A 288,358-nucleotide genomic window follows, 5' to 3' on the forward strand; every position below is an offset into this window, starting at 1 on the left:
GACATGCAGCCAATCTTCTGACATGGAAAGAGTATTAGAAAAAGGGTAACGACCAGTTATTCACTGTCACTGTTATGCACTTGCTGAAAAAAAAGACAATTCATAGCAAAGCAGATTCAGGACAGATACTAATAAACTCTTTCAAAGTATAAGCACTGGAAAAGGCAACAGAGAGAGGCTATGGAATCTCATTCCACTAAGGCCAGAAAACTCTACATTAAAGAGAATCTAAGGCAATTGTCTGGTGTCATTGCTGGGGAAGACATAGATGATCACTTAAGGTTTTCCCTGCCCTGCACTTTAATGATTCTGTGGCAGTTTCACTGGAGCCCCTAATGATTGGTTGAAGCACTGGCGTTGCTTGTTTGCTCTTTCTACTATGCCTCTAAAAGAAATGAGATTTTTGTGACCCAAGTGTAAAACTGATATAATTTAATTGCCATTGTTGCAGTTCTGTTGGTACACAATTTGGCCTTATGTTGTTTTTTTTAAAAGTTTCAAGAATTTTTATCTGAATTTGTAAATTCTAGAACTCCCAGTAAGCTTGGTTGAAGGGTTTGAACATTTATGTAACTGCTTCAGGTTTTTCAGTTTCTAATTTTATACATGCTGAACATACCTATAGTAGCACATTTTCATTACATGAGGATAACTGAGTATTTTATAGAAGGGAAGTAGAATGCTGCAAATTCACTGGAAAACAAAAAAAAATAATCCAGTATACCTACTAAATACTAAGATACTTTTTACTGCATCAATCTTGCCTACATTTTCCTCAGGACTATCACAATTCCAAATGTTTTCTGCATGAAAAATCTTACTGACAGAAGAAAGCAAAATATGTAGATAAGATGTCTATCATCTCATATATGCTCACCTTTAAAACAAGGCAATGCATCAGTAAACTACTTGCTACACATCTCAGGGATTAATCTAATTCTTCCTGTGCAGTATAAAAAGGGATCATAAGCACTGCAACAAATTTTCAGGAAAGGGTAATGCAGTATATCTTGAACATTCATAGTAATTTCTAGGCCTTGCAGATGATCATCATTCCACTTTGAAAAAAGTTTTAATTTTTTTTTTATTTTTCAGTACCCAAAAGAAAGTTGGAATTTTTCCTTTCTAGAGTAGAATATGCAAAGCGTGTGATGACTGCAGTACCTCCTTCGCCTGTTTACAGCAGTTCTGGTGATTTAATTTAAGAAATGAAGTTTTCCAATTTCACAGGAGTTTTAATTTTTCATTTCCAGAAGACTTGATTTAAGCCATTGAGAGTGTTTATATGGAAAAATAACTCTTCCCTTAGAATACATTTCCTGTGGATTTTGTTAGAATGAAACATATTTTGTGAAAGAAGTCAGCAAAGTTCAACAGGAACATGTCTCAGACGTGTCTGTGACAGAGTGGAGCTATGGCAATGCTGCCTGACACTGCATACAAGGGCCTAACCATATGATACAATGGAAGAAACACAGCTTGCAGGGATGTATATCCATGCTCCCTCATTTAGCCTTTGTCTATCACTATACCCTTCAAGTGAGGATACAGCTAAGTGAAGATGAGGTTGACTGTTTCTTTAAAGCTGTGGCTTTAAAGGCAAAATGTATTGTGTTTATGTTAATCTCATCCCAGAAGTTCATAAAAAGTAAGACATGTAAGTCTTAAGTCAAGTAAGTATGTCCCAATGAGCTCACAGATAGATTTAGTCCTTCCGGAAGATAGCCATCAATGATTCAGCAAAGTATTGGTCACATAACTTTAATAGAACTGCACATCAGTAAGCATATGCAAATGCATAAAATTAAGTATGAACCAACTGCTTTTCTGGCCAGCTCCAGCATGTCCCCTTTTGAATATGTTAAATGCAACAGAAAGACATGTATTGAAAAAAAATACTTACTTTTAGGACAGGGAAAAAACCTACATTATTCATTCTTCCCCATTTTTCTGAAATGTGAGACACTATATTCATATATGTTCTAATCTTCAAAGCAACTACTGCTCCTCTGGGTGGAAAACAGTCTGTCAGAAACAGAATTTTGGCATCTTTATCTCTTGGCCCCTAATATAGCAAGCAACACTGTTGAGCCAGCTGAGGTGATCTACACCAATGAAAAACCTAACACTGAGTTTGCATTTTTTCCTTTCTTTGAACTAGTTTATCTTGGTAGAAAACTACCCTAGCCCTCTAACAGTAAATCTTTTGCACTAGGAATGTGCTTCAATTTTGCTGTTTTCAGATTGTTGCCAATGTAGATGCATCTTCCTGGTATCTGAACACCGTTTTTGGTTTTGCCTTGTGTTGTTACAGCTCACAACCTGGTCCATATTGCCTGCTTTTTAACACCATCTTATTATAAGGTGTTTTCTCCTGTTAACATTTGGCACCGGTAGTTATTCCTTCCCACCTCTTCCCCTCCTTACAAGTAACACTTGACACATTCTGGGTTCTTGTTTTTCTGTACCTTACTGCTCCATCACTCTGTGTTACTTTGTTTTCAGACTTCTTTGTGGAATAACATTAGGACTGTAAATCAAGAGTCTGAGGAAGTCTGTAATGCAACTGTCAAAATTGTGTAATGAACGTCTCCAAGTCCAGTTGAGGACATACTAGTTTGACAGCATGTCTATAGTATTTTCAGCACCCTTGCTGGTATGGTAGTAAAGTCCTAGTAGAGAAACAGTGAAATCCTTTACCACACAACCAAAATTTCAAAATTTCACCTGAAGTGTTTAATGATTAACACAAAAGCATGGTGCATCTTCCGGCTAAATAGTGGAACGAATTCCAGGAGATCTTATCTCAATCTTTAGGTCTGTTACAGGTTACTTAATAACTTTTGGCTTGTCACTCACATTCTTTGTATCTCAAATTATATCAGCTAAATTAGAATAACATTGCTTCCTTTCTTTTTCTGATCTCTGTCTTGTTTATTTAGATAGAGAACTTGAGAGGCAGAGTATCACTTAGAATACATCTGTGCAAAACCTTGCACAAAGAGTCCCAAGATCTCTGTCACAGCAAAACTGAATGTGACAGTGTCTATAATTTATTTATATTGTACCTGTGCTATAATGCATGCTAGTCACTGATGAATACTAACCTTCAGAAAGCTTATCCCAAAATGTTAATCATGTATGTAATCCTTATAGGTCAGTCAAGCTTTACATAACATACACATATTTGTAAGGACATGGTTCCCCGTAAGTCAAACCACTCTAAATCCAGGCTGCTGCAGCCTGTCCTTTTTCTCTCCTGCACCATGTGTGAACGTTGTCTTCCCATTCTGCTCTTCTATGCACAGCTGGTCTGACTGAAAGACAGTCACCCTAAATGCTGTTAGATAGTTGGATCAGAGTACAAAGATAAGCATGAAGTTAAAGAACTCATGTCATATTGTCTCATCGGTCTTATTTAATCTTCTTTTAGGTGCTGTCACATCAATAAACATCTGTCTGGTCATAGAAGTAAGTCTGGCATCTGATGTAACATGACATATCTCTTTTTGGGGAAAAAAGCTATGACTTTTGTGACATAACTTTCTGTTTGATCTAATATTTCAGTAAATAATGACCCCTTCACATGTATTTCACTGGAAGCCATTATCCAAATGCTTATAAACGCTTCAGTGCAAAATGTTTTAAATTGACTGTATCTGTAATACACAGGATGGCACAAATACAGATGAATCACTTTTACTTCTAAGTAAGTTCATTGCAATTAGAAAACAGTTTGTGTTGAAGCTTCTGGTACTATAGCTTGCAGCTTGACGTTATTGAGCAGGAAGTTTTGAGCTAATTTCCAAAGGGGAGTTATAATTTAGGGCATTTTTCTGTCGTTCAGAGAAATAGCTTCTACCTAATTTCATAGCACAGAAATTTTTTGAATATATTGAAGAATAATTTGGAGGCACACGAATTTCTGCATTAAAAGATTTTGGATTATTTTAAAGTATACTCTTTTGTATGGTAGAAACAAGATATTATAGGAAGAAAAAAAAGTCTTACAGGTAAGAGAGCTCTTTGGACATTTCCTGATCTAACACTTTTTTTTACTGAAAATTTTCCTGAGTAAGTACACATGTACACCACAGATGTACTCTGTTATTTCAAAAAGAAAAAAAAAGTCTCCGTGCTGTTTTACCCTTTTTGGAATGCATTTCTTCCTTTGTCCTATATTAATGCATTGTGAGAATATACTTGGGGGAAGTTTCAGAGTGCTGATCTTTCTTAGATCCTGTTCTTTCTCTATATTGTCCTACCAATCTAGCCACAAAAAAGCATTCACAAACCTTTTCTTCTCTTTGTTTTACTTGCCCCACTCTCTAACTGGATTTTCTTTTCTTTACATTCTTTGTTGTTTTATCTAGTAACATTCATGAAAGGTTGTTCAATTTTTCTCTCTCCTCCCTCCCTACGCTTCATATTGTGCAGATGTAGAGAATATATCCCTTGTTATCAACCATAATTTATGTATGTGTTGAAAATAAAAGTGAAAAAGCATTCTTCTGTCCCTGGAGATCCCTTCTTCTGCTGGTACAGTTCCAGTTCATTGGAAAAAATGTTGTCCCTTACAGTATTTTTCCTCTGCTGACTACCACTCCTCTGGAACAGTTTTATCTATTCATTTCAGAACAAGAGTACTCGAGAGCTTAGATCTTGTCAGCAGTCTGCCTATTGCACTTAGCTGAACCAACCAGATAAATTCAACATGAAAAACCCAAGCAGAGATAGATGTGAACCTACCCAGTAAATAAAAAAACCAGCTAGCGCCCTTCACACAAGCGTAAGGGGTCTCATTCTCAGGGGAGGTGGACAGGCATTACTTGCTGCAGATTTATTTTAAAGAAATGTAGGCCAAATTTTGCCCCATCATTACACCTTCATTATACAATTACTTTGGTCTTGTGACTCTGGTGGGGACATAGAGGTGTAATGGAGAACAGAATCTGGCCCCATTTGTATGTGCCACTAATGAATGTTATTTTAAGGTGCAGGATGAAGTCTTGTCTGGACAAGATTATTGAGGCCCAGAAATGAAAATGTTCTTTGGCAATGTGTGGATGGGTGTGGAGGGAAGGATGAAAGAGAGGAGAAAGAAGGCAGAGTTGTATTTGAGATGAAAGATATATATTCTGTCACAACCCCTGGTGAAAGTGAGAGCATCCCAGTCCACACTGGTATGCGTTCAGAGCCCTCTTAGATTATATGGAGGTGGAAATGATGCCACAGGAGAAAAATTGTAGCCCTGGAGTTCTAGGTTAATTGGAAATTTTGATGATATTTACAGAATAATCTTTTATTTCAAATGGGAGATGGACTAGTTGATCTCTCAGATATTTTTATTTGGTTTCTAAAGGAAACAAAGCTCATATAATTATACTATTTGTCGTCAGTCCCAGACTGATATGTTCTGAAACATGTGGCTGATTTCAACCAAATCTGACAGGGGAGATGTCTCAAGAGTAGTGATGTTCCTAAGAGGTGGTTGTTTTGTGTGTTGTTTTTTTTGTTTTGTTTTTAAATCAATGATTATGCAAAGAAGAAGGAGTTCAGGGTTAAAATTTGAGGTAAGAAACACAGAAGAGTTTGATTAATAGCTGAATCCGGAAAGACATGGGGAGGCTAAAGCAGGGAACATTATCAGTATTAGATAATGTTTCCATGTTATTTCTGAGGTAGGGGTCTAATATGTTCATAACCTGAAATCTGAAGCACCTCCAGCTCCAAACCTTCACTGTAACCTTAGCTTCGACCCTACCATTACATACTTGCAACTTCACTTCCTGTCCATAAACTGAATATACAGATATTCTGTGTTCAGTGTGCTATGCTGCATAGGATTTGGGAAAGCAACCATCCAGAAATTATTTACAACTCTTCATGTAGCACTCTAGCTTTTTTCTTACTGTTTTCTTACTTTGCATCTAGCGAATTTTACTGTTCTGACCCTGTGCATGGTACTGTAGGAGATCACACTATAGGGAAAAAGCTCTCCCCGCCCCCCCCAGTCCTTCCCTATGGCAAACCCATGTTTCAGTGATTGGCAGCTGCTTCCAGGGCAGGAGCTGGGAGACATGCATGGCAAACCTGTTAGCATAGAGGAAACAGAGCACTGCAATGGGTTTTTTCTTTGTAGGCTGCTAAAATTTGGGTGGCTAGGCAGGAGCTTGTGGTTTGGTAATTCTAAAACTGTTTGAAAGACTAGTAATTTAATCTGGGACCTTACAAAGATCTCCCCAACTGAATCTTGTTGGCAATTCCTAGATGAGAAAGGAAGTTCAGCTGAGCTGGGTAAGAAGGTGGCAGTTACCTTCCTGCCTGGCTGCCAGGCACAGTCCTGCTATTGAAGCTTCTGTCAGTCACAGCCCTCTGACTGGACACCAGCTGAAGCCTGCAGGCAATTGCTGCCTGCTGTTTTGGTCAGGTGTAGTAAATTCTAAAAAGTGGGCCAGGGCTTGTGTGCAGTCCAGCTCTGCAGCATAAATTAGTACTTTGTACGGAGGCCTTGAATCTATTATAGGTGCAGGAATGCATGTATATTAGCTATTCAGCCATAACAAACTTTTGCTATAGGAGTATTTATATTTCCAGGTATATGCCACTTGTCGATTAAAGGTCTAATGCTCTTATGTATGTGCTGTATTGCTAGAACCCCTTTATAAAAAAAAAGTGTTTAGAAAGCTGGAGCACAGGGAGCAGCTCCTTTAAAACTTGTCTGGACAAGATTTTTGGAAGAAAAAGAAGCTGTCTTTAAAAAAAAATATATTGTAACCCTGCCTACATGTTTCCGCTGATATCCTGATTATTTTCTTCACATTGGCCTGAGTTAACTCTGCCCCCTACAGCATTCATTCCGTTGGTATAGAAAATGGAAAGTTCTGTAGATTGCCTAGGAGTTTCTCTGAGCCTTGATATTTAGATGGGCAGCGAATTAGAGAAAACTGTAGTGTGAACCACAATAAAGTAAAATCATGTTATGATATGCATGACTTGCATCTATTGCTAATGATGTAAGTATGATGTTTGTAATTGCAGTCATCCTTGCTGCTGTAGTCATCCGGCTATGGAAGCAAAGGGCCTTGACAGGAGCAGGTGTTTGGGTAATTCTGAAAATTGCATGGAAGAGAAAGACAGCAGTTTAATCCAGCTCATACAGCCGATTGAAATTGCTGACCTACTACAGACCTGATTGAATTTTAATGAGCTGAATTATCTCTGAATTAAGCCGGTTGATATGCTTGTAGTTGTGGTTTGAACAAACTTGGTTTTTTGCATAGGTCCAGACTGGAAATAAACTGGAAGAGAAAATCTGGGAAACAGCTCTAACTCTTTTCAAATTAGATTAATGGCCATGTATTCACTAGGGACTAACATTGTATTCTTAGCTTGTTACTTTGCCTGAATAAAATTTTCATGAAAACGCAAAATTTTATAGTTATTGGACCACATTTTCCCACTCAAAATCTTTCCTTCTTGGGATTAGGAAGCAACAGAGGCTTTGTAAGCATAGCTTGCTCATATGATTTTAATAGACTTGTTCTAGGCTTCTTTTTTTCTCTTTTTCTCTCTCATTGTTAATGAGAATAGGACTGGGGTAATATTAATGTTGGCAGCAGTAGTAGTAGAAAGGCACATGCAGCACAAAGAAGGTGTTTGGAAAGGTGAGCAAACCCACTTTATAACCTAGAGGTTAAAAGCAACTTCAGCACTCCATTTTGTGACAGCTCTGGACAGGCAGAAAGAAGTTCATCTGGCAGATGAGAAGGCTGCTGGTAGTGTAGCTAGGGAAGGTAAGATAAACTAACCCTACAAAAAAGCTAAGTCTATGTTTAAAAAAAAATCCAAACACGACATATATGGAGGAATGGGACAACATATTGTACTGAAGTACAGTGGCATATTGATTCTGGTCTGTCATAGTATTAAGGGATGGGGAGGAAGGCAGGTGACAACCGCAGAGTGCTACTAAAAACTTTTTTGTTTTAAATATTTGCAAGCAGCATAAACAAGAAAGGCCAGAGGAATAAGGAAAAGGTTGAAGTGCTTTATATACTGCTATAGAAACAATGTGAAACTTCTCATGCAAAACCAGCATAAAGCAGACTGTCCTTATTTACAGCACATGCCAACTTTTTCTAAGAACAGCAGCCTGATTGTATATTTGAAGAAACTCAGAGGCTTTTTATTTTCTTTTTTAGCTGAATGTTTACATGTATTTCAGTCCTTGTGTAGTAGGTGCATCTGTGAGCATACACAATTCATAAATAGGCAACTGCAGCTAAAGTTCAGTTCAGCAGGCTTTTAATCAAGTTATTCTGTGTGAGCTTAAAACTACTGCAGCTGTGATATGCCATACATCAAATCTCAGTGCCTTCAGGTGTGTCTTGCATGCAGTGGAGTCACATGGTCCTAATTTTTGCTTCAGGTGTTATGAGAGTGTATTGACGATCTTGGAAATGCCTGGATTTACTCTACTAACTGAAGAAATTAGAAAGTTATCAAAAAGCGAGCTGCAAGTCCCTTATACTGGTGAGTAAAGATTATTTGCATATAACATTGATGGCTCTGGTTGTTGCTATTTTGTTACACTTTTTTTTGTAGTAGTAGTATTTAGGTAAGTATTACAAAATTGCCTTTTTAGTTTTAGAGGAAAATGCTCTACTTTATGTTCCTACCAAACCCCTGCTACTGTTCTGTTTATTTTTCTAGCATTTCATGATACTAGTATTACCTATTAATAATAATCCTCAATTATGAGGTGTGATGTGAGTTTTGCCTTTATCCTTAGAATTTTGAAAGGAACAACTTCGTTATCTGTCTGGTTCCTGAATGATATTTTGCAGTAATACACCTTGAGCCCAATCATAAAGATATTTTAAATCTGCCTTTTGATCAGACGGAAGTAAAGTTCACCCCAGATCAAGTGGTTAGTAGAGAGTTCTTCTACAATGTTCTCACCAACTAGTCTGAATGAACTGTTTTACCATTCAAAGGCTACTTTCAGTTAACTGGATTCAAGTGTAGATTTTTAGTTCAGTATCGCTTTATCTGAATAGCTACATCAGTTTGGTTCTCTGGCAACCTACAAATTGTCTGCCAGCAAATATTCACCAGAAGCTGAAATGCTGTTCTGAGCTCCAATAATTATTTCTTGGTGCTATGTGAGAAAGTTTTCTTGTCTGTGCCTAATATAGCTTTGCAGAGTGTGTGGGCAATTAGCGAGGTGGCTTTTCATAGCGTGAAAAAGGAAAGTCCTTTTTTCTGCTGAAGCAAGTTTGAGCTAGATAGCAACACATACCAACTTCTACTAAAAGAGACGGCAGTGGACTATAGAAACCACCCCAAAACGTCTATTTATTTTATGAGACAAATAGTAGGGTGTCGGGCACTCTGGCGATATTGTCCAGCCGGGGCCACAGAAGCGGTCTGATTTCTGAGGTCTGGCGCTGGCTGAGCCGCTGCAGAGGGCGAGGGCTTCCAGGCAGGACCCGCGCCCGGAGCCGGCCCGGGGGCTCCTGCCCGCCCCGAGCCCGGCTCCGGCGAACCGGGCCGAGGCTTTCGCCTCCCGGCCGGGCGAGGTGCGCACCTGCGGGCCCCGGGAGAAGGACCGGCAGCGCGGTCAGGTTACGCTTCGGAGCCCCGGGAGCCCCTGCCCGGGGAGGGAGGAAGGCCACGCGGGGATGGAGAGGGCCCGGCGCGGCGGCCCCGGCGCCCGCAGCCCCGCACTTGCCGCTCACCGCGGCGGGGCCCGGCCGGCGGCGAGGGGCGCGTCCCGGGCAGGGCAGGGCAGGGAGTCGGCGCCCCCGGGGGTTGGGGGAGGGTGGATCGGACAAAGGCTTCCAGGAGAGGGAGCGGTAACCGGCCGCCGAGCCCCGCAGCGGGTCGGTCTCCGCCGGGACGGGGGGAGAGGGGACGAACGAAGTTCCCCGCTGGCGCGGGGAGGCTCCTGCCCCCCCCCCCTCCCCGGAGGCGGGGAGGGAGGAGGCGGCGGCCGCCGCTTTCCGAGAGGCGAAAGCGGGGCTCTTCCGTGCCGCTTTCTGCTTCCCCGAAGGTGGCTGCCGGGGAGGGGGAGGCGGGGGAGGAGCCGGCTTCATCCCCGGGCGGGCGGCGGCCCCTCCACTGCGCCAACCTGCAGGCGGGAGGGCGGGAGGCAGCAGCCCCGCCCGGCCTCCGTCTGCGCCGGGCCGCGCCTCCCCTCGCCTCCGTCCCGGGCAGAGCCGCAAGCAGCCGCTTCCCGCTGCGTCGGTCCTGGACTGCAGCTCGCTGGCGGCGAGGGCAACAAGCAGCGGCATCTTGGAGCGTCGTCTTTCCCGAGTGCCCTTTCATCTCTCCCAGCCCGCTCCTCTCTCGTACCTGCAGCCTTTCCTTCCCCTCCACTCCTCCTACCTGGCTGTTCCTCCTTTTCTCCCCCTTCTCTTCCCGTTTTCTGTTTGCTGGGGTGTTTTTGCTTTCCTGCTCTTTCTTCTTCCTCCACCCCGTTCTTTTTTGGACCCTCTTCGTCTAGTGCCTCTTAATTTCTCGATTTCTTCTGATTTTTTTTTTTCCTTGGACTTTGCCTTGTCATGTCAAGATGGAAGTCAGGCATGACTGGCTCTCCTCATCCCCCCACGAGGGCTTCGAGCAGATGAGGCTGAAGAGCAGACCCAGGGAGCCTTCCCCAAGCCTCACCAGAGTAGGTGCGAACTTCTACAGCACCGTCAAGCAGCAGGACTACAGTGCCAGTGTCTGGCTGAGGAGGAAAGACAAACTGGAGCACGTAAGCCAGCTTCTATTTCCACCCCCCCCCCCCTTTTTTTTTTTCTTTCTAGACCTCTGTCTCAGTACTCTGTTAGGCTACCTCTCTACCAGCTTGGACCCCAGAAGAAAAGTGTTGCTCCAGTAATTGGGCATGGCATTTCCCAAATGATAGAGAAAGGAGCTACTTAGAGGTCCCAGCCTGGTCAAACCTGAGGTAAATATGATGTCAGTACCGTTCCCAAACCACATGCAAGTCTCTTCCTAACTAGAAATATTTTTTAATGTTCTTGGCTTATTCATTCTTCTATTCCCACAAATTCAGCACTGATGTGGGAGGAGAAAGATTGGGATGGTGCAGATGGAGGTTAGAGCATTATCTCACGGTGATTATAATGTAGTTCTAGAACTGCTAAAAGAAAATAGCTTTTTTTAATTCTAGCTGTGATTTCTCCCCCTCCCCTTCTTTTTCTTCTTCTTCATGCATGGGACTTAAAATATTCAATCTATGTGGGGTAGAGGAGATTTCCTTCAAGACATCTATTCCTGCAGCAGTAGTACATGACTTAACTAAGTGTGTTTGGGACCACAATAGAACTGATACTGTGGATAGCTCTAGTGAATATTTTATGGGGATTTAAGGTGCTTCTAAGTATTCCTGTCTCAGATGATGTTTGAAAGCATTTTTCATGTTACTTCTAACAGCAAGGAAATGGGCTGAAATGACCTGCATACTGTGTAAGAGTTTTCTGAATAGCTTATTAGGTGAAACCCATTGTTACAGCTTACAGTACAATCAAACCAGGAAACTAGCTGCATTTACAGGGATGCAAAAGAATGTGGATGGGTTTGCATAATGCAACAGTCTGCCATCCTTTAGTGAGTAATTTGCGATCACAGTCACGTTGACTTCAAGATGCACAGAAAAATATTTCTTGTGGTAGAGCCACCTGAAGTCTCTTTGGATAGAAATGGTCTCACTACAAGGATAAATTGTCCTTATTACATGAAAATCCTAGATGGCATAGTAGAGTCCTTTAAAGATGAAACCTGAGAAAAGCTCCTCTATCAACTAGTTCATGGAGTATTACCCTCCCTTCCCACTAACCTGCAGAGTATTTTATCGTGTTAGTGAAATTTTAAACTTGAATTGTTTACACTTCCGGGGAAATGACAAGAACTGATGAACTGTTGGAAATATCCCATTTCAAATGTTGAGAGCGCTATTGAATCCTATCTGCCTTCTTACACGTTTTTGTGATTCTTCGCACTAACAACAATGTATCAGAGTAGTAAGCTTGTAAGCAGAGTATTCTCCCATTGTGAATCAACAAGAAAGGTCAGTGCCTTATCTCAGTATAGCTAAAACACAGAAAGCACAGAAATTTGAGCTCTGGCTTTTGTAACAGGGTTTTGCTACGTGTGCTTACGTGTTGATATGTGTCATCAAATGAATGATTATTAATTTGGGGGGCAATAATCTGTCAACAGTTTGACAGCTAACTGCTATTTTGGTAGCTGAATATTAGCATGTTCAGATATCTGTATTGTAAAGCATACAACAATATAAGCATGGACAAGCAAAACAGGCATTAACTTGTTTGAAGATTACAAGTGCAAAACCTTTATTTTGTGTGTGGTTTGGCTGGGGTTTTTTTGTTTGTTTTGGATTTTTTTTTTTTTTGGATGAAGTCAGTATTTTGTCACAATAGTAATCTTCAATAACCCTGCAGCATTGGTGTGAAAAGCTTTTTCTCTAATCAGTTTGGTATGAATGCATGTTCTTCTGAGGGTTTCCCTCTCATTTCATCCAGTTATTTTTATTCCCAGAGCCTATTTGAACAATGTAAAGAAAAAAATTGGAACATTGATATTTCTTGCTTGCCATGAAGTATTTATTTCATTGACATTTATTGTGAATACCCTGCAGTACATTAGATATGCTAACAGTGTATATGTGAAAATATCTTGGTTTTATGATTTAAGGTAACTGCTTTACTCATGAGTGTTGTAACAGACAGCCTATTGCATAGCTCCCCTTAATGAATGTAAATAAAATATGTATTAATTTCTAGATTGTATTTTGCTTATACAGTTTTGGAGCAAGGTTGTTATTTTCTATTTTCAGATAAATCTTTGTGGGTTTGAGTGTTTTCTTGCCAAAGAAGTTATTTGCTACACTCCACTCTTCCACTCCAAAAGACAAACCAATTAATTTGAGATGCAGCATTTTGAATGGTACAGTCATTGATATATGATAGCTTATGGCCAATATTGGATAATGAAGATATACAAACTTCATGAGGTGGATGGAGGACATGAATAACATTTCATTGCAGCTCCCTCTGAGATAATCGTGTTACTTGATACCTACAAAGAAAATCAAAATACAGGGAGTAAGCATTCATGGAGGCACTGATTTTGAAAGTATGTTGTCATAAATTTGATGCTAGATAATGACAGATATAGGCAGAAGAAGGGTATATACTGAGTGTAAGTCAAGATATGCATGAACAGATTTTGAAGTTTCATATGTACTCTTTAGGCCTTGTGGAGCGGGTTCGGTTTTGCTTCACTGAAATTATTTCTTATATCGATTTCAGCGAGGTCGTAATAGGGATAAAATTGGGCCAGTATATTTTGTACGATACTTCCAGTAAATCCTTGTAGGCCACAGTAGATATATTATATTGACTTTCGTTAAAGCGAGTAGCATGACTTATTCATGTGTGACACTTCTTATTAACCCATATATAGTTTGAGGGACTAAAAAACATCTTCTGAAATAAATTTTTATCAAATTGTTTATATAAAAAAACTCTGAAATACACAAACAGTTTGTTTCTGGATTTCAAAACTGTAACAAAGTTGTGGGGTTTGGTGTTGTGGGGTTTTTTTTTGTTTGGTTGGTTTGGGATTTTGTTTGTTTGTTTGTTTGTTTTAAAAATTTCAATTTGAGGAGTGTGGTAAAGAGGTTCAAAATTCAACCATTGCCGTAGCTCTTCTAAAAGTACAGAACAAGTTCAGGTGTACAAATATGATAGAGTTTCTTTAAAATTGTTCAAAACTTAATTATTGACTGACCACAGAGGATGTCAAAATCTGGAACGTATTGCTGGCATCTTGCTAATTGATTGTTCTTCAAATGGATCTTAATATAATGTGTCTCCTCATTGGCTAATTGTTTATGTGGGTTATCTTTTTCCAAGTGGCAGTAACACAATTTGTACCACACAAGATCTGAACACAACTCACCCGTTTTCTTTTGTGAACTCAGATGCTGTATTTAAAATTAAATGCATCTGCTGTAAGATGTTTAAAGATAGGCCAATGAGGAGTTTTTGCTGAAGTGAGGCCTCAGTGTACATGTGTGCTGCAGCTAGTGTGTTAAAGAGCCATACTTTTAATGGAGGAAATTACTAGAGGTGTGAGGAACTCTGACATTGCAGATGTGACCACAGTGATGTTGCAAACCTTTGGCTGAAATTCCTGCAGATTTGAGATTTTTCAGATTCTGTGTATCTGCTTCAGCTGGTTCCTCTTGCGTTTTTGTGAAGTTTTTTGCCTGGTACTGGAAGTGTTGAAGTGAAAACTGCTGTTTGAAATATTCTTAAAGTCTCCTTTGCATAGTGTTTTTTTGTTTGTTTGTCTGGTGTTGCCTTTTTTAATGAAATGTTAATTGGTTAAGAGAAAAAGGAGGAGGAGGTAGGGATGGGGGGAAAGAGTAGCTAACCTGATAGCCTTTAGCTGGTGGGAGTTACCTATGTCTGGTTTAATTTACAGTAGCTCTCCATCATGTCTGTGTATCCTTCAGTAATGGCAAGTACTGTATAGCTGCTTTCCTAGTACCTCAGCAAAGAATTCTAGAGGAGTTAATTTTAAATAATCAAAACTTAAAAGCAGAACAGATTTCTTTTTAAGCTATGACAGATATGTTTCAAGCATATATTCTTTTTTATGACAAATACAGGTATTCCTTCTCAAAGATGTAGCGGTAGTCTTTCTCTAATAACTTAAATTTAATTATTTACTTAATTTTTAAAATGTTTTAAAATAATTATGTTTTAAGAAACTGCTTCAAGACTGTAACTTTTTGGAAGACCTGGTATCAGAACAGTTTTATTTCCTGGAGATCCTCAGACTGTTACCTTTAGTATTATCATAATTAGGAGAAGTTATTGATAATTCTTACGTCATCTCTTGCTTTTACTTAAGTTCTCATCAGTAGTAAAGGCAACATTGGGATTTTCAGATTCTAAGTACTCTTGCCGTTATGAGAGTTGACTTGACCAGTTGATGTTATGCAGCTGATCAGCATACCGCTATCCCTTTGGCAGCATTGCTACCCAGAGAGAAAAGAGGCTATGAGATAAAGGGAGGGCAGTGTCGCATGGCAACAGAGGCAGATATCTAACATGCAAATGTTAGGCCTAAGACAATTTACAATGCTGCCCGACAAGCATGGCTGTGGTACTTCTTAGAGCCTCATGACCAAATCAGAAATAAAATAAAACTTTAATTCACCTGTCATCTTTATAAAAGTTGAAATCCCAAATCCAATTCTGCTAGTTCATTTTTATTATTCAAAAACTAGTAGTTCTCTTAGGCAGCCTTTCCCCCTCTCCCCCTTTTTCTTTTCTTAGGATGCAGGAAATTCTTAACAAAAACATTGTTGGACAGTTTAAAATTGTATTTCTGCTCTTGCATGTAAATTAGCAGAAGTGTTAAAAGTCAGAGGACAGATTTATAGGCTTCAGAATTTGACATCCTAAGGATGGCAGAAGACACCATGTGCATAGCTATAACCTGTAACATGTAAACAAAGAAGGTGGACATAGCTTGATGTAAAGCAAGTAACAGCAGTAGAACTCAGTCAAGCCAAATCAGTTGCTGGACAGAGCCAACAACTTTAACTTAAGGGAGAATAATAAAAGGATCTAAATCAAAATTCAAAAAATCTTTACACACATTTGCAAAGTGTGTGTCTTTCAGTAAATGCAAACACATGGCTTTTTTGAGTTAAATGAATTGACAGAGTCTTTTGCATTAGGCAGGTATAAATAATTTGTCATCTGGAATAATGTTGGGTACCAAGAGGAGCTGAGTGCACCACATATGAAGGTACATAAATGGGGACATTTCAGAGGGTTCTAAAGAGCTGGTTTCCAGCATTTGGAGCTTTTTGATGGCATGGTTGCAGATTATAATTCCAAATGTCTATCTGGTCCTGGAGATAGATATCTATATTTAGATTTCATCATTAAAATCAAGGGAACAAACTCCATTAAGAAGAGGGACTTTGGCTTTTTCTCAACAGAAGACTGACATTTGGAATTGCCTGCCTGCAACAGTGGTACTAGCATGCATTGAGGTTCTTGCTGAAGTAGTAGCAAGCTGACAGACGGTGTGTGGAGGAATTCTTCTGTTGAAATGCTGCTTTCCTTGAAGGTGTCTTTTGTTAGTAATGTTTTGCAGACAAACACAATTAGAGAAAATAAGTGTTCAGAGAAGTGGAAAAAGGGGACCAAAATCATTGAACAGTGTTGGGAAAATAGTGAATAGCATTTTAGGCAGAAAATGTAAAACTTTCTTTTGAAAATACTATAGGGAATTTGAAATCTTGACATTTGGAGGGGAAAGAATACCTTATTTCAGTAGCTGCCACACATAGAAGTCATTTCATATTGCAAAACAGTGAAAATATGATACCTAATAGTTTATTTTTCTCTTTCTAGTTGTGATGGGTTAACCTTGGTTGTCTGTCAGCTGCCCACCAAGCCACCCTCTCCCTCCCCCTCCTCAAGAGGACAGGGGTAGAAAATGAGAAAAAAGATCCTGTAGCTTGAGGTAAAGACAAGGAGATTGCTCACCAATTACTGTCACAGGCAAAATAATCTCAACTGGGGGAAAATTAATTTCATGTATTGCCAGTTAAAAATAGGGTAGGATAGTGAGAAACAAGGACAAGACTAAAAACACCTTCCCCCTCCCTGCTTCTTTCCAGGCTCGACTTCAGTCCTTTGTTCCTGACTCTTCTACCTCCTTCCCCTCACTCCCCCAAGTGGCACAAGGTATTGGGGAATGGGGGTTTGCAGTCAGTTCATAACTTTGTCGTTTCTTCCTCCTCACACTGTTCCCCTGCTGTGATGTGGGGTCCCTCCCATGGGATACAGTCCTTGTCAAACTGTTCCAATGTTGGTCCTCCCCACAGGCTGCAGCTCTTCAAAAACCGCTCGAGCGTGGGTCCTTTCCATGGGGTACAGTCCTTCAGGAATGGACTGCTCCAGTGTGGGTCCCCCATGGGCTGCACCTCCTGCCAGAGCCTGCTCCTGCGTGGGCTCTCCACAGGCTGCAGCTTCCTTCAAGGCACATCCACGTGCTCTGGCATGGGGTCTTCCATGGGCTGCAGGGGGACAACCTACTTCATCACGGTCTTCATGGGCGGCGGGGGAATGTCTGCTCCGGCACCTGGAAGACCTCCTTCCCCTTCTCCTTCACTGACCTTGGTGTCTGCAGGGCTGTTTTTCTCACATTTTCTTTTAGTCCTCTCACATAGCTGCTGTGCAGTGTTTTTTACCCTTTCTTACATATGTTAGCAACAGAGGCACCACCAGTATTGTTGATGGGCCCAGCTTTGGCAAGCAGAGGGTCTGTCATGGACCCAGCTGGAATTGGCTATGTCCAACGTGGGGGCAGCCCCTGGTCTCACAGAGGCCACCTCTGCAGCAGCCCCCCTCTACCAAAACTTAGCCACGTAAACACAATACACTAGCCTTGGAAGCTACTCTTCTTTCTCTGACATATGAGAAAAACTTGAAACATTGCATTAATCTAATGCATCAGTTCTGATGATTCCAACATCAGTCATTTTGAAAGTCCAAATCTCTAAAGCTAAAATTAAAACATTTGAGAGGCATAGTCCCTGTAACAGAATTTATAGTGTCTGGCTTCATGCTGTTGCACAAGAAAACAAAACGACTTGAAGTTTCAAAGTTGCACTTAAAATTGATTTATATATGCATGTATAAATTTAATTCAACTCATTCAAGACTTTTTAGAAATGAAGTTTTCTAGTTGCTGAACAAAAGACCTAAATCTTAGGCTATGTTTGTTCCAGATGCTAACTTCAGTAAAGATATGGGAAAAGTGGTTTTCACTGCTATGCCTTTCCTAATGCTACCAGCATTAAGGAAAATCCAAATTGTTTTTTTGCTACTGTCATCCCTTCTTTTTATCAGCGTTGACCATCCTTGTTTAAGGATTTTGAAAAGGCAGCTTCAGAAACTTGCAACTTAATCTCCTTGTCAGTTGCACAAACAAATACTCTGCAGTTGTCAGTGGTTTGGTCTCGTAGCAGACCGTTGACAGTTACACTTTTAAAGATAGCAGGAGTAGTTAAGACACTAGGAAGATTATCCTTAATGAATATCTCCTCACAAGTGCAATGACTTCACTGTTTGTAGAGGATGCCCAAAGAAGCTAGTCTCTGTGGCTGAATGTTTAGCTTAGGCCTTCCATTCCAGAACAAGGAATGCTAAAATGCTGCAGTGAAAATCTCTTTACTAGACTATCCAAAGATGGAAACAACAGAACAACTCATGCCAATGCTTAATAAACCCCACTTCATTGTTATTCAAGATGGCATATACTCTTAATCATTCCTAAAAAGAAGTCTTGTGCTGGCAGTAGACTCCCTAGATCTGTCACCCTGATGGAGCCCTTTTCTGAGGGACATGCTTATGACTGCCCACCTCTTGCCTCACTCTTTTTGTAACACTGTTTAAGGTCTGATTCCCAGGCCTTTTACATAGTTTCACTACTGAGAGGAAGAAAACCAGGCACCTGCTAATGTCTTGGAAGGTCCATATATCCTCTTAAACTGAATATTCCCTCTGCCATATTTCAGAATCTGAAAGGAAGTTTCTTAAAATGAGATTTGGATGCACTTTTAAAAATTTTTGCATTACTAGATTTTGCACTACTAGATGACAGCTGTTAGAGTGAAAAAGTATAACATCAATTTTCCAGTTCAGCGACAGTCCTCTAGTGTCTGTAACATTGTGTAGTCTGAGTGGACAATCAAGTTTCTTGCAGTATGTCCTTTGCAGTTCTTGGGAACTAGAGCAGATTATTTGAGGATATATCTAGATTAGGCAATAGGTACGTATCCCCTAATCAGCCAAATCAGGGACCTGTGCTGCTGCTTGCTCGTGACCTGTATGCCCAGGTTTCCAGAATGGGGGAACAATGAAGTGAATGTGTACCTAGGTGTTATTTTATCTGCTGGGGATGCAGTTGAGCCATTTATTGAGAATTGAGGCACTCCCAGATTCACTGGTCTTTAGTGTTATAAAGGAAGTCAGCCTACTGTTCCCTCAAAATGACTTAAATACTGGGCTGCTTGTGATTGTCTGACTATACTCTTCCTTAATGGGCAGAAGGGCCACTCCGCTAAAAGTGAAGAAATATGTGCGGGGAGTTAGGAGAAGCTCAGAAGTTCAGGAGGAAGAAGAGAGGGAACGAATGATGCATTGGTGCTAATGAAGTGAATTAATTTAATCAGAAATTAATTTTTATTAGATCACAAACTTATTCCTAGATTTTTTTGGATGCTTATCCATCAAAACTTCATCTGATTTTTTAAGAATTTTTCTTTTTTAACTTTTGCTCCTCAGAATTCTTTCACTTATATAAAGGCTTTCCATATATAACATAAGATTTCAGTATTTTTATAGGGATTTGGCTTCGTTTGTTTTGATCAATGCATTGTGTAATTTGACTATGTAGATAATATCTAGCCCTGGACAGAGAAATATCAGAGTTGTATTTTTAGCAATACTTCATTGGCTTGCTCTCTGAAGACAGAGACAAATTTACCTATTTTTTCCACTTCGACACAACCTGTAAATCCTCTTCCCTATGTGCAGTATTTGTTGATGAATGCAGTTGTGCATTTTATTAATTTTTCTTACTAAAACCAAGAATTTAAAAAAAACTTAGTAAGTTCCATTTCTGACTGCATGATGTCAACACAACCAGCAGCTTGTTTTATAATTTATATAGTTGTTGCAGCTCATAAATACTAGTCATTCTATTCTAATTTTTTTTTGTTATTTGTATTTCACTATTTACAGTTGTAATGAAATGTTTAATGGAATAAAAAAGCCAATGTATTTGAGAATTGCTATTAATAAAACAAATAGTGATTCAGATGATTCCTGCCATTCTGATACATTAAATAGGCTGGATTTCCCCAAGGCATTTTAAACTGTTTGGAGCAGAACCAAATGTGGAGCAGTGCTGAGACAGCGATTGTGACCAGTTTAACTTTCATGATCCTGTTGTACTGCAATAAAGGCATATTTACTTGGGGTTATACCCTAACTTGATTCTCTAAAAGCTAGTATATGCTGTAAAAAGCCTATCATAATGAGCAGATGTGCATTTTTGAAACATATGAATGAGTAAAAGTTAGTAACTTTCAGCACTTCCAGCCACAGTAAACGTGCTATGTCTCACTAGTGCTTTTCATGTTACAGAAATTGTGCTGCTGCCCATTAAGTTCCATGACTGATCCTTTCTCAGCAGGAGTGTTTTGATAAGGGAATATGCATTTTGTGTGCTGAACAAACTTCAGGCATTACCTCAACTGAGGCTACCTACTTTCTTATGGGAATGGTGTTAAAGGTGACAGTGATTTGAACCCTGTTTCCTCAATGCAGTTTGTGCACTTTTGATCTTGTTCCAAAGCCATGGTAAAGTCTCCATTGACTTCACTACTACAGATTTATGTCCTATATGAGCAAATTGAGAGAAGACTGTGGATCGGCTCAGCTGTCATGGGTTTGGGGCAAAAAAGGAAGTTCAATATATCATGCTAAGCAGTTGGAGGAAAAATCTGTCCCAGAGTCCTCACCTTTTCTTGAGCCTTAAGTCTCTGGATCATCAGGCTAGTTGCTAAATATATTATTTGAGAACAGTTTGCAGTTAGCACAGGGGAAAATCCTTGACAGGCTTTGAAAAGGACAGAAGACACCCTAATAGAAGTGACGGGATGTAAGAAACTGTAAGGTCTATGTGAACATGCAAAAAATGATATAGATCCAGTTGCCTGCCATTTAAGTCCACCTTAAGATGTTTCAGAATGGAGAATACAGAAGGAAGGAAGTCAAACAGGTGCATTTGAAACTTCAGTTATCTGCCAAGACTAATGAATGGATACCTAAAGAAAACTCAGAAAAATAAAGCTACTGTGAAATTATTTCTTTGCTTCCAATTAGAATAATTCTGTTCCTCATTGGAAAGTGTAGGTGAAAAAAAATGCCATCATGCTAAAAACCAAATCAAACCTAAACTGGAATAGGATCTCAGTTTAATGATAGCAGGCATTGTCTGTTTTCATGGTTTGTGCTCATTTAAGTGGAAATGTGCACCTGCTTTAATGATAATAATTGAAAAAAAACCCAAACAAATCCAAACCAAAAAACCAACCTGTTGCCTTTTGTGGAAAATGAATTTGGTGAGCAAATAGAAGAATGTGCATGAATGTGACTGGTGGCTACTGTAAAGATAGAGACTCTTGTCAAGTTCTGCTACTTCCCCATAGTTGTTTATTGGGGAGGCTCCATGAGCATCTAGAAAGGCTTGTGTTCCTGGAACACGAAGTCAAAACCCAAGTGATTGGAGAACATATAGAAATTCTGAAACAGCATCTTTCCTATGCCCTTTTCGTGGCTGCTGACAGAAATTGGCCTGTTTAGCCTCTTCATAAGCAGTGATAAAATAGCCAGCATAAATTAAGTTGGAAAGATGGGTGAAGTGGAATAAGTTAGGGCCAAAGTTCTGTCAGCTTGCTCTAGGACCTGAACAGCTCTAAGAGCCTAATCAGTATGATGGGTGGGGATTTTCTGTCTTTATAAACAGAAGTTGATGTACATTTGTAACCCAGTGCTGCCCATTCGCTGTTACCTTCTGGAATAAAGTGGTTCAAAGGTTTCAAGCCAATGGGTTGGCTGAGGTAGCAATCACACTTTTACCTTTCTTCCCCTAAATCAGTACATTCAATAACTTCTTCCTGCTTATTAAAGAATTGTCTTATGGCCTGCAGCAGTGTGTTTAGTCCTGTAAACTCTAATATTGAAGGTATGCTATCTACTGACCTTTGTGGTCTTTGATGCCTTATGGAAAAGTAGTTTCTCTAAGTTTTCAACAGGATTCATAATGCTAAGTTCTGGTAGGATAGTGTGCCTATCCTTCGCATCATTTAGAGTTGGCTTCAGTCAAAGTTTGAAGCGTTTGCTAAACTGTGCTATTTCTCCATGTATCTTTTCATGGAAAACCAGCATGTTTTATGAAGAGTCAACTTTTGCCATTTGCTAGATAAAAAGACGTTTGGAGTCATGCATACAGTCCTGTGCATAAGTGCTGTTCAAAACAATATGGGATGAACTATATTCAGTGCTGCCTCTGTTGGATCTGTGATTTTTAGGTCCCTGAGAAGATGCATCTTTTGAGTAAGTCCTGTTATGTAAATAAATATTACATAGCCACCCTGGTTGGTGCAGCTGATGGGATGGTTCTAAGGAAATACAACTTGAAAACGAATGGCTTAAAACAAACAAAAAGAACACTGAGGAATGAAAGCCCAACAATTTTGAAATTATTTTCAATTTTAAACTATTTTTGGAGTGATTTGTTTGTAGAATGTGACTTACATGAAATCTGTGATGCTGAAGACTGATCGGTGCTTATTTGGGATGCCATGAGCATCAAAAGATATCAATACACCAAATGCTGTTTCAGGCCGTTACAGTGAGCATGATTTATTTTTTGAATAACAACAACAATTCCTTTGGGTCTAGCATGAAACAAAGTCACTTAAGTGTTTTGGAAAATGTTACCCTTTTGAACAAAGCAATTTCCTTTGTCAATGTGAGCTGCTGTCCCTGCAGTCTTTTCTTTCAATTCCCTATTGGGCACGTGGCAGGCAGATAGATAGCACCTAACCCTTTCTGTGTTATTTTATCCCATTTGATGCAGTATTGTTCTCTCTGAGCTTTGTTGTCATGGCTTAGTTGCATCAAACTCCTGCTGCAGAAAGCTGAAATGTGCCAGCCTGTATTCTCTGGTTGTGTGGTATATGGTCTTAATGCGCATCAGCCTAAATCAATTTATTTCTGTAACCATATGACAGCTGAGACCTTAGAGTGCTGGAATTTCAATTTTTAAAAAACATTTTTTTCTTCAGTTTGTGCACTTTGTTCCCTTAGTTTATCTGTGCTGGGGCTGTTCCAAGCATTCTGTTTGGCTTTAAATAACTGTTGCTTCATATCCAATTTTTAAAAGCTACGGTATTGCACAATTGTTTCCCTTTTTACTTCTCCAAGGTTGGATTTACCTACCCAAACCAAGGCCTTTGGTTTTTCCTTTTTTCTATGATTTCAGCTCATTGCTTCTTTCATGATGCTTAATTTTTATATTATTTTTCTTTATTCCCTTGTCCCCACACTGCTTCCCTGCCCACCTGAACTTCTCTGACAAATACACAGCCCTATTTTGGTATGGCATGCCACCTTCTGCGATGTACCTTGTGTGGAACTCCCAGGGAAAATAGGGTGAGTGAAATATATGGGGGATTTGCAGAAATACAGTTTTCTTACAAGGTTTATACATACTTTTTGTACTGGCAGGGTAACACTTTCTGAAGTTCTTAAGTGATTTAAACTCATAAATCCTGAGCATGCACTTTTGAAAACCCTGAAGTTATAATGAAAATGGGTTTCTGAGTTATGTGACAGTTTGAGTTGGGCAACAGCCTTGCAAGTGCAGTCTGTAGATCTAGTAACATAAAAGGCAATGATTACACTAACAACAACAAAAGTTTTTGCCACCAGTGTGACTTTTTTGTGTCAGCCAACAGCATGTACTTTCAGAATCTTCTCTCCTTGTAATTAAATGAGAGCTCGGATGTTTTCAGTGCAGAGAAATGCGAGCAACTGTACCACTGTTCCTTGAAAGGGATGTGAAAACTCTTTCTCAGTATTACGGAATCTGTTTTCCAAGAGATCGTACATTTATTTTTATTTTTCAGAAATAGACAACTGAGTGCATCTTTTGAAGTTCGTTTGTGCAGGTAGTAAATAGGATTTTTCTCTTATCTAGGGAGAAATTTGCAGCAGATGTAGAAAAGTTTGTTTATTATAGGAGCACCACTGTATAGTAATACGTTCTAATTTACAGGCCACAGTACATAAGACACACATGAAGTATTTGAAATTTGTGTATGTTTTAGCTCTCAGTTTACCACTGTATGTTGTGTTTGTGTTGCTTTGGTTTTTTTAATTCATTGCTTAAATAAGGGGGAGTGGTATTTTTGAAAGACAGTAAGATCCCTTCCTGTTGGGACTAATCTGGTGACTGTATTTGAGCTGTTGCTTTTTATTATTTCTTTTTTGATAAAAGTATCTCCCCAACAGCTATTTGTAATTTTTTTTTTTAATGCTTGTTTCTCCAGTGTTTAGAAGACTAACTTTTTTTTAATAAGAACCTTTGCAAATACTTGTTGCTTTGTTTATTCATTTCATGATTCTGTTTGGCATCAGATGCTCTAAGTTTATTTCTGGATATCATTAATTTTTGATAGCATATGTGGCTAATTTCTTCAGGCTCTGAGCATGGAAGTTCTCATGCAAGTAGAATAGCTTGAGTAGAATAGCCCAGCTCTGATGGGCATTTGATTACCACCATGATGGAAACACCTTTTCAAAATACCATTCTAGATAATAATTGCATGTCTAATTAGATAAATGATGATGACGTAATCTGAAAACAACATAACTGCTGGTAGTGGCCTGTCTTCTTTGAGTTATGTTGGATTTATAGTAGCTTGTTTTAGCCCTACTTAATTGACTTTAATTACATGTCTATATATGTGTATGCTGTTGACATTGATACTGTAACTGATAGGTTTATTTAGTTGTATTTATTACATGTTTACCATGCGTTGTGTTGTTTTTTCCCTTTTTGATTAAAAAAAAAAAAAAAGGCTTGGCAGCAGAAAGGAAGGTTGTTTTATTATATTGTCCTGGCTGCTATGCTTTGCAGAAAGGGGGACATGAGTGAATTTTTGAGAGCAACTGAGCCATGAGGCCTGGAGAAGCTTTTAGGGTGGAGGTGAGACTAGTGGAGAAGGAGAGGAACTGGGAAGCTTGAAGGAAACTGTAGGCTGGAAGATTCCTGAAAGGAGAAGAGAACTTGCTTGTAATAGGATGATGATAGAAAGATACAAGCTCTTTTAGGGCTCTGGAGGTGAAAACATGAGGATTGTTCAACTGGGCCTTTGAAAGCTTTTGGATCAGGTAGCCAAATCAGAGGCCAAGACCTGCCTTGCAAAACGATAGGGCCAAAATTTATTTTTCAGAGTTTTCCATGCAGCAGGTTCAAGTTCCGGATTCTGTATTAGCTTAGTATTTTTGTGCTAGTAATTAGAATAGAGAGATGGGGGGGGTTGTTTTGGGGGTTTTTTTGTTGCTGTTTGGTTTTGTCTGTTCTTTTGGTATACTCACTTTGGTATACACTGTGATTTCACCTGAAGGCTGTGGCTGAAATGAAGCTCTGTCATGAATGTCCACATAAAAACTGGCCAAATGTAGCAAGATGAAAACAGAAAAAGCAACTTTTGTGGTGGACTCCTCGGAATAGTGGGCTCTGAAAACATACATAAATGTTGATGCAGAGATTTGATATTTTTTTTGGTTTTGGTCGTGTAATAAAAAAAATGTATTTTTGAACTACAGACTCCAATGTCTGCCTGGGATATGTGGAGTCATTGGCTCATTTAGCTAGCTTCTGTTCCATAGCTTTAAGTGAGGAATGTGGAAGTCTCCTGGTTTCAGCTGGGACAGAGCTAATTGTCTTCCTAGTAGCTGGTACAGTGCTATGTTTTGAGTTAGGTATGCGAAGAATGTTGATAACACTGATGTTTTCAGTTGTTGCCAAGTAATGTTTAATCTAAAGTCAAAGATTTTTCAGCTCCTCATGCCCAGCCAGCGAGAAAGCTGGAGGGGCACAAGAAGTTGGCACAGGACACAGCCAGGGCACCTGACCCAAAGTGGCCAATGGTGTATTCCATACCATGTGACGTCTCATCTAGTATAGGAACTGGGGGGAGTGGGGGCAGGGGATGGCCGCTCGGGGATGAACTGGGCATTGATTGGTAGGTGGTGAGCAATTGCATTGTGTATCACTTGTATATTCCAATCCTTTTATTATTACTGCTGTCGTTTTATTAGTGTTATCATCATTATTAGTTTCTTCTTTTCTGTTCTATTAAACCGTTCTTGTCTCAACCCATGAGTTTTACTTCTTTTCCCGATTTTCTCCCCCATCCCACTGGGTGGGGGGGGAGTGAGTGAGCGGCTGCGTGGTGCTTAGTTGCTGGCTGGGGTTAAACCATGACAGGAAGCTACACAGACCACCAAAAATGGCCGGTCTTTCTTTCCAAAAGCTGGAGGTATTCTAATTGTGAGTTAATTTTATTAAAGTCCCAGTGCAGCTGACAAGTTGTTTGGTAGTTTTCATTGGTTTAAATTTTTTAATTTGCAATTCACTGTGTGTCAGTGGACACAAATAATGCTGTGTTCAGCTTGTTTTTTCTTTTTTTTTTTTTAGATGTTTGCTATCTGCAGAGAAAGCATATAAGTAATTTCTGGATGGCTGTGCTAACACTTTTGACATAAGCCTTTGCAAATGTACACTTGCACAAATATTTCTGAGGTGAGTTTTTTTTGAATCCAAAAAAAGCCCACTCCCAATGTCTGTGTATATGGATTTCACCTGAAAACAGAGGTAAAATAAAAATGGGGCTTAGTTTTTTTCAAATGTTGATTTTCATACCTAATGGTCTCACCTGATTTATTTAAATATACTTATCCTGAGATTCAGGGTTTTTAGTTTCGTTCTGCAGTCTTTATGTCACATAAATTGCTATTGATTTATGTAAAGATTCAAGCAGTTTTCATACTGCTTTGCAAAGAAAAACTGCATTAAAAGTGGAATACCTTCCTGAGGATTATAAACCAAGACTACAGAAATTAAATAATGTTTTTTCTAAGTTATTGGCTACCATATAATCTCTAAGGTTGTTATACTACTTGAAGCATGTAGGGAGAGCAACACAGTCATTTCAATCACAATTTTTTCCATGTGAATAACCCATTGCATGCTGTGACTAGTTTCCATTTGTCATTTGAATGACAGCATTGTCTTCCAGATAGCTGAAATTCTTCCCTTTCCATGGTGTTTCATGAACACTTTCACTTTGTGTGGGTGTCCTGGTTTCAGCTGGGGTAGAGTTAACTGTCTTCCTAGTAGCTGGTACAGTGCTATGTTTTGAGTTCAGTATGCGAAGAATGTTGATAACACTGATGTTTTCAGTTGTTGCTCAGTAGTGTTTAGTCTAAAGTCAAGGATTTTTCAGCTTCTCATGCCCAGCCAGCGAGAAAGCTGGAGGGGCACAAGAAGTTGGCACAGGACACAGCCAGGGCACCTGACCCAAACTGGCCAACGGGGTATTCCATACCATGTGACGTCCCATCTAGTACAGGAACTGGGAAGTGAGGGCGGGGAATCGCCGCTCGGGGACTGGCTGGGTGTTGGTCGGCAGATGGTGAGCAATTGCACTGCGCATCATTTGTACATTCCAATCCTTTCATTATTACTGTTGTCATTTTATTAGTGTTATCATTATCATTATTAGTTTCTTTTCTGTTCTATTAAACCGTTCTTACCTCAACCCATGGGTTTTGCTTCTTTTCCTGATTTTCTCCCCCATCCCACTGGGTGGGGGGGGAGTGAGTGAGCAGCTGCGTGGTGCTTAGTTGCTGGCTGGGGTTAAACCATGACAGTCCATTTTGGCGCCCAACATGGGGCACGAAGGGTTGAGATAATGACAAACCTGACCAGAGCTTGTTAAAACAAATTTGTTATAAGCATTCATTATATTGGTCTAGTAGTCGCTGGTCATTATGTTGATTTATGTGTTCTTAGAGTTGTTGCTCTGGTTTTTAAATTTCTGTTATGTATCACCTCGCTTGCTGTATGTAGTCCCTCTTCTGCTGCTTATCATCTGTGGGAGGTGGATTAAGGTTTTCGCTTTGACGTATTGTATAACACTGGTTTACGGTATGATAAAGTCGTCAGCTGTGGGATTAATCTGGTACTTGCACTCAGCATTGTCACTTTTATACTCCGGGAGCCATGTGTGGGAAACTATTAATAATTACACCATTTACCTTTCCTCCTTGGAAAACCAGTCTATGGGTGGGGTACCTTTCTTCCCCTCTCCTTTCTCCTTCAGTCCAGTTACAATGGTGTTTGAGAATTTTGAAAAATTTGAATACTCTTGGGATGTTGGGACCAGCACAGTCCTAGCCCTACTGCTAGGAATTAGCATGCTTCTGAATGTGGTTCAGCTCTTGTTTAAGGTTAAACAACTATTTAAGAAGATCACCCAGAGATCTGCCCCAAGGCTGGATAATTATGAGTGTCAGGGTGCGTGGGGTAGTATGGGCAAGTACCTAGAAAAGTGGGCACCTCCAATGTTTTGGAAATTCACCCCTGAACAAGTGCAGAATCCAGAAGAACTAGTAAAATATTTGGAAAAGGTATGCTGTCATCCTGGCAGCTCCAGAGAGATACAAATCACTGCAACGTGCTGGGGCCTGGCCCATGCCTATCGAGCCCTGTTCGACACCGCTCAGTACCCTCAAGGGGAAGAGAAGATCTCTGGACCTAACAACAAAACAATGAGCACTGCGGTCACTCAAACCTTGGCAACGGGCGCTGTGGCCCCTCCAGCCCCGGCGACGAGCACTGTGGCTACCCAAACCTCAGCGACAGGCACTGCAGCCCCTCCAGCCTCGGCAATGAGCACGGCAGCTACCCAAACCTTGGCAACGGGCACTGAGGTCCCTCCAGCCCCAGCAACGAGCACAGCAGCTACCCAAACCTTGGCAACAGACACTGCGGTTATCCAAGACCCGGCGAGTGGTACTGCAACTGAACCAGCGGACCAACCTGCACCACTATCAGTTGCCCCCGTACATAAAAAGAAATATACAAAAAAATCAGTTCGCTTAGCGAAGGATGAAGGCAAACCAGGGTCATCATGGGAACAGGAGGAAGAGGCGGAACCAGAGGTAATAACCCGGTCCCTAACCTTGAGTGAGCTGTGGGATATGCAAAAAGATTTTGGCCACCGTATAGGTGAGCATATTATCACCTGGCTCCTCTGATGCTGGGACAGTGGGGCTAATAGCTTGGAATTAGAAGGTAGGGAAGCCAAGCAGCTGGGATCGCTTGCCAGGGAAGGTGGCATTGACAAGGCAATTAGAAAAGGGACACAAGCCGTCAGCCTCTGGAGGCGACTCCTGTCAAGTGTGAAGGAAAGGTACCCCTTTAAGGAAGATGTTATATGTCAATCAAGCAAGTGGACAACCATGGAAAGAGGTATCCAATATCTGAGGGAATTAGCTGTGCTAGAGATGATTCATCATGACCCGGACATCCCACAATTACCCAAAGATCCAGACGAAGTCCAATGCACACGACCCATGTGGTGGAAGTTTGTACTGAGCGCACCATCGTCCTATGCCAACTCACTGGCAATAATGACCTGGAAAGACGAAGAGGCACCGACAGTGGATGAAGTGGCTCGCCAACTCCATCAATACGAAGAAAAACTCTCCTCCTCCCTACAAGCCTGCATTTCGGCTGTGGAGAAGCTGTCTGAGGATTTCCAGCAATTCAAAGAGGATATGTCCTATTCCCAACCTGTAAGGACCAATGTCTCAGCTATATAGGAGTGAGCACTCCTCTGCCCAAGAGATAGAATACAAAGAGTACACACCGCGAGGTGCCCTGTGGTTTTACCTATGTGATCATGGAGAGGACATGAGGAAATGGGATGGAAAATCTACCTCAGTCCTAAATGCACGGGTACGTGAGCGGCGAGGAAAAACCACCACAAAAGGGGATTCTACTAGGAAAAATGCCGCTCCAGTTTCCAAACAGAGTAGAAGGGCTGATCTTATTTCTGATCCTCTTGAAGGGACATCTGAGCCAATTTTACGAGAAGTGAATACTGGATACTCTGACCAGAATTAGAGGGGCCCTGCCTCCAGCCAGGTGGAGGAAAGGGATAACCGGGTCTATTGGACTGTGTGGATTCGATGGCCTGCACGTTAGACCCACAGGAGTATAAGGCTCTAGTAGACACCAGCGCACAGTGCACTCTAATGCCATCAAGTTATGAAGGGGCAGAACCCATTTGTATTTCTGGTGTGACAGGGGGATCCCAAGAGTTAACTGTATTGGAAGCTGAAGTAAGCCTAACTGGGAATGAATGGCAGAAACACCCCATTGTGACTGGTCCAGAGGCTCCGTGCATCCTTGGCATATACTATCTCAGGAGAGGGTACTTTAAGGACCTAAAGGGGTATCGATGGGCTTTTGGTATAGCTGCCTTGGAGACGGAGGGCACGGAACAGCTGTCTACCCTGCCTGGTCTCTCTCAAGACCCTTCGATTGTGGGGTTGCTGAGGGTTGAAGAACAACAAGTGCCAATTGCTACCACGACGGTGCACCGGTGCCAATATCGCACCAACCGAGACTCTCTGATTCCCATCCACAAGTTGATTTGCCAACTGGGGAGCCAAGGAGTGATCAGCAAAACTCGCTCACCCTTTAATAGTCCCATATGGCCAGTGCGAAAGTCTAATGGGGAGTGGAGACTAACAGTTGACTATCGTGGTCTCAATGAAGTTATGCCACCACTGAGTGCTGCCGTTCCAGATATGCTAGAACTTCAATATGAACTAGAGTCAAAGGCAGCCAAGTGGTATGCCACAATTGACATTGCTAATGCATTTTTCTCAATCCCTCTGGCAGCAGAGTGTCGTGCACAATTTGCCTTTACTTGGAGGGGTGTCCAGTACACTTGGAATCGATTGCCCCAGGGGTGGAAACACAGCCCCACCATTTGCCATGGACTAATCCAGACTGCACTGGAAAAAGGTGAAGCTCCGGAACACCTGCAATACATTGACGACATCATCGTATGGGGCAACATGGCAGAAGAAGTCTTTGAGAAAGGGAAGAAAATAATCCAAATCCTTCTGAAAGCCGGTTTTGCCATAAAAGAAAGTAAGGTCAAGGGACCTGCATGGGAGATCCAGTTTTTAGGAATCAAATGGCAAGATGGACGTCGTCAGATCCCAATGGATGTGATTAACAAAATAGCAGCTATGTCTCCACCAACTAATAAAAAGGAAACACAGGCCTTCTTAGGTGTTGTGGGGTTTTGGAGAATGCATATTCCAAATTACAGTCTGATTGTAAGCCCTCTCTATCAAGTGACCCGGAAGAAGAATGATTTTAAATGGGGCCCTGAGCAACAACAAGCCTTTGAACAAATTAAACGGGAGATTGTTCATGCAGTAGCCCTTGGACCAGTCCAGACAGGACAAGATGTTAAAAATGTGCTTTATACTGCAGCTGGGGAGAATGGCCCTACCTGGAGCCTCTGGCAGAAAGCACCTGGGGAGACCGGAGGCCGACCCCTGGGGTTTTGGAGTCGAGGATACCGAGGATCCGAGGCTCGCTGTACTCCAACTGAAAAAGAGATATTGGCAGCATATGAAGGAGTTCAAGCTGCCTCAGAAGTTGTTGGTACTGAAACACAGCTCCTCTTAGCACCCCGACTGCCAGTGCTGGGCTGGATGTTCAAAGGGAGGGTCTCCTCTACACATCACACGACTGATGCCTCATGGAGTAAGTGGATTGCACTGATCACACAACAGGCTTGCATAGGAAACCCCAGTCACCCAGGAATTTTGGAAGTGATCACGGACTGGCCAGAAGGCAAAGATTTTGGAATGTCACCAGAGGAGGAGGTGGCACGTGCTGAAGAGGCCCCGCTGTATAATAAACTGCCAGAAAATGAGAGGCAATAAGCCCTGTTCACTCATGGATCCTGTTGCATTGTGGGAAAGCATCGGAGGTGGAAAGCTGCTGTATGGAGTCCTACACTACAAGTTGCAGAAACTGCTGAAGGAGAAGGTGAATCGAGTCAGTTTGCAGAGGTGAAAGCCATCCAGCTAGCGTTAGATATTGCTGAAAGAGGAAAGTGGCCAGTGCTCTATCTCTATACTGACTCATGGATGGTGGCAAATGCCCTGTGGGGGTGGCTACAGCAATGGAAGCAGAGCAACTGGCAGCGCAGAGGTAAACCCATTTGGGCTGCCACACTGTGGCAAGATATTGCGTCCCGGCTAGAGAATCTGGTTGTAAAAGTACGTCATGTAGATGCTCACATACCCAAGAGTCGGGCCACTGAAGAACATCAAAACAACCAACAGGTGGATCAGGCTGCCAAGATTGAAGTGGCTCAGGTGGACCTGGACTGGCAACACAAGGATGAGCTATTTATGGCTCGGTGGGCCCATGATACTTCAGGCCATCAGGGAAGAGATGCAACATATAGGTGGTCTCGTGATCGAGGGGTGGACTTGACCATGGACACTATCGCGCAGGTTATCTATGAATGTGAAACATGTGCTGCAATTAAGCAAGCCAAGCAGTTAAAGCCCCTGTGGTATGGAGGGCGATGGCTGAAATATAAATATGGGGAAGCCTGGCAGATTGACTATATCACACTCCCACAAACTCGCCAAGGCAAGCGCTATGTGCTCACGATGGTGGAAGCAACCACCAGATGGCTGGAAACATATTCTGTGCCCCATGCCACCGCCCGGAACACTATCCTGGGCCTTGAAAAGCAGGTCTTGTGGTGACATGGCACCCCAGAACGAATTGAGTCAGACAACGGGACTCATTTCCGAAACAACCTCATAGACACCTGGGCCAAAGAGCATGGCATTGAGTGGGTGTATCATATCCCCTATCATGCACCAGCCTCTGGGAAAATTGAGCGATACAATGGACGGTTAAAGACTACATTGAGAGCAATGGGGGGTGGAACTTTCAAACATTGGGATACACATTTAGCAAAAGCCACCTGGTTAGTCAACAGCAGAGGATCTGCCAATCGGGGTGGCCCTGCCCAGGCAGAATTTTTACGTATTGTAGAAGGGGATAAAGTCCCTGTAGTGCACATAAGAAATATGTTAGGGAAGACAGTCTGGGTTACTCCTGCCTCAGGCAAAGGTAAACCCATTCGTGGGATTGCTTTTGCTCAAGGGCCTGGGCGCACTTGGTGGGTGATGCGAAAAGATGCGGAAGTCTGATGTGTGCCTCAAGGGGATTTGATTTTAGGTGAGAATAGCCAGAATTAAACTGTATGATATTAGTTGCTATATAACCCTGCTACTGTATGTTATCCTTACTATAATTGTTATATGCTATATCCATAGTACTATAGTAAGAATCACTTAGATCAAGCAAGAAAAAACTGTGATAAAACTGAGCAAAGCGCAGTAGTGATGGAACCAGAACTGACTCCAGCATGCAACAATCCAACAGTACACACCATCCTCCTGCTGCGCCAAATGTCACCTGCTCGTCACACCGCACTGAAGCCCAGTTCTGCTCTACCGACTGAGAGGACTTTGCACCATCCCTCCTGCCCAGAAAGACTGGTATGACAGATGGAGCCCAGAGTCGGAAACTAAATGTACTCAATGAACGTTTTATGAGCATAACCCATAAACTAAAGGAATGATATCTCCGTGTGTGTATACATATATATATACATATATATACATATATATATAAAAAATTGTTCATATGTCTTAAAGGGATGGAAAGGTGATGATGATTGATCAGGATGTAACTAAAGGTATGGGAACTGAGCATGACGTCAATGGTATAGAATAAGGGGTGGATACTGTCCTGGTTTCAGCTGGGGTAGAGTTAACTGTCTTCCTAGTAGCTGGTACAGTGCTATGTTTTGAGTTCAGTATGCGAAGAATGTTGATAACACTGATGTTTTCAGTTGTTGCTAAGTAGCATTTAGTCTAAAGTCAAGGATTTTTCAGCTTCTCATGCCCAGCCAGCGAGAAAGCTGGAGGGGCACAAGAAGTTGGCACAGGACACAGCCAGGGCACCTGACCCAAACTGGCCAATGGTGTATTCCATACCATGTGACAACCCATCTAGTATAGGAACTGGGAAGTGAGGGCGGGGAATCGCTGCTCGGGGACTGGCTGGGTGTCGGTCGGCGGGTGGTGAGCAATTGCACTGCGCATCATTTGTACATTCCAATCCTTTCATTATTACTGTTGTCATTTTATTAGTGTTATCATTATCATTATTAGTTTCTTCTTTTCTGTTCTATTAAACCGTTCTTATCTCAACCCACGGGTTTTGCTTCTTTTCCTGATTTTCTCCCCCATCCCACTGGGTGGGGGGGCGTGAGTGAGCAGCTGTGTGGTGCTTAGTTGCTGGCTGGGGTTAAACCACGACAGTGGGAAACACCAGTTGATGTGGATATTTCAGATAATCAGGAAGCTTTTTTTTTTTTCTTCTTCTTCTTTCCTCTCCTTTATGTTGTGGGAGAGGAAGAAAGAGAGAGAGAGTATGGATAAGATCATCAGGTCCAATGGGGACAAGTGTTTTATGACCTGGAGTTACTTCCAAGTACAGTATTAATACCAGGTACAGCAACAGCAACAGTTTCAATTCTTAAATTACTTTCACTAGGTTTTCATTGTTGATAAATCCAGTTGCAGATAAAAAGCATTGGACTGGTGGGTACTTGAAGTAATACTGGTTCTTTCATTTTCTCAATCCTGAATTCATGACCATGTATTCATCCTAATGGAAAACCCAATATGGACTAATTTCAAGGACAGGAGAAGGTGTTACTTAAAGCTCAAACTGTCTGCAGAAAGTTCTCTAAAACTCTTAAGAAGCTGCTTTTTTCCCCTATGTATTCAGTTTTGAGGGGGTGGAGGTGTTGATTTTACACTTGCCTTTTCATTTTGTCTTATCTTTTGGCTTCTTGGACATAGGACTTGTTTGTTTTCTTTGCTTTTCTAGAGGCAATGACAGATACCTTGTTCTCATAGACCTCAAGAGAAGTTATATACCACTTGCCACTTGGAGAACCTGTTTCTGAGCTGCCTTTTTTTTTTTTTTTTTTGTTAGTTGATTTGATTTGATGTGGTTTTAAGGATCTTTGTTTTAAACTTTTTTCACCACCACACGTTTTTTTACTCTTAGAGGAAAATTAAATCCCTATATTCAGCTAAGGATTTAGCTGAAAAGTTGTGAGATTTTTGTTGCTCTGGATTTCTAGACAAGATAACATCATCTTTTGCATGACTGTCTGTGTAACGCTTTATCAATGCCAGCTAATTAATCCATTTGCTTTTGCTATGGACTAATTTTGATTAATTATTTGAAAGGAAGCTCATTCTTCAGTAGTTATATTGGTGCCCTCCCCAGTGTGGGACTTTACATTTGCCTTTGACCTTCACAGGTCCTGTCAGCCCATTTCTTGAGACTGTTGAGATCTGTCTGAATAGTAGCCTTGTGTTGCCCATGAATGTGCTGCAAGTCACTCTGTCCAATTGTCCAGGTCATTAATGAGACATTAAACATTACTGACCCTGGTAGCGATCCTTGAGATACTCATGTAGTATCTGGCCACCAGTTGGTCTCTGTATGCTGATGACAATCCTTTTAGCCCAACGGGTCATCCAGTTTCCAACCTGTTTTATATGGTTATCCAGTGCACATTTTGCCAGTTTCTCTGTAAGGATTATATGGGAGGCTGTCAGAAGCCTTGCTAATATCAAGATAGGCAATATGTTCTGCTTTCCTTTAGTCCACAGTCATCTCAGAAGGCATTCAGGTTAGTTGAATACAGTTTGCTCTTGGTAAATCCAAGTTACGTCCACATCATCTTCCTCACTTGCTGTCTTCCTTCTTGAAGTATGAAAAGTTTGACCATTTGGCCTCTCAGTGGCTAATTCCTGAGCTTGGTCTCATTTTGACTGTGGGAAATATTTGCCATTTCCAAGTCTAAGAAAGAAGTGGATGTAAATTCCTCCCCTGTACCTACTCTTTAGCACACCTTGCTATTACCTTCACAGGATGACTCCCAAGACAAGTGGTCTGCAGTTTGACTGTTACTCTGATTAAGAGATTTGAGACCGTATTTGTGACTAATTTTTTTTGTATTAGAGAAAGTAGTATCTAACAGTAGCAGTGCTACTTTGAGACTCAAGATGTTGACTAAGTTTCCTCATCTGCCAGAAGTTTCTTCTGTTGTAAAGTTAGCTTAGCTTAACTTCCTTGAAGTTTGCCTGGCTCCAGGAGAATGGCTACTCCTAGAAGGAGCAATGGAGCTGAGCTGAGCAGAGGAAATGTTGTTGAATTTTCCCTTCATTATGAGTTTATATTCAGTTTCTAGATTGAGTCTCCTAAAGTTGGCCTAACCTAAATAAATGTTTTGGGCATAGACAGGAAATAAGATCTCAGGACAGTGTTTGGCTTGCTGTTCCTTTTGAAGGTAGAGTGAAAATGGGCTTTGTGTTTTCCATGTGACCTTGGGCAAGATATCATACTCTCACAGCAGCTTGTTTCTCTGCATGTATAATGGGCTAATAGCATGACTCAGCTTTTTATAAAGGTTGTGAGGATATATCCAGTGAAGATGATGAAATACACATATGCGCAAGTTGTGAACCATATGAATACTTATTACATTTTTCATTTCAGGTCTCCAGCATAGACAGTACACTGGCAATATTAGATGTAATTCTATGCACATCTCATCTGGTCTGGTAGCAGGTTGATATTGAGAAATGATGCCCAGCTTCCTGAGTTGCAGGGTCTGCCATCTTCCTTGTGTTGCTGCTAGTGATCATGTGGCCAGAGGCTAAGATGATCAACTTGGTGATTTTTACAGAAAATTTACTTACCTTTCTTCCCAAATGAAATTGCTAAATTTCTTTCAGATAGGTGAGCCGATCTAGCAATCATGTTGCTGCAGGTGAGCCAAATCTGATGTAGTGGAAGGAGCAGGAATGTGAGGAGGGGAGCTGATCAGAAACCTCCCTTTTGATGGTTGATATACCCAAGTTGGTTGAAATGCAAAGCAAAATAACATCTTTAGGGAGGTCTTTGACTTCATCATGGCCTCCTACAGAGCATTCTTTGTAGCTCTCTGTCTCTTTCAGAGTAGGAACCTAGATGGCTGTGGCCCAAGGTTGCAGGCTATTGCAATACACAATGGTATTTGAGGACAGATTACTTCAGTTACCTGTTTGTTCCAAGTCAATATCAAGATTAACCATTATCCAGGTAGCTTTCAGAATGTAAAATTATACTTACCCAAATCAAAGCATTCCAGAGAAAATATTTCCCAAAATGGCAAGACTAGGTTATTTCTGTAGACCTGCCTTCTTGCTTCCGAGGTAGGACTCCAACTTGCTTGTAAGTTCTTGAATTTAGAAGATGTGTCCTCGCTGCTTTGCAGAACATGGAGCCAAGAGCAAACTGAAGCATATCATTGCCTTTTTGACAGGTGGAAGCTTAAATGCTATCATATTACATGTTAGCATTTTGCTAGGGCTCCTTTTTAGACTTGTTTGTCTGAACAAGGGCTTTTGTTTGGCTGCAAGGTGAATTTGAGCTCAAGGACAGCCTGGGTCTTAGTTTTGAAAGACAATATTAATATGAACACTTAATAATAAAATCTGCTTCAGAGAACCTTAATATGACTTTATGCAACTTCAGTTTTTTTGTCATCAGTCTTCTAGCATACTCATTATCTGTTGTTTCCTCTCAGGAAGAGTGAAAATTTGATGCATGTGTTATTGGACTTTTTTGATTAAAATTTTATTGCTAGTACAAATTCCTAATGCTGTTTACCAGTTGCTTCATTTCCCGCATAAAGTGCTGCTTATCTGGCTCCTTTAAGGAGCGCACTTATTAAAACATAGGCACATGTCACACGTTGCAATAACTCTTTTATAGCATTCATTACTATTTGCATACTCTGTGTAGCCATAGCTTCTCACAGCAAGTTAGGAAGCTTATCCTCAAATGTTTGGATAAACAGTGCAAGATGTTATTGGAGACACTGGAATAAAAGATTTAGGCCAAGAAATGTGGATCTGCAGACACAGTGGATGTTACAAAAATTGCTTCCATGGTGTATGGTATTCATAATATTAGATGGAAAAGATGATGTAAAATGAAAAACTGTAAATTGAGCCAGCCTGATCTGCTTGCTCTATTGAGAATAACTTCATGCAACTCCTGTTTCTAAAAGAAGTAGAATCCTCCACAAATGGAAAAATCCAGAAGCATTGTAATACTTGTTCTTTCTTATGCTTGAGGGGAAAAAAACCAAACCTCTGAGCTTTTCTCTATTTTAATACCAAATTAGGAAAATACTGAACACAGTCAAGCTCTGTACGTGGGTTCTGCTCTCAGAATATACACTGTGTAAAATATACTAGGTTTTGCTAAATATCTTATACAGAAATACCTGAAGAAGAAGAAAAGTGTAAGGAAAACCTAGAAAACTCAGGACAGGGAGGAGAAGCTCAAGGCAGGCTTGGGAAGAAAGGTCCTGCAGGTAAACTCACTGCTGTGCCTTCACAGAATCACAGAAGGGTTGAAGTTGGAAGGGACCTCTGGAAGTCATCTGGTCCGGCCCCCATGCTCAAGCAGGGTCACCTAGAGCAGGCTGTTCAGGACCATGTCCAGATGGCTTTTGAATATCTCCAAGAAGGGAGACTCCACAACCTCTCTGGGCAACCTGTGCCAGTGCTCAGTCACCCTCAGAGTAAAAAAAGTGTTTCCTGATGTTCAGCTGCAACCTCCTGTGCTTCAGTTTGTGCTCATTGCCTCTTGGTCTGTCGCTGGGCACCACTGAGAAGAGTCTGGCTTCATCTTCTTTACATCCTCCCTTCAGATACTTGTACACATTGATGAGCTCCCCCCCCCCCCCCCCCCCGAACTTTCTCTTCTCCAGGCTGAGCAGTCCCAGCTCTCTCAGCCTTTCCTCATAGGAGAGATGCTTCAGTCCCATAACCATTTTCATGGCCCTTTGCTTGACTCTCTCCAGTAGCTCCATCTCTCTCTGGTACTGGGGAGCCCAGTACTGTAGGTGTGGCCTCACCAGTGTGCCATAGATGGGAAAGATTACCTCCCTTGACCTGCTGGCAATGTTCCTTCTAATGTAGCCCAGGATACTGTTGGCTGTCTTTGCCACAAGGGCACACTGCTGGTTCATGTTCAACTTGGTATCCACCAGGTTCCTCACCACCTCTTCTGCAGAGGTGCTTTCTAGCTGGCTGTCCCCGGCATGTACTGGTACAGGTTGTTCCTCCCCAGGTGCAGGACTTTGCACTTCCCTTTTTTGAACTTCATGAGGTTCCTGTCAGCCCATTTCTCCAGCTTGTCGAGGTCCCTCTGGATGGCAGCACAACCCTCAGGCATATCAGCCATTCCTCCCAGTTTTGTATCATCCACAGTCTTACTGAAGGTATACTCTGCCCCTCATCCAGATCATTAATGAAGCTGTTGAATACGACTGGACCCAGTATCTGTCGCTGGGGCACATCACTAATTACTGGCCTCAAACTAGATGTCGGGTCACTGATCACCACCCCCTGGTGGCCTGGCCCTTCAGCCAGTTTTCAACCCACCTCACTGTCTGCTCGTCCAGCTCATACTTCCTCAGATTCCCTTTGAGGATCTTATGGGAGACCATGAAAGATCAAGAGCAAAACTATGTTTATGCTTGAACAAATCTATAAAACCAAAACAAATTTCCACCTCATTTAATTTTTTCCAAAGCCACTGGAGTAATCATTTAAACCAACAGGCGGTCTTTGACAGATAGTAACACCTTTGGTTACATTTCTATGTAACTTTACAAAATACATTTTTTCATTAAATTGTAGCCTATGTATGCAAACAATGTAGCACAGAGACCTATTAACTAATGGCTATTGCACTGGTGAAAGATCACTTAACAAAAATACATGTAATAGGTGTATTGTATACAACTTTTTCTCAGAATGTAAAGGTTGCTTTGCTGGGAAATGTGAAAAAGAAAAATGGTGTAATAAGATAGTGTATATACCTGCTATCAACTCTTACAGCAGTATATGTTTCATAATTGGATCACTGGAAGCATGCCCATGAAATATGTCCATCTCAAGTAAATCATAAAAAAAAAGACTGAAAGGAAGATTAAGAGTCACATATCCATGCTTATGCCTCTGGACTGCATTAACTATAACCTAGTATAATACTTAATTGTGGATAAAGTTATATTTTAAGCATCAGGATAAAGAATAAAAATAGTAGCTTCTGGTAAGAAAATATTAAGAACTTACTACTCTTGTATTTTTGCTGTCCAGAATTATGACCAATGTATCTGTCTCTTTCATTACAGTTCATATAAAAATTATGAAAGAATGTTCTTTGCTTATAAATTTACCAAGTCCCTGTGGGTTATTAATACATTTACTATTATTTTTTATGCTCAGTTTTACTGTTTTATCCTGAAATAAGCTAAAGAAGTTCAGTTCAAAGAAAGTGCTGCCTCTTATACGCAAATGTAACCTGCAGTATAATTGTATTAGGATTTTGAAATAAAGTGGGTGTGCAGATTGTTTCTTAGAACATGAAGTAAGCTTACCCTTACTGTTAATGAGTTTTTCTGCGAACTTGGCTTATCTTCCTTGTCTGCTTGTGCCTGTTTATTTCTCTGGGACATAATCCAAAGCCATTGAAAACTCTCTGTTACTTCCAATGAACTTGTGATCAAGGCCTTAAAATTCTCAATTTTAAGATCTGCAGGAAGAAATGTCGATGGCTTATGTAGTGCTGACTACTGTGAAGCCCTTGTTGTAAGGGCTTCAGGCTGTGCTTCATTTTTAAGAGTATATTCAGCACAGATACTGACTTGTTTTAAAATCCTTTAGTCTGGCATAATTTTAGAGACCTGCTATAAGTGTATTGTATTACAACTACTTGAGGGGTTGGGGGGTTGGGTGTGGAGTGTTTTGGTGTGGGTTTTTTTTTTTTTTCTTTCTTTCTATTAACACATTAATGGGTAACCCTATACTTATAGTATACCTTTTTTCCCCTTTAGTAAAAGGAAAAACTCTATAATAACAGAAAGCTGTGTTTTACATAGGGCTGTAAATCAGAAACTTCACATAATTACATTTTTGCAGAAAATGAATGTTACCATTTTTCCATTACAAAAAAAATTAAAAAAAAAAAATTGATGCAAGTAGGGCATATAGTTTTAAGCACTTTTACACTTCAGGGAGTCTGCTGAAGCCAGCAAGTACTAGTTCTTGATTTTAAAAAGAAAATAAAAAAGGTCACAAAGATTAACTGTCCTGTCTTCCTACCTCTTCCTACATCTTCCTAACACCTACCTTGAGCAGGTCTGGCAGTTTAGAACCTGTTTAGGTTCTGCACTGCTTGCCATCTGGGATACTGATATTTTCAGTGCCTATAGACTTGGAGTGCTGCAGAATAGGCAGTTGTTGTGCAGTAGATGAGGGACAGTATAAATCAGACTATATTCAAAGAACCATTGTGATGGCTGCGCTCCTTCAGACAGATAATTCTATTGTTTCTGTTTTTCAGAAAATCAGTCATTAGGTCAACATTCTTCAGTAAGATAGATGTTGAAAAAGCTAACTTTGTTGGTAAAAATTTACTGTTACCCATCAGCAATTGTAGTTTTTACCTAAGTAAGATGGAGACTAGGTAAAAATGTACGAAGACAGTAATTCATAGACTGACTGTCTTGGGTGATAGATTGCAACAAGTATGCTTTGCTTACAAAGTATATCAGACAACACCTATTTTATGCTCCTGCTCATAAAACTTCTATTACAGAAAGGTATGTTTTTAACTTTTGCTACTGTTACATTTTTGGTTTGGTTTTTTGTCCTTGAAGAATAGTGATTTGATTTCCATCTGTGTGCAGGCACATAAGCAAGTTAAAACAAAAACAACGATTCTTTTTTCATTTAGTAATGCCTTCAGACTTCTTCAGGTTACAGTCTTCCTCTTTCTTCCCCTTGTTTTAAGGATGCAATTATACCTTTTTTTTTTTTTGTAATGCATGTAAGATATATGTGTGTATAATATAGAGTTTAAGTGTCTTTTACATAGTTACAGATTTGGCTATGCTATGGCAGATGTTCAAAGGATAATTTTACAAATATATGTAGAAAAGTATGAAAACAATGTCTACTTTGGATAGAAGGAGAATCCAAATAAACAGTTTCTGATGATTCACTTTATCTCCAGCCTAAGAAAATCCCCTTGGCTCAGGAGACTGTAATAGCCACTTTATGTAATATTTAATATGTATTCAGTGGTTGGAAAATGTGAAGTATAACATTGGATCATTTGCTTATTCTGGTGAAATTGTTTTGTTGGTTCTTTTTTTTTTTTTAATCCAACTGAAAAAGTTGGTTTAGTTCAAACTGAGTAGTCAGCATGTGGTGAACTCACTCCACCTTTGAAGACATGTAGGCACCTATCATCAGTTTTGCAGTTGTATCAGTGAAGATGCAGAAACTTGTCTATGGGGTTACCTCATTGTTGTCCCAAAAGCTGAGTTCTTTCACCCAATGTACAATAAGCCAATCAACACATCGAGTCGAGATATACTGCAGTATAGGGTGCCAGGTCTCCAAATACCTGCACACCTTTAGAAAGAAAGGTTGATGTTTTTATACAATTTTGTTACAAGGAAACACATTTAAAAAAAAAAAAAAAAAGTGAGAGGCTACGCAAACTTACATAATGAAAAGATCTTTTGAACATGTCATGCTCTTGTCCAGTTCATTATACTAAGGTGGTCTTGTATGTACATGCTCATTATGCACAAGTGGGTGTTGATTTTAGTATTAAAATTAAGCAAGGTAAGGCAAGGACAGGGTCTTTACTTGATTTTCATCCAGCATTGACTAATCTACCGTTATCTATTCCTGACAAATAATATGTTCTTGGTTATACATACTGCACATATTCTAACTCTACTTATCTTAAGCTTATATGATCACCTAGCAGTGTTTCCTAGCAGCGTTTCCAAGGTAATGTATTTCTTCATACCAACTATTTCAAAATTTGTTAAGTTTTGCAAACCTTGGGATTTAATTCTGTGAGTTACTATGACATCATGAATGAGTATTCAGAGACTTGGACTGGATTCACACATTATAGGGACAAAGCTGGTCAGGTTCCAGGCTCACTCTGTGACACAGTCATACTTTATGAACACAATATGGATGTATCCTAATCCCACAGAAGTTAAATTATTTGTCTGAGTGCATATAGAGAAAGATGGAGGTCACCTTTATATTTTTAACAGCATACTGTATGATAATAGAGATTAGTGTTTTCTACCAAGATTAGGGCCTTCTGTGCAGTGCAGTGTTCACACGTAGTGAGAGACAGGTGTTGTCATGAAGGCTAAGGAGAGGAAATAAAGGCACAGAATGGCAATTTGTCTTGCTCAGTTTGTTGGTTTTGGATTTAAATTCGTTTTCTGACTCCTAGACTAGTGTCCTAGCCACTATATTTCATTTTCTGGTTTGTCTTTTTTTTTTTTTTTTTTTTTTATTGCAAGTGTCTGTAAGATGAGACATCCTGGCCTAGGTTTTCATCTGTCCCTGGTGCTTGCACAGACTATGGCTACAACAGCAAAGAGTACAGAGCAATATAAACATACCTCTAAAACAAAATATTTGGTGTTAAGGCTGAGTGTCCATGCTGTGCACATTTGGGAGGTTTAAATAGGACTAGCTCTAGTCTGGTTCCATTGACTGAACCCCTATTAGCAGTTTTTGAGTATTAGTTGCACTCTTGAAACCTGCACGTGCAGGTTTAATCCAGGTAAATCCATCTGCATATTCCTACATCACTCTGTGAAACAAACTTAAGTGGGGATTATGGTGACTGGCCCAGAAGACTATTGTAGAAGGAGTTAGTAATCTGTATGATAGCAAATCCAGGTGTATGTCTCCCTATCATGAATACAGTGTGACTCCTAGCTACACAAGAGATGTGCATTTAATCATTGTGCAAATATTATATGTGCCTGTTCCCAGGAACTGTTGGTTTATTAATGAGATAAGAATATTAGGGTCTACCACCAAGGTGCTCTTCAGGGCAAAGTTCATATTCCAGACTTGATTACTATCAGTGATAGATGAATCTGTGTTGTAAGCAAGACCCTATAAGAATGCAAGTGAACACAGAATTGGTCAGCCTCACCATGGAGAAGATCAGTGCATTGTGCCATGCCCTGGCCAGAGGTCCATCCAATGCTGTATCATCTCAGGGTTCCTAGCATCAGAAGAGACATGAGATATTTTTTGTTGGGATCCAGTACAAGACAGGGATAGTCAGGAGACTTACACATTTACAAAAGTACACTCCTGAAGCAAGCTAAAATGCTAATTTAGATATACCCACCAAAGAGCCACAAAATAAGCTCTTCAGGAAAACAAAGTAGGGCTTACATTTGCATAGTAGATCTTACAATTTCACTTCATAGGGTTGAAGGTTTGGTGTTTGGGTTGGGGAGGGTCTGTTGGTTTTTTTTTTTCTACACAAATATATTCAATTTTCTTTTAAATCAGGACTGAATTAACTGGAGGTTCTCCAGTGTTCAGAGGGCTCAAAAGAGCTTTGAAAATTGACTACAGAAAAGTGGTCAGAAGAGATTTCCAAGGTGAGTATATCCAAGTGTAACTTCCTTTTCTGGGAGACTGTTTTTCATGAAAGAATGAACTTCTTTTTTTGAGACTAAGAGCAAACCCAATCTGTAGGGATGTTTTTTGTGTATTTAATTACAGAGAAGGGAAATTTAGAAGTCCTTTTGGACAATATTGCATATACTGTGGAATGTGGCCCTGGGAAGAGAGATAAATGATGTGCTTCTCATGGTTGCAATCTGTTATCTGGAAAAGCATTAAGTTCCTGAAAGCCAGGATATTGTAGCCCTAAAGAAAGATAGAGACGGAATGTAAAAGAGGTGTCAACAACTGCCTTCAAATATTACGAGATCAGAATACAGTCCAAATGTAATTTATTTAATGGTAAATACTAAAAGAAAAAAAAAAAAGGATTTAGATCTGTGGAAAGAAATTTGCAACTCAGTCTAGGCTGATTCATGTTTTTTAATAGGTCCTGTAAACTATGTCAACTATGCGGACATGCTGTGGCTTTGTCTCCAGTTAGTGGTCAAATTATTTATAGCAGATTCAAAGACTGCTGTTGTATTAAGGAATTTTATATATTCAGGAAGCTTTATTCTGTTGGCTACAGAAATGTTAGGTGTAATCCTTGTAAATAATGGAAATAGCTAAATTTCCCATTCCCCCCAAAAAAGAATTGTCAAGGTAGAAAGTGTTTTGCATATTATACAATGGATTTTAATTGATTTAACAATTAAATCTGAGCATTGGATTGTCCAGATTCTTCATTCAAGAAGATGTGTGTCTGAGGACACGGTGATGCTTTTGGGGACAAGCTTCTCTGTGCTGTAAAGCAATGAGTGTGCAGCAACCGGCTGCAACGTGGAGGTGGCTCCCACTATGTTCTCACTATTTAGATGTCTGACTTGTAGATTCTTGAACTCCTTGTATGAGTTCTTGTGGTCTGTTCCTACTGAAGCTTATCCAGATGAGGCCGGAAAGAAGCTCACAGCACTCAACAAATGTAACGTGGAGAGCACTGCTGGATACTGTGCTCGCAGTTTAGTACACTCCTATGTTTAGTAGTCACAGTTTTTGCATGTTGTCAGGGCAGAATCTTCCAATGCTTTATCTGGGTTTTGCTCCCAATGAATTTTCTGGTTTCAGGGTACTTTGTGACCCCTATTTTATATAAAGGTGAAAATTGTTTACTTTTCCTAGCTCCAGTCAAGACTTTTGATCTGGCAAAGATAAACATTCAACATGTCTGATATATATAGTTGGTATGTAATATTTTGCAAGTCATTCTTCTTTGTGTTCAGAAGTGGTTTTCCTTTCCCTGCATTTTGAAATCCAGTAATTCTTAACAGTAGAATTAAACTGCCTCTTCTGGAATGCACTAGATTTGTGAGTCAATAGTGGGAAGCAGTAGCACTATGATTTAGTTGTAAAATTTCAGAGAGGAGTTGGCCATTGCTCTGCAGAGTTTTATGCATCACCTGGGAAAGTATGTTCTTTGTGTTTTGCAGGTAAGCAAACAGCATCAGGGCTTCTTTAATTTGGGGGGTATTGGTTTAGTCATCCGAAGAGCTGTTACCCGAAGGAAGAAAGGGAGAAGCTTAAGACTTCATTCTGCAGTGCATGGGCTTCTCCCTACATATACCTCAGCCCTTAGTTTTTCAAAAGTGATTTTTTTTTTTTTTTCTGACAGGTCAAGCTGAGATCACTCTTCAGTCTCCTCAAGGCCATATTTTTCAGTTGTGTAAACAAGTGGAACAAAGCAACAAGTGAAACACTGCTGAAACTACTGAGGCCATGTGTGTGTTACAGCAGCAAAGAATTTGGCCAGGAAGAATTCCCAGGCCTTAATTACCTCTTGGAACTGACTTTGATGCCTTAAAATCATTAGGTGATTAAGCCATTAATGAAGTTAAGCTGTGCCTTCAGTTCAGCTTGACTGGTAATAAGTTCATTAAGTTATTCATTACCCAACATTAAATTTCTGAACAGTAGCTTTCAGCTACCCTACAAAAATGTGGGTATTAATCTAAATTACTATAAATGCATATTATTCCTTTCTTCCTCTGCCAGTGTAGTCTAATGACTATGCACCAGGCACACAGTATATTCTTGTTCTGTCTCGTGCTTCAGCATACAGTATTTTTAAATTTGCTACTCAACCACTGTTCCACTGTCCAGTCATTTCCTGCTGGCCTGAAAGACACAGCCTTACAAGCAGATGATTGTCTTTCACCTGGAAGACCTGTTCAGAGAATTCAAGCTGCTTTGGTTTTGGGTTTTTAGCTACCTTATTGATCAGCTCTTTCTCACTCTTGTTTCCTAATGATAGCTTTTGATGTCATCTTACCAGCTGACTCCAGGCAACCATTAGAAATATTTCATTTCAAAAGCAAGCAATGTGTTGGTGACAAAGAGCGAAGCTGAGAATATTCATGTGTTAAGTTATATCTGATTTTAATAATTTACTTCTCCATAGTGTCTTTTGAGTTAACATCAACTCTATGATGACTTCAGGCAGATAGCAACATTCTCTCTCATGTTAAGACTTTGCATGTACATGAAGCTGTCCGTGTTATCCAGGTTGCTGCCTTTTTCCTGTCTCCTGAAATGACAGTCAACTTTGTTGCAAAGTAGCTGTACTGTGTCCAGCTGGGATGTAGTTAATTTTCTTCATGGCACTGTACGGTACTGCATTTTGGATGCATGGCTCAAACAGTGTTGATAATGCACTAATGTTTTGGCTATTGCTGAACAGTGCTTGCACAGCACAGAGGCCTTCTCTGTTTCTCACTTGCCCCTCACAGTGAGCAGGCTAGGGTGGGAAAAAGGTTGGGAGGGGATACAGCTGGGACGGCTTGCTCAAATTGACCAGAGGGCTATTTCATACCATATGACATTATACTTGGCAATAAAAAACCTGGAGATAGAGGAAGAAGGGGGTGTGTGTGTGTGTGAGTGACTTTCATGGTGGTCGTTGCTCGAAGACTCTCTGGGCATCAGTCTGCTTTTGGGAGGCAGTGAGTGATTTCCTTTGAGTCACTTGCTGGTTTGGGGGTGAGGCATCCCCTCTTTCCTTCACCTTAAGCTGTCTTGCTTTGATCCACAAGTTTCCTGGCTTTGTTCTTCCTATTCTCTCCCATGTCCCACTGAGGGGGGAAGTGAGTGAGCAGGCTGTATGGGTGTTTGTCTTCTGACCAGGGTCATCCCACCCCAGTAGTTCATGTACATATAAATCATTTGCAGAGCTGCGGTGAGAAGCAATGTTGCTGTCCAGACACCTGTTTTGTGTGCCTGTTAGGTCAAAATCAGCTGTATAACAGCAGATTGTCAATCTGATTTGCATGTATACTTGCTTTGAGGCTTTTGGCCATTGGACTGGCAGTTCTGTCCATCAGTCTCCAGAGTGAGATAACCTATTCTTTCTGAGCAACTTTTTTTGTTTTAAAACCATCTATTTGCAGAATTTATTGTGAGATTCTTGAGTTCACTTTTTTGTAGGTAGGAGCCTCATATCACTCAGGACTAGGAAGAGCTTATCTTGTGATCCTTTGTTAAATGGACTTTTTTTTAAGCTTGGTAAAATGAGTGGAAGACTTCTATTGATTTCACTCTATTTGCCCACAATTAATTTAGGGCAAAGCCTCAGCTGCACTGTCCCTCTGTCTTTTAAGGAAACAGCCAGTGCGTTAAATCAGTTTTTGCATTTTTCCAACATGGATAGGGTTTTGGTTAAAGAATTTATTAGTTCAGAAGCTTGTTCAGTTTTTTGAGAAGCCTTCCAAAGACCTTGCCACTAAAATCAACTCTTCTGTATTCTTCTTTCTTGTATGCTTACCTGCAAGTGGGCCAGATTATCATCTGCTGCCATGATCAGTTTTTCAGATGCTCTGTCATTTCCAGAGATGGTTTCTGTTCAGCTGTCTGATCACTTGCTGTGTCTCTTCACAAGATGCTATCAGGTCTTGCAGTCCATTGTTTTGGTAAAAGTTCTGCTAACCCTCCAACCACTTTTTCAGACAGTCATTTTTTCAGACCATTAAGAAAGCCTTTGGAGTATGGGAGTGTTTGTCCCTGCTATCTTTACTATTTTGAGTGTGTTTGTTAATGTCTGCTCTAATATTACTAAAATTTGGGGGTTTTCTTTGTTTTGGGTTGGGTTTTTTTTTTTTTTTGAGGCAGCTCTTTCTGTGTCTTACCCACTTTCTTGACTTTTTTCAGTGTCTATAGTATTACCTGCATGATAGTATATGGCTATTTGATAGCATCTGTTTGCTGTTGCTCTTTTGTTTTCACTTTGGATGTATGGAGACTGGATGTGGTATCTAGAGCTTCTTTGATAACTCCCTAGTGCACCTCGAATGACTGTCCTTTAGGATTCATTCCTGGGCCAAATCCCACAGCATTTGATTTCCATATTCTTCTAAGCCTATCGCTGTCTCCATGTTGTATCTTCAGTTAATCTTTCTCACAGAGCTTATAGTGGGGAGAATGGTAGGTTATGGAATGAGAGTCTAAGTATGTGCTGACATTAAGGTATTCCTTGCTGCTGCTGTTCCTGTCTCATGGTAAAGGCAATCCTGATCTTGCATATGTCTTTCAGCACGGTGCAGGTCCATTTTTTGCTCAGTCTGTGCTGGAGGTGCATATTGTGCATACCTACCCTTCTCAGGTTTTCACAAATCTGTAGCAGTCATTTGCCCGCTTAATTTCTCGCTCATGGCTCTTTTCATTTGGAGGTGGGTTTAATCAGCACCACGTATTTCATTTGGCATTGCAGTGTCTGGTACCTGAACAAATGCTGGCTGTTCAGCTACTTTTCAGTTCTTTCTTAGGATCAATCCCTTCCCTGAGAACTAGTTGGTGAGGGTCCTGTGTTGGTTTTTAAAGCAGGTTGTATTTGTCATTGAGCTAGTTACACTGGAATAGTTTGGCACTCTCCCAGCCCTGTTGCTTGGGGTTGTGCCACCGTGTTTGTCAGGTACTGTGTCACCCAGGAATGTGAGCCTTGGCCATCCAATACCTTTCTGAGCATTTTCTTGTCCATATGACCTTGCAATAGTACTCTGCTGTGCCTCTGTACTTCATCTGGAGTTTTCCAGAGCCATCCCTCTCTAGCATGTATCTCTGTATTGGTCACTGGCTTTCTTAGGACAGCTTTGAAGGGTATCATGATCAAAGAAGTCCAACAGATGTAGGTCACCTTAATCTATTGTAGCCCTGGGGTCACACCAAGCCCTGAAGGTCTCCTTGGGTGCTGCTCCATTTCTCCACTTCTGTCTCAAACTATTCTCAACTTAGTGGCAGCAGCTTTGGCCTTTCTGCCATTTCTCTCCTCTTCTATCCAAGTTTGAGAGCACCGTTAGGCAGACTACTGCAGCAGAATGAAGTGTCTTTTATAATCTAGGAAAATTATATTAAGTGTAATTTCACATGGAAACAAAACTGAATTACATCAACACAGCTAATGTTGTTATGTAGGAGGCCAAATACTAATGTATGTATAATGATTAGCTGTTTTTAAAATTGGCTATTTTTCAGTGTATACATTATGTAGGCTTTTTGTATAAAAATCTGTTTTATTAAGTACTCAATAGCATATATTGTGATCACTCTTTCTTAGCTTAATTAAGTTAATTCAAGTGGCTGTTATAAGATAATGATACAGTTCTGCGTTTTGTATTTATTCTCTTCCTGGCGGATGGGGCCCGAGCAATGCTGTACCTCCCTCTCGTGGTGACAGGGAGAGGGAGAGGGAGCGCCTGGCAGGCATCGCCTTGAAAGCAACGCGAAAACGAGAGATGCCCCCATTTATATAGACTCTTAACGCGTTTTCTTCCCCTTTTGAATATGGGCAAATATTTCTCTAGGAATGGAAGTTACTGGGGGAAATACTGTTCCGTTAACCCTATTTTTCAGTGACAAGAACAGTTTGTTTGCTGGTGAGGTATTATACTGGTAGCAATTTCAGTATTTAAAGTTTGTGTCCCATCTTCACTAACGTATATGAAAAGAGGCAATCTTATTTTTAATTTTTTTTTCTAAAAAATTAGGATCATATTCTTTGTATTTGGCTTTTTTAGAAACATTTCTTGAATTATTTCGTGATGGAAGGATGCTTGGCATGGGTATTCTGTAAACTTGCAAAATAGTGATCTGTGATTAATACTCAAAATACAAGAGGTTAAAGCCTAAGCTTCTTTAAATGGGACTCCTTAAACGTCTGCTTCTTGCTTTAGAGTACGATTATAGTTGTGTGCTAATTTCAGTGGTTAGATCAAGAAATGCTGTGCCAGTCTGAGTCATTTGGCTGCAGCATGCATAGAAACAGTGTCATTGTCTCTGTTGATATTGGTGACAGGAGGTGGAAGTTGCCCACCCTCTCAGTGCGGCTCTGCACTGCACTCCAGTGCCTCTCCTCCCCCAGCCATGTCCCTAGGGCGCTGAAGAGGTTCTTGCAGCCCACTTGGCTGCTCCAAGGGGAGGAGTGGTGGGAGACACAGGCTCTGTGCAGCAATCTTGGGGCCTGTGGAGAGAGAGGGTCTGTTAACTGTGTTTTCCTTTAGGAGGTTGTGCAGGCAGGCATTCATGTGCATGTGGGAGAGAGAGATGGATTGAGCTCCATCCTGAAGCTGTTACCTGGCTGTGCTGTTTGGGCAACATAGAGGCCTAGGTCTGTGCACAGCTCGAGCTGGGGTGGTCCAGTGCGACCCCCTCAGTACAATGGTTGGCAGAAACAGAGACTCTAGTTATTGTTTCACAGCCCTTAGAGATTGTTTCTTTGGACGCTGAATCAGTGTACCACAGCAAAATAGAAATAATTGTTTCCAGGCAGCTGGACTCTGGGAGGCAGCACTCATATGTTTTTTCAGCTGCATCTGATAGATAAGAAGGCTTTATCTCTTTTTCTTTTCTTTTCTTTTTTTTTTTTTTTTTTTAAGAAAATGTTTTTAATGTGATGGCATTTCTTTTGCTACTGTTCTTACCTTTAACTCATGCATTCAGCTCTTCACAAAATAATGGGAAAATATGTCTTTGAAACTTGTAAGCAATGTTTGGTCTTGATGACAGTGAAAACCTATCATCCTCTGTGTATTGATACTGCCCATTTAAATAGCAGGCACCTGCTGTGGACAGGGTCATGCTCCAGTTATGATCTGTGAGCTGGCACATCAATTTAGGGCTGGGTAATGCATGCAGTCTTCGTGAGACAGCTAAACATTCAGGGCCACGTTTCAGCCTTTGGCTACTGCTAAGTAGAGTCTTAATTGATAGGTAGCCTCTTTTATTCTATAGATGCTGGACCAGCTTTGTAACATCTGAATGTATTTCCACTGATTTGAAATTACATTTCTTCTGGTGTGAGTGCCTAATCTCTACAAGCAGAGTTTTCCATAAAAGTTTTCTTTCCTGCAAGGCCAGTAGAACTTCTTAATCCTCTATTCTTGCTTCAGAACATCATTTGAAGTATTTGAGGCTGTGCTTTTATATTAGTCCTCTTAGAGAACAGGATTTTACCACTGGAAAGTCTCATTGACGTTAGTGTATGAATTTTATGAGCGAGGGGGTTTCAGGATGGAGCTTATATGAGATTTTGGTAAAGCTTCTCGCAAGGTGAAATACTGCTCTGTGTGTGGAAGAGTAACAGACTAAGTGGTGATGTCTTTGATTTTGTTGTTGGTTTTTGTGCTAGCTATTGCTTTGTAGATCCAGCAAGCCTTGAAGAGGGAGTGGATTGAGATACCTTGCTGTTCTGCCCCTCTCTTCCCTCAATCCCAATCTCTTCTCCTTCTTGCCATCTTTCCTCCTCTCTCTCTTTTGAACAACTTTTTTCCTGCAAATTCTGTTGCTTTCACATGTCATCAATGAGACTGATGAGCAGTGAAAAATGAATACTGACATTTATAGTTGTGTCATTTGGAGTTCCTGTGCTAGTTAGATTTTTGAAGGAATGGAGAATTTTTGTGTTTCTCAGCATGTGTTCAGCTGACTTTTTTAGCACATAGAAGTGCGGCACTTTACCAATTTACACTCGAAGTGCACTTTGGACGTATTTCTTCATAGCTATGCTGGATAGGGACTTATTTTGGGGGGAGAAACAACTTGATTCTGAAAAAAGAGTTGGGATGTTAGAGAAATAATGGGCCTGGTGAAAAGACCCAAGCAAGTGGAGGAGGTGCTATCTGAGGTGCAGTCTTGACATTTGTTGTATGAAAACAATGCTGCAGTAAAATAAAATAGGGATACAGTTCTTGCTCCCACAGAGTAGTAAGTCTTGTGGCTCCGGTCATCTGTCAGGCTTCTATACAGAATGGTAGAAAGCACAGAGATATTTGCTGCCATATCCATTCTCCTGTCTTGCATAGCCATCTGCCTATTATCACTGTACTTTTTAAGATCATATCTGTTTGCTCTAAGGCTTTCACAATAAAATTCAAAATTCTGTTCATCTGGCCAAGGCAGGCTAAACTCCATACTGAAAGTATTTGGGCTTGGATTTTAAGCTACTTGGGTGCCTTAAGATCTTGAAAAGTCTTATTGTGTTCTGCCCTGGTTTACTGCTTTCCCATTCCTGTGAAATGGAATATCCTTAAAACGAGAAAGTGCATGATATTATTCTGTATAGATACTAACTATCATGATGGATTTAGACCTTTTATGAGAGTGAAGATTTTGGAGAAAGAATGGGGAAAAAATATGTATTTTGTGAAATAACAAATTACTCAAAAATTCAAAGTCTTTTGTTGATAAATTTCCTATTTTGTGCAAGTGTCTCTGAGGTTTTGTATCTGTTTTGGTTTGCTGACTTTTAGAATTCCTGCAGACATATGTAACCTAGTTTATCTTCATTCTGTGAAGTCAATGTTTTTTGTCTTATTACTTAATAAAGCTGTGATTTATTTTTAAGTATTTATAGCAAGCTGTTCATAGATCTTTTCATTATTTCTTACAAACTATGGGGAGAGATGGTGCTTCATAATACTAGGGGCAATTTGGACAGACGTATAGAGTGCCCCAAGAAAGCCATAGCTGCATGTCCCTTAGGCTTTGTGGCATCTCAAGCAAATCCAAAATGACTTGATAATTCTGCATTTAAATTTATTAGGACTTTTAATGAAAAACTTAAATACTCTGTTTTTCTATCCTGTCTTCAGACAGCAATCAAATGCCACAATAAGTTCTACCAGGGCAAAAATTCAGTTCTTTGATTGGTTGCTTTATGTTTGGTACCTCTTAGTACAACTGTTCAATCGTTGCAGATTGAGGGCTCTAGTGCAAAGGTTTACATGCTGCAAAAAACATGCATGTGTGAAATAGAGTAGATCTGGCAACACAAATTATTTTCATTACAAAAAGAGATTACTTTTAATCCAACTTCTGTTTTTCAGCCTCATTGTGCATTCCTTGATCATTTAGAGCATTCAAGGACTATCTTATGTCATTGGTTAAGAAAAACTGTCTACATAATTGTTTAAATTATGTGGCCTGCTAGCTACATTTCTACAGGTGCCTAAAGAATGTGATCAGATGCCTTCGAGAGCTTTCTTTTTATTTTTTAAATAGCCTCTGAAGCACGGAGCTCCTGATGATAGTTAATCTGATGAGAGGGGTAAGTCTGGCAATATATACCTGCCCCTGCATGAGAGGGTTGTAAGCAGTCAGCAAGGATTAAATTAAGGTTTTGAACTCAAACTTGGAAGGAAGATGGTTTCCTCCTATAAAGAGGAGAAATTCTAGACCTGTCCAGAAAATTTAAGCTCCCTTTGCTTGTGGATCCTTTAAGAATTGAAGGGGAAAAAAAAAAAAAAGAAAAAGATTTAATCTTTAAAGCTTATGTAGATGTAAAAGTTGAAGTTCACATTTAAATGATTGTAGTTATACAAGTACACAAATCTTTCCCATAGTGGTCACTTCTTTTTCTGTGTGTGTGTATATTGGAAGGAGTTTAAAGTAAAAGAAAAAGGTAGCCTTCTTTTGAAGCAAGAGTGCTAATGCTAAAGTCAGTCAGTTAACTTGAATAATTATTTTTTTTCTGCCTGTATAGTTGTATTGATAGCGCTTGTTCTGTATAGAAATGTCTTTTAGTTGAATTTAGGAAATGATATTTGCACTTGAATTTAGGAGGTGTGTGTGTTAAATATGGGAAGACCATGCCAGAATTCACTCTGAAATTTGTATGCATGCAATTAATTCTTAACTGTTCAGTAAAAAATGGAAGCATCCTGGCTTCATTGACTGAAAGGCAGAGTTGAAAATTGTTTGCATATATGCATAGGGCCATATCACCCTGTTCCATACACACTTTGTGTAGAAACATATAGGGGCAAGACTTCACTGCATGTCTTCGTATTCAGCATCTGATTACTATCCCAATAGATATCTTTTGTGAATTTAAGGGTTTCAGAAATTTCAAGAATTGCAGGAAAGGTTTGCATAGACTAGCAAGATGGCTGAAAACATTCTGATGGAAAAGTTTTTATTTCTAAAAAGAGCAAGCCCTCTGTAGCCTGATTCATTGCAATTGAATTGTTTCACAGAATTGTCTGTTGGGTCTCGGTGATATTACAAGTGGAGCCTCTCTGATGGGAATCCCATTAGCAGTCTGACTAACACGGCTGTATGAGTTGTTTACTGTCACTGCCAAAGTTCTGGTGTAGCACTGGGCACTTCCCAGTGCATCTCCTGCTCCCTCCATGCTGCTGAAACTGCTCAAGGCAAAGTCTCTGTAGACAGCTTTCTGGTCAAACAATGAAACCAGTGCTCTGTACTGGTTTTCTTTATCCTGTAAGCTACCTTGTATGCTGTTGTCCATTTTCTTCCTGAAATCTTGTCTCTCATGGTTTTGTAGAACCTGTTTTGCTTAATTTTTCCCTCCTACCTTCTTAATCACTCTTTCAATGCCTCTTTCCGCTCCGTCTTGCTATGTTTCTTAGGGGTTGACCCATGGTCCCTTTCTTTTATTTACATCAGATAATCTTATCTGTAAATACAAATCAAATTAATCTTTTTCACAGTGACTTGCAAATGAATTTCTTTATTCCAGACCTTTCTTCTTTAGCCAGAACTAAAGAGGGCTTCTTGAGAAGAAAGCTATGAGCATCTCTTCTGAATTTCTTTCCTTCCTTGCACAGAGCATTGTCTTAACTTTTCTAGACCTTTATAAACTCTCAGTCATTGCAGAAGCATCACTCCATCCTCTTTCATCCATTCATTAAAATTTCAGGCTCAGTCTTGTGCTTTCTTAGTACAATAATATGCTTTTTCCTTGAGAGCATCCTAAGGTAGTCTCCATAGCCTCTTGGTGACCCTTTCTTTAAAACTTTATTGTGATGCCCCAAAAGCTTGGCAATGGTCAGGTTGCTGGGATATTACTTGAAGTACCTATTAAACTAGCCAGTATTGTCTGATTTGGTTCCTTCTGCCTCCCTTCTTTGTCATCTTTTACTGTGTTTTTTAATGGCAAGGTCCATGGAGTCAGGACTGTCTTTGTTCTTTTTTTTGTATCACACCCAGCACAGCAGCATCCTGGGTTGTCACTGAGAACATTAAGACAGTTATAATGTTAACTAAGTAATTAATCATAGTTACAGCACTGCAGAGAGATTTTCTGTGGTGTATATTCTTGAGAGAGGTGGGGGTAGGAGCAGGTAGTAGAAGTTCCAGTTGATCATTTCATCCCTTTGGAACTTACCACCTTGTCTTCACTAGGAAAAAAGTGGGTTTTTTTTTAAAAAAAAAAAAAACCAAACAAAAAACAAACCAAAAAACCAAAGAGCAATCACATTGCAAATAAAAGATGCTCTTAGCTAATCTGAAGGGACTTTTGGCTGCCTCACACAAACACTGTGTATTTTGGCAAAGTTAGGAACTTTGGCTTAGGAGATCCATGTTTGGAACAACAGGGTGTGTTGCAAGTCAAAATTCAGGTATCTTGGCAGAGATGTGTGCATAATCTGGCATGCTGCCTTTCTGCACTGTGCCTAGCTGTAGCAAGTGCTGAAGTCCCTTGTGAACAATATATATATGAATCTCATTTTGGAAAAAAAAAAAAAGAGGAGGAGGGAGGAGGGAGCCAGGATTTATTTTAACATTTAGTGGATATAAAAAACAAGTATCAAAAAGCAAAACATTTCCGTGAAGCATTCGCTGTGAAAATTCTGCAACTTCTTATTGCAAACCTTCTTTATCGCTTGGATTGGCTGATTTCCAGAGCATCAAGGCTAGGAATTGAGGGACTGAAATATAATCAGTGGTGATACATTTTAACCACATAAAACATTCTCTGCTTCCAAAGCCTCCGGTGTCTCTAGTAAGCAGTGCAACAGCAACAGCTCCTAGCTGCTGGACTCCAGAAACGGGGGAAATATTGGATCAGAATGGTAAGAAGCTCTTTACTTTTCACCAGATCTAGATTATTACTTTGAAAAGAATGTTTAAAAGATGATGATGAAATTAGTAGGGATCAGTATTTAAACCAAGAAAACAGTGTGTAAGATATAGTGGTATAATCAATGTTTGCTGGAAGGGATCAGCAAAGCAAGTTGGTGACAAATATCTTTGGCACTGAACATGTTGTGCAGCTTATATAAAATCTTTTAAAATTGGGAAACACTGCTGACTAGAATTTCATGTAAAACAAGCTTGTCTACTTGTTTTATTGCAGAAGGACAACTGCAAGGGCTTTTAAAATAATTTTGCATTAATAACCACTGACACAGACTTTATACGTACAAATATAAATAAACCTATGCTGATTGTTTATGCAGGCTGTATGTTTATATGTTTTCTTTTGTTGGGGTTTTGTTGGGGTTTGGGGGTTTTGTTTTTTAGAAAGAAGCAGAGATGCTCAGCACATACCTTTGACTTTTAGGGAGCTATGAAGTTTTTATTTTTCTGGGTTTTCAATCCGTGAAGACCTGTTAGTTACATTGTTTCTCTAGTGTAATTGTTTGGTGGGAAAATAACCAAGGAAAACTTTTTATGATAGTGATTTAATTCTTTGTAACAAATTAAATATTCTGATCTAAATATTTAAACAATAGAAGTAGAATATAAAACACATAAATATAAAATCTGAAATTATTGAAATTAGTAGTAGTTTAAACAATTCCTGAAGATACAATAAAAATATTTTTATTAGCAGTTTTACAGGTATTAAAGAATTGGAGGGGGAGATGCAAATCTTGGGAATGTTTACTCCCAAGACTCATTATCAAGACTGTTTTTTTTTTTTTTAATTGAAATATGCATCAAGCCCAGTCTCCTCTATGGGAACTCAGCCATTCATTTTAAGTGCATACTAAGTCCAGGAATACACTGATTATGAAATTACAGTACATCAGGGTGAAAGGAAAACAAATTACTAAATAAGTCTGAAGAGTACAGAAATATGCTTACTTGACAGCCCAGCTGATGTGTGGGAAATTATTCTCTTTGTGATTCAAATGAAAGAGGAGATTTTTAAAAGAGCAACTATGGGAGTTTGAAAAGTGTACAGCAGATGTGAAACTATGTCTGATTTGGTATTTTTTATCTTTCTTGTGTATTTGTTGTTGCTCAGCAGTATGAAAATTAGAATGCAAGAACTAAAACTATCACTGAACGCTTTCTGATCTTTTCCTTTTCTGAGTGGTTTCACTGAATAGCAAGAAATAAAACATTGAAGTACAGTAGATGGTAAATCATGTTATCTTGGCCTATATTTTGCATTTATGACTGTAAACGCACTTCAGTATGTTAAAGATTTATGTTTTCCTTCTCAACATGCAGCATAGATTACAAAATCAATAATTGAATGGCAACCAGGCTGTAAGGTTCTTGGAAAGATGGTTAGTATGAATCTAAGCATGGTTGCTCTTGTTATTGTTGTTGTTGTTATTGTTGTTGTTATAATTATTATTATTGATAATATTACTATTTTCTTGACAAAAATGCCCAGTGTTGAGTATCCATTAAACACTACGGTGGTACTGAAGAGACTTCAATATATTGTTGTTTCTTGTCAGAAAAAAATGTGCTTATAGTTAGTATTATCCAGTATCTAAATTTTGGTATAGGAAAACATTGGAGATAGGAGATCTGGCTGCTTTTACCTATTGCAAACACAGACTTAACTAATAACAAATGAGGTTATATATATTTCCAGGTGTGTGATTCTAGTTCCTATATAAGTCAAATACAGATATGCTTCAGTAACAACATATTAAGGAAAACATTTCCTTCTACTGCCACATAGTTGCTCTTGATAAAGTTTAAGCCAAAGTAAACTTGTGTTGTGTCCTGCTTGACATGAATAGTTAGGTAACTAGTGCAGGCAGTTCACAAGGGATCTGTTTCTTCCAATTTGGATTGCCTGGGCAAGTGTATTGCATATGCTGTTGAAAGAAAAAAAGGACAGACACCCCCCCCACACACACACACACCCCCAACAGATGAACCATTAGCAGTAATTGGCTGTGTAATAAATGGCATAGCTCGTCCAAAGGAAGCAGTCTCTTTCTTACAAATTTAAAATGATACAATTTCTTTCAGAATGTAAATATACTAAATGGTCTTGAAGAGGTCAGAATTGCAAGCTGTCAAATGCTTTAGGTACCCGGGATTAATTATTCAAAGTGTTTTTTCTAATAAGTCTAAGGAACAAAAGTAAAATTATAAATAATGTACCAGCCTTACCTGAAAAATTGAAAAGTTGTAAATGTGACTATTGCAGTGCTAAATAAAGTATAATCTAGGGCTAGTGCAAGAGATGCTGGGTATGGCAAAGTTTGTTTTAAGTGTTGTTCTGGTGCAAAACTTATAAAAGCCTACGCAACAATTTGATGCATGATTCATCCAAATGAATTTAGGTTAAATACTTTTTTTTTTAATCCCAGTGACTAAACAGAAGTCTGATAATCTGCCTGAAAATGTAATCCTGTATTTAAAGAGGTATACTATAAATATGTAAGCTATGTCGTTTATGTGTAATATTGAGTATGTTTAGGGAAAGGAAAAATAGCTTTGTACCTTCTATGAAGTTCATTCAAGACTTAATACTATTCTCAGATTTTACTGGTTTAGTTTTTTGCTTTGTTCTCCAGCTGATTTTTTTCACCAAAAAACAGTTTGTTCATTCAGAAGTAGTCATGCTGGCTCTTACTATACTACTGCTGAAAAAGTATTGAAGGATTTAGTCAGAAGAAATCTGATGGTAGTACAGCTTTGGTGAAATTGAAGGTTTTGTGTGTGTGTGTTTATTACTAACTTATATGCCTCAACTAACTTTTGGCACAGTTTGGTTCACGTGGTATGTCATAGCTGTGTGACAGGCTGTTTACCACACCGGTAAGTCTGTGCACCATTCTAGAGTGAAATACACTCTTGCATGATCCATAAATACTGTTTGTGAAGGACAAAGATAACCACTTTGACCTTTAATTGAAATGTAATGCTGAAATATCTTCAGATATATATTACAGTTTATTCCTAATGAAATAAGCTTGTGTTTTGAAATCTCAGCACCCATGTTTATGAAGACAAATACTTTCAGTGAACAAAATATGACAGCAGCAAGGTTTATGCAAGAATTCCTAAACTGGAGTAGTTTTTTAGTGGTGGTGGATTTTTTTATTTTAAGCCATTTTCCTTTTGATTCATTATCAATATACTCTGTAGATCAGGTTTTGCTCACTGAAATCTGTCTTTTAAACTGTGCCATTACACTGGCAGTGTAACTTAAAACGAGTTGCTTTCAGGAAGTTATAAATTATTTGCTGTGGTTTACATAATGTATTAGCATGTCTGCTGCCTCTGTGTTCAAGACAGGGTTTTATTCCCTCATCTATGTGATATACAAAGAAACTATTAAAAAGGAATGCTTTTAGCATTAGTGTGTCCTTCTGGCTTTTATCCTATCGTGCCATCAAAAATGAAGGTTGGGGAAAATGAAGGCAGGGGAAAAGGTCAGTCTGGTCTCTCAGTGAAATAACTGATGGGAGCAGCTTCCTGAGAAATAGAGCTAAAGTGAGAAGGTGGCTGGATAATATATTTTTCTGCAACTGGTTAATGTTCGTATTGCAACATTTGCAGTGTTTTGAAATATTGGGACAAAATTCTGTTGCCCATGTATCTTATGACTCTCATAGCAATGTGATATTTTGCCGCACATAATTGTTCTTATACTTCATGACCACATTGAGAATACTGAAAACAATTAAGGTTAAGACTTACTGTGGACCTTTATATAAAAAAGGTTTGGAGAAGACAAAAGGGTACTGACAGCTTTATACCCACTTGTTAGTGTGCAGATGTCAGAAGAGCCAGTTATGGAGTTGTGCCCTGAAGGATATGTTTCCAGTGCTTGTATAAGGAGTGTGCTCCAGTCAGAACTGAGGCTACATAATATGTGGTGGTGGGAGACATGATGCACAGTTTGGCTGGATTTCCAGGCTTGCTCCACTACACAGAGGAGTGAGGGGAACCTACTATACTTAAAAGAATTCTCTAGATCTTACACTTGAGTTTTCAGTCTACTGTAAATCTGTTGTTAAGAACATTTTATTTAAATGTGTTTTCCAATGTTGCTGTGTCACCTGGGGATACAGCTGCATAGTTAGCCTTATTGTATCCTCTGATAATGAAGTGGACAACTGGGAGGAGAGTGCTGTCTATTTCCCTGGAACTATGCCAGAAGCTCCACTTCCCCTCTCCTCACCAAGATACACCTCAGGTATAAAACTAAAGCTTTTGGATCCATGAAGATTTTGGAATGAGACTCACAGCAGAAGGTTGGCAACCACTGGTGTAGATCCTTCTTTAGCTGAAGAGGGTAGATAAATCCTGTGTTGAAACCCACAGCACTTCTGCCTCCATTGCTGTAGTAGGATACCTTTCTTAGTAGTCATGGCTTTAACTCAGTAGTGCTAACCTTTTGGATAGCCCAGAGGTGTTCTGAGACCATGTGTTGCAGCCTTTTCTCCCCTTGTATGAGGGGATGTGGATTTCATCACATGATTTTTATGCAGTTATTCTCCCTGTCACAGGATAGGAGGTGGTACATGTGTGTCAGGCTACCGAGCTAGAGGCTGCTGACATGTTCCTTCCTATGACTGGACATACATGTTTCCAGTAACAGAGAGAACTCTGTTTTGGTCATATAATGGGTATTTATTTGGCCAGGTGATGACTAAGACTGGACATTCATTTGGAAAAAATGGCAAGAAGGAGGATGCTGTAGGACTACACCTCTGATTTAACTTTTTCCCTGTCAATACTTTTAATAGTTTTTGTTGTGGTCCTTCCTGTTCAGAAAGGAAAAATCTATGTAATGTCGTATCTATCAGCATTAGTTCTGGAGACAAAGTTTTGCGAGAATATATACTTGATTTGGCCCAAACACACTGAGTGAGCCATTGGGTCATGAGTAACCAAAGAGCTACTACTCTGCAGACCTCTGATTCATTCGGGTAACAATGGAGCATCTTCCATTGGCTCAGGCTGGCCTGCAAAATTTATGTCAGAAAAAGAAACATTTCTCATCTTTTTTTTTTTTTCCTTTTTTTTTCTTTTCACTGGGGAAATAGAAGGGACTAATTTTGGAGAGTGCTGAAAACCTCCATGATGAAAAGGTCCTGTAATTCAATTAAACTTTGTTAGGCTCTTTTCTGACTCTATTAAACTTGTTGTATGCACTACTGTTAATTTTCTTATTTTTCTCTTTGTAGGATTGTCAAAAGTGATAGGCATGTTAAAAAGAAACCTTTTTTTATCCTACTCTTCATTCCACTATTACAGAGGATCGATCACAGAAGCAGCACTTGCATCTAATAATTCTTCCACTACAGCACAGGTAGAGAGAAAATTGGTTTCCTTGCACATGCAAAGCATGAGAAAATGAGTTCTATGTGAGGGATGAATACAATACACTAGGAATGCTATAGGCAGAATAATATGTCAAGGTCTCTGCTAACATCTGTTTGCTGCAGAGGTTGTCATGAAATAATACTTGTAGTTAGCTGCTTCCTCTTTGTGCACTTGGGCTGGTTGTGGACTGTATTTCCTCTGCCCCTCAGTGCTGCTGTGGTCCTGCAGCCAGCAAGTGATGGGGAGTTCTCTCATCTCTGGCTGCACCTCATGTATACCTTCTGTTTCAAGGTCATTGGTGTATTAATCATCCAAAGCTCATTGCTCAGTTTGGGCTCCTAGGAAGTTGCAGAAGAGCTTGAAAGATTGAGTCTTGAAAGAATCTTTTCTGTTAGTGATCCTGGTGGATTTGATGGTTTTGGAGTTGACAGGTAATTGCTGTATTGCTAGGTTCCGAGAAAGGACGCAGTCATAATTAGGGGTTAAAAGTTTGTTGGAATGAAAAAAAATACTAGGAAACTGTTATTATGGCTGTAGGTTTGGATGAATTGAGAACACGTGCTCTAAGGTGACAGCAGTTCATTCCTCTGATGCTGGCAATAAGTGTTTGTAGTATATACCATTGCACAAAACCATTGTTTGTTGTTTCCTTTGAAGAAGAAAAAAAAACAAAACAAAACACCTCCACAGGGTTAATATTTATAACCTTTACTAAATGTGTATTTAGGTATTTTACTTCATATAGGGAGCTGTACTGCAATTTAATAGAACACATGCATGTATAGTTAAGTGCTTGGAAAAAATAAACAAATCTAAGAGCGTACCAGGATAAAAATGAATTTTTCTACTGTAGCAATTTAAGAACTCCTTGAAGTCATGGCAAATGCAAACAATCTAACTGAAGAAATTAATTTTGATGCCATGCATCATTAGAGAGAACATGCAATTTTGTAACTGTTATAGAAGGAAGTTTATTATACAATACTTTAGAATTTATATGACTTTGCATTACATTAATGTCTGTAGTCATTTTTTGTTTGTTAGCATGTCACAAGTCCCCAGAATCCTATACCTCTTTCATAAATTTACTAATGAAGCTGGCTTCACAGTTGATTAGAGTCCCTTTTTAGTAAAAGGAAATGTAAAGTATTTGTAGAAGAATCTAAAGGGTAAATAAAGACTAAAAGACTGCTAATTCATATCAATGTAGAATGACTTTAATAGTCTTACCAGTTGTAGCACCCTTGTGGATTCTCTAGTGCAAGCTTATGGAAGTAGTGTGTTTGCTGTGGATGATTTCAATGGTCCAAAACCAGTGAAATATTCACTCTGATCTGTGTCAGTGGTGGTGGGGAAGCACATATAATATATGCTTCCAGTCAGTGATGGAGACGGTGTAGGAGGATTTTTCATGAACAATATAATTAAATGCATGTATGTAAAAGATACCTGCAAGATGCTGCTTGAGAAAGTACTTTATAGAAATAGATAATTATAGGGGAAAAAATTACTTCTCTGGAATGATAGTACGTGTTATTAATTTACCAACGGTGTAAAGGTTTTCTGAGTAGTTTGTTTCCTGTTTGTAACACAGTATTGTTTCTAATAATCTTTGTGTCTTCAGAAAGGAATTTTAGATCAACATTTTTATTGGGCACGTTACACTGGAATTTTAATAAGGAACTAATACAGGCTACTGCTGGAAAGGTTTGTTTCATAGCTTAAAAATTATTTGCTCTTGCAGAACTATGGGAACCATGAAAACTTTCCAAAGACATAGGTTTTCTTGTCTATTTACTACAATTTGTATGCATGGTTGCCACTGTTGTGGATCACACCTGTGTTCCTTTAAAGGTGTCCACAAAAGGTGGCGATATTAATTCACCTGCTGCTAAATACTATCCTACTTAGAAAGTAATTCAGAAGTGACTCAGACATCAGAAAAGAAAACAGAGTCAGTTACTTAGGGCTAAATCTTGTAAGCGCTTACTACTGCGTTTGGTGTGTTGTGACTTTCCTGGGATTAATCACATCCTAAACAGACAAAAAAAATATTCTGTTTCCCCCTCCTACTTCCCACTACTCCTCCATTTTCTGTGGAGAGAAAAAGGCTTCAGAAGATTTTGTTTCAACTCCAAACAAAGCTGTAGGCAGTGTGTGTGATAACATTTGTTTGCAAGAATGGACAGCTGAGATGCACCTGGAAACTCTTCGTCAAAAATACATGTTGTGGGCTATGCTCTTAGTGTTGTCCAAAGAAATCTTCTGCAGGAGGAGCTCGAGTCCCCTGAGGATGCTCTGTGCATTGGCCCTCAGCTAGGAGCTCTGCCGGGAGGGCCAGGGCGAAGGCTGGTGCTCACCGCCCTGCCCCTGCCTGGGCCACCACTGGTGAATATTTTGCTTCGCTAGGAGGTTGCTGTGTAACGTTGTTCTTCCAGGCCTGATTGAAGAAGTGCAGTGAAAAGTATATAGTGCAAATGAATTGGCACAGCAGCTTACCTTTGGGGAGGGTTTGTTGAAGCTATCAAATAACTTTCCTCAACTATTATTTAAAAAAACAAATCCCTGTGCAATCCATGTCATTGTAACTGAAAAAATGGGAGTTAACCAATTGTTCTCTGTTTTAAAGACAGGCTCTTTCCAGTTTGCTCTACTGTAAACTTTGCTACTAAGTAAGAATTATGTTAGGATATTGCAATTGTGTGTGTTATACTGAGACATCATAGTAACTGGAGCTGAGTGTTCTTGCCAGCTCTGCTTTACATTTTGGTATTAAGTGTTGCACAAAAAACAGAGCAGAGATTTTGACCTAGACTGCATCTGAGCAATTGGGGGAAGGATGGTGCATTCAGTCAGCATTAATTTCAAAGCGAAATCCCAACCAAAACCATGAAGCCGAATTTCTGTAAGGTATAAGAGGTTTCATAACCTAAACCTATATAACTGTCTGACTTTAAAAAAAGTAATTGCTGTTGGTTTAAATGGTCAAAGCTGGACCCGCAGCTGAATATGACAAACTCGTGGAATCTAGATATGGAGATCCTCTCCTGAGCTTACATGGGTCTCTTGTGTTTTCAGTAGTGGCATGTATATTTTCTGCTGAGTCTCTGACCTCAGATTATGTTGTGTAAATGTGTATGTATTTTTTAAATCAAAAGCATAATTTCTGAATGGACAGTGTACTCTAGGGAAATGGATGCAGGACAAATAAGACTGTGCTTAGTTTAAGATTTTTACTACCTTTATAGCCAGACACTCACTAGGCTGCAGTGAGAAGCATATTATTTATTTATTGTGTTATAAACACTCTTCTATCTTAAATTCTAAAATAGTTGTTTTCTGGAGGAGGCTTGGAATATAAACTGATGTACCTGACAGTTAATTAAAATTCAGTGTTGTTTGTTCTTGCTTAAATTAGTGAAGAAAAGCTTCTAGGAAACACCATAGAGAATAACGTTCTGAAGATTTCAAATTATTTTGAAAGATGAGAATTCCCATGACTCAATTCCTTAAAGAGTGGAAACATAATTCAAATGCTTCACCACCTGTCACTTTTTTTTTTGCATTTTTAGAGCAAGTTTTTTCTCTCTCTCATAAATAAATAAAAGGAGTGTACTGCAGAGACAACCTCTTATTTCCTTTTTTACCCAGCAGGTTTTTTTCTGAATCCTAGTTAGTGAACCACATGCACATACTACTTCTATTACAACACTGTAACCCATCTGGACAAATGCATACCTAGTGGGAGTCCAATTGTTTCAGGAAGTTACACCAGGAATTGCCTGGTATTGTTGTACAAACCAGAGAAAAGCATGTGTAATTGGTTTTGTTTGTAATGCGAAGTCACTGATTAGCCAGTTAATACCATTTTCTTTCCCATGCACACAGCCTCCCACATGCAGAAAGATGCAAAAAAAAAGTATAAAAATAAGTTTTAAGCTACGACAATTAGGTCTCCAGATGTCTGATTCCTTGGTTTAGAAAACTGCACAAGAGCTTATCTATTCTTGAAATAAAAATGATTTAGATAGTCCAAAACCTCTTTCATGATTGCCCATCTGCCAGGGTGTACATTTCATTTTTCATGTGGTAAATAAAATTTGTAAGTAATTCTTTAAATCATCACTGCACAGCTCATTACAGAGATCTCATGCTTGCTGATACTGACAAACAGAAGGCAAAAGGACTGGCAAAGCACGCGGGGCACCCATATGAGGTTTGCAAGACCAGAAGTCCATCATGGAGAGGGGAACAGTTCAGTGGATTTATGCAGGGTATTAACCACTTAACTGGTATTATTTCCCTGTTGCCCCTTTCAAGAAATGCAGATACATACTGAGGGGGATGGGAAAGGCAATTTTCCAAGCTTTATTGTTGGGTTTGTGCCATTAATTTTCCCTCTAAATCAGGCATTCAGATTTTAAGCTGTCATTTCATGTTACGTACTCTAGTACAGCAGACTGGATTCATACCTGTGTTTAGGCAGGCAGACCCGTCTAGTCCTAATGCTGAAATTTAGAGCCTTACCTTGTTCAGATTTTTGAAAGGTCACTTCTGCTTAAGTCTGACAGGTTGTAGGTGCTGACACATCGGCAAATCAAGCCCTTTCTATACTTTATACTGAAGTCACAACTGGAAAAGAGGAATCTTACTGACTTATGTTCCCAAAACTGTAAACTGACTCTTGCATACTTTGCTAGAGGTGCAGTTAATCAAAACAGCTGTAGCTCAGAACACCTAGAAGTTGTGCAACTCTTAAATGTCTAAATGTAAATTTAAGAATCTAATTTTAAGCAGGCAGATTTGATCATTTTGCCCTTGGTTACCTAGGAAACCAGTTAATTACTATGCATTTGCTTCAGCACTCTGCATGCAGCTTTTAAAACATTTTATTATAGTTTTTCTTTTTTTTGTCTTAAGCTAGTGTTTGTAGAAAGGGCTGGCTTGACAGCTCTGGCAAATGAAATAGTCTGCCTGCCCACGGAATATGTGCTCCCTAGACAGTGGCAGTCCAAACTTCCTCATGCTGTTTTGTCAGTGTGCTACAACTTTTCTTGGGGAGGGTGGAGAGGGGAAGAGTTGGAGGAGGAGGTAGGGTCCTTGTACCATCAAGTCTTTGCCACCAAAACATGTAAGAATTATCTGGAAAAATGACCTGTATTTTCCTTCCAGCATAGAAAACAGTGCAGCTAAAAACTGGATGAACTCAAGCTCTGGATACCTATATCCAGTCTGCAAACCATCATCAAGATCACAACCTTCATCCTGCTGCTATGTTGCAGTTGGCACTGGTGACAGATGACCTCATAACTAAGCAGGGTTTTCCTTGCTCAGTGCTGAGACAAAAGGATTTTCAAAGAGTTCTGGTGCTGAAGCCTTCAGCAAAAAGTCCTAGGATGATATTTGCAAATTAGAGGTGGAAGTGGGAAATCTGGGAATTTACTCTAAAATGTTAAAATTCCAGCCTGTTGTGCTTCACTTTCCAAATGCTGATCAGAGTATGCACAGTTTATTACTTCAGTTTGAGTTGGTGATGACTTTTGTTGAGATAGATGTATAATATGAATCCTGATAGCTACAAATCACCTAGCACTCCTAGAAAAAGGAAGCAGTCAGTCTTTTCAACAAAGGACTGTGTATTTGCTTTCAAAGTGGTTTACAGGCCTTCTGGTTCAGTTAGTAGCCTAAAAATCATGGAAGATCACTGACAGAATCATACTGCTGTTCTTTAGTTATCACTGTGAATTGACAAATATTTCAACAAAAATAACAAGGCAATAAGAGTGGAGCATATCCATGGCATCTTTTAATTTCACAAATCTGCTCTGGTATGACTGAAAACTGCAATATAGAAGGAACGTTCACATTGTCCAACTTCAAGCATCTGGCTTAAATAGCTGCAAGGCTTCATAAAATCTGTCGTTCTGTGCAGATTCTGTAGTTACCAGAGGTTATCCAGGAAGTTGTCAAGACCATCTCTGTTCAAGCTGTGCTTCTAAGGCAGCTTAAATGATCCAGCCCAGGCTGCATATTGCTGCCCTGCCTCAGGCCATGCAGCCCCATCCTTTTCCTCCAGCCAGTGCCATCACTTGTAATGAAACAGTTCCAGGAGCTGCTTGCTTGAAAACTAACCAAGAGTTCTGGACTTTTGGGGTGGAAGATATTGTCTACTGCAGGGGAGAGTTTTGCAGACTTCGATTTGGCAAGGAATCTGTGATTTGGCTCGTAAAGGCAAGAGTATTGCTAAGCATAAATGAAAATGACAGTATGTTAGGACTGTGAGAGCACAAAAGAAAATACTAGAATTTATGCTCTGGTCATGAAAGTCACTCGGGGGACTCTTGTTCTTTGAATGCTGTTTTGAATTAGTGAATCATTTTTCATAGCTTTTTCTGTCAGGCTGTACTTTCAAGTTCATCACTTAAGTTCTGAGAAAAAGTTGTAAATTCTACTGGTGTTCCTCCTGCAGACTGTATAATACAAAGATGCTTACATTACTGGTGCTCTAAACTTATGAACCTTTTCAGCATCTAAATTTGAGATTAATTGCTGCTTTTAATGTTACTCTAAGAAATTCATGGTGCATTCATGTAACTCTAATTGTGCTATCAGCATTGGTCTCGTACATGTTGCATCTTCTTTAAATGAAGAGAAGCAGGGAGAGTGGATAGAAGAAAATGGAAAACATCTCACTCATCATCTGAATTAGAATATATTCTTCCTACCTGAAGAATCAATATTTTAGAAGGCAAGGAGCACTATGTTTTGCTGTCTTGATGCCTATTAGGTGTTCTTAAGTTTTAGAAACCAGTAATCCAGAAAAAAATTCTGTAGTGGATTTGCATTTGTAGGTGTAAGGAACATGGATCTGTTACAGAAATGTTAGAATGTATTTATAAATTAGGATTGAGATCCTGCTTCATAACACTGTAAAAAAAAAATTTTCATTTTGGAAAGCCAGTGAACCTTATTTTACTAGTGTCAACTGATTTTTTTTTTTTTTTCCTGTTTGAATAACTTCAGTTTTTTATGTAGCTGGTTCTGTGGTCCTAGGATCATGGCCTGGTAAACTCTGAATTATTTACAGCAGTGACTTAGATCTTGTATTTTTACTGCTGGGCAGTTTGCCCACTGCAAATACCCCTCAAACCTGAATAAGGAAAAAAGAGACTAGATTTAGAGCATGAGAGTGCTGTCAAATTGCAGAAGAGACTAGATTCCTGTTTACTTTGTTGAGATTGGCCAAAGAAATAGCTAGAAAATGCCCATCTGCAATGGATTGCCTGTATTTGTTCCTCCTCTGTGTTGGGCAACCACTGACAGATGCATTTTATTTAGCTGTAAGATGGTGATGACAGTTATCTTCCCATTGTGGTTTTTTAGTTGCTAATTCTGTTTAGTAGAAAATTTTATCAATTACAGCCTTGTCAATTTTCCAGTGGGACTAGCAGAACTTTTTCATTCACGTTAAATGATATCAACATAGTGAATCTTGTGCCAGTTCCACTAAATTCAATGGATCTGCTTCACTCACTGACATTGAATGTATGATTTGTCCTATTTACAGAGTCATACAAATCTTTTGTAATTATACTAACTCAGGGAGCTTGAAACCTATCCTTTTTACTTTTTTTTTTCCAGTGGTGATATCTCTACCTTTTGTTATAATCAGAGTCTATTCAAAACAAGTAAAACTGACTTAGTAAAATGTGTGTTAAAGGCAAAATAGAGATAATTATGAGGACTAGACTTCTCAGGTGGCTGTGAGGTGCTGCCAGAATTAATTTATCTTCCACTATTATTTGGCAAAGAGGAGCAGGCTATATAGCCAAAGTACACAGTACTTTTGTGTATGCAGTTATGGAGACTCATTTGCATTGCTGCTTCTGTTTGTATGAAATACAGATGTGAAATCACATAAATCCATAGATATAAAAGCTGTTCTTATGTTAGACAAGCACTACTTTTTCTCGATAATCTTGATCCTTAAGATAAAAAGCAAGTAGAAAATCAAACTACTGTCTTGATGAAACTAGTGTACTTGCTATCTGGAAGCTGTGCTTTGACACAGAACACATGGCAGTGTGTGGGACTGGGGAGCTCCAAGGTCTCGTACATTAATAAAGCAAAAGCATATGCCTCTGAAGGCTAAGACTAATACATTACTAGGTGGGTTTAGATTGATAGTGTTACTTTTTTGATAGATTGAATTGGATGTTGTTTGCATCACAACAGACAGTGTTAATGCTAGGGGTTTTTTTAAACATTGGAGCCAGTTTTCTGAATTCATGTTGGTGCTGTTTATGTGTAGGGATTGCTGTTGATTTTATTGAGGTCATTAATTTTTATAAACCTAAGCAACACAAGTAGGTTATTACTGTCATAAATCCAAGTACAAATGGCCTTAAATTTTTAAAGATTTATGTAAAGGAGTGTCTCAGTCTTCCTCTTCCTATGCTATGAATAAATTCACTGAACAGTCCAAAGGTTTAAATTTTTTCAAGTAATACATGTCCTTTTTAATGGTGACTAGATAAAGCTCACAGATGAATGTTAATGTTCACTCTACAGTGATGTGCAAGAAAGAAACCTTGAAAAAGTCTTTCAGAATAGATACTCCAGTGGAATTCTCCTGGATGGTGAGAGTTCAGGCTCATAAAAAGCCTAACAGGTGACTACGCATACACACTCTGAAATTATGGTAAATGCAAGGTAGTTCAACTAAACATGTGATTTATTGTGATCTAAGGGCATACAAATAGCGTGACTTTGTTGATGTGTTTTAAGTCAAATAGCTACAGGATCAGATCATATGGTCATTCTTTGCTTAAAACATTAGGACACCTTATGTGCAATCATTCAGAACTGATGACTGGGTCCCTAAGCAGGAGCAGCTGAGACCCTTCTGTCACCAGTGACAGCCCCTGTGCAATGCAGTAACCTCCTTGTGTCTGCAGGGCACACCCCTAAAAATTGTCATCTGTGAGGTCATCCTTTGGTGCAGATTTTGAGGGATCAACAATGGCAGCAAAATACTTTTCCCCCTCCTTCTCCAGGAATGTATTTGCCTCGCTGTGAGAGGTGCAGGCTGCTTTGTGCAGTGGGCACCGTTGGCCAGGGTGCCATGTGGACCAGGGGCTCCCCCGGGAACAGGGCCCGGTAGAAGCAGGGGTTCTCCATGGGGGGTGTCAGGGCAGGGCCTGGCGGCCAGGGCCTGTCCCACCATCCCAGCCAGGGAGGAGGGCAGCTGGGGGGCAGCCCTGGTGCTAGACATTGGGCTGCAGGGGGCCCTGGCTCAGCGATACCCATGGCAGGACAGGGCCATGGAGAGCTGGAGACTGGCCTTGTTGTGGCATCACTGGGGCAGAGACTGACGTCCCCCGGAGCTGACATGGGGTCCTGGGCTGTGGGCGGGTGGGGGGAGCTGTAGGGGGCTGGCCAGGACCTGTAAGGCCTGTGGGTGCCCTCAGGGACCTGCTACCACCTGTGCTATATGGATATTTCCTTGTGCGTACTGCCATCTGTTATGTCCCTTGAAGCTTTTGAACTCAAAATACAAGTGGTGGACGTTCAGTATTGGTATTTTGTCTTACAAGTGAATATGTTACTAATGTTGAGCAGGCAGTGTGTCTTACAACAGTAATGCCCTGAAATACAGTCTTGGAGTGTTTAGCCAGAGTGGTTCTCCAGGAAAGGTGTACCAAGAACATGAGAGCAGCTGTACTGTTCAGGCTGAACATCCAGCCAGCTTCGTGTCCAGTCTCTGATGGGAGCCTGCCAAAATGGGAAGAAAATAGACCCAATCATTGTAATCTCCAGTTACTGGAGTAGGTATCTTTGTCTTTACTAGCTCCCAGGGCTTTTCTCTATTCATGAAGAAAACCCAAAGAAATCTGCTTTCAAATCTACATAAGCTTCTAGCACCTGTGGTGTCCCATGGCAAGGGGTTCTACAGCTTAACAATGCCTTGTGTGGAAGAGTACCCTTTTCTGTTAATTTTGAACTTGCCAACATAATTAATTTAATGCCTTCTAATGTTTTTCTTGGAAGAGACAGTGAATAACTGTTTCTTAGTCATCTTTTCCATGCTGCTTACGAATTTATAGTTGTCACATTCCTCCCTTAGTCATATCTTTTTCCAAGCTGAAGACTACCAGTTTATTGAATGTTTCTATAAAAAGAAAGTTTATAGACTTTGATTGTCCTTTTTACCTTTTCCCTTACCTCTTCCAGTTGTTCTGTGATTTTTGTAATGAGTGGACGAGAACTGCATGTGACTTTCAGGTTGTGGGTACACAAATGTGTAAAAATTCACAATGTGAAGAAATTTTCTTTGGTGTTCTGTTCCCTTTCTAGTAATTCAGTTTGCCTCTTTGACATTCAGACACAAGTTGATGTTTCTATAAGGTTATGTACTATAACTATGATCTTGCTCATAGGTGGTGATACTCAGTTTAAAAATAATTTTGAGGCAAATAAAGTCAGAAATGTCATGTGCGCTTATGTGAACTATGTTATATGCAGCTATATAATTTTCTGGTACCATCCAGTTGCTCAGCATCAGTAGGTCCTACTGCCATTTCTTGCCTTTGGCTGCCTTGTTTACTAATCTGTGGCTAGCTTTGTGTCATCAGGTAACTGTCTGCCCCACTAGGATAAATTTTGTCACGCAACTAATATAATGAACAATGAAAGCAGTAATGAATGTTTATTTAAAGTGCACTTGCTAATGTTAGGGGAAGAAATCTTAACTAGTAAATTGCTACTGTATTAGATTCTTCAGTGATGCACTGATGTGATTTTACAGATTGTTTCTGATATTTTTTTAAAAGATAAAAGGGATATAGGAATGGTTTTAGCTGAATACCATTTTTAAAATATTTAACTTAACAGTGCTTTAGTTAGCTTACAATCTTCAGAACTCCCTGAATTAAAAAACTTTCTTCTTCCCTTAACAAACTCTCCAAATCTCCATGCATTTTTTGGACTGAGATTAAGAACAGAAATGATGACGTTTGGAGGGGTTGGGCCCAGGAGGCTAAAATGAAAGAGGGAATTCCTCCACGGTCCTGGTATGCTAAAGTCTCTATATTATCTATGTATATCTGCAATGCATTGATTAACTTAGTCTACCTGAAATATTAATTAATAAAATTCAAATGTGAGTGGACGTTTAAGAAGACTCTTACAGCAGAAGGAGGACTCAGCGTAGCATTCAAAGAGGAGGTAAAACTCTCTGTACTCTCATAAACAAAGCTAGGCAAAAATACTTCAGGTAGAAGAAGGGAGGTCGGTCTTCCTGGCAGTCAGCATGTAGTGTTTTAATACTGGACTGGTATTTTGGAATGAGGTGTCACAGTTGCGTAGATTTTTCTATGGTATTATAGGTGGAATAAGTCATAATAAGAGCCATAGTAAGCGATTTGCTATGGTCATGGGCTGGGACAAGCTGAAACTATTGAAAGTTTCCAAGCGTGTATTGGAAATGAAGACAATCTAAAATGGTAGATGGAAATTGCTTCTGTGGCTCCTTCTGTTTTTGGAACCCTCCCATATTCTCAGGGGACTTTGATGTTGTTTTCTGACACTTCTGACAGCAGTCAAAAGATTTTTGTAGAACATACTGAAGCCTCCCTGGATTTTTGAGTGAAGGTGTCAGGGCATACTACAGAGTCTAAACGCATCTTTGTTCTCCAGTGCAAAGATATCTTTTCAAAGATGAGGCAGGGAACTTGCTGAAATTGAGGGAGAATCAGTGAGTGGTAGCAAAAAGATAATAATATTGCAGAAGAAAAAGCAAAATATACTGCCGTTGTTATATGAAAAGATTGGGTTTTGTTTCTGGGGTATACCAGACACTTAGATGATAAGGGGGGGGAGAGGGGGAGATAAAACGAGTTTGAGCACAGCTTCATTATGGAAGGGGTTTCTGAGTATCAGATGCACCATGACAGTATTTTTTACTTCATTATGCTGTCTGCTCCAACATCAAGGCCACAGAGGGTGAGCACAAGTACTGTAGTTACTGTGATAGCGCTGGAACACTCACCCTGGGTGGTGTTACGGATGCAAACTTGACTTTCTAGGTGTTCTGCTAGATTTGCCTGTGAGTCAATGTATCATTTTCAGGGCAATTCAGCATCAAATACCAGTAATGTTCTTGTGGTATTTGTCTTTTCACTTTTCTAAAAATAGTTCTTTAAATTCCTCTGTCTTATCACTCTATTTGGTGAGCTCCAACTTTAGTTTTCCTTTTCTGTCCTTCTTCATCCCATAGACCTGCCTCGTTCTAGTCCATAGAGCTTTCTTCTGTCAGAGAGGCTGAAAAGGGCAGTTTGGATCCTGTAATATTACATTAACAGAACGACATTGCTGATTTTTCTGGCTGCGCATGTACCTTGGAGAGATAATAAAGATTTTAAAAAATTTTTCTTAGCAGCACTGACTGTTACAGACAGCCCACTATCTGCCAACTCAGTTTTAATCACCTTGTACAATATGCCAAGATTGCTGTTGAGAAGAGTGGCCTTAAACAACTTCTGCAACCTCATTATCCTCAGCTGCCTTTGGAATAGCATCATCCATTGAGTATTAATTCATCTTGATGGCATTGGTGTTGCCCTGTAGCCATTCCAGCTCTTAGACTAATGATGGGGCAGGGCCATTCCCTTCCCCTTGCCTTGCCACAGCAGAGTGGCCTAGTTTCCCTACGCATTAGGTACCCTCCTTGATGTAGCTCTGCTAGCTTTATGGCAGCCCAGCTGAAGGATGACAGCGTACAGGCTGGAAAGAAGAAGAGATAGAGCTTGCTTTTCAGAAAGGATACCATCCAAACCATTAGTTACAACATTTTAAACAGCTGTTAGATCACATGTTGTGTTCTGCCCTGTGCTTATCTAAGGTAAAATAAGTAGAAGATGACAGCAAAATTTTTCAAACTGTTTTTTTGGTTTTGCCTTTTTTTTTTTTTTTTTTTTTTTAACCTTCAGGTAATTTCTTCTTTCTCTCAAACTCATTGTAGATCTTCATTTCAGTCAAGAAGTTTGCCTGGGTACTTTCTTTCAGCTCTCTATGGGAAGAGCTGTGATGTCTAGCAGAGAACAGGGCATTGGAAAATTCTAGCATTGAGCCAAAAAACTAGAGATGTTTTTTGTCAAATAATCATTTACAGTCTCTGAGCCCATTCCTATACAGTAAAGAGATAAATTGCCGAAGTTGCCATCTAGAAAGTAATTTGCACAACTACAGAACATCAGAAAGGGAATATATATAATTTCTGCAGATATAGAAAATAGATTCAATGTCCTTGGAGGGATCTCTGGATAAGCACAAGCATATTTATTGAATTTATAAATTTCTAGGTAATTTCCTTCAGTTTGAACTATTGTGGTTTAGATGGAAACTAACATTTTTTTCCCCCCTCATGTTTAAAACCATAGTTTCTATGCTTCTCAGGCAAAACTGTTGAGCTTTATAATAATTTTTTGCAAAGTATGTCCGCCTATTAAAGTTATTAATATGTACTTGAGATGGCAAGCTTAGTTAGTTGCCAGTATACCCATTATTTTTTTAATGTAAGAACCAAGCTGAAAGCTGTGCAAGAAACAGATGTATCAGAATGACATGTATTTAAACATTTTCATCTTTACTAAATAACTTTGTAGAAGTTGTCAGCCATGGAGGAGCTAAGAACAAGGGCCAAATTCTGTTCATGTTTATATTAATGCAAATTTTGAAGAAAGGCAGTGACCTTAGTAAGGTTATTTTAGCAGTACAGTAATAGAACACAGTTGCAAACAGAAAAAGAAGTTACTGTCATGATTTATTTTTCAGGTTGTTCATTTTTTCTTGGGGAAAAAGCTCAGCAGCTGAGCACAAAGCTAATTTTTAGAAACAAATCCAGCCTTGCAGTCCTAGCAGACAAAGTAAGATGTCTTGCCATTTGGTGTGTCCCCTAGAGGAGCATAATTGTCTAAGAGGGACAAAATCGAGAACTGTTGCATGTTGTGGAACGGCCTTTAAAGAATGGCACAGAAGAAAGGGATAAAGAAAATTACAAATCTGTCAGAAAGTCTTAACAACAAAGGAAAATCAAAATGCCATCTCTTCTTGGTAATATATAATAGGGTAATATGTGAATATTTAATAAAGTGCCAGATGCTTTGAATCACTATTAAATTTTGATTGAGACTTTTGCATTCAAAGTATAAATGAAGCTGATGACTACACTATATCTGATAGTGTTTCTTTATATATTTAGCGTAATCTCAAAATGAGATCAAGAGGCTTGTCTAGCAGAGAACCATGTTAAACAGGAGAAGTGCTTGAGCTATGAGGTTGCTACCTGGCTGTACATTCTGAACATGGCAAAATGAATGTGGTAGATTATAGCTGCAGTTTTATGTCCTTGGAAAAACCTGAATTTGAGCTTAGTGAAGTGGATGAGTTTTGGCTTAGGCACATATCAAATTATGCCTTTAGGTCCATATGGAACTGGAGTTTTCATAGCCAGACAGAATGAACTGAAGAAAAGGCAAAGATTTTGAACAATGAAGTGCATATTGTCCCTGGAAAAGGTTGTTTTGAATGAGTGACTTTTATGTGATTATAGTCTGCACTTTAATGCCCCTTGAAAGAGGAAGTTTTATGATTTGAAAGAAATGTATCACATTTTTATTCAAAGGATTTTTGGCTTTTGCAACAGAAAAACAATTATATATGCTTTTTGAAGATTGAGTTAAGCCTTGTTCCTTTTAAAGACAGTGGCAAAATTGCTACTGTACACAGCGGCTTGTTCAAAGCCAATAGCAAATTCAATACAAAAGAAAGGTGGGGAGTAGAGAAAGGCAGGAGCAGATGGGAAGTTTGCCATCAGTATAAAAATGAGGAACATGAGAAATGGCATAGAAGATCATGGCTTAAATCTGCATTGGGAGTGTGCTAGCAAGCTTGGTGGCTCTTTAGTGGATAAGGATAGTGTTTCAGAGCAACCCTCTTTCCAGTAACTCCTTACTAAACAGTAACAAGAGTGGGTCATTTGGTAAGCTTACTGCAAAGCATTTGTCATTTTTAGTGATACAACATCTTGATATGTTCATGGACATTTATGTCTATAATGCATGCATACACACGTCTTTAGCTCAAAGCTGCTACAAAATTTTGTCCTTTGCTATATACTGAGAATACATGTTCTGAACATCTCTGCTGTACATTTGGAGAGTTAGGTTTGAGTGGGGTTTGCGCATCTTCCCCATATCTCTCCACTATAGGAATCGGTAACTTTGACCCTGGACCATTAAGCTCTCTCTGTCTGTGAAATTTTGTGGTCCAGACAACACTGATGACCTACAGGAATTATGGTAGATGATCTGTAGCTGACACACTGAACTGCATTAAATATTACTGTTTACTTTACTTTTATTGCAATTGCAATTTGTTGAGAAATAGTTGTGGTTTTCTGTTACAGCTCTTGAGGTCTGGCAGTGTTTCAGTGACCCCACAAGTTTGGGAACTACTATGCTATGCTTTTGATATATAATGGCATTCGCCCAGAAATAAGCTTTGTAGGACGTATATGTGTATATGTGCATATTTCTTACAAATGCCAGCAAAGATATCTATTAATTTGTTTGGCTTCCATTAATTCATTCAGTGCATGTCAAACAACAAAATTAAACTTCTTTTAGTTTGTGGAACAATGCTTTCTGTAACTATTTTTGTGGCAATCTCTTAATAGATTAATATGGGAATAAATACCTGCAATTTAAAAATAAAATCTATGTGGACATGAACATGGAATATCAATCAGCTGGTAGTATGAGCACATACACAGCCTTTTATATAGCTTCTACAGCAAGGCTGTCTTGTCTTATTCTGATATTGTATATTATCTCAGAAAGAATCAAAATATGCACAAAGAATGTGCTCTGAAAGAAGTGCATACATAGTGTACCTATACCACTGGACATTTTATTAATTTTCTTTATAAATGGCTAGGAAACTAAGAAAAGCAAGCCTGTTGCCATTAGGCTTACATTTCCTATACAGAGGGAATCTGTAAGTTAAGAATTATGAGAACCACTATTGTCTCAACAAGTATGTACAGGGACACATGTTGACACAGAGTAATCTGGAAATGTTATCAACCTATATTATCTGCGTTTGTTATTTGCTAGTAGTAGAGCATCCATGTGCCTTGCTTAAAATTATACTTGTTAAAAGGTTATACATTCAGAAAGCGTGTACCTAATTTTACTTGAATTTCATTTATTATTTTACCAGAATACACAATACACACTGTATTGGTTTTTATTCACGTGTAATACATTTCCGCCTTAAGCAATGCATACAAAAAATATTTAGATTTTAAGCTTGTTTTCATAAGTGCAGTGTGCACACATTTTACAGCTGTTGCTTTCAGGAGAAAACTTAAAATGCAAATCAATATAATATGACAGTGTAAGATCTGCATATCTCAAATTACTTCTAAAATGCTAGCAATTATTTAGCATTTTGCTACTTTCTGAGAAATGAGCAAACTTCCGTACTTTGAGACCCCTGGAACCTTATTCTGTGAAAATTTCTGACAATGTGGCAGATGAAATGTGGATGTCTGTGTGAATTTTATAGAACTTAACAAAATGGCTACCTTTTTGAGAGAGAGCTTCTAATAAGTTATTTTTATTTTTAGATTGGGAATGAGACTGAGATTTCCCAGATAAATCCTCTACCTTTCTCTAGACGCTTTTTCTGTGTTAGTGCCTTGATGTTTAACTGAAAACTTAAGCTGCACTTTATTTTGCAGTTTAGAAAGGGCTTGTTAAGGTATTGTGAGCGCAAACCTATGCCCAAAACAATTTTCCTCAGTTGATAGTCTGCCACAAGAGGCTTTTATTCCAAATAATTTAGTTTCTTTTCCTCCTAAGAGAGTATGCCCAATAAAGTTTGTTGTCAAAAAAGAAAAGGAAAAAAAAACCCAACCCTCCAGAAAAATACTGGACTTCACAGTAGGATGAAAGGTGATAATGTTTAGTGACACTCTTTGGCACGCACTTACTCTTTCCTGGAACTTTCTCTGATAGATCATCACTTCTCTTGGTGAAGTGCAATATACACCTCCTCTCCTTTCAGAAGCATTGAAACATCAATGAGGGATGTGTGCCTCCACCATGTCAAATTGCTGTGTGGCTATTTTGTATTCAAGGTTTGCCTTCATCTCTCTCAGTTTTTTTACTTTATTGGGATTCTCTGCTACAGGACTGAGAACAAGAAGCCAGAACTTCACAGTAGCTTCATTCTGTGTTTTATTTTATAGAATGATTAAAATTCCAAATTGGCAATGATTAAAAAAATCTGTAGTGATTACCTAATTTAAAACAATAATAAAGCTAGACACAAACTCAGGCCAGAACACTTGATGGTTTTCATGGGAACAGCCATGTACCTGTATAGATATTTTTATTTTCTTTTAACCATAACAGTCATAATATTGGATATCATATTTAATCTTGAGGACTGTTTTCCTATTAAACTGAGACTTCTGTGGTCAAGGCTGTGTGTGTAAATATGTATATTCATATGCATGCATCTTTTTCCTTCTCAGTAACTTCTAAATCCATTGCTTGACTTAAATGATATATAATAGAAAGGTGGAGGTCTTCAAGAGATTTTCAAGTCAGGCGTCATGAAAATTGATGATGGGTTGAGGGAAAGAGCAGATTCTCTGCCACCTACTGAAGGGAAATGTTTTACATAACTGGGCTCTGTTTTATCTGGATTTTCAAAGACTTAGATGCAAAAAACCAATCAAAGACAAAATAGAAAATATAGGAAGCCAAGCTAACATTTTTTAATGTATGTTCAGTCAGTTATGATGTCGATAGATTATCCTTATGTATAGTGTTGTGGAAATTATTATTTTAAAAAACTAATTTATTTCTCATATAAACAGAGTAAGAAAACCAAAATAAATATTTTGACCAGAGAACAGACCAATAAGCCATGAGCCCAATTCAGTAGAATGATACTATAATACATTATTAGACTAAGAAAAGAGTAGGACAAAGACTTTTCCATAAAGGTAATAAATGAGAAAAACAAGACAGAGAAACAAAACCTGATAAAAAGCTGTAAATCAGGACACCTTCATATCCCAACATACCAGAAGGATTCTGACCTTATTAATATGGAGACAAGACAACATAGGAAGGGCTAATGGGGGGAGCATTGCTGCTGGTGGAAGAGGTATCTGGTAATTCCAGTGAGAGGTGAAAAGTTAATCAGAGTAGAGTAGTTCTACACTCTGGTGTAGGAACACGGTTGCAGTGCTCTCTAGAAAACAAATCTCTTTGACCCTACCAAAACTAGATCTTGCGGCTGCAGATTTTTTTTGTCCTTCTCTCAAGATATCTGTTATCTTCTGCTGGTTTTGAAACCTGGTGTCCTTTTTATGAAATTTTTTCTGCACTGTATGAAAAGAGAGGTATGTAAGACGGCAGAATAGAGTGGGGGCTTGTTAGTGAGAGTGAGACCATGATAATGATGAATTATTTTGCTGTTTGGTGGAGCAGGGAAGGAGAAAAGGGCGAATATAGTTGGAACCGTGAAAGAAGAGGACATCCAGGAACAATTTACTTTGACCAGTTTACTTGATCCTCTTCTCTTTGTCTCCTCCACACATAATGGCGTGTGTCAACTCTATTAGGGGTAGGAAAATACTCCTACGACAATGAGGTATACTGAGAACACTGTAACAGATCTCACAGAAAGAGATTATGGTAGAGGGAAGTAGAACACTGGAGGTCTTGAAGGCCTGTTGCTGTTTGTTTCTTGACTTTTTTTCTCTTGGTGCTCCTTTTTTTGTTTGCTTGTGTCGTGTTTTAACCCCAGCCAGCAACTAAGCACCACGCAGCTGCTCACTCACTCCCCCCCCCACCCAGTGGGATGGGGGAGAAAATCGGGAAAAGAATTAAAACTCATGGGTTGAGATAAGAATAGTTTAATAGAACAGAAAAGAAGAAACTAATAATGATAACGGTAACACTAATAAAATAACAACAGTAATAATAAAAGGATTGGAATGTACAAATGATGCGCAGTGCAATTGCTCACCACCCGCCGACCGACACCCAGCCAGTCCCCGAGCGGCGATTCCCCACCCCCACTTCCCAGTTCCTGTACTAGATGTGACGTCCCATGGTATGGAATACCCCGTTGGCCAGTTTGGGTCAGGTGCCCTGGCTGTGTCCTGTGCCAACTTCTTGTGCCCCTCCAGCTTTCTCGCTGGCTGGGCATGAGAAGCTGAAAAATCCTTGACTTTAGACTAAACACTACTGAGCAACAACTGAAAACATCAGTGCTATCAACATTCTTCTCATACCTAACTCAAAAAACATAGCATTATACCAGCTACTAGGAAGACAATTAACTCTATCCCATCTGAAACCAGGACAGCTTGTTATATATTCATGTGTGCTTATAAATTTATTCTCATTGTAAATATTCAAATCTTTGTTCTTTTGCTGTGATTCAGGGAAAGCCTTTCTGACCAAATATTTTTTGAATCAATAAGACTTATTATTACCAATTATTATAAATAGCACCAGACATTCCAGTTATTGAAAACTTTGAGGAATTGATTTTTTTCGTTACATAAATCATTCCTGCTTTGCTAGGAAGTGCTTTCAATTAAAAAAAAAACAAAACAAAAAACCAAAACCAAAACACAAAACAAAACCCAGAACTGGAATGTCTCTCTTGGTCAGATAAAAGTGAGCAAAGCAGAGCCCCTGGGGCTTCCTCCAAGGAGAGTCAGCTGCCTTTGTGGGATGCATGTGAAAGTGGGTACTTCCAGCCTAGCTTTGTGCATATTGGAGCTTTGCATGCTGAGTAAGGGATGGTGCTGCTCTTGGTGACATCCCACTCTTCAGTCCTCTGTTCACTGTAAAAAGTGTCATTTGGAATCATAGACAAGTGTCAGATGCCAAGGTGGGAGATTTTTGTCTCTTGTTCCTTTTCTGCAGATATTCAGGCATCTTGACATAGAGAATGATCTGGGCCAAATATCTTTGTTTCATATTTCCAAAAATTATAGTAGGGATCAGTTTTGTGTATATAATTTTGAGTTCCCAGAAGCCAAAGTCAATATGGCAGTCCCATCTTTACTCATGATGTTACATATTTTCCAGACTGAAAAGGAATTATCCATCAAGTAGAATTACTTAAGGTATAAAAGTTACAAATGCTGTCAATTCGAATGCAGAATTTTATAGGATAAAAGACATGGTAACTAAATTACCTCTCAAGTCTGTCATAAGAAAGAAAGCATACATCAGATACACTTAATCACTATAATTAACTAGTTTACCTTTATATCTCTGATTAGCTATGGATCATAAGCCTCTCTTCAGTTTCCTTTATCTCTCTTTAAAGTAAAATGTAATTCCTATTGTGAATGTCACATTGGTTGGGTTCTCTGTGACAATGGAATTAACTTGCTTGGCCGAATGGCAAATCTATTATTTCAACATGTACTCACAGTGTAGTTAGAAATTCAGAATGAGCTAAAAATAAATGCTTCCATATATGACAAAATTTCATTTCATGAACTTGTGTCAATTTATAATAGTGTTAATAAAACTTTTTCTTCAAGTGTGTCTCATCAGAACGAGTAAAAGGAAACTCTTTAAAAAAAAACATTTGAAGTCTTCTTAATTTGCTTTTTACACTTTATGAAAGTGAAACTGGCAATTTGTGATTCATCTAACAAACTAAGTTAGTACTTCTGGGTTCAGTTGCACCACCTGCCTTTGATTGTAGAATGATTGCTTTATCAGGACTTAATGTGATGTTGCTGTAATTGATGGCACATGCACTCTTACCCTGTCCCAATTGCAGGATGAAATGCTTCAACCTCAGTGGAAAAAGTTTAAGGTAATATCTTTTGCCTTGTTAATCCGGCTAAGAAAAAAACGTGCTTCAGGCAGAGTGGTGAGTTTGTCATGCTGCAGAACTGCACTTGAGTTCAAATTTGTGTCTAACAGCCTCCCTGGTGGCATTTATATGCCCATAGCCACAATTTCTTATTTTTACTCTTTTTCGGGGGGGGGGGGGGTCTTGTCTCCTTTTAAAAGAAGAATCTTGGAAAAACAATGAAAGGCTGTGTCCAAGAAGCTTGAGCTGACTGTACATATGATCATTTAATGTGCCAAAAGTTACATATGCAAACACTGGGAAAAAATTTTCCTCATGACTTGCAAATTTCATTTAGTTTATCTTAAAGCCTTATTAGCAGCATTATTAGATAAAACAGTTTCTTGAAAGAAATATGATTTTTGTAGTTGATGCTGTGCTGTCAGCAAGTTTTAGGTTACTTAACTGAGTGTGTCACCAGTATTTTTTTTTCCAGTTACCAAAGTACTAAAATAAATTATAATTACTTTTAAAACTCACAGAGGCATTACTGTTTTTAAATTAGAGATCACAAGTATGAAATCAGTGTATTCATCTGTATATAGTCTGGTCTGCCTTCGCAAATAAACATATATAACTGAATCTAACATATTACTGATTTTTCCTTGTGATTTAGAAACAGATTTGTGTTGGCTGTTAACAGTCATTATTATATATATGGAGTGTCTGTGTGTATAAATATACATAATTAAGAATATATACACACACACACAAAAATTATACATTTAATAACTGTCCTGGAACCAGAATCTACATTCCAAATGCTCACTGATTTCAGGGAACATGGCACAGATATGGGTAAGACCCACAAAGGCATTTAGGTGCTTTTTGGATGCCAAAGCGATACGGAGTAATCTGTCATGGACATGCTTGCACTGACATTGTTAGGCTTACTGCATTTTCTCTTAAAAGGTCCTTTGCATGTAAAAGTTTGTTTATTATGTGCACACAAAATAGCTGCCAAACATTTTTCTGATCCCCTCTGTCAGGCGGCCTCAAATTCTTTGTGTTGCAATGCTAAATACTATAGTTAGCCAGAGCACACCCCATTCTGTCCTCTGTCCCCAAATGCTTCTTGTCCTGGATTCAGACTGTTAAAGTGTTCTGCTGGATGTTGCTATCTCAACAGATTGTCCTTAGGCTGGAACGTGCCTTAATACAGAGTTGATGTTAGAATTTAGAACCTTTATTGCTGGTATATTTTGCTCCTTTAGGAGCCTTACCTGAAGAGCTAAAGCTGTCCTGTAGTTACCGCAGTCCTGCCTAGTTTGGGGCAGAATTGTGCTGCCAGAGCAATGTGTATTAGACTGATCTGGTGGAGTGGGATGGATTCACTCTGGAGTCATTGTAGCCAAATTGACACTTCAGTGCTCCAGCTCATTTTGTGTTCAAAGGTGACCAAAGGGAAATAAAACCTGAAATGTGTTTTAGGCCTGTTAAATGCATGACTTCAAGTACTTCAGATGTGGGATGTCCTTCCCTTCTTGGCGAGATGTTTAAAAATGAGTCTGAAATGTTTAAGGGGAAAAGTTTTAAGCATGTTTCATCAGCAGCTAAGAATAAAGGTATATTTCCCCCCTTCTTTATAATTTAAAATGTTCCATTTCACTTTAGTAGAAACATGATTAATCTTTAGATTAAAATTTGAAAGTGTACAATGAACAGTTCATTCCAGAAGAGATTTAAGAAATTCATGGGTAAGGGTTAGTATAAAATTGGGATTATGATGAATGCAAACAAGCGTGGAAAAGTTAATTGTAATGTAGACTATTTTTTTTTCCTGTTGATTATGAAAACAAGGATTTCTGGCTAGAGGCAGATGCAATATGGCAAGTTACTGCAGTTTCATGTTCAGTGCCTGCAGAAGATTCTGATTTGTAGAGACTGTGGTATTTCAGTCTAGTTTTCCATTAGGAGTTAAGACTATCAACATCAAATTTAAACTAGATGTGGAGAGATGTAGGGCTACTACTTGGAGCTTTCTAACTGCTTGGACTGCTGCTATGCTGTAGACTCCAGAGTGATACATAAAGGGTGTAAAATTGCAAAGAGTGTTTTCTGCTAGCAATCGGACAACCACAGTGCCTGCTGATACCTGGGCTTGTAAACTATAGGCCAGCCTTTGTATCATCTGCTAGATTCCCCCAGCCAGCTGTCCTCTGATGGTTATAACTGATTTTAAATGGACTGTTCTGCAATGTACTAAATAGCTTGCATCTTGATGTATTTATTAATTTCATTCTTTCTCAAAATGCTGCCTTACAAGATCCAGTTCCTGATGAGAAATAATAGACCTTTAAATGTTTGTTTGCTCAGTGATTATTGGCTCTGTTTCACTGGATTTCTGAAGAGGGCTGAGTTCAGTTTTTAATTATATTTGTGAACTAAAGTTGTATATAGAAGGTCCCTTATCTGTACATAAAAGATCTAATATATAAAGTTGAGCACTGTACGTGAATACGTGCTAGTAACACTATTTTTAGCTGCAGTGTTCTAGTTTGTAGACTCTCAAGTGCTAATCTGAAATTTTAACCTTTTTTCTTATATCTTTTTGTATCTTTTTAATTTTATATTTATATCCAGTTTTCTCAGTTTTTCTTTCTACCTCTTGCTTCTATCTTTTATAATTTTGTTTTTGTTCATTCTTACTTACCTTTCTGCTTCCTTCCTTTTTCCAACTCTTCTTTTGTGAACCATGGACTTCTGTTGTTGGGGTTTTTTTTCCCCATATTGGACATATTCCCCCCCCCCCCCTTGTTATTTATTTTCTTCCCTCCACCCATCCCTTCAGTGTACTTTAAGACATCTCTTTCTTGGCTTACCCCAAAATGTTAATCTAATATTGTTGCCATCAGTCCTGGTGTTTGGGTTTGGGTTTTTTTGTTTGGTTTGGTTTTTCTAAAGGTATTTTGTCTTTTTATTATATGGCGAAGTGCTGATCCAAAAAGAAATCGATTATAGCTTTCTCTAGCCCAGCACTTTTTACTTGCAAAATCCCTGGCAGATTAATGGGTCTAACGCTAGCTGTGGTAAGAGGGTCCAGGTTTAAAGATGGGTGAAGAGATATTGGGATATAGAAATCCTATTTACAGTGGGTTTTACTAATGAGGTATTAGTAGTATTCTGAATTGGTTGTTTGGGCCAAGTTCAGATTATTCAATACTGTTTTTGTTTTTCTCTTTTTTCTTTACTGGAGACACTGGATTTGAGTAGACTGTTATTCTGAAGGTAGACAATGGCCTTTTTTTGGCATTGCCAAACTATAATACTGTCTTACATTATGCTGAAGACTAAGTCCATATATCATGTTGAGAAGTCAGGGCCCAGTTTTGGGAAAATGGCACATGAACACTTAAATGTATTCAGGCTTTTCACTCCTCTTACGCCAGTTCTGGTCAACAAAATGCATTAGAGGTTAGTTGGTCATGTGCTGGAAACCCTTTTTTCTTATAGAGCTCATATTCTGAATGTTAATAGCTTTCTGTAATATAGCACTTTGTGTGAAGGGGATTCAGATATGTAACCTCTAAAGCCTTGGATTTCTTCCAAAGTAGTTTATTGGTTTTCTATTTATAGTAACGTGTCTGTCCATGTGTTATATGCCTGACCTGTTGGATTAAATGTTTGCTCAGCGAGCAGTGAAACCAACACAGCTGCTTCGCTGAGGGTGCGTGCTCAGGACGCACAGCCCCTCTATATATGACCACGGCAGCGATTCCTCCCATCCCTCTCTCCATGAGGCTGCGTGGTGCTGAGCTGTGTGTGTGCTAGAAGGCAAAACTTTGGACCATCTTTCCCTCCGTAGAGGCACTAATTTGGGTCTTTCTCAGTCAAGTCTACCTATATACTGGATTTTGTAAAATGTCTGAGAGAATTACATTTCTATAAATCTTTCTTTCAAATACAGATTCAAAAGAAACTGAGCAGACAGTGTCACTTCATATGCCTTGTTTGCTTAGAAAGTTGCACAGAAGTTAAAGAATGTTGTTTGGAGAATTAACTCTTGATTCTCTTTTTTTCTGTAGGTAACTGTAGGACTAAATATTTATTGTTGATTTTTCTCTAAATTGTCTCCATGCAGTCTTGAAAGGTGAACAAAATATGCCAACTTGAAGTAGAGGGTAAGGATTATTTTTGCCTTGTATGCAGTACAAACATTAGAGCAGGATGTAGAGACGTAAGTCAACACAACACTGTGACATGATTGATTCATGTTCGGGTTGTACTCTGCTACAACTCATGGGTCCTTCTGTGGAAAATGGAAACTATTTAGGAGTGTAGAAGATATATTCTACAGCTCAGACCCAGGCCATATTTAGTTCTGTACTATGTGTCTAACAGGGGCAATGGCATGTGCCCCATCATTTCTATTAGAGAACACATCCCTGCCTGTTTTCTCTGGACATGTTTTCTAAGGCTTTGTCTAATCTCTTTTTAAACCTGCTGCTGCTGTTTGTTTTCACAGCCTCCTGTGGCAACAAATTCCAGACTCTCAATATCCACTTCATTAAAAAGTACTTTATCTTTTTTAAACTTAACTTCTACAAGCTTCAATAAACATCCCCTGTTTCTGGTATTGTGGTACTTGGTGAATAATAATTTTGCCTTCACTATGCCTTGTGCTCTTGTGATGATTTTGTACCCCTTGGTCATATTTCTTCTCGTCTCCAAACTATGGACTCCTACCCTTTTTTGGTCTGTCTTCCTAAAGCATCTGCTCCAGCCTCTTAATCATTTTGATTATCCTTTTTCCTAATGGTTTCTCAGTTCCTGTATCTGTGCAACTGATTGCTCCTACCTGCTGGTAGCTCTTTTCCTTAATTGAATTTTAACCTATTTTTCTCAACATACCCCCTAAATTGCCAAGAACATTTTGAAATTTTAATCTAGTCTTCCAGCATGCTTTCAATTTGCGCTGCTTTGGTTTTGATTGAAAACTTAATAAGCACATTTCCTTTCTAGTCCATAATTTAGATTGTTAATGAAGACATGAACAGAAACAGATATGCAGCAGTATCCTCTGAATCTTTTCTAAAATGTCCTCCCATTTTTAAAATGAGCATGATATTCAAACCAGCTTTACACCTCTCCTATAATAATCTGGACATAGTTTCTGTGGTTTCTAAGAAAGTTTTTATTAAAGATCAAAGTATATGTTATTTTCAGCTTCTCCAGCAGGATAACAGGGCTCGTGACTAGGAAAGATGGAAATCAAAATTGATTGATAAGAAATTTTGTCAGAAAAATGTCACATCTTCTAGGTGTTTACATATAATAGCTTACTTGTTCAAGTATTTTCTAGAGACTGAAGTTAAAATAACAGTTTATTATTTCCTAGCTTCTATTGCCTGCCCAGTTTTTTTTCTTAAACATAGGTAACACTTTTGCTTTTTCCAATCTTCTGATACTTCACTCATGCTCGTGAGTTTTCAGAGGTACGTGCTAAAAGTTCTGTGTTAGCCTCAACCAGTACCTTAAATATCCAAGGATGAAGCTCACTGGGCCCAGCCAATTTGAACATATTTAACTTACCTTAGCACTCTTGGATTAGTTCCTTCCTATTTTTGTTTAATAGGAGCTTAAGTGTTAATTGGTATTAGGTCATGCTAGCTGGGAAATTTAAGTCTGCAATGAAGATTATTACTGTGTATGGATTCCAGATTAATGGAAAACAGTCTTTCTGATAATGTTTTTCTCTAATAAACACACATTATGATTTCAAGAACCAAGGTTAATCCAAGAGTGATTGCTAATTCTTGAAGTCCAGTTCCCTGCTATCTTTGGCAAATGTACTGTAGGAGGCCATAAAACCCCACTCGTAAGCAGAATTTTAAGAGCTGTTGAACAGGTTACTCATGTTGAAGATGAGTGCTTTTGTTCTCACACTGCTGTTCAGACATGTTGCAGGGAAGAGCAGACTACTGATATGACAGAAGATGTGAAAACCTACCTCTTAGAGCCTCTGTGGTTCTGACAAGCAGATATGAACTCCATATTAGTCTGCTGTATAAAAATTACCTCCTTTATTCTTTAAATAGGTATAAAAATGAAGCAATAGTTCAAAGCCATGACGTGTTTTGTTGTTATGTGCTCAGTTTTCTCAGTGGGTGCAGCATTACAATTTCATGGCTCCTGTTTGGGGAAAGAAGAACACTTTTGTGTTGTATTGAGGGAAAGTAAATTCCTGATTAAATCTAGTGTGTTGCAGAAATACCTATTGTTTGTGAAGAAACTGAAAGCTTTATGGGCCATTGAAGTGTTCTTAACAGCTTTTGAGCAACAGGAGTGCAGTAAAGATGGAGGCCTTTTTCTTTCTCTCATTTTCAATTCTGCTTGGGTATCACAGGCTCTGATGCAACCTTAACTGACATAGACTATCCTTTTTCTTAATAATAAACAAACAGGGTCTTCTCATATTAAAATCTAGTCTGAATAGTACTGTACTGCATACCCATTGTGCAGCTTTTGCTCTTTTTCTCACTCTCTGCCTAGGGGTATAACAGCATGAAAAATACCATGCTTTGTTTTAGTAAATGCAGTGGATTTGTTTTAACATAGGTATTATTTATCTAGAGGAGGCAGGTGAAAGAAACACATTTTGCTCATGAAATGGAAAATAGTGGCATTTTTTATAGTCCTTTTTCCTGCAGGAGTCTCTTTCCCAATTTTCCATTAGCTCTGAAGAAATCTTTCTCTCATACAACAGAATTTCTGGCCTTACAGCAGAGATATTTCCCCACTGTTAAGAGTGAAATCTCAGCCATGGTTGTCCTCTGACAGGTCCAGTCAAGCCAGTAGATTCTCTGAGCCCAGGTCTTTTAGCACGTCTAGCAGTCTTCAAATATGTAAGAGACTGCAGCAGGAAAGAATGAAATACTGTGTTCTCCATTTTCAGCAAGTATGGGAAGGAAAAAAAAGTATATAGCAGCATAAGAGGCTTAAGATAGTCATCAGTAAGGCATCAATAATGCATGGGATGAGTTGCCTGAAGAGACTGTAGGATCTCTTTCATCCAGAGGTTTTTAGGGACAGGTTAGACAAATATCAGTTAGAAGTAATATTTGTATAAATTAACCATGTATATGGACAGCTGGACTACATAAGCTTTAGAGATGCTTCCCGACCCTGTGTTCCATAATTAAGTGTTGAAGACTGAAAGCTTAAACACAGAGGATTTTTAGGCACTGTAGCAGTTTAACGCCAGCCAGCAACTAAGCACCATGCAGCCGCTCAGTCACTTCTCCCCCACGCAGTGGGATGGGGAGAGAATCGGTAAAAGAAGTAAAACTCATGGTCTGAGGTAAGAACGGTTTAATAGAAAAGAAAAAACTAATAATGATAATGATAACACTAATAAAATGACAATAGTAATAATAAAAGGTTTGGAATATACAAGTGATGCACAATGCAATTGCTCACCACCCACCAATGGATGCCCAGTTAGTCCCCGAGCAGTGATCCCCCCAGCCCCACTCCCCCCAGTTTATATGCTGGGCACGATGTCACATGGTATGGAATACCCCTTTGGCCAGTTTGGGTCAGCTGCCCTGGCTGTGTCCCGTCCCAACTTCTTGTGCCCCTCCAGCTTTCTCGCTGGCTGGGCATGAGAAGCTGAAAAATCCTTGACTGAGTCTAAACACTACTGAGCAACAACTGAAAACATCAGTGTGTTACCAACATTCTTCTCTCATACCTAACTCAAAAACGTAACACTATACCAGCTGCTAGGAAGACAGTTAACTCTATCTCAGCTGAAACCAGGACAGCACTTACTAAAGGAAGCAGAACGATAGGTCGGCTAAGCTCTGAGGGATCCCAGTTGCCAATGGGATACGCAACAACACAGCATCAAGCAAGCAGTCTGCCCAAGCCCACCGAAGTAAGAGTCTGAAGAGCAAATCTAACAGATTCCGTCTAGCCTGTCTATGGCGTGAGCTCTTGTATTTTGAATTCTTTCAAGATGCCTGCTATTACTGGCACACACACACACACGGGCACACAGGGATGGTATAATAGAAGTGACATGGTCTGTTCTAATCTATTTTAATTAGAAAAAGCCTATTAGAAAACTGCCTGCAGTATAGAAAATTAAGATTTATTACCATTGTCAAAAGAAGGGCTCAGAGGACTTGTTTGGTGCCAGTAGCTATTTTTATTGTTTGTTTTCCAATATAAACATCAATTTGAATCTAAGCAATGTTCAAATATTAAATACTATTGTAATATATAGATTAAAAAGCAATCAAAAAAATCACCACTCAGCAGGAGTAATTTCAAGATGAACTGTGAAGCCATTCAAAATCCTCCTTTTTTTAAAAATGGTCTTTACGTGACCTCTCAGACCTGTGACTAAAAATGTAGGGATAGGGTAATTGCAAACTTGGAATTTTTGCTTTGCTTTATTTAACATTTTGTGTTATCCTTAGTTCAAAGAAAAAATACTATTGTCACAGTTTTATAAGATTCTTCTTTTTTCTGTGTGTGGATTGAAAAGGTATACTACTACACTGCTTGTAACCATACTGTTAAGCTGGTACTTAAGAAAAAGTGAAATAACTATCTGTTATAATTGTCAAAGACAAATGAATAATATAAAGGATCTGTGTAAATAAGGGCAGTAAATTAGATTTATGCAGTTCTGTCTTTAGTGCTGGTAGAATAGCAGTGGTCTTACTAGTGGTACTAACTTTGTGCTGCTCATAGTGAGTAGTCAGTCAAACTGCAGAGCCTGACAAGCTGTACACATGCTGAACTGAAAGAACAGGGATTTAAACTTTATACAAATTTCAACTACAACACAGAAGTCAAGAAGCCTTGACTATGTTCCTCAAATTTATGTGGAATGGGACTTAAAGCTAGATTAGGAGGATCCATTCAAATTATTTTGGCCTGCCCTTCCTGTATTCCTTGAACATAACCACCTAGAAATTGCTACCATAAAATTTCCTGGTATTGTAAGGCAACTGTTGCACCTGCTTTTTTTTTTTTGCTTTTTTTAATCCCTCCTTCTTGTGATACTGTATCATTTTTGATACACTGTAGATTTTATACAGCTTTGGGCCTTTAAATTTTAAGCTGGTTAAAAGGTTTTTACTGCTGCTTTATGACGTGTGTGATAGAGGTATTGTGGACTCCTTTTAGTGAAACATCTCTTGCTGTCTCCATGTGTGTTGGCCCAGCCTTGAAGGCTACCGTGGTCCCTGCTGGTCCAGTGACCCTGCAACTCTCTGTAGTTGTTCTGCTGCTTGCGTGGTGACACAGCAAGAAGATGGGAGTTATTCCCTGGAGCAACAGTATGAAGTCATTTATGCTGTGTGGTAGCTAGGTTGCTTGTTCTTACAAATTTGCCCAAAATATGGACTCAGGACTGTTCCCAGTGAGTGGAATGGCTGCAGTTATCCTGGTCTAGGAGGAAAAAGAACGCTTGTGTTGCAAGCCGTGCTGGGTCACGTCCCTGGCTCTTAGGGGCTAGAGAACGAGCCCTGGGTCTGTTTGGCTCGCTGGTACAGGAGCAGCTTTGCTATCTTGCTGCCATGGTGATATACTCAGTGGTTGGAAGAAGCTGCATCGAACAGTTTCTGCAAATACACTTACAGAAGCGTAAAAACCTGCATGAGACAATGGTCATTTTAGCAAGAGTGTGAGCCATGCTGATGAATAAATGGCATAAAGCAGTGTCCCAGATTTGAATACCTCTTTATCTTTGGCACTTCTTAGTTTTTCTTGCCAGTAGTACAAGGCAATGTTTTAACATTTTTCTCTGAAATCCTACTGTGCGTCTGACTGCAGCCTTAGTTCTGGGCACCCAAATGCTGTCATTTCTAATTCTTTTCATATGTTGCTGTGATTATACCTAGCAGCAGGAAAAAAGGTCCAACTTTTATTTATTTTGGAAGTAAGCTTTGTAAATGGTTGAAGATTTTCCTATGCTGCATTCCTGTAACATTTTAGGTAATAGATTAGAAAACACAGATTTAAATGTAAATTTGAAGTGTATAAGAATGACTAATATGCATATAACCTAAGCAGCATATTCAGTGTAACTGTTAGGTAAAATGATAAATTTCTCACTAAATTTCAGGAAACTTGTTTCTGTTTGTCTGAAGAAGTTGCTTCTGTGTTTTAGATTTTCACAGACTGAAATAAAATGCTTGTATCTGATTTGTTCTGAGGTGCATGAGTTTGTTTCTTCTGGGATGTGCACTAGTTTGGAAGTTTTGGAAGCTTATTTTAAGAATAAATATGTCAGACCTTTTTTTATGCATACGGGAAAATGTTCTTATTGCTCTGAAACTTATTACCTCTTAAACAAAATACCAGGAACAATGGAAATACTACGAAGTTGGTTTTCAGCAGCAAGCATAACCTTGCTTCTTTCCCTTACACTTTTCCTGCTTTCCCATATACTTTCCCACTTTCCCATTCCTTTATTTTCTTTATGTGACATTTTAATTACAGGGCAATAATGAAAATTAAGAAAATAACTATGGCAACAGAAGTTAGACTTTTATATTTTTATATGTGTGTGGTTTTGCAAATTTTCTTCAGTAGAAAAATACACATTATATTTGTTTGGACATTTGGGTTTAGAATAAAATATACTTTACATTCATGCAGCTATGTAAGTTGCATGTCAGGACATTGTCTTTAGGGAGTTTCACATTTATCTAGGGCTGTACACAGTTGTATCTGACTTAGTGCTGCAGGATTTCATATTGTAGAATAAGGTAGCGCTATGCCATGTTTTAATATTTAACTGAGATGCGGAGGGCATTGCCTATCATACTGAGCAACAGTCTCCCATTGTTTCCTTGAATCCCGTCTATCATCTGTACATTTATTTTCCTTGTAAGTACTGTGGGCCAAGGACTTGCCAAACTGTCTCAGTTGCTGTGACAATCATAGTAACAATGTCAGTTACTTTGTGTAGCAATAAAAAAAAGACTTTGCTCTTCAGTCATCTTGCAATGACATGTTTTATTTCAGCCAAACACAACAAAACTCTCAAGCCTTTTGAGTGCTATCCTAAGTGTGTACTTTACCTGTGAGGCGCAATCAGAAAATACGTACTTAATGTAAGAATATTTATTTTAATGCATAATGCTTTCCTTGTGGTACAAACAGAAAACAGTTTAAATTATGATTATTTGTGACTTGAATTATTTAACAATGTCTGAGGGATTTAAAATACATCTCAAGGTGATACCTGAAGGACAGTTTTGAGAGTGTTTTCATCCTGAGGTGTGTTTCATGTTGACAGCTATGGCAGTAAGATCTTCAAAGAATTTTAGATCTTATGTAAAAGTTTTAGAGTCTCAGGTCATTGACTGGAATGTGCTCATGCCATTAAAACTTTTTTAATCTTAATCTCTTTCAGTCCCAGCAAAGATGCATTGTGATCTTTGCACTGGTATGCTGCTTTGCAATTCTGGTTGCACTGATATTTTCGGCAGTGGATATTATGGGAGAAGATGAGGATGGACTCTCAGAAAAGAACTGTCAAAATAACTGTCGGTAAGAGGTAACAAACAAAACTTCTCTTTTGGGGTGGACAAGAACATATATATGTTATATAAAGGCATGTAGTAATTACCATAGTCCTGTGGTGTAATTGGGAAGAGTAGGTAACAGAGGAAGAAATGGGTTCTTGTTTTGAATTTCTGGTGTTGGAGGTTGGTTTGACAAAATAAAGCACATTCTGAAGTTATTTTTGGTGGTATGTTTTGAGCAAGACCCTTGTGTTAGTTCAGTTATTTTGTAAGCCTGGGTCAAAGCCCATTAAATTTCAGTAAATGAGTACTGAGCTGGCTCACATAGTTCCCAATCTGTCATGTCTGTCTTTCATCAAGAGGTTTTTTTTCTTTCTCCAAGAAGGTCACTGATGACTTTTGACCTAAGACTGCAGTCCCTTTTATATAGGGGGACCTTTTATATATTCCTGTTTGTTGCATTCCCCTAATAGATACAGGGGCTTGGCTAGGAACTGTGAAGAAAATTAGTGATACGGTCAGAAAGACTGGCATATTGCCTATGTTGGATTAAGGTTTACATTGGACACCTGCCACAGTTGTGTATATCTTTTAACTTTAGATTTAAGTAGGTGATTAGATTTTTGGGGGCCTTTCATTTCCAGACTGAATTTCATTTTGTTGTTCCTTACTGTCAGGTTCCTCCATTAATCTGTTCATCAGTGATGACCAATGCTTTCCCTGCATGGTATTGTCCAAGGTCCTCTTCTGTCCTCCAGTAGAGCTGATTTAACATTTGTAGACTTCATTCACAATTGTATTCTGATTCTTTTCAAGGCTTTAACTTATGTATAGAGCACCCCCTCTGATTCATGTTGTGGAAAAACAGTCATCCTTAAGTAACTTACCAGAACTCCATTTTAATCTGATCAGGGAATTGCTGGAGTGGGAAGGACTCACTGGGCATCCTCCAGTCCGTTCTCCTGCTCAGAGCAGGGTCAGCTACAGCAGGTTGCTCAGACATGTGCACAGTCGGGCTTTGCATACCTCCAGGCATGAACTCCACAGCCTTCCTGGGCAACCGGTTCCACTCTTTGTACAGAATCTATCCAGCTACTAATGGCTGGGTATACAGTGAGTTAGAGATAATTGGTATGTATTTTTTAGAATAATCTAATGAAGAATTAATGTTTCTTTGAGCTTTTTCTCCTTATTTCTGCTACTATTTGTTGATTTTGTGTGAAAAATGTTTGGGGACAGTGCCTTTCTGTGCTGCACCTGTGTCCTGGTTTCAGCTGGGATAGAGTTAACTGTCTTCCTAGTAGCTGGTACAGTGCTATGTTTTGAGTTCAGAGCGAAGAATGTTGATAACACTGATGTTTTCAGTTGTTGCTCAGTAGTGTTTAGACTAATGTCAAGGATTTTTCAGCTTCTCATGCCCAGCCAGTGAGAAAGCTGGAGGGGCACAAGAAGTTGGCACAGGACACAGCCAGGGCACCTGACCCAAACTGGCCAACGGTGTATTCCATACCATGTGACGTCCCATCCAGTACAGAAACGGGGAAGTGGGGGGCAGGGATTCGCCGCTCGGGGGACTGGCTGGGTGTCGGTCGGCGGGTGGTGAGCAATTGCACTGCGTATCATTTGTACATTCCAATCCTTTCATTATTGCTGTTGTCATTTTATTAGTGTTATCATTATCATTATTAGTTTCTTCTTTTCTGTTCTATTAAACCGTTCTTATCTCAACCCACGGGTTTTGCTTCTTCTCCCGATTTTCTCCCCCATCCCACTGGGTGGGGGGGGAGTGAGTGAGCGGCTGCGTGGTGTTTAGTTGCTGGCTGGGGTTAAACCACGACAACCTGTCACAGTGCAGTCAGCAGCAATTCACAATCCAGCAAACTGGATTATGTTTTTGCAGTTATACTGGATTTTTACAAATTTTTTTACATGCTGCTTTAAAAAAAAGGGGCGGGGGGGGAGGTTCTTAAATTTGTAGCTCCTTTCAAATAGGACATATCTGCAGCATCACGTAGCTTTGTCCTGAAACCAACCATCCTTCTGGCACCTTTTTTCCAGCATTGTTTTGATTTGTAAGATGGCTTGCCCCTAGCTGTTCGCTTTCTTGTATGCCTACAGTTCTGGGCAGCCTTCTAATATCTTGTCTGCATTTTTGAGAGTTCAGCTAGCTTTCCTTTCCCCATCAAGGTCTTGGGTATTCTTCACTGTGAGTTGCTGCCTTCCAAAATTTTTAAAGATACTGCATGTGTCACTTCTACACCCACTATCTCCATGTGAGAATCTTTGACAGAACTAGGTCAGATGAGGGGAAAGTCTTTCTGCTCATTGGCTTTAATGTGCTGCACATGACTTCAAGACACACAACAACTACTGCACCATGTTCTCATCTTAGTTGTATCAACTAATGGCTCCCATTTTGTTCTGGGTAGCTGCATAGGCCTAGCCAAGGAAGAACTTAATCTTCTTCACTTTGTATTCTTCAAATGGAAACAAATTCAGAGTGGGAGTGATGTACAGTGCTATGGAAAATGGGGATGTTAATTCTTCCATGTGTAAGAGATTAATTGCTTTTGTCTCTTTGTACGGGTTACATCAATCTGCCTTTCCAAAGAATACTCACCTTTGCTCAGTTTTTTGTTGGTTGGCACGTGTCACTCTTGTCTCTCCTGGACTGTGCTAGAGGAGCCTGGGAGTAAATCCAGCACATTGACTTTAAACAGAAGAGTCAATGAAACTGCTCTGCATTTACAGTGATAAAAGTGATCTCAGACCCCCAGCTCTATTTTAAGGTGCCTTTCACAGAGCAATTCAAGTGCGTGATCTAGCTACTAATGCCTGAACCAGAAGGCACATCAATGCTATGTGTATAAACTGCCTAAACCATTTCTAATAACAGTATCCAAGTGCTGGCAGCTGCTACCTGCTACCATTGAATTCTTCTCTACATGAGGAAACTGGCCTCCTTTATGTGTTAAATATATTGCAGACTTAACTGAAGTGCTGTAAGATCAATTGCTGCCTGTGGCATATATTTAGTACTTGGGATAAGCACTTTTAATAAGACAAGAGTTATTGAATTCTTATATTTCTGCTGTGGGAGTACTTTCACTGAAATTCAGGAACAGGTGCTTACGTTTGCAGGATGTTCTGAGACAGAATGGTAATAGATGGTTCATTTTGGTTTTTGGTTTTTGGGGTTTTTTTCTTGTTTTAGATGAAAAGATTGTCAAATACAAGTTTACATACATGATCCTAGAAATTTTTTTTTGTTTTTAATTGATCGAATTTGTGAAGAAGCTTGATGGGAATGGATGCTATCAATTTGAGAAGGACTTCACTGATGGTTTGTTAAAGGCTTTCATCTTCTGAAAATCAATTTCATTTCTGTCTATTTTAAAGAAAAATATTTCTGAAATAGAGCTGTGGTCTAGAATAGTTCTTTGGCTAGAAATTTTTGGAGCTTGTGCCAAAAAATAGCAAGTGAGAATTTTTAAAAGAGAGAGAGAGAGAAAGAAAAAGGAAGACATTTTTAGAAGTCTAGAGCTTTTTGTAGCCTGAGACAGGAATTGTTGAGGTATGTTGTAAGCACTATTTTCCAGTAAAGGCTTCATCTTTTTTTGTTGTTGTGATTGTATTGTTGTTCATGAATACAAATGCAGCCTTTCTGATCTGCTTTTTGTAATTCAACATGAGGTTCCTCTTCTGTTAATCACTCCTTGGACTATTGTTACATAAGGAATACTTACTGCACATGTTGCCGAAAACCCCTTCCTCTTTACTGATGTATTTATTTCTCATGGAGGCTTTGTAACATAAACAAGTCAGGGAAGTGGAAAGGCTGGCTTTTTTGCATGTCTTCACCGATTGTTGAAGGGACTGTTGCCACCTGTCTAAAAGGGTGCGTAGGAAACAGCACTTTTTGAAGAAATAAAAATATGTTTGAAACTAAAATTATGAATTATAATTTGTAATCTTTGAGCTGCTTGTTGAAAAACTCAGCCTATGATTGAGAACTGAAATGCATCTTGCCTTACAGGTCATTCATGACTGCCACAACATGAAGTCAGTTTGCTGTAGGCTACAAACCATTTCCTATTTTGTTTGTTACACAGGCAGAGGAAACCTGATATTCAATAATATTCAAGAGGAACTTGAATAATTGAGATTTAACTAAGAAATGACTGAAATGAATTTTTTTGTCTTTTGATGTGTAGATACAGAAACTCAGATTTTTATTTTTTTTTAGCCTGCTTTGCATGTTGTAATCCAAAAATAAAAATAGGCAATTTAAAAGAATGTAAACCCCACCCTAATAATTGAGGGTAAATATTATGGCAAATAAACGTACTTACCAGATTAATTACCAACCACCACTGTAAAAATTACTGTGTATCCTACTGATACATACCTTGCAATTCAAATAAAGAGCTGGGGGGAGACGGAGGAAGGCCTGTAAAATTTATCAGGCAGACAAATTCTGGCTTCAGAATTGAAATCAGAATCTGAACTCTACTGACTGGAAAACTATTGGTTTAGATTAAATAATGCTGTTTGTACTTATTTACACTGTCCTGTATAACTTTCTTACTGTGAATTATATGTGGAGAGACTGGCTGACTGAAAGTAGACTTTTTATTTTATTTTTTTACAACTGGACCAGATCTGCTAAGGGGCAGCTTCTCACTTTGCACTCTTGGCTTTGTTCCATAAAATTCGATTTCAGAATGTTGGACTTAAAAAACACAAATGGCTTTTGACCCTTCCTATTAAAAGGAATGCCAACTGATTGACATTTAAGGAATAAAAAAAGTAGTAATGACTGTGAAAAGTGGAGTTTTTGCAGTTTGTGCTTGGTATGGGGTACAAATAATTCTCTTGAGACTTCCACATTAATGTTGTTAGGCAGCCCTGATGGATGAGACTGGTTAAGAGGATATGTCTAGCAGTCTGGGAATTTTGACTGTCTTGCTGTGCGTCCATTAGACACTGCATCTATAAAATTAGATTATTGTAATTTGAAAATAGTACTTTTTAATGGGTGATCTCTTGTGAATAAATCTTGGCTAGCCTCTGACGTAACGCCAGTTAAGGCTTACTTTGCTTCGTTGAAACTGGCTGGTAAACTCTAAAAATGGCAATATGGAAAACCGAAGAAATTGCAACTGTTAAGAGATGGTCTCTGTTATCCAAAGTGTTTGAACCAAGGTCATTTTGATTTATTACCAGTAACTTCAGCTGTTCCATATACCTCTTCTCCTGCTTGTTGCTGCTGATAGTCATGCTAGGGTTCCTACAGAGCTTGCACATGCCCTTAATTATCCTTGTCTCACTGGTTTTTTCCCAATATCCATTGAAGAGGTAGTAGCAGCTGGCATAGCTCCTGCCTCTGGCTGTGGGTTTGGCCCTGTCTCTTGAGAGGGGCTAAGGAGCAGCAAGGTGGAAAAGGAAGCAATGGTAGCTGCTTTCCATGGTTCCCATGTTTAGGGTGTACTAAAACTGTTGTCATAATGTTTTGGTCAGGGTTTTGGGGGTGGGGGGAGTGCAATTTTTGCCTTTCTCTGATGATAATTGGAGGATTTTCTTGCTTTTTGTGTGTATTCAAGGCGGATTCTGTCTTGCATTCTGTTCCAGTGACAAAATTTTTCTATTTTGATCATTTCTCTTGTCCTCAGAGTAATATATAATGAAGGCACTTGTTCTTTTGTCTTTGGATTTGTGTTGGAGGAATTTGCTTTGCTTTGTGACATGAATGGCAAAGCTATTTAGTTCACTTGGTGATTGCAGGGAGGCTTTGACTAATTCTGCCCTATAGCAAGTAGGTGGTGATACTTAGGCAGTGTTTGTGTTTGCTTTGGAAATTGTTTGGATTGTTTTGGATAAGGGTTTGTAACCTCTATAATTTCTGTATCCTGCAGAGAAGCTGAATCTTCTTGTTGAAATGCTAAGCTTTAGATCTCAACAGTACCGTGCAGCACTGAGTTTCAGAGATTAAATCTAGTTTTATACAATAATTATTTATATTGATCGTTTTTTACGTGTTGTGTGCATTGCTTTCAATTTCATTAGATGTTTCTTTATTCTCAGGTTGTGAGAGAGGGCCCACAATTGGACCCCACAATTTTTTTTCTACTGCTTTATAAATCTTTCTTTTAACTCCTCTCTGCTATTTCACCAAGTAGGGTTTTGCAGCACTATTAAGTAAGCATACTGCAGCACATGCTTACACTGGTTTACCTTGGAAGTGCTTTGCCCCTGGCTGATTGTGGGGGAGATTTTCTCTGCGTTGCGTGGGTTCTGAACATAGCAAGGTTTATATTGACTGATTTCTATTTAATAAACAAACTATGACAGGCATAATAATTAAATGTCTAAACAGAACAAGATGCTCAGATTTTGAAAACAAGCCTGTTAAAGAGCAACTGAAGATTTCTATTTACAAAACACTTATGCCATGCCACTTGGCATAAAAATGCCTTCTGTCAACATGATGGATGAGGGGATCGAGGCCACCCTCAGTAAGTGTGCAGAGGACACCAAGTTGGGAGGGAGGGTTGATCTGCTTGAGGGTAGGAAGGCTCTACAGAGAGATCTGGACAGGCTGGATCGATGGGCTGAGGCCAATCATATGAGGTTCAACAAGGCCAAGTGCCGGGTCCTGCACTTCGGTCACAGCAACCCCATGCAGCGCTACAGGCTTGGGGAAGAGTGGCTGGAAAGCTGCCCGGCAGAAAAGGACCTGGGGATATTGGTCAATAGCTGGCTGAATATGAGCCAGCAGTGTGCCCAGGTGGCAAAGAAGGCCAAATAGCACCCAGGTTTGTACCAGAAATCGTGTGGCCAGCAGGAGCAGGGAAGTGATCATCCCCTATACTCGGCACTGGTGAGGCCGCACCTCGAGTACTGTGTTCAGTTTTGGGCCCCTCACTGCAGGAAAGACATTGAGGTGCTGGAGCATGTCCAGAGAAGGGCAACCAAGTTGGTGAGGGGCCTGGAGCACAAGTCTTATGAGGAGCAGCTGAGGGAGCTGGGGCTGTTTAGTCTAGAGAAGAGGAGGCTGAGGGGAGATCTTATCGCTCTCTACAACTACCTGAAAGGGGGTTGTAGTGAGGTGGGTGCTGGTCTCTTCTCCCAAGTAACAAGCAATAGGATTGGCCTCAAGTTGCGCCAGGGGAGGTTTAGATTGGATATTAGGAAAAATTTATTTACTGAAAGGCTTGTCAAGCATTGGAACAGGCTGCCTAGGGAAGTGATTGAGTGACCATCTGTGGAGGTATTTAAAAGACATGTAGATGGGGCACTTAGGGACATGGTTTAGTGGTGGACTTAGCAGTGCTAGGTTAATGGTTGGACTCGATGATCTTAAAGGTCTTTTCCAACCTAAACTGTTCTGTGATTCTGTGATGTCTGTCATCCTCTTGTTTTGGGGTGATGAGAGAATGAGCTATAAAACCACTTAATTTTTAAGATGATCCCTATTTGCAGTCATTTTTCTTTTTGCATCAAAAGAAGGAATACCCTTACAATTGAAATTTCTGTGGCTGGACACTGCAAAGGCATTCAACATCCTGAGCCAGGGAGGGAAATCAGTAATTTAACAAACCTCCATGAGGGGCAGCTCTACCTTTCCTACCTTTTATTTTTCATTTTTAAAAATGTATTTCAATGGAAAAGGTACTGTATTAACAGTTCCTCAGTATCTATACAGAGTAAGGTTTTTTTGTTACTCTGTTCCTGCACTGATACAAAAAAAGAGTCAACTTGTTTGTTTTGCATTTACTTTCAGCTATAGAGAACGTCTTCACAAATTAAAAAAGGAGTGCCAAAATTCATGACCTGTTTAGATCTTATTCTGTTTGCATTACTGCCAGTAGATAGTTCATCATTAATTACATCATATTGAATAGGTCTGGGCTTCAACTCATTTCATCCAAATGCACAAACCATTCTTTTTCTTTTACTCTTTGTTCAGTTAAATCTAATGGTTTCCTCTGGAGTTTGGGACAGAGTGCTTTACAGTCTCCGTAAGGCAGCTTTTCCTGTCATGCTAAGCATTGCTTAGGATGTAATACAGAGATTGACATATTTTGTATTCTTGGAAGTTATATATTTAAGTATGTGTTTGTTTCTCCTTTCATGACTTAGAATTTGTGAACTTGCATCAGAGAAAATGTTCCAACATTAATAGAAATCAAATTCCAATTACTTTAAGGTTCCTGAGTAATGTAGGTGGGATAAAGGAACAATTCATGTGCTAGAGTAGCCTTTCTCCTGTGTAGTTTGCTGGGGTTTCTCTATGATCAAATCTCCTTTTTCCTTTTTCCATTCAGAAAAGTGAAATGACTTCATCCCAGCAGGACTCATAAGATTCCCAAGGTCATTTTCTTTACCAGATTGTAAGCTTGCTCTAAACTGAGTTATTAAATCTAAAATTACTGGTTGTTCTGGTGATCTTGAAGACTTATTTGTGACATTTCAGAGAGGTTTTTATTGTGCCTGGTGAGAATAGCGATCCAACTTAATAAAGCTCCCTGATAAATAATTCTTCCTTTCTTCTGTGGGAAAGGCATTAAAAGTGGCTAAAATTTTTAGTAGAATCTGTCTGAATTCATGCTCAATTTCAGGGTGACATGTTCATTCAACCAGGGCTGACTTTACATCAGATCCTAGCAAGCACCTGTTCCGGTGACACCATTTATTTTTAAATAAAAAATATTGCTCCACCCTCAGAGCAGCATATAAAAAAGCTACTTATTATCCTGTCAGCTTACAGTAGATGTGTTGAGTTCTGTGTCTAATACTACGATGGTACTGTGAGTGTCCTCTCAGCTAGTGTGATTTGATACTTCTCAAAAGTACAAGTGTAACATGCTAGATGCTGCCTTTGGTGACCTGTCGAGTACGTGATTGGGTCTGCCTCCCAGAGCACCAGGACAGCGCTGCAGTTTAGAAAAAGCAGTTGTGGTGCCCGCTGAAGCCTAAGTGTTATGCCAGAGCTGTTGGTACTGTTTGGCTGGGTGAGCTGGAGCTGACTACCTTTCTCAGTCACTTGCAGCACATTTTGCTAGTTGTAGCACTGAGGTGGTAATCGCACAGCAGTGGTGCTTGGTGTTAATGCCCCACTGGGAGACACAGAGGAGAATTGATGGTTGAGGTTTGTTAGGACTGTTTTTTTCAGATGCTCTGTGCATGTTTCAGGAAGATATACTCGGGTGAAACAGTTGGGATTTTCTCTGAAAATTTTCTTCCTGATTTGTTTCCTTCCTATTAATACATGGGTTCTGATATAGGTGGAGCCAGAAGCACCTCTCTAGGGTCTCTCATATGGTCTCCCTCTATGTCCATGTCTCTCTAGTTAGGCAGAGCATCACTGTCTGTGATGCTTTAGGTACAAAGAACTCTTGTGCGTTGGGCAGCTGAACCTCTCTGTTTATGACTTTTGTTAATCAGGCAAGTTTGAGTTTGTTTCCTTTATTCAACTTACCCACATCCAGTTGTCTTGACCAAGAGGAAAAACATGCATTGGAGGACTTGATCCATTTTATTACCATTACTATTTTTTCATGTTACGTTTTAGGTTTTTCCGTAATGAACTTGCTTCCTGTCAACCTGACCGGAAAACAGAAAAATAACCCAAAAATACCAGCCTTGGCATCTGCCAGATGCAATTTCTTAGCTGTCATTTATTCTCTGTTTAATGACCAGTCCTTTCCAAATAAGACTACTGCAAAATTATCATACAGCTCAAAGGGAGTTTTCATGACTGACAGCATCATAATTTGGTACGTTTATATCTGGTTTCTTCATACACTAAGCATTGGAATGGCTCTTCTAAGAGCCATCAGTGATTTGCATGCCTTCTGATATGAGGAGGAGGATTAATCTTGCCTCAGACTAAACTTCTGATGGATATTTAATGGCACATTAAAAGTGTTGGCTTTGATTTTTTTACCATTTTTCTAGATCTGCTTGGAACTCTTGGAATAAATATGTTGTACTCATACATATGACCATAGATGATAATCTGGTATCTTTTGTCAACTTGACAGGTATATAGCTAATTGATCTTCATTAATCTGCCAAAATATTTCTTTAAAAAACCTGTTAGGAAAATGAGTTTTTTGTTTTCTTTGTTGTCATTTATGAAATACCTCCTCAAGTCAGCTGGACTTGAATCAGTCTCTAAAAAAAAAATTCTGGAGCTCAGCTTCTACTGGCTGAGTATTGGAAAAAACCACAGTTTTACCAATAGCCTAGCAAAATATGAATATGTGTAAGCTTCATAACTAATCACAAAATTTTAAAGAAAGAATGAATGTGACACCAGCATGAGGAGGGCAGCCACCATTTGATTTTTATTCAAACACTGTCAAAACTACTAGTCCTTTTTTCACCCATTTTTGGGTCACTTCTATCAGCTTGGCAATGCCTGTATTGCAGTTCATGGCAGATGCTGGTGGAGAGTAGACAGACTTATGATTCAATAAAGGCACTAAAGGATGCTAGGGGTGATGTGTTTTGGGCAATGGAGGCTGAAGTGCTGGACAATTAGAAATGTCTTCTCAAGCATGCAGCCAGTGCTACTGGGATGGTGACAGTCTCCAAGAGCTGCCTCATCTGGTCTGTTTTATAGATGTATGTGAGCCACCTTTAAAGATATCCTAAACACCTTCCAGTTTTGGGCAAAGACAGGCTGCCACAACCTGGAAGCAGTCCATCACTATAGCAACTTTGGAGAAACAGTATGGGAAAGCAGTAGAGATGTAACCTCTGTATAATATCAGACAAACTATCCTTTTTCCTACTGACTCGTCTCTCTGCATGTGAAAAGAGTTGTTCAGGACTGACTAGAAAGGAGAAAACAGCGAGGTGCTCAAAGTTGCTCTTGACAAGAGTTGCACAAACATCTGGGACGAGCAGCCAAGTGATTCTGTCAGAGGTATTGCTCTGAGCATGTACACATGGTAGTGCTCTAGCTAGAAATGTACTTCTAATACTCGAGGATATTTTGATGTTTTCAGGGCTTTTTTGAGAGTCAGGATGTTGCTATTAAAATATATTCCATAGACTTCTCTGTACAGAGTAATTACCAATAACTTAGTTAATGCTTTCTACTAAAATCTGAAAGGGTGGGGTGTTTTTGTTTTGTTCTGGTTTCTTTTTTTTATTTCGTTGGGTTTTTTTATTCTAAGTACATCAGACTAAAGCATTATTTTAGTAGAACTATAAATACTACTTTATCAAGCTACATAGCTTGTGTCTGTTTTGGAAAGAGGCCCCATCACTTTCTTCATCTTGGCCAAAAATTTACCAATAAATTCATCACTCCCTGCCGCCCCCCCCCCCCCCAAATTTTAACTTGGATGTAACAAGTTTTAACAGATGTAATTTTAACCAGATACAATTCTACATGGACTAAACCTAATTACCCTTAAAAAAAAAAATACAAAAAACCCAAACAAAAAAAACCCCAAACCCAGAAATACAAAAAGATACCTAAAAGCAACAGACAATAGTCAAACCTATCTTAGTGCTTCTAAGGTGTCCTGGAACATTTCCATAGAATCTCGCCTCTGTAATTTGAGTGCTGGCAATGTCCTTTGGGAATGGATACTTTGAGTACTTTATTCTTTTCATCTGTGGATTTTTATTACTGTTCCTACCTTGACTATATCTGCTGAATTTGCAGTGCTGATTTCAAATAGTTGCTGACTAAAGGTTTTACCTTCAATTTTCCTTCATTGTTTTGCAAAGTAGGGGTTTTTTTCTTGTTGGGCAGGAAGGGCATTAATTAAACTTAAGGGATTGTTGGACTGTGTAAATGTCAACATCATAGAATACTCTTTTGTTCCTATTCTGGGGAAGTAAGCTCTTAGAAGATTCGTATTAAATTATTGTTAACACCATAAAAACATGTTTATTTATGAGGAAAACCAGTATTTTGATTCTTGGCTGGTTTCTACAACTATGAGCTAACATATTTACCTGTCCCAAGTCATACCAAGACAATTGGGGACTTTTAGAAAGATGCACAGGTCAAGAGAAAAGAAGGTAGCAATCATATTCCCCCTTATGATGTATGATTGTATATGATTATTCAGTCCAAACTAGTGTTGCTATTTACAGTTACAAAGTGTTCATATAAGAAGATTGGGGGTTGTGTAGAAGGAAATAAAAAGATAACATGTATTTTGTCATTAAAAAAAAAGTCTAAATGTCGCTGCGATATTCAGGCCTTATAAAAAGGTTTTGTATGAACTTACATGGTCACAAGCTGAATATAGAAACAAAATAAAAACATCTTGCTGACTAATTAATGTATATGACAGTGGCTATGTGTACAATATTTGTTGATCTTCTGAGAGGCTCAGTAAAGTTGATATGTTAGGATATTTTGCTGTGTTTTACAGATGGGCAAGCAGCGAATGGGTTGCTGCTCAAAAGAGCTGAAGAATCATAACCCAGCTGATGAGGGGTTTGTGTGGCTGCTATGCAGCTTTGTACAGGACTCTAAGTACCTCAGCTGTTGAATTTTAGATGATTTGAAAATTAAGGTAATGGTATTTACTCAAGACTTAAATATGGTGCAAACAAAGGAAAGAGGCTGAGATTCTTTCCAGTGGCTAAACAGGTACTGAGTCAGTGCTTACTGTGCTTTGTTGGGAAGTCTGAGCTCCTGATTCCTGACTGATGGATATTCAGGGTGTTCCCTGCAGTATGCATACCATAAAATATAAGGGGAGAAATTGCGGATTTAAATGTAAAAATACAGTTGTAACACCAAGAACCAACAGCTGGATTTCCTTATGCATGACAGGGGCAGGAATAGCTTCACCTAAGAAGGGCAGCATTGTCTGAGTTGTGTGCACCTTATGGTCTTCATCTCTGTTAGAAAGGAAACTGCCTGCCACGGACTGGGGTGCACAGCTTCTCCAGCTGCCATTTCAGTATATTGCCTGGAGTGAGTATATTGTCAGGAAACAGGCACTCGATGTGAGGCAAACTGTTGTGTGTTACTGTATTGGGAAGACTTTTTCTAACAACATTTGTAGATAGTGAACCTTGAAAACATTAGCTCAGAATTAAGAATGTATAAACAAGCTGTTAAGAAAACAAACTCAGTGGGAAATTTTTTTAATATAAATTGTGAGTATAGTAGTACTGTGGCATCAAACTGCAACGGAGATATTTAGAACAACAGAAATAAAAACAAGACCAACCTTTGCATCTTCCTGGTGAGGGGGCAGAAATCTAGTGGCCAAAAAGTGATTAAATAAAAACAAAATTGTCTGGTCCTTTCTCAAAACTAAGGAGAAAGTAGGAGGGGAAAAATCGTATTTTTGGTAACTAAAATGGGGGTTTAAAAAAAGTTTCTCTTCTGATGGCGTCCTTGTCCTTTCATGTCTAGAGATTAAGCATGAGCTTCTGAAATACATAGACAAGGCAATTGTGTGGGGTTTTAGATAAGCATATCCTGTAGATCTTCAATTACAGTGTGGTAGTGAACAGAGAAAACTAAGTGATGTAGTGTCTCTTGGTTAATAGTATATATGGCATTCTAGATAATAAACAGCAATGTCAGATAAATTTCTTATTCGAAATTCAACAGAATTGGGTCACACTGTTTCTTTTTTCGGTAGGAGCCTCATATGTACCTCATCTTTCTTCATTTCAATTCACCTCAGATCCTCAGGATCCTCATGTTTTCATACTTTACCCTTTGATGTAGCATCTAGCTGTCTACAATGTGATAATGTGAGCAACAGATCTGCTCTTTACAAGGGTGAGGTTTTAATTTTTTAGGGCACTGAGTGATGTAACACCTTGATGGTAGTAGAAGGACAGAGGCACTGTGGCTGTGTCGCATGGGCAGGACACTGGCAGGTGCTAATGGGGGAATGCCATTCCTGTCATTAACTCCAAATCTGAGAAGCAAGACAGATTTCAAGAAGTTTCAGTGTGAGTGTGAATTTTTTTAATAATGAATGGTGGTGTGTTAAATTGTTAATACTTCATCTACAAACTCTGACATGAAGTAGTTGGTGTTACTGCTTATGTGGACTTAGTTTTCTCTTGGCTGACACTTGTAAGATTTTGTCATGCAGTAAAGATGTTTCCTCATTGCTTTCTTATTTTTTACAGCTTTTTTTAATTTCCTTTCCTTCCCCTTGACAGATATCTGTAACTTTGTTTTCCTTCTCTCTTTCCTTACCTTGTCATTTAGGTTTGGCTTTGTGAGGTTCTGACAGTGTGCTTGCACTTCCCTTGGGCTTTTCCTTACAGGCCTTTTTGTGGTCCCCCCCCTATCCCCCAGTGGTTTAGGAATTGGCTTAAACTCCATTCCTTGGAACGTCTTCAGACTTCCTCCTACACACACGCATGTTCCCTGCCTGGATGAACTATCTCAAATCTATATTTGGAGACAGAGTGTCTCGAGGATAAATCTGTGTTGGCCACAGTGCTGCACATATCAAACAAATCCACAGTTTTATGTATTAGTTTAACTAAGAGAAGAATTTGGCTAATTGCTTAAGAAACATTTTGGTGTAATTATTAGAAGACGGTGTCAGAAGATAGTTAATCCAGTGAATATGCTTATGTGAGTTCAGTTTTATTAGACTTGAAATCAAAATACTTAAGCTGTTCTACTCCTGTGAAGGATTATTTTTTTCTGCCTGCAATTAGTAGACTTTAATAAGGTGTACTGAAACAGCAAGGCAGGCTCTTCTTGGGTTGGCCAAGGGATGTCTTTTGGGGAGAAATATGTAGGGTTAGTGTTTAACTGAGACACTATGGAGAAAGAGTGCTATTCTGCTTTTAGCAGAGGGGAAAGTCCATTTAACCCCTTACTTGGGCTTGGACTCCTGCAGCTAATTCATCCTTTGAAACTGGGTGTCCAAGTGCTGGATGGCTCCCCTAAGGAATGGCAGCTCGTGGTATTGCAATCCTTTTATGCCGGCCACCTCGGCCTGAAGCTCTTATAGAGAGGGCATGTGCTGACTAGCTCCTGACGTTACTGCTAGCTCTCACCTCGGCCCTTACTTGTCCATTTAGGTAACATCCTTTGAAGAAGCACCTTTAAATCAGACACACTGCTGTCCCCACCTCCAAGCAGAAAACTGGGACACGATTGTTCTCTGATTTTGTTCTTGCTTGCTTTCTCAAAGTGCATGCAGTAGTTACACCATAAAGATCTGTGGCTTAAAACCCATATACTAGGTACAGCTTATGGGAGTTGAAGTTGCAATTAGCTATACTTTTGCTCTTTAATAAGTTCTTAGAGAAAGCTACTTCTTTAGTTAAGATCAAGCAAAAAAATAAGGATTTTAACGTTCCTTGCTACAGAGAGCCCGTGGATCATGAAGGGCCTTTGTTTTGGCATGCTTATTGGAAATCTGCTGTTTGAATTTTCTATGGTGTATAAAGACTGGTCAGGTCAGCTGGTTTCTCCTGCCTCAGCACCCTCAGGCACTTGGCTCCCAGCAGTCTGCCATAAGAATCCGCTGACCATCTCTCAATTCTCTCTGCACAGCTGCAAAACCCGTTAGAATGTTTTAGTGCTGACAGGCAGAAATGCTGTAAAAATGCAAATTTTCTTCTGCTGAAGGGCAAGATGCCAAGAAATGCTTTTTAAAACATTTCATTGCTGAATAAGGGTTTAGGGGAGTTGATACAGCTGGAGTGCAGAGTTTTAAGCAATGGGAGAGAAGCTTATACCATCAATAAGATCACTAGTATTTTGGTTCTTTAGTCACTTCAGGACTTTGGCACAGAGTGTTTGCTTTCTGTACTACTTTTTTTTAAACAAAAAATAATGGGCTAAGAGGTGGTGTTCTGCTCTGTTGGTGCACAAAGGACGGACTCCTTTCTAGGCTCCAAAATGGCACGCTCTGTCTTCAGCTGCCTAAATACTATACTTAGAAGCTCTATAGAAAAGCCCAGGATAGAAGGGTCAGCTTTCACTCAGCAGATATTTTAACTTCTTGTGCACATTGATGCTCTGTAAAGCTGTGGCCAAGTGAAATGCAGAGTTGTGCCCTTGACTCTGTCAGTGGAATACTGAGCTGGGGAGATTGTTTTGTTTTTTCTTTAAAAGCAAGAAGATTTAATGAAAATAATGATGTTTGCTGTTGCAAAAGAAATAGATGGTGAGTGCTTTGTCCAGATTTTGGAACAGGCTGTGACCTTTGATCAGAAAATTTAAAAATTATTTTTCTTTCATCTCTCAGCTGAAATAATATAGTGGCTGCATAACAGTTGATATTCAATACTGTTTCAAAGGGTGTTATTTTCTTCCCTTAACCAGGGGCTGAAAAAAAAAGTTGTTGTTGATTATGTTTCTACTTTTTCCTACTGTAACAATGTACTTCCTATGTATCAACAATGCAATAATTTCATGCTCTGTTAATCCTCCTTTGGGCTGTTCAGGCACAATGTGCATGATTCTCTGAAGTGCGGTCACCTATATTGAACTACTGTATTTACGTTGCTGTATTTCATCTTAGCTTTCAGTTTTACATCAGATGATACACAATGAGAACAGGTAGGATTAGCCCTTTGCATTTCAGCAAGTTACTTTCTCTGAGGATTGTCACTGCCATCTTCAGAATGTTTTACACAAGTATAAATAATAAGCCAAAATAATACGCCTTTTCCGGGTACTTTCTCATAATGCTACTGAAGTGCATACTCAGTGTTTCACAAGCATTGCTTGATTCAGCAGTATCAAGAAACAGTAGCTTTTTAGTAAAGTTTCTGTAGTGATCTCCACAGTACACAAATGTGGAATTAATACATATATTTTGATATTGTCTAATTTTAGTCTAAGCAGCCAGGAAAGGGGCATACAAATGTATTTGAAGATTCTCACAACTTATTCTGAGAAAAATCTGGGTCACACAGAGCTGTCTACAGTGTTCAACGCAATGTGTGAAAGCCCCATTCATAGGAGAAAAATATAAAGAAGGCAGCAGAAATTGTACCCTCCTAAAGGGGAATGAAGCCTAAAAATTTCAGAGGGACATATAACACTGTTTGAGAGGCTCAGCGGCATTGGCACAAATGTATCCTGAAGATGTGCACAAATTACAAAAGAGTAGGTTTGCATTTTGAGATCTTGGCAACCACACACTTTGCTTTTTTGTAATCCTATCAGCTGGATAATCTGTCACTGTACCAAACTTGTTCATCGTCAAGCTATATCTGAGAAACCATACTGCAAGATAAAGAGGTTATCAGTGGAGCTGACTGAAGATTAGTTAGCTGTATTATGGTACTAAAGTTGTATGTATTATCTTCATTATTGCCCTGATATATTTGTGGACTATTTGCATGTTATAATCAAAAATACATTTCTCTAAGTTTTCCACTCGCCGTAACTATGTTAACCTAGTATGCTGTTAGATAACTAACCCATGTGTAGAAATTCTGAAAAAGAGTTAGCTGTACGTTCTTTACTGAAAACTTACATTTTAGTTGCTTCTATTATATCTTTCATCTGGAAATAAACTGGAACTATCATGTCTAGAGTCTTAACTCACAAATTCTGACTTTATTGTGTCTAGTTATAACCAAGATGAGTTTATTTGAAAAATCCACTAAAGATAATAAAAACTTTGAATCAAGTTCATAAATTTATCCACAAACAACAGAAGGTTTGCTTTTAATTTCTTTGGGAGGTACAAAGATGTGGTGTTTAATCAGTAGCAAAGATCAAAGAGTAAACACCCATTTTCTGAATGCTACCTTTTATTTAAAACTAGCCTATTTCATATTGGAGGTAGGTGGTCTTCATAACAATCAGTTCTTGTTGCATCTTCTCTCTCCCTTTCCTTTGCTCTCCAGCTGCAGCAATCCATCATGATGATGGCATATAACTTTTTTTCCCTCTTCCAGGTTTCAGGTACTATGAATTCATTGAACTCATACTATTATTAAGAATGTAGCAATTAAGAGGGACGTTTGTGTGACATGTTATTTCAAGCTTAATGGACTCCCTATGCCTCTCACCACCTAGCGAAGTGAGAATGCTGATTGGCCTTTTATTAATAATGACTGTAGTGTGGGACACTCTTCCTAGACATTAGTGACAGGTTAGGAGTAAAAGATAGCTGGAGGTATAGTGAAAAAACAACTAACCTTTGGTTATTGTTCCTCGGTCCCCAGGAAATATTCTGTGTTTGTCTTTGTTCAAGGTCAAAAGTAGTAGCAAAACTTTGAGCTCCCCTATCCGTGACATTTTCTTATGAGTGCGTGTTGTGAATACTGTCCTATTGTTCAGTGCTGATGTTTTAGAAAGCTAATGCACACTAGAAGGTCATCACATTGCATACACAGCGGCCAGCCCTGAAATTGCTTGTGCAGAATACCTGATTGCATGAGATGTAGTGTAAATGAAAATTGTCCATCTCTACATCAGAAAGAGGAAAAGATTAAGAAAGGATCTCTGCTTATTTTCTGAGGAGCATATGTCCAGCAGGGTGGTTTGGGTTTTTTTTTAATTATTGTTTTTTAAAAATTCATGAAGACTCTTTTCTCTTGGTTAAGCAGCTGCAGGTTAACAGTTTTAAAGGCAAAGCACTGCTCACCCAACCCTGGCTTGGTGTGATGTTGGCCCCATATTGGTACTGGACTGTCATGGTTTAAGCCCAGCCGGTAACAAAGCACCATGAAGCCACTCCCTCACTCTTCCCCCCCAGCCCTGGTGGGATGAGGAGAAAATATAAAGAAATGCTATGGGTTGAGACAAGGACCGGGAGGGATCACTCACCACTTACGGTCATGGGCAAAAGACAGGCTCAACTTGGGGAAGAAACAAAATCAATTTAATTTACTACAAATCAAATCAAAACAAGGATACTGAGAAGTAAAACCAAACCTTAGAACACCTTCCCTCCACCCCTCCCCCCTTCCTGGGCACAGCTTCACTCCCGATTTTCTCTACCTCCTCCCCCCCAGCAACGCAGGGGGATGGAGAATGGGGGTTGGGGTCAGTTCATCACACCTTGTCTCTGCCGCTCCTTCCTCTTCAGGGGGAGGACTCCTCACTCTTCACCTGCTCCAGCGTGGGGTCCCTCCCATGGGAGACAGTCCTCCACAAACTTCTCCAGCGTGGGTCCTTCCCGCAGGCTGCAGTTCTTCACGAACTGCTCCAGCGTGTGTCCCTTCCACGGGCTGCAGTCTTTCAGGCACGGACTGCTCCAGCGCGGGCTTTCCCATGGAGTCACGGTTATCCTTGGGGGCATCCCCCTGCTCCAGCGTGGGCTCCTCTCTCCCCGGGCTGCAGGTGGGCATCTGCTCCGCCACTCACCTCCATGGCCTGGGCAGGGACAGCCTGCTGTCTCACCACGGGCTGTGGGGGCATCCCCTCCTCTCCCGCTCCTCCTCCCCTGCTTTCTTCACTGACCTTGGTGTCTGCAGAGGGGTTTCTCTCACATTCCAATCTCCTCCCCCAGGGCAGGTTTCCCCTCTTAAATCTGTTCTCCCAGAGGTGCTACCGCTGTCACTGACAGGCTCAGCCTTGGCCGGAGGTGTGTCCAACTTGAGCTAGGGAAGCTTCTAGCAGCTTCTCACAGGAGCCACCCCTGCAGCCCCTCCCCTGCTACCAAACCCCCGCCACATAACCCCAAAACATGGACATAAATGGAAAGGATAGGAATCGACAAGAGCAGAGCGTGGAGATGGAGTAACTGAATTTTCTATCACATTACAAAGTGAAACAATCATCATTGTTTATGCCCTTCTTGGGCCTTTTAATTTTACTGTCAGGCATTTTGCTTATTTGGAAAACTGTTGTCACCTCTTTCTTAAAGTGCTTCTCAAAGCTCCCCTCTGTAGTGTGCCATATGCAGGAGGGGAGCGTAGCTGTAGCTGAGCAAATGAGCTGTGATCACTGTTCGGACCAGCAGAGTTGGGGCATCCTGACTCCATCCGCACCCTCTGGGTGCTTATTTCTTGTCTCTAAGTCTCTCTGTTGGAGTATTGCTACCTCTCTGAAGCAGGAATTGCCATGTTTGAATGAGATTTAGTGCAGTAACTACTGAGTTGAAAGTTGAAAACACTGCTGCAAGACTGTATAGAACACAGAGTTTCAGCTGGGTCACCTGGTGACTGCTTGGTCTCTCTCATTTGGAGAAAGAGTGTACCTCACAAATTATTTCCAAATTAGTGTAAGACCCTTACATAACTGAGTGTTTTGATTGTTTGAAGAGTTAACATGTTAAATTTACACTTCCCCCCACCCCCACCCCATTTTACCTTATTTTAAATACTTAGCTGTTTGGGGGGTTTTATATAATATGACAGTGAAAAGAAGATTTTTAGTAACAACATTTATCTCATTAAGAACAAAGTTCATTTTAATCTAAAATGTATTTCATATGCAAAGTGTTTGTGATAAATTAAAGACTACTTGGAAATCTGTATTTTGGCATGGCACTAAAGGAGTGCAACAGTAACACAAATGACCCCGTTTCATTAACCACTCACTGTATTTTAAAAAACATGTCCCATTTCCAGTGGAAAAAGAACCAATCTGAGCAATAGAAAGCATTTTCAAACTGGTGAAATCTTACTATGAATTTGAAGACAACATTGGAAAAAGTGATTTTCATTACAAATGCCATTATTTTGGGTATGGCTACTAACTAGAAGCAAAACGTTTCTGCTAATGCTTAGCAGCTGAAAATTTTTTTGCTGAAAAAATATTTTGCTGAAAACTTACAGTAATCTTCTTTCATGAAGTAGGTTCATTCATGTTCTTGTCGCTCTCATAGCACAATAAAAAGCCCAAATTTCAAGTAGTCAATAATTCAACTAGTCAGTTCTTGGGATTTGTACAAGAAGGTGCTTTGTGTATGTGGTTTCTGGGTTTGGGGTCTTGATGGTTTTTGATAGAATAGTTGATGTCTTCTACCTACAACAGCTTGTTTATTATTAAAAAAAACTTTTTCCTTCTGGAATGCTTGGAAGGGAAGGCACTGATAAACCCTAGGTCAGTCAGTCAACCAAGTGCAGCCCAACACAGTCTTGACATCTAACCAGCTACAGAATTAAACTATGTGAAAACTGAAAAAAATCCCCACTCCTTAACTTGTACAGAGCTTGTTGTCTCAGGGTGTGGGCAGTTGGGGGAGTGTTCAGTATAGATTGATTATTATGTCAGCAAAGCTTCTTAGTGTTTTTTAAAAATTATTTAAAAACTGAATATGTTATGATTATTTTTTTTTACAGCAAGTGACTTTATTGTTCTAATCTTCATTTTAGCTGTTTGTTGTCTTTCAGTTATTTGACTTATAATAGAAAGCTTGCGATCACAAAAAGTGTTTGGGTTTCATAAACAGTCCCACCCTCATCAGGCAGTCTGTTTATGTGCTGAGGAGAAGACAGCAGTGCATTTTTTCAGCTTTCGTATGCTTTAAGGCAGGCGTAATTTCTTTTTCATGAGATCACATTGTTATGGCTCACTGATGTATTTTATAACTATGCTATAATTATAAGTTATGTAGCTATTGCTTCTTGTTTTCAGTAACTGAAATGACAGGATAAAATAATGGGTAAATTTTTCATGTTCCCATGTTTTAACAGAGATGGATTTACACTAGCGATGTGATTCTCATGTATTCCAATATTCCAGTTCACAGACTCTAGGGCTGGAAACTTGACTAGAACTTACTTCTAAATTATAAGACGTGAAAGACGCATTGTTATTCTAAATTACAAATGTATGACTTCTTTCACCAAAGCTCTTGAAATTATAATTGCAATGCAATTATTAAGTACTGAATTAAAATTCAGCAATAATGAAGGAGATAAGGAAGAAGGACTGTCTAGAAGAATACGTAGAGTGCATTGATATAAAATAGTATTATGAACTTGCAGCTGTTACTGAAAACCACTATTTCGTGTTGGGAGCAAGGGAAGAATTCATTAAAATGTAAAAACAAAATAAATGAAAAAAACCAAAGCACCTTTAAATTTTTTTCATTTCATTTAAATTTGCCACCAATGCTGCTCCTCTCTTCTGTTACTTAATTTCTTCTTAGTTGAGTGTCATATATTTAAAAAAAAAAATAAAGAAAAACTAAATAATAGCCTAAACAGTATTTGGAATTAATTTGATTAAATGATATAAAATCCTGCTTTATTTTCGTGCATGGGACCTAAAGAAAATCTTGCTAAGCACACTACATTTTCTTTGCATCAAAGGGTAAAATTATTGGGATTTCTTTTAGTATTGGCAAACCAGTAATGAATTATATACCTAGAAAAATTCATTTTAAATTGTCTTTAAACTGTTTTATTCTGTTTATTATGAGGTTGTGTAGTATTATGTTATACCCTTAAGTTTTATGTTTGGAACACAGAATGGTGCTGTTCCATTTTGGGATATCGCTATGGGTTTACTTCTTAAGAATTTGAGCAAGTTTAGGGATGTTCAGTGTCTGTGCCAGGCTGTTATGGTCCTGTCCTGTGATTGTCAGGCAGCTGTGTCTAGAAGACACAAGATGACTTTCGTGTTACTTAAGAACATCTCTATTTTTTTTTTCCTATTTGCCATTGAAAGAGTGCAATTTTATTTTTAAAAGCAGTTTTCAGACAAAATGTGCCCCCCTGTATCAAGCTGTTCATAGCACTATTATCTTGAGTCTGCATCTCATATTTCTCTGGTTTCAGCTTGTTTACAGTGATGCTGCGGAGAAGGGAATATCAGGAATAAGCCAAATCTATTTTCAAGTATCAGTACTGAAAAAGTCTGTCCTAACTTGAAAGCTTGAATGTACCATGGCAATTGGGAACGTACCTCTGGCTTCTTACGCATTGCTCACATACCTTCTGCCTGTTTGGGTTGTGTGGGGTTTTTTTGGGGGGTGGAAGGGGAGTGGTGGTGGTGTTTGTCTTACGTCTGTCCTGCTTGCTCTGCTTTTTATTTTGATAACCTCCATCAGAATCTATCATTCGGTAGTTTTGTTTTCACTGATGCTCTTGAACAGACATACTACTTGGTGAACCCTTTTGAATTTCATATTTACTTTCAGTTTGTTCTTCCAGGGATCATACTAGTTTCCCAAAGATTTGGTTATTTTCCAGACATGCAATTTGTAGATTGATATTTATTTTATTGTGTACATTTGTAAGGTGTAAAAAAAGCCTTGCTGTTATAAACTGGCTTGTTTTAAAATTTGTATTTTCCTGATTATATTGAGCTAGTGGCAAATAAAACGGTGATTTTATTCAACTAGATAGTATGTGAAACTGGACAGCAGGAAAGGAATATAGAGAGTATAAAATAAGAATGATTTCAATTGTTTACTTCTGTGTGCTCTAAATCACAGTTATGGCTGTGTTATTATTCAAGTAAAGTGCATTTTTTGTCCATGATAGATTTCCAGAATGAACTTCCCAAAACTTGGATAATCAAATACAGCAGTGAGGACGTGCCAGCATAAACCCCTGAAGTTGGATCAGTGACTTAATGTATATTTGGAGGACTGTCAGCCAAGGCCTGAAGGATTAAGGAAAACTAGGAAAGGAAGTTATGTTGCCACATATTATGGGATGAAAGGCAAATCCATTAATTGGCAAAGAGACGCTACCTTCATATTGAAAGACTTCTTTTAGGAATGCATTGTAAGGTAAAAAAGGCATTGACAAGTAGTCATCACAAAAATTGTAATGAATTGAGTCAGAAAATAGCTTAATAAGGAGAGGGCTAATGGAACGGAAACTATCTAGTCAAAAGAGTACTGTAAATGATCTACTTCTCATCTGTGCAGTACTCTGAAGAACTGGGAAAATACTATTTACCAAATACTTGATCTTAATCCTTTAAAAGAAGTAAGTGGAATATTGTTATGAATTTCCCCAGGCACAAGAGTAAATCCTGTCCTAAACAACTGTTTTAGCTAAATCAGAAGAAATTCTTTCAGTCTTGCTTTTGTACTTGGTTACTGCTGTGGCCAAGAAGTTCTTCACCATGTAATTATGCTAGAATTAAAACAGACCAGACAATATGCCTATGCTGTCATATTAGCATTGTGTTGTTTTTAGAATTATTTTGAGAACTCTAAAATGCTTGTGATGGTTCTGTCCTCTCACTTTGTCTTATTTTAACTTTTACTGGAAATGGCCTTCTTTGAAAAATCACGTAGATATCCCAAATGGCACCTTGTGTACTGAAATGCAAATTAGGCAGAAATTGGGATCTGAAGTGCAGAAAATAATCCATAAAAATTGTGGTTTTTTAAAAACCTATTAAAAATTAAAATTAAAAAATTACCCCAATAAAAAATCCACCCCAACCAGGCAAGGTTTCTCCTACTCTGCATTTCTAACACTGCTACCTTTTTAGCGGAGTTCCCCATCTCGTCCTTCAGCAAACTTGGGACACAATTAAAATGTTCCTCTGAGTAATTACAGATCTGCTAGATATGCTCAGACCAAACCACTGAGCTCATAACCATGCCAGGTGAGGTTGTTAGTGCCGCCTTTATAGAGTGAGCAGTAGATGGAAAGCAGAAGAGCTGAGCTATAAGCTTTTCTTTGCATCTTCTCTTCTGAAAGAGTATCTTAATCACCATATCAGGGACATGGCCAGGTATGTGTTTTGTGGTGTGTTTTCTGCTGTCTGTGAAAACTGTGGGTAGGAAATAATGCAAAGTTCATAGGGTCCATAGAATGAGCAACTGTGTGAAGAGAAAGTGTGCAATTTTTTTCATTTATTTATTTATTTTAAATTTTGCGTGTGTGTGTGCGTGCCTACTGGTGAGGGTACTCCCAGTGGATCCTGGCCCTTACAGCAGATATTAAGCAGCCTTGAATGGCTTTTTTCTACAATACTTTTGATCATCAATAACCATTTAAACTTGACTGTTAAAAATGTTCACTTGCAATTTTCATTCCTTGCAAATTAAAACATTTGTGATTCTTCTACATATTAATTATTTATTCTTTTTTTTTTTATATGCATAAACTCCTGAGGCACAAAAGATTGCTGGGCCAGAATTAACTAAAGTTGAGTATTAATGAGATCAAACAGACAGTTAATGGGTTTGAGAAGCGAACTACTGTAGAATCCCTTATGTATAGGCTTTTTTGGAGGGTATTTAAAATGACTAAGTTAGACCTAAGTTCTGTTCCAATTGAACTGTTAGGAATTTTATTATTCACTTTAGGGAGGCCAGTTTTTAATTTATTTTGCTTCACCGCAATCCACCATCTGCCTTCTCAGGTGAAGGACACATGGGGATCCATGGAAGCGTACAGTTTCCATAAACAGCTGGCTTGCACCTGGGAGGGCAAGAGGAGACCCATCAATTTTGTGAGAAGCCTTTGCTTGCCAGTGGACAAATAGAAGAGCCAAAGAGCTGATATTTTACTGCCTTTCCCTCTCCCATCACCATTAATATAAATCTTTTTAGAGTCTCTTGTTTTCTGTAGCCTTGTCCCCATTTCTGTCTTTGGAGCATCAGCAACGGGGACTTTGTTTTGAAGATGCTGTGCAGCTCATCAATTACTTGTGTTATTTATTGGGAATCACTGGGGCCAACGTACAGAGACATACTTGAAGACTTATGTCCTGCCATAGCATCTCCATTGATATGTAATTTGATTAAAGAAAAATAGGTCATAGGAATTCTTCTTTCAGTAGAGATATTTTTAAAACATTTATAATCAATTATAACTAAAGTACCAGTTCACAGAAACAAACTCCTCCACTCCTCCTCATCCCCGAGGTTTCTCTGGTGTTGGGAACAGAGGAAATGTGAAATCTTCAGATCAATGTCCTGTTTTCAAAACATCTTCCTCCTTCTGTAATGGTAGACTGGAGGAGGGGTTTTGAAAGATTGCCTGATAAGGTGGGAGGAATCTACTCTAAATTGTAAGTTGTTTGCCCTATAGGGTCCAGGTGTTTCTACTAGTAAGGGTTAGGAACAATAAATTAATCCAGTTGTAGCCTGTTGGTTTTATCTGTCCTTGGATCTATCTATCTTTACATAGTCCTGAAATGGTCTGTAATGTATTATTGTCCAGGATATGTTAGATGTTGCACAAAAACATGAGACAAGATAATCTAGACCCTAAAGAACTTAGTCTTGAACTTGTAAGAAAGTTAGATGTAATAACCTTTCATTATATCTCTAAAATAGCTACCAGAGGAATTATGCTAGAGTGGGTGGAACTCCTGAGGAGGTTGGCATAGAGCAAAGCAATTCCTATCTCAAAATATTGCTGAGTTTTCGTCAGATGTTTCTATCCTGCAGTGGGAAAATAAAATTTCAGCAATGTAGACCTGTCAATCCTTATTCTTTTAGTAAGCCTGGGTAAATTGTTTACCATAAGATGCTATAGGACATAGTTTATGATAAGTGTTAGAAACAGAATAAGAAAAGAATGAGTGGTAGTTTATCTTATATGGGTACTGCAGGCAGCCCCAATGAACTTACCTTTAGTTATGCTAACAGAGAAAGTGTAGGTCCAGAAAATACTGGAGATTGGAAAATGAAATAATTTTTAGTTTTTTCATAGGGAAAAGGAATAAATAGCCTCAGTAATGAGTAACCAATAAACGTGTTTATTGGGGGGTTTTTTTTTCCTTTTTTGGATCAAGATAAGATGGCTTCATATCCAATCACTTTGTATAAATTAAGATAATAGAACATTTTGTGTTACTCTGTCCTTGAACCTATTTTTATGTACAGATTTCTAGTGGCAAATGTCCAAACCCTTTTATAAGCACAGCTGCTGAAGTGGAGTACATTACGGAGCATTTTTGCTTTACTAGTTAGTGTTCCTCTTGAAGTTTCTTTGAAATAATCTTTACTTTTGGTTTTATGTACCTACCTTTCTTGTCTTACAGTTGTTTTTGTTCTACAATAATTTAATTAATCATTTCCATACATCTCAATCACTGTAGCAAGCGAGTTTTCCACATCCCATCCGGGTTTTTTTAATTTACTCATTATAAGGTATGATTAAATCAAGTAAAATTCTTTTCATCTGTTGTGATGAAAGCCTGGTCTTTGGGATAGGTTACTTGAACTTTTATGCTTTCCCAGGTAGTGTTTGTAAGTTAACAGATCCTCTACTTTTGGGGGGGGGGGGGGGAAATTATCCCAGCCTGTAAATTTGACTTCAGTGTTATATAATGTTTCAGCACAGAGCTGTTGGAGAGAGGGATAAAAACTTCCCCTGATTTTGTAAAAGATAGGTTGTATCAGACTAATAAATGTCCAGTGATAAGGTGATAGGTTGTATCAGACTATATATATTTCCAGTGATAATGTAACTGACTGCTTCAACAAGGTAAGACAGTGGATCTACTCTGTATCAGTCTGAGCAAACCATTTGGTGGATGAGAAATTGCCACAAGGGAAGGCAAGAGTGGGTACTGTAAAATCATGAACAGGGAGGCTACAGCAGTGTTTTTCAAGAATTGGTGATCCTCAAGATCAATGCCATTTAATATTTTAACTAGTGTATTGTGTACTCAAAAACTAGTTTGAGAAATATTGTCAATGTTAGGAAGAACTTGGTAATTCTGCAAAAGAATTGGGTAATATCATAGAAGACAAGAGGTGATCTTATGGTCTGGAGTTACAGAAAGGTCACTTAACACTGTAAAGCACAAAAATAATTCATTTGCAGATGAAAAGCAAGAATGGGTGCTACAGATGAAGAACAGGAAAAGCCTGGGTACTATGGCAGGGCATTTTACTTTATTATTAACATAGGCTGTTTGACTTTTAATAGAGCAGGATTAAATGAAAAGCTTTGTCAGTTCTCTTGTGTTGCTGTTAATTTGAAATCAGTGTAAAATATCACTAGTCTTTATCATAGGATCTTTATTCCTAATTGTTTTTTCTTTTTCAACAGTTTTCTTGTTGCCTTTAAAGAACTTTCATGTTGTGTAGTAGTGACTTAAGGAAATGGCACTGTGCTTTTGTCACCTATTCAGAGATAGTGTGTGCAACCAGCAAATCTCTTCAGGGATTGTAGTTTGCAAATTCTGCTGTTGTAAACGGCAAAATAATCTTTAAAAGTTGTTGAGATGGACCATGTTTGATGTTAGGTGGCAACAAGTAAGCAGACAACACTGATGTCCCTTACATAAAGACATGAAACCTTTTGCATTTGTAACTTATTGAGTGAGGCGGGTTGACTCTGGCTGAATGCCAGGTGCCCACCAAAGCCGTTCTATCACTCCCCCCTCCTCAGCTGGACAGGGGAGAGAAAATATAACTAAAGGGCTCCTGGGTCAAGATAAGGACAGGAGAGATCACTCACCACTTATGGTCATGGGCAAAACAGACTCAACTTGGGGAAAATTAACTCAATTCATTACCAATCAACCAGAGTAGGGTAATGAGAAATAAAACCAAATCTCAGAACACCTTCCCTCCACCCCTCCCTTCTTCCCAGGCACAACTTCACTCCTGGATTCTCTACCTACCCCCCCAGTGGCGCAGGGGGACAGGGAATGGGGTTTACGGTCAGTTCATCTCACGTTATCTCTGCCGCTTCATCCTCTTCAGGGGCAGGACTCCTCACACTCTTCCCCTGCTCCAGCGTGGGTTCCTTCCCATGGGAACAGTCCTCCACGAACTTCTCCAACGTGGGTCCTTCCCACAGGCTGCAGTTCTTCACAAACTGTTCCAGCATGGGTCTCTTCCTACAGGCGTGCAGTCCTTCAGGCACAGACTGCTCCAGCATGGGTCCCCCACGGGGTCACAAGTCCTGCCAGAAAACCTGCTCCGTGGGCTCCTCTCTCCACAGATCCACAGGTCCTGCCAGGAGCCTGCTCCAGCATGGGCTTCCCACAGGGTCACAGCCTCCTTCAGGTATCCACCTGCTCTGGTGTGGGGTCCTCCCTGGGCTGCAGGTGGATATCTGCTCCACCGTGGACCTCCCTGGGCTGCAGGGGGACAGCCTGCCTCACCATGGCCTTCCCCACGGACTGCAGGGGAATCTCTGCTCCGGCGTCTGCAGCACCTCCTCCCCCTCCTTCTGCACTGACCTGGGGGTCTGCAGGGTTGTTTCTCTTACATGTTCTCACTCCTCTCTCTGGCTGCCATTTCTGTCTGTCCCAGCAACATTTTTTCCTTCTTAAATATGTTACCCCAGAGGCGCTACCACTATCACTGATGGGCTCAGCCTTGGCTGGTGGTGGGTCCCTCTTGGAGCTGGCTGGTATTGGCTCTGTTGGACACAGGGGAAGCTTCCAGCAACTTCTCACAGAAGCCACCCCTGTAACCCCCTCGCTACCAAAACCTTGCCACACAAAGCCAATACATTGAGAAGCTGTTTCTTCTGTTTGCTTCAGCTCATGCTTTTGTTAGTGTCATTGTTATTTCGTCAGGGAAGAGCATGGTGAAATATCAGCTATTCTGTTGGGCTCAGAGAGTTGTGATCATCAGTACCAATTCAGTGTGGGCAAATGTGAAGTCTCACACTTGGGTTGGAATAGCCCTGTGCAAGTAGTTAGAAGGCAGCGTTGCAGAAAAGGATCTGGGGTTCTTGGCAGACAACAAGCTTGAATATGAATCAGAGGAGGGCAACCCCATGCTGGGCTTTATCAGCAAGAGTGTAGCCAGCAGAGCGAGAGAAATTATTCTTCCCATCTGTTCAGCACCTGTGAGACTACATTTGAAGTACTGTGTCCAGTTTTGGGTCCTGCAATACCAGAGAGATACTGACACACTAGAGCAGATCAAGTGAACGGTCACTAGAATGGTTAGGGGAACCAAGTGCACAAAGTACAAGCAGAGGCTAAGAGAACTGTTCAGCCTGGAGAAAAGAACGAGAGATCTTAGCGCTGTCTACAACTACCTTATGGGTGGTTATAGAGACAACAGAACCAGAGTCTTCTCGAGGGTGCACAGTGATAGGGCAAGAGGCAACAGATACAAATTGCAGCACAGGAAATTCCAGTGAAGTATGTGGGTTGGGATTTTTTTTTTTCTCCATTGTGAGAGTGGTCAAATATCAAAACAGGCACACAGAGAGGATTGTGTAATCTCTGCCCTTGGAGATATTCAACACTTCACCAGACAAAGTGCTGAGCAACCTGATGTAAGTGGACCTGTTTTGAGCAGGAGGTTAGACTAGATGACCTTCAGGGATATCTTCTAACCTGAATTATTTGATGATACTGTCTGCTGTTTTGTTTGCTGGAATGACAGTTGGAGCTCCTTATTCCTTTGTGCAGTGGTGTTCTTCCTTATAGTTACGTGAACTTTTTATGTCCACTTCTCAGAGGGATGTCTGCCTTCCCTAGGATTCAGTATGAATAGGTGATTCTAGCAATCTCTAATATCTTTGCTAAGGGTTAATTTTGGGTCTTTCAGTAGAATGTCTTCAAGTTTTTTTGCTGCAGATCCCAATCATGATACAGTTTCTTATCAGGGACTGGGTTAACACCTCAAAATTGCTCTTTGCAGACTTTCTGTATTCTCACCTTCTTTTTGTCCTTTCAGCTTCACAACATTTCTCATGTTTCATATTTCATGGAGTTTATCACTCCTCAGGTTCTGTGGTCTGTTCTTGGATTAGTTGAAAACAGTAATAAAACATCCTCAGAAGCAGCTTTGAGAGAAATAAAGCTACCTCAACTGTCGGCTGTTTTGCTGGAATGTGTTGCTTACAGTTTGAGAAAAGGGTTGTAAAAAGGTTTATCTTACATCTGTTACACATTTCAGCAGTCATCTGGCTTTTAATTGGTCTGTTTCTTTAGTCTTGGTATCTTTTTATTTTGTTTTACTCTTTGAACTTCACAAATTACAGCAGTCATGCAGAAGCAGGGAATGGCAGGGGTCTGGTTTAGTCAGTTTTCTGACTTAGGTATGTGAATAAAGTAACAGCTGACTGTGCAGCCTCCTAAAGGTACATTTCCCCACAGAGATCATTAGAATTAAATTTAAACTAGAAAGTATATGATCTAAAGGCAGAAAATAAATATAAGTGATCCAAAAATGCCCTTTCCTCAGACTGAGAATGGGAAAACCCTTTTTCAAATTTGTGCGGTTATAATGGATATTAAATACATCTTTTGGTTTCTCATGGGGATATATGTACCATTTTGGTTAACAGTTTGATTTTAGTCACTCCTAGGCAGCAGTCCAACTGTAATTTAACTAGATTTTCCATCTTTATACTGTTTGAGGGAAGCAATTCCTTAGGGAAACTGTAATAAAAGAAGACAGACTTGCTTAGAGATAGATGCAATACCGTTTACATCAGGCAAAATGTGATCAGAAGTGCAAAGGAACTATTAATGCCATTTTGAAAGACATTGATAAGTTTTAATCTGGAATACTATGTGTAACTGACGATCAATAATCAAGGTTGAACTCATGGTGAGTAGGAGGAGGTTCCAGGAATGAAGAATCTATTTAATGAACATGACACTAAAGGCACTTGGCTGTGCCGGGTGAAAAGTAAGAAGGGAAATGATTGTTGTCCATAAAAATGTCACAGGAGAGAGAAATTCCAGGGTGGGATCTGGGTTACTGAGGATAAAGGATAGAGCAGGTAAAAGTATATCAGGTCAAGCAGATTTCTGCCTATGAAAGCAGGAAGATAAAAAATATTCCAGTATGACAAGTGGTGGTGAAAACGCTTCTGTGTTCTATTATCTTTTCTTCATCTGGATAATTTAATAATAAAAGCATATGAAACATTGCCTGAAGTAGCAAGGACAGGGACTTGATCACCCAGGAAACCTTTTTCATTTGAGTTTGGAACATCTACTTAAGTTCCTACACACTGTCCGTGGCTTACTGTGTTACCATGTAAGCTGCTGGTAGGTAGAGTAACCAGTTTTTTAAATCAATGTATCTGTTTTTCAATTTGCTGCAGCAGACATGCAAAGAATTATCATTAGAAATAGTAATTAGAAGTCTTAGTTGTTACTGTTGCGCTTCACGTTATTGGGGAACTGGTAAGATATCCATAAACCCCCTTAAAAAAACCTGAACAAACAAAAAAACCCCAAACCCAAAACCTACCCCCAAAACAAAAAAAAAAAACCACCAAAACCAGAAAGCCAAATTAGACTTGTGTCATGCCTCTGATGTAAAGAGTTTGAATGATGACAATTTCAGCAGCAGTATTTAAAAGTCTGTCCCTGAATATTGTATACTGTCAGTGGAGATTTTCAGAGGCCCATGCTGCTACTTCCTAATGCAGTAATTCCTACGAGTTTACCAAAGGTGTATCCCACTGTGTTTGTCGCTGCTGTTAGAGTAACAAGGAGTCCCACAAATGAACAGCTTTTAATCTACCTAGACAAATCACATATGGTGGAGGAACAGGGCAAAATGCACAGAACTGTGCAGATTTAAAAACAATACTATGTTTTCTGCCAATGAAGTCATTTGGAAGAGATTTAATGAGCAGAAGACTAACTAGAAGGAGCAAAACAAAAGCAAAAGAGGTCATCTACGATGTAATACACAGTAGAGGGAGGCGAGGGGAGGAGGAGCCAGGGGAATGGAAGAGTTCAAATTAGAGAATAACTAGAGCAAAAGATGGTGAAAAAAAAAAAGATGGCACATGGTTGGAGCAAGCTGTTCTGAGGCAGAGAATGCCCAGGAAAAAAATACAGGATTCAGCCTATTGTCTTTAGAAAGCCTAATGATCCCCACAGGAGGACTGTGCTGACTCCACTCTGGCTTCTTCCAAGCATTTCTTTTCTCAAGAGCAAGGAGAAAGAAAATCTCCCAAGAATGAACAGTTCATTCAAAACAATGCATTTTGAGCACTTACCAGCAAAGTTTAAGTTTCATTGTATAAAACATCATCAAAATTAAGGGTAACTGTGAGAGAAATTCTCTTTGTTCCCTGTCACAAAGTGCGTGCTCCACAATGAGCTGAAATGAATGTCAGAGCACCTGGGAAAAAAATAAGGGAGGGAAATTATGAGAAATAAGGGAAATAAAGAATGAAGTTGTAGTAGTCATAGAGAAGCTTTGATGGGAGAAACTTCTTATGCTACCTGAAGTTTGGCAGAGCAGATGTGAGCTCTTGAAGTGCTGTTGTGACCCCAAATAAATTTCAGCCATATGCAAATGTTGGTATGGCATCCTTCTTCATCAGTGTATTTTTTTAATAAGATCACAATGCAAGCTGTTTTCCCTCTGTTATCTTTAAACACTATTACGAAATCATAGTCTAAAAGGAAGTTATTCTAGCATGTGATACGGTGCGGAAAAGTTTTGTAGCATGTTTTAGACATGACAAGGACAGAGGCAAATCACACCCAAATTTTAGGGCTTCTTGTCACTCATCATACCCTAACAATAGCCTAATGGAAGTGTCTTGAAGAAAGCCCAAATATATATGAGGAACAGATGGCAATTTCCATTCTTAGTCGGTGTCCATTAAATAGATTTCACACATATCCCCAAGGCTTATAACTGTTGTGCTTAAAGAGAGCCATGAGCAGAACACTGCAATATTTGACCTCTGTATTCTTGTGCTGCCTTGTATGTGAAATTAAGCTACAGTGTACTCTGAAAGGAATGACGATTAATGTCTAGAGATACTGTTGCTTTCTTTGACATAAAAGTGCCTCAGTGTTTCATCTGAGAACAATTTTTGAGTATTTCAAACAAGTGATTGTTCAGTGAAATAAGATTTACTTGAACGTTAAGAAATTTGTTTCTGATCAAAATATAGGAATTATCCCATTAAAAAAGAGTGCAAATCAAAGTTCTGACAGCAAGCAAAGAATTGCAAGAATCTAAAAATGTGGAGTATGATGCCTTTTCTATTGATTATGAATTTTGAAATGTCAGATCCCATCAGAATGTGGGGAGAGTCAGATGACTGCTGTGCTGATTTGGTTCAAATAATGTCTTTTTGACATCTCTAGTGGCCTTGTCAAATAATCCAGGCACATTTTTACAATATGTTGAATAGTAAATATATTTATCTGAGTGCTGAAGTCTTAGGTTAGTATGAAAGTTGTGGTACGTTTCAGTTCTGATTACTATTTAGACAAACATAGGGAGACTTCAAGAGCTGCTGAAACAGGCTGGATTTAGATATTGATCATCCGGTGCTCATGAGTTCTTGCAAGATTTCACCTGAAGTGAAATGATTAAATAAGACACTTGAATGTTTCCTAAAATGAAACTTTGTTCTGTCTCTTGGAAACTCAGATGTAGGTGTCACCATTGCAGCCCTTCCCTCTAGCAAATATTTCTTTCCTTGTGGAATAAGGCACCAATTGTCATAGATGAAGATGGGAAAGCTGGGACCAAAAAGCACAGGATTTTCGTTGGGATAGTGTATTGGTTTTCTGGTCAAACCAACCTTAATTAAGTCTGTGGTTAATCTACTGTTAATTTCTGGTATTGAGTTGGATTCTTTTCTCTTTGTGTGTCAAATTCATATACAAAATTGAAATTAGGAGTAGCACAAGACCTCTATTACATAGATTTTAATTTTATTATGTTTTTACACTTGCCTTTATTGAATGTAAGTATGCTCATTTCTGGTTTGATGGCTTGGCTGCTCAGCCTGATACTGTATTTTTCCTTAGCTGGTGTTGATAAGCTTCTTGTCCCAATCAGAAACCATGAGATATTTATAATTATTCCTATAATTATTCCATAAAACATGTATCTGTTCTGACATACTAGGTTTTTATCTGTTTGGTCTGTATGTATATAAAATGGTTACAGAAGGTATAAGAAAGAGGAGAAATTGTTCTGAGAAATTAGGAATTATGACTATACTGGGCTTTATTGCAGAATCGTGAAGCAGAAAGTTACAGTAAAATGTTTTCATTTTGTTTACACTCAATGTTTACATTGAATTCTGGAAAAATTAGGTTTGTACATTCAGGACCTGTGAAATACCTTCTTTGCTGAATTGCTGAGAAATGCCAGATTGAAGTCCAGAGGACCAAACTCCAGATCCTATTGGTTCAGTAAATTAAGAGTCAATTACAGTCAATTCAGTAAATTAAAGATATCTTTGGTCCACTGCATTCTTATGATGTTAATTCTACCTGGTAGAGAGAGATTTCAGGGTCTCAGCTGATACCTGTTAGTGATTGCTAGTTCTCCATTTTGCTTACTTATAACTGGACTTTAATAATCAGTTAGATTAATTTGCTTTTGAAATAATTTAAAAATATCTAAGTTATCTAGGTATTTTTCAACAGGTGTGCTAATGTTGTAGTTCAGGCTTAACATAACAGATCTAGAAACCTAAAGCAAAGCACCTGAAGCAAAACCACACATTCTTTTTATTCCAGAAGGGTCTTTACACATATTTTGTCTGTCCCCTTCAATTGCATTCTAAATCTTTTTTTCTTCTTTTATGAGGGATTTGTTATTGAGTCTTAAGGATGCTAAATAGTTTTATACAATGGAATCAACAACCTTCATTTCAACATCCTATTTATGGAGCAAGGGGCAGTTGATAAGGATTATTTTGGTGTGAGCCTGGATATGTAATAGTGGAGGGAAAAGGTCAGTATTGAGCTGGACTGACCTGCATAATTCAAGATAAAGCCTAAGTCTGCATCAAGCATATGAGAAGTCCTAAGAAAATCAGTAAGGCTACTTGAAGGCTCAGTGCTAAGTTGCACTTTATTTATATGTTTTTTTGAACTGAGGCAAGTATCAGTCATGTCAGTACAAACAAATGAAGATCTTTAATGTTTGCTATTTATTCTTTCTTGTGTTTTTCTTTTGTCCCCATGTCTGTGCTCCTTTTTAATTTGATACTTTATATGACTGCTATCTTAATTCCAGTATTAAAATGGCTATGGCAGGCTAGATTGAATTTCTGATGAAGTTTCAGACTTGCTTTGGCACAGGGGAAATACTGTCCCCAGTAGGTTGAAGTGACATTGTAAAACATCTGGTCAATTCTCCCCCTCTTTTGGACGCAGTTTTGCCTTTGAGAACTGAAAGTTGCATCTGAAATACAACTGTGTAAATTTCATTTTATTGCCTAAAATATGCTTAGTTAGAAATTATTCACAGGTTTAAACCTTAGATGACTTGTGTTTTTGTATAGTGGGTCTTTCTTTTGAAACTTACGTGTCTATGGTATGTTACAACACAAATATCGTGTTGCTCATCACTTAAGGGAAGTTGAAACAGTAGGATTTTATTGTTGGTACGTTCTTTTGGAAGATGGTGGTATGAGAGGGAGGGAAGCATCTTTGTCTTACATAACAATCCATGGGGCAGTCCAAAGAGAAGAGGTATTCCTGGAGTGCTTCTAGTTATTTATTCTATAGGCCCAGAGAATCGAGTCTAATCTCCAACTGGTGAAAAACCAATATTGTTCCACTGACATAACTGCTGACTGAAATTCTTATTTTTTGTACTGTATCAACCAAGGATCTGGCATGTAAAATCTTCCAGGCTTGATGGATGCATTGTGCGTGCCTGCACGCTATATTTGGCTTGTAGACATCATGATGAGAGGCCACAAAAACAATTATGTGGAAACAGAAATAACAAAGTGATCTCTAAGTTGATTATGGAAAATATAAAAAGGCCTAAGTGGTGAGGAGGTAAAGTATGTGTTGGTATATAGTTAGTATACTTCAATCACTTCTGTGGACCGATAAGAAAAATTGAAAGGAGACTAAGTGCAAAGAAGGGGCAGACACAGAAGGGGAAAGCTGAAAGGCAACTTCTAATTTTAGCCATTAGCTGAAGTCCTTAAGGCTGGAGTTCAGTAAGCACTTGAAGTTGGCAGGGCTGTTTACTCCCTCTCTTGTGCCACAGCCACCTCCTGCAGCTGCATGTTAAAGAGGATCAGGCCGCTCACTTGGCTGAAGGGGCCTGTGTCTTCTGAGTCCAGTCACAGATGGTATTCACAGAATTTAGGCCACTGGTTAGGAGATCTGTCAAACTGTTTGCAGTAGGTGCAGGACGGCTTAACCGGCTCTAGCTACATGTTACTTAGCAAATTATCTGCATGCCTTGCATTTGTAGTGTAAAATGTCGTGGCCCTTTCTTGTATCAGCATGCCCTGGTGGCATCCATACTGGCCCAGGTGAGCAGTGTGACTGAGGAGTCACTGGCTGACTGCTGTGATGAAGAGCAGAAGCCCAGGACCAGTATGTGTCTCCTTGGCTTGAGGCAGCACAGCTAGAAGGAGCACTGCTTTGCTGTACCCTATAGCCATAGCTCTAGTTCATTATATACTCCAACACAACAGTTTAGTAGTCCCATTTGCATGCACAACATGAACCCTGCTAAACCACTTCCCTTTTATCCCACTAGGTTGCAATTCACATGTCCAGGGACAGGGAATTTAGGAAATCTGCTTTAGACCATCTAATTGGACTTCTTATACAACAGATTTTTACATTTTTACCCTCATATCTCATGACTGCTTACCAGATCCTGAATATAAAGACAATCGAGAGATGAAGAATCTTCCTTCAAAACAGAGACTAGCACTATGTGTCTCTAAAATCCAGCACAATTTGATTTCTTAAAATAATAAGTGTTAATCTACTCATTGCAGTGTTTTATTACTGAGTGCATGGAATCGTGTCAAAAATACGTATTCATCAGGGAGGCACCGAGAGCAGCTTTTCAGTTTCAACATCACACTAGTCTGCTCTATCACATACTCAGAAATGTTCAGATAAAGCTCTGTATCTGGAGCCCAATGCTGCATGTCTGCAGAAAAATATATTTAATAGCATAAATCTGAACTTACCTGCATTCACTGCAGATCTAACTCAAAGCATAGTCTTAAACCAAGCACTCAGCATCCCAGGATTTTGTCTCTGGAGATCAAAGTCTTCATGACTAAAATTCAAAAAGCAGACAAGTAAATGCCAGCAAAGAGCTTTTGTAGTGTGCACATACTCAGGCGCATGCACGTATGCAAACACACATACATGTGCCTCACCACTTGAGATTGTCAGTGGTAGAGGACTGTTATAGAGTTTGTGATATTCTCAGATGCTAATAATCTAGGTGCTTTTGAGTACTTAGTTTGAGTTCACAGTCTGTTTTAAATTCAATCTTATCTGCTCTCCATTTCACTTTTAACCATTGTGTTCTGTCATGAATTTATGTTAATGGCTCAAACATATTTTATTTAAAATTGAAATCAACAGCATAAGTATGTGATAGCTAGCAGATTTTGTAACTTCTTATACTGGAAGAATGAGATGTAATTAATTATGGAGTAAATATTACATATAATGCACAGTTTAATTTTTCTTTACTGGATATACCATGTAATTATCCAAATACACTGCATACCTTTACACTCTGGAGTCTGATCTCAAGTGAATTGTAGCACTTGATCTTCCAAATCCTTACCACTGACTGCAAGGGGAATATCCAAATATATTGATCAGTTGTGCTGTACTTTCTCTTTTTTTTAGGAAACTTCTTCTCTGAACCCAGAAAAGAGAGTGTTCTGCATGTTTTTGTAATAGTAATTATAACCTGTCTAGAAAGATATTTCTTAATCCCTTTCAGAAACAAGAGCTGGAGCTGTGGTTCTGTTGAGGAGCTAAAGAGAAGATGGTCTTGGCCAGCGTGACAGCTAATGAGTAGATCTGAGGGAGAAGAGTGGTAGGGGTGATGCGATGTAGAAGGAAGTAAAGGGCTTGAAGGTGATATGGTGAAAGCCTCAATTGAAAACACAGGTCTGAGAAAGATGGTAGGTTTTGAATGGATATTAAGACTCTGGGGTTATAAGAAAGGAGGAGCTGGAATGCTGTGAGCAGCTGTGGTCCTTCAGGGCAGGGGTTCGTGGTTCCAGGGCTTCTGGATTGAGAGAGGGTTCACAAGAGGGTATCTTTAACTAGGACCCTGGTATAGGGGCAGGACTCACACATCTTTCCCAGTCCTTTTTTGTCTTTATTTCTTCTTTTTCTTTTTTCTTTTTTCTCTCCCTTGTCTGAAATACAGCAGCCTTATGACAAAGATAGCATTTGCTCATCTTTCATTTCTTTATTGTCTCATACATATCATTGCAGTGTTTTCTCATCACGTTTCTTCCCTTTAATGGTGAGTAAATTCAGATGTTGTAGAGACACTCAAGTGAATATGACCTGGATTTTCTTTAGTGTATGACTCTGGATTGAGACAAACCGGAGTGAATAATGTTCTATGGCTTATCATTTTAATAAGTTGTGAAGTTTGAACTATCAAGAGAACTCTCCTTTTATACTTGTGTAATCATTAGAGCTAAACTTTTCAACAGAGCTATGAATTTTCGCCAATAACCCCAAGTTTATTCAAGAGATAGACATATAGCCTCTGCCTATTTTCACTGCCTTAGCCCTCTTTCTTCTCTAATTAACCCAGATGCTAAGTTAATAGTATCTCTGCTTGCTTCAGAGGGAAAAAATGGTGTAAGATCAGAAACAAACCTCACTTTCAGACCAAAGAACTGTCAAAGATGAAGAAGAATCCTTAGCTGGGGACAGAATTCACTTGGAATTGCTAAATGCAAGTCATATAGTTGAGCTCAGAAGACTCTTATTATTGAGGTCAAGGTCTATTCTTTGGTAGGCGTTAAATACCATTACACTGCTTACCACATTTCTGTTAGCTTAGAGGAGCTTGAATTTCAGCTCTGACCCTTGCCTCTCTATAACTTCACAGAAATCATGTAACATTACTTTCTTGTTTCTCAGTCTGTGTGAGGTAGGTTCGAGAATATTCAGCTATACAACTGAATAGGCTAGCCTATGTTGGCATTAATCAGATGAAATACTTAGAGCACCAGGAAATCGGGAAGAGAAGGACATCTCATCCAACAGGTGTACAGTTATCTGCTAATGATTCTGAGCATAGGAAAAGTCCGTTTTAATCACCATGCTACATTTGTCTGTTTTGCTTTGTTAATATGACATTTTTGCAGAATAAATTATGTCACCGTATCTGATCTTCCTCAGGGTCTGTGAATGACCTTCTCTCCTGGAAGTTTGTGTTATACCATATTTTATAAACCTCTTTGTGGGTCATATTGGTACAAAAATGAGAGCTAAATTTAGCTTTTATTGATGGAATTGGGGCTTGCAAACTCATACTTTTGCACAGAAGGTTTAACAAAGCTCTTCTTGACTAAGTACTGGAACTTTGCTATTGTGCTAAAGGAAAAGGGAAGGTTATGAAGGCAAAATCACTTAGTTTAGAAACTTGGTTGACTTTTTTTTAACTTCTGAGCTTGGTGTTGAGTTTTTGAGTGGGTAGGGGAATATATTGGGGGGGGGGTGGCAGAATCAGTTCATTATTAAAGGGAAGTCTAAACTCTGAAAACATTTTAACTAGTGCCCTAGCTAGATGAAATGTCTTTGTCCGCTAAAGAACACGAAGTACTTACTATTTGGTTAAACAAAAGACTAGGAAATATATTAACAGATAATATCTGAATAACTGTTCTGAATAACAGTTTTGCTAACTGGAATGCATTTGGCTTTTATTACATAATCAAACCCAAATTATAAAATGGCAGGAGCTGTGTAGTCACATTCCTTATTTAGTGCTAGTGCTGTAGCCTGCTGAATTGTATGCAGATTGACAAGTTAGGAGTTGATCTCCTATTAAGAACAAGTTCAGCCCAACAGTCAGGACAAACTTCCTTACCTGACAAGAGAGAGCCCTTTTAAGAGGGAGATTAATTTCCTTTTGCCCAGCAAATTTGCCTTGCTGCTTTCTTTGAATAAGTAAATGGTTTTAACCTGAGGAACAGGAGGAAGAGCCCAACTTTTTTGCATATCTTGATCATATCTGTGCCCAAATGTATCTATAGACCAATGACCTACATCCACAGCTCTTCCTGCATTACACTTTAAGGTATAGCTTCCAACTATCTCTGGAATCTGGGTTTATAATATATGGATATAGCATTTTCCCCTACTTTGGACCTAAATAATGTGAAGTGAATGCATCAGAAATAAGCATGTATGTGTTTGGCTGGATCAGGGCCCTAATCTCAAATATAATATGTTAAACTTCTTGGACTTGGGGATATTGGAGATACTCAAAACCTGACTGGACAATGTCCTGAGCAACCTGCTGTCATTGACCCTGCTTTGATAAGGGTGGTTGAGTGACATGATCTCCAGATCATCTCAGCCCTTCTGTGACTCTGTGACAGTGTTACCTTTTTGGCAGCTTTCAACTTGCCAAAGACAGAGATAGGAAGAATGGCAGCTTAGCTAATGCTTTCCAGTGAGACAGCAGGTCAGTACAGCCAGTGGGAAACACCACTACAAGCCACTGGAAGTGACCCTGACAGATTCAATCCTATCAGTTATTTTGTAGGCTCCTGTATATTCATTTGCATAGGTTCAACCAGAAAACACTGTGTATGTCAGGCAATATTCTAATGTTGAGAAATTTCAGTCACATCTTGTGTTAAGGGAGTGATGTGCACTTTTAAATTCTAGCTAAATAAGAACCACATTTGATAGATATTTTTTTTTTTTTTAAATAATCATTTGATATGAAGAATGTCTTTGGAGAATATTCAAAATAATGCTCTCCTGTATCTACATGTGATTGGGTAGGGGCTGGAAGAGGCCAGAAACACATGGATTCATTTCTCATCTTTGCCACTGGATTGTTGGGGGTTTTTTTAAGTCCTTGTAGAGAGCACTTTATCTTCTGTGCTTTGATTTCTTACTCTTTGAAGGTGGCCATCCTACAGCTCTCCATAAAACAGCTCTGGGAACATGGACATTGCTAAGAGTCACAATATGATTAGTAATGTTAACTATCGAAAAAGAACTAGCCAGGCTTTCAAGGGATCTAACAAATGTTTTATTAAGTTCTGTAACAGGATTAGATGCAGCAGGAATAAGTCTAAAACCTTAAGTGTTAGAGTAAAATAGTTTCTTTTTAAAAGTATGGCATTGCTAATAGACTAATAAGGGCACTAGCTTTCTAGGGCACTAGTTATTTTGAAAAATTTGTATTCAAGGTAGGTAGAATGTTTTAGAATAAAGTATACTTTGAAGAAATTAAAAAATCAAGTCGTGTTTTTAATCTTTCACAGTTAATTTACTGCTGTTACAACACTATTACTGTAATGCAGTTAAGTTTAATGTTAATAGAACAGTGTATTCAAAGTATGTTGTAGAGAACTTCATCAATAATTGTAGCTTAGTGATATGTATGTTGTTTGACAGATTTTAGGCAATTGGAGAACATACTTGAATTTTTAATGAAAGGAGGACCTGTGCCTGTTCTGGTTTTGGGAGAATTTTTTGCCAGCCAGGAGAGTAAGAATGTGATAATTACCACAGGTTTACTTCAGCACGATTCTTACTGAGTTTTCTTTATACTGTTAAAGAGTACTAATCTTCAGTCTTTTCATGGATTAACTTCACAAACATGCTTGATATTCTGAAATAGCTGTAAAAGTTTCCATGTGAACCTGTAGGATGAACTGAATTAATAGAAGATACTGCACTAATCTATTTTTCTAACAGTCAAAAAGTGTACAATTCTCATTTACGCTAGAGGTTTGTATTAATGATTTACTTTAAAAAAGTTTACAAATTATATTCATATTGCTGGAGTTGGTAATTAATGCTATTAATAAGTACAGAAACAGTCTGGAAATACTTGATATACTTGGATACAATGAAAAGGAGTATTCTCCAAGTCCCTACTACAGTTTTCCTAAACCTGGTTTGAATGATTCACAGTAAAAGTGGCAGATGGTGGGGGCACTTATAGAAGTGCCACTTGGATATGTAGAAAATTTCATCTGTTTACCTAAAGACAGAATTGGGAAGCTTGTTTGACTTGCATTTATTTTTAAGATTCCTCTACTGAGTGTAGAGAGGAGCTTTACCTGCTGCAATTTAAGGAAATCTAGCAGTGAGGCAGTATGCTGAATGAAACACATCATTTCCCTGAAGCAGAGGAGCATATTTTGAACTGTCAGTTTACTACAATGTTTGTTTAGCTTCCTGGATCCACGTGAATGTATGTAACGTAATTTGCAAGTGTTTTGAATAATATAGACAATAAGATCAAGGAGGCTTCCAAAAAGAACAGGAAATTAAAAGGGCATAGTTCTTCTTTTCTTAACCACTGGACCCCAGTTAGAGCCTTACACAGGTAAACAAAAGCAGAAAAATTAGGTAGCTTAGAGCAGTTGGAAAGAGGGAATTCATATATAGAGACTGCAATGTAATAAAATGTCAGCTGTAAAAGCAGACCTAAGAGAATGCCAGGGAGTATACATCTTGCCACATTGCTTAGAGAGAAGAAATTAAATGCAAAGATGAGAGTGGCAAAGCAAGAAGAGATTGTTTCAGTCTTCCCATCCTCACCTTAAGGACTGATTCCCACTTACTGTGTTATAAGAAGTAAGTTTTTTGATGTTTAAGCTAATTTTGCAGAGCTTCAAAAGCTTAATTGGCTTTGCTGCATTAACAGTAGCTCATTTCCGCATTTTATTGTTTTGGGAAGTGAGGAGCATGACAGTCAGCAACTTCAGAGCGAGTTGTGGGGTGGCACACTGCTGAGAGCCTCTGGGAGCAGATGTTGAACCACAGGTCCAAAACCTGACATTCTTTACAATTTGGAACTTTTTAATAAAGAAAAGTGCTTTTGTTAAGTGGTTATTTTTTCCTTATCTATTCTCAGGGTTGCTCTTGTGGAAAATATTCCTGAAGGGATCAACTATTCAGACAGTGCACCATCCCATTTGTCTCTTTTCCAAGGCTGGATGAATTTGCTTAATATGGCTGAAAAGTCTGTTGACATAGTATCTTCCCAGTGGGACCTCAATCACAGTCATCCATCAGCATGCCAGGTATGTTCTAGCCTAACAAAAGGGTGGGACTTTAACAATCTGTTCTTGTTGTTTCACTATTAATTTTTTAGAACTACAGCCCTTCCCTGTAGCAGACCTATTTTTGGGGGCAGTCTAAAAAACCATTTTCTTATGGGGATTTTCTTGCCAATACAATAGTTTTCTGAGAGTGGTGGCACGCTTGGACTTGATAACACATCCAACACATATTCATATCACTTCCATCTTAGGAAAGGATGTCATTGTGTAATCCTAAGAAACCTCCAAAATTGTACCTATATTAACACATCCATAATTTGGGAATATCCATAAATCTATACACTTATTTTCTATTTGGTGCAACTGATGAAGGAAAAGAGCAAGCATGTGGATTAATTCTGCAGCCAAACAGATGGATAGAATTACACTTACAAAGAACAATGTAGTATCAGATGATTTCTCATACCTTTTCAAAATGAATCTTGGGAGGGAGTAGTGTTCAAGACTTCTGCAGATAAGAGCAATAGGAAAAATCATAAATCACAGTGAACGAGACAGACATGCATTATAATGATGCTGTGCCAACAAACACTTTATTCTTGAGAGCAATCGTCTTAGAAATATGGTAAGGGCAGTTTTCCACTTAGTATCACTTGTGAAACTAAGATATCAAAGAACTGATAGGCTGAGAGTATCTCCTCTTTTCCACCAAATGGATTCTTTGCTGAAAGAAGCCACTCAGCTGACATGAAATGGGGTTAAAATGACAGCCAGGTAACTGTAAGGAATCAACTCTATTATACTATGTCATAAACTCTTCACTTTCCTCTCTAGTTCTGTTGATGCAGTGTGGTAAAATCTGCCTTTTGGTAGATGATAGACAAAGACTGGTATTCTGAGGAACTAAAGATAGTACTGCAAATAACCTGTATTTTCAAGTCATGAACTGGATTCTACTCTTGAAAGAGGCTGTAGCCTAGTTGAATGGCATACATTAACTTTTCTTCAGAATAAATCTGCTGCATGTCCATTTAAAAGAGTGAAAATCTGAGATGAGCAGCCAAATGGAAAATGTAGTGCAAACCCTTCCTTTTAGAATGCTTATAAATATTGGAATATAGTTTGTGAATAAATTTATTGAGTATCAAAATATTGAGATTTTTCACAATGCAATTATGCAGCTAAGCTTTATTTAAATGTATTGCCTAAGAAACTTCAAACCCGTGTACTGTCATTCAAGCAGATGAATTCAAACAGATAGTGCCTTAGATGTTTTTAGGATGTGCATGAATTGGTGTGTGCATGAATCTTTTAAAAATGTTTTGTCTGAAAAAAAATTGAACATGTCGTTTGCTTCAAAACCAGCAGAGCCTAACAAATCCCAAACAGAGGACAAACATTGCAAACTGAAAATTGGGATTTTGGTAGTTAAGCATCAAAGCCCTTCACTGTTCCACATTCTCATGCAAAGTAAAAACTGTAAGATATTGCCAAATGTCAGAACAGGGAAAGGAAGAAGAGACATGTAAGAAGTGGATTTGCTCTTTCATCCTCAAATGCACTGTTAAAGCCAGAAAAATGAAACATTTTTCATAATATTCTATTCTAGTTATCTATTTCTCCTGCTAGTAGTCTTACAAAAGTGAGTAATTACTTCTGTTTAAAGGCAATTAATATTCTAGTCATTTCCTCATTTGTACAGCAGTGTGGGCTGAACAGCTGATAGATCTTTCTGTCAAGCTTGTCTATTCATGCTACAACACTGTACTGTTATTGGCCAGTCTAATTGCTAAAGAAATTGCCAAGAGGCAGTGTTTCTTAGCAAATCCCTGCCCGAGAGAATGTACACAAAGCTTAGTGTGTGAAAGGGAAGGGAGAAAACTTGCACTGTTACATCTGCTCTCTCCACTTGTAAAATGAAAGTGAAATTTCAGAGGAGCTTCAATAACTATAATCTAGTAATTTTCTGATGTAGAAGTCGAATGTCCTCAAGTCTTTACAATTTGAGTTCAGGGAAATTTGCCCCAAAATAGCAGAAACATTATGAAAGGTAAGGGGGTGAGATGCAAAACTTTGGGGTAGTATGGTGCTTAGTGTGTAAGTTCTAGTCATTCCTTGAATGATTCTGGTTTTATTAGAAACTAAGGACATAACCATTTTCCATATGGACCCACATCCTGCTCTATAACTAGCAATTTCCATTTTATGAATATTCAAGGCATATTGCAAAGCAAGGTTCTCTACAAGAGCACTTCAACAGACATGGATTTTTGAAGGAGAAAAGCTGAGTAGGCTTGATTGCTTTTTCTTAATTAGTTACAAGGTTTAGCTACATTCTCTGTATACGTGTTGGTGGAGTTACACACATGCATACACATATATACACATGTATGTCCAATATATATATTGAAGAAAAACACAGGAGGAAATTCTGCAAATTTATATACACACATAGATATAGAGATATATATGTCAACATACATATCATCCATATGTATACATATTGTCCAATTTGTCCAAATGTATATTGGACATGCATATATATGTATGTATACATGTGCATATATGAAATTGCAGAACTTTCTGCTGTATTTTTCTTCATTTTTATTTGTGAGTATGTTACCTCGTGTCCTTGACAGTTGCCTGTCCACTTTTTGTTGTTATAAATCTAAATAAACAGTCATTGCTGACTGAGCTGTCCAGGTCACAACTGCTGTGCTCAGTCACCTGAGTTGATAAGTCCTGCTAAATTGGAGTCTCCAAATGCAAACATATGATGCTACAGTGTTTTGTGTGCTTCTACAGCTTAAGTGGTCAAGCAAACAAATAGTTTGGCAAAATACTGAGTAGGCTTTCTACACCTGCTTTTCTCATTCAGAAGAAAACCATGTGTTTTGGTGACTTTGTGTTGTCATCTGTGCATTTTCAAGATAGCAGGGTAGTTGTCATGTAGAGGCTTTGAGATTTTTGCAGAATGCGAATGTGTGACTCGTCCTGTGGCAATGTGATGTTTAGAGATATCAGAGGACAATGGAAATAATTTTTGAGGATAACTTTTAATTCATTTGCAGTGAAGAGAGAGGTGAACATAAGATCATGCCAATTTCATGATTTTCACAATTCACTTCCTCTAGCTCATCTCATGTTTAGAAACTTTAATTTAGAGTGACCTTTTATAGTTCCAGCAAGTCCTTCCTCTCAAATTTCATTTTATGTTTCACAAATAAGAATTAATGCCATCATGGCTTATTGGTGTTGCCATGACTATCACACAGCTCTCCCTGGATGTCTATTTGAATGGCCATAAGATCATTTAAGGGTAGATCGGTGTCTGATTTTCACAATGATCACGTAAAAAATGGATGGTTCTGACTTTATTTACCTACCTATTGTGCAGCTCCCAAATGGTCTGATGGGAGAAGTCTCCCACTCCATCAGATAATACGTCTCATGTAACCCAGCTGTCCAGCTTTGTAATGAGTCTTTGATGATGAGTCCTGTGTCACTCAGACATGCATTGCCCAAGATCTGAAGTGATTTGTTTGGTAGAACAAATGTTAGTATCAGAGCTTAAGTACCAGTCCTTGACAATTATTAAAAAACCACAAATAAGTACAAAGAGCACACCTCCAAACCTAACAGCTACTAGCAGAAACCAGCTACAATCAGCTATAGAGATCACAGTGTATTTTCTTTTCTGTAAGGTCATCTTTACACAAACATCTGTCCTTTTCAGGTGCTTACATTTCTCCGATGCAGCTGGTACAGACTGAGGCATAGAAAACAAATTTAAAAAGGAGAGTTTTTAAAATGAAAGCACATTCCCTCCCTTTTCATTAGCTGTGTTGCTAGAAGAATTTGAGGACAGCATTTGTTCGGTATTAAATAGGAGAAGTTAAAGTTAGGATTTCTTTCTTTATTTGCTCTATTGGTTTCTGCTAGCATGCTATGATTTTTAGTGATGTTTTATAGAAATACCCAGAGGCTAGATCATAAGACAACTTTTAAAAATATTAGGAGAATTACATAGAGTAAATCCAGAGAAAATTCTGGAAGTAAACAGTTTTATTTCCATGGAAAGAAAAAGCTAAGCATTGTCTAAACTGTAGGAATCTAAGTTACTGAAGAGCACAATAATTCAATTTTAGAGTACTTCAATAAATACAGCATTTTCATGTTCATATCTCTCCTATTTTATTTTTAATGAGGAGAGCATGCTGATAAAGACAACAGCAGGCAAGGGAAATCAACCAGGCTAAAATCAGTCTGCCTAGTGACTGCTAAGAAATTGCTCTGAGAGCAATTTCAGGGCCTTTTGGTAATGATACCTTTCTTTTTTTTAAATTCACCAGGTGGCTGTGGCAGGGTACAGTTGGGACTGATGTTTCAGATGTACAGTAGTTTAAAGTTACCATGAGAATGTCAGTTTGTTCGTGTGATAAGTACTTTTTACATCCTATTTTGTCACTTTCAGTAGGTTTTTTGAAACAGCCCAGTGAAAAGTGTAAGAGAATATTTTATCAAGATAGGCAGATTTCTGGTGGTATTGTTTGTTAAAATGCAGATATTGTATAAGGTAGCATGCTGCAGTTTCATAGCACTTGGCTGCTACTATTTCTCAGTCCTCACTAGCTGGGTATATAGAAATGATTCTGATCGCTGTCACGTAGTCGCGCAGCAGCCTGGTATTGTCTTGCAAAAGGAACGTGGTCTGAATGACAGCATGAGGGTTTGCATTGAACAGAAGCATTTCGAATTTGCTGACAGCAGTGACAAAACTCTTCAGACCTTCTGTCCTGTCTTTTTTCCTTTTCATAGAACAAACCAGTAAAATTGCAAGTAAACATGTCAGAAAGTATAGAATCTGAGTTTCAAATTAATATTAATGGGGAAGAAGGCCAGGTTCTTCAACAATGAAGGAAGAATTTCTAGTACCCTACTTTACTATAGTACATACAGATTTTTAAAAGCAAGCTGTGAATTTTTCATAGTTGTTTAGAGTGTCTAGACTAAGCCTTGGTGAGTGTATGATTGCCTGCTGAGGGATGATGCAGAGAGAGATGAAGCAGAGGGAATTCCTTCCAGTTCTGGCACCGGGTGGTGTTTTTTGTATACCTGTATAAACACACATATTTGTGGTGAGTGCACTCCTAGTCTTAACCATTACTACTTAGAGATGCTTTAAATGTTTTATCAATTTGAGGGTTTACCATTTATGGACATAATTGGACAAAAAAGGATATTATAAATGCATAGCTTGTGGTGTCCTTGATGGGAAAAGGGATGTATTTTCATAGAAGATGTCTTCATTGGAATGCAGGACTGCACTCCAAGTGATCTATTCACCCATAGGATGGGCCGTTCAGCTGGCAGCATGGCCTGTAAGAGACAACCAGGTGATCCATTAAGGATGCTATGTTGGTCGCATCAGGGCATACTAAGATCAGGTAAAACTCAGGAAACGCTGCCATGTTGGTTTTTGTCCAAAATAAAATTAATACAGAAAGTACAGGCTTGTTTATCAAAGCTTTTGTAAATCATATATAAACAAAATCTTGTGCAGATAGAAGTGGCAATAATGTCCAAAAATAATTACCATGGGAAAAAAACTTAAGAAACCATCTCCTGAAACAATTTTATCAGCTTTAGATGTTAACTTTCTAAGCTTTTCTTTAGCAGAACAGTTAATGTGTTAATTCGTATTAATAATGCGAATCACCTTCCATCAAATTTATGAATGCTTTGCCCATGTTTATTTTTGTATGCTAGAGCTTTCTACTATGCTTCTAGTCAAAAATCAGCTTTTACAGATAACCCAAACAAAAACAGTGCTGTCTCTGTCTTTCTACCTAGTAAATTAAATCAACACACAGAACCTTTCTGAGTAGCTGTTTCTACATATAAGTTGAATTATTTAACACGCAAGCCTTTTAGTCCTTAATTTTCCCTGCTCACTTTTTGCAAAGATATAACTAATAAAAATCAAAACTGCTGGTGTCTCCAGTTGGTGGACCCAGAAGAAGTGGGTCCAAAGGCTGCCTGAGCCTTGCAGCGAAGTGATTGCTGTTCCCAGATTCAGTTAGTCTAGCAGTGTCAGTCCACAGCAATTGTGGGAGAGACCCTCTTGGGGGGAGCAGGGCCCCCAAGAATACTGGTCAGTGCCCCTCTGCTCCCCCAGAATCACAGTGGAGCTGCTGCATAACTCTGCAGCATCCATCCCCTCCACCCTATTATCTCATTAATTCTTACCTCTGGCAACAGCTGCCCCTATTCTCCTTAAAAAACCCCAACCCAATCACTGACGTGAGAATTAAGGATCCTTTTAGCTTCATGAGGAATATGAGGGAAAGCCACTCCCTGACTTGCACAGCAACTCCGTAAGTGCATTTCGGTGTGTGAGTTAAATCATGGGTGTTATTTCTTAGATATGGGACCACCTAGTCACCTCGAGAAATGCTGAATGTGAGTATGAGGAGCATTTGGAGCTTCATGCAAACCATGTTTTTGTTTTCCTGTTCTGTTAGCCATTGACTAATGCTTTCATTATGGCAGTATCTTGTTGACTACTGAGTTCCTGTGAGCCCTGGGATGAGCAGGGAGCTATGCTGTGGATTTGAGCCAGCAAGCAGGCATACATTACAAAATTAAAACATAAACAGTAGTTCTGTGTTTCCACTGCAGCCTCTGGCTGCCCCGTAATTTTGAGGAAGCTAGTTTTTAGGAGGCTGGGTATTCTTACTTTGCCACATATATTCAAAATAAGTGAATATTAAAAAATAGGTCTGTACTGTAGACAAATGAAGAGCTACTTTCTGTGACTGCTTAATGCTTAAGGCCCAGCACAGCTCCAAGTGTCCATCTGTGCAGACGATTTACAGGGCAAAGGGTGGCTTTCCACCGTCTGCTGCTTCTGGGTGGGAGGTGGGAGGAGGGCTTCTGTCTGAGGTTTTGTTAGTCCATGCTACGTCAGATTGCATCATCCCAAACTGCTTTTGCTTTGGCCATTTTTGTTGAATAGAAAGATCCTTTTAAGAGTTTTAGAGTAATAGTTTGTACAGAGAATTATCTAACACGGTTCTGTGGAAAGCTTTATCTTCTACCTGATTGTTTGAAAGTTGATAGGACTGTTGCTTTTCTGTTTTAGCTTTACTTTGTGGCCAGCATTATATTGTATCTAAAGTGAACCCTGTAGGTAGGGCAGGCACTTTGTCAGCTGCTTAAACCCAAAGTTTTTGTGTATTTGACTGCTAACTGTAACTGGCGTCTGCTGTAGTAAGCTAGAATGGCAGCAAGGAAATGGGTTCTAACTGTGGTTGTAGTAACACAGCACAGTATTGATACACTGGGTATTTTATTCTTGACATTGTGTAGTTAGATGCTAACTAAGCATTTTTCTTTAAGTTAAAATATTAAATCTAAAAATTAAACTTTTACTATGCAATCAGAAAGTCTACTTTTTCTTTGTTTCTTGGATATGGCAAAATGTGGCCATTTAAAATTTTATTTTTCATGTGAAACAAATGTCTTGATTTCTGGTTTAACATGTATCTAGCTCGGTATGAGATTCCCTTTTTTGTTCTGTGTTAGAAATAGGGCTTAAATAGTAAAGTTACAACACTGTAAAAAGGAAAAGCATATGAAATACATGTAGATCTTTGTTTTCCTTCCTTGTATAGCTCATTTAAAGATGAGCACACGACCGCTTGAAAATGTATTGTACTATGGTTAGAACCACTTACAAAAAAATCATTCAATACAGAATAAGTGTAATAAACTCCTTTCCTTGCACTTTTAATCCTGATTTAACAGAATGTAATTATTTAGAAGAAAGTTAATGTAAAAATATGTTCATGCACCATAAAAAACCTGGACACTTCATTCTCTGCATGTCACCTGTCATCAATAGTATTGCACAATCTGGGAAAAGGAAGAAGCAAGTTTGGCCTTCAAAATGGTATTTGTCCAAGAAAAAGTTGTTTGAGCTGCTAACCGTTAGGGTAGATTTAACCATATCTAGGAACATATTTACTCAACTGTTTTACAGTATGTTTTTGTTTTAACGTGTGTCTTTAATTTGTTGATATGCTGTTTGAACAATTCTATTCTTACAACAGTCTTACAACTTCTGCTTTGCTTTAATGTTCTTCCCAGGGTCAGCGTCTTTTTGAAAAATTGCTTGAACTGGCATCCCGAAATATTGAGATAAAACTGGTGAGCGATATACTGCCAATGGAATCAAAGGTATTAAACGACTTGAAAACAAAGGGTAAGACCAAGGTCTTTATGTTGTTATGCCATTGACTGCTACTGAATGTTCCTTTTACTTAAAATGCAGACTCAGATGATGTATAAAACGCACACTACTGGTTTAGCACTGTTACCCTATAGTCCTTCAGCTTTCTCTGGTTCATAGTTATCAAAAATCTGAAACTCTGTTACTGTAGTTGAAGTTTGCAGTTTGCAAGTGGCTAAAAAGGTGGTGCAGTGATTGGATAGATATTTAAACTCACTATAGCTATTCTAATGTAGGCAACGTAACCTCAGAGACTGCTGTCATACCTTGTGGGACAAGATAATTTCCTCTTTTGAGCAATAGCAAATTAAATTAATAAAACAATATGTTTGTGATACAGATGATTCTGAAGCACTGGAAAATAGACTGTCAGTCAGATTTAGCCAACTGACAAGTTTTTCTGTGTTATGTGTATTTCGTAGGTGCCTGCTTTCCCAATCGTTGTTTTGAGGCTTAAAATCCCTATCCAAAGAGGGATTACACACTGGCACTACATGACTAAACTTGCTTTATGTAAAACTGTGTGGAAAAATAGCAAAGAGAGTTTAAGAAATGCTGAAAGAAATTAGAATCTCTTAGGAGTTTTAGAAATTTCATACATACTTCTGAATAATAATACATTAATTATCTATATAATCTGATAAAAGTATGATTTTAAGGGTAGGATACATTTATCAAAGGACAAAAAGAACTTATATATTTTGATGATGATCATTTTTGACACAGATTACTATATCGATCACAAAGGGAATTCTAAAAAATAAATTAAGCAAAGCAGTTGCTATGTGTAGCAGCACCCTAACATAACATGTCTGATTATGATAAAGAATAAAGAACACCCTTTTCCAACAAAGATCAATCTTTATTTGTTTAAATTCCTTGTAATCTCACTGGGCAAGTAAAAGAACACTACTGATGGAAGTCCTGGTCCCTTAAAGAGATCATCTTTTGATCAATACTGACATGTTATTTAAATGTAATAACTACAGAGACTTGTCATATCACCAGACTGCCTATTCCAGGGCTTTGATTATTTCTGTTACACAACCAAAAGTGGTATTGATCCTTTGATAACCAGTAAGAATACACTGGCTTTGTCAGACATCTGTGAAGTAAGGAATTATCTTTTTCTGCTGTGTTGAAAAAGAAATAGGTATTTTAATATCAATGTCAGTGAAACTGCCTTTGAAAAAGCGGTTTCTTTTCCCTGTGATTCTAATGTCCCAAGTTCCCGTGAGTCAGAGGAGGTGAGAGGTAGGGCCTGTACATTTATATTGATGTACCTGGCAATAGATATTTTAGCTATCATTTATGGAGAATACACAAGATCAAAACCTATCCTCTTTCAAAAAAAGATGAGTGAAAGTTTTAGCTAGAAAAGGAAGCGATGTTTGTCATTAACATTTCCTTCAGTTTATGTGGGAATTAATCAGACCTGTGAGCTTTTTGAACAAACGAATGAACAGAACATAGGCTTTTACAATTTTACTAGCTTCAGTTTCCCTTATGCCTTGTTCAGATTTCTAAGACAGGAAATTTTAGAGTATTCAAATGAAGTGATCGTTATGTTTGAGTGCTCTGAGCTACAAAGAATTGGAGAAAGTCGCTTTTTTATAGTAATTCTTGTGAGTTTTGCTGTCATTGTCTTTGAACCCTGTAATTGTAGATATCATTGTGTACTGTCGGTCTTTTTCAAAGATCAATATTACAACTTCTTGCTTTTCTCACTATGAATGTTTTTTTTTTCCTCATTCCATGTTTTGGTTTGCTTATTTCCACAAATTCTGATATTTTTGTTAGAATGTCTTGATTATGACGTGGTGATTGCCAACTCTGTTGCAAGTCTTTCACCAGCATTTAGGTTTGTTGTTTGGTTTTTACATCCAGGAGGGCTAGGTAAATCTTTATTTGGTTCTGCATTCCTGAAAAGAGATAAGTTAATTTTAACATTCAATCAAATTTAGTTGTCTTAATTTTATGTTGAAATGAGCAGACCTTATATGAACAGCAGATTCATGGTATGTCCTGCTTGTGTCAAATAGAAGCTAACTGATAGACTAGCTTAAAAAAAGAGACTACTCCAATTTCCATTAGTTCAATAATATTAATAACACAGTAAATGGAAAACGTATCTATATTAGCCTTTTTCATGTCTGCTGGAGAAAAAAAATTACTGTTACCTACTACCATTGTCTTAGCTGAGGATAAATGTATCATTAAGCTTTGCTATGCTATCCTGGAAGATCTGTCTGCTAAAACCATTAATCTCTTTGTTCATGAGGCACTGGCCACCTGCATCCTCAGAAATCAGTCAGAATTGATTCTTGAAAGGGAACTGTCATCATCATTTGGACATGTATATTCATGAAGATAACTAATTCTTTTTTCCCTGCAACTGGTCAGATTTGTCTTAGAAAGTATGCCATGCATCTTTTTTAATAGAAATGTTCCTCTTGTGGGAAAGCAAGCAGTAAATATATGAATAGCTCAGCCAAGTTTTGAAGCTTCTTAAGATGGAGAACCAGAATACATTTGGCTGGACAGACCCAAACTCCCACTTGTGGCGTCTGTCTGAATTAGGCAGAGGAGGGTCCAAGCACTGCTCTGTGGTTCACCAGCTAATAAACTGAGCTGATTGTTCCTAAGCAGCAAATATGCTTGGAGCCCGAGCCACGGGCAGTAGCAGCATGGAGAGAAAGCACATATATAGCCTGTGGGGCTCTGGAGCTTCATGCGTTCCTGAGCCTGCCTTCAGCTTACAAGGTAAGCATAGGCTAGCCTCTTCTTTCCAAGGCAGATAGTATGCGAGAGTCAGACTGTCTCCAGGTCGTGGGCTGTCCTACTAAATGTGAGAGGCAGTTGCTATTGCACAGAGAAGGTAGAAGAGCCTTGCCTTTTCAGCAGACTGAGTGCTCAGAACCCCTGAGCTGTGCCCCCATGCTATGCGGGCTGGTTCCTGGGGTCAGGGTGAGGGATAATTTGGGTGTCAGCCCCAGGATATACCTGTTGATATACTGCCCAGGAACCTTTAAGGATGCTGCAGTTCCTCAGCCCATGGTTATCGGTGTGCATGGTGTGCCCTTTCTGACTTAAGCAGCCCAGGTAACTGTCTTAGTCTCGACACAGTGGCATGGGTTTATATGTGGTTGCTTGAAGTACTATACTTGCTCATGCATATGGTCTCATGCAGTGGGTTTGGGGGTTTTTTTTGTACTAGGAACCATAATATGTTACAGCACTGCTGCATCTCAGCACAGTTGTTGAGACTATTTCTGCCAGCCAGATTATTCTAGCACATCTTTCATTTTTCTAGACCGGCATGCATGGACCCCCATTGCCTCTTCTCCCCATTTCTGAAGTACTGTAGAAAGCAGCTTTGGTAGACCTTTTTCAACCCAGGGGTGCATCCTAGAGTCCTCCCTACACATCATTCCTCTCCAGCAGCCGTCCCTACTGATTAACAGAGGAGAAAGTTGAAATCTGACTTCAGATTTGAGCTGATGGGGTAAGATAAATCATAATTTATGTGGACAGGAGAGTGGAACTGAACTGATGTAGAGTAAAATAAAATTAGTAATTTGCAGTTGCGACATTAGTACAGATATCTGAGCTAGCTGTGAATCTGCAGGTTTGTTGCCACTGTTAAGCCTTTTTTTGGCATGTCTTCGCTATCCTGACTCTCTTGAGCTAGCTGTAAAACAGGGTAGCTTGATTACAGAAGCAGTCTAGCAGCTGCAGCATGAAACATGAATTGATTTACTGTGCCAACACATAACACACCTAGAGCTGTGGTGACAGGAGCCTCTGAGTGCTGAGATAATGTACATTTGCTAATAATTGCTGCACTTTGGGAGTGTTATTTAGTTGTGAAATTAAGTATGCGGAAATGAGGAAATACTAGTCCCAGAACGTATATTTATGACAGACTTTAATTACATTATCAGATTCTATATTTTGCGTGGAATACCTGTCTGGTACTTGCTATAATCTTACCACATTAATCAGAAGTTTTTCCTTCGTATTGAATGAGAATATGTCAAACATTTAATGCCTAAGGCAGATGATACTCATTCAGGGGATATTATTTCTGCTGGTAATGGCTAGAATATTTTTTTATCTTCATATTTAATGTATGTCTCCAGGCTTTCTTTATTGCACATCTGCCAGATCCTGCACTGAATGCAGAATGATTAATTTCCTCATAGGCTTTTCCGTGGTGCTTCTTACTGTGGTATCCAACTGCTCTGCACATACAGTATTAATGAATTTCTTTTTACAACATCACTGTTAGGTGAGGTCGCTTGCTGTTTCTGTCTCTCGGGGACAACTAGTGATTATTAATGGCAGCACAGGCACCAGAAGCCAGACCTGAGCATTTGTTTTCTATAGGCATAATTTTAAAAAAATGTATATTAGTAATTTAAAAAAATCAACCACATGTAAGTTCTCCCAGCTCATGTTGTCAAGATTATTACTAAATAGACTATAAACTATGATGTTATTTTTATAGGACCTTTTGTAATATGCAGTCCTAGGGTGTGAAGTCTTACTTCTCTATAGTTAATGTTAAAGCTACATTTCACTTTCACATATGTATACAAATACTATGCATATACGTATATGACTCTCTTGTGAAAGGTAGGTCTCCCTGTAGGCAAAATTTGGCTCACTGTGTAAACAAACATGTTCTTTTTTTATCCTCCTTGTGCTGTGACAGTAGCTTATTAATGCTTGTTTTCAAGGTTACTGTTTTAGCCTTTTCTCAGCTGTGGTTCAGTTTACTAGGTTGAAACATTTCTTGTAACCCTCCCACTCCTTGCACATAATTATATACCAGTCTTTGTTCTTCAGTAATATTTGAATAGTATCGTCTCCCATTAGCAGGTTGTTGTATCATTTCTTACGTGTACAGAATCTAAATCCCTTACTAATTACAATCTTATTTTAGCTGACAGCGTTAATGTTTTTAAGACACGCCAATGGATTTCCTTTCTTCAATTTGCATTGCTTCATTCCCTTTCTATTTGGTTTTTTCCCAATACTCCCTTTTCATGAATCATTTTTTCATATATTTGCAAGGAATGTTTTTTGTTTTGTCAGTGCTGGCTAAGGCAGATATGAAAAAAGGAGTCTGTCCATGTCACAATGTGATTTAAAAAAAACCCAAATCAGCTAAACTCAACTAATAGCTATTGAATGTTAGCAATGAAACTGGAGAATAATATAAAGTCATTGTGCTAGGGCAGGATCTAATCACGAGATCACATGTGCAGCTGTTACTCACTGAGCAATTTGTGCACATTTGCCCAGGATTACACTCTCTCTTACGCAGATACAACCAAAACCAAGAAAATGAAGAAGTTATATTGTTGCAGGGAGACAAAGAAATTAGTAGAAAGTGGAGCTTTAGAAGCTTTTTGTGCTTTTATTTGTGCGCTTTAGATTGCAAACACTAGCAGATACCATTCCATGACAAATTAAATCAGTTTATGTCTGGGCAGCTCCATGATCCCAGGCCTCCTCTTTGCCCTCCCCACCGTGTGTTGACCCTGCCTTCTTCCTTGCACCAGTGGTTGTGTGGTAAGACAGTTCAGGGTGCTGTTTTGGCTATAGGCTGCTTTTTTTTTTGGCTGCCTTAATTGTCATTTGCATTAAATTTCTGCATTACTCAGTGTATGATCTCACAGGCCTAAATGCTGGGTACAACACAGAGATAGGAAACACGTAGCTGGGGTTGGCAAGGGAGGTAGGACCACTGGAACTTGGTTTGGATAGGATTAATCTGCCATGGCACCAGAAAGCTCAGAGTTCATGTAACGTCTAGGGACTTTTAGTGGTTTGGGGTTTTCCTGTACTTCTGTTTTAATTAAATTGTTGCACAATGGACAGCAATAATGAATATGATTTATATATCAGATGAAATGTGTTTAGTCCCATATTCTGTCTGCTTCTGTTGGCACACTTGGGGTGCTGCATAGTTTTAGAGCTGTGATGCTTGTGGGACATGAATTCTTACCTTTGGCCACAATTATGTTCCCTTTCCCTACCTAGTTGGGGGGGAATGGGAAGATGATGTCATATTTTTAACATATTATAGAAGAACTGAAAAACTTATGTTACATCATAGAAAAAATTGAGATCACCTGGGAACATCAGTCCAGTTTCTCCTTACGAAACAAGCTGTGAGTTAAGCATTTTTTGTAACCTAGAGCCTTTGTGTGCTGCAAGTCCTAGGAATGTGGAGTTCACCATTTGGGAGAAACTGCCATTTTCTCTGGAAAAGATGAAGCTATAGGAGTGAGAGACGGCATTTCCTGATAAGTTTCTCTGTGCCTAAAAGATGTTTTGGGTTGTGGGTGACTTGGGTTTTTTTGAAAGCCACTGGTAGGGTAAGCCTTGATGACATTGATTTACATTCTGCACAGAATATTTGGTTTCAGTATTAGAGAAAATGTTCCAAATATGGGGACAGTGGACTGTGAGCAGATTATGAAAGAGCTATCACTGGCAATTTTAAGAAGAAAGTAGGCAAGCCCCTGTGAGGAGTGGCTTCGTGAGTATTTGGCTCTGGTGCATGGGAAAAGGTCTAGATTGGTTTCAAAGCTGGTTTTAATAGTTCCATAATGATTTGGAAGGAGAACATAAACTTACGTGTTTAAGTACATTCATATCAACATAAGAAAGAAAGAATTTTTTTACAGTAACAACAATCATTTGCTGGAACAACCTTCCCAGGGATGTGGTAGAGTCCCTGTTGCTAGAGGTTTTCAAGATGTGACTGGACAGGTTGCTAGATGATCTCATACAGGCTCCCTTTCCCACAAAAGATTGGGCCAGATGATCTTCTGAGGACCCTTCTAATCTGGCATTTCTATGATTCTAAGTAAGCCTTTAATTCCTCTTCATGTGAAGATAACATTGAGAATCAATGTAAAAACACTGCAAAGACTAAAAAGAAAATACACTCTATTCATATAATGGGAGGCTGGAATGCTCAAGCTGCATCTTGAAGAGATTTCTGCCTGTCCAGATGGCCAGTTTTTGTACAATGTGCCATAAAAATGACATAATCTCATGCATGCTCCATAGGAGTGTAAAGAGTGCTCTTCAGAGCTGAAGTTCAGTTGATGGTTTTATATAAGGCATTGAATTGAGTTGTAGCTCCGTTGCTTTCTTCATCAGTCTTTCCTAGGCTGGATTGTCCAAAACTGTGTGAGAGGGAACAGTGTTGAAGATAGAATAAGCTCCTGCTCTTTTAAAATTCAGCAGTACCAAAAACAGACTAATTTTTCCCTACGATTTTTCAGGAACAAGTAAGCGGGATCCTTTGAGAGGACCAGTAGACTAGGGGTGAATCCTCCTGAAGGAAGCAAGTAATTTGGATCTGAGTTTTACAGAGTTAAACAAAGGTGGATGTGAACAGGGGGAGAAATTCCCTCTTCCTTTCCTTTCAGATTTTAAACATTGACATTTTTCTAAAGCCCTGCCTGAGCCATACCTTAAAATATGACAGTGTTCAGAAAGCAGCTAATGAAAATTGTACTGGCAAGGCCTTTGACATCTGATTTTAAATTAATTTTTTTATTTTGATTTATTATGAATCATGCCTTTTCCCTTTTTTATTATTTTTTTATATTCCTTGGGTACCTGCAACAGAGTAGATGCATGCTTTGATTTAGATTTTATTAGTTGCTGCTGGAGAGTGTTACCTGATATTTTCTCAACAACTTTCAGCCTGTGACAAGCAATCTTAAAGCCAATTCCAAGATGAAAGATCTCATTATGTTCTTTACCTCTTAGAACTGCATAATAAGTTTGACAGAGTTCTGCATAATGAGAAACACCAAGCAGAATTTCCGAAACTAGTTGCAACCATCTTAAAAGAAAGAAGCAGGTATCAGTTTTGCATCAGAGATTCAAGCATTCGTGTATCTACCTAACATTTAGGCAACACTAACGTGCAGAAGCTCCTGCTTGGTTGGGTTTTGGGTAAACATCTTTCTGTTTAGGCACCTAAATTCTCTTACCTCAGTTTACGTTGCTAGGTGTGCACACATCCACTAACATCTTGATAGCAAGGAAATGTTCACCATTGGTTTTATGCCTAAACCCCATGAGAACTCGTATGCAATGTTTCTCACTTGTTTCCGTTGGAGAGCTAGATCCTGCAATGTAAGGTAAGCCATGTCCAGCCTTATGAAACATGGCTCAAAAGAGCAGGTGGGTAGCATTTTTGTTACATCTTAGACACACATATAGATACACAGAATGTCTTTGACACAGAACGTCTGTCTGAGTTGCAGAAGTTTAGGTTAAAAATCCTGCTCTGTCTGAAGGTTTCTAAATTGTCAACTTGAAGAAGAGCTGTCTACCTGACAGGGCACCTGAAAGAGAGCAAAGTGTTTAAGCTAGTATTGAAAATCTTAAACTTCGTAAAACAGAGTTTGCAATCACAAAGGATTGGGAAGTGCAGAGGGTATTCTGTAGTGGTACTCCCTCGGTCCCTCCCATTTGATCTCTAACAGTTTGCAGAAAATCTTCTAATCTCTGTCTGCATTTAAAGATGACTCTGTAGTAGTCACATATTCATTTGGGATGGAAGAAACCTGGCTTCCAGTTCCTGCTCTGCTTCTGCTCCTTCTACTGCCACCAGATATATTTTGAAAGAAATGTCTTGCCCTTATTTGTGAAAGAATTATTTTAAGCTTCTGATTGTAGGACAGGATTTTGAAACTTCACTGGAGAATCGATCCTTCTGTGTGATTCCAAATGAGGGGCTGGGGCAAACAACATACCTTCCATTGGTATTGCCTGCTTACCTAGTTTAGATATCTTTTAGCTCAAAAAAAAAAAAAAAGCTACTGATAGTCCAGTTTTTATTACAGGTTCTATAGGAATCTAGATGCCTAATCTGGGAATAAAACTTCCACTGGACACACAAATATCCCCAAATCAGGCACAATGTGAAACAGCTTATTTTCTCTTATGAATGTGAAGCGCACCAACTTTAAGAAGATTTAGGCATGGCCTACCTTACAGAGTTCTCTAGCATGAGAGAATTAGCAGTATGAGGCTGTCACATCCACAACCAGTAGAGGAAAAAAACAAAACAAAACAAAAACCAAAACCTCACTATAATTTAAATTCTGAAGGCAACCAGGGCTTTGGGTTGTACTGGCTTGTTTTGCAAAGAGGGAGAGGAAAAAAGGTTCACTTAAGCCAAAACCACTGTGCCCATCAGAGCCAGATATGCAAGCAATAAATTCTAATTCTAAGCTCTGCAGCATCTGTCTGTGGACTTTACTTAGAAGTAAATACCTTCACTGAGAGGAATGGATGTGTTCCCAGAGACAGTACCCTCCCATTGGTAATGTGTACTTCTGCATTATAAAATATCAGTCACATGCTTTCCAATATCTGTAGTCATTGTTTCAAAGACCCATAGGTAAATAATATTACATTTTTTCTTGATGAATTAAGGCTAGATGTCCTGTAAGGCACTTTTAATATGTTAGGTGTTTAGTAGAAACTATATCATAATTCTTCTGCTTTGAAATTTGTAATTGAAAAAGTCTTTCACGGTAAGTTGGTCAGTATTTTAGTACATAATTTCAGTTTGCAAATGTCTTTGCATTTGAGTCTGTTACTAATGCCTGTGTATTTGTGGATTTGGCAGAAATGGGCACTTTCATATTTCATAAGCTCCAGAACAACTATGACTGTTGGTAATCCAGCCATCTTGTGAACAGCCAAATTGCTTTTGTCTAGTCCAACATAGCAGGTTCGTACCACACGGATCATCTCCAAATCTTGCTTGATAGTTTACATGCTGGAATGGATTCTTCCTGTATGGCAGTAGTTTGTTTGAGTCACTGATGCTTTTCAGTACAGAGGAACCAATAACGGATGGCATTAGCAGAAATTAGTTATGACATTTTTAAAACATATGGATAGCATGCAAGTTCCTACCTACAGTTGCTGGAAGAGCTGGTAAGAGCTGCCAGGGCCATCTGAGCTCAGAAAACATTTGTTAGGTAGCTGTACTCCCTTTGCAGAAATTTTGGCACCCCATGCTTTCTCTTGTATGCGAAAGCACTAACACTATCTTATCCTGAAAAGAGATGAAGGCTAATGGTCCTACATGGGGGTCCAAAGAAAGCAGGTTAATTTATTGTCGGTGAATTTTGTCTTGTCCATTCATGTGGTTCCCACATGTTTCATATCCACTTGAAGCCTGGCTGTCTTCCTAGAACTGTGCCTTGGTCAGTCACAGCAGTCTTGCTGGTATTAGTTGGTATCTTTTTGATTGCTACTGTTTGCGAGCAGGCTTCAGCCTTCCCAGTGATGGTGTCTCACCTTGTTCAAGTGTTTTTTATGTCATCTAGACAGAAATGCAACTACAAACCTGGGCAGCTCTGAGAAGACCATCGTCTGAAGAGACATGACAGAGACACTCGGATCTCTAAATGTTATGAATTTTTACACAGCCTAATGGTTGGAAAGTAAATTACATTAAGCTTGTTCTAAAGTAGTTCAACTGGAAGAAAAGTTCCCAGAATGGTATGTCTACGTTACTCTCCATCCTTTCCATCTCTTATTGCACGCTCTTACAGAGTGATTGTCTCTAATGCTTACGCTTGAGAACAGAGTGCATTCAGCATCTTCTCCTTCCTTCAGACAGAATATTAACTATATATAGTGTGCAAATATTAGTAGTTATGTAGTGCAGAAATTGACGGTCACTTCAGTGACTCAAAACAGATCCCTGCTCTTCATGCTTTTAATCTCAGTAGTCATGTTTGCATAAAGTAATGGGAAAAATACCAGCAGAGTTATAGGACTACATAATATCTATACTAAGCTTCAAAATCATGTCAAAAGAACATTATGATGGTTGCGATGTCAAGCTTTCAAAAACAACATTTCCTGAGGAAAGGGTCCCAGCAACTGTTCTCAGCCATAAGACAATGGCAACAGACTGAAGGTTGGTCTTCTGCGCTGCTGGGGTCAGCAGAACCGCACACTTACGGAAGGAGTATAACAACTGAAACAAGTGGAGGATGACATTCCCCTTACTCTGTATATCCTTTTAGCAATTTGTAGGTTAGGAACTGCCTTGCCATGGAGTTCAGCAATTTGTTGTGGTGTTTGGATGATTTTTTTTTCCTTTAATTTGTGCAATTGCTTTTTAATCTATTTGTATTTTTGTCATCCACAAAACACTACGCACAGTAGCAATGTATTCTGCAACTTCAGTATCCATATTTCCTCAAAATATTTTTGATTCGATTTATGTAGTTTTACATTTAGCTCTCCTGAGTTAAATTTTACTTTTCTTTTATTCCTTCCCTCTCTTGCCTTTTCTCTACTTATGGAAGGATACTGTTTTATCTCTAACATTCTTCTTTAGCTTCTCTTTTAACTCTCCTTGCATCGTGTCTTGGGAGAGGGGCATTTGGTTTTTCTAATCATATACGTTTATGCTGAGCCTCTACTAAAATGTTTTCTAGTATTGCCAGGAAACCAGTAAAGATTTTTTCTCTTTGGCCTTTGATTTTCTCTTAGCATACATCCTTATGAAGGTCTTCTTTCTCAAATTAAACATGACCAGAATGGGCTTGTGGGATGCAGATGATGTTGTTACAAAGATAGCGAGCTGGAGTACATTGTGGTCATCCTTACAGGGGCTTTTTGATAGTTGCAGCTTGAATCAGTACTATGCATTGCTCAAAATAAATCAAGAGTAGCTTCTCAGCTTGTGCGTTCTCTAGTTGGTCCATGAAACTGTCATTTATGGTATGTAAAAATGTATTCTCTGTATCATGTCTTTTTGTACCATCAAGCAGTTTGTAGTTACGATACAGACTTTAGTTGAATATGACATAATCTTCTTCCCACTGGACTATCAAATTCAATGCACAGGGATTCTTATGCTCATGTAAGCATGTATAGGATATTTTATTTCACGATCATTTTCATTGTGTTGTCTCTTCTTTCGCTTACTGAACGCTGGTCAAGACCTTATCTGGTGACAAACTTGTTTCCTTTTTTTTTCCTGTGGTATTAATACTGAAATAAGAGTGCTTCATGAATATTCAAGAATAAATGTTCATGATGCTCACAGGAAATGGAGGAATAGCTTAGTTTCTATTTTATAGATGAAGAAATAAGACACAGGTAAGAGCCCAGACATTCACTTAGTTTGATGTTAGTTTGTGGCACACAATCTTGTTGTTTTCGTTGTTTTTTTTACAGGTATTTATCACTGTGTAGCACTTAATATGTATCAGTGTCATTGTGAATAAGATTAGACCCCAAGGGCTCAAACTAAGTCCTCAGAAAATGACCTATGTGCCAGGCCTGCCCTACCCTCTCTCATGCAGAGTGACTTTGTGGAACATCAGCTGTGGGATCCAAATATTCTGGGTAGTTTCAAGCAACTTAAAATAAATATGAGACTATCCTTTTTCTCTTGAATCCTAGCCTTATTTGCTCCATTCATTTTGTCTTTTGTAATGCAGAAGAGAGAGGTCCAACAGCAGCAGTCTTTATTCCAAGGACCTGATCGTCCCGCCCAGCAGAACTGTCTCCTGTGCTTCATATGACCCTGTTAATGTCTAAGTACTGCTTTCAGTTTGATCTTTCATTGTTTTCAGGCAGGAGTTGCCTGCTTGCCTGTGCATTCACTATACTTGATACCAATACGCAGCCATGTTCACCATCAAATCTTTGTCATTTCCAGTTTACGTGTGTTTTACAGTGCGAATCTGATCGATTTTCCTTTCTGTCTCTTGTCTTGCTGCCCTACACTCTCATCCCTCAGGCTTTCCTGGATGTGCATCCAGCTAGCTGCTTCAGATGGGCTTCTGAAGTAATGGTAGCACTTTTTCCTGCAGCTTAGAGTGAGTGTCTTGAAGGGATTGGCACCAAGTCCACGATGTGGTTATTGGGACTAGAAGTGCACATGCTGCTTTCTGGCCTTGCTTTCATAGGGATCCCAGTGTGCAGCTGCAAGCAGTCCAGTTACACAGCCCCTGGCCTGTACCCTGCTGCCATCCCAGATGGCTCTGAACTGGTCCACCTCTCTCTCTCAGTGTCCTCGAGCTAATTCTGTCTGTCCTGTGTGGTTTGGAGAAGAAAGAGAAGTCCTACAGACCTGGTTCTCCACCAGTTCAAAATGTCACAGAGGAGGAACATAGCTTTATTCCTGTCCTTCAGAGACAGTTGCTGATATTTGCACTAGAGAAATGAGATGATACTTGTGGTCTAGTCCCTCACGGACACCAAAATCCTCCGTGACTTCAGTGTGCTGTCACTTCTGTTGACTGTATATTGCATGTGTCCTTCACCCAGCTAGTAACATAGAATCTGTGGAGTTGTGGTTTCCTTTTGTCTTATTTTCTACATTTCATATAGGCTGTTTGGAAGAAAGTCTATCTGTGTTAAAAAGCTGCTAACTGACAAGCTATTGATTTGTATCCCCTATGTATCTCCTCAAATCCAAAGCATTTTTCCCTTACGTGCTTTTTGTTTTTCATCAGTGCGCTGTGTGGATTTTTCTGCTTTTGACATTGGGGCATGTCCATTTGTCTCTTTAAAATGTCTCCATTTTAATGTATGAAGTATCTGGGTGACCAAACCAGAGTGCTGAAGCCCTCAAAAATGCATCAGACAGGCTGGTCAGAACAATAACAAATCAAGCATGAGACTCTTCAGTTTGCTACAGCAGAGCTGCAGTGTCTATTCTACATGCTTTCTTTTATAAGAGACTGTAAATGTGCCTTGTTCTTTTAAGAACCTTAGACCCATGGTAAGAAACAAAAGCTCAGCATCAGTTGTTGTTTGGGCTAAGAAAGCAAGAAGAAATTCCCACAGTCCCAATCTGCAACACCCATCAGCAATCTGTCTACCTTTGGGTTGTATATCATGAGTTAACACCTGCAGGAGTTCTAACACATGCTAAATAAAATAAAATTAGGACCAAACTGGGCACTCCAAAATTGTGGTTAGCCTTAAAAATCCTAAGAAAAAAACATTTTTTTCCTTTCCACAAATTATTTGTAAAGGCTTGGAGAATATATCATGCTGCCTATGTAGTTAGAGAATAAAGCATGTTCCTCAAGTAATTGGAGAGTGGGGGAGTGAATGAATAACTGGATGAATATATGTGATAAAACAATGAATGAGTGGGCAAGGGCAAGAGTGAAATCATGAACGGAGGATGAAGTGGAAGAGAGTAGAGGAGAGGGAGGAAGAATGATGTGGGGGGAAAGTAGTAAGGAAAATGAAATAAAAGGGAGGAATGAATCAGATGAAAGAGAAGGAGAGACAGAAAACTGAGTAATTCATTTAGGAAAAGATCAGAGAAGAATGCTGGCAAAAGGCAAAGCATGTTCTTGGTGGGCTTATGGCAACATAGATGAAAGGAGAAAAAAATAATTGGAATTGAGATAGTAATGATCTGAAAAAAAAAAATAGAAAAGTTAAAGCCTAACTTGGCAGGAGAATAGGACAGGATCAAAGAAAAGAAGTAGGGAAAGATGCTGAGAGACAAGTGAGAAGAAGTAGTAAAAGGAAATGACTGTGCTGCTGGCAGACTCAGGTTAGTTCTGGCTGTGCCTCTGCTTTGCTTGTATGGCCGTGGCCAGGTCAGCTAGTGCTCTTGGCTTTTGGTAGCCTGGAGATAATACTCTAGGGCTGCTCAGAGAATCAGTTAATGAAAGGGGAGAAAAAAGATCGATTCTATTATGGAGGTATTGTAAAAATAAAAAGCAGTAGCTTAGGACCAAATAATACTGCCCTCTGAGGAGGCGTGCTCTGTCCTCATGTCTTTGCCTGCCTGGCAGTATGCTTTCTCACTTTCCAGAATTGAGATTTCTCCTTCACAGGAAGGAACCAACAGAACCCAAAGCAGAGCTATGAATGTCTGAGGACCACATTTTGGGAATGATTGCACAAATGTTGTTATTGTTAGTCAGCGCATTTAGAAGTGCCTGTTGCCAATACTAATGGTTTAAGAATATATAAATACCAGAAGGAAATCAAGCTGACAAGTTAAAAAGGGAGATAGGGATAAATAGTCACTGCATTTTTTGGTAGGGATTTAGCCTTGTTCATTCATAGAAGGTTGTGATTCTAATTCCTCATGTGTTAAAATGAAAAATTGTCCCTGAATTTTTGGATGTTTCATCTAGGAAGTATATAAACAAACCTAGTGCTTCATAATGCTAATCCAAGAAAAGAAAAGAGTCTTTGAAGGGAGGTGGGGTAAGCAGTGGGTGAGTTTACTAATCTCTCAATTATATTTAAAATAGCTTTCTTTTATAGTAAAAAAGTATTCAATTATGATTACACAAAGAAAGAAAGCCACAATCCAACTTTAGTAATGCTTTTACTGATAGTATTATAGTTTTCCTTTAAGCAGTAATATGCTTTGACGCCTGAATCAACTAAGAAAGAAAATTACTTTTCCCAATCTCTAAAGCAATCACTTTTACAGCTTCATCTAGTAAATGAGCAGCCTACTCTCCAATAATGAAGGGCGAAAAAAATGTGGAAATTTTTAAAAAATATTCTATCAAACTTTGTTGTACACTAGTTATCTTACAGACTCTACTGAATCATCAGACTCACAAACCAGATTTATACTCAGAAAATGCTATTTAGAGGAATGCTGAGTTCTGCTAAGGGGAAAGAATTGAACTGATCATCAGTACTCTCATTATTCAAAGTTTTATTCAAAATAATCTATGACTATAGATATGAAATACCTTAAATAACTCAAAAAGAAGTAAAAACTTGATTGAAGAATACTGATGTCAGAGTCAAGTCAGTGCAAAATGAGGATTTCTCTCATCTGCTGCATCAGGCAGCAAAACCTGTTAAAAGAGGCACGAAATGTTTGCTACTTTCAATAAAATTGTTAGAGGGAAAGGAAAAGCTGTTTGGACCTTTTTAAGTTACACTAAATTCTTATGCGCAGACTCAATTTAATTTTTTTGGTTTTAAAGATAGTTTGAAATGGGAGTCCTAAACTTTGACCCAAACAGTAAGTGTTTCTATAGCAAATACAGTACAGAAATCACTGACTTCAGAGGCCAAATCAAGGTGAGAAAGTGTAGAGTTGAAGCATGTCTGCTTTCCTGACTTGTTTCATGTAATGAACTGTAGTGTTGGCTGCTTGCATTTGTGGGGTACTTGCTTATCAAATATCTCCTGGGTGGCAGCGTGTGCCTCCCAAGGACATGGTAACATGGATATGTCTTTGTTAAGAACAGAATAGACATTTTCCCGTAGAAAATGCAGAATGTAAAATTCTACAGTAACAATTAAAAATCTTAAATAAAAAGTCAAATACACACCACAGGGTTTAAGAAAAAGAAGTGGAGAGAAAGGAGAGAACTATTACAGTGCAAATAATAAAAACCCATGCGGTTAACAAGGTTAATTTACTTTTAAAAATCATGTTGTGATATATTCTGTGTTAGAGAAAGGGGTATTAGGCTTCAAATCCTGTTTCTAAATACTGGGGGGGGTTAACATGGGCTGCACTGCATTTTCTGTTTTTTTCTTATGGAATTTCAGTGCTTTATGGATTTATGGAAGCCCTCTGTCTTGTGGGTGGAAATGAGAAAGCTACGAGTTTGCTCTGGAAACTGGATTTCTATGTTTGGAAGGACCAGAGGTCTGTAGTCATATGAGTTTCTTCCTTGTTTGTGGTCCAAAATTCTCTGCATAGGTTAATTAAACATGCCCACGTGTGATTAATCAACTGAGCTACCTGCTATTCACAGGGAAGCTCAAGTAGAGTGTGCCTGTGCTGTATCTATTCTGTGGGTAAAAGGGAGACCTTTTATCTCTACGCTGTAGTATTTGTCATGGTTTGCCCACCCTGAAATTAAGATGGACCTTTGGTTTTTTGTCAGTGAATCAGAAATTATGTGTAGCTGGGTGGGTAAGTATTACAAAGAAATATTGTCAGGCCTCTCTTTCATCTCTGCTGTGACATGGGGTGGGAAACATTTTGGTTATATGTCGATTTTTTTCTGCTACGTAAATCAAAAGGGCTCAGCAGGCAACGCAAAATGAATGAATGAGAGCTGTGACACTCCTATGCTGAACTCTGTCTACAGCAGGGTACTTAGCTGAGAAATCAGTATTTTGATTACTTGGACTAGCAACAAAGGCCAACATCTGACATCTTCAAAGCCACTGTAAGGGCGTATTTAGATAAATGTTACCTTGGGAACTAACTAGCTCCCAAGATATCATTGAAGTTAAACAAGCAATTGAAAGAAATTAATTCTGACCTTTCCTTTGTTCTCAAGAATGTGCCATCCTGCATCCAGCGAGCAAACTCTGCACACATATGAGGATCCCCTGACGGGTCTTTTCTGGATCTTCTGTGTCACTGTGGACCCGTGTGAGCACATGGAAAATGTCATCCCAAGCAAATGCCAGCATTGCCCTCCTATCTGCTTTGTTTGCATGAGGCAAATGGTTATGCAAGATAAAAGGCAAACAAATACTGGGGCTTGCCACCTGGAATTTCTGAGAGGCCTGATTTTGAGAGGAACGGAGGCTGCGATTATGTGGGCGTACCTTTAAATGGCAGCACTGGCATAAGCAGTTCCTGCATCTTGTTGCACCCAGCCACAAGCCACTCATTCCCGCACTTGTGCTGTGCCTTCAGCTCTGTCAGAAAAATTCTTTACCGCCACGTGGTGAGCTGGACTAGTGAATTGTTCTACGTATGAAACGACCATTTTATTTTTATTTATTTTTAACCTGGATCCATTTTCTGATCCAGCTCATTCCTTGGACCCTGAAAAAGCTACTTGGGCACAGCTGAGGAGGTGGTGGAGGGAAGAAGCGTTGCTGAAAATGAGATCTGTTCATGCCACTATTAGTGGGGGGTGGGGTGCGGTGTTTTTTTTAATTATGTCAGTTATAATTCTGTAATACTTTGTTTTCAGCCAGAAGGCTGGGTTTTGTAATGCTCATTTCTCACTATTTCTTTTTCTTCCTGCTCTCTCCTGTTCCCACACTCAGCTCTTGGCTTCCTCAGCTGTGTGGATAGAGCAGTTTCTGGGGCTGTGCTGGCTCACAGAAATTATTTTAATCCACTGAATGAGTGAAGAACAAAGCAAAAAACCAGTGGTGAGTGTAGAGGATATTTGTTTTCCCTAATCGTGCAGGACAGAGCCTGACAGCATGTTACAGTCTGCTGGGGAGGGAAGGGAACCAAGCGAGAAGCTGGCTCAGTGCCTGGAGAGGGGGCTGGGAAGCCAGCCGCCAGCAACGGAGACCTCTCTCTTCTCACACCCGCAACTCCGCAGGGAGATCCCTGACTGCAGCCCGTCTGCTCAGGGAAGCTTCCTCGTAGCAGTCTTTCCTCCAGCTCCAGCCAGGCATGGATGCGTGAGCTGGCTGAGGAGCGTGCCAGTGGAGATGAGCAGTGGCAGCACGCAGGGGGCAGAGGGTGTTTTCTGTGCGTTTTCCCTGAACCACCCATGCCACAGCCCCAAGCGCATGAGCCCATCCATTGCAAGTCCAGTGGGTGCTGCAGGCACCCGTGTCTTTCCAGACACAGAGCAGAGGGGGCCCATGGAGCTGCAGTCACAGATTCTTCTCCTGTGCACTGATTTCCTCCAAATTATCTTTGTGTCGGTGACCTCAGATGCTGTAAAATAAGGCAGTAAGCATTACAGTCATTTGTCATGAAAAATATCTACATCAGAAACAGCCTAATTTTACTACAGGCAGCATTAACTTTGGGGGCTGGTGTTGTTTCAAGAAACTGCGCGTGCACATAGTTTATGGCTGATTGTAAATTGGGAGTGAGCCGGAATTTCAGAAAGAAGACATGTTTGTCATGCAGGTAGTTTGAGTGCTACAGTTTAAGGCAGGCCAAGGTGGTGTGAACGCAAGTTGTATTGCAAAGGCCTTCTGGGGATTGCTTGGGCTTGTACTAGAACATAATTTCTTTGAGTAACTATAATTTCATTTTTTGTGTGTGTGGCAGTTGCGTATGGAGCTGCTAAAAGAAAAGGCAGCAAGATTTTATTGTACACTGCTTTTTTAAAAAATTACTATGGGCTTAGATTGATGAATAGTACATAATCCCAGAGTGGCAGGACTCAGTCCTGGTATTTTTTAAAAAGGAGAGGGGTGTGTGTGAGGAGCGGAGGGCAATGTAAACAAAACAACTGATTCAAAGTTAAGGTATTACCATCAGAGATTTCCCTAAAAGTCCTTGAGTGTTCTCTCTTTAAAATAAGTCTGTATCATTAATCCTTCTGGGGCCAGGAAGACTTTTAACTGCATTTCAAAGGCAATACTCCATAAAGAGCACAGAAATAGTAAATGGTCTAGTTTGTCTTTTAATCATTCAGAGACATAGTAAAAATAACTTCGTTGTCAAGTTGTGCATTCCTCTGCTTTTGTGCTTGTCCTCCTCTGAGTGCTGACAGGTCACGCTAATGGGGCTTCTGGAGCAACTCCAGAGTTTTTGCAATCAGGCAAGAAAAAAGCATGAAAATTCCTGGGGACATGATCCTCTGCCTGGGTCACTTGTGTCTGTCCAACATGAGACAGCTACTCCGCCACTTGTGAGCAGGGTATGGAAAACTGGATTTTTGTCTCAGTGGAATAAAAATTATTTTTATTCATGGGTGTACTTTGTGCTAAGGTTTGTAATTGAAAACAAATAAAGTGAAAGTGTCTATTGAAAAATGTAGGGAAGGTGACATCCACTTTATATATCTATACGTGTACACATTCATATCCTAGTGAGCAAATTGTATTTTAAAAAATAAGATTGGGACCTAGGGTTAATAAAGGACCTTTTGCTGATCTTTCTGGGTTAGCACATGATATTAACCGCATCTATATTGATCTGAAAACTCAGTTTAGCTGAAAGAATACAGCAGGTCTAGGGCACAATGGCAAGTGCCACATGTGCTGCCTCCCACCCATGTGGTAGCCCCCCAGAGAGGCCGTGCAAGGTGCTGTGCAGGCTGCTCAAGCACCAGCTGTGCTCAAGTGTGCATGTGCTTGTGAGCTCTAGGTTCATGGTATGGACTAGTTAAGTCTGCTCTTGACTCTGGCTTGAGGCCACCCTCCAAAACGTATAGATCAAAACGTGTATCTTTGTGTGCCAAGTGACTGTCAGCAGTGGGGTGAAGGAAAGAGGCCACAGCTCACATTCTCAGACTCCTTTTTAAAGGTCTCATTACTGGGAGTATTTGTTTGGGAATACACAGAATTAGGAGAGGGAAAAAAAACAGCGCTGTAGGCAAAGCATATGGACATGGTGATGAGGAGAGTGAAGGGATGGCAAGAATGGGGTAAGCAGAGAAGTGTGCCTGTTCCTACTGTGGCCAGCTTGGTGGTGATGTGGGGAACGGTGGCTGGAAGATGGGGATTGGATGTGGTGCAGGAGCATTTGTCAGGTTCAAACTGCAAATATACAAGAGAGCTGTAAGCAGTGTTGCTTTCACTGGCCAAACTCATTTCATATACTAGTGCTTCCTTGTATCCTGGGGTCCCATCTTCTTTGCGATCCCTCTACAACCTCCCCACTCCCTCATCCTACCAACAGCCCTGTGTAGTTCCCCCTGCCGCAATGTGCTCCCCCTTCCATCACCTGCGGTGCCTCTGCAGCCTGCACTTGACAAGCTCTGTGCTCCCAAAATGGGGAAGGAGAGGTATTGAAAAGCCCCTGTTCATCTCCTCCACCTTTACAACTCTCCCATGCCTAGCAGAGGGTAAAAGAGCCCAGCCTGGCTCCATGACCCTTTCTGCCCAGGGCTCTGCACGATGCGCAGTCCCAACACATGCCGTCAGACCATGTATCTCCATTTGTCTCCATCCTCTTTTCTGCTGCAGCACTGTTTCCTTCTGCCAGGGCTAACGAGGTCAGGGCTCTTGGTGCTTTTCTGATCCTTGCTCTGCCTGTTGTGAATCACTCGTCACTGTTGCTGCAGTTTACCAGATACCTCTTTGTGGCTCTCAATCCTTAAATCCTTCCCCTTTCCCATTTTTCTTTCTCTCTGGTTTTAAAAACACTATAGTGAAAGTAAGAAAGTTGTGAAGACAGAAGGCCAATTTTAGCCGTGGTACAAGCAAATGCAGCTTCTGTTTCTTGGGCGTTATGTTTGCTAACTCCAGAGTGAGTTTAGCCTGTAACTGGTGCTGTTGAAAACTGTTGCAGGCAGAATGTGCATGTTTGCTTTCAAGGCAGCTGTGATAATAGCAGCCTAAACAGTTGCTCTTTCTGGGTCGTCTTTACAAAAACGATTTACCATATCCACTAAAGAGGTGATTTGGCTCAGTGATGTTGCTTCTGTACCAGGACAACCTGGTAATATCCTAGACTGCTTGCAGGCTTTGGATCCAACGCCTCCTGGTGCACCTTCTGCAGACTGTTGCATAAACCTGGATCTGGAGGCCGAGCGGCAGCGCTGTGAGCCCTGGCCTCCTGCAGTCCCCCATGAAGAAGAGTCTCCCCGTTTGTGTAGCTGCCTGGTGACCTTGCCTGAGCAGCAGTAAAATCCACAGCTAGCATATGCTGCAACACAGGTGTGCCAAGATGCGCTTCTCGATGGCATACGGCTTTTCATGATACCGCGTATATGTGATGACTTCTTGATTAAAGTTTCCTGCTAACAGCGTAGTGCTTTGACTCAAACATGTAGAAAAGGTCCTAGCCTTAAGCTCCTGTTCTTGAAGTCAAGCTTGCCCTGTAGCCTTCATGACACTATTAGTGGAGTATCTGAGAGCGGGCAGCTAGGCCAAACAGGATGTTGCAAGGCTAGAAATGGTAAATGCCACTTGCTTGTGCCATCCTTCTTCTTTGGCATTACTTTGGGAACTGGATTTCTTTTAGAAAGGGATGAAAAGTCAGTCTTCTTGCAATACTGCTGACATCTTCTGTTTTCTTCCTCCATTATGAGACAAAGCAAGAGGCTAAGTGGCAGCCCGGCACCTCCTGGGGGCTGTGTTCCCACCACACGGAGAAGGCCCAGGCTCCCAACGGCCGGGTCCCCTCTGTGCTTCCCAGACTGCATCAGTCATCTTATACAGAGTGCAAAACCTCTCCGCCTAGAAGAAAAAGTACTCAGAGAAATGTCTGTTACTTAAAGCATGCTTTGATCCCTACAGTGGTCTTTTTTTCCTGCAGAAAGAGGGCAATCTGGCCCAACCTTTAGAATGCACAATTTTATGGGACAGGAAAATCTACTTGAGTTTTAAGTGACAGCACTGGTTTTCTCTAAAATCCCACCCTGCAGTTTAATCTTCCCTGAAACAAAATTGTTAGATTTATTTTTTAAGAATCTGGCATCTGTATTAGCAATCAAGCTTACAAATTGTGCCTTGTGGTTGAACTCGGTAGACCCACAGCTTTGTGTAATTGAGACTGCAGCATGATAAAGAGTTCTGTTATGGCTTCACGTATTGATCCATCCAATTTAATTTCCTCATGGGACCTGGACCACGCTAGGGATGATGGATTGTGTTGAAGGCCAGATAAGCCTATTTTAACAAAACATCTCAAGGGCTTCTGGAACAGAGGCAATTATCAATACTGATGCATGTTTCCTTTCATCAAAAGGTAAGGGCTCATTAATAGGTGCACAGCAGCTGCTGTTTGCAACACATGACTTTTTTTAATTGACTTGGAGATACTGTTTCCTCAGCCTTATGAGTTAGCTGTTTCCAGAAAGAAAAGAAATTGGGTTCCAGGTTTTGATTTTAATGGTGGTGTGAGATCAGTATCTCCTGCACTGCTATATTCACTATTTTGGTAATTGAAGCCTAGATTGTATTTTAGAGTGATAGTCCCATCCCACTGCTTATGCCCATGTCTAAACTGCCCGCGCCCACAAATCCTGGTGTTTTACAACTTTTGAACTTTGTGTCAGGTTAGTGACGACATCTGCTATTTTTAATGTCAGTATTTCTGGTTAAATAGTCTCCTGCTGTAACTTTGGCAATCAGCTTTTTTGCTCAGCATTGGAAATTTCAAAGATGTTTTTAAACAGTGTTTATTTTAGGCTCTCAGTTATGAGAAGGAAGCTCATTGTTGCTTCCGACTGTTTTACCTTTCCTACACAAAAATCCTAACATTTCATTTATAAGCTATTTGATGTAGGTGTGTTGTGGGTGTTAAATTCATACTGCTATTTAATGTTGCAGATTGGATGTATGGAAAGAAAATATGATCAAGGCAAACCGCTATGTTAAACTTGATTTTAAACACAGTTTTCAGATAAGCAGCTAGAAGTTTAGCGCCTTACAGAATTGTTTTCATTAGCTAGCAGGAGTTGCTTTTGTTTTGTTTATTCATCAGAAAACAATTTAAACCATTTAACACCTGCTCTAGTGTTTTCTGATTTCTTTTCCATTTCACATACATTATCTCATTAATTAGCACAGTTCTGCTCATTAATGCATGGATTGAAAGTCAGCAGCAACACGTTCCAAGGAAAATTGGAAAATACCATTCTTTCTAAGCATAGATGAATGTGGATAGGTGATACCTAGAAAAAAATTGGAAAGGTAACTGGGTTGCAACAAATATAATTGTACAACTAACAAAATTCTGTAATTTGCTCAAAATCCTATGTCACATGTTTGGTGCTTCATGAAAAGTGGTACCTTACCTGATTTTTCTTCTTTTCTTGATGTCTGAACTTCTAGAATCATTTGTACAAGTGAGAAATACAGTTTTCATAATAAAAAAGAAATATTTAGCACTGCTAACTGTTGCTTAAAATTGCCAGTCAAGTGTTTCTTAGGAGGTCAGAAATAGGAAGTTAGATGAAAAAAAATGTATTTTAGTTCTCCAGGTATCCTGGAATTCTTTTGTAGTTGTGACTCATATCCAACCATTACTGGAACTCAAGGTACTGAATATCCCATGAATGTTTAATGGCAGATGGCTGTTACCGTTACTGCCCTCCAGGCTGCTGTTTACTGTCGCTTCTCTTCCCCAGTTACTGTCATAACTAAAATGTGAAGATGAGTGGGTTACTTTAAACTACCTTCAGCAATGATTAATTCAGATTAATTACCTAACCTTACAAACACTGGAGCACTGAAAGAACAATAATGATGTGAGAAATCCCCTAAACTCACCTAATATTAAGTATACTCTGGATTTAGTCCTGCAAACATACTGATGGGGCCAATTCAGACATTCCTGCTGATGGGATGGAGCCAATGTGCTCTTACCCAACAAGTAGCTCCTTTGATTTCAGTGGCCTATAATCCTTATTAAAATCGTGCAGTTCAAAGTGGTAGGTTGAATGTCACAGATTAGCAGGATTAAGAGCAGTTTCAGCATACTTTAGGCCTTTGCTTACTTCCTCACTCCTTAATTCTCCACCTGTGTTCCTCTTGTTGGGGTCTGCTCTGTGCGACAGCCCACAGTAGGCTACCTGCTTGAACCATTGCACAGGGCAAAGGATCAGAGGCTGCTTTTCAGGAAGGGGTTGTAACTGGGTTCATACTTTAAAGGTCATTATTATAATATGTAGCAGGTTTGAGTTATAGAATAGACCTTTAAAAATAAATTATTTTGCGGAACATACAGTGCTGGAAGAAAATAGCAATTATTTGGTTCTAAAATGGAAGAAAATTAAGTAAACAGTATAATAGAATCATAGAATCATTTAGGTCGGAAAAGACCTTCAAGATCATCGAGTCCAACCATCAGCCTGCTTTTCTGGAATCTATGATAATTAAGGTCTTAAATAGTGGGACAGTAACACTGTTTATCATTGATTTTAAACCTTAATGGTATGTTTAATCACATCCCTCACCAGTTTTGGAAGCTGAGGCCCTGAAATGTGAAGTAGTTTCTTTTTTCAATAATGTAAATTATGTTATTTTAAACAGTGCTATTTATTATTTTATCCTTAAATCTCTAGGTGCTGAAGTGTTGTATATGAACATGTCAGCATATAATGAAGGTCGGCTTCAGTCATCTTTCTGGATTGTTGATAAACAGCACGTGTACATTGGAAGTGCCAGCCTAGACTGGAGATCACTGGGACAGGTAATTTAATTGAAAAAGTAATCCTATACCCTTTGAGGGTATAATGAGGAAAAAAAATAATGTTTTGAGGCCAGCAAGTGGAGATGGATAGCTTTCTTCTTCTGATAGTTTGCTGGCAAAAGTGCCAGCATCAAAAACTGTGCTGTCATGGTTTTGATGACTCTTCTGTGTTGGCAAAAAGTATATTACTATAAATTTTACTTCTTTTCATTGGAATAGCTTTCCTCAACAGTTATTCTTTGGGTTAAATTTTAAAAATTTGATTGCCTTTATTGATTTCTGTGATGATTTTGTTGTTTGAAGATTGTAAGTTGTAGTTTACTTATTAAAAAAAAAAGTGAGCAAACCTGTTGGAAAACAGAGTGCTATGGAAACTCCGTGGTAATGTCATAAGCATGACCTAGTCCCTCTCATCTGCCATCTAAATAAGGAAAAGCAAAATTTGGAAAAGACTTCCAAATGGATAGTAGTTATTATCCTGAAATACCCACTATCTTTGGGGCGGGAGAGATTCATGGGTACAGAAAGTCAAATAACATAATGTTTTTGAAGGCTGTACGTATTAGAGAGAATTACGTGTTTTGATTCCTCATGAACATGAGAGTTGAGAGGCTAAGGCCTCTGCCAACAACCAGTATTGAGGACTCTCCACAGTCTATGATGGTTTTTAAGAAGTAATTCATCAGTAATGAAGCTTCTTGTAGGTATCTGTAGCTTTTTTCTTTCGGCAACAGTCTCAGGATTATTAACGGATGTCATGTTCACTTTTGTTTCATACCACTGACTGTGTGAGGCTGCTGTTGGTCATACTTACGGAGTGGAACCTGTGCTTTTAGATCTTGGTAACTGAAATGCACAATAGGGGTGAAAAAGAAGCAGTCCTGGGTAGTTATCAGGTGCAGTAAAAAAGCTTCATATTCTAAATATGAGCAGAATCTCAGAAACACATGAATAATTTTGAATATAGGTTCTAATGATTTTGTAAAGAAGGTGGCATGTGTTGGTTGTGTTGAAGTTTCAAGGTTTCTTTCAAGCAAAGAAACTGAAAGTCTGAATAAAAACAAAGCAACCATTTTAGTAAAGAAAGAGTGAATAAATACATTTTTGCTGTTCCTATGTGTATTCATTTATTTAAAAGGAAACTTTGAATGTTTACAAAGGAATATGGAAAACTGGTAGAAAAGAGGATGTTGCTAGCAAACCAGAGAAAGTCTTGGCCAAGAGGATGTTGTATTTTTAGTCAATGTAAGAACATACAGTTTGAGCTTTTGGGCAGTTTACGAATTAAATGTTTATACCTTGTCTGTGCCTCATGAGCTAAACTGCTTACATGTCATAACAAAATAGCTCTTCACAGAACTATTGAGCTTATAAATAGTTTAGCTTTGAAGCCTCTTCTAATTGGGGTTTGAGTACTGGTGAAAATAATAAATGCAGAGGAAAGAAGCACATCTACCATACAAATTATTCTATTATTATATTTAATGTTTCTGTTTGTGATCTTCATCACAGATGCTACAATTCCTTACAGATTTGGTCTTCTCATACTGAAGTAAATCTTAGCTCTTGTAACCTACCTATGTTAAACTTTGATGCCAGTTCTTTGTGTGCCAGTATTTCAAATGTGATTCCTCACTGTTAATTTTATCATTGTCTTTTCTGCATGCATTTGGACTTTTTTTCATCTTATTGTCATATAACAGTATATTTTTATATGTAGTGACAAAAAGAAGCTCAGAAGAATATTTGTACAGAGCAAAAAGAAATCTTTCTGAATTGCAGTTAAAGACAATCTGCTTTCAATTAGTTGAGAAATGTACGCTGGGGTTTCAGAAGAGCCGAAGGAAATTAGATTCCTGGCTCCTGTTGACATCAGATATGAGTATCCAGTTCCCTCACCCCAGAGTTACAGGTTAATAAATCAGGGCAACTGTCAAAGAGATCTGATATGCAGTCCTGAAATAATAATCTGTCTTGAACTTTTCTTTGCACATAAGAGGCAAAATATGCACAGAACTCTTATCATTTTATTCTGAGTGTTTTCCTCAAGGACAATGCTTTGCACACACATGGGACCTAATCTTAAAACGCACGGTGAGCCAAACCCTCACTGGGGAAACACATCTCCGACAGGTTCTCATTATCAGAGTCCCAGTGTAGCTGCAAATGAGGGATCAGGTCCCCCTTCCCCTTCCCCTAAATGAGTAAGGACTGAATTTAACTGGGAAATAGGAGAGCAGCTAGTGCCAGGCCTGTCCAGACCCATGCCCTTGCACTTGCACTGCCTGCAGTAGCAGGGTAGGGCTTCCGCAGTTTTGCAGCGGGAGGCAGGGAGCTTGCTGCAGATGCCACTGCGTGTTTCCTGTTACATCCTGGTTTACCTGCAGGGAAAGGACTGTGAAAGGGCAGACTGGGCTGTTGATTAGTCACATATGGTCTTGTCCTGGTTTCAGCTGGGATAGAGTTAACTGTCTTCCTAGTAGCTGGTACAGTGCTATGTTTTGAGTTCAGTATGCGAAGAATGTTGATAACACTGATGTCTTCAGTTGTTGCTCAGTAGTGTTTAATCTAAAGTCAAGGATTTTTCAGCTTCTCATGCCCAGCCAGCGAGAAAGCTGGAGGGGCACAAGAAGTTGGCACAGGACACAGCCAGGGCACCTGACCCAAACTGGCCAACGGGGTATTCCATACCATGGGACGTCACATCTAGTATAGGACTGGGGGGAGTGGGGGCGGGGAATCACCACTCGGGGACTGGCTGGGTGTCGGTCAGCGGGTGTTGAGCAATTGCACTGCACATCATTTGTACATTCCAATCCTTTCATTATTACTGTTGTCATTTTATTAGTGTTATCGTTATCATTATTAGTTTCTTCTTTTCTGTTCTATTAAACTGTTCTTCTCTCAACCCACGGGTTTTGCTTCTTTTCCCCATTTTCTCCCCCATCCCACTGGGTGGGGGGAGAGTGAGTGAGCGGCTGCGTGGTGCTTAGTTGCTGGCTGGGGTTAAACAACGACAGGTCTCTTTAAAAGCTCATGCAACTTTTAGAGTAACAGAACGTGTGGTTATTGAATCAGCAAACCACTTTGGCCAGTATTACTAGATCTTGACAGCAAATCACAGAATAAAGTAGGTCTATGCTATTCTAGAAACATATGGTACTTTGGCCTATCAAGCACAGCAGTTGTCTTCTCACTTAAACAAAACATCCAGTATGAGTCAGTCACCTTGTAGCTAACAAAGTCTTGTTATTCAGCAGCACAGTTCCAGTGTAAATTATGTAAGTGCGTCTAGTTACGCATCTAATAATATCTAAAATGCAATGAAAAGCTTAAGATTTTAACTGTGCATCACTGTCATATCTTTTCACATGCCTTCCCCTGTCTTTTCTACGTGCACGTTTATTGCTTCCTCTGTACTGAACCTTTGCATACGTTCAGGCCGGTACACTGCATAATTCATACAGGAGTACCTACCTGCTTCACTGGTGTGGCAGTTGCACTAGAGATGCAGCAGGTCTCTACACTATTTCACCCTGGGCTATAGTCCCAGAGCCTTCCTACCTCTTGCTTGCTAGGAGCCTAAAGATGTAGAAACACTTCTGTGACATAGCAGTACAGAGCATTTAACATACAGCAGCTCAGCATACTAGAGAATATTTATGCAAGGTTACTGTGGTAGATATAACTGGATTTTATTGCTATTATGTCCCTTTGCAGGGGGATAAAAAAAAAAAAAAGTGTGTTAGCATAAATCTTCTCTTGGAAACCTGAGTCTAAAGCTGAAACAGTAATTCAACTTTTAACAGCTCCTTAGAAAACAATATCAGGACTTATGTGTCCAAAGGTGTCAGCTTTGTTTTTACAATCTTTGTGGAGAATTCTTCTCTACTTTTATAAGCTGGACACTAGAAATCAATCTCATATGAGTTTTGTTGCCATTTTCTTGACTTGCCAACACTGACAAGAAGCAATACAAGTATTTCCTTTAAAAGTAAATTTTCTGCATCAACGAGAGATTTTTGTATGCTGCATATACTACTTAGGGAATAACCTTTAAAGTTGCATATATCCTTGTGCCTTCGCTGTCAAAGTTTTAATACTTGCCAGAGTCTCAGCTTTGAAATTACGGGCAAGGCTGACAGCACTTCATTACTTTTCAAGGAAAACTGTGTTTCAGTTAGGTTGCAAGTTTGCCAAAACTCTAATAGTTTTGGCTGAAATCATCTATGCCAGCTATCTGCTTCAGTCTGAAATCAAACCCCACAGGCAAATGAAAAATACTGTTTAGACTCCGTAAAACACTCTGTAAAAAATTAGATGTTTTTTCATTCATAGTGAAATATTTTGATCTTTTGGTCTAGATTTTGTGTCAGGGATGCATCTTTTTCTGTTGTTATCAATATATGGCAAATGTTGCCCAATTACATAACCTATTGAAAATTCTGGGTTATGAACAGCCAGAGTTTTTACCACTTTCTTAGACAGGTACTGCTTTCTTAGATATAGTAAGCTGTGTACAATTTTATCAGTGAAATAATCTTTCTACTGATCTAGTTTCTTTCTGGTAAATTTTTATAAACTGATAAAATGGTGCCAAAACTGTATAAACAAGTCTTATAGGTTTACCAGCTTGATGAAAGACATCTGGAGAGATGGTCTCTTGTTCTTTGTAGTGCCATTCTGCCTTCAAAATGTGATTTTGGGGGGGTACTAGAAAAGGAAAACTATGAAGATAAGATTTTAAATCACATTTTAAACTTTTTATTTCATATAGAAGATGTATGTGATCAGCTGTATAACTTCCATCTTCTACTTCACTGACATGCTTTCGGTAATGGGTGCAATTGATAAAGTATGTTCCCAGGCTCTCACCTACTAAGAAGTTAGTCTTGTAACCATTGAACAAGCCAAGCAACATCTTTGGGCCATAGCTGTGCAACCTACTTCAGTACATACTTAAGATAATGACATGTTGAAGTCTATTTTTATTCAGCAAAATACATGCATCTACGTTAAAATGTTTGGCTGAAAAAGGATTCGCTCAAACAGGCCTAAAATTAGGTACATATACTGATTAATTTTTGCCTGTGTTTTGAACTAATAACAATCGAGGTGGCCATGGTGTATTCTAGTTTCTAGTTCCTTGACCAGGTAGCTTATTAATGTCCTTAAATAAAATAAATCAGTTATATAAAACTGTTGTAATTCATAACATTAATGCAGAGCCAGAGCTAACAAAAAGTGTCATATATTTCTTTTGTTCCATGACTCCCTCCAATAGTTCCAGCAAAGCCTGAAAATGCATTTAGCTCCTTAATTCTGTTAAGAAGCGTGAGGTTTGTAGTACAGACAGAACCTTTAATCAGCTCAAGAAACAATTCTGGAGCTCTTCATACTAACATTTTTGGAAAAGTTTTATTCAGACATGAATAATTGAATTCAGTGGGCAAACGACTGTAATGGATTAGTTGAACCACTTCAGAAAAATACATTTATGTGCAACAAATAATCAGCCCTTGGGAAATTCTATTACTGAAAATTATTGAAACAACTAAAACTAATCTGATTGTCTTCACTGGAAGTGGAATCAGGCTAATATTAAATACTCTTGTAGGCAAAAAAAATAGCTTAAATAATGAATACTAACAGGTAGCAGGTAGTTGGGCGTATATGTGGGGGTTAGTGTCCAAATTTGAACATTCAAGGTCTCAAGCAGGAGACTGCTGCTTCCTCCCTGTAATTGGTCGAGCCTGACTGTAAACACCTGGACTAAATGAAAGTGGCATGTCTGGAGTCCTCCAGTTACTGAAGAGACATGAGACAGAACCACCAGTTAGGAGGCTGCTCCCGCCTTGTGCTTATGCACGGAAACTGTTTAGACTGAGGGAATAGTGAGTCTTGGCGTGCCAGAAAATAAGGGGTGCCGCAAAGAAGTGGTCTTGGAAAAAGGAAGGGGACCCGAACAGAAGGTGAAGTTCCTGGCTGGAGGAAAGATCCTGGAAGTGGAGGAGATCCTGGAGATCAGGGAACTGTGAGGAGATGGAAGCCAGGGAATGCACCAAGGACACTGGCTGGTGATGCCCGAGACAGGTAACGGTGAGCAGCCACGCAGCAGGGACGGACCCGACTTTCTGCCCGAGCATCCTGGGCCAGCAGCCACCTCCTTGCAGGGGTGGAAGGTATGGATGGAACGTGTGAAAGATAATCAAGTAGTTGCAAAAGCTCTCATCTTGTTCGTTCTTAAACAATCCCAATATCCGGATCCACTATGGGTAGTCATTTACTCTATCTTGCCTGTGACATCTTAAAAGAATTATCTCAAAAAGTCCTACTTAAATTTTGGCTCAGCTGATGTCAAGGAAAAGTTCCTAAGCAGACCCATGATTTTCTCTCTTAGCTGTGTAAAAACTGCTAGCAGAGGATTTTTCTTTTTAAGATGCCTCTCAAGTCCATATATTTTCTGGATTGTTCATTCTTCTGATTTTTTTTTTAAATTCAGACCACCTTAAGCTGAATGGCTGTAAGATGTTATTTTTTAAGGACAAAAACCCAACCACGTGAACTTGCTCTCATTTTCCCATTTATTTTACGTGTCTGTTGGATTCTTTGTGTGATCTGTTTCACCAATACAAAGTAAGACTTCAGAAAGGCATTTGATTTCTCTTCTTAAAAATCCATCAGTTGGAGGACTGGAAAAATAATACCTGATATCTTCACCTATGTATTTATTTATGAAGACATACTAATTTTTAGTAAATTAGGCTTGGTCTTATAAGTAGAATTTTTTGACCTTGCTTCATTCATGAAATAAATTTGGGCAGTCTTTTGAATAGTAGAAGTTTATCTAATCATCTGTGTTGCAAAGGATCAATGATTTGTTCTTGCTGACTCTCAGTAGTGCCTCGGAGCACTTTCTAAAGTGTCCCATGTGACAGCTGGCTATCTGACAGGACTACTAAACAACGTTTCCTTTCCTGGCAGTTTCCTCTCCATCCTCCTCTTACTCTCCTGTTGTAAGTTACAAGTTAAAAACTGCTGATTGTATCTACATAATTTAAGGTAATTAGAAAATTAGATAAACTGTCCCAACACTGTTTATCAGGTTGGAAACAGCAACCTGTTTTATCTGAGGAGTTAGGTTTTTAACTGATGCACTAAGATGTTAAATAAATGTGCAAGAGTGCCAAAATACTGTAGAAGGTGAGACGTGTGACAGTGCATGAATGAGAAACTCTCTGTGGACTACTTTTTCATTATGATTATTATTATGTAAAACATACTTGTCTCTTTAGGATTGACTCCTACAGTACATGAAAGTTGTAGCAATTATGAATTATCAATTACATTTGAAGAATAAGAAATAAGTTGCCCAATTCATTTACTCTCTTAATAATTCAGTTGAATCAACAGTCAAATTAGCTATGTGAGATGTTAAGAGAGCTATGAGGATTATTCAAAAAAGGTTTATTAAGCATCTGTAGATACAGTAGATAAAGTTATGCTTTTTATGATAAATATGAATAATCTAGTGCTTACTTACAGTGAAATTATATTGGATTCTGAATTTTCTGAAATTAACGGGGGAAAAAAAACCCCAACCAAAAAACCCAGTTGGTCAAAAGATATACTTATTGCATGTGTCAATTTTAAGTAAAAACTGATGAGCCAGTATTTTATTTGTTTTAGTATGAGTTAGTTTTTTGGACTTAGCTACAGGAAGGCTTGCAGCAGGATGGCTCCAGGAGCGCTTGGAATGCTGCTGTGAGTCTTGCCTGTTACCACCAGACAGGACAGAACTGGATTGAGAGATACTGGGGGTTTCAATTTAGTTGCTCAGGCTCTCCTCCTTACAGCATAGAAAAAAGATGACAAAAGCAGCAGTTAGAATTCTTCTCTACCACCTTCTCCTCCTCTTGGTCTCCTGTGACAAAAAGACTGATAAAACCTAACCTGTTTTTCCTCCTATTCTGAGATAACAAGAGTTGGGAGATGAATGTGGTATCTCAGGTATTGAGAGCTGCATCTAAAAGGGCAGTTTGGGGGAAATTGGGGATTATGGGAATATTGGAGGAGCAACCCTTTGATTGCTTGTGGGGAGTAAAAGCAATTGGAAGGAATCCATGTGGTTCTTTACTCAAAAGTCTCACCCCAATTATATTGAGGAGATGCATGTGGAGGAGTCACAGCTCGAAGGCCGCACTTGGAGAGTGACAAAACTCATCCTGGGATTATTCCTTCTTCTCTTGGTCTCCATATCTGGGGACACAGATCCAAATAAAAACTTTCCCAAAATTCAGGAAGCCCTGGAATGCTGCCAGGAGCAAATGCAACCCATGCTTCTTTTTATGTATCTCTCTCAGGGAAAGGGGAATGATAATTTCCTCAAAGTATACCCTTGAACACTGTAGTTTCTATTTATTTGTGTGATCAAAATTGTCTTCCCATAAAACCAATATGTAATAAATACAGGACTTCTATATAGCTCAAACTACATCATGATGATCTCATTTGTTTCCAGTTTCCCCAAAATCTTGTTATAGCAGAGCCACTTCTTCAAACTGATCACTGAGACAGGATCGGCACATTTGCAAATTCTGTTAATGACAGTTGCATCCTGTCGTTACAGAACTGCATAGAGCAAAAAGCACACTATAATCAGTCATTTTTTTGAACTTTTATCTAAATGAGTCTCTTGAAGTTATTTAATGGCACGTCTGGTCCTTTTGAGATAAGATACTTTGACAGTTAGTGGAATTACATCTTTTCGCTCAAGCAAAAGTTGTATTGAGAGTTTCCATTTGATATAATGTTGTTCTAATATGAACTACAGTTATGTCCCTAATGTGCACTTTAGACCATTGCCAATCCTTGCCAGCTGCTTCTAATAATTTGCTTAATTTTCTTACTGTCCCAGTGGTGTTCATTATCATATTGCCATGAGTAAACTGAGCAGTCTCAAGTGTCCTATAACATGAAACAAGGCTCTTTCAACTTCCTCATCTGCCAAGGTTCAATCAAGCTCAGAAGGTTAACTGTTAGACCGAAAATACACACAACATAATACCAGTATATTCTATCTGAATTCATATTTCTGTCTTAAATAATATCTCACATACAACAGAAAACATCTGCTTCTAAAAAGCTGTGATATATTGTTAGCCATGTGATCCAATCGTTAAAAAAACTCATGCTGCTAATCTGATTTATTTCAATGGGATTACTTCCAGAACTAGCTAATATTATAAAAATAATATGAAAGTGCAACCCAGATCTTCAAGCATAGGCAAATGAGTCAAGATGTGAAGAAAACAGGTCTAAGTAGATATTACAGAGCCGTATTGACAATTAAATACCTTTTTTTGTGTTTTTATTTCTTGCTGCGCAGAAAGCTAGTTGTATTGTTAAAACTCTGCTGTGATGCTATTACAGCTTGTCCTTCAAAAGTCAGGCTGAAAATATATTTATTATTTTCACTAAGAGCTTTTGGCTAGGGTCTCCATCTTTGACCAAATCTAGAGCAGTTTGATGATTGTTACCTATCTCCAAAACAGCAGGTGTAAAGTTCGTATTTTTGGAAGTCTGATGTTTTGTTTTATTCTTTAACAGAGACAGGCACATCCAGTAAATCAGGACAGTCAGTATTGTCCATTAGGCTTACTCTGCTTGAAATTTATTATCTGACCATCTAGTATTTACAAATGAATCTCAGTGAAGCAAATGGGCTGTTTGTCTCTTGCTAGCATTGCTGTGCACTGCTAACAGAGGGTTGGTTAACGCCAGATTGGAACAGGGGTAATGTGGCTGCTCCGCTTGTGTTCTGCATGTACTTCTGTTACTGCCTCTTGGTTCCTCCTTACTCCTGTGGGCTTCTGGTTTTGTGATCTCATGATTGAAAAGAGCATGGGGCTGTATATTCACCTTGCACTTGGAGCCAAAAAGACTTCTCATGCCTCCCCAGCTTGGCTAGTTTCTCTAGATGCAGAGCCAATTTCCAGCTCCGAGGTGCTAGGAAGCTATTCCTGTTTATCATACTTCTCCCACTGTTGTGCTCTGTTCTCACATGCATCATCTGCATTGTGTGTTTGTATTTAGAGTAAGAGAGGGAAAAATACAGCTTGCTGCATATTTTTATTTGATTTCTGTTGTCTGTAGGAATGTGCTCATTACTCTGACCTCTGAAATTACAGATCTATTTTCTTCTCATCATTTTTTTTTTCAGTTGCTGTGAAAGTTCTGTAGAACAGGTTTACCTACCACTGGAGTAATCAGTAATAAATTGTAAATCAATAAATGATAAACCTGCAGAGCAAAATGATGGAATATCTTGTTTGAACAGATAAACTCACTTCTTTCCAAAGTAGCATGGGATATTCAGGGAGTTGGATCTCCACAATCCAAAGGAAAGGAGAAAGTTCTTTCTCCAGTAAAACTAACCTCTCAATCCTTTGCCTGCTTTTTAATACTTGCTATGCCATCACTACATCTTAAATAATTAAGAGTCATAGAAGACGTTGCAAAGAGAGTGTAGTGTGTCTGGTTCTGGTTTATGAGTGGTCCCTCAGATACCTGACAAATATCAGTGCATTCAGATTATCAGACTCGAGAGTTTTGGGTGGGTTCTGGAAGTGTTTAGGGAACTGGAGGCACGCAGGAATTTGGTGGCAGAACACACACTGTACACCACTGCACAGAGGATAGAAAATCATCCATACAAGTGTGTGCAAAACCAGAGACAGCTTTAAAGACCCCTACTGCTATCTTGAAGCAAACAGGCAGGCACTGTGGTGAATAGGCAGCACTGGTGAGATGTGCTTGCATGAGTCCATGGCCTAGAGATAAGACTCAGTAGCCTAACAGTTAAGTTATTGAAATTTGTAAAAACTGTTTGAGACGATCTCCCAGAAACTGCATCACAAATAGTGTACCAGGCAGCTGTCTTGCCTTCAAAAAAAAAAAATTAAAAAAAAAAGGCATTGGTCACAGTGATGAGAATGGTTTCCAGGCACACCTCTGTAAGGCCTGTCTGCAGTGATCAGTAAAGCAGAAGGACTTGATTTGGATTTATAGATCCTCCAACCAATCGCACTTTTAAGTCCTGTAGTTTCATTTGTGTCGTGTTCATTAAGAAACCCTGAAATAGTAAGACATGCTGAGACAGCAATGTGTATTAATGCAGGGGCTGCACTAGAATGGTTTTATGGTTTCTTCACCGGACCTGGCTTGCAGACAGCCTGCACAAAGTGGAGGCAGCAGAACTTGACCTGTTTGCACCCATCTGTCCTGCCCACTGCCGTTCTCAAGTCCAAGCCAGATTGCATGGACGGGGCAAAAGTGTTTGTGCTGCACTTCTGTGCCAGAGCCTACTGCCGAGTTCAGCAGCTAAGGGATAGGCGTGCCTGTAGAGTCAGAGCTCTTAAGACCAGTGTGGCCTTTTGCAATCATAGAATCATTTAGGTTGAAAAAGACTCTTAAGATCATGAGTCCAACTGTTAATCATTTTGTTTGTCCTAGACAACAATACAGGCCATATAGTCTGATCCAGGGGTTCCAGCATCTGGCTCAGCAGCTGGTGGTAGAGTCTTAAATAATCAGTAAACTTACATGGATGTAAGAAAGGCAGTAAATCCACCACTTCCACAAAAATGTGATTTATGTTGTGCTGAAAGAGAACTTGTTCATTAAAACCCAGCTGAATCTCTGAGGGGGAGCTAATGCACCACAGTCTATTCTGTCATCTCCCACAAGAACTTGCTGGCAACTAATCTTGGTCAGTGATGTTAATGAATGGAGGCAGATTCCTCTCAGAAGGATTTAGTTATTAGCATACCCCACCAGATCAGCCTTGTTCAACTAAACAATTAAAATAACAACATTAAAATAATCATGAAAGCGTATTCCCAATATGTGGTTCCACCCACGCACACACGCTTTGATACTGCACAGACGAGAGTTTCCTTCCAGATAAATACCATCATTCAGAACCGCCTCAACTCCAAAAGGTTCCCAAATGCAGCAGCCCAGTCACTTCCCACTTTAACAGTTGAATCCTTTCATGGAAAACTGGATTTAGTATGGTCCTGTGAAAAAGACACACAGTAAATCATGCTGAAATATTGTGCCGTAAATCTCCATGAGTCAGGGCAAGGAAGGACAATCATTTCAGTCGTTCTACGAAAAGAATAATGGTTCTGCAGTTCAGTGTAAAATCTCATCTTTCTATATCCATAAGTCATCAAGCAGAACAAAACAGATTCTGACAAAGCATTCCTTCCATATGAATGTGCAGAATTAATGGCATCGCTAAACCTTTTCAGATTTTGATATTGTCATCATAAGCATCAAGGCCTAGTTTGAGAGTCACCATGCAGTCACCTTTCTTAACTTTGCTAAGTAGTAGTGACTTTTGGCAGTCACCAAAACAGTGAAATCACTGATGTTTGCCTGGAACTGCTCAGTGGCAAGCTATTAATCCTTGCTTGAGGGAGGTGTATTAGGCAGGCAGCGCATGCAAACAGAAATGTGAGGTGTATCTTCAGAAAAATGCAGAAGTCATGAGAATCCCTGTATTGGACAGTCAAGTTTTTCTAATCAGTATAATGACTTATTAGGTATTTCTTCCAAATTTAATGGTATGGTAGATTTCTATGATGGGGTAGCAAATCATCTTCTAAGTAGATCTGCAGCGTAGGTACAGAACCTACATATGCCATATATATACACACCATGAACATATACTACAGTTTCATGATGTGTGTTCTCTTAAATGTATAGAAAACACCTTTTATCATCTTTGTGACTTACATTTTATTACCTTCAACTCTGTATGTGCAGTAACAAAGAACTCAGTTTAAAGAGAAATTGAGAAATAAATTTGATCTAGTTTTAAGACTGGAAGTTAGTGTCAAAGGTGAATTGGAATAACATGTTCTCGGGTATCTTTTCAGATATTTCTTTCCTTCTACTATAAAGTTAAAGTGATTATTACCCAATATTGCAGATGGAAATGGCATCAAGCCTTAAAGTTGTCTCACACTTGTTTTATGTGGGTTTTTTTCTCTTTGTTCTGTTCAGGGCTAACTTATGTAAGAGCTGTGCTGACTTTTATTAGCATATTAAATCTCTGACATCTTTGGCACATAATGCTTCTGCTTCTTGCACAAGGCGTGTTACACATTATTTAGAAATAAACAATTTTTACAACCACAGGGGCAGCATCTGCTGTGATTTGAGATAGGAGAAAACACCCAGGTCATGACCTTATGCAATAAACAGATTAATAATGTTCCTCTTTCTCATGATGATATAGCCATAGCATGCATTATTACTATTTGTTCACGTAGTAGCAGCCTGCTAACACCTCAGCTGAATGCCCTAATTCACCAAGTCCAAAAAGGCTTTTCAGATGACCCAAATGACCTTTACCTGTACGTGCAACATAGTGCTTTAGCAGGAAGAGGGAATTAAGAAAGCATGAATCAATGTGTTCCCAATTTTACTGTTAGGGTCAAGAGGCATGAATATGATGTATTAATTTAATTCCAAGTTTCCTTCCTAGGAGCATGTACCAGGACCACATCTTTACAGCAGACATTGCTTCCATGTTGAAGCAGCCAGAAACCCCGCAAATATCTAAGGTGGCTACTCAGAAGAATAGGACAAAGAGCAAGTATGGATTTCTGAAACAGATTTTCATATAGGCTAGCCATTGTCCCGGGGCTGCCTATGTACTGTTTCTCTAAATTACCTTATCTATCTAAACTGCTTGGATTCCTAACTTAGCTCGGTCCTGTACACTGAATTTAATCAAGGCTCAATCAAAAATTAATTACAGCCTTTGGCTTTCTGCTTACATCAAGAGAAGTTTCTAATTCTCATCAGGTAGTCTGGCAAGGCTCAACAGTTACAGCAATAATTCATATGCAATGTCATTGTCCCAGTTTGTGTCCACAGCACGCCTGCCACCAATCCGTATTCAGTTTGCAAAAGGAAAACCCACAGTGTGTGTCAGTGACGTTATAAATAATGTATCCAATTAAGTCAACTACGTGCCATTGCACTTCCCTGAAGCCCACGAATCTGAAAGCCCCAAAGAAACTGTGCACTTTGAGAGAAATATTTAGGCATAAATATTGCCCTTATTTTGAGGTCAGTCCTTTGTACTCTCCTCTCCGTGTTGTACAGAAGGCGTACAGAGATTGCCCCTTGCAGCATTACAGAGGATGAGAACAAATACTAAGAGCTTGTGCTGCGAGTTCCAGCTGCATGAGGAGGATGCAAGGTAAGGGCTGACAGGACAGGCTCCGATGCAGGAAAGATGGAAAGAGGCAGCAGGAGGTATGCGTGTGTGCATGGCAAAGGAGAGTCCAGGCATTTCCAGAAGCTAGCAGGATCTTTCACTTCACCTTTTAATTTTTTTACAGATCCAGTAAGGCAGTGAATTGTTTAATGTCATGTGAATGACACCAGTACTGAAATGTGATGCAGCTTGCCAGCAGTGAGATGGAGGCCAGCACAACGTGGTCCTTTTCTTCCTAGCCTGCACTTTTCTTTGATATAAGGAACAAAAACTGTGTTTCAAAAGAGAAACAGAATCAAATTAGAATTCACATTAATTAGATTTCCTGCAGTAAAACAAGAAATAAATCAAACATGATCCTGGAAAAATGGTTTCTTGCAGTTGCAAGCTTGATTTTTCCCTGAAGAGATGCTTGTGCTTGCTTTGAGGGGGTAATGAAACTGTAAACTGGAAAGTCATTTGAAAATGATAAATTAGGCTGTGATTATGCCAAGTGATATTAATTATGCTGATAGACTATATAGCAAGGAATATTTAACTGATTCAGTTCTGCCTTCTGGTTTGCTCTGACAAGTAGCAGTGTGTTAGGCTTGCTTTCTTTGTGAGCTTCATTAACAGCAGTAAGAAAGCCCAAACTTGGGTTCTCAGTTCTGTGTTAGGTTCTACATGAACATCATCACAGAGCGGTCCGTGGTTTAAACAAATTGTATTTGTATTGTTTGTACAAACAAATTTATTTTTGCTGAGTTTTCCATATCAATAGAGCAGATGGCTGAAAAAGAAAAACCATGATGGGGTTTTTTTGTAATGTGACAAGGACACGGGGGATTTCTGTTTTTCTGCTTTGAAGATGCGTTGCTACCTCTTCCTCACAAAGTTCTGTTTAAACCACACCATTTTAAAATAAGCCCCCCCCCTCTGCCTGGGTGTCTAGCTTGCTTTGCATCTCAGTGGCAGTTCCTTTCAGCAGAAATGAAATGCTGAACCTAATTTTTTTTTCAGCATCATTTTCTGAAGATCAGGGTGCTATGCAAAATAATGGTGGGACTATCTACTTAATGTAAGCTGAAGTGGAAATTAGTAGATCATCACTGTGCAGTTTTGTGATCTTGTGTTCTTTTCTTGAGAAAAAGGAATAGGATGCAACAATTATCAGCTCCTAAAATATCTCATCTGCCTTATCATGGCAGCTTTTTGCCATTAGGTAATAAAAGTAAAAATAATGTATGAAGTTGTAACTTCCCTGGGACTTTTATTCTGCAAGAACCACAGACCCAAATCTATCAAATGGACTTTCTAAAGGTAAGAATTAAAGACCGTGGACTGCTGGTGGCTGCCAATTCAAATGTATTTTATCAGTTCCAATGGAGTACAGTCAGTCCACTTAATGTCCCTTCCTTTCTTTTAGTGAGAGCATGTCACGGCTCTACACTGACATTCAGTGCCAATGCTGGGTGTACTCTCTATCGAATGCATCGCCTCTTCTTGGTCACATGCTCAGATTTATTTCCAGCACAGTGGCTTGAATGACAGTTTCCCATATTCAGTGATGGGATCAAGTTCCCAGCTCAGGTTGAGACTGCATTCTTATGTCAAGTGGAAGAGACTTTTTTCCTAGTTCAGTAGAAATTCTGCTTGCTGATTATTTTCAAATCACTTAAAACCAAGATAACAGACAATTAACCTTTTGCCTTAGATGACAGCAAGGTAAAACCCCCACAGCTGTGGGCCAGGCACAAGAGATATCCATGTGCAAGATTCACAAAGTGATTCACTGGAGAATAGTTAAGAGTTGAATCTAGGAATTTCAAAATACCATTAATTCAATAAAATGTCTATAGAAAATAGGAACAATAGTTACAATGGAACAGTTTATCTCAAAATTTAATGTCTGAATTCTTTCAGTAATATTCAAAAGCAGTTTGCAGTTTTCAAAATAACAGGGAATTCAAGTAAGAATACTTATTGTGCCCTAGATGATTTCTGACATCTAGAGATGCTATTAATTTAAATTTTGCATTTATTCACTCTCAGATAGTTTAAGCTAGACAGTTTTGCTAACTTCCTGAGAATACAGTGCTTTACCATTTGTATTAATCTTCTCTATTTAGTATTTCCCAACAGCAGTGTAGCTCCCATGTTCTTACCAACATGGAAGGGAAAAGGGGAACTCGGAGCAGAAGCAGGACTGTGTGGATTTGGATTTTACTGAATTACTTTTAACAAAACAAAGCTGTGAAGCCTCTGCACTGTATTACTAGCCAAGCATGGAGGGACGATTTTGGCTCAGGATGCACAAGGGTAGGTTGTAATTTCTAGTGAAGTGTTAGCTGAGGTACATGCTTTTGCTGTTTTGGTGGACTCTAATACTGGCACAGGTTTTGTGAGAGAAGAGCCAGGCAGTGTGTCCTGGGTTCAGCTGGGATAGAGTTAATTTTTACAGGAACCTGGGAGGTGGGGGGGCATAGCCGGGGCAGCCGACCTGAGCTAGCCAAGGAGCTATTCCATACCATGTGACATCATGCTCAGTATATAAATGGGGAGCGGGCCGGGGGGAGGGCTCTCGACTTTCGGTGGCGGAGCGTCGGGTTCCGGGTGGTGAGCAGTTGCGCTGTGCATCACTCTTTTTGTATATTCTTTCATTAGTACCGTTGTTGTTGTTGTAACCTTTTTTTGTGTTGTCCCAGTAAACTGCCCTTATCTCAACCTTCGAGGTTCCGGGTTTTTTTTCTTTTCTCTCCTCCGTCTTCTCCCTATCTCCCCGGAGGGGGGCGGGAGGAGCGAGCGAGCGGCTGCGTGGTCCTTTGTTACCGGCTGGACTGAAACCACGACAGTGTTACAGCCTTCTCGGCCTCTTCAGCATCAGGTTGCATTTTTGGTTTACATCAGTATGACAACTATCTGAATGGGGTCTGTTACACTTAATGAATTTGTGATGGGCACTGCTCCTGTAATCCTGTTATAGCAGTCTGCTACAACAGTCACATCATCAATACTACATAAAGAAACACTTTTACCTTTCTCAAATCTCTTTGTCTCTCCCTCTCCGTTGGCGATGGTCGCTCCCATCAGAACACCCTTCCCCTCCTGCACCACCACCACGGGCACCGCTTGGCTGTTACCTGTGCCTGGCACAGGACTGGCACACATACCTGCTCAGCAGGTTTTGGTGAGAGGTAAAGAACAGCTGCACTCAGACAGCCTTCAGATGATGCTATGTATGATTGGAAAAGATTCGCTGAGCCTTAAATGATACCAGATGAAAACACAAGGGAGGTTTGCCATAGGGATCAGGTAAGACTGATAACCAAGTGAAAAAGAACCGTATGTTTGGACTGCAGGCTAACCAATTAGAGCACCTTTTATGAAAAGATAATGAGTTTACCACTGTAAATATCCGTGGTCAGCTCTAAGGTGATGATTAATACATTGCATATTATTTTTCTTTAGAAGCTATTGAAAATCATAGGTCCTTTTAGGCCTTAGTAATTGATTTATCAGTATAGCATGCTTTTTGTTACTCCATTACTCGCCCCTGTTGTGAATCTGGTTTTGCTTAGTCATTCATTTGGAAAGCGGTCATTAAAAAAGTCACAGGCTTGAAAGGATAATTAAATACAGTTTCAAACACAGGCAAATGGGAGATGCACACACAGTCCTGTATATAAAGTCTACTTAGTAAATGTAGTGTGTAATAGACTACCTGTAGTTAATCCAGAGTTTCTGTAGTGCAGGCAAGGGATGCCCGGCACCTGTTGGTGGCCAGAGCTTTTGGTGGGCAAATGGTGGTTAATGTCTGAGGACAGCTGCCTATCGTTTTCAGGATCAGGCTCCAGTGTGAGCAATTACTAAAAACTTTTCCTTTAAAAGAAATTAACAAGAAGTTTTCTAAAGCCTCCTGCTACGTTTGCCACAATTCAGATATTGCAAGCTGTGAACCAGATTGTGCTACTCTTACATAGGTCCAATAGTGCCTTGCCTACACAGTGGGGTTGTCTCTAGGGTGTAGCTCAAGGTAAATATAAAACGCACTGTCTAGTCTGCACAGTGCAGGATAAGGACACCATCGTACTCCCTGTCCAACCCCTGATCCAAATGTATTTGAAAAGTCTTGCTAACACTGTTTCTCAGTTTAGGAAGCTTGCAGTGTTATGGGTCCACAACCTGTATCGTTTAGGTTATTTTCCCATGGTTTTTTTTCATTTTGTATATGATGCCTACAAATGTACAAGGGAAAAGAATCAGCAAAAATTCCTGTCTGTGAAATCCTGCTCTTTGTCCAGTCTAGTAAGGAATTCCTCCTCTTGACATAAAAATCACTATTTTTCTAGATAGGCTGTATTTATTATTTTTTGTAGCTAACTGATTTCTGTAGTTAGAGCATCATTGTACAGTGGGTTTAAGCCACCATTTCTTCAGTCTCATGTAGCCATTCACTTCTCTGGTGCTTTAAGAAAGCCGTTATTGGCAAGAAGGACAAACGGTGCTTTGGTAGCCTTTAATAGTTGCTCCGCACAAATGTAAATGGCATGGGGAAGAACAAGGAAAACCAGCTCCCATGTTTTTCATTGAGAAGAGCACTCATGGTGGTTCTTAACAAAGAGGGGAAAAAACCTGCTCATGAGAGGACACAAAATTCTCCATCCAGAAAACCATTCCTGTCCCCAGCCCCCAGCACATGTCCTGAAAATGTCACTCAGAAGCAACTCTGCAACTTCAACATCCAAATATTTCAGTTCCATTTTGAGGTAATCAAATTTGTGACTCTTTATTTTCATTTCAGATTTATCTTACTTAGTTTTATTAAGATTTTGATTTTTTGAGATCACCTTCACTTTAATTTTTCACTGAAGTTTTCATTACTGTGTGAGTTGCTTTTAAAACTCAGGATGAAGAAATGCTTCCCTTGCCTTAAAAGCTCTTGCCCTGAAGGATTTTACCTTAACAGATACCTCAGGTGCTGCTTAGCTGCAGGTTTCAGTCACTACAATCCAGGGAGCAACATTCGGATTTTGATTCTTTCAGTATAAATGTTTTTTTCTGCTTCTCCTCTGAGACTATTTAAAAAAAAAAAGTCTGTAATAACAGCAGCTCTCAAACCAAAGAGAAAGTCTTTTCCCTTACCTAGATGACATACCACATCATACTGTATCTGTCACTAGCACATATTTGCTGCCCCGTCTCTGCAATGCCTCCAGGATGATACGCTTTGTGATTAATTGGAAGAAGAGCAGTCTCTCCTCACCTCAGAGTATGGGAATAAAAATAGGCTCAGTGTGGAAGACGCCTCTGAAACAGAGTGGTTTTTTGGTCTCCAAAATTATTGGGGCTGTTCTGCAAGAAAGGAGACAGCTGGGGTTTTCCTGCATACACGCGTGCACTGTTGGTATTGTTTCCATTTCAAGGTGATGTATCATACGTAAACCAAGATGGTCATGAGGTGACAGGTGGACATCTAATCTGGTTTCCTAAGGAAATGAGGTCTGCACAATAAGCACGGGAGTCACTGTCAGCCCTCTTCCAGTAACTTTGAATCTACTTTCCAGGTTCAGGCAAATTTGAACTGAAGTTCATAAAAGCTTAATGAAAACAGGCAGCTGGGTAAAGAGGTTAACTGTGTTTTCCCAGAGAGGGAAAGGAGGAGCCCACTCTGTATCACGTACCCGGGAATCCACGTGGGGGAGAGCTCTTACCGCAGCTTCAGAAGCAGGAAAAACTTTGATCAGTGCTTGCCTCCAGAGAAGCCAGCTGCAAGACGCAACACTGTGGGAAGGCAGGGTTCATTACTGCACTGTAAATACATCTCTTAATTTGGCTTCGTTCCAGCCGGCGATCTAAGTGGGTGAGCCAGCACACCACCTCGGCTCCTGCAGACGCCCGCTCCCACGGGAGGGTCAGGCTCCTGTGCAAAACGGGCTGGTCCCTGCCTGCTTCTGCTCATGGGGAGAGGCTGGCGGTAAAGGCACAGCTAATGCTTCATCTCACAGCCAGGCTAGGTGGTGATCTGTAAAAATTGCACTTAACTGATTAGTGGTGCCGGCTTCCTCCCTATCTCTGTACATGAAGAAGCACTTAGGCAGAAGGGCACTCCTTTAAATCATAGGGAAAGGACACACTGCAAGCACTCCTGCTCTGAGGAGAGCTGCTCGTGCTGATGCAATCCTGGCAGCTACTGGTGTGCTGTGAGGACACTATTTTATCTTTACTTTTAATGGAAGGGATAAAGTAGAATAGTAATAATGGGACTGATAAATGAAAGGAAAACTGTAACCACATAATTATGTCAGAATCAACTAACAGCCATGAAAAGCCGATTAAACCACATTATGCAGATACATGTAACAGAATACTATTAGTAAGTCCTTTGCAATGGCACGCCTGGCAATTAAGGGAGCAGTATTGGCAGCACACAGTGAAAACAGTGATAACACATAGTTAAAAATGTTTGGAGACAAACAGTGCATAGAGTACAGGGACAGCCTAGAACTGAATACAGGAGTGTCCTCAAAGATACCAGCGCCCAGGGGAAGAACCAAAGATGTTATTCCAAATAGACATTTTGACTAGGATGTTGGGCATAGCTTGGAGTAAATTATATTTAACACCAAAATTAATTTACTGGCTTATCCATAAATGAAAGGCTGCAGTGCAGCAAGTAGCCTGTATTTTCCAACCGTCCACAAATTTCAGGTTGAGCAGGCTAATGCAGGAATTCCCTTTTTTTTCTGAATTAAAGGCAGCTTGCAGAAATATTCTGATTTAGGCAGTAAGAATATTAGGTAATGTTCCTGTGGTTGCAACTATTCAGTAAATATTTGGTAATAACATTGCTCGGTGTTGTATATTCTTATGTGTGTGGTACTTCCAGGTTGGGGACCTGAAGAAGGTGTCACCCATCAAGTTCCTTTCTCACTGGAGTATTGGGATCTGTTGTTTCCTCTCACCCACCATAGAAAGAGAGTGGAGGTTCAATTCTACCCTTTGCTTCCCTTCCTCTGCCCACTCTTGCAGAGCAGTTCTCATCTGCCGTCAGGGAGAATTGCGCAGGAACAAGCTCTGAGATAACATTTAGTGTGGGGTTCAGAGTTCCCACAGGCTTTACAAAAAAATACACTCCTACCAGAAACTACTCCATGTGACTGTGGAGATCTCATCTAAGGGAGTGAAACCAGAAGGGATTTTTTTGGTGTCAAAGGATGAGCATGCTGGAGAGTTCGTACTCCCCTTATTTTCTTCATCATGCCAGGCAGACTTCAGAGACATGCTACCAAGACAGTTTGCTTGCAGAAAACCAGCACGGATCTTTTAAATATTTATCCTACATACTGTTTTCCAACAGATACATGCAGGTTTTCTTCTCGCTTTATTTTTGGAGATGGCTGCACTAGTGTGAAATGCAGATAATGAGAGGTCAATAGCGTCCGTGCCCACAGCAGTGCTCTCCTGAGCTGTTATAAAGCAAAGGAAGGGAGAGAGCGTGTGTGTGGTTACACTTTGATTACAGAAGCCAGGCAATACATTTATAAATTAAATTCTGTCAACAACTTAAGTACTAGGGATGTGTAATTAACAAAATCTCTGCCAAACCAAGATTTATGATGACCAGGAGACATGCCTTTACTTAAATGGAGAAGTGAGACTGTGTCAATAGAAGGTTAAAGCATTTAATTGTACTATGATGTCTATATTTACTTGGGTTATTTTTCCTCATACTTTGAATGTGAGAATGTTGATGCTTACAGAGTACTTTTCGTGAGAGAAGAGTATCATTATCTCCATTTTTATATGTAAATAAACAGACACCCAGAAATTTGGAGTACCCTAGGTGAGGTACAATACCATAGCAATGGGGGAGTTAAGAACCCAACCTTTTTGTGTCTTAGTTGGGTATACTATATACTGGATCATGCTGGATTTAATAGCACAGTAAATTTAGATACTAATAGTATTAAACACCTGTTTTGTCATCCTTTTATTTGAAGCTGGAGCATCATATTCCTTCTCCAGCAGAAAAGTAACTTAAGTCCACCTTTTCCAGAACTCAGAGAAAACAAATTGTTTCTGAAGTAAGAAACTGTCACTGGTAGCAGTCTGTGCTCCTACATCATCCAGCAGAAAGGGTGCTTTTCCTGTAAACAAAAGAATATAAAAATAATAAATAAATAAAAACCACTCTAGCCAAGAGCAGTAAACCTTGGGCAACACCTATGACAAAATCAGTGCCTATGACAAATGGGTATCACTCCTAAGTTGGGTCTGTCCGTAAGGTGTGTTGTATTCTATCAGGACATGTAGCTCTGACATACACTGAACATACAAACCCTGTTAAAGCTTTTGCCTCTCTTGACTTTGAAGATGTAGCTAATGTGTTCGCCTTTAAAATAATGTTCTTGTAGTCGACGGTACTACCGCTGAGCTCGAGGCAGGCAACTGGAACATAGCCCTCAGACACTCTTATGTTCTTGCTGCATACTTTCACAGATCCATCAGCCAAAATATCACTAACGATATGAACTTTTAATTTCACAGATGAAGGAACTTGGCGTCATCGTATACAACTGTAGCTGCCTGGTCCTGGATTTACAAAGGATATTTGCCCTGTATAGCTCATTAAGATACAAGAATAAAATACCTCCGAGTTGGTCTAAGAGACTATACGGAGTGTACGATACTCAGAATAAACTGACGCTGCAGCTGAATGAGACAAAATCAGAAGCTTTTGTGTCGGTAAGTTCTGAAATGAGTTGCAGAGAGGGAGGGAAGGGAAGAAACTTATTTAACCCACCAGATTTTTGGAAGACTGGGAAATTGAACATCTGCTTATTTGCCTAATATTGTCCTTTATGAACTACAGAGTAGTGAAACCAGGTTAGGTAGGTGTTAGTAGCATCTATGAAAGAATCTCAAGTGTCTTTTCACTGATATAGAGATGTTCACAGTTCCCTGCAGTAAGTCCATCATAACGCTGTGTTCTCCCTGACAGATACTGTCAGGGAGAAGTTACCATGGAAAGTGATTTCCATGAATAGGAACATATATGGTGTCAATTAAGCCTATACTTAAGTATTTCTCTAAATTGGCCCTAAATGAAGAAGATGCACATTACCGCTATGTCCTTAACCAAAAGCAGCTACTAAAATTGAGATTCATGCAAGTGACTGGAAACTCAACTATAGAGATAAGAGCACTACAGCATCACCTACACAAGACAGAACTTGTTGGATAGTCTCATAATGCCGGAAAACCAAATCATTCTGTTGTCTGGGAAAACGGTTGTTCCAATAGGTATACTTTTGTGGGGAAGTCTGTAATTGAAAGGTGTTTAAAAAGTTATTTGCCTTTTTCTGTGGTCCAGAACAGACAAATCACAATATATTTTTTCTTCATTCTGATTTCTGTGATATTGTTCCTACATGCAATTTGCCAGGACTGAAGATGCTGAAGGATTTCATTTGAGCATTATTCTTTTTCCCTTTCTCTGTAATGTTCACCACTTTTCCTCTTGTGTTCAAAAAATAGTAGGGAGACCCTTCAAATTAGGTTATTTATTTACACGAGCAGATAGAAGGTGAATGACTTAGGAGTAAATGATCTGTTAATCAGACATCTAAAATGATACAGAATAAGCTTGATATCAGAGCTTGCGTTTTTATCAATGTAATGTATACAGATTAATCCTTTTCACCCTGTTCCATTGAAAGCATTCATACTTCTGTAGAACATTATCTACTTTAGCTTTAAACGACTTTTTAAAACTTCTAAAATTCAAGCAGCAACCCCCATGGAAGCACTATCTGGTGTGTGTATTTTTAATGGGAAGAAATGGAGCAGTCCTCCATCTCACCAGTGATGTAGCAAAACTGGAAAAAAGTACACAGCAATAAAGATGATGAAAGATGTGGAGTGTCTTTCATTTTGGAAGTAATTACATGAGTAAAACCAACACCTTTAAAATCAGGAATATAACGAAGTTGCTAAGAGTTATTTACCATTCTGTATAAAACAAGGGGCAAAACCTCATTGCTTTATAACCATGTCTAAAACAACACAAGGCATGTACCACGCTATTAAGTTGTACAGCCACTAGCACAGGATGTTGGTGCAGATGAGTGGTTGGTTATACAGGGCAGGGTTTACCTTCCCCTGCTGGGAGCCAGGTGACATTCAGGTGTCCAGGATTTTTCACACTCCTACAATCACTGGAGAGACAGAGAGCTATTTTGGAGTCAAAATCTGGAAATGCCTAAGACAGCCAGAATTAATAGTTATCTGAAGAGACATACGCTTCCATTGATTCTGGAGAGTCTTAAGGACTAGCTTAAATTAGAGACTGCCTTTCGGACAGTTAGCTAAGGAGCTGTGAAATGAACTCCAACTCCCTTCTAAGCAATCTGTAAGAAATGGAGAGATCCTGCTGAAAGCTAGTCCTGAAGGGACACACAGTAAGGAAAGCTAGGTAAGGCCAACTTTAAGGAATCTGGGATCTGAGACAAAGAGATGTGGAGAAAGGCTCTACAAAAACTGCTCTTCTGCAGTTGCAGAACGCTTACTTCCTCCCTGTGATTTGTATTTCCTTTTGTGTGGGCAACAAAAGCCTCTCCTCTTGAAATTCCACTTCAGAAAACAAAAGGAAGGAGTCACAGGTACTCAGAAGCTCAGGTCAGGGAAGTCCAACTCCAAGAGCTACCTGAATCTGCAGCCACAGCCAGTTGGGCTGGTTCATCCTTCCTGAAAACACGCTCTTCAACAAATTTCTCACCCACTAGCAAATTCTCTGTGTTTGCCAGCATGCCCCTCTGAAAGGCAGTCCTGGAGTTGCACTGGACTGGTTTGGTGGACCAAGTGTTAACATCGCTGTCTGTTCCTGAACTAATAATGATAAGAAGAAAGTCTCTGCAGGCCAGGCAGCTGTCTGTGCCAGGGGTGCTGGTGCCGCCCCTGCCCAGCCCTTCGCTGCTTCCCTTTTGGTCTGGGACAGCACAGCCCCTGAGCAGGGGCACGGCAAGGTACTGGCGCCCAGGGAGAACAAAGGCCTGTTTCTGGTAGGTGAAGAGAAGTATCAAATGTGTATTTGGTCAGTACAGCAAGTACTATACAACTAATACGGAGAAAAGTACTAAAATATTCTATGACCATGGAGTGGGGGCAGCCGTGCCACAGGGTAACAAGTGCAATGTCCAAACACAAGTGTTACAGTGAGAGCTTTAACAGACGTTTTTCTTCTAATTATCTTCTAAATGTCTTTCACTTTCTGGTCCTTGTCTTTTTCAGATGCATGCAATATAACGCATAAGAATTCCTTTCTTTAGCTGCTCTGTAACTTAAAACTTCTATTCAAGAAAATAGTAAGAGTGTAAGAATAAAATCTCAGTGCAATAGCCTCCTATAAGTTTCAAATAACAGACATAAATTATATTTAACAAAATCACTTTACACTTTTTCTTGAGTTGAAACTCATTCTTCGAAAATGTATTTCACTTTCAATGTTTGTGCTGTATAAAACAAGCATAACACACAGTCATTGAAATTTTTTTGTTAAACTCAGGAGTCATGGCTTAATGTTGCTTAGCAACAACATCGTCTTCCAGACTGGCTGATAAAATGTAAGAGGTTTCCGTTGGTTTTCTTAGTGTTCAGGAATGGATCTGGAATATTGGTCTTGAAATCTTGCCACAGTTAATATTCTAGTATTTTCTGAACTTAGTTGTAGTAAGTCCTTAAGAACACCAGCCAATGATTAAGAAACCACTGTGATAGGCATTGTATTGAAAGGAAAAAAACCTAATCAACCTCCCAGGGTCTGTCCCTAAAGAAAACATACTAATCTAGATGTCAGCTGCAACCCAAGCTGGTAACAAAGGTGAGAAGGTGATACAGCAGCAGGAAGGCAGGCGTCTGTCAGGGCCAGCTGTTAAGGCCAAGTGGCACCTGCTCCAGCTCCATGAAGTGCCTTTAACAACCTCTACTCCCAGGAACTCTGGTGTTGCCTGCGAGCAACCTGGCAGGTGGCTCCACTTCTCTCTCCCTGCTCAGGCAGGAGAGCAGAAAGTCCTGGGCCTCTGCCACAGACGGGTGATTCCTGCCGGCTTCACCTTGCTGACTGACACATTCAACAGCCCTAGATACAAGCCAGAAAAGCTGAAATCTGGTCTTACTGCTTATCAGCTCACTACCGGGCAGAGTTCATTTATACCTGAAGCTAGGTTTTAGAGATAAGTTTCTTGCAAAACTGCAGCATCTCCCTGCGACAGTGACTGAGCAAATGGTGACTTTGCGTGGAACTTTAAACAGAACTGACATAATAGACTTAATTCCTGGTCAAAAGTGATGGATCAGGCTCATGTGGCAAGAACACAGATATTACTCCATCTAATAGTAACCAGTCCTGGGACTCTTTGGAACAAAATTCTCTGAAATGTAACTTCAACTAGAGCTTCTGTGATGACAGTGCATGTTTTGAAGTTTGTGTCTTCTGCATTTTACCTACAGTTGCATCTAAATGGTGAGGCTTTCAAGGGGAAATTAAGCAAATACCTCCCTTTGTACATTTGAGTATTCTAGCAGGACAGTTGAAGGTATCAGTTAATACTCTCTACTAAAATAAACTACTTGCCATCTCAAGAAGAATGAGAGGAAGAGAAAATAAATCACGTATTTTAAATGCCATATTTGAACTTTTCCTTTCACAGAATTCACCTAAACTCTTCTGCCCAAAGGACAGAGTCCTGGATATTGAAGCTATATACAGTGTTATCGATGATGCGAAACAGTTTGTATACATAGCTGTCATGGACTACTTGCCGATCGTCATTGACACCAATGCTAAACGGTGAGTGTCCATGTCCAGGGCTAGCAGGTTATCATAATGCCAATAAGGTTTGCTGGAGAAAATGAACCCACAGGAGATTAGTTACTACTGTGGACCAATTTCTTGGGGCCCAATTCTGCTCTTATTGAAATCAGTGAGAGTTCTGCCATTGACTTAAATGGGAGCAGAATTGGGACCTAAGAAGACATTTCCAGTTCTGGGTCCTAAGCTTTGGATCTGCCTATCGAAGGAGATCAGAAATTGTCTAATCTGACCATCTGTAAGTCACTGGGACCCAGGAATACAAGAATCAGCTTACACATGAATCCTATTTCTTACACTATTATATTCACTATACTGGTACCACAGCTACTGGCATTTTACAAGTATCATAGAGATATTCAACATGAGTGTGTGTGTGTGTGTGTGTTAAGAGAGAAATAACATGCTATGAGTTCTCATATAGAACGTGGGAGATGTTATTATTTTATTGAAATGCACGTATACATGAAAATTTCAAATTCAGCATGGATTACCTTTGAATTATATTACATTTTGGTTAACTGGGAGTTTCTAAAAACAAACAAAACCAAGTAATTTTTAAACACCCTGTTTGCATGGGCCATTAAAAAGCACGCATGACCCAAAACTGGAGCCACAGTGTAATAAAACCATCCAACTCACAAGGCAAGTATCCAGTGGTCCCTCCGACTCTTGGTAACACTCATAATGAACTGAGAATCTAGCAAAGCTTGCCATTCCATCCATGCACTTTATTTGAACACAGTTAAGCCAAACTAAACATGTGGTTATGTCCTTTTTTCCAGTTTTGCATAATTAAAGATGTTTTGTTCAGATCTTTCAAAAAGTAACTATCATTTGACTGATATCAAGCATAAGCTGTTTCAAGTCTACAAGAGGGTTTTTCTAACAAACTTACTATGTACAGCCTCTGTCAGTGAAAGAATCATGGGTAATGCTGTAGGAACCTCAGTTTCACAATATGCATCCCTCACCTTTCTCTTTTATGCTGGAAAGGATCTTAGTATGTAGAATCATTATAGTGTTGCAGCTCATGCTATCTCCTATACTCCTCCTTACTTTGTTCTCGTGCCTGAAGAATTCAGAAATCTACTGGATTAGGGAGATCCAGGGAAGCTACCTATGTGAATTCTTCAACATTTTTCACTATGGCATGGCCTTTCTTAAGGCACTGCCACAGCTTCTCTACCTTGTCAGCTCCCAGTTCTCGCTTGCAAGTTATTTTCTGGCATTGTAGAGCTCAGATTTCATTAGGCCAAATGCCTTGATGCTGCTGGAATAAAGAAAACATGCATTTTCTTTGCCTAATTCTCCCTGTCCTGACCTGCTCCCACCAAAGGTCAGAAACACAAAGCTTAACTAGCGATTGTGAGAATAGTACCATGGAAGCCAACATCCCATTCATGGCAGAATTTCTGCAATCCTCATCAGGAAAAAATGTAGCATCCTCCTTGAACGACCCATCTTCATCTGCTGCTGAAGGATGCAGGCACCCTGCAGAGCTGCAGCTCTTGTTTTCCCAAGCAAGAAATTACAGAACGCATTCCAGTCCCCAGCCTGTATGGTCCCAGTACAGAGGAAAAAAAGGATGGCAGTCAGGGAGAGATCCCATGTTCCTGTTTCCTTACTTGCGTAACCAACAGAAAATCCTTCTTGTCCCTCCCTCTGGGCTGGGTAAGAAGCACCCTCTAGCTGTACCTCATTCTGCTGGTTCCCTGGCACCGCAAGAGCTCCACTGCTCTCACCACAGGCACTGACACAGGAGTATCTCTCCCAGCTATGGGCGGACCAGGTACCTGTATTTTGTGCAAATGTTTTGGCAGCTCTCGGTGCACCTACACAGATGGAAGATGTGCTCAACCATCCACAACCTCACTGTCTCCACAGTGACAGTTTTGGTGCAGGGCAGAATGACAAAAAAGAGGATCTGCTGGCAGATCTGTTTAGTGAGAATCCCTTTGAATGAGAACGGCATTCCTTCAACAGACAGAAAATGAAATTCACGTGTTTAGTTTTCTCTTTGATGTCTAGACTTGGCTGCATAAAAATCTGAAATTTTTTTAAGTTCTCTGAATATATTGTATTCTTTCTCCACAGGTACTGGCCATATTTAGATGGGAAGATCAGAGAAGCATTAGTTTTACGAAGTATTAAAGTACGACTTCTCATAAGTTTCTCAAGAGACACAGATCCCCTTACTTTTAACTTTGTTTCGTCTCTGAAAGCTATTTGCACTGAAGTTCCAAGCTGTAGTTTGAAAGTTGTAAGTATAATCCATATTGCTTTGAAATCTAAGATATTTCCCGCCCCCGCCCCCCAAAAATCAAGAAAGCTTCACAACTGAGAAGTGGTTTTAGTATCAAAGCCTTTATATTTCATTAAATAACACAGGAAATGCAATATAACGAACTGAGTGTATTCCTAGTAGTAATACATGTCGAAATTAAGACAGAAAAATAGACTGATGCCAAAAGGCAGTCTGTGTGGTGGACAGCCCGTGTAAAACACTACATCTGGTCTTTCACAGCAAAGCTAACAGAGTGAACCGTAGTCGTATGTCGTGTTTACACTGGCTGGTAGGGGTAAAATATGACAGCACAAAAATGTGTTTTAGTCTGGATTCATGTAACCTTAGTGTTCAGCTGCGTAAGTATCTATTTTTACTTTAGTCAAGTACAAAGTACAAGAAAAAATAATGAAGATTTTACATTAAATTCAGGCTACAAATTCAGAATTGTGAAGACTAGAACAAGCATTATGTGACCGCATTAGACATGCAATACAGGAAAGTGAGAAATACCATATATGTTATATTTGTATTACAGAACAGAGTACACGGTAAGTACTACTTTCAATTTGATAAACTTAATTTTTATGAAATTGAGGCATGCTGGATCAATTTCTTTTGGGGTTTTTTTTGCAGATAACTGTCTTAAATAATCTGCTAAGTTATTTTGACTACTTGAATTGATAATCTACTGAATCACTTTGGCTTTTTAAAATCGTAAAATTGACAACAATTGTAGAAACAAGCACTATTTGTGTTATACACACTAAGTGCTATTTATGCATATATAGAAATAGGGATTTTTGTTGTAATGTACACTGTTATTACAAGTTTCCTAGATAAGAAGCAGCATAAAGTGTGGTTTTTAAGTCAAAAACCCCATACATAGCTGACTACATAGCTGACACGGCTTAAGCCACTTCAATTTTGAGTACCTTCTAGCTTGTTCCATATTTATCATCAAAATCCTGTTTATTTGTTCAAAATTATTTTTTATTTAAGTGGCATCTAATGCTCTACATATTGATATCCGTTTCCATCTATTTACAACACGTAAAATCTTTAGTACAGAATTTATCTTGTCAAGAACTAAATGCTAAAAGGAAAAAAAATTATTTCTAGACATCTATTCTAGGTAGATAGTCTAGCTAGAATATCTGCAGTTAGAAAACACAAATACAACTTCCAGTAAAAAACTGAGACTGGCCCAGATTTAAATAGTTGTAAAGGTACAACACACCTCAGTTACCTCTGTGCTGGTCATCACGTGTTCCACATACCGGGTAAGTCACTGCCTTAAATAAGCCTTGGTATGAGTAATACTAGTATCTATTTGATTTTGGCTGAAACTGTGCCACAGGCTCTGCCACAACACTCCTTTACTTCACAAATCATGTCAGATGAGCACTGGTTTTTTTTAAAACTGCATTTCTTTTGTATTCATCTGCTCTAGCCAGGATCAAAATGAAACAGAACTACGTGTGTGTATGGGGTAGGAGGAATAGGCTAACAAGGTAAAAATTAAACTTAAACCTTTTGAATTATTGGAAAATTCTGCTTTTCCTTTTTGGTTCTGCTTTGGGTATGAGAAAACATAAAGTCAAAGTAAACTCTGTACAGAAAACACTGTCATGCAGACATGTATTGTACGTGTGTGTTTATACACAAGAACACTGAAATTTTAAGAGAACCTTAAGTTACAAATTCTGATTGAAATTATACTTAAAATTGCTAAGCTGTGTAATGGCACACCCTCCCCCTTCTTCTGTTCTCTCGGGGATAATATACCTGAGTCCTACGAAGCATGTTGGGTAGCTTTTTTCTCTCATTTAGCTTTTGATCCCTGTGATATGTCTTGTTGTGATTGTTTTCTTGGTTTTTTATGCCTACGGCAAGACCAGTTTGGCTAGGAAGTTTCCAGCAAGTGCCAGTGGCTTGCTGCAGCTGCAGGGTACGCTGTTTTGCCAGTGGCAGCAGCCTGAGGTACACAGTCATCTTGGAGAAGGCTGTGCAGATACAGTTTCTCTGTTAGATGGGAATCTCTTCCCTATTTCCCCTGGTCTCTGACCAGGCTAATGGAAGTTTTGGTGCTGCCTAACTGCAAGTATATAGTTAGAAACGGGGCACTGTAAACCTGTTATGCCTAGCAGTGTCCTGATCAAAACCAGCCACCAACCACTGTGCATGTAATTTTTCACTCTGCTATTGAGGTCAGGAAGGCAGAGCCTGCAAGACATGATTTCCTAGTTGCGAACACTGAACTGTAAGAGTGTGCTCTATCTAGAAGCACGTTTTTTTCCTTTTTTGCCACAAAACTTTGATAATACTGGGCAATTAACATCACCAATGCAGTCAGAAAACACTTAGTCCCTCATTATGCATTCCTCAGCATTTCACTGAGTCCAGTTCACGTCAGCACTAGTAATTATTGCATTCAACTGAAACTGCTTTGAGAGTGCAAACTCAATACAAGGACTCTGAAGAAATTATCACTGGGAAGAAGTCACATGGAAAAAGCTTTGTTTAAGGACTAAATAAATGCTGTACGCACACAGCCAAATGTCAAGGAGTAAACTGCATACCAAACTGCTCATTTAGGGAGCTCTGTCCTATGCACTGAACCACATGTGGTCATGAAATTGAAGCTTGAATCATAAAGGGCAAAGTCAAGGTGAAGAGCTCACCATTGTGCTTCTTGGGACCTTAATTCCAGTACTCCTTAAGTTTTGTGTGCTTGACCATGTAAATATGTCTTCTGTGCAAGAATGCTCAGTCTAACTCTCAAAGGAGCAGTAAAAAGGGCCCAGCTCTGTTGGGTGCAGTGCTGAACAGAGAAAGGTGCAGGTTTTTGAAGGGCCCACAGAAAGCATGAACTAGAACAAAGTCTCTTTAGACAACTGGAGACCAGGAATGAGTGGCATGGAACAGACGTGTATCTACAGCACAAGTTGTTCTTGAGCCTCCACATGAATCTATTTTTGAGTTGTGCAGGTATATTCCTGCTAAGGTAAGAGGAAGGAAAAACTGAACCTTTCACTAATTCTCAGAAAGCCAGAAATGCCCTACAAGTAAACAAAGTATTATGAATTAACTATGAAACCTTTGCTCCTAAGCACTAACTAAGCACTTAATTTTAAAGCTCTAAACTCCTAAAATAAGGATGGAAAAGATTAATGAAATGTTAGCAGAAGGTGGTGTATTATCAACACAATACTTCTGCTGAAGGTGAATGTTGGAGAACGTTAGGCTGTGCTACTTAATGCCAGTGCTGGTTGACTTGCTCATGTAAGCTCCATTCATATATTCTGTTTGTGAGGGCAGATGGGTTTTCCTGCTGGTATCTGTATTGTCAAGGAGATAACGGCTTCTCTGCTGTTGCTGGAGAACACATTACATTTTCAAGCCTTCTATCTTTTCCTGCCTGAATCTGAAATTTTCTCTCTTACAAAGTTATTATACAAACAGAACACTATGTATGATTTTTTCAATTTAGCATATCTTCTGAATCTAACTCAATTTGACAACTCTAAGCTTACACGATTACTGTGCTTGGCTTTTTTTACATCAAGGTATGTAACTTTTTGCTACATCTCATAACATTAGGAAAAAGATAGGTTGTTACGTTTTGTTTCCTAGCATTGAATACTTTACCCATTTGCCAGTTTTAGACTATTCCCTACAATATTAGCGTTAGTCACACAGTATCTTCCACATCCCTGTGAAAAGTTACTGCCAGTACCCTTGATGGGCATCCTACAGCTGCTAACTGTCTCCATTCCTGTTTTGTTGCGCCAGGGAAAACATGACCATTTTCTACTGGCTTTATCCAAAAATTCAAGACCTGTTCAGAAAGATTCAGATCCATCTCTAGCTTGTTAAGTACATACTCTCTGTGTGGGTGCGTGTTTGTGGAGCAGCTCCTCAGGCACACACTTGCAGTCTTGATGTTGGCTAAGAACTAACCCCTGATATCTAGTAAACTTTCCTTTATAGCTGCTAAGATGGTTTGTTCTAATTTTTTAAAAGTGTAATGCTGTAATTGTTAGTGGTGTTAAAAATCTGTAATTGAAAGTATGATTCCTCCATGCAGCTTAGTTAGATGTGAATATACAATATGAATCTCATTTAAAGGACAGATACTACAGTTTTACACAGAATAATCTTTTTTAATGCCCTTTATAAAGCAACCACTCAGTTTGGATTGTTGTGCTTGGTTTTAAATTAAAAAAACCTATCTTTGGAATTTTGCTAGTATTTGAACTCATTGCAAAAATTAAGCTGTGGAAGATAATGCCACGTACAGGTAAGTAAGCATGCGGCAACATACGAAATTCAGAGACTGTTTAAGGAAACAACTTTGTGATAGTTATTGATCATAAAACTGCGCCACAGTACCATCCAGTATTTGGGCACTGAAAATACGCAAACTCTTTGAATTTTATTTCTAATGCACTAAAAACCTGCTTCAGTTCTAATAAACTTTCATCATTGTGGGGAGGGGGTGCATCAGTCCAAGAACAGTCTCCTCAATGCTTGAATCAGCAGGACCCTGAATTAGCCTTGTATTTTACACAGAGTTCTTCCAAGTAGTTTTGGTACAACCTCTGACAACATAAAATTTACCCCAATATATTTTCCAGTGGGGAAGAGAGAGATTCTGACAGAGTCCACAGCATAAAATGTTAGATAAACAGCAGTCTCTGGGCTACTCTGCCTTTCTGTCTGCAAATAAATAATTTCCATTAGGTTTGGTAATACTAATTGTGGATAAGCCTGTTCAGAACTTAAGAGTTCTCCAAGGAAAACCAAACTGTAATGATCAAGACTGATGATTAAGAAGAGAGATTTTTTGAATGAGTATTTATATGCAGTTCTGAAGAAACCAGTGGTATAAAATCTAAAGCTGGCATTCCTGGTAATCAGTAACAACACATTTTGCAATAGTCAAGCAGTTTACTGCAAACCAGCTTGAAACCTACCTACATCATCAGCTGGGTAAAGAATGCTTTATAAAACTAACTGCCTGGGTGCTATGTGTACACCCTTATTTGATTTAATCAAACTGATGATGTAGTCTACCACAGAGATCACTACATCTCAATAACAAATATAGTATTTAACAGTTGGGTTTTCAAAGTTGTAAGATTATTCTGAAAGACATCTCCCTAACCTAAAAGGATTCATTCAAGGTTTGTATCAAAAAGATCACTAGTTCAAGTGATGAATTTTGCATTATGGAAAACAGACCTGCAAGAACGATCAAGGAGTTTTGGGGTGGGTTTTTTTAAATACTATTTTTCAATGTCTTAAGTGGGTGCAATGTATAGCCAGCTACTTTCACCAGTAATATACTGTGAATTAGGTTTGTTCTGAGGATCTACACCATCACCTCAATCAAAGTTTCCCAGTCATGCAGTAAATATTTAACTTCTCCATCATCTTATTCTCTACTTCTGGTTTTGGAATCTGTGTCTAGCTATTAGTTTCCTTGATGAAACAAACAATATTCAGATTTGTACTGAAAATCTCATTTTTGTCTTGCACCGATGCAGACAAGGAGTGCATGTGGCTCCAAAATAAATTAAAAAAAAAAAATCAAAACATCTAACTTAGACTTCACCTTTAGGGTAAAACAGAAGCACTTTCCTGTTGTTGTCTGGTAAATTTGACCTCTCCAGATCAGATTTAATCCTGAGAAGTTTCTAAGTTTCTGAAATCAGCAAGTTTCCGGTTGGAAACTATGCAATGTGTAATACAAAGGTATTAATTCAGCTGTTGGTGTGCCTGCCAATCCGGATCCTGAAGCAGACTTCAAACCTCAATGTCCCTTGATGAATGAGGAAATTATCTAAAGAAAAATTCTTATCATGCAGCACATGAAGATTGGGGGGAATGTTCATTTCGTAGCCTTTACTACTTGGCACTGTATTGCTTTTAGTATGCAGTAGCCATATAGTTTGTACAGTTCAGAATGCCAAGGCATAGTATCACAAACTATGAGAATTTAGTAAGAAATACAACGTGCTGTGTTTTATTAAAATTAATGCTTGGCTATAAAAACTCAAGTTCTCTTTTCTGTAGCACTAACTCATTTTCAATAAAGAGTAAAGAACAGACCATATTTTTTCTGTCCATTATAGAACAGTTCTCATTAATCTGCACTCCAACTCCATTCTATTTTATGGCAGAAATTCTTTGACCTTGAGGAGGAGAGCGCATGCTTTCTTAAAGAACAGAAGAACACTTCACTTCCCAAATTAAATCGTAACAAATATATGGTGACTGATGGAGCTGCATACATTGGTAAGTAAGTAACCACATCTCAAGAAATTCTAGTTTCTAGCCAAAAGCCTGAAATAACACCCATTTGTAAACGAGGAATCTACAGCTGATATGCTTAAGTTAAAATAATAGTTCATTTCTTTGGGAACCTAGATGAAAACTGAGCTTTGAGCCTCTTCTCATTTAAAAATTCTTTTTTTTTTAATCTATGAATCAGTTTTGCAAAAGCAAGATTCTTTCAGTATTTAAAAACAGACTGAAAACACAAATACAACACACGTTACGAAGTAGGAATAAATTGGATTATTAACATAAGCTCTTGTTTCTGCAATCCAATGAAGATGGACTGTTCTCCATTTCCTCCCATGTTACTACTAAAGCTGTGGTCAATCCTGGTAAAAACTGTATAAATGCCTTTCATCCTCATCTTCTGAAGTCTTATTCCATTTACTCTAATGACATTTCAGACACACTCCTAATATTAGGTACGTATCTAACTGGTATTTTGGGTTGAAGGTGCATTTAAGTAAAGTCGCTGTATGGCTCCTAGCAAAAGTTCATTATCAGTCAAATGCTCACTGAATGCAGTCTAAAAACTACCTTTAAAAAAAAAAAAAATCTAGCTGCTTGAGCTGTGTGAGCTGCAGGATCAAGAAACTGCTACTGAATTAAAAAGTAACTCATCAGATTTTATAAAGTAAAGAGAGAAAGCATGCATTCTAGTATGCTGCAGCTTGATGCTTTAGTTGCTTACTTCCTCACCCTGACTTACTGCAAAGGGCTTAAAGCCAGTGATTGCAGAGGCAGTGAGGGAGGGCAGAAGCTGCAACCCAGAAGCATGCCCATGCACACGTGAAGAATGGAAAATCCCAAGTAGTGTAGACATACAACCACGAGCTACTCTGAAAAGCTCACCTTGATGGGCTCTGAACACAGACACCTCCCTTAACCTATCCAAATCTTATTTTTCACTTCAAATAGTGTAGCTTATTCTTCTCTTGTCTCCCAAATGTTTTATGAGCCCCCCGCCCCCCAATAATTTTTTTACTCCATTTAAAATTTCTTCCACCAGCCAGATCAAATTTCAGTAACGTGTAACTTATCTACACAGCATGGACTTTTAGCCAAGTTGTTTTTTTTCTTTCCTATTGTCCTAACATCCTTAGACTTATATAAATCAAAAAAAGAAATAATCAAAGCTGTGTGAAAGTAACATGAATGCAAGTTAGGGACCCAATTATCTTTTACTTGAAAGCACAGGAAGAAATGTCCCTTATTATGAGGCTTCAATTTACCATCCTTGACAATTTTAGAATTCTTAACACTTCCTGCTGAAATGATGCTGAAAGAAAGGGTATTTCTTGGATACCTTCCTGTTTTTTGTATGTTCATATGTTGTTTTAAAAGATGACCTCTAGTAAGAGCATTTTTTCTCCAAAATACTGCATGTGTTATGAATGTACAACTTAAATAGTTACTAGTTCTAGTGAAATAAAAATAACTGAAACACTTGGTTTACCTGTTTTCCATTAATCCAATTACCCTCTTTGCCTTGCGATCAGCAGGATTTGAAATGCTCATTCATTATCTTAGATTTCAACAAAGGTGGTAATAACTGGCATAAAGCAGTAAAACCTGTTTTTCTTTCCTGAAATAGTATCTATCAATGGGTAACCTGTAAAAGATCCATTGGTTTGGCTCAGCATTATGGAGCAACCCCTCTCCATCCCATCTACTTTAAATTGTTTATAGAGCCAAAAAATATCTTCATTCTGGGCACTGAGAAGGCTGATGAGGAAAGTAAATGGAGTAATAACACAATATATGCAAAAGGAAGAGCAAGTTAGTTTTGAATAAATAAAAGAACCTGTTTTCACTTATGAAGGATTAGAGCTGCTGAACTTCCAGAAATTATCTGCGCTACACACTGGTATGTAATGGGAGTTTTTTCTTTCCTGCTAGCATAGAAAACTTATTTCCGTCTCTGCCCAGGTAGGCACTGGGGAAAACAATACTCTACCACACTGGATTGCCTTTAGGGAGATCGCCTTTTTGTTTGGTTTTGGGGTGGGTTTTTTTTTTTTTTTTTCTAATGTTAGAAACTCATTGTATATTCCTGCCTTTACTTGTAGGTAATTTTGATTGGGTAGGAAATGCTTTTACGCAGAATGCTGGAGCTGGCCTTGTTATCAACCAAGCAGACGCGGGGAACAGCACAAGCATCATTAAGCAACTCAAGGCTGTTTTTGAAAGGGACTGGTATTCACATTATGCCAAAAGTTTACAGCCAACAAAAATCCCAAACTGCTTTAATCACAAACTTAATAAAGCAACATCAAATAAGACTGCCATGAGCAATGTGAATTAGAAAGACTATTTTACTGTTTAGTATGGCAATGAAGAATTACGTTGGGGTGTAGCTCTCTTTCATATTTACAGACAAAAGACTTAAAGAAAAAGCAAAAAAACCCGTTTGGTTTGGGGGGGTGTTTTTAGGAAAAAGCACACTTATATAAAAACTGTCTAAACTATATTCTCTATATTGAATTATTTAAGACTTACAAGTTTGCTACTTCTGACACTGAATGTCATTTCTGCTTCCATGTTAATTTTAATGTTCTGTGTTTGAATTTAACAGCATGTGTCAATTTTTCTGTTTCAGTTTTAGGACTTCCCCTAATTGCCATCCTGGCTAGAACGAACCTTGAGGCAAAACCAAGATTCAAGCTATGAAATGGCATTCTAAGATCAGTTATTATTGACATACAAGTAGATGGTAGGTTTACTGTATTAGAAAACATAAAGGAATAAGCAAACTTTCACACATATAAATCCTTCCCTTTAAATAAATACCCAGTCATGCAAATACTTCCTAGTTTTGACCATTCAGTTTGAGTATCACTCTTCCATGTCTTTTAACTAGCCTTAAAATACATCAGAGTTACATGACTGATAATTCATTCATCTCCTAAAAGTATGAGGAGGTTTTGAGGGATTGGGGTTGACCTCAAATTTGTCATAATCCTTAAAGCCTCTCAGATAAATGGATTTTTTTATCAAAATAATGTGGATTCCTTTCAACATAAGAGTTATTTCCAATTATACATGTTTCATCTAACAATGAAAATCTTTGGATTAATAGCAAAGGCCTAGCACTGATTTTTCTTTTTTTTTTTTTTTTTTTTGTAATCTTAAGAAAATTTCTTCCCCAAGTTAAATATTTATCAAGTGCAAGTCAGCAGTTGCATGATGACTCACTATCAAACCAATGCATACATAAAAATCAAATACTGCTTTTTAGGAAGGTCAAGGGTCATGCAAAATCATGCAATAATTGTTGTTAAATGATCATATAGTCATTTTGTTTGATTTTACACCTGGAAGTGTTTTCTTTCCTAACTTTCACTTAAAAAAAAATTGTGAAATGGCATTTTTTGTTAAAATGTCATCCATATAGGCGACTACATCAGCACAAACAGAAACGTGATGCCTTCATTTAGGCCACAGTTTCAGTTGGTGTTAATAGCGTGCCTCTAAAAACACAACTCAGTTGCACCAAGAAGCAACTGTTCTGTAAAAGTGTGACTTTGCTCTTTAAAAAAATAGATATAAATGTTTGATGACAGATTTTTCTCCAGAGCTGTAATAGCTTAGTTTCATAATAAAAATGTTTCATTACTATCCCTCTGCTTCTGTTGAAGAAATACAGCCATGAAAGCAAACTGTGCTCTGCATTTTGTTAAATATTCACAGAACTTTTTCCAAAATGCAGACTTTTCTCACCTGGCTGTATGTTACTGAAGGCACACTTCGAAAGCAGTGGACAAAAAGGGAAGGAAAACCAGTCATGTCCCAATGTACTATTTTAATCTTAAGAACAAGTTAAAAACCCACCTTGACTTTCAAAACACAGGTTTCATTCAGAAAGTTAAAAAAAAAGTTCAAATTTATTTTAAAGTAAGCACAGGTGAGGAAATTCTAATAAGGTAACATATGCACAACTTCAAATTGCCAGCTAGAGACACACCACAAAACGAGTTATGACCACAAAAGGCACACTTTTGACAAAGAATGTTTGTCTCTTTTGCAATTGCCAAGATTTACATCATCTTACTGAAAATGACATAACAAATTTTTAAAGTTATCAACTTTTACAGAAAGGATTCTGCACAACTCTAATGCTTATTAACATTTTCTATTATTCAGATAAATACATGCCATTTATTAGCCTCCACACACACACAGAGAAAAGCATATATTCTGACATTCATATAGGAAACATATCTAAAAAGTTTCCTGAGTTGCTATGAAGGAAAAAGATCTTTGTGAAGAGAAATTTCTGTATTTTCTTCCTTCTGTATATAATTTAGAATATGTATAGCAAGTATGGGAGAGAGATCCCCAGCACTTAATTTACTTGTTGGGGTTTTTTTGTTTAAGAAATAAATACTAGCCCAGATTAATTTCTGGTGAAAAATTCAGCCAAGTTATACCACCGATGAATTTAGTCTTATGAATCAAAGCTAAAAAAACCCCAAACCAACCAAACAAAATCCCCACATTTTTAAAAGCTGATTGAGATATTTGTAAAGCTTCTGAGGTCCCCACAGATGGGTGATCTTGAGATAAACTTAATACCAAGTCCTTACATAAGATACAAAAACCCCAAGCAAACAAAAAAACCCCACTGTCCAGAGTTGTTAATTGTTGTAGCACCTGATGGCAATAATATACAAGAATGAATCAATGATTTTTTTCCCTCTGAATACTAGAAACATGTGAAAAGTTTTTTAAATGACATCTTGTACAAATAATGGAGGATCTGAGTGGAACAGAAATTTGTCAGATGATAGAGCTAAGCTGTCTGTTTACAAAGCAGGATTTAGTGATGAAATCAGACTGTGGAGTTACCACCGACCTTCCATTTAGTATACCAAATGAATGATTCAGATGTAGTAGTTTTACCAGACAAATCCTAGGGAAATACAATCAAGAATAATAACCAGATCCATTAGTTGTTTACAAATGCATTCTTACTGGCTTAATAAACAAATTCTGGTGCTTCAGTGACCCCCCCCCCAAAAGAGCTGATATGTAAAAGTACATTTTAAAAGTGGCAGTATGTTCTGTTTTTATGAATGGAAGAGTTCGGGGTTTTTTGAACAACTTTTAATGCAAAATAGCAACCAGCCATCCTACAACCAGACTGACAGACTTGAGTTTCATTTGGTATAAAGTATGGATTGATATTTTAGTAACTGTTTAGAATGGCAGCAGCTCCAAAGTAGTACAGAAGGCTTTGGTCTGTTACATTCACCAAAAGACAAAGTGCATCCTTGGACTTCAGCAAGCAGGAAATTAAAAATACCAGATTCTTTTTTGAGGCTGTTTAAGGTGATTATACCCAATTATTTTTGGGGGGTTTGCACTGTTCCTGTTTAACTAGATTTGCCACAGCAGCCTCGATTCTGGCTTCAGATCCTTCTACCGATGTAAATAAATCTGGAGCAAATCCATTACAGTGATTTCACATTGGTTTAGCAGGGATCAGAATCTAGACCAGTTTCATCTTCCTTTAGCTCTCCTGAGTATCACCATTGCACAGGCTATTTCCAAACTTAAGAAAGAGGGATTTGCATTCAGTGGTTTCTCACAGGCATAATCCAAAAGATGCACTTTATCTAAGCCCCTTCTAACTGGCATTGGTAACTCTGTCATATTAAAGGCAATTTCCTAAACAGAACGGCTTTATTCTTAAAGAATATAGACTGTAATTGTTGTTTGCTGCAAACATTTACTAGTGCCTTATTCATACAAGCTTTTGTTTAACTGTTCCTCATGTGAAGTCCTGCTAAAGATCTTGTATCTAGCTAGTACTGAGGCATACAGCGAACTTCCTAAGTAAGACTACATATTGTGATATTTACAGGTTAGTACCTAAAACTAGAGTCACAAAAAGACAAAAAATGAATGAAAGATGTTGGTCCAAACCAAAAGCACATCTAATCCTGAGCATTTTTAGCCAAGCCCAGTTCTAGAACCAAATTTCACAAATTATTCCTGTCTTCATTATCAACTAATCCACAACACAGCTGAATTATTTGTCCTGCCAAGGTGTAAAAATAAATAAAATCTGAATTCCCCCAACACCTGGCTGATATCAAAAGCATAACCACAAAAATTCCTGTAGCCACAGGGTGAAGAACACAACACAGTGGCCACTTTACAAATCTCACATGTAAGTCTCAAGCTGCTTTGGGCCAGCTACCACTTTTTTCTGCCTGAAGCATGAACTAGTATCCACAACTACTCTCACCTTCTCTTTGAAGACCAGAAAAGCATGGATTGTGTGCCACAGCACAACCACCACAGCTGTACCCTGAAAGGAACTAAATTTTTGTCCAGTTTTTTCCTGCTCACCTTTTTCTGAAAAGAAAAAGAAAAAAAAAAAGCATCTTTGAACTGACTTTGAGGCTGTGCTGTACAAAGTTTTACACAATACAGGGCCAAGTGTTCCTTCCGGTAAATCCAGGCTCTGCAGGTCGTTCAGAGGAGAGCTTGCTAAACCAGTAAAAAAGCCTCAGAATGCTATTTTTAAGACATACTCATTATTTGCTATACTACTAGCTACCTAAATTCTGCTACTTTGTTGAGTTTTGCATACATAAAAACTGAACAACTAAGCTCTGTGTGAACGTTACCTGCCATTTAACCCTAATCTAAGGAGAAATCCAGACAAAGAATTTATAGGGGTTTTTTTGTGACTTTAGTGTGTACTTACTGAAAATAGCAGAGACTTTCTCATCAAGATGGTAAAGACATCAGCTGGCTATTCCAGTTCTTCAAACTGAAGTCCTTTATCCCCATCTTGAATATCATGCACTTGACTCCTGAGAATGGCCTTATAGAGCATGCTAAGTTATCTTAAAACCATTTTGGACTTCAACATTAACTCTTCATTTTAATACAAAAATACTGGCTACATGTATAGTATGTTTCCAGATGGTAATTTCTGGCACTGTGGTTTTTCTTCCACTCTTATCCTTTCTCTACATATATATTCATGTTTTTTTAATCACTGTTAATCCAATTCAATCTATGTAAAAATCAGAATGAATCCTTGGTATATTTAAAATTCACAACGACACCTCCTGAGTTGAAGGCACCAGTAAACATATTCCACTTTTGACACTGCAGAGTATAGTAGCTCAACTGATACTGTAGGGTGATTGCTTTTCTTAGCTGTAGTTTTTCTCTTTAATTACTGCTGGATGTTATTTATGAATTTCTCAGTGTTGAATCAGGTTGTTCTTGCATCATCACTTTGCACAAATGCCTTAGAAGCTTGCCAAACTAGCATGTAAAAGAGACCTTGTTCAAAATAGTTTAGACAAGAAAAGAACTCATGTGCTTTACACTCTGTGGATGCTGAAGTCATCAGATAAACTCCAGTCTTATAATACAGTGGAGCTTTCTATTGCACCTCCTATTTGGATTAGTCCTGCAAGGGCTTCAAAGAAAAAGTCTGCGAGAATTGTGTGTTTGAATTATGTTGAGATCAGGAATTTACAGAGAATCTGAATGAAGAATCCAGCTGTATTGAGTGATTCACCACAGTAACTTAAATTGGGTTTTCATGAAAACACATTTCTATTCCATATCCATATGCTACAACTGCATTAACACTCTAAGGTTAGGTTTTCCCTAAAATTCAAAATACAGGTAGGACAAAAATCAAGCTACTGCGGCCTATTTCTGAAAACCTTGTTAAAATTAGATTTTAAGAGTGCGATTCAATTCTGGCTGCAAATTATTCTGCTATAATCAATGGAGTCAGCCCTATTTTGTTCACAACAAATTCTACACTGCAATTTTACAGGAAGACCCAATAAATCTTTTTAATCCTGTAAAATGAACATGATAATTTTCCCTTTAAGAACAGAAATAAAGTTGATGGCTGGATTCAGGCTACAGAACAGAACAAAATATAACAAAATGGCTGACAACTGTAGCACTCCAGAGGATTATTTTGCGCTCCTTCATGTTGCATGGCCACAAACGTGAATAATACAAATTACATGTATCATGATGGTGTTGCATGAACACACAGTGGGCACTGCGTCTCACACAGTAATATCCGTCCCTCCTGCAACAGCATAAAATTAGAGTAGGGAGGAAGGAGTGAAAATAGCTACAGTGGCAAACCAACTTGAATCAGAGCGAGTTAAAGGACTGGGTGCTGGCCTAAAAGCTCTGGGCTATGTTCTCATTTTGTTCCTTTCCCTGCAAAATCCTGTATTTCTCTTCTTCATATGAGTGAACTCCCATGATTGTTTTCAGAATGAGGAGGGAACCTCTAACAATTACAAACTTATGCTTAACAGAAAGAAATCAGCATGAATAAAAGCTCATCAATTTCTACGTAGTAGGTACTGAGTAGTAAAGCAGTATTTGAAATGGGGCTCTTCCTTGCACATTAGAAGTTTCTAGTGCTATATAAGCAAGGATTTACAACATAGCACACACCTGCAAATTTCACATCATATGCAGCACTTGCATGTGTTCTCTCAATATACAAATATAGTCAAGTCAGACAGATACCGTTCTCAACTACTAATAAACTGGTGAAAACTAAGCAGAAGTATCAGGCAATCAACTTTAACAAATTAATCACACTCAAATGAAAAAAAGTATTTCCCCCCAAAAGTGCTAACTATATAAAGTTCATAAATGACTTAGAAGCTGGAATTATTTCCAAAAGTAACTTTGAGGTACTTAATGGGGATTTTACTGGGGAAGGAATGTTTATGTTAAAGATTAAAGGCATGCACCATTACATAGCATTGTCTAAGCAAGACAGCATATAACACCTAAAGTAAGAAGCTCTTCAAATGGAAGTGTGTGGAACATTTTATTGACTGACTTGCTAACAAGTGTTTTCAAGTGGATTTGCTCAGTGTTCAATTACTCCACATTATTCCTTATTTGTATTTCTTCAAATGACACTGTACCTGTATTTGATATTTTTCTTGAAACTTGACAGCAAAGCAGGATGTTTCTGGAAGTGACAGCTGCTTCTTTCTAAAGGTCAGAGGGCTATTCTCCTAATCTCACTTGTCCTCTCAGTGTCTAATACTTCTTAGCAACCCAGTCCAGGTTTTTACTTGTCATTGCCTGAGGAGCAAAGGAAACAAAATATTTTTAGTTACCTGCTGCTTCTGAAAACTGCTGGCTGCTCAACATCCTTCTGCCCTTTGAGAGATCACTCACCTAATGCGATACTAGAGAAAACATAATAAAGGAGGTCAAACACATAATTCCAAGTGCCTCACATAATTCTTCACCTGGAGAGACACATATGCAAAATCTGGAAGAAGAGATTGAGGGGCAGGGGAAGAACGTTTGGCAAACTTTAAACGAGGTAGAGGTTCTTCTGGTGATATAAATACCTCTTATGGTGGCCTCATTTTATTCTAATGTAAACCATTCTTTACCATACAACCAGATTTGTAATGACCAAAATGTGCAGCTAACTTTAGCATGAAAAGGTGAGAGGTCAAATGCCCCTTGTCTTTAGGAATTGAATTAATTTCTTCACTTTGTAAGAGGGGTGGAAAAGGCAGGTAAAAATGGAAAATGCACTGCCTCTCTCTTCAAGGAATAGCCCAGTTTGCTACTAGAAATAGAGCTGATAAGGTTTCTAAAAAAAGCAAAGATCTTACACGTCCAACTTCTATTAATTCTCAGAAGGTCGTGCATGCCTGTGGGAACTTGGGGCTCACAGCTTAGTACCAACTTCTTTCTTGCAAACTGTCAGGCTTCTCAGGAGAGTTCCTCTTCCTCCTTCTCACTATACTCAAGACAGCTGTGACATCTGCTTTTAACAATCTCTAGATTCTTCAAAGACTCTTCCAAACTAGATTTTAAGAGTTTTCCCTGTGGAAAGAAAAGATGAATTGCAGATTCAGTGAGGAACCCAAAGAACCCAGTACAAGTATTAAAACGCATAAGAAATCAGGATCAAAACCAGAACGCATTCTCATTTTTGCCAACATTTAAAAAAATAAATGAGAATTGGAAGAAGAATGAGAGGCTAATGCAGTACCTCAGATTAATGAAGTTGAAATTTATAAATCAGAACGCTGTTACATTTGTGGACTGTCCCCACATCTAAACTGCTGCTCTTAATATGACAGAGATGCAGTGAAGAATCTGTGAACCAGTAGCTTTGATATGTTGTACAAAGGTTTCAGCATTCAAAGTCTTATGTCCATCTATGGATGTATACCACTTAAAAGGTAGGCAAGAAAATGGGGTTCTGTGTATATTTATACAGACCCTACTGCCAAATAGTCATTAAAAAAATAGTCACTTCTCACAGCATTTATGTCTTCAGATGTCACCACAGAGATCTTAGTGGCAGAAAAGCAACATCTGTGGCAGCAAGCAAGCCAACTAAAATAAACTGTAAGCCCATTTTCCAAGTGCCAGTTGATACAATAAAAGCATTCAGATGCCCCCATATCCATCTCGGAATCTGATAAAAGGACATTTGGACTCTAAATGCAGAGCTGAGGCTCCACACACACATACGCACAGAGACACATCCTCAAAGGAAAATGAGTATCTGTGCCACAGGAGCTTAGGACATCTCTAGTACAATGACTTGTTCCACTGTTGTCAGTCTTACTTAAGAGTAGGACAGGAAATAGTACAGCTCTTTCTGGAAAGGGCCACACATCCTTTACTAGAAAATAGGAACATGCACACATTAAGAGACTCAGAATAACAAACTACAAAAGTAAACTCCTGGCCGCAGCACAGAAGTACATTAATGTAACAGTTTCTGATAGCACATACCAAAGCCATCTACTTGCCTTTTCAGTCCCACATTACATGTGTGCCAAAGCTCACTTTTTTAAAAAACAAAGGGCAATGCTTCTCTCTGAACTAAACATTCCAGAGAGAATTATACTTTTTTTTTTTTTAAACAGAGGGAACAGCAACCACTGCCCCAATTCTCTCTTCCCTTTCCTCACTACCCTTTTTCATTGGCAAATGTTTCCATTATCTCCCCCTCTGCCTCTTGCCTTTTTCCTTTTTAAGCTACTTCCTACATGCTGTTTCTGAATCCCTTGCTGCTTTGTACACAGGGATGAATCCCTGCAACTTGCATCGTTGGTGCTGTAACATCCTACAAGGTTACTTCCACTAGCTTTCCCTGAAGTGCTCAGAAGAAGGACATACATGCACATGTTGTTTAAAGACATACAAATTACTGTGTATGAAGACAAGGGGAGTCAGGGCAAAAGCAGAATGCAGGCACTACTGGAAAAATACCTGGACGGGGAAAGGGTTTTAAGTCATGCTCCTCAATCCGATTTCGCCTTGGCACACCCAAAACCTGTATCAGGATCTAGAGCCCAATTTTGCAAACCTTGCACAACTAACACAAGCCTTGCCTCCAGGTATTTTGTTTGCTGTTGTCCTGGAGTCACATGCCAGGTTAACCTGCCAAGCTAGGCAATAATAAGCAAGTCAAAACCACAGACAACTTCAAGCCACATGACCTCAATTTTACCCTCCAGGTGGCATTCGGCCACAGAGGGGGTCTAATCTGGGTACTGTTATCTTGTGACAGTTAAGATGGTCCAAGCTCACCATCATATATAACACCACCACCTTCAAAAGAGTAAATGAAGAAAGAAGACATCTCTGCAAACATGTTTTAAATTTCCAAGTGTGACTTTAGCACTGCATTGTATTTCCCTACACAGTCTAAAAGTAGCAGGAGTCCTTTGTAAAGTTTGCAGAGCAAAAAGGATATGTACTATGTAAGTTTACTACTATACCTCTTCTGATGGAATAAAGTATCAAATAGCAAAATCTGTCTAAACTTATTTTGAAAACTGCATGGCCAGCTTATGCAGTAGCTAGATATGTGGCAAGGTTGCAGTGTTACTCTCTAAGGAGAATACAATAAATATGCTTATATATTTTGTTCAATTCAAGCACTGCATAGTCTCCAAGTTCTACTATGAGAAGTATGGATAACTTCTCATTATCCTTCCCATTTCAAAACACAGTATTTATCACAGATGTGTACAATACAGCAGCATAGCTTAGGCCTGTTATATAGGTCAGTATCTGCAATGCACACAAGAACATAGTTTGCCACTGCAAAAGCAAGTGGCTGCAAAATCTATTTTGGATAATCCAATTTATATTTGAGGAAATCAATGTGTGGTCATTTCTAGAACTGTGAATATAAGGCAACTGCTGCATGCTTGTATATTTGATGAGTTTTATTATACTATATCCTTATATGAATGCCTATGCAGTGTAAATGCTTTAATATAAGATACTGAATGTTTTGGGGGGTTTTCTTTGTTTTTTTGGTTTTTTGGTTGTTTTTTTTTTACACATTATTTTCTAAATGATGCTACATTTTACTGCATGTTTATCCATTTTTTGTGTTGGTACAAAGTGCAAGCAGGAAGACACATGATTTTAGTAACTTACACAGCAGCTATTCAAATCCATTATAAAAACATGTTCTTATGTAAAGACTTTTAATTTGGCAAGAAACATGCTTCCTTTAGACCATGGGCTTGGTTCACAGCAATACCTGTGTAATTAATGTTTACTTACTAAAAAAAAAAAAAAAAAAACAAAAATAAAATCACTGAGTCTGTACATGGGGCTATTGACTCTGCTGCAAACCACTATGTCAGTGTGTTTTGATAACTTTGAAAATACAACTCATCTACATTTACTAGGAAAACAGATGGCCTGTTCTAATTCAAGTTGAAAAATAGTGCTCCAATTGAAAAAGTCCAAAACTGAGCAGCTATTGTGTTTGGTGCTGCAGGATGACAATGTAGCAATCTTTTTTTTTTTTCTTTAAACAATAATTTCTCATACCTTAATACAATGAGTTCATGTTACTTGATTGTGAACTGGCCCCACTGTTTTACAGTGTTACTATAAGTAACCAAAGTTCAACGTATTAACAGAATTGAGCAGATTCATTCTTTTGGAAGAAAAAAGAAAAAAAGAGGCTGACTTTGGGTTTACTGCGGTTTTGGAGAGGTGGCTTGGTACAGAGTGTTGCCGCTGTACCAGTGCATTTTAAACGTAAGGAAATAACTGGCTGATGGCTAAGACAACATTGTCAGTGGTAGTATCTTATACTGCTGGAAACTAAGTCACCAATGCTATAACACTAAATCAAGGAAGTAATGCATTAGTTTAAAGCTATGTAAATATTTATTTTAATGCTGCAGCATCATAGCTATCACTTTTCACTGCTTTGATATCCAAGGATTCCTAGTACTACACGAATGTATTTCATCTGCTTCATTTTTTAGTTTCAGTACTTTCATTCAAAGCAAAGTAACTCCTATTTCTTTGTACTGCACTGAAATAAAAGAATCTTGTTTCAGTACATAATGCTTTTCTTACTCTTTCTAGTCTGTCTCTGCCAGTGTTTGTTTCTATGAGCACTGAATCATAGATATTAGCCCCTAGCTCCCAGTCTTCTGTACATACACAAACCAAAGGCATATCCAGCAACACAGACTACCTGGTGCCTCCAACTAAGGCTCTGCAAAGTCTGAGCAGCACTGGCACTGAGTTACTGTGAGCATCTAGCAAACTTCACAGCTATTGGAACATGGGTCTTCTGTACCCCTGTTTTAGGCTTCAGACACATTAAGCTTAAATCCAACTTTTAGGCACATCAGTCTCTACATTGCTCAGGCTGTATCCATGCTGCACATTCACATTAAACAGACTCTCAGGCTATAAAGCAGTCTTGCTGACTATAGAAATAAATAAAATGGGGACATGGTACAAGCTTGAACAGTACCTAGTATCATTCAAATTATTTGTTAGCATAGTTGTCCTTCACACTGGCCCACAACAACTAGCACTCTCACAGACAGTGCCCAGGTGCAGAACTATGGGGCAATTTATCTTGGTAACTGTCTTCAGTACAGTCTGGCCACAGCTACCCTGTGGAAAAAGACGAAAAGGACAGGCTAGGCACTTCGATGTCAATCACGCTGTGTCACTTAGCTGTACAGCCAAGGAACTGCTCCTGGTTTCTTTTGTTGTTTAGATGCAACTACTCACACCCCTAAAATTGTCACACTCCAAATCTGAACCTTAGCAGCAAGTCTTGGTCAGACAAAAGCACAGCGTTCTCCAGGATACCGTTTACCTGTGAACACTCAAACCCAGCAGGGAACTCCATCCATCTCTGCATTTCCAATTCTTCCCTGACTGAACAGGACCAATCGCTATTGGAAACGCTGTCCTATTATTCAGACCAGAAAAAACAGTATTTATCACAGTAGATCCTGTAATATTAGAAAAAAAGCTAAATGAAAATAAAAGACAGAGAGCTTACCAGTGTCTGTTCAGTTCTAGAAGAAATAATTGAAAACTGTCTAATCTGAGCTCTTCCAAAATCAAGGCCATAAAGCCTCACTCTGCACTTCAAGCTCCAACCTTTTCTTGAGGTTGTAGGCAGGAGGCAAAGTAGAAATGTGGCAGAAAAGAACATTTTATGTACGGTAATAAAATTGAAGCACCTGAGACCTGACTAATCCGGTGGCCTTCTGCAATGGAATGTCTGCATCAGTGGACACAGGAGGAACTACGGGATGTCATCTACCTGGACTTCTGTAAGGCCCTTGATATGGTCCTCCACAACATTCTTGCCACTAAACTGGAGAGATACAGGTTTGATGGATGACTGTTAGATGGATAAGGAATTGCTGGATGGTTATGTCCAAAAAGTTAATAATCCAACTCCATATCCAAGTGGAAACCAGTAATGAGTGATGTCACTCAAGGGTCTGTACTGGGACCAGTACTATTTAATATCTTCATCAACATAGACAGTGGGATTGAGTGCACCCTCAGCAAGTTTGCAGATGACACCAAGCTGAGAGGTGCAGGTGATTTGCTTGAGGGAAGGGAGGCCACATCCAGAGGTACCCTGGCAGGCTTGAGGAGTGGGCCCATGCAAACCTCATGAAGTTCAACAAGGCCAAGTGCAAGGCACTGCATCTGGGTCGGGGCAATCCCCAAGACCAAAGCAGACTGGGGGATGAATGGATTGAGAGTAGTCCTGCTGAGAAGGACTTGGGGATACAAGTGAATGAAAAATTGGGCATTAGCTGGCAATGTGCTCTTGCAGCCCAGAAAGCTAATCGTATCCTGGACTGCGTAAAAAGAAATTTTCTATTATGAGGGTAGCAAGACACTGGAACAGGTTGCCCAGAGAAGCTGTGGATGCCAAGAAGTATTCAAGGTCAGGTCGGACAGGGCTTTGAGCAACCTGATCTAGTGAAAGATGTCTCTGCCCATGGCAAGTGGGTTGGTCTAAATGATCTTTAAAGGTCTCTTCCAAACTATTCTAGGATTCTGTGATTCTAAGATGCTGCAGTTAAGTTACTTGAGTAGCTCACTTATCAGCTGATATCAATAAAGGAGACATTCACATGGCTTAGAGTCTTCTGATTTATTTCTTGTACACTATACAACTCACCTGAAAGTAGCTGCTTCTGTAACGTAGCAGTGATACAGTTTCTATATTAACAAGTATTTATTCTTGTACAGAATAATTCCAAGCCTAGAAAAGAAGGTATGGCTAGACCGACGTGTGACACAGGCAAGAAATATTTAAGTGTAAAAATATACATAATATTTTCATACTTGGACATTTACGTAAAATTATTTAAAAGGAAGAGCAGTTTCGTGTGTGTGTGCAATCCACAAGTAGCTATAGGACCCAGAATTTTATTTGCTGTTCTAACTCAATATAGAGTATTGATCCCACCAGATCTGAATTGCAGTACAGACTTTGAAAACTTAACGTACAAACGGGAAAACTTCCGTAACATACGATAGCCCACATCCCCTCATGTGTCCCAAGTACTGAGTTACAGAAATAATGATACTAACAAATCTCTGCCTAAAGACTCTGATGCTTAAGAGCAGAAATCCTCTTTCACAAAGAGCTGCTGTCATGCACAAAGCAGTCTACCCCGAAGGACAGAAGGGATATATGCATAGAGGTGGAAAAATATTGGCTATGGAAACGGGTGTTGTGCAACAGCCTAGTCTGCTTTCCACCAAACTGTGGGCTACAGAGACTATGGAAAAAACGAAACAGGGACTGAAAAAAACAGCAAGGAAGCTAACTCCAAATATTTCAATAGTTCAGATAAGCATTATGTTATTTGGAGGATCCTGTAAATAAATTCTAAGAGGTCCATAGCTTATTACACTAATCTCTATTTCCAGTAGACACCCTTTTCACTATCGGAAGGCTGCAACTCCCCATTCTCCTAAGAAGAATGATCAACAACCAATACTTACTCAGACCACTACGACTTGTACAACATGATCCTCTTTTCTAGTAGATTCAAATTGGGATCCTAGTTTGAATCTAGGAAAGCAGGCACTACCCTGGATTTCTCATTTCCCAGGAGACTGCCACAGTCACTGGGATTTTCTGTTGCAGGGACTGCTTTCACATTCTCTTAAGACTACAGGAGTCCTAAACAAAAGAACACAAATCCCCCCTCCACTTTCCATCTGAAAAACTTCTAACCAGGCCTACTGCTAAGTAATTAGCTCTATGGAGAGAGACTCATGTTCCCTGTAGTTTGAAAATGAGAACACTAACCAGCAGATAACATTTAAACAGAAAAGGTAAAGACTGACAGGAGATGAGAGAAAGCAGAAACTCCCAAGATAACCATTGCTTTCAGTAGCATGTACTTTTGTAAGAGCTGGTTTATGTTTTAACAGAAAGGCAGCTTTTGACTGCACAGGTTGCAACGAGGCAGGCAATAGCTGGCCAGACTTTAACCCATACTGTTTCACATACAACACTTGAACAGATTTCTTCACTAAATGCAACAGGATTGATGAGTTCAGAACAAGGAGAAAGAACCAGTTCCCACACAGAGCAGCTTTACCTTAATTCCAAAGCTACTTACATACCCATTTTATTCTGACAAGTATCAGAGCACCTCACTTTCACATTTCTAATGGTTTTTTGCAAGACAATTATTCTATTTCTTATTTTAGTGCCCATTTTCACAGAAAATGAAGTATACACTTAATACCAAAAATCTGCATCTAGGAACTCAATATTCTTTTCACATATGCAGCTTCATAACAATCATAGAATCATAGAATCATTTCGGTTGGAAAAGACCTTCAAGATCATCAAGTCCAACCATTAACCATGCCCCCTAAACCATGCCCTGGAGTACCCTGTCCACTCGCTTTTTGAATACCTCCAGGGATGGTGACTCAACCACTTCCCTGGGCAGCCCATTCCAATGTTTGACAACCCTCTCAGTAAAAAAATTTTTCCTAATATCTAACCTAAATCTCCCTTGCCTCAACTTGAGGCCATTTCCTCTTGTCCTATCTCCAGACACCTGACAGAAGAGACCAACACCCACCTCACTACGACCCCCTTTCAGGTAGTTGTAGAGAGTTTCAGAGAGTTGTTGAGAGGTCTCCCCTCAGCCTCCTCTTTTCTAGACTGAACAACCATATGAAGTAGGAAACAAATCTTAGTCCTGTTTGCAATGAGCAACTTTAATTGCTTACTGTGCACTGTATCACAAAGAAGGTAGTTTGCAAAATACACAAAATTTAAATTCAGCTGATGACATCTATTTTCATCTTAAATTTCCTTTCCAAATACGCATTCTCTCTAAAGAGATGTGCATGGAAATGTTCAGATGCATTCCATGAGAAGAACAAAAATATTTCAATCCCAGTAGCTGAAAAGAAACCAGTTGCAATGTCCCAGCTACAGTAAAGACCACTACCACTGGACTGATTTACTGAGCAGGAACGGATTTTATCCCATTCCCTGCCTTTGATAGCATCCAACAGGCTTTGTGCTCCAGTGGAATGAGATGACACTGGTGACATGGATGGGTCCCCTCACCACTCAGAATCATATGTAATTGGATATAATAAACAACTGCTTTTTATGAGACTGCCTAGTGCTAAACAGGCCACATTTCAAGTATAACACATGATGCTTACTTAACATATTATAATGTGTTTAAAAGGATACATCCTTTTCAGACTTGACCTCCAACTGCAAAACAGCACATACCTTTTATCAATTAAAGTACGGCACTGATCCCCAAAGGTGTTTACATCTCCAACTCAGAATTTTGCAGTTCTCTCCAGAAAGAGAGCCTTTTGCTAACCTCTGATTAATTTTTGAGTACCAAAACTCATTTCTCACAGAGTGCCACATGTATTCAAGCAATACGCTGCACTGAAAGAACCCAGCAAGTGACAGCACATGTAACTGAGTAAGAGCAACAGCAATAGCAAATCGGCTATGGTATGCTCTTGGACTTTGCTAACACCTTTGGCATTAAGTAACATAAAAAAAAAAAAAAAGCCATTTTCTTTCACATACTGGTTTCTTAAAAGTACACTCTTTAAAGCAGCTGAAGGGCATAACATGCTAATAATGTGCTGAGACAGTCTGTCCCTGGTTAAATGACTCCTGAACTGCATATACCTGTTGCCCCAACGCAAAACTCTGGTCCACTTTCAGAACTATGCTAAATGTCGCCCAGGTTTTAAGCTGCTTCTTCAGGCTGAAGTAATCCAGGTCAATGGAACTGTATTATAAACTTCAACAGGAGAGCCAGAAAAATACTCAGAACAGGCATTTGGCTTATTACAATAAATCTTCCAAATCACTTCATTCCTACAGTCTCACAACCAATGGTGAAACAGTGCCCCCAATACGATGCACAGGAAGTTTGAAAGAGTGCAAAGAAATCATTGAACAGCAATAACCCACTTCACAGGGCTCCCACATCTCAACTTTTTCCTCTGAACAAAGTACTACTTGAAGACAGAGGAGGGATAGCTTCTTCAGCCCTTGCATAGCCTTGTTCAACCTACAGTTTAAAATGCTTTCAAGATATATACACTAGCTAATGCAAAGATGAAACCACAAACCACAGTTCAGTACCAGAGAGTCATGTTCCAGTCACTACTTTATATCCTTTTTAGGGCCAGTATCAAACCAGTATGGCAGTAAGTTCTTAGATGGATTTTACTGCTGCTGTAATATAATACTCCCAACGACTATGTTCAGCCTGCCAACAGAATGGTAACACAACATCTCCAAGGGGTTTATGAGCTACCAGAAAGGTCACATCTTCTATAGCAGAACCAGCTTAACAAGCTCATTTTAAGGGCTTATAAATGCTTAAAGCATCTCAGCTCATGTAGAACTGTCATAACAGTACAGTCCAAGAATATCTGCAGGGCCGTGCTTAAAAGTTACAGACCTGGTCGTACAAACTCATTTCTAACCAAAAGTGCCATTTAAATTAATGGGATAATTCCAGGGAGCACCAAAGGATCACCACATTCATTTCTGTTCATGTTGATACAGTATTTAGAGAGGCGCAAATACTCAAAACTTTAGGGACAGCCCTTTCAAAATGGATAGTGGTTATATTAGCAGTACAGCAAATAATTTATAGACAAGTAAAGCAGCAAAGTCTACAACCAGTGATTTTCAGTCCAAGAATACACTTCTGAACCCCTTCAGTTTTACAAAAACGTCTTTTGTTCTACAAGCACAGAAAACTGAGATGGGTAAGGCTATGGCACCAGCTTACAAAACAAAATAAAATTAGACAGGCAACCAAAACAGCATTCCAAGCTGTGGCTACCATAACACCCTGTAAAATCTGGTCCCCAACTTTAAAGCATCAAACTGTCAGCAGAATCATCTTTTAAAAACATCATTTTCTTCATCACCTGACTTGGAGAAAAAGGTTGTTCTAAATCGATACAATGTATTCAGCCATGTCATGGGACCCCGAAAACAGCCAGATGCGGCAACCTGACCTCTTTAGATGTGTATTTCAGTGCTTGCAAGGAAATAGTGCAAAAGAGTAAAAGCCTGTACCCCATCACTGATCTATACTCTGACCTAAGTCTGTACAGCAGAAGTCAGTTTTCACACCAAAGGGTGAAATTTATCTCCACGTCTCACATTTTTTGCTGTTGCAATGCCTCCACAATGTTTTCTACATATGTTATAGAGGGAGCTGCTTGATAGGCATTTTTCTTTGTGCTGACTTGATGAAAGTCACTCACACACGACAAGTGAAAAACCTGCATGTTATAGGGCAAACGTGTTACACTATTGAGAGAACAATCCAAGAAAATAAGCTGAATCCTAAACTGCATTGTAAGTGCAAATGGTATGGCAGGCTAGCATAAACAGGAAAGTGGAAAAAAATAATGAACTCGGAGGAAAAAGCTGAATCATTAAAATTGCTAGCCCCAGTCTCTCTGATCTCCCGGCAAGTTTTAGAATGACAGGGGTTTCTTCAAGCCCTCTTCTTGGTGAATTCCCATACTGGGATTCTGAGAGCAGACGGAGTGGCACAGGACTAACTAAACACCACAAGATGACGCCCACAACCACAGAACAGAAGCAGTAACATTTTGCCTAGTGAACTGACAGCAGCAGCTCCAACCCTGGTAATGCTTCTTTGGCAGACTTCAGCAAACACTTCTTGGTATTCGCTCCACCAGCAGGTTTAAGTCCCAACATGCTTGGAGTCCCAAACCCTCTCTAAGCTTCCTGAAAGCTCTTTCACTAAACTGTTTGATGGAGTAAGCAAAGTAAGAAACAGGCTACAAAAGGCAGTTACCTTTCTATTTTGACTACAACCACATCTGCAATACAGCAAAAGATGAAGTAGAGACTTAATATTTTGATAAGGATGAAACACTTTCATGATATTGGCTTATTTACCTTTAAATAATCAAACGAAAGGATCAGAACAGCCACTAAAAACTATGGAACCTAAGGTAAAAAATATATTAGAATAATCTAAAAATAAAACATAACAAGGAACAAAATGGTAAAATTATGACCTTTAGTACTTAAAGTCCATATTGTCAGGAATGCACATTGCTGCCTTTAGCACACTGGGGCCAGACATATCACATTAATAATAAATGCCAGGACCAGAAGTTCAAACAAGATGGAACTTGTTCCATTGCCATTTTTATAAGGAAGAAACAGAAAAGTCCGTTCTCACAAGTTTTATTTATATACCCTATAAAACTGCTTATTTGCAATTCCACCAAGTTTTGCTAGCCTGTTTTGCATTTGGTTAGATGAATGTGGAAGTGTGGTTTACTATCACTGTGGCTTCTGGAATGTGTACAGGAATTGAACAGGAATGATATTAATAGCAAAGAAATTAATGAATCAGGAGCTTCCCTCTGGAAGTGAGAAGCATTAATATAAAGATACTGCCCAAGTGATCCCTCTTGGTCTTCTCCCCACCTGATACTGGCCACATGTTATACACGAAAGTCTCCTTCAGAATAAAGCAGATCCTCTAACAAAGCCAAGACCTGGGGAAGGAAGTGCACAATTAGGCCTGACAGTAATTAGCATTTCCACAGGACCCATAAATGCTTACAAGCAACAAAGGCAGTTCTCTGCAAGGACCATAAAGGTTTCACTTGCCAGAGTCAGATATCACAGCGCAGTTCTGGATGGGTGCTTAAGAGTAACCACATATTGTGGCAAAGGGAGCCATGAGATATGGGTTGCAGTCTGGCTAATGGCCAAAAGATTCATTTGTAGTGTTAAGTGGTCAGAGCCCCATTAGACACATTAGCTTAGAGGCAGTGGCCAGAAAACAAGTACAAGTCAGGAATGGCCCCCTCCAGAGGCAGAACCCTATCCTCCTGCAGCGAAGGCACCCAGTAACATAGCCTGAAACAAGTGGTATAGTCCACATAAACTTAATATCCCTCTATTTGTCTCAATTAGTGATATGTTTCCTCAGAACTGCATACAGGCTTCCTGACTTCACAAGTATCATGCACATAAGTAGGCCACTCTGATCTCATGGCTAGTAATTTATTATCAAAAATAACCATTTTAATATTTTAGCCCAGCTCTGATGTCAAGCCAAAGATCTCTGGAGCATCAGCCAATCAAAAACAAGTCCCAGTTGCCCAAATGACCTAGACAATGAGCACAGTAACTCCAAGCCCCAGTGAGACTGTATACCATCCTGCTAGATTAGGAATTTTATGATGAAGAGTAACACTTAAGAGATTGCCAAGTATCAGTACTGTCACAGCTCCAAGGAGCAACAACTCACATCAGGAATTTGTAGGTTGGTTTGCCATCACAAGAGCACTCAGTGACAAAAGTCTGAATAAATTCATAGCACATCCTTTAATTTATATATCTGTGCCAGTTCTGGGCTACAGTAGGTCATAAAAAGCATGAGATCAGAACCCAAACAACATGACTAAATCTCATGGTACCACTCATTAGAGATCTAACTGTAATTAGACAGATGGAAGCAGAGAGCAAGCTTTTACTGCGTGTTTCAGCTCTCTCAAGAGTACTTCAAGAAGTTGTCTCTTCTTTCAAATAATAAAAAGAAATGCTTGTACACTGTGAAAAAGGAATTGTAAAATGGTATCATCAGAAAAAGAAACAACTTTTGCTGTAGCAGTAGCGCATATAAGAATTACCAAGATGTCGTGTCCAGTACAAACGGAGCAGTCTAGCATGCTAAAGTATTCAGGTACTCCCAGGTAGCACAAAGATATTCTTACAGACTTTGCTTTACCCTGAAACTACATGAAGAAGTTCATCTCATTTCAGTCTCTCCTGATTTTCCCACAGCAGGAGGTACCAATTTTCTGCCAGCTGTTCTAGACTTATATATAGCTAGGAAAACTCTTTTCCTCAAATTTGCTGGTGTTCCCAGCAGGAGCAAAGCTGCAGCTAACCAGAATTACTTTGTACCAGCAGCATCACGGGTGACAAGCAAAAAAGGTACAAAGCCAACAAATCCATTAAGTATAAATCACCTAATGTGTCATGTAGCTTTCAACAGGTCTTTTGCTTTGCTCCGCGGGAGAGAATGACTACCTCCCTCTTCATCAGAGCTCCAATTCAAATCCCACAAGATCTGCTAAGACACTTACAGGTTGCAAAAACATTTTTTTGATTATCCTGTTCCAACATGTTTCCCCCTCCCCAGAACAACAGCAGGAAATTATGGGGAATTTGACACAAAGAAACCTGCCTGTTTGAGAAGGATGACACTACAACGAAGCCTGGCACCATGTATTTTCACATTGCTTCATCTTATGCAATGTCCAAGCTTAAATGAAGAAAAAAAAAAAATCTACTCGTCAGCATTGTACAGTACTTCTCAGCTGCTACACTGAGCAGCCTATCTGTCAGCATACCTCCACAGGCCTGCCATAAGGGCTAGGGCCAGTATCAAAAAGAAAGTCTTCCTAAGTGCTCTCCCTCAAAATTTTACACCTGTTAGCTCCCAAGACAAGGGGAGATACCAATAAGGCAATGAAGAGCTGTTCTCATTCAAAATGTTTTCTGATCACATTTACCATGTGACAGAAGGCTACCAGGCAGAATGTGCTTACAAAACAAAGGTGGCTGGAAGGCAGTCCATGTGGCATCAGTCTCTGGGCTTTTGCCTGTCTCCATTAAAAGGCTTCATAATTTCATCTGATTTCAAACCCATTTTAAAAACAAAAAAAAACCCCAACAATCAAAAAAAACCTCTAGAAGAGGAGCTACTCTTGCAAAGTAACAGCCTGAAATAATGGAATTATGACCCTGTTCGAAACAAAGGCTAATATCCAGGTCTCACAGTTCTCTAAACATTGTGCAAAACATGTCAGCTTTTAATCTGCACTGCAGCCTGTCCTTGCACAGATTAGTTAAGGTTCTCCCCTATTTTCTAATGTGTAACAATCATCAAGGGCAGCAGAGAACTAATCTGGAATCAGAGGTAGCAGAAGACTCCGGAAGTAAAGCAATAAAGCCAAATGAGAAAAAAAAAAAGGGGGATTTTTCCATGTCCCACCACCTGACAGTATCTCCACTGCATGGCAGCCACATTCTTATCACAAGGTGAGCTCCCAGGAAGGTAATTTGTGCTATTAAGAAAGCAACCACATTGGTATCTTTGCAGGAAACATAACCGATATTCACAACTGTTTACTCACTTCAGATTCAGAGACACCTGGTTCTCCTACATAATTTAAGTTGTCAAACATTATGCAAAAACTTGGGCATGGAGGGAGAAAATGAATGGGACACGCAACCCTGTTTTGTTTTCATTTGCAATGCACTGCTTCCTAGACATCAGCAATACATTCCTAATTCTTCTGAAACAACCATAAGGGCAAAAGGCCAGGTGATGTTGCTTCTGGACAATGACAAAAGACTATCAAATCACCTGCAATATTGCCAAGCTAGGATCAAAGCCTACAGTTTAGGCACTGACCAGATCAGTACCACTAAATCCCAGTACTGCCTCTGCAGTGAGCCGCACAAATTCTTACCTGAAGATGCCTCTCAGTCTTGCACATTTTTCAGCACTGCTGCTGTACTCAGTCCATAACCACGGTGAACTGAGGAAATAATCCCATGCACCAAGCTGAAGTTCAGCAATAGAAGCCTAGACTTATTCTTGTACAGAGGTCAGCTACTGGTTCAAATACAGAGACGAATCCAGTTTCTTGCCTCTAAAATAGAAGTTTTACCCTGCTGAAAGCCACTTCCTTGGCAAAAGGAAGGAAGCAAAGTTAGCGACATCAGAAGTCAACTTAGCTACAGAAGCTTGCATGGCCCAATTCAAGGGATTCAATATTTTTAGTTAAAGCAACGCTCATTTTTTTGCACAGATTAGTGCAAGTTAGACTCATAAAAGTCTGCAACGCCCCTGAAAGTATCTTCTTCCCTGAACAATCTTCCAGTGCATCCACTCTACCACAACAAACACATTCAGAATATTAAACCCACAGATTTAGGAGGCAAGCAACCCCTCTCCTAGCGTACGCTTCGCTACCCACAGCTGTGCAAAATAAGCACAAACCACCAACACCCCAAGCGAGCAAGTAAAAGCCCCAGCCCCACTAGCATCCCCTCACCCACACGAGGCACTGCCGAGGACAGCCAGAAGCCCTCCCGAGGCGTGTGCTCCTGCCCGCTCGCCCTGCCAGACAGCCCAGGCCCTGCCCGGCTCCACTCCCGGTTACCGGCACGGAGCGGACCAACTCACCAGAGCCGCTCCGCCCCGCGCAGCTCCACGCCGGCCTCTGGAAGATTCTGCAGCCGCGCCGGGCTGAGGAGGGGCGGGGGCGGGGCCGGGAGGCAAGCTCCCCCTCCCCACGCCGCTCGCCGCCATGTTGCGCGGCCCACCCCGGCATTCCCTCGAGCAGGGCCCCTGAAATGGCGCCGGGGGAGTCTAGCGGAGCTGTACTTGTACGCGGGTGCTTTTCGGTCACGGTTACAGAGCTGTGGGAGGGAGACGGGGGATGTCTTGCGTGGCTTCTCTGTTATTTCCTGTCAAAGAATGCAAGTCTTCTGAGAGGTAGCTCTCAAGCTAGAGGACAAAAGGGGCTGGTCTCACTCTTCCACTGGCCTTTTCTTTCCCCTGCCAAGCTACTGAAAAATGGCTTTTCTAGCAGAAATGTTGTGTGGAAAATGAACGGTTCTCACAGCATGGTTCTTTGCCATGCAGAAGGGTGGCCTGTGCAGCCCACAAGCCTGGGTACACACATCACTGTACTAAAGAAGTCCATGCTATGGAAAAGCTTGGGATGTGAATTAGAAATGTAAAGCAAGGAGAAACCTAAATAAACCTGAGCTTCAAAATGGCAGCAATGCTTGCTGCTTGATGTCCTGAGGATAAGGGTAATGACTGCTTGGCTCTTGTGCTCCCTTCAGAGCCCAGCAAGGAAGCAGACGAAGGCACGGTCACTTTGCTTTTCATATAAGGGTCCCTCGCAGTCTGGAGCAGGATTCGGTCCTCTCATGTCCCCTTGGCAAGGGACAGCAGCAATCTAATTTCTCTGTGGGACAGGTTCCTTTGTTTCTGGCAAAGATATACTTGTATTTCATTTCTCTGGGAAAGAACAAAGGCAGTTTCTCCGCAGGGATTTAATTTTAGATCTCTTTTCAGGCCCCAGACTTCTCAGGCTATTGCTCTGGGCAACAGATTAGTCTATGGGAAAGAGTGTAATGAAAAGCTGGCATTGGTGAGGGCTGTTACAACAAGCAGGAGGCTCTGGAGGAACACAGCAAAAGGCAAGCAAAGCACAGGAAAAACACCGAAGGGAAAAATCTTTTGTTGGCCAAGATAATAGCATATGTAATTTGCACCTATAAATCTGTGGCCTCTATTCAGTGCCGATGCCACGGGGGATAATATCACAGTCAGTCTGGAAGGGAACTCAACAGGTTATCTAGGGCATCCTTCTTCTCCTTTGCAGGATTAAAAGTCTCTGTAATTCACATGTGCAGGGTCAGAGCTCACTACCCCTTCTTCTACCACAACAGTGACCAAACTAATCCCTGCTTATTCACACCCCTCAGAGTCTTGATTGAGACAATCTGAAAGATTTAACAGAAACTGGAGTGAATTTGTTTCATTAAGTAATTGCAAAATGTTCAGCCTGAGTTTGTAAACCCTTTTAATGATGCTAATCACCTCCTTATTGCTGTCTGTGTTGACTTGCAATCCTGGCTTTGCTTATCATTTAAATGCACAGAGTGCCTTGCCTCTAGGTGAAGTCAAAAGTCTGCACAGTGCATGCCTCAAACCAAAGAATGAGGGCTGCAAAGATTATGAATCCTCACACATCACTACTGATTAGGTGCAACCTTTCTGTCACATTCATCCCAGCTGTCTGAGGACAGTTACAGGATAAGAGTCTAGATGGCAGCTCTGCCCTATGCAAGAATGTACACTGAGCTGAATGCCCTCCTTGCTATCCTAAGAGGGAAGCCCAGAAGCCCTGAATGCTTTTCTTTCTGTGTATGTGCCTTGTCCTGCCTTGAAGATAGCTACATGTTAGGGTATTTGGAGAATTAAACTTGAGATTGTGCCATTTTTAAATTTCAGAGCAAAACTCTCTCCGACTCACCCAGCAGACTCATATTTCATCCTCCTCTGATGCATCTGAAATGGCTTTTCTATTTGGGATGTACATATGTGTGTCCTATAAGGGGCAAAACAAAGGCTCCTACCATTATGCAATTTTGAGTTGGAGTTAACACATTAAAAAGAAGAAAGCTGCTCACAAGAAATAAGGTTTCTCTTGGCAGTAGATCTTTTCATTTAACCTTTTTGGTTTTATACAGTGCTTCTGTTCACACAGATGCAGGGAGATCCACAGATGATCACAGTGCTGCTGTGACACAGACCATCGCCAGCAGAAAAACAAGCTTTCAGAGAGGGTTCACTGCAAACCTGTGCTGTGTTATGTGTAACACTCTGCAAATGATCCTAATAGTCATGGAAATGAGTTCCATTTGGCATGAATCACAAGAGCTGCTAAGTGAGGGCCTCTAAAATGGGCCTGTTAGGAAAGACAGAAATAATGAGCTGTTGTACATTTTTTTAAAGCTCATTAAAGTGGGACAGCTGTTGTTTAACAGTTAACTGCAGGAAATAAAAGCCAAAAGTAACAGATACTGCAGTTAAGTAAGGCTGACTACCTGCCCTTTATCTGAGCAATTTGCATATCATACCTAAAGTATCACACAATCGAAGGTTGGTATTTTTTGGAAACTGTCTCCTGATGACAGGTATGGCTGTTACTAAGAAGGTAGCAAATGCATCACAGTAAGGACCCAAAAAGATCTTGTGGAGAATTTCTAGCACAGGCAGGCCCAGTACAACTAAGGTAGCATGCCGTGTGCCGTTTCAGACCCAATATAATCACCATGGCTGGAACCTCTAGAGTGACAGTCCCTAAACTACATGCACCATGCTGCCCGTAATCACTTCCCACATTTCCCGTGGCCACAGGAAGCTTCTGCTGCAGGTGGACAAACATTGCACCTTTTTGCTTTTGTTGCAAGTCAAGTCTGTGGGCTGCTGGGGGTTGCCTCCTTTCCCTTCTTGGTGAAGAATGAACACAAAGCTGATTTACCTTCATAATATATCAGCTTGGAAGCCCAGCTGTAGCTGGGAGGCAGGAGCTGTGATTTGAATTCTCGCAAGCAAGGGCAAGAACCTCAGCCAGATCTTCTCCGCAGCTACCACTCTGGACAACAGGCTATTGAATTACAACGTGAGGAGGAAGGCAGCATTACCCTTCCAGCAGTTTTTAACAGAAGCAGCGGGAGCTGTGTTCTGCATGAAGCCATGTGTGCTCGCTGTGATCTGAGCATCCTTTCTAGGTCAGACCTCTGAGGAGAAAGAGCACCTAGTTTAAGATGTTTGCAGGTGTGCAGTAATGACTAAATTATTCCTGTCTGACAAAACTCAGGCAGCTTGAGGCAACAAAAAGCATGAATTTATAATCCAAGAAAACTTCATAGGTCTTTTCAGAGTGGGCGTGCCAGACACTCTGAGGATCACATTCTTGGAGCAAACTGTTCCTACAACCAAAAAATTATATGGTTTTTAAAACTGCTGTGCCTTCAGCACCCGACAGTGCCCTGCTGGCTCTGTGCGAACTGTTTCAGAGCTGTTAAAAGAGCTCAGCTTAATCCCTGCTGATTTAATAGTTGAGGGACAGTAAGAAATAGCTGAGGGGTATGGCTTACTCATAAGCTTCTACAGTTACTTCTGACCGCACACAATTTGTACAAGAAGCCAACTTTTTGCTACCTATGTCCTTTGGTAGATATTATCCCACCACTTGCTAGTACCACCTAAATGAAGTGGGGAAGAGGTGCCTTTCATAAGGACCTAAAGAAAATAATAATGATGCCAAATACCAGAGAAATATGTTTGTTTGGAGGGGAACAACTGTATATTAGGCCCTGCTTTTTGCTGCTACTCGCGATACTTGACAGTAGGATTAAAACAGCATTGTTTAAAGAAAAATCTTTGAGATTCTTTGCTATGACTCAGAAACCTTACCTAGAGCTTGGAAATTTTAAACAAACTGGCACTCTAATGAATGCAGTCTCACACACTGTCATATGTTAACACTGACTGTTAGCTGTTAGGCCAAGTAAATGTCATTTATTAATTGCTTTGTCCCTGCATGGCCACAAAACAGAAGTAAGCAAGGTATATATATTCACCATGCACCTTGGCCAAAAAATGATGAGTATTCCAAACAAATAAACTGCTCTGTCTGTGTCTTAGCATGCTCAAAACATACTTGTCTAGGCAGAACCAAGGTGTATGGTAGATATCAGCATTCTTGGGAAATAAATGCTCCAGAGCAAAAATCTCAGTTTAATTCACTAAAGTACATTGTCTTCACCCATAAGCCTGATGTAGTCACGCCTCCAATAATATTCTTACACTGAATGCTGTTATGGGTTAAACAGTATTTTGAATCAGTTCAACATCAAATCTCCATAAATAAATTCAGCAAGTCTCTTAATTTAGCATTTGTGAGGATGGAGAAATTCAAATGCACACCTGTAGGGACACTGTAACCATGCCACAGAAATGTAGATGGTCCAGACCAGATGCTATAGGAGTATTTTCTTTTTTAATGATTTCAACCTCACTGAGGCTGTGATCAAGCAACCTATTAGCCATCCTGAAACAACAAATCTAATCATCAACTTGAAACATTCAGCATGACAAGTCACTAAAGCATATGCTTCCCATGCGATTTGCAGAGTACAAAGATATTTCAAAACAAGAAAGATGCACAGTCATCCCAAGTTTCTTTTTAAAGAACTGTCATCTTCACAGTCAATATTAATGCATCCATTACAGGACCAAAACAATTTTTTTCTAGCACATACTGCCTGTAAAGGTTATGTGTATCTCGGTATGGTAGGCATCACATGGCAGGAATAGGATTCAAAGCCCTATTTTTGAAAGAGACTGAAACCTCTACAGAGTGTATTAGACTATTCAGTCACCCTCTCACAATCAAGTTAATGCCTTTGAGGCAGTCGGCATCACTCAGGTCACCACTGATAGGAATCTCATGGGGCATGCCAATGAGAAAGGATATTCCAAAATAGTAAAAAGAACATATAGTATAGGTATTCAGAGCAAGACAATTCCTTCACCAAGGACCATTGTCAAAAAACATTTATCTCAGCATGTCCATTACAGTTTCAAGCCAGATTTGTGTACCTCGCTACAGCAAGTACTGAAATGAGAGAAGTAGGACTCAAATGTGTATTTGCAAAGGTGCCTCCTACCTCAACACATGAAACAGAATTTAAGTCTACAGCCAACACACATGCATTCAAAAGCAGGAAAGATGCTGGTGAGACAGTTAAGGCTCAGCTTCCCAGAGGGCTGTTATCAAACAAGATCCAGCATAATGTGCCCATTGCAGAGAGATTTCCAGCCCATACATCACTGTGTAAGTATCACACATGAGGAATGGGGCACAAACCAAGCCTCAGCAGCAACCTACACAGTGGTATAAACCAGTTAGCCAACCTGAAACACTTGACACGCAAAAAACCCCCAAAACCCCAAACATCCAGGTTGCCTAAAACCATGCCTCCCCAAGCAACCAAAAGAACTAAAACCAGAAAAAAGCCACAACACCTGCATTCAGGGTAGCTTCTTCCCAGTTTGTTGTCATCAAACACAATCTATATGAACAAACCTCTCGCAGGAACAGCTCAGGGAAATTCCCAGCTCCATATCTGTCCTCAAGCTACATGGCAGTTGCATGTTATGATAGGATTTGAGCTCAGACAAGACTGGCACCAGCATCTTACACTCCCAATAATAACAATAATAAAATGACAATTATAATAATAAAAGGATTGGAATATACAAAACAAGTGATGCACAATGCAATTGCTCACCACTTGCCGACCGATGCCCAGTTAGTTCCCGAGCAGCGATCCGCCCCCCTGGCCAAGTCCCCCCAGTTTATATACTAGGCATGACATCACATGGTACGGAGTACCCCTTTGGCCAGTTTGGGTCAGCTGTCTTGGCTGTGTCCTTGACTTAATCTAAACACTACTTAGCAACAACTGAAAACATCAGTGTGTTATAAATATTATTCTCATACTGAATCCAAAGCATAACACTATACCAGCTACTAGAAAGAAAATTAAGTGTTTCCCAGCCGAAACCAAGACAGTTTCAGTGGCAAGTGCCACTTCCAACCTGTGAGACAAGAATGGAGCTACACTTTTCTCCCAGGTATGCCAATTTGTATGAAACAGTGTAGGAATTCCCCAATTAAGTCAAAATCTTACACTAGTCCCTACTGTTAGAACATACAAGCTAACCCGAAGATGGCTTGAGCTAGCTCCTTTGTAGTAGGTGCTCTCTCTGATACTGCCTAGCTTCTTTTGAGCATCTCAGGTGCTCTGACAGGGTAGACAGCCAGCTCTGAAGAGTCTGCGCTGCTCTCCCTACATCAGTAGAAGTGTGGAGGAACCAAAGCAATGTCTCAGTGTCCCTGTTCTCGGACAGCATTAGCAATGACAAAGTCATGTGTCCATTCATGTCCCTGCACTACAGGCAGCCTTTGCATTCAAGAAACAATCTTGAATGCAGGTGCTGTGGTCTCTATTTTTGTTTCTGTTAGTCCTTGGGGAAGCATGTTGTTAGGCAACCTGTAGTACTTCATGCAGCAGCACCATGCAAGTTTCATTTGCTCTGTCATGACACAACATCTTAGTTTTTTCACTCCAGAGGGAAAAGCTTACAGCAGTAATAGCTGGTCTGGCTGTAGCATAGGATGTATATACACTGTCATACTCCATGGCAATGTATTAGGCAATAAGGAATGAAAAAATCTCTAAAAACTGCTTCTATTAAACCACACATTGTTGCTGACTGAAAATGTGATCACATTCAGTCTGTGCTAACATGGCTGTGAGGCAGCATGTGTTTTCTAGCCCTGTTGGACTCATTTATCCCAAGTTCATTTGAGCTACCTCATCTGCTAATAGCAAGTCCCAGCAGATGGCATTATGTTACAAGGAAACATTACCCCGGTGCCAGTTACCTTCCCCTCAGCTCTACAAGTTCAGAGGGGAGTCTTTAACTTCTCTATGCCTGGGCATAACCTTACCTTCTTCTTGCTCCTGTGGTTTTTCCAAGCCTAGCATACAGTCATTACATTTCAGCTGGGTAGAAGTATGGAGGAACAAAGCCAGAAAGAGATAACAAAGCTTTATGTGACTTTTATCTTCATTTTTTGTAGCTCTAAATCCCTTACCTCCCTGTGCTCCCTGAGGCCAGAATAATCTTGATGTCAGCACTGGCACTGTATACAACAGGCTGATAATAACTGTTGTCTCTTCTGGTATGCTGTAGTCTGTCTTTTCTTGGAGCCAGACACTAGGGCAATAGTAAATTTAGTGCTTAAATACCTCTGAATTCAGATGCCAGTGAGAAATAAAAGGTTTAAGCACAGGTATGTGAATGCAGTTGTCTATAGTTCAGTGAGAAATAATCCAGAACGGCAGACCCAGACCCCTGGGGTTTCCAGACCTGTCAGATAATGAGAGTGGGGGGTGCAGGTACAGCAGCCCCACCGAACTGTTGCAACTGCTAGCACTAGTACTCAGTCCATCCTCAGCTGCCCCTCCCTCCGTTTTCCCAAGTCCCTGCTGGTCCAGGTCTTGTCTTCAGGACTTCTGCATGACTGGCTTTGCTCCTAAGATTAGAAATCATATCATGTAGATGGTGCAAAGCCCAGCTGTGTCCCAGGCTACAGGGGAGGTTACAACAGCAGTCCTTAGCTCAGTCCCTGCTCTTGTATGCTACTGAGTCATGCTGTACTGTTGTGCCCAAGCACAAGAAGCTGGACTTACTACTATGAAAAGCTGGTGATAACTCCTGTGACCCAGTAGTTCAGGGCCATACACAGACCCAAGGGTCTGCTAGTCTAAGATGTAATTCCCTTATCTATATTACAGAGCCGCTGACCATGAACCATCTAGCTCCCCAGTGACTATAGCCAGATAAAATCAAAGAGGAGCAGGCATGAGCGAAGAACTGGAATAAGCAGAACCACTTAAAAAGGAAGATATTTGAGTGTAATCAATCTGTTCAACTGTGGAAGATGTATAGAAGCAATGAGATCGAGTTAATTCTGGTTCACTAGATAGAGCTTCTTCAGCCTCTGCTTTGCTTGGTACCCTGCTAGGTTGTATGCACAGCTGTATTAAGGCATTTATATGTTTAAGAGCCCTTATTCGATATGTCACTAACTGTTCCGTGTTTAATTGCTGGAAGGGTGCCTATTCTGTGCATGAGATCCTGGCTTTTGGTAATTACTCTTTCTGACATGAGCAGGAGTTCCTCTATCACTCTCAAAAGAGCTGTCAGTACCTTTTTCTTTGCATCTTCTATTACCCAGTCACAGTCTGATCCGTATGTAACCATTTTTTTTGTGTGTGTGTAAAGAAGCTTTACTACTGTGCCATAAGAAATCTGGAGAACCTTCGTTCATTATGCAGTATACACTTGACGGTAATATTAGGAATACGGACTAAACAGATGCTAGTCAGACATTTTAAGAAAGAAGTCCATTTTATGCTAGGCAGTACGGGCAGACCATTAAGTCTCTTATGCCACCTGCTGGCAAGTACCGCAAATTACAGCTTCCCAAGAACAGGGACAGTGTCGCCTGGAATGTGGAGCTCAGGTGCTCAGGGTGATGGAAAAATCCTGACAGCAGAGGTACGGAACGATGTGCTGACACACCGAGCTGTGCAGGGCAGCTTGCATCCAGCAGAGCTCACATCCGACAGAGCTTATGCACTCCAGCGTCAGCGCTGTGCTCTGCAGCGCGCTGGCAGGATTTAGTCGCTCATATGAAACACTACAAAACTTATATTTTTGTGGGGGCTGTGCAGACTTTGGCTGATTCCTTGCAGGCCCACAATCATGTCTGTGTGGTGTTCTTTGTTCTAGTGCTGCAAGGGGTCAGGGCTTACTCTCTTGGGCTGTACAGGCTGTGGAGAGGTGCTTGCCTTTTCCCATTTTTCAAGTTTCCCCTTTAAGGCTATGCATTGCTCCCAGCCAGGATTTATCACAAGCTGAAGGAGGTCACCTCTTTTCAAAATCTGTGCAGTATATCGTATTTAAACATCACAGATCAGCATCTGAAAGAGATAAATAAACAAGGGTGTATTATTAGCAAGTGCTTGATATGCTAGGACTTGGTCCAGAACCCACTGAAATTGGAATTTTTCCCTAGGCATTTAAAGAAAACAGTTGTGCAGACAAAAAAAAAAAATCATCAAGATTAAGTCTAACATCTATTCAGTGTCTGTGACATGCTCTATCACTGAACTATTTCCTAACTGATTAGCAAGTTCCCAAATCAAAGTGAAAAAGGTAGATAGAGGGTTGCTATTGAAACCTTCTGCCCCCTGTCCAAGCTGTGAGCCAATAAGGAACACAGCCTTCTGGTCTGGAGACCTCTTACCAGAAGGACAGAGTCCTAGGAACTTGACAGAGCAAACTCTGACATTTCTTTGCCTCGTCCTTCTTCTTAAAGTAATTTTATGGCAAAGACATAAGGTCATGAGTGATTACAAGGGGGTAGGTATGAAGTGCTGTGGGTGAGGAGAGAGGATCGATGAGCCAATATTGCACCAAGTAGCATTTCCAAGGGTTATAGCAAAATGGTTTTCAAAAATCCTCAGACAACGTCCTGCTATGTCTCCCTTTCTGATTTGTGACTGACTAGACTGAGCTTTGAGTAACACCAAAAGACAAAATTCAGCTTTGCAGGATGTAAGAAAAGGCAATGCCAGAGAAAAGGTACCAGGTTTCTAGTTAAATTAAAGGAATATGCACCAGCTGAGAGGTAGCAGAAGTTCTGGTATAGTGAAGGGGCAAGCTGCTCTTTTTTTTAAGAAGGAATTATGTACAGATAATTTTGCCCCACATTACATTCCTCCCTCCTACACACACACACATAATCTGAACACCCACTGCCCTTTTGGTCCCAGTTAGATGTCCCTAGCTAGGGTTAACATCTGTGCATCGTTCTCTCCCCTGTTGGGCTACACCACAGTTCTCATTGTCCCTAAAATACTTCTTAGCCTTTGAAAGCTGTAGGTGGGGAGATGGCAGTCAGCCGCAGTGTTTGTTTCTCTACTTTCACTGTCTCTCAGCTCACACAAAAAAGCTGGTGGCAAAGAGAAGTTGCAAGGGAAGAGCGAAATTGTCATCAATTCACTTTGTTCTTTACCTAGTTCTTCAGCTCATCTCTTGCCTTCCTTTCCATCTTCTGTTTCTCACCCCCATCTGCTGATAGGCACGTAAGTGGCTAATGTTGAATGTCCTGTCACACTCAGAGACAGTGCTGAAGGTCAGGGTCATTCCTGGGGTTGCCCACAATAAAGCAGTTACCTGTGCTAGAGCCACATATGTTGCTTTATGCTCCTTGCTCCTGCCTGTATCACAGCAGGATATCATTTCAGCAAAACTCTGTAGGTCAGCAGGAACAGGGAAAAAAGTCCTTATTATCTCTGTGAAGTGTCTGCTTCATAAGCTCTCTGGGGCAAGGACCATCTTTTTTATTACCTGACTGGGAGGAAGTGGCCTTGATTTCTCAGGCATTCTTAGACATTAAGAAAGAGCAAATACTGAATGTTGGTGACCTTGCAGCTGTGGGCAGCCAGAGGCAGGAGGTGTTCACCTCACATGACTGGTATGAAACATGTCCTCTGACTAAATGTAAAAATCCTTAGCAGGAGGTGGCTGACAGTGAAAAATCCCAGGAGAGTCATGTTTCAGGTTGAATTTAACCTAATGACTGCTGGAGAAATTCAGTGAAGGTGGTAAGACTTTCAAACTTGGACCACCAGGTGGTTATCTTCATGATGCATCTCACCAGGCACTTTTTATCTCTGTTTTATATCTCTCTAGCTTTATTTCACTCATTAGAGCAAAATAAAATGTCTGACTGCGCTGAGCAGAGTTTTCTAAGAGGAGCTGCCAACTGGATGGCAACAATAAAGCAGCTTGCTTATTTCCAGCACTTTCTGAAACTGTAGGCCATTTCAAAGCCCATCGTGCTGCGAGTGAACCAGGCCACAACTCATTGCATAAACCTTGAGCCGTAGCAGGGTGGGACGAGATGATGGCAAGAAGACACAAACGATTCTGTGAGTCTGTGAATATGTGATTAAAGCGTTTCAAATTAAATTGGCTGCTTACTTAAATACTTTGTGGCGCTGTTCCCAGCGTAGCAGAGCAGCGGAGAGCACAGCCCCCTCTCCCCGGTGGGTTGGGGGAGTTGCCCCACGGCATGCCTGGCTGGCCCTCGGGGGAGGCCCTGGTGCATGGCCGTCGTATGTCGTAGCCCCTCAGCAGGAGTGGCTCCTTGCCCAGGCCCTGGCAGCTGAGGAGAAATGGCTGGGGCTGGGGTGAGCAGCACCTGCGGCCTCGAGCCCTTCCTCAACGCAGGGAGGGTTGGTATGGGCTGGGGTGGCGGTGGGCTGCCGGCTGCCCCTCTGCAGCCCGGGCGTCCCAGGATGGAGGGAGGGCCAGCTGCAGGCCTCAGTGCTCGCCTCTGCCACAGCGGGCAGGTTTGCCTTTGCTCTGTCTCCTGAACACAGCCTGGCAATAGGGGGAAAACAGTACTGAGGAAAGGTCAGGAAGGAGGTTTGGGCCGGGTAGTGCCTCCCCTCCACACCCGGTGAGGGCCTGGCTGCAGAATGAGGGCCTCTCGAGGGGGCGGTGAGCTGCCATGGGCCTGAGGGGAAACCCAGCCTGGCTGTGCCCCAGGGCAGGGTGGAGGAGGGCCCCTGGGGGGCCAGGGGAGCCCTCCTCCCGCAGGCAGGGTAGGGACCTGGTGTGCGACTCCAGTGAGCCACAGGGGAAGCTGCCAGCCCCAGGCGGCGGGGACCCCTGTGCTGCAGCCCTGCAGAGGCCAAATGGACCCAGGTACCAGGACACAAGTGTCTCTGCCATGGTGCAGATCGCAAAAAAGGCCCTGCCCCATGGCAGACAGTGGGCACGGAAGGAAAGGTGGTCGGGTTGGTGAGGCAGGTACAGCTGCGCAGGGCACAGTCTGAGCACCTGCGGGCAGCAGCTGCATCATTTGGGGCCAAGAGAACCCGGTGCTGGAGTGGCCGTTGAAACTCCATGGTGCCTAACGGCAGCTGGTGTCCGGCACCAGCACTCGTAGCCTCTCGGGTCTGGAAGGTTCTCCGTAGTTGGCAGTTGTCACAGCAGTTGACGGTTACTCCTGTAGCACGGCACCTGCGCTCCAACTGTAATGGTAACTAACCTGCACACCCTCCTACCATTCCCAGCCTGATGCAGCCCACACCAGCCTTATTGGGAAGGCCAGCATTTGTCCCCAAAACTGTGGGCTTGAGGAAGTTTTGCGGCTGTCTGTGACCCAGCCAGGCACCGCTGTGGGGTAGAAGCTGCCATGGATGTGGGTGGTGTTACACAGGAGGGCATGGTGCTAGCAGAAAATCCACTGAGAAATCATCCCTGGCTCAGGAAGGCCCTGTGCCTCCCACTATTGGAGGCTGGCGGGTGTTCAAGAAAGTATCACCATATGCATGGCTTCTTCTCGAATTATTGCTGGGCCTCTGCTTTTGGCCACGGCCGGAGACAGGGACTGGGCTAGAAGGACCTTTAGCACGCGTATGTAATTAGTCCTCGACAGCATGAATGGTGCAAGGCAGTGAACTGCATGCAGTAGAATGGTGCATTTGATGAGGTGATAATTCAGATCTTGTAAACATTCACAAGCACCACTGAGCCGTAAGTAAATTATGTTTGATGCCCTTCCTCCTCCAGCACAGACACTTCTGCTGTGAAGATTAATACAAATTTCTGTGCTGGAGTCATAACCTTGCTTAAAAAGACAGTGAGAGGAACCTCAGCTACAAGAGGGCAGCAGGGTTGTGGGAGATACAAAAACTATGAAAGAGAGTCCTCATAGCCTTTGGAGGTAGGGCAGAAGGCCAGTTCAGGCTTTGACTCACAGGGTGCTTTCCATTATGATTTACATACACCATTCACGTTCAGTTCCTGGAGGAGGGATTGCTATCAGCAAAACATGGTCCCTTTAGAGACTGCTAACCTGAATACTAACACTTGCTTCTCAGAAAACAGCACTTCACCCAAACAGTTTGCCCATAATTTCAGAAACTGAGAGAACTGTTACAAGTGTACTAACACCAAAATATTTTTCCATTCTAATGGCTCTCCAGACTGCTCTCTCCCTGAACGTTACAGCATTTTTGATAGCCTAAGTGCAGGCCACCTGTTGCAAAAGGGAAGGAACTATGTATGTTAAACCATATAGCAGATCTAGTGACCTGTGTCATACCTGTAGCATACACCACAGAGTCCTGGACACTTTACAGACCTGTGTGACCCTTCCGTGTAGAACTAGTGTTGAAATAAGGGTACTTAACCAAGCAGATGCTGTGTCTTAAGAGACTTCTGCTGTAACAACTGAAAGGCACTTTGGCTATACATTAGATCGAGTCCAGGCAAAAATAGTCTATGCCACAGTAGCAGCAGTCATGTCTGTATTTCAGGATTTTTCTCAGGGGTAGCCTCGGAATCCCCCCAAATTGTTGCTATATGATTAAGAAACATTATAACCAAACTAAGATGCCAAGCCAAAGTTTTACAAGTGAAAAAACTAATTAGAACATAAATGTTCCTATAAATTCATGGTTGCGATATTCATATGCACAATTTTATCAAAACCAAGGAAAAATATTTGAATTTTAGTATTTTTTCAGTTTTCTTAAGACTCTTTGCTGTCTTCATCTCTGATGAAGACAGGGCAATGGTGAGTCACAATCATAAAATTTAGATTGTAAGATCACTTCAGATGGAAAAGATTTGTATACATAAACCAGAAGTAATGAGGGAATCTGTGCTGCTTATTTCCTAAGTCTGAGGCTCTGCTTTGCAGTCAGTTAAGTTTAAGGTGGAAGAAGAAAGGAGGATTTTTTATAGATTTTTTTTGTGTGTGTGTGAACAAGGACATTTTAAGGTATGTGAATATAGTCATTCTTTTTTAAATTGCACTGGGGACCTTGAGATCCATGACATAAGTGTTTATCTCTTAAACTCAAGGACTAACAAAATTACACCACTGTAGTCATTGCTGTACAACAAGATGTGCACTGCCAGAACTGTAAGGTACAATACATTTTTCATCAGTGTGATTTGCTGCTATTTACAGTTAATAAAATGCTGGAATTGAGACTCCTTAGTTCTTCCAGTGCTGATGGATAAGGTCAGTCTACTGGTTGCTGCTTATGGCAAAGAGTTAGGACTGAAGACATTATTAATTTATGTAATACTTGCATTAACACAGTCATGTGTGGGATTCTTGGAGTGGTCTTATTTTAGATTCACCACAGTCAAGCACCTAAGCTTTTGCTTTTTTTAATTCTGAGGGACAGCATAGAGAACTGATGCCCAAATTTTCTGGCCAAACAAGAAACAGAATGTCTTCCAAAGGCAAAGGAGGAGATGAATGTGTCCAAGATGACTGAAAAATCGGTGCATGCAGACATGGCTGGATCAGAGTCCTAGGACTACAAGGCTTAAGTCACGTGCAGTGTGTGCTGCATATACGTACACCATGTTCTGGAGTGTTCCTGAATTGCCCTGGGAAGATGGTGGCTGGGGGCATGCTGCCGCTAACAAATACTTTGCTAGACCTGCCACTGGCTCCTTCATGGTTCCCAGGAATGAAGGTACCAGGAGCAGGTTATAGGCCAAAATAATTGTTCCAGTGAGTCATACCAAGCTCACAGACCACAAGTTTAACACCATTGGTACAGTGAAAATTTGTCAGAGATCTAGGTTACATTCCCTGCTCTCCCACTTGCAGTCTGGAAAGGGGTCTTGGCATCTCTATGATGAACGTAGCAAAAAATATCTCCTCTGCACTATTCAGTGGTAGTGGCCAAAGTGTGCTCATCTGTGTCTGCTGGCAAGAGCAACTAAACTGCTATAACAGTGCTGATATACTCACAAAGCTTTTGGGCACCTGCAAGAATGGGGCAGCTTGCACCTCTCTGAGCCACCTTGACAGTCTGTGAACTCAGGAAACTTGCCTACAGCAGTGACACAATAGTTCAGATTTGTAAAGCAAATTTTGTTTGCTTTTTTGTGCTTTTGGTGGGATTTGTTTGGCAATGATAGCTAGCTAGGAGTCTTTAAATGGCACATGGGACTCTAGAGAGCAAAATTTGAGACTATGGCAATGAGCCCTATCGCTACATCAATCAGTTCAAAGCCTTCACAGTAGAGAGTTACGGCTTCTGAGAATCAAGGAGGCTTTCTCTTCTGCAGCCATGTTTGTCTCTTTTTCAGCTGGTTTCACAGTTAACCAGGATTTCTCTGCCTCAAAACCACAAACCTTTCTTCTTCCCCTTTTTATTTCAGTTTAATTGCTGTGTCTTTGTGTTTCTAAGGCTTTCTGGTTTTTAAGATATGTGTCAACAATTCATGTCATTGGGATTCTTGTTTTTGTTTTTGTTTAGGGATATTGTGGAAAGTCTCCTACTGCTGGAAAGGTACTAGTAAATTCCTTATTACTTAGCAATCACTCTGGAGGAACCATTCCTTTGGTTGCACAGCAGAAGATGAATATTTAATGGACCAGTGCTAAGGGTAATGAAGAGAGTGCAAAGGCCAATGCAGAGGCCAGTAAGAGACTTTCTGGGGCAGGATACCTGTCCTAGCTTTATTACATCACAATGCTGGGTGTAGATAGAATTCCTAAAACCAGAAGTGAGAAATCAAAAAAACACTCATGAGAGAAAGCAAGAAAAAAATCAGATTTATGTTCTGCTTTTACAGAAGGTCTCATTCATCCTATATGTGCAATCAATTATTCAAATAATTTGTTGACATTTGATATAATTATTTCTAATTATTCTTGATTGGACTCCTGGAATTAGGTGATTACATCTGGATGTATGTGTCATAAGTGCAGGAGATACAGCCTAGATGAGGAGGAAATGTCATTTTATTTTTCAATGTATTCATTTTTACTAGTTGAAAGGACTCAGGAAGGTTAATTAAATGATCCTAAGCAGAGGCCCACTGAACTCGTCTCTATTACATTTTTTTGTGAGTTAAGTAGTAGAACCTCTTCAGTTATGGAGGCAAGAATTCACTGTGGTCTTTGATATTCAGGAAGACTAAGAAACACCTTAGAGTTGTGTGATTGACATGCAAGTAATGTGAGTGTTTATGTTTACTTTCTACAAAATCAAGTCTGTAGTGCTAAGATAAGTAGGTTATTCCTAGGAGAACATAACCATCGGAATAGGATCAGTTAATTCAAAATTAATTCGTTTTTAATCCCTCTCAGAGTCTTTGCCTTACTCATGATACAAATTTAAATTTCGTGTTTCCTTCTACTCTAAGTTCAACTATGTACTTATAGTTGTTTAACATTTTACAATTACACCTGTGCTTAGAAGGTCTTGATATGTATCGAATAAGCATCTGAACTTGATTTCTTGTACATCTTTATTAAAAGCCATGACAAAGCTACTGGGTCTGATTCTGCTACAGCTGAGAGTAGTGTAAGCTAGGAGTGATTGCTGAAGTCAAATAATTCTGCAAGCAAAGTACAAAGTTGATTATAAAGGTCTTTGATCAAGCCCATTTTTATTAGAAATATGCACTGATTTTAATGGCATTATATCTAAGACTGCATCTTCTTACATGAGGGAATACTACATCTAAACAAAATAGATCCTGACCACAAGCAGTTAGCACTGTTAGGCAAATTGCTACTGAAGCAAGCAGAAACTTACTGCCAATTTAATTCAAGATTGGAAGTATCTCACAACAAATTATTGCAGAAAAATCTTACTGGCTAGATGAGCTTCAGTTAATACTTAAACCACAAATATATTTCTGGTTTTTAATTTATTTATTTTGAGTTAACTAGAAAAAAAATCACTCTTTCTGTGCATTTACAAATATATAATCACATTTTAATTTATATCAACTGTTATTTTAAATGTGTCAGGCTGCATAAATGAAGCTCTTTGGGAAAGAGATGAAGATAGATGAGACCTACTGAAGCTCTTTCTGCATTCTCTTTCCTCTGGAAGTCTTGCCAATGTATACAACTGCCTGATCATAGTAGCTCATCTGCCTAAACAGAATATATTAAGTCAAACCATAATGCTTTTCTGAAGACAGAAGCCAGTATTACATCTGCCCTGATGCTAGAGTATCAGCAATTGAACAGTGAAGAAGATTTTTCTACCGGAAGTTTCAACACACTGGAAAATGTTAGTATGACCTCTGCTGAGAGAGGAACATTCTCAAAAGTTTTTAATGCTCAGAGTAATGAAACCTCAGTTGAAAAGCACTCTCTACAAAGAAGCCTCTCACTAACTCATGCTGACCAAGAAGACACAGCATCAGTCTCGGGAATCTCTGAACTTCTTAAGGCTACTGAAGAACCTCAAGCACAGATTTTAAAACATGATCTAGAGATACCATGTCAAGCCAAAATCACATCAATACCACTTTCTTCTTTTCCACCTAAAATACAGCAACTAATGTCAGCCGGAACTAAAAATGTCTCTGAAGTAAGGCAAGCTACAGAAATACCAACTGTAACTTATGTATGGCCAGTAATAAAGATGGAAGAGGCTTCCAGCCCCTTTTGGGACAATTTTCCAAGGTCTTTAATACCAACCAGCGCAAACTTAACAAGACACTCTTCTAGCCCTCATGTAGTAACTGAAGATGTGAAATGTTCCCAAATAACCCCAGTGAAACAGCTTGCACAAGGAGAGCTAGACAGAAAGACAGCAAGATCATATCCTCTTATTGTAAAGTCATCTAACAGTGTTGTTTCAGGAATTTTAAAATCACTGACCAATATAAAGAATAAGGATTACAAGAATATGTTACCACTTTCATCTATCAGTCCTGTTGGAGAGCAACTGGAAATTCCTTTCTTTAAGGGAAATGCTGTAGTGATATATAATGAGCAAGTCTACCTTCTGTATGTAATGAGGCATGAAGCTCCGTTACCAGAAATGGAAATACATGGTCGTGATATGTTGCTTAGGAAGACCACGGTTTGGCTCATTACATGTAGTGCTATCCATGATGTAACGACCAAAGTTCCACACCCACTGCTGTCAAGACAGGATGTTGTAAAACAGAACATAAAATGTCTTACAACCTTTGCTACCTGCCACCACCAAGATAAAACTTCAAATGCAACACATTTCTCTTCACACAGGATGATTACCATCTCTCAACCCAAGCAGTGCTCCCCTTCTACTGGGAAAAGACAACAGGTAGTAACCTATGATAATCAGTTGAATGTCTATGTATGGACAGTAAATTACTTTCCTCTTAGATATAGCAGAATGCAAAGTGCATTATTCAGCATATTTATGACAGGACAAGCGCTGTGAAAGATGAGTGACCTGGTTTTGATTTCATTTTTGTGGAGAAGCCAAACACAACTCCAGTGGACACAATCACTGTAGAGTAAATCAAAGTAAGGCTTGCAGGTCTTTAAGACTTTAGCATTTAAAAATAAAATATAATTAAACAATGTTGAGAAAAAAATCCATCTTGAGATATATTAAATTCTTTTTAGTATTTGACCAGGACAAAAGCACTGCACTTAAAGGGAGCAGCCTGTTGCTATTTAGAGAATAATAGGGCTGAATTTAGTATAATGGCAAGATATTTCCCAAGGGAGAAGGTGGGGATTCTGAAAACAGGTGATGAGTGCCATCATGATCACATTTTAAATTAACAGTGAAAGAACAGAGAAGGGCTGGCTTGCAAGGTCCCTCCTGAATTAAATTCTTCTTGCAAAGCTACATCCTTGAAGTAGGGGAGACTGTAGAAACAAGCTGTGAAGATAAACTGGGGTGGGAGGAAAACGGCTATCCAACACTCACTTTCAGATAGTCAAGTTCTACTCTTTCATGTTTCAGTTCCTCAGCAAGAGTGTGTTCCCATCCAAAGAAGGCTTGCAAAAAAGAAATGAGAAAGAAGCACGTCGGGAGAAGGACAATGAACTAAGAAAGAAGTTTGGTATTGTTAAAGATGTAAGAGTCCATCTCAACAGGATAAGTCTCCCTGAACTTATAGAGGATTCTGGCAAAGTTTCTTCGCTTACATTGAAGGTAACCACCAGGACAAAGAAATGGGAAAAAATGCCAAAGGTGTGTAACTGTCCATATACAAATATAAAGTATGCATTGCCTTGAAATGTTCATTACACATCATTAGTACACTTTTCAGAATTTCTGAGTGTTTAAGCCCCCGTCATAAAACATTCTCTATTTGAGAACCTTGTAATGTTTATAAGGATTTATAGTGCTGATATTTTTTTATATTGGGGCTATTGATAGAGTCAGGAAACTCTGACTCTGTTGATAGTCCCGTGTTATCAGTGATATTTCTGCACATGACAGTTAAATTGAAGAGTGTGGTCACGTAAATCACTACAACCAAATAAGGACTTGAGTTTGATTCTTCAGCTTTTAAAACATTCTTTTCACAACTCCGATTTTATTCCCTACAAAACTGCTAGACACAGGATATGGAGTAAAGAGGGACATCCTGTCGGTGACAAGTTTCTCTCTAGTCAAGTTCAGAGAGAGGCTGCACCAAAGGCCAGTTCAAAATGGGAGCCTTGCATAAGATACTCTGAAACCTCTCTATCAATATGGGCTCACTACATAGCATAGTGACCCATGCCTTTTAAGACCAGTGAAGTTTTCCTCACCACAATTACTTCTAAAATGCCAGGATCTGTCTTTTCTTTCAGTTCTGGCAAAAACTACAGACAGAATGCCAGCTACTGCTGAAGTCTTTTCCAGGTCTGTATTCTGGTTGCCACTCATACAACTGCAACTGAAAGTAGAAAAAGTGCCTGCTGACCTCTTACTGCTAGTAATGGTTTGCAGTCTGTCTGTGCCAATGTATGTCTCATAGGCAGAAACAGGATGCTCTTCATACCTGTGCTAGGCTCTTTTTGCTTTGGGCATATTGCTATTCACTTTTTATTAAGGTGCTAGGAGCACAAGCTACATATTTTTAGTGATTGACCTACTTTTTCAGAAGTCTTGCCCTATGGCCTTGCTTAGAAGTATCATTTGGCAGTTTTGCCTGGTGTTATCAGAGGTTTTCAGAACAGGTGTTGGCTTTCTCTGATCACTGAGATTTTTCAAATTCTTGGTTGCGACTGGCCTCGTGTCCATTTTGTATTTTTCTACGATAAAGCTCTTAAGATTGTTTCAGCAGCCAGACTGGACATAGGATTTCCAAACCGTTATATAATTTCAATATACCTTTGTTCAAGTTCCTATTCTGCAGATAAATTAGTAATCAATAATAAATTAGTATTTCTCCTAGAACTATTATCTCTTGTTCAGCCTGTAGCATTAAACTTCCATTTCTGTCAACTGAATTTTAAACCAGCATCACCCAAGCTTCCCAAGATCTCTGAGAATGGTCTGCTTTTGTTGCCCCTGAATGGGAACATCATTGGTGTACCCTCAGATCCATGAAAATAGACTATATCTTTTCCAGAAATATTTCAAGGCCAGGTAAAGCAAAACTTGCCAAAGAATATGTTGAAAGAGCACAGGTACAAACTACTTCTTTTTTTTCTTTCTGCCAGTACCCAAATGAAACATCCATTGTAAGAAAATCAGTGTTGGCTGTCATTTTTCCTAACATTTCTTTTGCAGTAAATATACCAAGGCAGATTCTTAGGATAATCAAATTTTGATGGTGTTTCTCCATCTATCCACATTATCATTTCTCAACATGTGTCCCCAAAATCAAATAGGATCAAATACCTAATGAAATATTTAATGTTTGGATTTATTTTACAGCTGTTCTACACAGATACTTCCACTTGCTAGACCACTATTGAGAACTTTCAGTCACCAACAGTGTTATTAGTAGTTCTCATTAACTTTAATTGTTATTGTGATTGCCTCTTCAATATTTTCTGCTGCTATGTCTTTTTCTTTGCAGATTACATTCACTTTGTTACATCCTGTCATTTTATGCAGACTTTGTGTTCTTTACAGTTGGAGTTATTCAAGTAATAAAAAGACGCTGTATCTTCTTTAAATTTTTGTTCCTTATTTCTGTCTTTCTCTGCTTTGTGTTCCTTTCATGAAAATTAAGTTTATGTAGAGGTTATGACAGTGGGATTAACCTACAATTGTTGAGTCTTGCTGAAGGACCCTTCAATGCAAATGCCCCTTGCTAAAGGGAACACCTCTGCAAAATGTTTTGTTTTATATGGAAGACAAGATTTACAAGAAGGGTAATAGCTGTTATCAGAGTAACGAGCATATCTAGAAAAATAGACAAGCATCATATTCCAAAGTTGAATGCAAAGTAAGAACAATTGGTAAGGATATAATTAAATACATATTACCTAGACAATTCAATATTTAAAAAATAGTTAGTTTTCAAAGAGCAAAGGGGTTGCTGGTGCAAGAGAAACACGGTAAGTAACTAGGTTATTTCCAGAGGGAAAGAGAATGACAGATATTGGAAGACTGTGGAAGGTGGAGATTGGGGACTGAGAGTTACAAGGTATCATTAATGGCACACACAAATGATGATCCAGAAATTATAATGTAACACAAAAGCAATACCTAAATTGTTTACCTGTTTTTGGTATCCAGTATGATTATTAATTTTAGTGGCTGGTAGTGTGTTTCATCAAAATCCTTAGGCTCAGTCCCATTGCCAAAATACATAGGAGCCGATGGCAAATGTAGTCATGTACCTTTGTTGGGAATTCTAACAAGCATCCTGGGGGCAAGAGTCCTTCATTTCCATTCACATGATGATAAAGCTGAAAATACTGACAGAAAAAATAATTCGGAAAAAGAAGCATTTAAGACTGCGAAGTATTTTCTTCTGTTAGAGAGGTTTGAAATATTGTGCTGATTATCCTGACACCACAATTCTGAGATAATTTGTAGCCAGAGAAATGCTAGGAGCTTGCCAGCTTGGGAAAACAAGAGAGTTCAAAGCCTAATGAGTAATGGCGGGGGGGGAGGAGGGGAGCAGTGTGGAAAAAAAAATCACATACATGACAGAGGAAGGTGAATCACTGACATCTTATGTACTATGCTCAGTATTTGGCCTTTTACATTTTCAAAGGAAATGTGTACTTTGCTAAGAACTATTCTCCTTGCTTCCAGGAGTGGCAGAGCAGTGGCAGGGGGACCATCACCAGGGTTTTATTTGCTTCCAGTAAACAAAAACCAACACTCATCCTTCTGTTCCTCTCTTCTGCCTCTCAGAAGCCTCTAGTTAAAGAGCCTTTTCCACTGTGCTGTCTCTGTTGTTAAGCTTCCAAACAAGATGGTGTATACATCAGTGGAAGGCTTTATAAATAAAAGACAGAATTACAAGAGTAGGAGGAACAAAAGCGAAAGGAAGCTTTTTTTATGTTGACAACTTATGTTTCCAGGAAAGTACATAATAAATGAAGCATTTACACTGCATAAAATCAAGATTAACTCTGTGGGTTTCTTAAATCAAAATGTCATTAAACCAAAAATTTGTAATGTGCCGCAGTAATGTCTCATGTACCTGCTTTCATTTATTCGCCTGTGTTTATGAATCCAGTCACAAATATCCCCAAGGCAAAAAGCATGTGAATCACTCCCAAGACCTCCACATTCGGGGAGTTACCAATGGTTCAAAATGAGACATTAAGTAAGTTCTTCCACGTAAACTGTTACCTCTGATCAGCCCGCCAGCTACTAGAGATGATGATTATCACCTCTCAATGCTAACTTGCTCACATTTAGTTGTTGCCGCAACAGGTCAGTACTCTGCACCCTGCCTCTCCTCCGGCACAGTGCAGGACCTCTGCACCTGCATGTGCCTGGGTGTCCTTCCCGCTGGGACTACTTTGCCCAAGGGCAATGGGTGGCCTTGGCTGCCGGAGATGACTTTTGGATTTGAACGACCACATTGTCATCAGGATCTGTCATGAACAGCACTGGATGCAAATTTTTGAGATGTGAAGGGACACCATTACTGTCTTCTGCCATGAGCTGTTGTCAGGACTTTGCCGTTATTACAGTCAGACAGCGGCTTTCACCTTGAGGTGCCATGTGAAGCCCGACTGGCTACTAACCAGTTTGGGGTGGTCAAATCTCTCATAAGCAGAGTAGTATGTTAGGTGTCCATGGCCATTATCCAAACTGTTTTCATTCAAACAGCACGTGGGAGTCATTCACAAAGTCATCCAAGCCTTTGAGTTCTATGGATACCCAAACTGTAGTGGAGTCAGTGATGGTTGGTATCCACGTGCCCAGTACCTGTCTCTGGGCAGCTATGACAACAAGGGCTACTTCTCCACTGCCGTGCTTGTTTTAGAACATGGTTGATTTATCATTATTGATTTTATTATCATTATTCATCTTAGCAAGCTTCACCAGAAGGATACTTAATGCCCATGGATCCTGCAGCTGTAGCCTCAGACTTGATGAGGATGCTAACATCTTCTTTCAAAACAGAAACAACCATTCTTGGGGTTTTCATGTCTGTTTGCACTGTGAAAACTGCCATTTACCCCCATACGAGTGTCCAGGATGGCACCTGTGCCTGAGATGCTGTCTCCTCACAAATGGAGGTTCAAACATGCTGTGCATTCAGATCCAGAAGTTGCCTGAAGGAGAATGCGCTTAAACAGCAATGCCTTCTCCATTGGGTGAATGTAAGGGCTTTACTAAAGGGGAACCAATTTCCAAAATTTGTCTGTGTCATCTCTCCCTTACTTTAGAAGATGGGTTGAGGGATGCCCTTCTGCACCCTTAATGCTTGTCTGCTTCACTCACTCCCCATATGTGTCATTCAGCCTATGGTCCTTTAAGCAAGCATGGTTATTCTGAATCTCTTCTCTGGCCCTTTGTGCCTTTTTTGGCAGTCATGTATACTGCTGTGTGCCCATGATGATGACCTCCTTCAGGAAACCCGAGAAATCTTGACCATGCTTGGGAGGATGCCAAAGGTGAGGAGTGCAGCACAGAAGGGGGAGAGGGCGAGGGAAGAGTCCTTGCCTTGGAAGTTGACAACATCCACACTGGGGGTGGGAAGTTTGACAAGGGCTAGGAAGAGGCTGATTTGGCCATGGAAGATTGAAAGGTGCCTTCTGCTCTCTTTAAGTGAGATGAGAGCTTGTGTACCATTCCCCTCACACCTCTTTTCAGCTCTGGCTGAAACTATTTGGTGAGGTCTGCCAAATTCCTGCCTCATGATGGGCCATCAGCACCCCATGGCCCATGGCCCCTTCACCAGATAGTGCTTGCAGCTAGACCTTTTCTGTCCCAGAAAATATCTTTGCTCTCCACGTGCAAAGCACTTAAAAGCCAAGTTCACTACCTGTTTATCACCTAAGGGAAGACTAAAAACAATTCAGAATGACTGGTACCCTTCCCACTTTCCTGATGGGCCATCAACCCCTCAACACACCAGTGCTTTTCTCCCCCATAAAAAAGACATACACAAGGGGGTGTGTTGCTTTAAGTAAAGGCTTTGAGTTTGAATGGCAGGAATGCCCCCAGCTGAACAGCATATCATGGATCAGCAGAAGTGTTGAGACAACACAATTTTATCACTTGATGAGGATAAGATGGTTGATAATTTGTAAGAACATAAACAGGGATAGGATCTGAGGGGCCAATCAAAAACTTTTCAAATCAGGAACAGTGGAATAGAAAGATGTTAGGAATGGGGAAGATTCAATATAACCAATAAGCTGAACTTTGTCCTATGGGACAAAAATGCTACCTGGGGGTCAAAATGCAGAAAATCTGGTCAACATGACTGGCAAGCACAATGTCTGCGAGCCTAGACACTGATACCTGGAGCTAGCTGCCCCACCTCCTCCTCCCAGCCTGTTGGGGGCATAGCAGCCATTGCAGCTTCTGAGTTCCCCTGCTGACTTGGGGCCAAGCTTCTTCCTCCTCCTCCAGTTCCTCCTGCCCTGCTGTGTGGAAGCCCTCTGTCCTCTCCCACAGGAACTACCACCCTCACCATTTTGCAGGAGCCTCCTGCTCTAAGAATTGCTGATGTGGCATCAAAGAGAGCCAAGATCTGCTATCTGACCCGCTGAGCATCTTGAAGGAACATCTTTGGACCACAACTTTGGTCGTGGGTTTATGTGCATTGAAGGGGGGACTGGGAGGACAGTGTCTGATGCAACTAGATGTTGTAAGGAAGATTTCTTCTGCAACTCACAGCTCAAAAGCAATTCACTTTAAAGCCTTGTCATACCTTGCATTCAGACTGGTGGTATAAAGAATCCTAATTCCACCAGAAGGCTCACTCATCCCTCTCAGATCCCACCCCAAAGACAGGTATGAAAACGCAGAATGCTTACCTGAGCTGGGGATCAGCAGTGCTGGCACAGGGAGCCGTTGACACCGGCCACAGTAGACAGTGGGCTTAAGAAGTATCCCTGGATAAAACCCTGTCTGGGGTCTTCTGCTTGGTGTAGGGAGGGTACTGGGGGGACAACTCTCCTCTGGGTTTTTCTGTGTGATGGTCCTGGGACTTAGGGCACAAAAGTCCAAGTGAGTGAGAATTAGTAGCACCCAGGCAGTTAAAAGCTACATAACAAATATTATTGATACCAATTTACAAATTTTATTCTCAAATGTACAAGTGCTAAATGTTAATGGGAAAGCATACTAAAGACACTGCTTCGTCCCTCATTTAATAGGCCCAACAGAATAGAGTTGTAAGCTACAGTTACAAAAATCTAACTCAATTACTTTTTCAAACCAAACTAAGCACAGTACAACAGCTGACAGCCAGTCTGAAGTTCAGAGGTGGAAGAGAAACTCCTTTAGTGCCCTCATTAGCAGTGCTGGGAAGAATGAGTGAGTTATTTCCTTGAAACTTGCACTATCTAATATTATACTGCATTCTCTATGGTGATGACATTTGAAACACGCACAGTGTATAATAAACAAGAAGACCTGAAAGTTTGGTGGGGGAAAAGACAGACCTGAAGAGCTAGCTGATAATATGGTAGAATCTACTGTCATGTAAGAAGAGGCTTAAGACAGGAGAAACCAGGTAAAAATCCATTGTCTGTGTTACATGTGATGTGAAAGACCTAACCTTTGCTTCTGGCCTACACATTGTATAAATCTATGAAATTGCCACATATATTTTGTTGACTTAAACACCTATCTAGCCTTTGGTGGAGTAAATTCCCTTTCAACCACAGGGGTCAGATTATTTGCTTCTGGAACTATGTAACACCATCTGTTAATATCCAGTCTGACTTTCCCAGTGATTTAGAGAAACAGTGTTAGGAGACACATTAGTACTTTAAATGCAGATAATTCCCTTCTGCACTTCCTGTTAACATCAATCATAATCAACTGTCTTTATACATCTCCTTTGTGTACTGAAACTACAGAACTCAAGAAGCACAAGCATCCTGAGTTCAGATGAGAGGACCCAAGGATCCAAGTTAGAACTGAGGACAGCCAGGAAAGGGGGTTTCCTGCTAACAGGAAACATTATCTTTTTCAGAATTGGGTTTCACTTTGAATCAGATGAAATCTTTTTTTTCTTCCCAGTCCTCTGGTCAGCAGGAAGCTGCTTAGACGCTGGAACAGCTCAGCTAAGCTGCCTCCATCCTAATACCAACAGCAAAGCCAGGTATCAGTGTCACTGAAGGCTGGGGCTTCCCAGACTCCCTGGACGGTCTCCCAGGGGACAGCTGTGGGCAGACATCTGTGGAGAGGGAGACAGGGTTACCTCAGGACTCTGGACATTCTCAAAAGTTCACTGAGTACAAGAAATGTTAGTCTCTAAAATGTGGAATCTATCTAATAAAATTTGTTCTGTGAGAAAACTTTAAACCTACTCTCTTCATCTGGAAGCTCTGTCTAAGGCACCAGTTTTCACAACACAAAGGAGAAAGGTGGTGGATACAGGATCACGCAATAGCACTAACAACAATGGGCATTGAAGTTTCAATTTACGGAAACTCCCATAACATACCTGAGTATCAGGAACCTTTTTCTGGTCTCTCTTCAACTGTGATGTCTAGAGAGAGTGGCTGAGCTTCAGCTGGCTGCACTCCAAAACCACTGTTCCCCATACTGCCCAGAGACATCTTACTGTTTCTTTTGCCCCCTTACAAACACAAGCGTCTTCTCCACTGCTCAGGCTGGAAACTATGGCAAGATGCTCCTTTTGTACAGTGTGTGTATACCACCCAGCACAAGAGGGCGCTCTAGCACTCAGCTGATGCAAACAAGAAGAAAATACAAATAATACACACACTACTCCCCCCCTTAAAACCACTATCAAAATATATAATTCTCTAACAGGTGGTTTTTCAGCTATATTATTTTTGGAGATGTAAAAGATTTTTTGTTTAATTAGCAGTCCAGCTGCTCTGTGGTAAGAATATTACCCTTCAGTATGAGAATGAGGTCCTGCAGATTGTTGATTTCTCCTAACACAGAAATGAAGCCAGGGAAAATTGAAGGTACTCATTACCTTGATAGAGGTACTCAGAAATATTGCAAGATGATAATTCTAGTGCTTTTGGACTTTCCAGTGTGCTCTGGAAAGGGACAACTACCCTGCTGGGCAATTATCCTAAATAAACCATGCCTGAACCTTAGGCTGCAGCACATTCATCCTGGATTGTTTCAACTTGCATCTGACATGCTGTATTGTGCAAAAATTGTTTTGTGCTACGTCTCTTAAAGAACTTCATGTAATCATCTGCTAGGCAGACCTTTTACGGCTCTACTTTCTACTGTCAGCTGGTAGAAAAAAAATATTACTCACTGCATGTTTGGAGCCCAAATCAGTCTGGAGCACATTCGCATTCTGTTCATATCTTTCCGGAGGTGCAATGGGCTCAGGGAATAAACTCCCAGCCTCTAAATGGTCTTCTGCCTATAAGGCAAACAAATGTCCCCTGTAGGTTTCACAGGGCAAGACTTTCTACACAGAGCCAGAGGCTGTCTGAAGTTTTTGGAGTTTTCATTCCAGTCTGTCACAGTGGGGTTATAGTGAGAAAACAGATTATAGGAAAAACTACACCTTCTTCCTGTGCAGACATGCTCCTTGTGTGTCTGAGTCAGTGCTGCCAATGTTATGGAGACACCAATCCCCCCCTTTTTTTAAATAACCCTGAAAGGCCAATCGAAGAATGCACAAAAAATCTTTTAACTTGGGCACTCAAATTTAGAAAACAGAGGCAATACCTTGTACCTAAATCAACAGTCTTATCTGGAAGCTGCAGAATAGCAGGGCGTGCTGTGAAAAGGCAGGCCACCTCTTGTTGCTTAACTTGATCATTCAAGGTAGAAAATATTGGTTTTAATCTGTTATACCTAAAAATAAAATCAGTGTTTTGCTTTCACACTACAGGAACATTTATAAAGATGATTGGTATGTCAGACTGTGTGAAGAGGGGATGATTGTCCTTTCCTTCAGTACCAGAATGGAGGATCATTGGATGAAACTACTAACAGCCAGAAGGTTCAGAATAAACAAGTGGAGGTGGTTCCTCACACCACATGTATCTAAGTTGTAGGAATCATTGCTAGCATGTTGTTGCATATACTTAAGTTTATACCAGCATGAATTCAAGAGGCTACTGGACAGCTTCATGGAAGAAAGTACACCTGAGGATATTAAGTACTATCCCCAACTTGGGACATTATTGCACTTCAAATGGCAGAGGATGGACAAGTATCATTTCATGTTCTCATATTCTTCCTTAGATATTTTAGCAATTGTAGGACAAAAAATGTATGGGTCAGACCAAAGGTAGTGGATGCATAGTTTAAATACAGTGCATTTATACTAGCTACATATGACCATTTATACTGGCCACAACTAGAAACAAAACAGGGGGGCTGGACTGAGACTCAGGCCTTGCTGCATGAAGGCTACTGCTGCAGCACACCTGAGGGAGAGGAGGAAGAGAGACACGAAGCTGCCATCTGCACTGAACTGACTGTAGGTCAGCCAGGAGCATCACTGATGTGTGCGCGATTCACACAGTTCTCATATCAGAGTGGAAGACCCTCTGACCACCAGGCATAGGTTGAACCACAAAAAGCAATGCATTGTAAACCTTTAACTTGATGAATTTTGCTCTTGTGCCTTTACTAGGTGTCTGAACAGATTTCAGTCTCCTTGAATTTATTCATTATTCAGAGCAATCTGACAAAAATTACCTAGTCCATAATGTAAAAGTACATGCGCAAGTCACAGTGTGCAATTCTGGTTTTTAAGGGAAAAACAGCCTTCTCAAAATCAGTTTTCTATAGAGAATATTCATAGGCTATCCCCTATTCGAAGCATAGTAAGTAATAGTATCTACTTCTTTCTCTCTGGATTTCAAGATACCAAGCATATTCCAAATGAGGACAAAGTAGTACTGTGCTAATCACTGCACAAAGTACCAATGAGGAATTTGGCACCTCTCTCCTGTAGATGGGTTGAAAATCCCACCAGAAGAAAAAGAGGCTCTGAAGGCACCCAGGAAGGCTGTAGCACAGCTAGGAAATTAATCCAGAGTCTCAGAATTGAGCCTTCACACAAGGCAAACCTTTCCTGGAGTAATTCTCCATTGGTAGAAAAAGTATGATTTTATAATGATCACTGCATGGTGCCAGAGCGCTATAGCCAGCTGACAGACAGCGGACTGGGGCTGTCCCAGGTTAGTTACCTGTACTTTCAGTTATGGGAAGCTAAAAAAAAAGCCACACAAAAGTGGCAAGATGCCCCGCTCCACGGGGTTTAATGGTAAGATTGTTTTCACGAGTAGTTACCAAACTGCACTGCACTGGAAGTTGTGTTGGCGTGAGAGAGGAGAGGAGGTTTCACTTATCTGTATCCTGATGAGTGGGACTTAACTATGCATAGAACACTGAGGCTCTCAAAAAGAGACACTGAAAATAATAAAGGATGAAAACCTTCTGCTTTTGTTCCTCTGGGCAGAGGCTTGCTCCAGCACCTTCTATATCCTAGACCAAGTGTCCCACCACCACACTGACAGTCTATCTCATTCTGACCCACCCTGACATTTTGATTTTCTCAACACACATCTGTTTTCATCAAAGCTTTCAACACATTTTGATTCTGCCTCTGTTCAGGAAAAAAAATCTCAAAGGTTGTTCTGCTTGATCAAGATCTCTTCTGAGAAGAGATTTAAGGCTTCATGGAAGAAGAGGATCCAGACTGGGCAGGTGGCTCCCTAGCTCTTCTTCTGTGAGTCCAGCTCAAGTAATTTTTGATTAGTGATTCTCTCGCTCCACTTCCTTTACTTTGTGACATTAACATGATGCTAGACACTAACTCACCACTCTGGAGACATATGTTAGAGAGGCAAAATATCTAGTCATCTTTAGGTGGTTTGCCACCATCCCTCACCAAGCCCATTTCAGGGACAACTGCAGAAATTTGGATCAGAAAGTAGATTTCAAACCACATTACACATGGGAAAGAAATGCTGTCCAGGAAAACTTTTTACAGGTCTAAATTATAAATCATTCCTTGGAAGAATTTTTATTTTGGAGTAGCATTTGGTGAGATGCTGCATTTGACCACAGGCAGCTGGGCTGCTTAATCATTTGGTATCATTTACATCCATAGCAACTTATTTAATCCACTGTGTATATCTGACTACAAACCTTCAGTGAAAAAGAAGAAATAACATGCATATATACATGTCTGTGTATAAGTATAAACTTAGAATTATATATACTAATATATACTTAAATATATTAGTCTATACACAAAAACCTGCAGTGTCTGATGTGATTACAGCATCTCATCTTACAATAAAGAAAATACAAGAACTGAATTTTTTAACTCAGTTCGCTGGGGACACTGAAATTTCAACGGCAAGAAAAGTTCGTTAATGAAACATTTCTTTTCAGCTTTTGCACTTAACAGTGGCATGGACCTAATGCTATGTAAGGGACAGGGACAATTAGCAAGAGTGAGTCTGACTAATTTTGTTTTGATTGTCCACAGTGAAAAGATGATGCAAATGAATGCCTCAGCTGTTACAAAGCTAACTTGGTTTCCCAATAAGCGCTTAGTGATATATGTAAATACACTTCAGTATTTGTATTTCAGGATTACAATACTCAACATAATTCAGTGTAGCGTGATACTGCTCACACAAATAAATGTAAGTCAGTCAGTATGTGAAGAACTAAAGGAAAAGGTAAAGCTATTTGCAGGAGAGAATACTATAACATAGAAAACCACCTGATGAAATATTTAAGGATATATTGAAACAGAATAAGAAGGACAACTCTTGCTTTTTCTTTCTAAAAGTTCAACGTGTCCTTCTATAGCCTGATCACTACCTTCTTGGATCTGTTTGTTTTGAAGAAAAATCACAGCCTGCAAGCAGAGCCAGTTTTAAAGATGAACAACTCTGGCTACTGAGCCCAAGAGACTACGAGTCTTTTAGGTAGCAGCATAAAACATCCATCATGCTGGTGTAAACAGCCAAGTCTGCATGTGAAGGGAGAGGATTTACATTTGCCAGAAGGCTCTACGGATCTAATGCCTGTCCACAACCACTTGTTTCAACCTTGTGTTTGAGAGATCCTCTTTAAAACTGGAGGAAAATTTACACTTGGTTCTTGCCCTCTCTATCAAAAATTATGCTACTCAGGGGAAACTGCATAGTAGAAACTAAATTGGCACTGTCCTCCTATGCCTTTGTTCCAATAGTCTTCATCACAGACAAATTGATATAAGATATTGACAATAAGCAAGATCCATATCAGGAGCCTAGTACTGAACAGCCCAGATACCAATTCTGTGAGTCATTTGATCCTTAAGTATGGGCTCCCTGAGGTTACCAACAGGAGCCATTCAATACTCCGTAATTGCCATCTATCACATCTATCCTATTTATCTATGCATTTATATAGGGTGGGACTTTCACCAGGTCTCAGATCTGCTTTACTTAATCTTTCATTTAAAACATGGAAAAAATCCTCTTGACTTGTATTTCCTATGCAGGATTCTTATTCTTCTGAGAGTCTCCCCTTACAATCACAGGGGTGTCTGGGCAAAGGCCATTCTCTGTTGCCAGCAACCACTGTATAGCCACAGTCACCAACAGTAACAATTGTAGATCTATTCCTGCCTTCAGCTCTTGTCCGCTACACTGTGAAACTAGCATTGTATTTCTTTTCAAGGTACTGTTTGAAAGAGGGTAGGGAACCTGAAAGCACATAAGTAATGAAAGCCTTCTCCTTTCCAAAGCAGCTAGGTCTGCTCACGAAGACAAAAGGCAAGACAGTGGCACATGTTTTGTATAGTTAACAGCCCCCTTGTGCAATATATTCCATATGTGGTTTAAGAACAATTCATCCCTTTGTAAAGATTGCCCACTGCAACCACAGTACTGCAAAGGTCGGGAAGAATTGGCTTATCTACTGCATACACATTAGTCACACAAACTAAAGCCTATGAATTGTGCAACAAGCCAGTGTTTTGCACTTTCGGGTTTGCCAGTCTGACTTCTGTTAAGTGTCTCCTATCCCACCTGCATCTTACACATACTGTTCCTCAATGCTTCATTATAAATCCATTTCCCATAGATAGTTAGCGGTACAAGGCTATATATTTTTTTTTTCTCTAAACTATCCAGGCACATTCTGTATAACAGTTTTACCCAAAACGCAGGTTAAAGATGCAAAATAGATAGGCTGGACTACATTGGTATAATCTGTTGTGACAATTTCACTTGATAGCACTAAAGAACTGAGCAAACCTACGTGTTATTGGGCAAAGGAAATTTGACCGAAAGAGAACTAGAGCAGAACACAAGCCCACTCCTGTGAGGCTGAGCTCTTTGGAGAGTATTCACAGTACCTACTTCAGGTACTCAAATCAGGCACTCAGTGTGGCCAGCGTAAATGGAAGCACTCATGCAGAAGGCAGTTCAGAGCACTGACACTGAATGGACCCTATGCAAGTTTTTCTCTCTCTCTCCATTGACCATACACAGAATCTGAGAAGACTGTGGACTTATACATCTCCAGTTAAGATTCCTGAAGTGGATAATTTTGAATATCTGCTAATGTACATGTTTGGGCTACGATCTGCAGAAATCCCTTATCAGTCCAAAGCACTTGTCAGCATTTTCATATTCAATAAATTGTTAGCATTTCTACAGAACTTTGTTCATGGCACACAAGTATTAACTGAGCTCTGCAACCCATTCGTTATGCAGCTAAGTATATGATATGGCTCAGGGGCTTGCCATGGTTCCAGAACTTTTTGAAGATCACATAATTAAGTAGAGACACTGGGAATAGTTATCTAGGGGTCCTCCTTCTAAAATAGCTAAGCAATATCCCTCTCTCTTACATCCATTAATTTTGGCATTTTTCCAAACATCTTACAAAATTCCCTAAAAAGGATTTCTAAGGGACAGTCTTGAATTTGTAGAGCAGGAACTCAATCTTTCCTTTATACTTAGATGTTTTTTCTATAGTTTTGGGGTTTGGACCTGTCTAAGCCTTAGACATTTCTGCTGAAAGCATTTAAAAGGGACTTCAAGTCCTGAGAGCCACAATTTCTGAGTACCTAATGTGGGCACCTTAAGAGTTCAGATTTTCATTAAGTGCAGAGCAATTTCCCAGTAGAGATCAGGCCTCTTTAACATGCACCTGAAAAGGGAGATACCCAAGGGTCCCAGGCACTCTTGGAAACTCTGCTTTGCTCTCCCGGTGAAAGAGAGCTCAACTCTCTTGACCCTTCTGTCAGGCATTCTAGCAAGATGACAACAAAGCTGCCGGCTTCACAGGGACATGCTAAAGCTATTTTCAAAATCCTCTGCTCTCTGTGAATTATAACACCCTTTCTGAAGGTTAAAATAGAAACCAGTTTCCAGCATCCACGAACCAAAACCCAATAGTTACTTTTGGCACCATCTGACACATTCTTGGCAGTCTCAACAGGGAGGCCAGGAACAGACTGGACATAAAGCCACTGATATCCTATCTGAAAACAACTCAGACATACTGGAGAAAATGCTTTAAAACCCTATATGAAAGGAAAACCTCTTCAAACAAGATTATCATCATATATGGACAAAGGATAACTTTTAAATCCATTTTTGCAGAGCACTGGATACTGTTCCCTCTCACCAAGGCACAAGCACAGAGATCTGTACTCATAGTAGGAGCACTACTAAAAACCAGCAAGACAGAATGTAAATGTGCTACCAAATCAAACAGGAGACACATTAACAAAAGAGGCAAACTGTGTTCCCAGAATTCCAGCCCATAATAGATGTCCAAAAAATTGGATTTATTCAAACAGATGCTCACTAAATTCTAATCAGAGTTAAATTTGGAGCTTTTCCCTTTTTGTCATGCCTTTGCATTAACTGTTGCTGGTATGCCTGTGAGGTACCAGCAGTCCCTTATAACAAGCAAATATGCACACTCTCCTAAAAATGCCAATGATTCAGCAACAGCACTGATTAACCAGGCCCAATCCCACAGAAGGGCCTTGTTGTCAAGAAACTCTGAACAGCATTATTCAATTATTGCTAGCTGTAAAACATCCACAACTACAGAAGGTTATGATATTTTGCAAAGGGAAATCCATTAACTGAAGCACTATACCTCAAGGAAAAACTAAGTTTCTTGTCCATGCAGAGGAACATTTCTTTGGTTTCTCAAAAAGATGACCAAAGAAATTGGATAGCAAGAACAACAATTCTGTTTCTTCTGTAGATAGAAAACATAATACAGTGCTTCTTAGCAATGATAACAAGAGCAGATGATTGGAAAGCAGGATCCAATTATGTTTTTCCCTTTTTAGCATCTTTCTGGATTTTAAGCTCAGCCCCTGTGGGACAGAAAGCTGGTGAACCACTAGTGTAGCAGGAAACAGAAAATCAAAGATGTACCTGCAGGGACCTGGACCAACAGGTTGCCAGCTTATGCCAGCTTGCCTCAAGAAAAGTCACTGGGTTTGGGTTTTTTTTACATCTAGTTAGAATCTCCAATTTGAGCAACACTTGCAGAAAATTACTGAGAATCTAGGTCTCAAATTCTTCTCAAATTTAAAATGCTAAAACAGAAGTGCTTACCATGTGGAACAACTTAAAAACTACTGAGGATACCTCACTATAGTTCAACCTACACGGCGTTCTCAATATGGTTGAAAATTTAACCAATTAATGTCGAGAAAGGTCTTAAAATCTTTAAATGGAAGATGGAGCACTCAAGAAAAGCATGATTAGTGCACTTGAAACCAAAAACTAGCATAAAGAAACTGCTCTATCACAATGAGCTGAACATCAGCAGGACAGTTAAAGGGAAGAAAGAGAAGAGATGAAATGAGTCTAACTGAAATTTCTTTTGCAGAAGACACATTTTAAGCTCAGAATCCCAAGCTCTGGTGCAAAACAGTCATGTAGTATCTCATTTAAAAGTAACAGAACTCATTTCTAATCCTTGTGGCTACACCAAAAAAGCCATCAGAGATATAATCTAGGTTCAATATAAGGGTTAAAAAATCAGGAGACAAAGAACCAAAAGTACATATAAACACTAGTCAACCAACCCAGAAATACCACTGGTGACTTTTAAACTTATCTCAGCATTTTGAGAGGGGCTCAGTTTGTGTTCTGAGTCTTATTAGCAGATGAGTTTGGACCATAAACCTGAGATACAGGACTAAGCATGCCCTAAAACATAAGAATACTGCAGCTAGCTTTTTGGTATAAAGACTCACAAATTCAGAAAGTCAGTTACTGGCACACCATTACTTCAGGCTTACCCACGAGTGTGGGTTTGCTTCTGTGTCACAGGAGGAGATAATAGACAGGTTCAGAGTTCTGGAAGGGAGGAAGGAGGCAAAGGATTCCCTATCTGTAGCTAGCCATGTTCAGGGGGCATGCAAATATTCAGGATGGCTCTTTTAAAACCCATTAAATTGGCTGGCTGAGTCTGACTGCTTGAGGGCTTTTCATACCCCTCTTGACTATTTTATTTTCACTTACAGACAACCCTCATGAAAGCATGTATTTAAGATAACTATGCATAATACTGTAGAACTTGATAGGCTTTCTCGGTACAACAAATAAGCCTTCGTTTTGCCAAGTCACATTTTTTCCCTAAAACATCATGCTGTAGTTTCTCTTCCTATTCAATTAGGCTGCTTAAATAAATAAATCTCAGTCTCTCTAGTGCTCTATCATTCATATTTAAATTGTTAGTCTACACATAACTGGTTTGTGCCTTCTGCCCTTAATCCCTCAGCCTCTCTTGCTTACATATCCGCCTGTGTTCAGGATTATTAAGTGCTGGATGAAATTTCTAGCCAGAGCAAAGCCCTGTTTGTCATCCAAGTTTTGCTACACTGGAATTAACTCAGTAGCACCTGCATACTGACTTATGAAGAAAACCTCATCTCAGTTTATGGCGTACTAGAGTGCTTTTCACCATGTAACAGTGGAACGAATCTCTTCCACTGGAACGTGAATTACTTCTAATGCCATCCACATTTTTACATTTATTGAGTTTTTCTCTGGACTAAGTCTGATCCTTGGGGTTGCCTTCATTAGGTGTCACACTGTTCAGCTAGCTTGGCAGAACAGACTAACAAGCTTCAGTCCTGCTTCAGGCTGGGAGCCCTGCCTCCTGAGGTCTGGCAGATAAAACTTTGGCAATTTAAAACGTCACTGCCCCCACCTTACTGATGTGCTGGATATTACTGCCCTGGTGGCAGGAGTGGCAGGCCTGGACGGGTGCTGACGCCTTGCCTGCCCTTTGCCACTGTACTGCGCATTAGCCAAGCAGGGGATCAGCTCTCTGGTGTGGGCACAAGCTTCGCCTGCTGTGGAGGCAGCCTCCAGCTATGAGGAGGGGCAGGCAGCCAGGTGATTAGTTTTAAACTACCATGGCTTAAATTCCCCAAGCTCAGGAGTCAGAGCCCTCTGAACACTCCTATTCCTTAAACCTGCCAGGCCCTTTAACCATGAGGGTACAGTAGCGCCAGAGAGCACTGGGGAGGCTTCTGAAGGCAGAATGTGGTGCAGTTACCAGATTTTAGCTGTATGCTTCCTACAACAGGCAAAATCTTGGCTAGAGCCTTGTAGCACTCACACATGCTACTTGAGCAGTCTGATCAAATTCTCTTGTTAACATAGGCAGCTCTTGATCCTCAGCTCCACAATAGCTCACAGGTCCACCCGAAAGCAGTGCTGCTCATCTCACAGCACTTGGAGAAATGTAGGTGCCTGCTTTTGGGTATGTCGTTGTACCTCTGCGACACGTCTGAGTGTTGAAAAGCACTTGTGGAGGGGAGGAAGAGACTCCAATACACTGATGCAAAACCCTCAGAATCTTTTACACCTTGTTGTTGTTGATGATGTTACAGAGCTGCTTATAACCAACCCAAGCCATAGCAGATCACAGATAATGTCATTCAAACTTTCATACATGCTACAGTAATATAATTCAAACCTGCTTCAAAGCAGGAAAGAACAGAGGAGAATTCACAAAGCCCAAGGAGAATCCACCATTCAAAGAGGTGTTTAGCATTTCTCTCTAAGGAAGTACTAAGTTACAGATCCACTAGATGGCAACTGGACGTACATACACAGCCACACCGGACAAGTTAGTGTTATGGTGTTATCTTGTCTTTGTGATGTGTCAGGGCTAGATGCTTTCAGAAGCAGCTTGTCCCTCTCTGCTCAAGGACTCTGTGCTTTACATCTCATTTTTCTTCTTGCAGCTGTTACTAGAAAGCTTTGGAAGCGTGATTTTTAGCATGCAGCATTCAGCTGTGTAAAGGCAGCTGGTCAGGGAGGGATTCTCTAGTTTTTAAATACAATCACACATAAAATATTGATGTTTATTTGTCTGCTTTTTTTTTTTAATTCTGTAAGAGGCAGGGTGGTCCTGTGATCAGCTCAATGCATTTGTGCCCCAAAAATGTGGAACCAGTTATCATTTGGACCACAGTCTTCCTCATGAAATTGTGTTCAAAATGTTGCATGCATTCTTTGCATCTTGGATTTTTGCAGCTGCCATAATTATTTCTACCTCATTTTATCTTGACTGGGAAATTCAGATTTTGAGTTCTTCAGAGCAGGCTTGTGTTTTTCTGAGGTGGTCATATTTGGCTTAGCACAGGGAGACTTGCATATCCATACAGACCTATATGATTTCAATGATGAATAGCTACCGAACAAGAACAATTTGAGGAAATGTACTTTTTCTAAATCTTCAGGCCTTTTCTCTAACACTGATAAAGACCTTTTTCTGACCAACGTGAGCATGAATGAAACAGAACAGTCTAAGAAAAAGGCCTTACATTAGAGCCCATTCATCACTCTCCCCCTGCTTCCCTACCCATCTTCCAAAAAATGCAGGAAATTGGGATGAAAAAGTGCAAGAAACAGGGTAAGCAGTGAAAACTGAACATGTAAAATGAATTGGCAGGCAAAGCAGGCAAATTTTAGGATGGACAACTCACATATGCTAGAAAGTCTATGAAAGAAGCACCCCCTCACTTGGTCAGGAAGCAAAGCCCTCAGTCATTTGCTCAGTCATTAGCTGACTCACTTCTCCCCTGCGGCAGTATCGCACATTCAGGCTTCAGCAATACTTCTGGGACAAACCAAATTGTTTGTCCCTTTCCAAAAAGTTCCTACCAGCTTATTTCAGACTCTCTTCATATACTGGAATTCTGTCTTTCACAGGAGCTCCCTCGTTCCTACTGAAACTAAAACTACAGTATCTTCAAATTTTGGACACCCTGTACCCTCCTGCACAGTGAAAATAATTCCCATACTAAACGACCTTGTGGCTATGAAACAAGTTTTTTAATGTCTTCAGGTGGAATGGGACAATGTGAAGGACATACTGTTTCTTTGCTGCTTTTACACTAACTTCTTCTGAGCCAGACTCTATATGATTAGGTCCACAAAAGCTGGGATCACTTCAGTATAGAGGCAATGGATATATCAGAATTCAGTTACACAGCTGCAAACCTGGGACTTTGGAAGAGGCTATGAATGTGGCAATGAAACTGGACTAGATAAGATACGCAACTCCAAGTTTGTGCTTTAATGTTCAGGGACTTACGGGACCCCTATGAGTGTAGTCTTTGGACATTTAAGCAGGTGAAAGCAGAGTAACAATTCCCTTTGGTCCTTCCATTTCTGTTTCGGTAGGGTTCTCTGAGTACTCCATTCTTTACACAAAATTGCTCTACCAGTTCATTAATTATGTGCATGTGAGAAAAGCTTCTGAGCGAAGGAGAGAGGAAGGAATAAATTCCACATTTGGGTCTGAAACTGGGTATTTCAATGCAAGAGCAAGTGCAGGTGCTATGCAGACACACATTAGATATCCCTTTCTCTCTGCCTCCAGAAAATGTAACATATTACATTGTTAGTTAGCATGTGCTAACTAAAGCTTGGCTTTGTGCTCACTCTTAGATCTCACAGACATTAGAGCTGTAACTGATCACCAGGCTCACTGGGAATTCTTCTTCTTCGGTTCACCCTCTTATCAGGTGTTCATTTTTCTCTTTAACAGCTGCTGTAGGATCTTATGGTTATGAAAAGAAACCACCTCTCTCTGGAAGCGGGGCTGCTGACGTCTGTATGGAGCCATGCTTTTGTACTTTGTGTGCAGTGAGAGGGGACACAGAAAGCAGAGCCCTGGTGCAGCAGGTTCCCTCTTCTCTACACACAATGGATCACAGATCTTTCTACTGGATCTACTGGGCAGAAACCAACAAGACCCACAGGGGTGTGTGGAAGAATTGGTCCACTTCCTGAACAGCTCTGGGAAGCCCCACACTGACCACAACTCCAAAGACACACTCCGTGATCTCCACACATCCTTCTGCCTCCTGCGGGCTTCGTTCCTGTGCTGCACGTTAATTCTATGCTGTTTCTTTACACTTCTAGTTATTCTTCTGTTCCTTCATCTTCTTAAATACATGTCTCACCAGACTGAGTTATGGCATTGTGTCAGTTCTGTGGCACACGTCCTCCTCCACTCACGCTTCCCCAGTCTGTCACCCCACCTCTACTCAAAAGAACTTAAGCTGGACCCAGCTTTGTAAGCACACCCCTGGGCTTACCTGCCCTGATGCAGAGGTCTGCTTGCGAGGAGGAGCTATATCCAAACCATTCCAGTGTAGACTCAAGTCCTCTTTCCAAGTTCAGCGCTCTTGCTGAGAACCCCTCAAATCAAAGATTTTGCCTTCTCTGTGCAATTAAATTCATAGTGCCACATGGGGGATCTTGTCCTGTGGCTAAAGCTCATCACTGCCAGATCAAGAGAAAAGGACAGCTCAGCAGCACTAACGACTTCAGCCACTGGAAATTCTGTCCTGGAAAGGCTGGTTGAAAATCATGACATATGCATACATAGTGCACACACACTTTAATAATAAAGATGTTCCTTTTCAAAATGATCTTAGGAAACAGTCATTGATTTTACCTTGAAAAAGCAGCCAAACCCATAACTCCTAAGCCATAACTCATAAACCTTAGTAACTTCCAGTTGCCCATAGCCTGGTAGATCAAATAAAATGAAAATGACTATATATTAAAGGGATGAGCAAAGCAAATGAGTAATGAGGATCAATTCCAGCCATCCGCTGAGATGATTTATATACACAACAACCAGCCTTGAGTTACCTTTACTCCTTGCTGAGCTGTGTTTGGCTGCAAAGCCGTCTTGACAGCTGAAGTAAAAGCAGGTGAACGAGCAATCCAAGAGACAGGGAATCTGTCTCCTCATATTTGGCAAATAGGTGGACCTGAAGTCTGCTTGGAAACCCTTGAAATCACGACCATGCCTTGGAGACAAAAACAGAGTTAAAACCTCCCAAGTCATTCAGAAAATAAGCAATCTGGTAGCCTGAGGAGATGAAAAATGTCAGGTGTGGTGGTTTTTTTTCTAAACCCAAAGAAATAGTCTGAAAGCAGTTTGTAAGTACAAAGACTGTAACTGACCTTCTGGACTGGCCATCTGGAAAGGGAAGACAGACGGAGACAGTCCAGCCTTGAGCTGCACCCTGCAACCACCCCGTAGGGTAGTCAAAGACCTCTCACTGAGGCTTTATGTCGTCTTGCATGCAAAATGCCTCGCAGTTTGGATAACTTTCATCAAAGAAAGCAAAGAGTAGAAAGGATGCTGCTAGGACCGACTGGGGGGGCCGGCGGGGCGGGGCGGGGCCTGCGCCGGCCCCCATAAGAGGCGGGGGGCAGCAGCGGCAGCAGCCGGAGCAGCCCCGGCGGCGGCGGGAGGGAGGAGGAGGAGGATGATGCAGGCGATGCCCGGGGCGCAGGCGGCCAGGCCGTTCAAGCTGAGGAAGAGTTTCGGTAGGGACGGCGGGTGCGCGGAGGGGCTGCGCGGCGGCGGGCTGCGCGCACGCTTAACGCTTCTCCTCTTTCCCGCGTAGCCACCCGGCTGGAAGAAGTAGCAGGAATCCGGGCGAAGTTCCCCACAAAAATCCCGGTAAATCGCTGTTTTGCTCTCGGAGGTTATTGCCGCTATTTAAAAAGAAGCGTTGGGATCCTCTCTAAAGCGGCGGAGGGTGGGGGGAAGGATGTTCCAAACCCTGGGTGGTTTAGGTTTTGCTAAGTGTGACTCTAATTGAAACAGGTAATTGTTGAGAGATACCATAAAGAGAAATACCTTCCTCTCTTGGACAAAACCAAGTTTCTTGTTCCTGAGGAGCTGACCATGACACAGTTCATAACCATCATCAGGTAGGCAGTGAGCACCTGTGGGTCTGTGCTGCAGCTGGGGCTTGCTGCTGCTCTCTAAGCCGGTATTTTCTAGTGCTGTGCTGGAACATCTTGCTTTCTTTGGTGGGGAGGAGGATAAAGGTATTAGTAATGGCTTCCCTCTCTTGCAAGGGTTTAAAGAAAATCAACAGATGTTTTTGCAGGTTCATTTGGGGAAAAACTGTGGTCTATGCTTTTTGGATTCATAAAGTCTTCTTCTCTCTTCCCCCAACTGTAGCGAGTAAAGACTGTATCAGGCTCCTTTCTGCTTTCATCCTGCTCGATGAACTTGGTACCGGGGCAATGTGGTTCTGTTCTGCTTATAGCTGTTACTGCCTTGCTCTCTTACTGCACCTTGCTGAATTTGCTCAAGTTCAAAGCAACTCTTTGGTGTGAGTGGCATGAAATGTGCTTCTATACTATTCTCTATAAAACACTACAGGGAAGAAGTCTCCCAAAGTGTTTAGTCATGTTCTCTGACAAAGTATAAAAGCTGTGTGCTTTCCAGCATGCTTTTTCAAGTATGGAAATGATCTTTCTGGAGATCTGGAGTCTGGAGAACCTCTTTAAAAGATGCTTTTGTCTCTGGGACAACTTAGGTCCTGATCCTCACATGTTTTGTCTCTGAAAAGGACTCTTCTTTTGAAGGTAGACTTTCTAATAAGTGTAACGGACCATGCTGGAATCCTTTACTACAGCTGTACTGCAGAAGCTTTTGGTTTCTACTCAGCACTTCTCCCTGGTAATTGGGAACTCAAAGCCCAGGATCAGTAGCACTCATGGTCTAACAATGTAAGCCTTTCCTCAGAGCACAAGCCTTTCAGCTTCCAAACATACAGTTAACTTCCTGCTGATGAAGACGTTAAACCACATAATGACTTTACACAGCATTTCTTGTACATAGTTCATGCAACAGTTCTGCTTAATACATTTCATAGACTAAAGTTGAAGCCTTCTTAAATTTGCTAATGCTTAATCCTCTATTTCTCCTCCCTTCTCCAATTAGAAGCAGGATGGCTCTAACTGCTACACAAGCTTTCTACCTGCTGGTGAACAACAAAAGCCTAGCCAGTATGTCCTTGACAATGGCAGAAGTGTACAGGGACTACAAAGATGAAGATGGCTTTGTGTATATGACATATGCTTCCCAGGAGATGTTTGGATGCTTTTTACCCACTGCTCAAGGGAAAACTATGGAATGCCTTCAAGAAACTTAAGGTTGGGTCCATGTGCTGTGGCAAAGCAGTTTGCTATGAATCATGCCTGTGACATGAACCTCGGAGATGCTCCTTCCAATATGAGCTTTTGAGCTCTGTAGTGGGGAGTAATGACCCAAAAGCTGGCAGGACCAGCTTAAGGCAGATATGGTGGTACACTTTTCTTAGATAATAACTTGGATATATATTTTTGTATTTGAAGACACTATGGGTTTTTTTGGAACTACACCTCTGCTTTTTTGCAATATCAATCTTTGTTATGTAACTGATTTTTAAGGTGTCCTTAAAACCTAAGCCTAAAATAAAGGAGCTTTTAAGTATTGAGTTGAATGTTAGTATTAATCTGGAGAAAGACTGTAAAAGTCTGTCTAGGAGAAGGTCCTAGAATAATTCTGAGAATTTAAGCTCAATGCCTCTTAAATGAAGCATTGCTTGCGCAGCCACTCTGAATTCCATTTTTTTTAATGGAATAACAAAGCTTAAGTCCGGTCACAAAGGAGCAAAACCATACCTATAAATGGCTCATTAAGCTAGATATCTGAGCTGCAAGACTAAGCAGACTGTACTAGTGCTAGAGCAGGGTTCAAATGCAGTGTGAAGTTTAACACCTGAATAAATTGCTGTCAGCTGTTACAGAAAACACTGTGAGCATCTGTGATAGAACTACTTGTTTAAATAAGCAAAACTGATTGCTAGTCTGCATAACCTAAATGCATATAAGATCACTTGACCTGTAGTTTAATCAAGTGTTCAAGAGTCTGTTCTTACTTCCGAATAGTGCTAGTCTGGTCTCTGTAGATAGACTGTCATATCCATCCCCTACAGGCATCTGCTTGTCAGTTCCCCTGAAAGACTTCAGTGAGCCTTCTTTCAGGGATGGATAGAGCTATATCATGTACCTTGTGATTAAGAGGTATACCAGTGTCTCTAGAAAATGTCAAAACTGTCATGTAATGAGATGGTGATTCATCTTAACATACAGACTTGGTTCCAAATATGTATTAAAGGAACACTTGACATGAGGCTTAGTCTAAAGTATAGCTCAAGCTGTCTTTCTTGGTCTTCTCGTATGTGAGGAGTGTATTGGAAAGTTGTAAATGTTCTGATTGTGCATGACCAACTTAAAACACCAGGTCACTTAAAAATTTGTCACAGTGTGCAGTTAATTAATCAAACTCTGGCAGCCTCAGCTTAGTATAGTCAAATTGTTACAATATGATGCAATTCTTCTGTTCAGTACCAAACTGATTTGCAGAATGATTAATGTAGGAATTACTAGACTGCAAAGAAAGAAGTGTTGACAGTATTTAAATTATGCATAAGGAAGGAATGTGTGTGTAAGCTTTTTTTCAGTGGTTCTCTTGCACTAATAATCTCTTGAACTTAAAGCTCTGAGCAGACCTGGGTTCAAGCCTCTAAACCAGGGGGTTTAGAGGGGTACCTGCCTTAGTGAAGGTGGTGGTTGCCAACTCATGTTTCATGAGCTGAGGAACAAAGAAATCATTGACCTGACTGACTCAGTGGAAAGGCTAAGGCTATGTCAGTATAGGTTATGAAAACATGTGGGCTTTGGGATCCCAGAATCAGTTGCTTGGGTAGATTTCACTTATGCTTGTAATGGAAACAGTTTCCATTGCACAAATTGAACTCAAATAGTCATTTGTTACCAGCCCTCAGGGAGGCAGAGACACCTGTTTGGCAGGAGCACCACACAGCAATGTTGAACAGCTGTGGGAACCCTGGGGTGGGGCAGCAAGGGGAAGTCTTGCAATGTTCAAGCTCTCTTGCCAGTCTAAGAGCTGGGCTAATATTTTGCTTCATTGGCTCCTCTGTCTTCCTGTCTTGTGTGATACTTGGTACATGAAGAGAAAAGCACTACAGATTCTTGGCTGGAGCAATTTTATGTCCGACAGCCAACTTTCTTTGGTTTGTAATGTAGTAGCTGGAGTGTAAGTGTTGATCTCTCCAGCATTTATTGACATTAGGCTATGGTGTCTAACAGGCTGAGTGACAGATCCAGCCAAAAAAGTTACACAGGGAGAAGGTCAGTTGCAGGTAAAGAACATCATTATAAACCAGTTTAAACTGGCCTGCTGAACCTAGAGAGAAGTCCTGTGGACTGGGAAAGTTTCATCATTGAGTAATAGTAATAGACTTGCCCTTCTACCAGGTGTTGAAGCAGGTAGGATTAACCATCAAAGACAGTTTTCAAAAAGTCTTAAAACAATAAAATAGGAGTTAGGTGCTCAAATAAATAAGTTATGCTGCTTGTGGAGTTGCTTTGGTGTGACTAGAAGCTTTGGATTCAACCTATTGTTTCTTGAAGTGCAAGGAACAAGGATTAGAAAAGAAGCAAACAGAAGAACTTTGCTCTGACTGACATAAGCAACTGAGATAACTGCAGCTACTTCCAATACAGCTGCTGTTTGAAGAGCTAATAGTTGTTTGAGCAAATGCCTATTGATTGGAGACAGGTATATATTTTTTACAATGAAGGACGCCGTGCTGTGGTAAGTAAATTTTATAGTTCTTCCAATGTATGCCACTGTAAAAAGGGAAGGCAGAGATGCCACTTTTTTGTAAAAGTATCTTCATTTCTGAATTACGATATGGACTTGTGTTCTTTAATATAAAAAATATCCACCAGAGAAAAGAAAACATTCTGAGGCTACCTCTGTTTCTGCCATAGACTACCAACTAAATCCTGGAAGGTGCTTAGTGCTCTGGCTTCAAAGCACTTGCATGCGCTCTGCTGAAGTAACTTGTTAGATTGGGTCCACAGCACTCAGCCCCTTGTAAGACCAAGCACTGTGTCCCATCTTCAAATATAAAACCAATCAAACTGAAAGGGCACTGAACATAAGTGTGGGATGAGGGCTGAAATTGCTCTTGCTGTTGAGGTCTCTTTTTTTTTTTTTTTTTTTTTGAGTATTGTGTAAAATAGAGTACTGGGGCAGTTGTGATTTTAACATAGCCAAGTGGAATCATTCAGAAAAATACATTAAGGTCTGTTTTTTATAACTTCAAGGTACTAAAAAAGTTATAATGTTAACCACAGATACTGCTGGAGTTATTAAAAGGGAAATACAAAAGCAGCTAAAATCTGAGGCTGCAACCTTGCTGCACAGAAATGATATTTTAATGAAACATGCCATTCATGTCTGTAATGTATGCCTGCATAGTGACTGCCCTGGGAACAAGATTGTTTTCAAGACCTGAGCAAACTTCACTCCTGAGGCCCATGCCGTGGCCTATGTGCACTCTGAATGCTCATAAGGGCAACTGGAGAAGAACGCAGTAGCAATTCAAAAAAACCACCCATAAGCTCTTGGGTTTGGTCAAAAAAAAAAAAAAAGTCTTACCAATGCATTTGAATTTCAAGTGGGTAGGAATCAATTTTTTTTTTTCCTGTGCCTGCTAAGACTAGAGATTCAGCTGTCTGTACTTTCCTTGCTACAGCTGATGTCCTACAGCCATCTACAAACACAGCTAGAAACTGTGTACAATGCTTTGTGGAGTGCAAATTGACATTTGTTACTGCAAGGCAAACATGATAACCTCAGTTTAGGCATTAGCACACAAGCAACAGCAGGAGCTTTCCAAACTGGATTTAAAAATGACTTAACATTGTGTGTGGGTAGAATAAAAAAATAAATGAATGGAGATACTAATCTTCTTGCTCAAGTACTGCAGGCAACAAGTCTTGTGAACTTAGATGGGTTTTTTATTTTTTTCCCATGCTAACTATTTCCAGATGGTGGTCGTTTCAGGATAAAAATATTTAAAAAGATACACTGTTAAATGCACTAAGTGACAGACTGTATCCTCCTCTTTGAAGGAGGTTTTTTGTTTTGTTTATGTAAGATACAGTAAATGAAGAGGGTCAAATGAAATAATAGAACAGAATATAATCTTCAGCACCAAACAGCACTTCTGTATTCTCCTTTCAAGAAGGCCCCTATAGAAACTACAGGGAGAAAACCAAAGACCCAATCAGGAGAAAAACTATTTTTAGAATGCTGGTTTTTAACTTATGGACTATGAAGTGGAGGGGGAGAGAGGGGGGGTTTCTGTGGAAAACTTCTAAGGGATCCCTGAAAGGGGATTGAGAAATGCAATTTCATATGAGTTACAGTACAAAACTTCTAATGGCATGCACGCTTCCCTTAAGGATTACTGCTCCAGAAATATTTCTAGATAACTCTCCTGAATGTTAAAATATCCCATTCTTTTCATACAGTTTTGAATCACCCTGTCAAATTTTAGGAAAAAAAAAAAAAGAAAAGGTTCTGCCTATAGGTGTGTGCTTAGTTTCTTTAGCTTTCTGAAGATGCTTTGTAATGGTAGCTGTACCCACTTTTTTCCCTGATGTGTTTAGGTTGCTTCTTAAGAGCACAAGTTTCTTGGTTATCTGCTACAGTCCACAACATGCAAAGGTAGTTAGGTCCTATGATAAATGTCTGACCCTAGTTTAGAAGAACATGAATACAATTTTAATGAAGGTGGCTAATGCCCTTAAGGGTCCCTTCCAGAAAGTCATAATCATATCACTCCCTGTCTCTTGTTTTCCACCTGATGCCTCTCTTGTGACTGCAGTGTTCCTATGGCACACAACTGTAGCAGTGTAGTCTAGGTGGGTTTTGAAGAACATAGAGCAAGTATTGATGCCAGAGTTTGAAAACACACTGCTGTCCTTCCCCTGCAGCAGCAGGCCCTCAGGAGGGAGGGAGTGTGCCCGGCTGGGTGCGCGTGGAGTTTCCAGAGCAGGCAGGCAGGGACTGAGGAGGGGCTGCTCAGGCCACTCAACACTTACATCATGTCCACCAGGGACTGTAAAGGACCTTTATGAGGCTGCTTATGATTTCTTGCAGGGTGGGCTTGGCTGATGGTGTTTATTTTTGCAAATACTCCAAGACCCTGGCTTCACTTTCTTTCTGTGTACAACAGCATAGTCTGTATCTTAATCAGACCCCCAGCCCCAGCCTGGTTTATGTCAGAAAGGTGAGAAGGCTATTGGCTGCATGGTCCTTGAGATGATGCAAAAAGAACCAGGTTCATCTGCTGTTGATCAAGACATCCCTGGTAAACCTAAAGCTTATTTCCCATTCTCAAGAACAGAGCCAAGACTTTACAGCCTGCCAGATGGATTTGCAGGGAAATCTTTAAGTCAGCAAACAAGTTGGTGAGGAGAGGGGATGGAGTGGGCCAGGGGGTTAAGCAGGTGTATCAGTACTTCCACCCAAAGCAGCTGCAGCCATGTATTCTTCACAAGCCTGCCTGTGACTGCCTGGAAAGCCTGAGCCTCAGTGTGACCTCACTAAGGCAACTATTATACCCATTAGCTCACAAAGAGAAGTTATGAGAAAGAAAACACACACTCACATGCTCACAGATGGAGGGTGGATATAGCCTTTTCCTGAGTAAAAAGCTAACTCTGTCAATGGAAAGAAACACATGGGAGGGTGCTGAAAGGAAGACATGGCAAGTAAAGAAATTCTATTCTTGGCGCTGGCACTACTTCACAAGGCGACTTGGCCCTTACTCTGAGAACTTAAAAACTTAATGTCAAGCGATGGATATGAGTATGGTCTCTGTCTGACCCTCCTCCCCTAAAATGCTGCATCTGTGGTCAAAAATTAAAAGTCAGATAGTGATATGAGCTGCATATTTGAATGCTGACTGGCTGAGGAAGAGTAACTAATTTTCCAGCAGCTTGATGCATTAGTTGTCAACAAAATAAAAGAGCCATCAATAGGAAAAACAGCTGCTGTGCTACAGGTGAGGGCAGGATCACCAGCTTAGTGCAGACATCTGTGCTGTCTAGACTGTCAGTGTAACCCAAGCATTGCAGGGGTTATGAAGATAATTTTGCTATTCAAAACTATATTGGCTCTGCTATAAACCTGTCAAAACTGTCAAGAGAGGCCTCAGGAGAAATACTGCATTTTCCTAGGAGGCAGCTGGATTTGGTTTAACCCTCAGCTCTTCCCCGCCATCCTCATGCTCACAGACTTTTGTTCCCATTCTTTTTTTGGAAAGGTTCCAGGCCTTCTGTGTTTGCAGAACGTGGGTACAGATTCCAAGATTGCTGAAAACTATAAATAATATGCCCTTAGTTGCCATGTAACAAACTTGTATGAGAATTCGCAGCTGTTCTGTTATTGTAATTCAGCCTATGTTGGAGCCACAAAATTTGGCTATGCCTCGGTCTCTCTCAGGCTTCTAAGCCTTTGTCAGGTCTGGAGCAGCAGTTTCAATGGGATGGCTGAAGCTGTGACTGCTATTTAGGTAGCTCCCCCCTTCCAGTGAATTTGGTTTAGACAGAAAAGGTGTCGCATCCCTTCTTGAATCAGCTGAAGAACAGCTGTGGGTTTTAGCCTTGCTCATCAGTGTGAACTATTTTTGCTACAGGCATAACAAGGTAGGTATATGTAGCAGCTTAATTTTGTACCCCAGCTGATTTTGCCATGGAAGGAGCATGAGCTCATCCAGTGGCAGGCTGGTGAGAGGTGACAATCTCCAGGAAAGGGCTGGTGCAGAGGGGGGTGGTTACAAGAAACTGAGGGGGGAACTGCTACAGGTATAAGTAGATCTTGGAGATCTATATGGGTGTGCAGGCTAGGCCATATGAGGACCTTAAAGGAAGGTTTCCTTTGGCTCTGGCATCCAAGGCAGCTGGCCCATTAGGCAAGTGTTGAGCAAGATTACTGTCACGTGCTTCACAGTGGAGCATCGTTTATAACTCAATGGATAAAGAGTGGGGCAGACCCTGCTCTGATTCCCTTTTCTCCCTGAAGGGGCTGAGCCACACACTCCACACTGTGCACCCCCAGTAGCTCCTGTCTCCCTGGTCCCAGCACAGAAAATTAACTTTCTGCTGCTAGAAGCTAGGGCCTTTGTAGGTAAAGCCCAGAGTGACAGCGGAGGTGTGTGGCTAAGGGGCTTGAACCCAGCTCCCAAACTAGACCCCCAGCCTACCTTTCCTTTCTGAAAATAACTATCCAACTGCAGGATCAGCGAGAGGCTTCAGTTTTACTAGTGGAAAATTTAGGCAAAACCCTATAAAGTAAATGAAGCAATTCCAGTAGAAGCTGGAGCATGCACTGAAATTACTGCCTGGAGCCATAAAGGCTGCAGAGCTAAAGCTACTATGTTACTATTCATGGGAGGAAGCACCCACAGGAGGTGGAGAGAAGAAGGAAAGGTCAAGCACTGTAGCAGACATGAAAGGTTTTATGTTTAATTTTCTGGAAAGTTTTTCTTCAAAATATGGTTTTGCCAAGCATCTTGTTTCCCAATTCAAACTGCTGTATTTTTTTCCCATCAAATTAATTTTACTTATACTGGTTTGTCAGGAGGGAAAATCCAAATCTCAACTTAGTTTTATATGAGGGAAAAGATGAATTAAAAGAAAATTCTTGTTGACTATACAGTTATACCTGTGTGACTGCCATAAAAATTTGCAATGTGTATGGGAACAGACACTCGGGTAACACTGAAAAGCCAAGACAGGATTATTCTATTCTAGACATGTCTCCTTATTTTAAAATGAGGTGAACCTTTCTGCTAATTCTCAGCATAGGAAGTTTTGTGTTTTGTGGGGTTTTTTGGATGTGTTTTGGTTACATATAAATGAGATCCACACACTTTTGGTCAGGCTATGTTTTATGATCTTTTACTAGTGAATGATTTGTTAACTGCAGTACTGCATAACAAGCTATAGTGGACTACCTGTATGCCAAGTTACAAAAAACAGAGAATGGAGGTGCAGCAGGGAGTAGTTTGCCAGCATATGGAGGAAATAAATCTATAATAATTCATAATATTTTGCATGTGTAAGATCCAGAGCTGGCCAACTGTAATTTGCAGAGTGGACACCCTACATGTATTTTCATCAAAGAGAACAAGAAGTGAGAAACTGAAGGTGAGTAGTTAGAAAAGATGTACTTTACCAAAATGTCTCTCCAAAAGTGCTGTAAACAAGTCAGCAGAGTTCCTGCAGGCTGAGGCTGTGATGCCTTTTTCAGAGCTTTCTTTACCCATAAAGCATGTCTTGAAACAGCAGTAGCTTTAGGATTGTGGCTTAGTACCCACACAGAGCTGAAGAAATATGTTTGGGTCCCCATTTGGAGGAATAAGCCCGGCTTAAAGTTAGTCTTGACTTCCCTCATTTCCTGTCTAACTTGTCTATTGAGTGATTAGATGACTACCTCATTTGGTGATGCAGGAAAAACTCTGGAAGAAAATTCTAGTGGTAAGCTCCCCTGCTCCTTCCACAACTGTTTCCAAAGCACTTCATTTGGGAACCACACAAAACCTACACACACACTATATACTGCTGAAACACAGCCTCAGGTGAGGTGGGGTAGCCAAAAGTACACAGTTTCTAAAACAGAGGGAGAAAAAAGGAAGAAAGTTATACAAGGCAATGGAGTGAGGCTCTTGTGCCACGGGACTGTGCTTCAAGCTGTCCTTCAACACTTATGAGGTGGGACAGAGAATGAGGATGAATGGCTAAAACACGGTTACAGGAAAAATCCATCCCAATGTGCGTATGCAGCAGAAAACACACATCCTGACTGCTTGTTGATGATTATTTTCTTGATTCAGCAGTCCACTGTTGGGTAGCTAAATCAAATACTTCTTTAATAAGTGTTTACCTCTTAGTTCTCCTTGTACTTATACAGAGATACAGAAACTGTGTCCTGCTCCATCTTTTCTATGTAACTAGAGCCAAAGCTTAAATTGTAGTATTAGGGAAGGTCTGATATTTCTTTGAAAGCACTTTGGCAAATGCAAACTAGGAAAAACCACAGCACCAAGCAATTAGCCAATTTTGTAGATTCAAAAAATATAGTTTTGAGAATTATTTTGCCTATCAGTGGATTTATCTATGAATCTCAGCAGAATTTTACTGATGTAAGAAAATACTAAATCAAGGTTGCCTTCAGTATGCTTGTAAACAGAGGAGCAAGAATACAACATAACTTCTCTATGCATGGACTGTAAAGGTCAGTAGGTTATTATTGGTAAAGTCTTTGGAGGATGTTACAGTCAAATTGAAGTTGAGAAAGACAGTCATGCTGCAGACTGAATCTTTTAGGCTGTATGTGTATATCTTCTCATTTTGATGTGGAGCCTACCCTTCTGGAAATCTGTTAACAAAACTTTGGGTTTTGTGAATTTAATACTATAAGGAGTACAGGTAGCAGGGACAGCACCTATGTTCAGGACATTTGAAAATGAGATCCTTTGAACAGGCCAGGATTTTTCTCACACTTGTATTTTTTGACCCTTCAACTAGGCCCAGGAGTACTGTTTGTTGTATTTATGTAGTTATCAAAGTTATTGCCACACTGAAGTCTGCAACACAACCTTAATCAATAACTGTTTGAGATTTTTTGAGCAATGCTGTATTAAGCAAACAATAAAAATAGGTGCTTCAAAGTTATTCTCGGGCTAGTTCTGGGACACTAGTGGAAATAAGTCAGATGGTTAACAAAAAAACATCTACAGCAGGCCAGAATTCAAGGCTCAGACAGATGTCAGTGCTCAAAATATAAGTGTCTTTCCAACTAATGAATCTGGCCCAGTTTCTGTTTTACTAATTTTAAACAGGGAATAGTTGAACAGTGATTCCAAAACTGTAGAAGTGAGGTCAGAACAAATCCTGGTGCTTTGTGGGCTTTGAAGCAAATACAGTAAATTTAATATCAGCCTTGCATCTTATAACATAGTTGCTACTACACCTGAATGCTTATGTCTACCAGTAAAACAGTTAGTGCTACAAAAAGTAAGAATCACACTTAATGATACTTTCATTTATACACATTTTCTTATTTCTGTCATATTCTCAGCCGTGTTCAGCACCAGTTTTGGCTCCAGAATAAAGTGCTGAAGATCTGTTTATTTAATTTGGTTATTAAGTGTGAGCTAAGCACTTTATAAAGACCTATTTTTACAAAATATTGGAAAGAGATGTTTTCTTTGTAACTAAAACTCCTTGATTACTTTGTACCAGAAGTCATGACTGCATTGCAAGAGAACACAAAGGAAATCTATACATGCTGGAGATCCTTCTCCTGACTAAAATTTTAATAATCTGCTTGATGTCATGGAACTTTACAAAGGTTTAATCAATGTCAGCTTCTGCCTTTTTCTTCTTAATGCTGTTTGCTTCACATCTGGGTTTAATCTCTGGTTAAACAAATCAGAATTGGAGTTTACCACACAAACTGAAAAGTTTCTTCTCTTATCTCCTTGTCCGCATAAAAAGTATTTGCTAATAGAGTTGGTGCTCATCTAACACCCTTACTCCCTATGCCTTCTAAACAGATAAAGGCATAAATGCAAAGGCAAAAAAATTCCATGTAATAGCTACTCCTGTGTATCTTGTGGGTTTTGCAGCAAGAAACATTGAAAATGTTGGCAAAGATTTTACAGGAAGAGTGAAGAGGGCTCTCGTCACTGCCTGGGCACTATTCAAGAGGGATAAATGCAGAATACTACATTTGGACAGGCATAACCAGCTGCACAAATACAGGATGGAAAACAAGTGGCTGGTGGCATTTCTTCTTAAAAGAGTCCACAGGATATACTGAATCACAAGCTAAGCATGAGTCAACCCTATCATGCTGTTGTGAAAAAAGCAAACACCACACTGGGATTTCTAAACAGGAATAGAGCCTGCGAGATGTGTGAAATAAGCCTTCTGCTGTACTCACCAATGGTAGGGCTTTAGCTGAAATATCGTGTGTAATTTAGGCACTGCACTCCAAGAAGAACATGAACTACCTGAGAATTCAGAGAGTAATGATGATGAGCAGAGATTTAGACTGTGTCCCATGACAAAAGATGCAAGAACTGAGATGGTTTAGCCTCAGGAAGAAAAGGCTGGAAAGGGACATGATATTCCTCACCATGAACTCAGCTCCTATTGTCATGTCCAGCCCCTCTATGCCAAACTGACAAAACACCTTTAAAACAGAATGTTAATGCCCGTGTGCCACAGATTACTTACATATTAGAAAGGGGACTTCTAGACCCTGCCCACCTCTCCATGCTGTACTTCATCTGAAATATGGAACCTCTCTATCTGGATTCTAAAAATATTTAGAAAGAAAGACACGATCACAACTGCAATCAGAGTAACAATGGCTGAGATGTACCAGACTGATAGTATTTTACAGGGCAGCAGACAGGGAGTGAATTCATGAGCAGTGCAGATTAACTAAATGGTTTTCAGCAGTTCCATCAAAAAAATCAACCTCCTCCACTGTCCCCCCCCCCCCCCCCCCCCCAGACCTCCACTACTCTCTGGTGTCTGGTTTGGTATCTGCCTAGTACTTGACTACATTATATACCATAACATTTTTGCACCACTATTTCTATTTCTAAAAGGAATTTCATCCTCTGTTATTTGTCATAGAGACACTGTGGGTCAAGTTTTATTGCCATGTGTGTTTGCCTGCGTGTGCATCTCTCTGATGCCTAAAATCTCTTTACAATCACTAAGCTGAAAACACACAGGTTAACCAAAACCAGTTTTTCTTTACATGTCACCTACTTACCACACAAAAAAGATGTACAGGCTACCTTACTTTCATGCAGTTACTTTTATAGATCTGCTTTCAAAAAGTTTATACTGATGCAAGTGTACGGGTGTGGTTTCAAAACAGCATGAGGTTATTTAAATCTGTGCTGCTGCTGAAAGTGTTAATGCTTGAACCTAACCTGACAAACTCCAGGTCCATGATCCAGCTGTCCCCAAGAAGTCAGCAGAGCCACTGCAACTGGGGAAAGGTCTTTGATCACTTGGCCACCATGCAAGTGAATCCTATGATTAAGGCAAATTTTATATCCTTATTAAAGAAGTAAAGTTGAAGAATGAAGTTACACTCTGACTTTCCAAGAGTCAAGTGGCAATTACAATTGCTGGACCATAAAAGAGTCATTCTTGATATCACTTAAGACGCTTGAAAACTCAGAAGGGACTAACTGAAAGCTAATATTGTGACAGTATTTTGAAAGAGTAGATGAATTAGCAAAGGTAAACACACACCCTCCAGCCTGACATCAGTAATGGTAGGGCATATTAAGGACTTGATTAACTGAGAGTTTAAAAGGAGACGAATATTGACACTAACATGTGCTTACTGAAAAGATACCTTGTCTATGAGAGTATTCATTAAGATTACAGTTTAGGATTAAACAGGTATTGGTATTAACATGTTAAAACTCCCACTTAATCTGTCAGATGTCTGCCTTGGTATTACACAGCACTTTGACTAAAGGAGCTAGAAAAATGTACTAGCTTATAAGCAGATCTCAAAAAACTCTTGACAAGTGGGAAATCATCACCAAGTAATTGTACTTCTAATTCAGTTCTGTATAGCCATGTTTCTAGGCCTGTGCTATTTTTAGCACAGCATTTTAACCAATAATCTAGAAGAAAAAAAAATCAATCTTCCCCACCATAAATTTGTCACTGATAAAGCCTGCAGATGTCTCAGAGAACAGTGATAAAAAGTGAAGGGCAGGTCACTGCAACTAGGTGATATGAAGGTGAGCACATACAGTGGCTACAGAACGGCCACATATAAAGTCCGACTAGAGCTATAATTACGGGAGATGATACTGGGCCTTGTCTTGTAGAAGAACATGAGAATAATCATACTATGTTAGCC

The 288,358-nt window shown here is 39.8% G+C and overlaps 2 protein-coding genes and 2 long non-coding RNA genes across 7 annotated transcripts; 2 read left to right on the forward strand and 2 right to left on the reverse strand.

The window, feature by feature from the left end:
- Positions 1-10,196: 10,196 nt before the first annotated feature.
- PLD5 (phospholipase D family member 5) lies at positions 10,197-214,041 on the forward strand. Of its 4 annotated transcripts, XM_052806205.1 has the most exons (10): positions 10,197-10,762; positions 94,672-94,808; positions 138,394-138,562; positions 146,693-146,807; positions 171,770-171,897; positions 194,726-194,923; positions 198,886-199,025; positions 201,144-201,309; positions 207,522-207,636; positions 209,748-214,041. In XM_052806205.1, exons 1-10 carry the CDS (start codon positions 10,577-10,579, stop codon positions 209,981-209,983), a joined length of 1,590 nt encoding a protein of 529 aa, XP_052662165.1. In that variant the 5' UTR covers positions 10,197-10,576; the 3' UTR covers positions 209,984-214,041. The 4 variants fall into 4 exon arrangements, with proteins under 4 accessions (XP_052662165.1, XP_052662166.1, XP_052662167.1 ...); XM_052806206.1 differs by lacking the exon at positions 10,197-10,762 and having other exon boundaries at positions 94,703-94,815; XM_052806207.1 differs by lacking the exons at positions 10,197-10,762; positions 94,672-94,808; positions 138,394-138,562; positions 146,693-146,807 and adding an exon at positions 150,243-150,339.
- On the reverse strand, positions 211,544-216,979 carry LOC128150205 (uncharacterized). The gene is made up of 2 exons (XR_008237970.1): positions 216,886-216,979; positions 211,544-216,789 (listed from the first exon to the last, which is right to left on the reverse strand). It is a non-coding gene; the product is annotated as an uncharacterized LOC128150205 (long non-coding RNA).
- Positions 216,980-217,477: 498 nt separating this feature from the next.
- LOC128150206 (uncharacterized) lies at positions 217,478-222,447 on the reverse strand. The gene is made up of 4 exons (XR_008237971.1): positions 222,029-222,447; positions 221,840-221,935; positions 221,486-221,631; positions 217,478-217,551 (listed from the first exon to the last, which is right to left on the reverse strand). It is a non-coding gene; the product is annotated as an uncharacterized LOC128150206 (long non-coding RNA).
- Positions 222,448-273,965: 51,518 nt separating this feature from the next.
- On the forward strand, positions 273,966-275,992 carry MAP1LC3C (microtubule associated protein 1 light chain 3 gamma). Its single transcript, XM_052806020.1, has 4 exons — positions 273,966-274,047; positions 274,128-274,183; positions 274,331-274,437; positions 275,462-275,992. Exons 1-4 carry the CDS (start codon positions 273,987-273,989, stop codon positions 275,670-275,672), a joined length of 435 nt encoding a protein of 144 aa, XP_052661980.1. The 5' UTR covers positions 273,966-273,986; the 3' UTR covers positions 275,673-275,992.
- The last annotated feature ends 12,366 nt before the right edge of the window (positions 275,993-288,358 follow it).

Source organism: Harpia harpyja, chromosome 13, assembly GCF_026419915.1.
Source record: "Harpia harpyja isolate bHarHar1 chromosome 13, bHarHar1 primary haplotype, whole genome shotgun sequence".
NCBI lineage: Eukaryota > Metazoa > Chordata > Aves > Accipitriformes > Accipitridae > Harpia > Harpia harpyja.

Bases quoted from the DNA above. Each gene is read 5' to 3' on its own strand.
- PLD5 (XM_052806205.1), top strand. From the start codon at position 10,577: ATGGAAGTCAGGCATGACTGGCTCTCCTCATCCCCCCACGAGGGCTTC. The intron at 138,563-146,692 runs GTATGTTCTAGC...TGTTCTTCCCAG, and splicing joins GTCATCCATCAGCATGCCAG to GGTCAGCGTCTTTTTGAAAA. The intron at 194,924-198,885 runs GTAAGTTCTGAA...TTCCTTTCACAG, and splicing joins AATCAGAAGCTTTTGTGTCG to AATTCACCTAAACTCTTCTG.
- MAP1LC3C (XM_052806020.1), top strand. From the start codon at position 273,987: ATGATGCAGGCGATGCCCGGGGCGCAGGCGGCCAGGCCGTTCAAGCTG. The intron at 274,048-274,127 runs GTAGGGACGGCG...TTTCCCGCGTAG, and splicing joins CAAGCTGAGGAAGAGTTTCG to CCACCCGGCTGGAAGAAGTA. The intron at 274,438-275,461 runs GTAGGCAGTGAG...TTCTCCAATTAG, and splicing joins CAGTTCATAACCATCATCAG to AAGCAGGATGGCTCTAACTG.